A 288,358-nucleotide genomic window follows, 5' to 3' on the forward strand; every position below is an offset into this window, starting at 1 on the left:
TCATTTATTCGTGCAACAAGTGGTTAAAAATCTATATAAAAGTGTGCATCAGAAGTTACCTTTTTCCATTTGCATTTTAAGACATTCCTGTTTGGGGTTATAAATTTCCATATATCATAGGAAATTGTACGTATTCTTTTTAAGGTCAGTAAGAGTAATGTTCAGTAGCCTCATGAAATTGGTGTATGTACAAACAAGCACCATTCATTAATATTTCTGATAGTTAGGTTCGTGTAATTTTGCTTCAGGATGCACACTTTACCCATCTTTTCATTGTACAATGAATGTATTTCAATTTCATTGAGGAGAGTGTTTTTTAGATAGTAGTACTATTTAAAATTTTCATTTAAAAAGATTATTGATTCAACTAAAAAGTTAAATATTTTAATTTTTAATGCACTAACTTAACATATTTTTATAAAAATTTACTATTCAGGTTATTAAAAAATGCTCTAAAGCTACCTGCTAATGTTGGGAGGTCAAAATAATTTGGTCACACGTACATGTTTCATAAAATGTAGAAAGAGAGAATAATTAAATAATGTATATTTTTAAAATAATTAAATGATATGTATAGCTGATAAAAAAAAATTATATGGGTGAATATAGATGTGTCAATATAGTTGAGATATCTTTACTCTCCTATTAGCTTTTCCCAATTGCATTTTAAGAAATATATATGAGAAAAACTAAGATGTGCCCTAAGAGTATTGTATTTATGTGAGGGTAATCAAATGAAGTAACCAAATGTATTTTTTTTTTCACCACTAGTATTTTTTTCGTTACGATATAAGTATTTTTTTTTTTGATTTACAATGAGTTGGGAATCGAATCCAATACTTATAGCGTACTACCCAAATTTTTCACTACTAGACCAAATCTAGTAGCTTACGATATAAGTATTTTTCTCCGCTAAACACTTTTTATTTTTTATACAGTTCACATTAATTACTTTCTTTTTTGCGGAAATTTACATATTAATTACTACTACCAAGTCTTGTCTGACGTTTATATATGACAAGTACACTGTCATATACTACCAAGTTTTGATTGTACTGTGCATGCAGTAATTAATTAATGTAAAAAAAGGGCATGCAGTAAACTTGAAAAAATATTGTAATAAAAAAACTTGAAAAAATACTTTTATAAGCTTGTAATTTTATTTTTTTCATTCCACTTTAATTAGAACATTCATCACAATAAGCAAGTACTCAATGTATTCCCATTGCTTAAGTTTTAGGATATGCTATGAAACTAATTATCAAAAATTAGCAACGAAATATTTTATTTTTTATCAGAATTTTTTTATTCTCAAATGAACGGTTTTGTAAATCAAACCCAAATTCTTTTCGTGGTGTAGAGTTGTGTTATTATGTTTTCAATTTTTCCAACATCATTTTTTTTGGGTCTAGAAATATATTTTTTTCCCAACACCATGTTAGTAACTTTAACACATTTCTAGTTCATAGGAGTATATTTGGGAGTTAAAATTGATCAATTGAAACTATAAAGAGTTCAAAATTGTATAACTGAAAATTAGAGGGTCAAAATCGCTCAATTAAAATAAAAAATTCAAAATCGCACAAAATTGAAAAATTAAAGAACAAAAATTCCTTTAATCTACAAATGAGCAATATATAGTATTCTCTCCGATCTTTAATATAAGAGAGACTTTACTTTTTAGATTCATTGAAAATCTAATGTATCTGATCCATATTAATTTTATAGACTAAATACATTAAATTTTTAATTAATATAAAAAGTAAAATGTTTTTTATATTAAGGACATGAGGAAGTAGAAAAATGACAATTGTATTGAGTCTACCAGAAGGGAAAAATGTGTCACTAACTTTTAAAAGCAACTCAAGTGATGATGCTCATTTGCATTTGCCTTACTTTACAATCCATGCTGAACAAGGACATGTACCTATAGATGAAGGGCACTGACCCACTCAAACAGAGAAAAACAGATCCTAAAACAAAGACATGTACTCTTAACCATGGAAAGGGTAAAACAAAGTAATCCAATATTTACCTTTTTTTTCAAAAAATAAAATAAAAAAATTAACCTTTGTTTTCCCATTTTTTTCTTTATTTGCATAATTGCATTAACTTGTTCAGAATATATATTACCATTTGTCTATTTTTATTTGACTGATTTCATATCAAGTGCTTAAAAAAGTAAAAAAGGTAAATCTTGTTAACATATTGGTTTATTTATTTTGACAAAAAAACAAATGGAAAAACTTTGTAAGAATTTTTCGAGTGTCAGAACTTGAGGCACACACGTTATTGTTTTGAAGCTAAAAATAGGAATTGGTCTGCACATGTTGTTGGTGGTCTCAATTAAAGCATAGGCAGAGTGTGATGTAAGTAAGATCGTGCTATATGCTTCTGCAATGAAATTCACATTAGTACTTTTAATGCGTCAAGCTTTGTCCCTAATTTTGTACTAAAATACTTTTAAATAACTTGATACTACTAGTAAGCAAATATACTTAGGAACTATTCAATTGGTAGTAATTTATTAAAATATAAATATTTATTTATCGTTCAATGATGTTTTGAAATATTCATAATATGATAGACCTATCTCAGAGCGTTATATAAATATTAATGCTAATAATGATATTTATTACGTGACAAAATATAAGTAAAATTTTACTTTTTATATTTAATGCATAGTTGATGTATCTGATTTATATCAATTATACAATAGATATGAAAAGGGAAATTTTGTTTACATTTTATCACAAAGGGGTATTATATTTGGTGTGTGTAATATTTTAGTTAAGCTATGATTAGTGATAGTTGCTTGTGAAACAATTATTTAAGTTGTTATCATTGTTACTAGTAATAGTCAAGTCAAATATAGAGGGATGCCTATACATTTGTTAAGTAATTGACTGACAAATTTGGTGATCTTGCTTTGGATTCTTCAATTTGAGTACATAAGATTCCTAAATTGTTCCGAGGTTTTAATATTGTTGCTTGATTATTTAGTTAAGCAACCTTAAGATTTGGTGTGTATGAACATGTTTCATGTTTTTACAACTTTTTACACATTTTAGCAGCTGCATGTTCATTCTAATAAATGTTTTATTTATGTCAAAAGATAGTATTTTGATCAAGGAACTAAATTTATCGGCTTTTTCTTAATTTAAATGACAAATTTGTTATTTTGAAAATTTGAAAGATTAAATTATTTTCCGATACTTTTGAGGATAGAAATGCCTTTTTTTTTTTAGGCAAAGGATTGAAATGCCTGTATACTGAAAAAGTTACATTCTTTTATGTGACACTTTTATTTCCTTTTCCTTTTATGCTTTGCATAGAGAAAACTAGCACACAAGGTATTGGGTTTGAAACAAGCAAAATTATCTTCGATACCTTTATTTCATTTCAAATGAGAAACAATTAGTTTAAATAATCTCTCTTAAAATAAGTATTTTTATTATTTTATTACAATTTTTTTGGATGATAATTTTTTAAAAAATCTCTAAAATAAGATGTAATTTTAAATATCTAACATAAATATTTAAGTTACTAGAAGTCAAAATGACTTTTTTTTAATTTATTAAAAAAATTAATTTAAAATTAAAAACACTATTTTCAATACAAAATTTACTTGTTTGTTGGTGCTCCGAAAACATTAGTTAACCTGATTTTTTTTTTCAAGTAGTCTAAGTTAAAAATTTCATTTTTAAGGTGGATAAGTGGGATGACCGGGTTCGAACTCTGCCCTCTGACATATACTCCCTCCGGTCATTTTTATAAGGAACACTTAGGGCAAAAAATTTGGTCCTTTTTATAAGAAACTTTGACCAATTTTCAAATGTTTTAAATGTTCAATTTCACTTATGCCCTTGTTTATTATGAGAGAGAATTTAAAAATGGAAAATGCTAAACAGTGCCCCCGGGGCACTAGTTAAGGATATAAATATGGAAATTTCATCTCGTAAATTGTGCATTCAATGTTTTAATATGTAAAAAGTTATTCTCTCTCAACCTTAACTTTTTCATTTGTTTCTTTCTTTAGTATGCTTAACTAGTGCCTCGGGGGCACTGTTTAGCATGACCCTTTAAAAATAAGTAAGTTAGTTGAATAAATAGTAATTAAATAAGGGTATACATGGAATAAATTTAAATTTATAAGAGTATTAAATGAAAATAACTATGTTAAATGTGCTTCATTGGTCCGTATGATTTTTTCAAAGTGTTTCTTATAAAAAGGACCGGAGGGAGTATAATACAATGTCTCTGACAACTGAGCTAAACTCACGAGACAATTAGCCTGATATTTATTTAAATATTAAAAAAAAAATTGTACTGTATGTTAGCAGATAACAGTAGGTAAGTATTATTCAAAAAAATAAATAAAAAACAGTAGGTAAGTAGGTATAATTGATTTTTTTTAATTGAAGTTGGTCAAAATTAAAATCTTAAAACTTTCACACAACAGTGTACCTTGTCGGGTGGAAAATCAAATCTTTATCTCTCGAATCCATTCTTTCAAACTTTTTCATCTCTGTCTAGGTTCTCACCACCCTCCACCTATCACTTTCGGTGTTTTTTACATTCTAATTAAGAAAGAAAAAAAAAATAACATTAACCCACTAACGCTTTTTTTTCTTCTTCACTCTTCACACTTCACACACAATAGAAGAAGAAGAAGAAGATAATACTAATAAAGTAATCTCATAGGAGTGAGTGAGTGAGAAGAAGAATATGCCAACAACACTCACCCCACCATCACACAAAACAAAACAATCAATGAACAAGATTTACTATTTATTATATATATAGAGAAAGAGAGAGAAAGAAAAAAAAAGTGATAGTAGTAGTAGTAATACAAAACTTTGTTCAGATCAGAAACATGAGAGCAGAAACAATAAACAAGTGTGTGTGTGAATAGGTTGTTTTTTTGGGAACTGGGATTTTCTTATTTTCTTATTTAAGTTAAGAAAGTTTTATTTTTTAGTATCAAATGTCAAAAGAATCTGAAGAAATTAAAACTAGTGGTGAGCAATGGAAATGGTCTGAAATGCAAGGTCTTGAGCTTGTGAATGATGATAACAATTCTGACCCTTTTAAAGGGAACTTACCAACAGTAATAGAAGAGGGTGTTTCTCAGAATCAAGTTCAAGTTTCCAAGGAAATGGTGGAAACATCAGAAGCTAAGAAAGAGGAGAAGGTTGTTAAGAGTGTTCCTGCTGTTGGGTTTGGAGAGTTATTCAGATTTGCTGATGGGTTGGATTATATTCTAATGACTATTGGAACTGTTGGAGCAATTGTTCATGGTTGTTCTTTGCCTATTTTTCTTAGATTCTTTGCTGATCTTGTTAACTCTTTTGGTTCCAATGCTAATAATTTGGATAAGATGACACAAGAAGTTGTTAAGGTAAGAATTATCATAGATAGCATAATTTGAAAGTTTCATCCTTTTTTTTGGAAAGTGGGTATGAATTGTTTGAGGAAATGTTTTGTTTTTTGCAGTATGCATTTTACTTCCTTGTGGTGGGTGCTGCTATTTGGGCATCTTCATGGGCAGGTTAGTTGGTTTGTTCCAATTCAAAAATTGAAGAACAAGTTTCTGTTTTTTTTTTAATTTAAAAAGTTTTGAATTTTTTATGTTTTGATTTTCAATTGTTTTGAGTTATGGATTATGATGTGAATGAGGGTTGGATTTTTTTGTTGCAGAGATTTCGTGTTGGATGTGGACCGGAGAGCGTCAATCAACAAAGATGAGGATCAAGTATCTGGAAGCTGCATTGAAACAAGACATTGAATTCTTTGACACCGAAGTTCGAACTTCTGATGTTGTTGCTGCAATCAACACTGATGCTGTGATGGTTCAGGATGCCATTAGTGAGAAGGTTAGATGAATGAACAAGTTTTGAACTTTTGATGTTTTTTTCTTTTTTGTGACAGTGTCGTTAGATTGGAAATTTGGAATTGGACTAGTGTTTGAGTTGTGTGTTTGATTTGTGCAGTTGGGAAATTTCATTCACTACATGGCTACTTTTGTTTCTGGTTTTGTTGTTGGATTCACTGCTGTTTGGCAATTGGCTTTGGTTACCCTTGCTGTTGTTCCTATGATAGCTGTTATTGGAGCCATTCACACCACTACTTTGGCTAAGCTCTCTAGTAAAAGCCAAGAAGCTCTTTCTCAAGCTGGCAACATTGTGGAACAGGTAAAGAGTAATAGTAACACAGTGTTTCTTTTCAAAGTTAAGAGCGTTGAATTTAACCAACTGATTTAGCTCAAGTGGTTGATGAGCTTCAGTTAAGAACGAATCAATCAGAAGTACCCGAGTTTGAACTCTGGCTAAAACAATCCTTGGCCAACGAATTATAATCTCTCTCAATCTCAATTGTTTTTCTGATCTGAGGTGATTTTTTTGTTGATATTGCAGACGGTTGTGCAAATCCGTGTAGTGTTGGCTTTCGTTGGTGAGTCTCGAGCACTACAAGGCTACTCATCAGCCTTGAAGGTTGCTCAGAAGCTTGGCTACAAAACAGGATTAGCAAAGGGAATGGGATTAGGTGCAACTTACTTTGTTGTTTTCTGCTGCTACGCGCTTCTGTTGTGGTATGGAGGCTATCTTGTAAGGCATCACGAAACCAATGGAGGACTTGCCATTGCAACCATGTTTGCTGTCATGATTGGTGGAATGTAAGTACTAGTAGTGCATTTTGTGTTTTAGCAAACAAAACCATAGTGATTGAATTGGAGTTTCTTAATGATTAATACGTTTTGACGATTTGATTTATGTAGAGGCTTGGGGCAATCTGCACCTAGCATGGCTGCATTTACAAAGGCGAGGGTTGCTGCGGCTAAGATTTTCCGGATAATCGATCACAGTCCTGGTATAGATAGAAACAGTGAATCAGGATTGGAATTGGAGACAGTTACTGGACTTGTGGAACTTAAAAATGTCGACTTTTCTTATCCATCTAGGCCCGACGTTCTGATCCTCAATGATTTCTCCTTGAGTGTTCCTGCCGGAAAGACCATAGCTTTAGTCGGTAGCAGTGGCTCCGGCAAGAGCACTGTTGTTTCCCTTATTGAGAGGTTCTATGACCCAACTTCAGGTGAATTTTGAAAATTCCAGTTTTCAGTTTTGACAGATTGAATTTTGAGATTGGAAGTTTTATGCTAATTGTGGTTACATTACATTTTTCCGAAAAATCGGTTGCAGGACAAGTTATGCTAGATGGTCATGACATTAAAACTTTGAAGCTTAAATGGTTGAGGCAACAGATAGGACTAGTGAGCCAAGAACCTGCTTTGTTCGCTACCACGATTCGAGAAAATATACTCTTGGGAAGACCTGATGCAAACCAGGTTGAGATTGAAGAAGCTGCTAGGGTTGCTAATGCTCATTCGTTCATCATCAAACTTCCTGACGGCTATGAAACTCAGGTTAGTCAACTTTGGTTCAAGAAAATGCTTCTTTTTGTTCATGAATTGACGGTGCCTTTGTTAAATTATGACTCTCTTTTGCATTTAGTCCCTGAAGTATATGAAATCCGTCATTTTAGTCACTGATGCGACGCTGAACAGCGGAGACTAAAGTGACAGATTTCATTATTTTTATATACTTCAGGAACTAAATTGAAGAGAGAGTGATAGTTTAGAGGCTAAATAAGTAGTTAATTATAAAAATATATAGGATGCTAAATAAAATAAAAATTGGATATCAAAAAAGAGGAATATTTTATTCCACAATTGTTACTGTTTGTTAGTAACAATGTATAGAGAAACATGGTGACGTCTTGACTATTAATTTGGTCAAACCTGCAGTAGGAAGTGTTGTTTATACATTGCATCTGGAAAAAACCAAGAGGGTAACATGCTTCAGTCAACTTGTGCATGTTCATATTATAAAAATAAGGACCACAGAAAAGTTACACATCAATCATAAAACCTCTAATTTTAAGGAATAAATAATCTCTGCACAGAATTATATGTAAACTATGAATCACAGGAGGAATCATACAATATACAATAATTTAATTGAGAAATGGATTAAATGATAAAGAAAATAATAATAATTTTTGTAATGGCAGGTAGGAGAAAGAGGGTTACAACTTTCTGGAGGGCAAAAACAAAGAATAGCAATAGCAAGGGCAATGTTAAAAAATCCAGCAATTCTTCTCCTAGATGAGGCAACAAGTGCATTGGACTCTGAATCAGAAAAACTGGTGCAAGAAGCACTTGACCGGTTCATGATCGGAAGAACGACTCTTGTAATTGCTCATCGCCTCTCCACAATTCGCAAAGCTGACCTCGTAGCTGTGATTCAACAAGGAAGTGTTTTTGAAATTGGAACTCATGATGAGCTCTTCTCTAAAGGTGAAAATGGAGTCTATGCCAAGCTTATTAAGATGCAGGAGGTTGCCCATGAAACTGCTATGAATAATGCTAGAAAGAGTAGTGCAAGGTAATAGCCTTTACTTAAGCTGACCAATGTTGAACATTTTTTTAAGTTATTTCATTTTCATTGTTCATGAAAGAGTATTGTCTAGTCAAGGATTATTCCACTTGAGTTCGAATCCTGACCGGAACAATTCTTGGTCAGACTTTACTTACCTACTAGTTGAATTCTAGATTACCAGTCTTTTTCCCTAGACAAAAAAATATATTCCTATTTTTACCAATGTTTCAATTTCATCTATAACTAGTACTAGTAGATATTCCGAGCTGATCATGCATGTCATTTTTACCTGCAGGCCTTCAAGTGCAAGAAACTCAGTTAGCTCGCCGATAATTGCGAGGAATTCTTCTTATGGCCGGTCACCGTACTCACGTAGATTGTCCGATTTCTCTACATCAGATTTTAGTTTGTCCCTTGATGCATCATATCCAAATTACAAGCATGAAAAGCTTGCCTTCAAAGATCAAGCCGGTTCCTTCTGGAGACTAGTAAAAATGAACTCTCCTGAATGGCTCTATGCTTTAATTGGTTCAATCGGCTCAATTGTTTGTGGATCGCTTAGTGCTTTCTTTGCTTATGTTCTTAGTGCTGTCCTCAGTGTCTATTACAATCCGGACCACAAACACATGATCCGAGAAATAGATAAGTACTGCTACTTATTGATTGGTCTTTCATCAACTGCACTTATCTTCAACACATTGCAACACTTCTTCTGGGATATTGTCGGGGAAAATCTTACGAAACGTGTGAGGGAGAAAATGCTGACTGCAGTGCTTAAGAATGAAATGGCATGGTTTGATCAGGAGGAAAATGAGAGTGCTAGGATTTCTGCAAGGCTGGCTCTCGATGCCAACAATGTCAGATCAGCCATTGGAGACCGAATTTCAGTCATTGTGCAGAATACTGCACTTATGCTTGTTGCTTGTACTGCAGGTTTTGTGTTGCAGTGGCGTCTCGCCCTTGTCCTCATTGCTGTATTCCCTGTTGTTGTTGCAGCCACTGTTTTGCAGGTTTGTTTTATAATATTTTCTTCCAGGCATTCTTTGTATTCAATTCTGTTTCACTTAGGGCTTATTTGGATTGGTTTATTTGAGCTTAATTAAGTTGTTTATCCAATTGTTGTGTTTTGTACAGAAAATGTTCATGACTGGTTTCTCTGGTGACCTAGAAGCTGCTCATGCCAAGGCCACACAACTAGCTGGAGAGGCTATAGCCAATGTAAGAACTGTTGCAGCCTTCAACTCAGAATCGAAAATTGTTCGCCTTTTCGCCTCCAACCTTGAAACTCCACTACAAAGGTGCTTTTGGAAGGGACAGATTTCCGGAAGTGGATATGGAATAGCTCAGTTTGCACTTTATGCTTCTTATGCACTTGGTCTTTGGTACGCTTCTTGGCTAGTGAAACACGGAATATCCGACTTCTCTAAAACAATCCGAGTTTTCATGGTCCTCATGGTCTCTGCCAATGGTGCTGCCGAGACTTTAACACTGGCTCCTGACTTCATCAAGGGAGGTAGAGCCATGAGATCAGTTTTTGATCTCCTCGACCGTCGAACCGAGATTGAACCAGATGATCAAGATGCTACTCCAGTTCCTGACCGTCTCCGCGGTGAAGTTGAACTTAAGCATGTGGACTTCTCTTATCCCACTAGACCCGATATGCCGGTTTTCCGTGACCTTAATCTTCGTATCCGAGCTGGCAAAACGCTTGCCCTTGTTGGACCTAGTGGCTGCGGTAAGAGCTCGGTGATTGCACTTATACAGAGATTCTATGATCCAACGTCTGGCCGGGTAATGATTGATGGAAAAGACATCAGAAAATACAACCTCAAATCCTTAAGAAGACACATTTCTGTAGTACCTCAAGAGCCGTGCCTCTTTGCTACTACTATTTATGAAAATATTGCATATGGCCATGACTCAGCAACAGAAGCCGAGATAATCGAAGCAGCAACACTTGCTAATGCTCACAAGTTCATATCTTCTCTACCAGCCGGATACAAAACATTTGTAGGGGAGAGAGGCATTCAACTCTCCGGGGGACAAAAACAAAGAATAGCAGTTGCTCGTGCTTTTTTGAGGAAAGCCGAGCTTATGCTTCTTGACGAGGCAACAAGTGCACTTGATGCTGAGTCAGAGAGGTCTGTTCAAGAGGCTCTAGACCGCGCTTCAACGGGGAAAACAACCATCATTGTTGCACATAGATTATCAACTATAAGGAATGCCAATGTGATCGCTGTGATTGATGATGGTAAAGTAGCTGAACAAGGTTCACATTCACAGTTGATGAAAAATCACCAGGATGGAATATATGCGCGCATGATTCAATTACAAAGGTTTACACACAATGAGGTAATTGGTATGGCATCTAGTTCAACTTCTTCAACATGACCAAACAATGATTAAAATTCTAATCAAAATACCAGCTAAAGGAATATATGCCATATATATACACATTTATAATTATTGGCATTTTTTGAATTGAAAATAGTATATAGTTTGTGTATTATTCCTACTCTTTCTTTTCATGTCCTATTAAAGAATGTATGTATTTATATGTATGTTCTTATCTTTGTGAATGTTACTAAGAAAATGAATGACAGATGAATTGATGCTCATCATCATTAATTTATTCAAGGCGTCCTTTTTTTTTTTTTTTTTTGCATTTTGTTAGTCATGAACTTTGCTGTAGAGAATCAAAAACTCCATTAAACCAAGCTTCCTCTTATTCTCTGTCACAACTCAATATCTATTTTATGGTGGCATAAACAAGTGCTAAAGCAATTAGGCTGCACCATCAAAAGGATTTTGTTTAGGTAATACAAAATATTAATATTAAAATAAAATGCACTTTTAGCCAATAACACTGCCGAACAAGGTAGATGAAAATAGAAATTGCTCGTAGGTGACTCCGGCCTTGACAATTCCAACTTAAAATAGCCATTAGAAATTGCTCGTAGGTGACTCCGGCCTCGACAATTCCAACTTAAAATAGCCATTGGTCCCGGTAGGTCTGACTATCAGGACCCACCATTAAAAAGGAAAGAGTTTCACAATTTGAATTTCTTCTTCGATATGCATGGGATGGTTGCTTGTGCATGTGATTGCTTGAGCTCCCCCATTAAGTTTTTCGTTTTTCTTAGCCATGTTATCATCTAGAATCTAGATCAACATTCATATCATGAAGAAATGTACCATGGTATTGGTGGGTGACAATGGTCCCACAAGGGAGAGATGGTCCTCTCACAAAGGGAGAGAGACATGCTACCATACTTAACATTGTGTTTGTTTGTGAACCAAGAAACAAAAATTTATTTTATTTGTCTCAAACCATGTCCTTATTCGTTTTAAGAACAAAATGATAATACTTTCCCTCTACACAAAAACAAATTTTTTTTTTGCTTACTAACATTTGAGAAATGCAAGATAATTATATTCAATTGGAAATTATGAACTATGAAGTAAGCACTAAAAAAAAAAGAAAAAAAAAGAAGAAGAAGAGATGATTAAATAAACGAGAATATCCTTTATTTTTATTTCATAAATAAAATGCAATATATTATTTTGTAATTTATTTATCACTTTATAGATGAATAATGAATTAAGACTTTTGTTGAGTCATGTCTTCGATCTTAGTAGACCATAAATATTTCTTATACCACTAAATATCTACTTCAGAATAATAATAATAATAATAATAATAATAATAATAATAATAATAATAATAATAATAATAATAATAATAATAATAATAATAATAGTATAACACAGTTTTTTTTTTTTTTACAATGTTGGTAATGAGGGTCGAACCTAAAATCTCATGCATATTACCCAATTCTCTCACCACTAGACTAAACCTAGTGACTTTATAACACAGTTTTTAAACACTCTACGACATCTTCAACATGCAAATGTCAATATTATTAGACTAAATATATTCATTTAGATTTCAATTTGAATTTAAAATCTCACGGTTGCATATGGAGTTTTTTTGTGATAATTGTCCTTTTGTCTTAAAAAAAACTCCATGACATTTGTTTATCATTGTAAATTTCAACACTAAATCGCAACAAAATAGAGTTGAGCCTAAAATGTTGGGATGTTTTCTCTCTATGCCTCCCATGTATATTTTATACCCCTAAATATTCCAATTTTGCCTTGCTAAAAACTTCAGTTCGCAGAAATCGAAGTTTTTTCTAGTTCAAATTCAGGAAAAATTCGGTTAACAGAAACCAAATTTTTTTTCAAGGCAAAAAAAATTCGGTTCGTAGCAACCGAAGTTTTTATTGAAGGCCAAAAAAGTAAATTCCAGAAGGAAAAAGAACCATGGAGGTCTAAAGAGAAAATATCAAATGCTGGGTACAAATGACCATTTATGGGCTTTTCCATTGAGTAGATTTATTGGGCATAGATTATTATCCTTCATGAATGTTTCTCTTCCTCTCCCCATTCTCTTATCCCCCTGAAAGCATCTTTTAGTTCGGAATCTATGTTCCGAGCTTTTTATCTGAGGCAAATATGGAGTTTTAGGTGATAAGAGAACCCCCGGGGGGAGGGGGAGAGAAAAATTCTCCTTCGATTTGCAATGAGTACCAATACCTAAATCATTTAGAACGGCTACATTTGTTATTTTAGGGAATTTATCTACTCGCACTTAAATCAAAAGCATGCATGTTGTTTTAATCACTAATAAAGCACTTATGAACAAGGGTTGTGAGCCAACGTCAAAGATTCTTATCAAAACCATGCATGCAGTTTTAATCACTAATAATGCAGCTTCATGTTACTTTGTTTTTCTGTTGATTCGTTTTTTTTACTCATTCTGTTAATTCTTAAGAGCTAAGTGTTAGAATATTGAAAGTAAGTGGGAATTGATGGAGAAAATGAGTGAATTCATTATTATGATCATTTGAAAATGAAGAATGGTTACAATGAGCTGCTTATAGTAGCAAGAGGTTCTATCTTAGCATAGCTGCACCTGCATGTATACTAGCACTACTCTTAGACTGTTGCATCAGTTATAGATGGAGGGAAAAGTAGTTACAACCAACTTATGAAATTAGTTTCTGCACAAAACCAAAACTAGTGTTAACAGACACTTCGCTAGGCAAGCTAAGTGTGGCTGAGCGAGCTAAGTGTGACCGAGCGAGTACACTGAATGACTTGCATTCTTAACACTAAGGTTCCAATTGTAGTATATTTATTCTTAAAGGTTGCAGAAACAAATGGTATTAAGCTGAAAACTTTACTTGAGTAAAAAAACTGAAAACTTCGAAGATAATTGGTTCAAAGGCGAAGACCTTTTTTTTATATATAATTAATTATATAGATGGTTGTCGGTTAACTGAAGAAATAAATAAATGTATTGAATTATATGTGCTAAATGGAAATGTTCATAACAATCAAAGATGTTAGATAAAGCAGTAGATTGCTCACACTCATTACTTTGATAATCAAAGAAGTTAAAATAATGGAGGATGTACACACATACTGAATAGGGGGAAAAAAAAACTATCACACCTTTATTCCTTCTAGTGTATACTGGCCAGATTTTAGAGGTGTTATACTGACATAATCCAAAACATCTCTTATTTGTTTGTCATTCTACTCTAATTTGCCTTAACAGCTCGAGCCATTTCTATATTATTGTTTATTTACTCCATTCTCACTTAGCTTATCTTTGATTTGTCAATCAATTTACTCTAATTTGCCTCAGCAACTCGAGGCATATTTATTCTATCTACTCTCTATTCTTATTTGCTAGATATCTGCATTCTAGAGCTAGACCTATTTTATGCGTTTCATTATTTTTTGGCATAACTGGCTCATCGTTATTTAGAGGTTATCTATGTCATGTTTTGGAAAAAATGTTTATCTTATTGATGCTATTTTCATATAGGAGGATCTTACAACCAATTTTACGATTTTTCCCTCTCCTCAAACCTAGGTAGGATCTCAATTTTTACAACCTTTAACCTGAACTTGATGCATATGGCTAAGTAAGTCTAACCATCCAGCATGAAGAATACTGATTTCCTTGACCCAAAAACGAATAGTTACATTAGTTTTCAATTTAAGAAGCAACACTTCAAATGAAGATTGTAATATTACACTCCCAGAAATACATTAAGCAATTTATGCAGACGAACCCAAAAAAATCAGAACCAGCGTTATTCCATACTAGGAAAAACTGAAAAGTCTACGCATATATAGCTAAACTGAGGACACATGCCCTCGGATTCAGTTAACTAGAATAAAATCTGAATATATCCTGGAGTTGTGGTACATTGACAAATCAAAATAAGAAGGCATAATAATAAGAGTATAGTGTAAATGATATAAACTCATATACAAAGAATGATGTCAAGTTAAGAGAGACAGAGAGTAAGAAAACAAAGAAGGTTTCTATTATTAGTTATAGCACAATCAAAAGAAGACTATCCTCCTCCAAGGGTTTCCCTCATATACTGTACACACTCCATATTTTTTGTTCCCCTCTCATTATTTTCGTAAAAATAAACTAAATTCAGACAGTCAGAACCAACTCAAGATATAGAATAACAATTTTAAGAAGCCATCAGTTTTTGTAGGTGTACCATAAAAACAGCAATTCCCATACTAATGAAGTTAGCATGCATATCAAGGGCACATGCCAAGGCAGTCCCATAGGTCACAGTCCTGAAAACAATTCCACTTAAACACATGAAACAATACACTACCTATATTTATTGCTTCGCAGGTACATTCTACATATACCATATACCATGAATAGTTGAATACAACCCTTATCTAACCTATCCTACAGACTCTAAAAACATCAGATGCCTAATTACTTAGTCTACCTGAACTAAATATTAACTGGTAATCTTCTTTTCTCTTCCATTACAAACTCTAATGGTTGAAACCAAATAAGCAGAACAGAATGAAGGCATAATAATGAAGATACAGACATAATAAAATTTCATGAAGCTCATCATTATATTGTATTGTACTCAGGGTAACAAAATTAATCAAGACTGGTGGTGCGTAAAAGTAGAAGAGATTTAACTGATATATTTACTCACATCCTAATGAAGTTTGTGTCAAGAGCCTATGTTAAGATTGAACTAGAGTCCCAACCCAACAACATAATTTCTCAATAATGACAGACCAATAACATAATACCTATTTTTATTGTTCAACCATCATTTCATATATACCACAGACATATACAAGAGTTAAAAATATACTAATGCAAATCAAAACACTTAGAAGCCTCGCTACTTTTGTAACTTACACGAAACATTAACTTGGTAATTGACATTTTATTTCAACCTCCAATAGCAGAAGACAAAAGATTTTACCATAACTAAGTATCCACACAAATGTACATTCCCCCTATTCACACCATGACTTGTAACAGACATTTCATTGTTAAGGAAGCGACAGTATAGCTGAACTGGAAAATATTGTCTATATTGAGCTTGAGTACACGCAAAATTTATAGATTGAATAGTTTGATCTATCCAAAAGACTACGTGTTGCAGAATTAATACACGTTATCTAAGTCATACATCAATATATGTAAGTTTTCATATATATGGTCGATTTTTCAAAAGTGATAATTTCTGAGTATGATCTGCATCAGATTAACAATTAAATCAAAGCGGATAAACTAACTATAATTTGGGATTGCGGAAAAGATATTTCGACTTTAAATTATCTAGAAAGGAAAGTATATTCTTTTGGTTACTTCCATGGAATAGTTTCAACTATAAAAGTGCCTTCACTAAATTCTACTCTTCAGAGTCAATTAGTTACCTAACTTTCCTACTTTGATATCCAAACATGGAAAATGATAGAAGTACAAACTAATTTACAGAAATAGCTCTGACCTAAGTAACAAAAAAACACCATACTATGCTCTTTCAATCTCTAAACAGGAAAAGGAAAGTCCGGAGAAATTAAAAAATTTATGGCGGTAATTAAAGAAAATGATGACATCCATCTCATATCAAATAAGAAATTTATTGCAGAAAGGAAGGGAACATTTCTTTCTTTACTTGCTAAATGTTTCAAAAGGAAATTTTTTTGCTTTCTATTTTCGATTATACCCTTATTAGAGACTTTACCATCAAGAAACTGAAATCGTATACCTAAACACACTATTCTCTTTTATAGCCATCCTGCTTTTCAACAACTGTGTCAAACGTTTCCAACAAGGGATCGTTCCCATCATTCCTCTACTTCTTTCTCAATCCTCTACCAACCTCTTGTTTGCCAAAGTGGTTGTTTTATATAAAAATAAATTATTGGGAAGAAATGGAACAAGTATGAAGGGGAACAAGATATCTTCCCCGGTACAAAATGAAAAGAAAGCCGGCCTAATGCATAAGTTTTCGCATAAATATAAATATTCTACAACTTTATGATAGTGTGCAAACATGTTGTCTCTAGTAAGGAAGAAATATTCATTTTTTCAATGAAAAGATTCTTCTCTTAACAATATTAACTTTATTAACATGTTGATAATAGTAATGAATTTTACCAATATCACTACTACTAATAAAACTATACTTTTCATGATGTAGTAATAAAACTATACAATAATGTACTATCTTACCAGGCAGGATTATTCCTTTGAATTGGCAACATGACTGCGTGATTCACCAACAACAATCTCCATTATAAACTAATCTTTTAGTAAAACCATTTACAGAAAGATCATAATTATATATAGGATTTCATTGGTTTGCTTTTGTGACTAATAAAAGATCCATTAAATAATTTAATGTACTTTATGGTGAACTATTAAGTACTTTAAATTCCTTTACCAACATATCTAAAGAAAATTGACCATAAAAGCAAATCAATGACGTTTTTAAGAATGAATATGCTCCTAAGCACAAAATCAATGTAAAAAACAATTGCATCTAAGCATTAGTAAGGCACAAAAAATGCTAGCTTTATCCTGTTGGCCTTTATCCAATATTTACTTACAGTATAACAGAACCTCATAAGTTTGATCAAATGATAGAAGCAATTATTACTCTGATCAAAATCATTGACAGTAGAACTCGTAATCAAATTGTCGGCAAGAAAAGACATACCGAGCTATCAATTAGCTACGTTGCAACACCATTGTTTGCATGAATAACGTGTGTCTCTAAATTAAAAAAAGGATATATCTCCCCTTAATAGCTCACTCATCACACTTCGTTCTTCCAGCTAAACCCAAATGCATGTCCTCATCTTCCTACCAAGCACGCCCTGCCTATTTAAAGCGAAGGTTTCATCTCCTAAACATATCACACCAATTTGATCCCTACCAGCAACAATCATTGTCCCATCCTACAATTGCCTCAGCCCCAAAGTGGCTTTATCTTGAGGCTCTTCTTCAGGCTCTGTATACCCCTAATAACTACAACCCCAAACACCATGAAAAGCCTAATCTTTGAGGAGCCTGAAGGCGGGATTCCAGGATATGCTTCAAGCAGTCTACGTTATGCCTGGCAATCCATACGAGCCCCGGTGATAATACCACTCCTAAAACTAGCAGTCATAATATGCTCAATTATGTCAGTCATGCTATTTCTTGAAAGAGTAGGCATGACAGCCGTAATTTTGGTTGTTAAGGTGTTGAGGAAGAAAAAATATACCAAGTACAAATTGGACGCCATGAAACAAAACATAGAGAGAAACAAAAGATACCCCATGGTGTTGATCCAAATACCTATGTATAATGAGAAAGAGGTAAGTTTGCTTTGTAATTAGGAAGTCTAGCACATAAAGAACATTTTAATGTTACTTGGTATCTAAGAATACTTACCATTTAATATGATATGATATCTCAAACACAAAAGGGTGTGCAAGTTGCACGATAAGTCACTATTGATTTATAGTTATGAACAACCATACCGATTATAAGGACATCCTTTTATCATTTGTAAATAGTTGAAAGAATTAAGGCAGGTTAAATTGGGAAGAAATCAACTAAATATTGTGTTTTCAAACATTTCATTGTGTCCTAAGTAATTAATTCATTTACTCCTAATTTACATTTTTTTTATTCATTCATTTGAGGGGTGGGCGGGGTCGGTTAATTTTTGCACTAAGCATTACCAGATAATCTTTCAGAGTTTTGCACGAAGCGTTACCAGGTAATCTTTTAGAGATCCGAACTACTAAATATTACAATCTTTTGGAGGGAAGGGGTGGGTTTTGAAAAAAAGGAAGAAACATGTGGAAGGAGTCGAGGAGTTAGGAGGCGGGTTCATTTTTCTTCATAACACAAAAACCCCATAATTCGGCGGAACTCAAAATTGTATTGGAGGGGGGTTTTGGAGGGTTTATATGAATTCTTCAAAATTAATTTATGTTATTATAATATTCTTAAAATTAAAAATATATTAATCATAATCATTTATTTATCATTCTCTATAAAAATACTCTCAAAAAATGTGAAAGATTTCTCTACTTTTCTCTTTACTTCCCTCCCTCCAAAGTCCTTCCCTCCTAACTCGCAAACAAAGCCTAAGGGTGTCCTTTTAGATTGTCATTATTCATTATTTTAATATGCTTTTGCATCTATACAATCATACACATAATAAATCACAGCTAACTAACTGAAGAAGTAAAGAAAAAACACAACTTGGTTAGTTTAGTCAAAATAAAGTTTGACTGTTACGATTGACACAAAAATGTCGGAAAAAATTAAAGAATAAAGATGAATTACCTTGGCTAATAAAATTTAACTTCTGCTTCCAGGTCTACAAGCTTTCAATTGGAGCAGTATGCGGGCTGTCTTGGCCAACTGACAGACTCGTAGTTCAGGTTCTTGATGACTCCACAAATCCAGTCTTAAGGGTATCTGATTAATCCAGAAAATGCTCCATGACATATCCCATATGTTTGTGTATCTATGAGTGTACAAAGTTATAGTAACCATGTGTTTTCATAACATGCAGGAATTGGTTGAATTGGAGTGTGACAAATGGATACAGAAAGGTGTGAATGTCAAGTATGTAAACAGGAAAAATCGTAATGGTTACAAGGCAGGTGCCCTAAAAGAGGGTTTAGAGAAGGAATATGTTGAGGATTGTGAGTTTGTAGCAATATTTGATGCAGATTTCCAGCCAGAACCAGATTTTCTTTGGAAGACAATTCCTTACCTTCTTGAGAACCCAAAGTTAGGTTTGGTCCAAGCAAGATGGAAATTTGGTAAGTAACCAATAATATCATTGCCTTGTTAAGTTGTTGGAGCCACATCAGTGTGACAGCCTTACTAATGAGTCTAATAAATCAAAGTTTTCTAACACTGCTTACATGTCTGTACAGTTAATTCAGAGGAATGTATGATGACTCGCCTTCAAGAGATGTCACTCGATTATCATTTTAGTGTTGAACAGGAAGTGGGCTCTTCAACATACTCCTTCTTTGGATTTAATGGTAAGTCAATATACTCACCAAATTAAATTCGGACAAGCACATTTGTATATCAGCTTCTATAAACATGCTTTAAAACATGCAGGGACAGCAGGAGTTTGGCGGATTGAAGCAATAAAAGATGCTGGAGGATGGAAAGATCGAACCACAGTGGAAGATATGGATCTTGCAGTTAGGGCAAGCCTGAAGGGTTGGGAATTTGTTTTTGTCGGTGATGTAACTGTGAGTTATCCATAATTGACTGATATCTTTGCTAGAATATAGTCTTCATCTTGAATACTTTATAAACCACATCATTCTCATGTGGAAATAAATGTGTTGCTTACTAGGTCAAAAATGAACTACCAAGTACATTTAAAGCATACAGATTTCAGCAACACAGGTGGTCATGTGGTCCAGCTAATCTCCTTAAGAAAATGACAAAGGAAATCCTCTATTGCAAAGTATGTAAACTCTAATCTCTTCATCAACACCTAAAACCAAATCCAATTCCTTGTAGAATCAACATTTACTCTCTTACACTGATTGAAATTTATATTGTGTGTATCATCCAGAGGGTATCGCTTCTAAAGAGACTTCATCTTATCTATGCTTTCTTCTTTGTGAGGAAAGTAGTTGCACATTGGGTCACATTCTTTTTTTACTGCATAGTCATACCAGCTTGTGTGATAGTTCCAGAAGTGCATCTCAAAAAACAGATTGCCATATATATCCCAGCAACCATTACAATTCTAAATGCAATCTCCACCCCAAGGTAATTGGTTTCAACAATCTAAATTTACTCAGTTTCCCTCAGTTATTTTGGTTACTCTACACTCACTTATACATGGGACAGATCCATGCATCTACTAGTCCTCTGGATACTCTTTGAGAATGTCATGTCACTCCATCGAACTAAGGCAGCAATTATAGGACTCTTGGAAGCAAATCGTGTCAATGAATGGGTTGTGACTGAGAAGCTTGGAAACGTTATGAAACAGAGGAACAATGCTAGGCCATCAACATCAAGATCGCCATGGTTTCGAATGCCATCGCTTCGAATGCCATCGCTTCGAATTACAGAAAGGTACATGTTGCTTTGTAGCTAGTCTCTTTAAATAAAGTAATTTATTCAACCAACACAATAATTTTCCATTGAATTTGTCAAAAATTACATACATGATATATAACTCAGATATATTAAAATAAACACAGAATGCAGAGAAAAAGCAAGCAGAATACAATTAATATTTTCATTTCTCGTCAATGACAATCTAGACTTATGAATAATGTAATAGACATTAGAAAACATGGTAAAGAATGCAGTTACAATATTTGATTAGTACTTTTAATACTGCATCTGATGCATACTTATGACCCTTTACTATATAATCAACAGGATCCACCCATTGGAGATTATAGTGGGGATGTATATGTTGCACTGTGCAATCTATGATCTGCTCTTCGGACACGACCATTTCTTTATCTATCTGTTGCTGCAGGCAGGGGCTTTCTTTACAATGGGGTTTGGGATAGTGGGAACAATTGTGCCCAATTAAAGCTTAAAGACAATGATCAGTCGAACTATTAGTGTCTCAGTCTGTTGTGTATTGTGTTTGCAAAATTACTGAACTATTTCTATACCCGTATATAACGGGATGTAGTTAGTAATTACCTACCTAGTAGAACCAATCCATATGTGGTGGTATGGTAGGAACTATTCATATTCATGCATACCAACAAAATAAAAGCATCTAGTTCATGTTTATCATATGCAGCTTAAAATAATGTATTATATTTGTGAATAAATATGAGGAAACACCTCATGAGGCTTCTTTTATGAAACCAACTCAGTCTCACAATGTAGGTGTGTCAAACACACGAAAATATAAAACAGTAAGATAGAGGCACGTGCCAAACAAACCAAAATATCGAAATAACAAAGATAATATAAAACTATAAATCAGTCTTCCAATTACATGATGCTCAAGTTCCAACACTTGCTAAGAGGCAAATACCATGTTGTAATTCCTCTTGCTCCTCTAATTTCTCAAACAAGGGAAAATGATTTGAACTTTAGGTCACATGGAGGGAAGCAATCAAGATATATATTGTCAAATTTTATATTCGGCCTAACTCATCCTCACAAAACCAGCTTGTAAGGTGAGGGTTGCCAAAGCTATATAAACGCTACACAGGCCATATCTCTTAGCAATGTGGGACTAAATCCACCCCTTCACACCCAACACAATGAAGGTGTTGGAGGCTGCAATGAAGGCAACTCAAATGCCGCAATTAGGCGGATGGGGGCGGACCGCAATGAAGGCGGAATATCCAACACACCCCCTCACGCTCAGGCCCAATGGGCCTGAAGCGTGGACGATGCGGGAAGCCCAACAATAGATCTAGGATAGGCTCTGATACCATGTCAAATTTTATATTGGGCCTAACTCATCCTCACAAAACCGGCTTGTAAGGTGAGGGTTGCCAAAGCTATATAAACGTTACACAGGCCATATCTCTTAGCAATGTGGGACTAAATCCACCCCTTCACACCCAACACAATGAAGGTGTTGGAGGCTGCAATGAAGGCAACTCAAATGCCGCAATTAGGCGGATGGGGGCGGACCGCAATGAAGGCGGAATATCCAACATATATCAGTAGACTACTTTCCAATTTTAGGTAAATGAGCCTATAAACCTATCAAGTAAAACCAGATCTATAAAAAAAGAACTTCACACATGACCTACTCTTCCATTGATGTTTCTCCAAAAACAGAAATGTATTTATAAAGAAATAAAGGGATGAAGCCACAGATATACGCTACCTTAGAATACTGTTATTGCATTGGTAATTCAAGAAACACGTCAAATTTTTCAATATTTAGGATAAAACGGGAAAAGTTAGAGAAATCAGTGAGTTAAACAGTTATGGAAGTAGTTAGAGGGGATATCTTGTATCAATAGGAGAAATAAGAAGAGATGGAGATATTGGGTACATTGGGTAATTGTTGTGAAAGGAGAGGAAAGATCCTTGGGAGGGGAATTCCTTGGTGTGAATAAATGTGAATAAAAGTAGTCCGGATTACTTAGGGTAGTTGATTAGTTAGAAGGGATATCAATTAGATAAATAAGACAAATTAGGATATATGGATCCATAATTAAATTTGATAGCAGCAATGTTAAAGGGGAAATCCTTTTTGAAGGGAAAACCCTTGGAGAAGATACCTATGTCCTATTCACATCAATTCAATTAATATATAGAATTCCTTCTAAACTTCGAAAGAGATAATATCGACTCTTGGAAACTTGTTGAAGGCCACAAATAATGATAAATGGAAGAAAAATATCACCATATGGATGACCAAGGCTGAATGCAGCACTCTAGAGGTGAAAGAAAATTGATTTTACCACTGTAATCATCTTTAGTATGGAAAATTATGGAGAAATGGTTTCAATCAAAAAGGATGAAAGGATCGAGAATACAAAATCAAACATTCAAATCAACATTTCTAGCTAAAAATGATCTTATTGAGCATAATGCTCTGTAAACAGAAGCAGCAGATTGGGTACCAGATAAATATAAACAGAAGCAGCAGATTGATAAATGTATATAGAAAGTGGTATATGTGCACTTGGTCGTGTGAGGGTATATATAAAAGTCTTCAAGTAGGACTAGGTTAAAAAATAAGGTATATGAAATATCAATAATGAAAACAAAATACACAACAAAAAGTTCAAATTTAATTTAGATCATCCAGTTTAACCTCATACTGTTCACCAGTGGATAGAACTTTGACACGAACCATACCCTTTTGCCACTCAGAATTTCCTACTAATACCAGACGCTCAGCATTTGTTCTGGCTGCACGTTTAAACACCCTAAAAGAGAATTAAGAGGATACGTTGCATCAGAAGACTTGTGGAATTTTCAAGTATAATTTAAGAAAGTGTCACGTGCTATAGTTAGCAACATTTTGACTATCTTTATTACTGTACAAATTTGTTTCCCTAGTTTCCTGTAATTAGGATAAATTTGATTTTTACAAACTTTATTATATACTATTTCCTCGTAGTTTCTTAATTAGATAAATTGGACACCCTAAGCATTTTCCAACTAGGTGTTGTCAGCTACACCAATCAAATGATGACACGACACCTTAAAGCCCTAACATAGACCATGTCAAAAGATAGACCGAAAATTAAACAAAAATAACAAAAGAATTTTATACCATTTAAGTGGTTTGCTTTCCAAAACCAAGTCAACACTCTGTCCTTTTTCTCTGAGAATGTTAGCAGCCATAGCAGCATACCCTTGAAGTTCTTCATCCAAGGCACAAACAATGTTATGTACTTGCAAGCTGAGCTCTGGTAGAAGACCCTTCTCTTTGAGCAACTGTTACATAAAACAAAGGTAGAGCATAGTTGAAATATGAGGCAAACAAAGTCAACTTTTTTTTAACTGATCAAACAAAGTCAACTTAAAAGTACTAAAACTAAAATTAAGCAATCAGTTGGCAGCAAAAATCAGCATTAACATACAAATTTCTGAATTTTATTTAATGCAATAGGAAGAGGGTTTCCAAAGTAGACCAAAACATCTTAATGTGATAAATATCTATTCATGAAATGTAAATTAAAAAAAAAAAAAAAAAAAAACATGTACAGCAAATAGGTGAAGAGCAGAAGTGGGGTAAACAAATAAACCTTCCCAATGTTCCCATCATGTTAATATACATAGGGAATAGAATACACATAGGCAAAGTCATAACTCATTAGTCATGTGCAGAAGGCAAACCCAAGGTTGTGTTTAATAAATCCCACTAGTACGGTGCAAAGTAAACACCGAGGTTGTGTTTCGATGAGGAATTTCATAATTTGAGAGAATTCAAAATGCAAGGGGGAATGGGGACTAAATTACATCAATTCAATTTTTTTCATTTGGAAAATTACTCGTTTGGGTATTTATTTGGAAAATTAAAATTTTGTTGTCCATGCAACGATTCTTATGAATAAAAAGTTGGTGGATGCGATTTTTGGTACATATGGAGAATATCTACAACTCTATTATTGTAATGCATTTCAAGTTGCCAAATCCCTGATGGACATTGCCCAAAACAATCTTTCAGGAAGTCTGCTCTTCCCAAAAGCAAAAACACATTTATATCCATGTATCATGATAAAATATTAAGGTCAGATATTTCGTCAATCAGCTTCTGGACCATAAGGAAATTATCATAAACAAGAGACCGTGATCATAGGAACTCTCATAGAAGCACTAGATGGTTTATTATACTTAATATGGTGGCCTCTCATTCCTCTTGCTACTGAAAAGTTATAGACTTACTTCGACTATGACTGCATCGCCAAATCCAAAACCACAAGCAGGAATGTCATCAGCACCAAAAGTTGAGAACAAATGATCATATCGGCCACCACCACAGATAGCTCGGAGCTTTCCTTCTCGGTCAAAACCCTACTGAAGAATTCAATCATTTGAAAGAGGAAAAGAAAAAAACAACCAATTTATACAATAGCTACATATTAACACAATAATAGGAACCACTATAATCAACAACGCCAATTGTTTTTCATTCATATTGTGTAACTGTAATGAGAAGCATGGTGAAAAATGCAATTTGATTGCAGCAAAATAATGCCGGTAAAACTTTGGTATTCTAATCAAGCAATAGCAGTATATATGGTTGTCTATATAGTATGTAGTATATACTCTTTCTTTTCCTTTTTTATTTTATATAAATAAATAATTCATTGACGAAAAAAATACAAGGTGAGAGGAAGCGAATCCATATATGGATTTTATCTTCTTTTAGATCATGAAATAATGTTAACTTACCACCAAGGATTTTACATACCAAAGCCACTGGCTTCATCAATTTGAATGTATCATACTCTTTACCTCCGCATTACATGAGTATGTAAGAACTTCATAGTATCTTGCGAAAAATTACAAAGCACTTTTCTATGTCAAAATTCATTTAAACCAAAAATATGGATTTAATCATGGATTTCAGCCTTTATTTTCCAAATTCGGTAATCATGCATATGTTCAGTACAATTAAGTGTAACATAAGAATATAATTTAGAAAGTACAAGCCCCAAAAAACTTCTCAACAATTGAATGAACCATTTGACACGGTTATCCAAAAATCAGGTCATGATCCAATGAGAAATGTATCAAGTAACGAAACATAGGTAAGCCACAAGCAAGAGTTTTGTCCAAGATGATCCTAAACTATCTATATCAGTGCAAACAATACTATCTATTTGGTATTAGCTGTGAAGAAAGTCTTACCTCAAATACAATGCCAGTGTAATAAGCAAGGCCACGAACAACTGATGCATCAAATTGAAGCCATTTGGAGTAACCAAACTTTTCAGCCAGTGAGAATAGCTGTTTGAGATCAGCAATTGCTTCCCCGCTGCCTCCGAGCTTCTCTAAATTCAACCAAATTGAAATTTCATGTAAGCTGTACCCTTGTTTTTAACAACCCAATACAGGTGAGTTGTGTATAATAACCTAATGGAGAGAGTATGTGAACTTTATGGTGCCATAAATGGGCTTCAAGAAATAAGCAAAGAAACCAGATTTTTTAATCTAACGTAAGGGTATGATATTCAACAAAAAAATGGAAAGTAAAAACTCCACCGAGGCATAATGACAGCAAGTAGCACATCAGTAATAATACGAAACGGGGTCGAACTCTGATACTCTATCAAGCTAACCAAGTTTCCAAAATGTTGTCCAGAATATTTAGGAAAAATGAAGCTTCCATCAAAAAAATAAAAATAAAAAAACAAAAACAAAATGCTTCACTACAAAAAGGAATAACTCTTTCTTTAGCATGCATAACTCAGGAAATGATAAATTGGCATCAGAGCTTGAATCTACATTCTTACATTCATAAACCTACTCTCAAAGTCTCTAGCACAAAGTTACAGCTGGCTATTATTTTTGCTTTTCACACATTGATTATGAAATATAGGATTTTCAGGAAACTTATCATGCATTGGAAAATTTTCAACATTAATTTAATGTAAAAGGTGAACCTTCTAACTCGGTCAATGACTTTACAGAAAGGACTTGCAATAGCTCCTGGACAGCCTCCTGCGATAGACCAACAGTTTTCAACTCTTTCTTTATCTCGTCAACTGGAATTTTCTCAATCTGAAAATATATTATTTATTAGATACAATTTTCATTCACAGCATGGTCATACCTAAATCTAAAGTAGACAAGGAAAAATGTCAGAATATAAAATTTCAGTAGCTACAGTAAAAGAATGGATAGCCGATATGACAACTTAGGATCAATAAAAATACCATTAAAAATTCACATATAGAAGTTAAAAAATAAATAAATAAACGCATAGGATGGCTATCATTCATGACCTCCTTATCATATTTGCCTTTTGAGAACAAATGATGATCGGGAATCTTAGAGCTTCATCTACAATTATAAAATAAACCCTAATAGCACAAATATGCATAACTCACTTTATCAATAATGACGCAGACCTTGCCAAACATATTTTCAGGAATTCCATAACACTTCAATACTTCTTGTAGAACCTGCAACGGAGGAAGATATACAATAGAGTGAAAGGGTATCAATAAACTAAGTCAACCTAGAACCACATGAATAGGTTAGAATGAAATAATTAAATGTTGTTTATTGCAGATTGTGCTAACCCACATAGTACATACAAAGTTGAAACAAACTACAAGCGATAAATGAGGTGAACAAAATGATGACACTTCACAACATGTTATAATTGCTTCATTAGATGGAAAAAATCAAACATGCTTCGAAAAAGAATCCTCAATAACAACTGTAGCAAGGACTTGAAAAATGAAATATTAATTTTCCACAAGTATATAGGGTGTAGATCTATAGAACTCCTGAGTCCTTGCACGATTGAACCAAGCTTTGACAACGCTATAAGATTGCAATAAACCTTCAGCCCTCTATTGTTGCCATTAACACACATCTACCTATCTATTAAATATACAGTCAGCAACTTTTCAAATTTTAACTACAATATCAGAATATAGCTAAGCAAATGAACTCAATCTATTATCTTACAACTTGATAAGTAAATATATTCATAATCTTTAAATTTGAAGCCAGAAGCACTAATTAGAAAATTACCAGATTTTAGGAGCATACATGAGTACATGACAATTTGTGTGATCAACTAATAATACAAACCCCTTGATCATATAACTCTCGTGAAAAAGTGGAAATGCAATAAAACAGCAGTGTAGAAGGAAACTTGTTCCATCATTCATAAAAATAAAATTAAACCCGCACCTTTCGACTAGAAACCTTAAATCCAACGTCTGATTCTGTAATTCCTATTCGTTTGAAGAAAGTAACAATGGAAGATATAAGCTCTGCTTCAGCCTACAACATGAAAATAAGCAAAGTGTTAAAGTCCATATCAAATATTAGAGTCCAATACATTCAATAATATTACTACCATAGTACAAAATTTAAAACAAAGGACATAATGTGAACCAGCCACAAAAGTTTATCCAAAGCAAGTGGAAGAATCAGGTATCATCCAAAACAAAGAACAACCCATTTCATGACTTATTATGTTATTTATGAGAACATCTTCATTACCTTGAGACTCGACTACAATACGAAGAAACAGGTACATACATCTATTGTTGGAAGGGAAGGGTGGATGAATGAAATGAGAGCATTAACTTATCAAAGAATATCTGACCTATAACTGCTAGTGCTACATTAACATAATTAAAATGCTATTATCTATGAACTAATGAAACCTATGTGCAAGCTTCCTGGACCAATCATAAAACATTTGACCCCATTGCATTAAAAAAACAACTATGAAGAACAACTAGGCAGCACATACATACCATAACCCCAGGAACACCAATGATATCCATATTCCACTGGTAGTGCTCACGACGACGCCCCCTTGTCATTCTCTCATACCGCCAACATTGTCCAACGGTGAACCATTTCAATGGAAGTGATACGGACTTCCTGAAGAAGAAAAAAGAACAACTATGAAGATGAGAAGCCATTATTCACATTCAAGAAAACATGAGTAGTTATATAGTTTATATAATTTTTACCCTTTCTGTATCACCAGCCTTGCCAAAGAAGGAGTAAGTTCAGGCCTCAACGCAACACGGCGATTACCTCGATCTTCAAAACAGTAAAGCTGCACAATATAAATGTATATCATTTGATATTCCATACAAAAATCTTAGTGTACTTTCTTCTTGATAGAATACTAGGGTCTTATACTTGTGATAGCCCAATTATTGGGCCCAATTCATACACACATGCTCAAGGTTGTAGAAGCTGAGGGAATAAGAGTTAGTTACAACTCTCCTAATTTTTAGGAGAGATATTCTGTTATAAAAGAAAAGGAAAGGGGGAGTAGGACTTAGGCAGAAAGTGGTTAAGAGTCAGTTTAAGAGAGAATTTCTCTCTGGTTTAGGAGCAATCTTGCTCTGGTCTAGGAGTTCTTGCAACTCTGGTTTAGTCTTTACTTTTTCTTTTCCATTTCCATCATTCTAGAGCTTGGCTCACCAAATTTCAATCAAATAATATACAGTTTTCCTTATTGAAATTCTTGAGTTCTATCACTTCTCTTCTCTATTGATGGAACTTTTTTTTTCCGTAAAAATATGCTACGACAATGATAACTTTTTGAAGAACAATTCAAGCATGCTGTTTGTGTGACACAATTGCAATCAACGCACGAGCATCGCATAAAGACTATTGCCCCCTTGCACACACACATACTCATCAACTATTCATCCGTGTATGGGTCTCTCACATGCCTAAATTAGGTGAACTCAATGGATTACCTTTAAATTACCTTATGGCCACATCATGGCTGTGTTCTAGCAAATGCTAACTCCTATTGGAGTCAAAGAACAGAATAATGTTAACAGGAGTCCTTGTACATAATATATTGTCAGGTTCTCACAATGTTATCCATCCATAAGTAGCATGCAGAATAACAAAGACAAACCTTAACTGCAGAAACATTGAAATACTTGGGTCAATGACCAAAGTGTTTAAGCGAACATAAATAAACTTCTCCAAAGGAACTTATGAATCGATAATGGTAAATTGTCCCATGATGATATTTGTTGACCCCTGTGATTCACGAAACCCTGTTTCATTTTGCTACCTCTACACTTACATACCAAAGAGGCAAAGACCTGCTCCAGGCTTATTTACGACTAAAATAATTATGTGTGGAAGCACGTGTCTTTCAAAATCCTGAGAATAAACTTCAAACGAGATATACTATCATGTACAATATTGACATCGTCCAAGATAATACTACACCTAGTACTCCATGATAGACATCGAATAGCATCACTAGAGCTAAGCTAAGAAACACTTAGAACTATCTTTGTATTAAGTCTATTGAAAGTGTGAAGAACAGAACAATTTCAGATAAACTAATACATCCTAGCAATTTGAAGGTACAAAAATTAGGAATCTTAAAAAAGTAGAGTGGACTGGAGTGGAAACTAATGGGATGAAATGAAATGAAGGGAAGGGAAAGCAAAGTGAAATGGAACAGAAAGGAACAAAGTTGGTATTCCATTGTTTAGGTATTTTAAATATAGAATAGAGAAAAAGGCTTGTTCCATCTCATTCTCTCAAAATTAAAGGGGAAGAAAAATTCGAGTACTGAATGGAATATAATGGAATCGTATTTTAAATAATCCAAACAATATAACCTTTTATGATTCCAATTCAATTGTAAGGGTCCATTTGGTTTGAAGGAAATGGAGGGAAAAAACTATTTTAAACTTTAGTTGTTTGGCGCAATTTTTAAGAAGGGGTGGGAGCAAAATCTCTTCTAAGCCAATTTTAGCTCCCCGTGTTTATAATAAATTAGAGTTAAATAGTACTTTATTAATGTGAAATTCAACATTAAAACCATGTAAAAAGTAAATTTACTTTCTCCCTCTATTAAAGTCTCTCCCCTTTCAATCCCATAAGTTCAGCTCAATTAGTAGTTGCGGAGACATTTGATGTGTTGGAGGTATTGGTTCTAATCCGGGATTTAACACTTAAGGTGTCTAATTCTCGTCACTAGGCTATTTGACCTGCACAAACCCTATCTCCCATGTCCCCCTCCCTTCCCAAACCCTATCTTCCATCGAATTCCCTCACCTCCCCATTGAACCAAACTCACCCTAATTCGAAACAAGCAGTGTTAAACCAATGATCAATAGTATCTTAATGTGAAGAACTAAAATTGATCAAGTGTAAACAAATTACCTGGTCTTTAATCTCCTCCCCTGCTTTCCTAATATACAAAGCTTCTGACTCAAGAACCGGAAAATCAATCTCCTCAAATCCATACAACCGCGACACCTAATCCTCACAACAAATCATCCAAATACAGTAATTAAGCATAACTATAAACTAAACCATCATTCCATTAATCAATTTGAGTCTAAAATCAAATACCTCTTTGAAATTGTTGAATAGCCAATTACGCATTCGCATTTCTTCAGGCGGGAAGTCGCGTGTACCCTTGGGAGGATTGACGTCAATTTTCTGAACTTCTCCGGTGACCGGAGGAGTAGGAGTTAACGCACCAGACCGACCTCCGGTTGGAGATTCTGTCTCCGCGGCTTGTGAGAGTGCACAGTGGAATCTGACGGTGGAGGATTTGGCATTGAATTGGAACGGTGAAGAAGAGAGTTGGCAGGTTAGTGAACGGAAGATAGGGGTAATATAGTAATTGAAGCGCGGTTGTGAAACGAAGAACGAACGCGAAAATGGAGTTGCAGGCATAGCTGTGACTGTGAGTGAAGAAGCTTAGCGTAAGAGGAGAGTTGGATAGGGACTAGGGAGGTTTGGTTTTGATATTAATGGGCTTTTTTGTTTTGGGCCTTGAATAGTGCCTTTACTCTTTTTAATGGCCCAAAAGTTTTTGATTACGGACACCTCTATAATTAGGCGTGTCGCAGTGTCCGACACTTGTATCGTATGACGCTCCTACGACACGTGTCGGATAGCTCAGACTGGTGTAAAAAAAAACTCAATTTCGAGTTTTGACACTCCTTTGACCGATGCCCGACACTCATATGACACGTGTCGGACAAGTGTCCCAAAAAAATTGTTTTTCTTTGCTTATACTCTCCTTATGCATGTATCACACATATCTACGAGAGTTAAAAATGTGTCAAAATAACAATATTGATCAATGAGAGATTGAAGATATTACATTTTGATTACAATATTTTTAGATTTTTCAATAGTAGATGGATAAATAAAGGTCAAATATTATCGTATCTTGTTTTAAAACTTTTTTTAAGAAATAACTTGTTCAACTTAGATTTATATGTATATATTTTGATTCTCAATTTATATCTTTTATAAATATGTAGCGGTGTCAGTGTCCAATATTTTTTACTTTAGCGGTGTTGCAGTGTCTGTGCCCGTGTCGTGTCGAAGTTTGTGCTTCATAGTTCGTAATATTATAAGAGCTTTACTTTTGTCATGCTACTGCTTTTCGCGCGTCCTACGCCTTTCTTGTTTTGTCTTTTCGGTGCTTAAGTAGCGGGGGTTATAAAAATGAGATTTCTTTGAAAAATGTCATCCGCTACTTAAGTAGCGGACGTTATAAATGTAGAGTGTTTTTGGGGTGTCCACTACCTAAGTAGCGAACGGAGGTATTTTGGTAAATTTGTAGGGCGCGCAAGAAAATAGATAGGGTGGCAAAAGAAAATCACATGTTATAATTGCTACCACATCACCACCAAATTCTTTTGATTGTCACTCTTTGCTCCCATGAATTTCTCACACTAAAAAATACACTATCAAAAGAAATCTCCTAATAAGATTTACACTATGGAGAGATATCTTTCGGTAGATAGAGAATTTCTGATCAATTTAAGAGGCAGAGAGCAACCATCAATTATTTTACATACCTTTAAAACCAAATGAAAAGTTGTTTTAATTAAGCAATTGGCATTTTGCATTGGTGTGTTTGGAATTCTCGAGGTACTAAGTTTATAGCAGCTGGGAGTAGCTGGATTCGTGAAAAGCTTACAACAATTGAATGCAGCAACTATTATATGATGGTCTGATTCTGATGTTATGCTTGAAAACGACTTTAATAGTGTTGTGGATGCTATACAAGCAAACCAAAGTGATGTTTTTTAATTTTATTACAGTATTTCTTCTGTTAAGTTGCTGAATTTACATTCATCTTTGTGGTAAAATTAATTAAGCAACAAACAAATATGACGACTCAAACATTAGTTACAACAGTCATTTTTTGACTTGATCGTAGTTTCTTTGATTTCATTCCTCGTCAAAAAATTAATATCATAAGTTTATGACAAATATTTAGAAAATTGAATCTGAATGTTTTTTTTTTCCTTCAAGATTCTCTCTTTTTTTAATGAACCCATACAAAAATCAGTTTAGAAAATAAATAAAAAAACAGTGAATAAAGAATAAACAACATGAAAGAAATAATCGAAAAGTATTCAAATCTCAAATAATAATTAACCAAATTTGAGTCTTAAATTTTTTACAATTCCAGCTGTTATATGTTCAAACGTTAGCCTTTGTCTATCAAGGCGCCGACATATGTAATGTAATACTCCAGACTTATTCAGTTTCAAATAATTTAATAGGAAAATGCTAACTAGTGCCCCTGGGGCACTAGTTAAGGATACTAATTATAGTAAAATTAAGTTGAAACTTGTGTAGTCAATGTTTGTAAAGTATAAAAAGTATCATTTCCAATGCAAAAATTGCTTTTTTTGTATCCTTAACTAGTGCCCCGGGGGCACTAGTTAGCATGACTCAATTTAATATACGACAGAAGAGAGGTACTAAGATTAAAAATGAATTGTGTTGAAGAAAATTAAAATTGAAAGAAACATTTGCATATGTTATAATTTGATCAGTCCAAAATGATGTAAGTGCGCAGTACCACATAATATAAGAGGAACTAAAACAGATGTCACACGTCTAGGGGAGCTAAGAAATTAATTGAGGCATATGTTGCACATTTATGGTGCAGGCAATGCACAGAATCCCAAAAGAAAAGGATCATGCTTTTGTGTGTATCACAATCACAACCAACATGTGCAACACGGTTTCCTCTAAGTGTCGTTTGGTTCTTTCCTTTGCTAGTAAGTGTAGAAACTCAAGAAAATATGAGAAATAATTGTATATTCATTGTGATGATTAAAGTACAAGTAAAAGTTCCAATTTATATTATAGGATTAGACAAAGAAAATAAATACATATAAAGGCTAATAATCTTAATTTAATTACAATATAAATTATTATAATGAGAGAATCATAACATATAAATTATTATAATGAGATAATCATAACATATCTTAACATCCCCCCTCAAACTCAAGTGGGTGGAGCTGTAAACAACTTGAGTTTGGACAATAAAGTGCGGAAGCGACCTGGAGAATGAGGTTTTGTAAACAAATCAGCAGGTTGATCTAGAGTGCCAATAGAGATAAGATGAAGTTCACCACGGAGAAGATGTTGGCGGATGAAGTGACAATCAATTTCAATATGTTTTGTTCGTTCATGGAAAACATCATTGTGAGCAATTTGAATGGCACTTCGATTGTCACAATAAAGATCTGTCGGTGAAGGTTGAAATGTCTCTAAATCAGCAAGAAGCCAACGAAGCCATAGTATCTCAGAAGTAGTATCAGCAAGAGCACGATATTCAGCTTCAGTGCTAGAGCGGGCTGTCAAAGTTTGTTTCTTGCTACGCCAAGATATAAGGGAATCTCCAAGAAAAATACAAAAACCAGTGGTGGAACGACGATCACTAGGATCACCAGCCCAATCAGCATCAGAGTAGGCTCTAAGAATCAATGGGGATGTAGCTGAGTAATGAAGACCACAAAATAAGGTACCCTTAATATACCGAATGATCCGGAGAACAGCAGCATAATGTGTGGTACGTGGAGAAGACATAAATTGGCTCACAAGATGAACAGCATATGAAATATCCGGCCGAGTAACTGTGAGGTATATCAGACTACCTACGAGTTGCCGATAAAGAGTAGCATCATTAAGTAAAGTACCATCTTGAGGAGTAAATCGAACATTGGGTTCAAGAGGAGTGTGTTCAATTTTACAATCAGTGAGACCTGCCCGAGAGACAAGATCGGAAGCATACTTGGCTTGTGAGAGAAACAAGTCATCACTCGAAGATAATACTTCAAGCCCCAAAAAGTAACTTAATGGTCCAAGATCCTTCATCTCAAAATGTTGACACAAGAATTGCTTAAGCTCTTCAATTCCAACAGAGTCATCACCGGTGATAATCATGTCATCGACATAAAGAAGCAAGACAACAGTACCATTGTCAGTTTTTCGAGTAAAAAGAGCAGAGTCATGAGCACTTGAGGAGAAATTCAACTTGGTGATAGTCTTGTGAAATTTAGAAAACCAAGCTCTAGGTGCTTGTTTGAGACCATAGAGAGCCTTACGAAGCCGACACACTTTGTTTTCTTGACAAGTATAACCTGGAGGAGGACGCATGTAAACCTCTTCTTCTAACTCTCCGTTGAGAAAAGCATTTTTGACATCCATTTGAGTGAGCCTCCATTTGCGAGTAGCAGCAATGGCAAGAAGAGTTCGAACTGATGTGATGCGTGCAACAGGGGCAAATGTTTCTTCATAATCAATACCATAATCTTGAGTGAACCCTTTTGCTACAAGACGAGCTTTATAACGCTCGATAGATCCATCAGAGAGAGTCTTTATTTTATAAACCCACCTGCATCCTACAAGGGTCTTATCAGATGGAGGATCAACAAGGTCCCACGTGTGAGTTTTCTCCAATGCCTGTAATTCTTCTTGCATAGCTTGCTGCCAATGAGGATCTGCAGATGCTTCCTTATAGGATTGTGGTTCATGATAGTGAAGCATAGTGGAATAACAATGGTAATTATCACGAAGGTAGGGAGGTGGATTTCTTACCCGAGGAGGAAGCTCAATAGCGGGCGGTGCAGGATCAACAGACGAAACATCATCACAAGAAGTGGATGGAATATCGGAAGGCGTCGGAAGCTCACTAGATGAACCTACATGCGTCTCATTATCTGCAATTGTGTCACTAGGAAAATAATCGACATCAGGGTTAGTAAAGAGAGGAGTTCGAGTAGAAGGGATTGACTTAAACTTTGACAAGGAAGAGAACATTATATGTTCCCAAAAGACAACATGACGAGAGATACGAATGCGTTGGGATATTGGGTCCCAACATCGATAACCTTTGTGTTCAGTCCCATAACCAAGAAAACAACATAGACGAGCGCGAGGCTCAAGTTTAGTATATTCATGGGGCTGAAGGAGGACAAAACAAGCACAACCAAACACCTTAAGTGAGTTATAATCTGGTGTAGTGAGATAAAGACGCTCAAAAGGAGACACATTGCCAATGACAGAGGAAGAAAGACAATTGATTATATGGACAGCAGTAAGGGCAGCTTCACCCCAAGCGTGTTCTGGACAAGAGGCTGAGATAAGCATGGCACGAACTGAATCAAGAATGTGACGATGCTTTCTCTCAGCACGACCATTTTGTTGAGATGTATATGGACATGAAAATTCAGACAAGGTACCCTGCTCATGAAGAAAAGACAACAGTTTAGAATCACGATATTCCATGGCATTATCTCGTCGAAAAACTTTAATTGATTTTGAAAATTGTGTTTGAATCATTTTGGCAAAGTTGATGTAAATTTGAGGAAGTTCATGCCTATTTTTCATCATATATATCCATGTAAAACGAGAATAATCATCAATAAATATAACAAAATACCGAGAACCTCCCATAGTAGGTGTGGGAGCAGGACCCCAAATATCAGAATGCACGAGATCAAATGGTTAAGCTGAAATAGATGTACTTTTATTAAAAGCTAAGGCCGGTTGTTTAGCAGTTTGACAAGCAGTACAATCAAAAGACTCGTTGGTGACAGATCCTAAATAACCTTGAGACACTAGAGGGCGCAATTTACCAATAGAACTATGGGCAAGACGACGATGCCAAAGTTGAATGGAAGAGTCCGTGGAAGCTGCACAAATGTTAGACTCCATAGGAACATGTAGTTCAATGAGTTCATATAACCTTCCGATCTTACATCCAGTCCCTATGAGTTGTCCAGTCCGTGGATCCTGCACACGACATCCAGAGGAAGAGAAGGTAATTTCATAACCAAGATCACATAATTGACCAATAGAGATAAGGTTAAAATTTAGTTTAGGAATAAAGGATGCAATTATTTTGGATGATGCGTCAGGTCTTATTTGGCATCGTCAGGTTCCTTTGAAGGTTTCCATCTGCGCCTGGCGACTCTTGCGGGACAGGCTACCTACCAAAGCAAACCTGGTTACTCGAGGGATTTTATCTGAGGCGGCCCATCATTGTGTTTCTGGATGCGGAGAGGTTGAGACGGCTCAGCACCTGTTCCTTTCTTGCAGTACCTTTGGTGTTCTTTGGTCTCTTTTAGCTCTTGGATTGGCTCTTCTTTGGTGACAGCTCAGACTATTCCCGATCATTTTGTTCAGTTTACATACTCAACAGGTGGTCTTCGAGCACGACGTTCTTTCATGCAGCTTATATGGCTGGCTTGTGTGTGGGTTATGTGGACCGAAAGAAATTACAGTTTATTCAGAGGCTCAGCAAACACAGTGCATCATATGTTGGACAAGATCAAGACTTTTTCTTTTAGGTGGTTGAAAGCGACGAGTAGTACTTTAGCTTTAAACTGTCATAGTTGGTGGTCTAGTCCTATGCTTTGTTTGGGCTTTGTATAGTTTCTTTTGGTCCTTGTATTTTGACTTTTTTGTAACCTTACTTAGTCTTCCTTGGTACGTCTTGTGCTGAGTAGACTTTTGTTTATATAAAGATCTCATTTTGGCTTGTTCAAAAAAAAAAGAAGCTTAGATTAGATAAGGAGATAGAACCTGTGTGGCTTACATGCATAAGAGATCCATCGGCAGTGTGGATAGAACGGATAATGTCATTTTTAGATAAGGAAGCAAATAATTGAGATGCAGATGTCATGTGGTTACAACAGGCAGAATCAAAATACCATTTAGAATTACCTGGTGTGGTGGAAAGAGCGGCAGGAGTGTTACCAGATGGCAAAAGTTGTCTAAGTAAAGACTGAATATTTGAGACGGATAATGTAGACTGAGAGGATTCTAAAGATCCATTGGTAGCAGCAGCAGTCGTAATTACAGACCCGGAAGAGTTGGAACGAAGTTGATTCCTATTATGATCAGATCGTTTAGGACGAGTGGGACAATTCTGAATCAAGTGTCCGACCGTTTTGCAATATCGGCAACAATTTGATGCAATATGACCATATTTTCTGCAATTATAACATTCTACGGTGGGACAATCGGAGGAAAAATGTCCAAACTTGCTACAATGACGGCAAGATTTGGTATTTGGCACAACGCTGGATTTCTCCATTAAAGCAATATAATAATATTCAACGAAAAATAGAATGAATTGTCACAACTACAAGTTGGACAAATTCGATGCACCTTTTTCAACCACCGTTTGCTGAATTGGTGAATTCACAAAGGCAAGTGATATATATCAATGTTTGACTTAGTGTTGGTGGACTATGATGTCACAAATGTAGGTGATGGATCACAATGATAATTTGGTGCTTTAAGGAAAGAGGTATGACTCCGGAAAAAATAATTAACCGTATGGAAGCGGCGAAAGATTGATACGAAAAGAATACTCGGGAGAGAAAAAAAAACCAGGAGCTAGAAAAACCTAAGCTCTTGATACCATGTAGAAACTCAAGAAAATATGAAAAATAATTGTATATTCATTGTGATGATCAAAGTACAAGTAAAAGCTCCTATTTATATTATAGGATTAGACAAAGAAAATAAATACATATAAAGGCTAATAATCCTAATTTAATTACAATATAAATTATTATAATGAGAGAATCATAACATATAAATTATTATAATGAGATAATCATAACATATCTTAACAGTAAGAATTAAGAAATTTGTACTCTAAGGCTATGTTTGGATTGATGGTACATAACGGAATGGAGCGGAATGGAATAAGATGGAATGGAGCGGAGCGGGATGGAATGGAGCATAAAATGTATTCCATTGTTTGGACATTTTGTATTCCATCCCATACACCCCAAATTGGAGGGGAAGAAAAATAAGAGAAAATGATGGAATGGGATGGAATCCATACCATCACATACCACTCCATTCCATTCATTTTTAAAGAATCCAAACAATGGAACTTCACTTCATACCACCACATACCACTCCATTCCATCTCATACCACCAATCCAAACAAAGCCTAAATAAATCTAAGTTATTATATTTGTCTAGTGGTGAGAAGTTTGAGTAATATACTATAAGGTATGGATTCGATTATCAGCTTATTTGTAATAAAAAAAATGGTTGCGGATCTAAGTTTTAACTTTTACGTATGCGGAAAGAATGGTGGAGCAAATTTGGGGTAACCAAAGCTATCCCATTTTTTAATTCTTTTAATAAGTTAGTGTATTTTTTTTTTATAAGAAATTGGTATATTTTTATAATGTATATTTAACCACTCCAAATAAATTTACTTATGAAAAATTAATATAAATAAAAACAAGGTAAAAAAATTATCGCTTGATAGATACATTTATTAGTCTTACTTTGTCACTTTCGGTCTCTATAATAATTACATGGAGAGTTTTATCAACAACCAAAATTGTCAAGATAAAATTTACAAAAATATATCTTTTTATTTTATAATTGCCCTCTTGTAAAAATTTGGCTAGTTTAGCCACATATGATGAAAGTTCGGTTAAGAGGGAACAATTCATTTTGTTTGTACCATATATTTTTTGATGGAGGTTAATTACTTTTAAATGTGAAAACTTTGTGTTTATTTATACGCATTAAGAACTCCAAAAAAAAAAAAAATTATTACGTCTTTATATTTTCAGGAGTAGTTAGAAATTTGATATCTCCTTAATTTTTCTCTACTTCTTTTTCATTTATCTCTATCTCTCTTATTCTCATTCTCTCTCATGATTATTTATTAATTTTTTATTGAAGAGAGAGATTGAAATCAAGAGATAAATAGAGAGTAAAGAGAGAGATATAGAGGAAAGTGAATGAGATGATTCAAACCCGCAGAGTCTCACTTATTGAATGTGATGTGGCAAGAACACGTGCTTATAAAGAGACAATTTGCATCATATAAAGTCGATTTCATAGGAATGAGTTATGCATAAGGCAACTTTTAAGACAATATCAACACTAGTGGAAAAAACACTTACTAAATCATACTTTTTAAATCAGATGTCATCCACCTGATTTAACAACATGAAAATTGTGGACACGGAAGGGGAATTTGTAAGAGAATTACAATTAAATCGGTTAACCTGATTTAAAAAGAATTTCATAATAATTAAATTAAATTAAATGCAAAAACACTCTCAAGTTTCAATACAGTGAAAACCCTAAACTTTCTGCACAGTGACTTTGTCTCTGCGACGACGAAGAACCGTAAACCTCTCTCTCTCTCTCTGTGAAACCCTTTCTCCACTGCCGCTTTCAGGTTCACATTTCCATTCCCTCTCTCTCTTTGCGAAACCCTTTCTCCACCACCGCTTCAATTTCAGATTCTCCATCGCCGCTTCAGTTTCAGATCTAAGGTTTGTTCAAATTCCATTTTGATTTTGGTCTTTTCCTCATTCTTCGCCGTTGTTTCCATTTCCAATTTCCAGATTCAGATTTCCTCATTCTAAGGTACCCTTTTGTTTTGCTAATTTGTGCGTTCAAAGTTTTCAAGGGTCTCTTCGCTGCAGCCGTCGTCATCTTCGCATTCAGTCAGTCGCTGTAGGTATCTCTCTTTCTTCAGTATGTAGCTCCCAACTTTTATTTATCTCAATTAATTTGTCTGTGTTGTGTGATACTGTGTTTTCTAAGCTTCAATTTGTTTTATCATTTGTTTTGTAATCTAGTTTAGGTATAGTATCAATAAGTAGAATCGTTTCTGCTGCATTTAAACTTGTGAAGAAAAAACAATTCACCGTAAAAGGTAAATTTGAAACAAAATCTTTTCAATACCTTTACTTTCTTTCTTTGTTTTTGTTTTTTTGTTTTTTGTTTTCCATTGTTGTGGAACTCTCAGGTTTTGGCCATGCTATGTTTTTGTTTTGAGGGATTTGAGGGAAGCCACATAATTGGTTTTTGTTTTGTGTAGTTTATTTCTTGTGTGGTGGTGCTTTTGTTCTAGGATATTGGTTGAGCTTGTTGAATTTTTTAGATATGTGCCTTTTAGTGTGATATACATTGGTTGTGTATTCCTGCTATATATTGTTTTGTAATCTTATAATTGAATCCAGGTGATTAGTGTAGTGTTTATAAATTTTATTTGCCATTAGAAAATAATAATGTACTTTGGTCTTTTGAAACATTTTCCTTTACCCTTGATCATTTGAACTGGCCATCCACAACAAACTAGGGAAATGATTATTATATATCTTTTAATGCAGACACATGGATGATCCATCAGCTCCTTCACTAAGTGAGAATGATATTCAGCCTACAAAAAAGAGGTGTAGACGTAGCACACGAATGAAATAGATGAGTTTACATTGCAATGGTGTAAAGACACCAGTTGATTTCGATCAAAGTAATATTGTTCCTAACAACTTCAGAATTTGGAGAAAAAATGAGGCAGATTATTGTGACAAAGTGCCTTAGTGGTAAAATTTCAATGTTGAATCTTTCCAGGTATGAACATTCAATTCTTCTAATATTTGTCTATAATTTCTTGCATTTTGAACCAAGTTTTCATTGGGGTGGCAGGGTAGTGCAAGCTTGATCATGTTATGTTAATCGTAGTCCTTGTAGAATGAGGTGAAGACAACTAGTAACTAAATGTTTTTGAGACCTACGTGTGATTATGTTTTTGAGAGTTTTCAATTATGTGTAGTGGGGCGGTGCCTTTTGTTAGTGAGGAGGCAGTAAGTTTGTTGGCTTATGGTGGATTTAGTTTCTATTCTTTTGCTGATATTTTGTTAGTGGCCTTGAGTTTCTCTTCCCTGCAATATTATGCAGGTTGTAACTTTTTATCTAGTGAGTTCTTGTACTCATAGAATAATTATCTAATATAGTTTGCTGTTTCGAAAAATAAAAAAAAGATGACTAGTAACTATTCCTTACACTGATTATTTTGGAATTTTTCTATGTGTGGGTTTAAATAATACTGAATGTTGTATTGAAAAGTGTGAATGTGTTGATTATTTCAATCGAGTATTATTGATTTGGTTTGCTGCCAATTATAGATAAAACATCTTCTGCTTATTGCTGACCTCAAAACGACAAAATCTCCCGGTCAGTCTAAAAGAATATTACACTATTTAATTCTAGAGATATTAGGTAGAAATTGTAGAATGATACATGATACTATTGTAATTAGTTATGGTCTTTGAGATTTTGAAGTCTGAAGGAGAGAATGATTTGTCCTGCATTCACTTACAAGTAATTTAATACATCAATGCTATTTATGTTCTCCTATGTAAATATACAATTTAAAAAAAATGGGTGTGATTGTTCATATTAACTTTTGTATATAAAAGGAATTCAAAATGACCATCAGCATATGCAATTCCTTGACAGCTTTGTGATTCTAGGCTTTATTTTCTCAAAGTTGTCCATTTTATTATGCTTATATGTTCAGCTGAGTTTATCTTCTTCTTTTTTTTCTTTTCAGAATTAAAAGGTCTGAGAACATTCCTGTGGAAATATGGAGAGGATTGATTCATCAACCCAGCGATTTTAAGAAATGGTCTCCCGAAACCAACTTATGAGGTAACTGTTAAAGGAGAAGACAAAGTTAATTAAGCATACAAATATAAGGAATCGAGGTTACAAGTATAATCTTAGTGTATAAGTATAAATTTGTAACTTTATGGTTTATAATTTATGATTCTAGGTATATGATATTAACTCTAATATTATGGAATGATTTTAGTGTGTATGGAAAGATTTTAGTGTGTATGGAATGATTTTAGTGTATATAAGTATAATTTATGCTATGGTGTATGATTTTAGTGTAGAAGTATAATTTTGTAACTTTATGCTATTAATCGATGATTTTGGATTAATACTCGAGAAACAATAGCAAAAGAAAAAAAATATAAAAGAAAATTAATAGAATTTAAATCGGGTGAGATACGAACTGATTTAAAATAAGGTTTTTAAATCGATTGAGCCGATTTAGTTTTGGATTTTAAATCGGATCAAATAGATACAAAAACTTCCATGACTTTTTTAACATTTTTTAAATCGGGCAAACTGATTTAATAAACTCTTTGAAATCGGGCAACCCGATTTAATAACATCTTTTAAATCGGTTCGAAACCCGATTTAAAAACAAAAAACTTACTAAATCGACGGAATTTAAATCGGTCCCGGAACCGATTTAAAAAGCCTTCCCGAACCGATTTAATAACTGTTTTTTCCACTAGTGCAATCTATTGAAAATCAATTAAAACACTTACTATTAAGTTAATTACTTCTATCGGACTACTTAAATCACATTTCATATGGTCATTGAACATAAACAAGTATATTAAGAATCTCATATTATATGAGATATGGCTTCAATTATGTTTGTAGTAGTTTCTAATATAATTTGACATAAGAAAATGTGTTGTAGACCCTAAAAAAAAAATACTAACTTTATATAGAAATAAATTTATGCCATTTCAATAGAGATGATATACTTACTCAATACAAATTAAACATGAACTAAGTTCTAACCAACAATAAGCCTTTCACATTGTCGCATCTTTTTTTCTCTCATCTCCTAAGTTCTAACCCTAGCCGTCACCTTTTTTCTTCTTCTTAGTTTATCAAAGAGGGGTGATTTCAGGTCAAATTGACCTGAAATTACCCCTCCAAATTGTTTTTTCTTTCTCGTTATTAAATAAGTGTGATTTTTCACATATTTGTTTGGTTTTGTGTTATTTGGTATCCCGTCCTTGTGCGGTGTATTCTGTTGTGCCGTCTCTGTGCGGTGTATTTTGTTTTCCCGTCTTTGTGCGGTGTTCATTTGTTTCAGGTTGAAGGATTAGATCCGATCAAGTACAAATCTATCCAATGTCGACTTTTGTGTCATCAACGCTGCAGATCTGGGGGCATGGACATTCCAGACACTTCAATATAGTCATATATGTAGGCTTATGTAATTTGCCGTTTTATGCTATTAACATGGATGATGTGAGTTTGTTTGCAGATTCATCCTTTTTGTTTTTAGCAAATTTGAATTTGTATTACATCGATGTACTCTATCAGTTTGAATGAATGAATATCCTTTATTTTTAGTCAAAAAAAAATTGAACTAATCACAGAGATGGCGTCCAAGCAAACACTATTTCTTTTATGTTTAATAAAATAAAAATATTTGAACAATTTTGTCTAATAATGAACATTGGATAATTACATAAAAAATAAAACATTTGATAATTATTAAAGGGTCGCAATGTTTTCTATTTATATTTATTATTTGTTCAAATAATTTAGATTTGAGATTGTGAATGTAACCACGCATATATTGCCATAAGACACTTCAAAACTCTCCGAAAAAATATCAAAAATATTAGGCCTAGACGTTATGATCGGGAGTTTAAATTTTTGCTCTCCACTTATGTGTGTGAGTTTATAATAATTTTGTTTTTCGTCAATATACCAAAAAAAACTCTCCAAGAAGACTGTATATAATCCGGTGTGCGTGTTGTGCTTAACAACAAAACAATTCAATCTTTTATATTATAAGCTTGTATACACAAGCAAACTCTAAACCCTAATTTGTTTTCCATGTTTTTCCTCCATTTTATCTTGCAATTTTTATTAAAAAATAATACAATTTTGTCTTGACAAGGATTCGAACCTATAACCCTTCAGTACAAGACAATATTTCCAACCACTATGGCAAATATATCAATTATAATTAAAATTATGTGCAATAATTGATAAGCACCATCAGTTTTAAAAGTATATCATATCAAAATTATTGTTGACTATATTATTCATCACGAAATATTTTTATGTCTTTCCTGATCAAAGATTTTTTTTCTACCGGATCATAAATTTAGAGAATAATTATCATGTGAGATTTGGAAAGTTATTATAACGTGTGATTTGGAAAGTTATTATCAAACTCAATTATGTTAAATCAAATTTTTTTTTGCAATACAACCAAACACAACCTTAGTCATGTCACTAATCACATTCATTATTTTGATTTTAACATTGCAGATTTAATATTAACTGAGGTGATCAATTGATACAATATGCACTAGCAGATATTGAGATGATGTTACATAGTTGTGGGAATAGTTTAAAAGATTATCCTCCAATGCCTAGAGCAGCCACATCATTAGTTCATGATATACAAAATAGTTTAATACACGACAAATTGAATTATAACAGACAATCATTAGCTGAGGAACATGTTAGATTGATGTCAACTATGACTTCGGAGCAACGTAAAGTATATGACACAATCATGACAAGAGTTAACGAAAACAAACCTGGTGTGTTTTTTCTTTAGGGTTATGGCGGTACAAGGAAGACATTTATCTTGAGGGTCATGTCAGCCGCATTACGCTCAAAAGGTGAGATAGTTTTAACAGTTGCCTCAAGTGGGAACGCTGCATTGCTTTTACCTGACGGTAGAACAACATATTCAAGGTTTTCTATTCATCTATATGTTGATGAGTTTTCAACATGTACCATAGTTCCTAAAACCCCTTTGGTGCTATTAATACAAAAAACAAAGCTCATTATATGGGATGAAGCACCAATGATGCACAAACAATGTTTCGAAGCTGTTGATCGAACTTTAAAATATATTCTCAAGTCTATTGATGAAAAAAATAAACACATTCCCTTCGGTGGAAAAGTTGTTATTTTTGGCGGAGATTTTAGACAAATTCTACCAGTAATACCCAAAGGTACAAGGCCAGAAGTTGTTCATGCTACTATTAATTTTTCGGTTCTTTGGAATTTTTGTGAAGTTTTAACATTGAGTAAAAACATGAGGATTCTCGGTGGTGCTTCGAGTGTAGACGTTGAACAAAGAAGATTGTTTTCTGAATGGGTTTTGGGTGTTGGCGATGGAGAAATTGAAGATGACAACGACGATGATTTGGAACTTGACATTCCATCAGATTTATTGATTCCAAATTCAGATGATCCTCTTGCCTCTATCGTTGAAAGCACTTATCCCCAAATTTTACAAAACATGAACGATATAACGTATTTCCAAAATAGAGCTATACTAGCTCCTAAAAATTCAATAGTTGACACAATAAATGATTATATGTTGGATTTAATTCCTGGTGAAGAAAAAACATATTTGAGTTATGATACTCCACTCACACAAAATGTAGACGGTCAAACAGTGGATGATGTTCATACTCCCGAATTTTTGAACACGATTTCTACGTCGGGACTTCCAAATCACAAGTTAAGACTTAAAGTTGGAGTTCGAGTTATGCTATTAAGGAATTTGAATAAAAAATTAGGATTATGCAATGGAACAAGACTGACTATTACGAGATTGGGAAAACGTGCTCTTGAAGGAAAAATTATTTCAGGAAGTAATATTGGTGATCAGGTTTTCATACCTAGATTTTCTCTGACACATCTGACGTGAGAATTTCTTTTAAATTTTAACGGAGACAATTTCCTATAATGATTTCTTTTAAGATGACTATTAATAAGAGTCAGGGACAATCTTTAAAGCATGTTGGGATATATCTTTCGTCGCCAGTGTTTTCACATGGTCAGTTGTATGTTGCAATTTCAAGAGTTACTTCTAGAAAATGATTAAAAATATTGATCATCGATGACGACGGTGAAGATACAACTAAGACTTCGAATGTGGTCTATAAGGAAGTCTTCCGTAATATAACATAATTTTCTTTGTATGAATATTTATCCAAAATTATTGTTGAACTTTCGTTTAATGTTACTCAAAAAATTTCATATTATATTATTGCAATTATCATATCGTAATTTATAATTACATATCTTACAGCTAATTAGACCCGTGCACCGCACGGGTCGATGTTCTAGTGTAAAGGAACACATTAAATCATGTGTCCATAACCTATTTAACAAGTGTTTCGCTAGGTATTTTTCATTGCCCTTCGAAAATTGTACAGTACCATCGCACGTTCGACAAACTCTCCAAGTAAATAGTTGCGATGGAACCATGGTTAAAATGCAAATGAACACAAGAAAAATAAATTTATAATGTACATCCAAGCACATTCTTAGTAGATCCATTTTTAATGCGATGGAATTCATATAAAACTTTATCCAATCATATATAAAGAGTGTTAATTAAAAATAAATGTTTTAGAAAGCAATTTGGATAGCATTTCTCAATATAGTATAGTATATATAATAATACAACAATCATAGGCAAGTTCCCCCCAATACAAGCTACTAGCTATCCTCAATATATATGACCAATTAGTTTTGTCTTCTTCCAAATTAATTTCCTTTGTATGACAAATAAATTAAAAGGGTTTTTTCTAATTAACCCTCACATAAATTGGTGGCTGTTTACATTTGGAACTGTATACATATCGTAGTGGGAGTCACCATCTTGGCATATGTGAATCATATTTTTCCTACCCATCGTTTTTTTCTCCACCGCCACTACCGATGATTAATCTTTGTTGGAAACCTGTGGGGGTACACGAGATGGATTCTTCCCTCCCAACCAAATTTTCTCTACACGCATAAGTCAGTAATCGAACACCTAACCACATATTTAAAGAGACCAAAACCCTTACCATTTGAACCAATTCATTGTTAGTTTTTTCCTACCCATAGCTATTGGAAGCTAATTAAGCTACGTATTCTATATACGAGATTGCACTAAAAAATGCAAAGCATACAAACAACCTAAAGGTTGTCATTCTTTACATGTTGTTTGTGGCAACTTGATATATTGAGCCTTGTCACGCATGCATGGAGGATCAATGATTTGGGGTTGATGGATGCAAATATACAATATATTTTTTGGTATCAACTATCAAGACGTCACGGATCAATTGGGATGGGAGGAGTATAGTGTACGTTTATTTTTCTAAAAATGTGAATTGCTTTATTTCCACTTAGCATATCTATTTAATTGCTTTCAAATAATAAACAGATAAAGGGATAACACACGCATTAATTCATTATAGTACATAAATAATACATATATGTAGAGAAGTAATCCCTCCTTTAGTATTTTTTGGCATTGTCTATTTAGACTCCCTCATACAAATAGCATGATCATGATAATAGAATTCCCACATGTGGTACTTGTCTGAATTAGGGCCGGTTCAATTTTTCTACTATTTGTGAGTATCTGTCTGATTCAGGATCAGTCCAATATCTTTAGAGGTCTAAAATAATTTTTTATGGTGAGATTTTTTAAAATTTAAGAGAAAAAACAAATGCTTCTAAAACAATAAAATAAATAAGTTAGGTGATGACCTTAATGATGTGCTACCTTCGTCCTAATCAATTGAGTCAAATAAACTCGTGTAAATAGATTATCATATCATATTACATATATTTAAAGTTAGGACCGGAAATAAGTCGATAAGTCGAGTCGAATTTGTCTTAGCTCGACTCGACTCGATAAGAATTGATTCGGCTCGAAATTCGGCACGATTTGATACATATTTTTTTACAAATTTACTAGTATTACAACAATTTTGTTTAAATGTCTTTAAATTTTGTAAGCGAATATATATTATAATAAATAAGGGTTATTTTCTTTTGACGTAGAAATGAGACAGGAGTAGTGGAAAAATTCATGCATGCAGTGGGCAAATTGTGATCACAATTCTTTGGGTATGCCCAAAGGACCAAAGGGGGTATGTATGACTCTGACTTGGTGTTGGATATCTTACCAGCGACTCCCGCAGTTTTCAAAATCTGCGTCCTTCCGTTCCGTTACGTCCTCATCAGTCATCACAATTTCAATTTCACATTCACACTGTCAACCCAACGGATACTATTTCATCTTTCCGTTACGGGTTCTCAAAGGTCATTGACTTTCCGTAGTTACCTTAAAACCCCATGGGTAAAATAGTCCATTCACTTTTAAGCCGGGTCCACTCAAATTTAATTAAGATGATTATAGCTCCAACTCCAATAGAACGGCAATAGTTCTCACTACTTTCCAAAAACCATAGCAATACACATCCTCTTCCTCTTATGCATGGAATATTCTTTCATTAAAACACAATAAAAACAAAGCTTAATTATAGTTTTGTTCTTTTTATTTTTTATTTAACACAATAAAAAATAATTGATCTCTCATTTTGACAAAAAAAAAATAATAATAATTGATGATCTCTCATTTTAAAATTATATAACTTTGATCCATTTCTCAAGTTTTTGGACAAAACATGAAATTAGCAATGCAACTTGTTATCCGTTTGTCTTCATCATATGTAATTATTTTGAAAATATATATATATATATATATATATATATATATATATATATATATATATATATATATATATATATATATAATTATTTGGAAGAAAAAAATGGAATATATATACCATAGTTTCTATGACCTTTTTCTTTGGTTTATAACCATTTGATTCTTAGGGGAAAGGGGGTCCTAGTAGTCCAGAGTTCGACTGCGAGGTAATTAAAGTTTAGGTATCGTTTGACCTGACTTTTTTCCCCCTCTTATTTAGAGCTTATGCAAACAACTTTTGTAATTTTTATATATTATTATAAGTTTGTCAAGATGGTTTATGATAAAATAGCTTATAAAATTACAATTTACACTATTGTGAACTTCTAAAATAACATACGTTAAAAAAAAAAAAACTTATAAAATAACATAAAACTTAATTTATATTGCATAAACTATTTGCATAAGCTCAAAAAAAGTTAGGCCAAACGGACCTTGGCCAAGAAATTGTTCCACCCAGGAATCGAACTCGGTTTTCCCGAAATTCGTCATTTTTGGTGAAGCTCATTAACCCGGGTTCTATGACTTTAATTACAAATAACTATTATTTTATATTGATTAAATAACAAATCAAATACATCGATCATTCAATGAATCTAACAGATCAAATAACTCTCTAATTCCTTTTTGTTGGCTAAGATGAAATAGTAATCCACTGAAATCAAACTCACATATAAGTGTGAGATCCCGAGTTCGAACCCGAGACACAACGTCCGACCTAACAATTTCGGCATTTTTGTCGGTTAAACTAGGACTTACAAGACCAAATAACTCTAATTCTAGTGGTGAATAACTATATATATGACTATTCTTTCTCTCTTCTCCCTCTTCATCATCTATATTATTGTTTTATTTAGAGTATCAGTTTATAACTGTTTATAATTTCACATACATTGATCATCTTGCATCACTGTATTTTAGTCCAAAATTTTAAAATGTAGATCAAATCTGAGTAATTTTGAAATGGAGAAACAAATTTCATAAGTAAATAAACATAATGAATCAAAATTGTAACTAATACTATTTTTCAAAATTCGATATCCAACCTAAAAACAAATTAATTTAAAAGATTCAATTCCACTATGTTAAGGCCTAGTGTGGCCACAGCCACACCAAAATTTTCAAATTTTATATGTATTTATGTATGTATCTATGTATGTAAAGAGTTAAATATGTTATGTTGCCGTGAGTTTAACTCAGTTGGTTGGGACATCGCATATGTTATGCAGGAGTCGGAGTTCGAATTCCGGACACTCCACTTATTCACTAGGCTACTAGACCCCAAAAAAAATGTTTTTGGTCTCTATAAAATAGTGACATTTTAAATTTAGTCTTTACTAAATTTTTAATACTTGAAAAGTTATCATGCACTCAATTTATCTTTGCTGTTAAGAAAACTTATATTTTTGAATGATAATTTCGTAGGTATGTTTAAAAAAAAGTTCATCACAAAATATTTGATTTTTGGGTCATAATGTTCATTAATTTTATCTTGAATTGTGGTCATTTTAAAAAGTCATATTTAAATACATATCATGCAAAAAAAAGATAAATAACAGAAGTATAATTATTTAGTGTTGTAAATTTCCACTTGCATAAGTTTAATGTTAAATATGGTGAAGAAAATACTAAACTTTTAATTTTCCATCTGTCTCTAATTTTTTTGTTTTTTTGCCTTTTATTTTTGTCCAAAAATTTTAGTTCTTTTAAAAAGTAAGTAAAAATAACATAACATTTCAATATTTATTATTTCTTAATTTATGTATGAAATTCTAAAGTGACCAAAGGTTTGAAATAGATAGGGTATATGTTTTATGCTTGAATTCAATATTATCATTTAAAACTTTTGATGATAATAAATTTTGGTCACACGAAAAATAAAATCCTAGATTCGTCCCCGTCCACCATCCACTTGAGAATCTCCGTTCATAATTAATTAATTAATATCGAATAAAATCAAATACTAGTCAAGTACTACTAATGAGAAATACTTCTATAGTCACAAGTCTAAATATTTCTTGTTAGACACACTCACAAGAAATAAAAAACATAAAGCAAAAATGATTAAAATAATATAATTTGATGTGACAATTTTATTTTTCTTTTATTTTTTTATTTATCTGTGTGTGCCTAAATCTTGTGTTCAAAAGCTTGTGCCAAGCAAGTGTTGCTCACTACTAGGTCCATGTTTGGTTCTGCGTTTTATTCCCTCAAACGTGAGTCTTGAGACTGAAACGCGATTTGAACAAATTCCTGGGTGTTTGGGTAGCTACAAAATCAAATCCCAAAAACGCAGATTTGATCCCAAACGCGAGTAACTTGGAAGCCACAAATTGGAGCTTCACGTCAAAGCAAAATCGAATCCATGCTATTAATTTTATGTCACATGTATACTTACCTAATTACCCCTAACTTCTTCAATTTCGTCCTTCGCTGATCACCTTCAAGCTTCAATTTTTTCCCGAGAGATGTTTTCTCCTTATTTTTGTAGATTTGGTGGAAAAAAAAATTGAAGTGGAAGAGGAAGAGCGAGGAAAAACCCAATCTTCATAGAAGCTTCAACAAAAACAACAATAAGAACACACATGAAACAATAAAAATTTTGGCAAACTAAAAAGAAATAAGAGGAAAAAACTGATTATGTCATCTATGGATTTTGCTGTGTCTAATGTTGTTTGTAGCGAACAAGGCGTTAGAGAAGAACTACACAAGTTGAGAATGAGGGAGATGGAGTTTTCCGTGTTCATCTTACTTTAATTAGAGTCATTCAATTTTTATTTTTATTAATTAAAACTTGTAGGTTCCGGAGATTTCTTCTTTTTTATTTTTGAAAATTAGTTAATTTAATCAGAAAAATTAAGGTGGGTTACATCACACAGTAAAAAATAGTGTCTTCACACGTATGAAGAGCAAACATTATTATTCCAGTAATTTCTATTTTATTTTTACAATTGAGTTGGGCAGTGATTTTTGTTTATAATTTTTAAAATGTGTTTTTTTTATATTGTTGGTGATTGTTAGTTAAATTAAAAGTCCATTTTGGTAATTAGCCACCCCAAAAACAATTTTAATCTAAACTATCCAAACAATATAAATTGGTAAAAATCACTTTTACTATATGTATTCAAACATAAATCAATCTTTTATATTATAAGCTTGTATACACAAGCAAACTCTAAACCCTAATTTGTTTTTCCTGTTTTTCCTCCATTTTATCTTGCAATTTTTATTAAAAAATAATACAATTTTGTCTTGACTAGGATTCAAACCCACAACTCTTCAATGCAAGACAATATTTCCAACCATTATGGCAAGTATACCAATTGTGATTAAAATTATGTGCAATAATTGATAAGCACCATCAATTTTAAAAGTATATCATATCAAAATTATTGTTGACTATATTATTCATCACGAAATTTTTTTATGTCTTTCCTGATCAATGATTTTTTTTCTACCGGATCATAAATTTAGAGAATAATTATCATGTGAGATTTGGAAAGTTATTATCACGTGTAATTTGGAAAGTTATTATCAAACTCAATTCTACTAAATCAATTTTTTTTGCAATACAACCAAACACAACCATAGTCATGTCACTAATCACATTCATTATTTTGTTTTTAATATTGCAGATTTAATATTAACCGATGATCAATTGATATAATATGCACTAGCAGACCAATTGTGATTTAAATTATGTCCACAAAGTGTTAAGCTCCATCAACTTTCATAGGAAAGATTTCATACGACAATTAAGCACCATCAATTTTCATTGCACAATTTAAACAATTAAAAACCGATAATCTCTTATATTATAAGCTTGCTAACATAAGCTAACCCTAAACCAAATTTTTTCCCCCTCATTTTCTCTTTCTTTTTATTGCAGCTTTATATTAAAAATATACAGATTTGTCATCGAACCTGCATCTCTTACTTACAATAAAATCTTTCAACCGCTAAAACATGTGCTTCAATTATAAAAGAATTTAGGAATCCTAATATGTTAACCCTGTTTTCAATAAATTTGAACGGCGGAATTAATCACAATTTTTATTTATTTATGGATGTCTACTTAAGTTTATGTTCTTGATTATGTCTTTAATTTTTTTTTTTAACCTTTAATTATCATCAATTTTTTAACCTTTAGTTATCAGCAATTTTTTTTAATAAGTAAACAAAACGATGGGATTCAAAAATTATTTAAAAAATATATAAAATATAAAATAAGCACATAAACAAATATAGAATAATTAGTCCATGAAATTCCATATACTACTCTTATTGAAAATGCTATTAAACTCAATTTTCTTCTATGTCAAACCAAACTGGTGTATGGTAGGAGAGTATATACAGTATTATGCATTTTTTTGACGGGATATACAGTATATACGTGTATCATGTGTAAAACATATACGCATATACTGTATACAATACACTATACATGTTGCAATGAGCCAATGATCAACCTCACTGATTGTGACCCACACCTTCCACACTCCTTTGACCCTTCACCTATTCCTCCTCTCTCTCTAATCTCTATATATATATACTTTCCCTTCCGTTACTTCATATACTTATTTTACATTCCTCTCTTCAAAATTAAATACCAAAACAAAATCAACAACAACAACACACACCAACCATGGTTCAGGTTAGTTTCAATTTCACTTTTAACTTATAATAATTTCTAATCCTTTCATCAAATTTCATCCCACTCACATAATTTTATTTGAATTTCAATTATCAGAAAGAAGAAGCCGATAAGAAAAACGACGCTCTCCCCTCTGCCGTTTTCAAATTAGACTTACATTGCGAAGGATGCGTCAAGAAAATCAAACGCGCCGTTCTCCATTTAGATGGTATCACTTCTATCACTTCTGTTCTGTATTCACAATTTCTCAAATTTTTTCCCTTTTCAATCGAATTGAAAATTGATGATGATTTTGAATTTTGATGATGCAGGTGTGGAAGATGTTAAAGTCGATATGCCTGGTAATAAAGTGACAGTTATCGGAAAAGTGGATCCTAACAAAGTTCGTGATAAACTGGCGGACAAAATTAAGAAGAACGTTGAGATCGTTTTGTCTCCGCCGAAAAAAGATGCCGCCGCCGGTGATAAACCGCAGCCGGAGAAGAAGAAACAGGAGGAAGAGAAGAAGAATAAGCCCGACGACAAAAAACCGGACAAAGCAGAGGAAAAATCTCCCAAACAGGTTAGAAATTTCGTTACCTTCTTCAATACGCTGTTAGTGACGAAATGGAAATAAATTTCTTCCAAATTGATTCATAATTGACTTTTTTTTTCTAACGCTTTAATTTTATTTAATTATATATTTAATTATTATTATTTGGAATTCATGAACCAATTTGAATTGCACTTTTAGTCAATATGTAATTTCTGTGTCGGATGTTAGGAGTGGACTTCGAATCCTATCATTTCACTTTGTGTGTGTCGTATATCAACCCAAAAAAATTTCTCACGATGAAACCACTACTAGGTTGAGTTTAGCGGTTAAAGATTTGGGAGCATGTTAAAAAAAGAATTCTCACGATTATGCTTATCGGCTAGGAAGTATTGACACTCCTCAGATTAGGCGTGTTCGTGTCGACGAACACCAACACCGACACTTATGATTACACTAAGTTATGTCATTTTTTCAAATTTTTATCGGTGTCAACGTGTCGGTGTCAGTGTCTTGTGTCCGTGCTTCATAGTTTATCGGCACAAATAGTTTAATTTAACTAACCGTTTTAATTTTTTATTAATCGGCACAAATAGTTTAATTTAACTAACCGTTTTAATTTTTTATTTGATTTTTTTTTCAGTCGGTTCAAAACACGGTGGTTTTGAAAATTAGATTACACTGTGACGGTTGCATTCAAAAAATTGAAAAGATTATCCTCAAAATCAAAGGTTAGCTAAGCCATCATCACATTTTGTCCTACTTTTTAAATTTACTAGTATTTTAATTTTAACTAATTAAATAAAATTATATGATTCATTTCACATGTGACGTATATATAATATAAGTGCTCATATATATGATCATATGCATCCACTAGTAAATATAAAATCATACAATGAATAATTAAATAAAATTGTGGCTGTGGTTTGCAGGAGTTGAATCAGTGAATACTGATGGAGGAAAAGATTTGGTGACGGTAAAAGGAACAATTGAAGCAAAGGAAATTGTACCTTATCTTACGGAAAAGTTGAAAAGGACCGTGGAGGTGGTTCAACCAAAGAAAGAAGATGGTAAAAATAAAGAGAAAGATGAAGGAAAACAAAAATCAAAAGAAAATCAAGGTGGCGGCGGCGGAGGCGGTGATAAGAAAGAAGGTGGGAAAATAGAGGATGTTGCAACAAAAGTTGAGGTTAATAAAATGGAGCATCATGGTTATGGGCACCAACCTCCTATGTATTGGTATGATGGATATGAACCGGGTCAAAGTAGTAACCACACGGTGGAGGTTCAACAAGGGTATCCTAATCAACAAGGATATTATGGTTATAATAATATGAATCAACAAGAGTATGGTTATAATGGTTATAATCATCATGTGAATGAACAAGGGTATGGTTATAATCATGTGAATCAAGGTCAAGGTGGATATATGGTAGAGCCTCAACAACCACCATTTTATATGAATCCAAATCATCCTCCTCCACAAATGTTTAGTGATGAAAACCCCAATGCATGTTCCTTAATGTGACCGTTTTACGATTCTTGAGACAATACTATTTTTGTTTTGAAGTACACGTGCAAGTTGTAAATAACATAATAATTAATTAGTACTAATAGTTTTATTTTTAAATTAGTTTAGGATATGATTTTTAATTAATTAGAAAAATAGTATATGGTTGAATATATAGAACTGTGCTATTGGCGCATGGTTTGTGACGTAGAGGGACGGTACGGCCTGCTGGATGAGAATCCGGTTTTGGGAAAAAGACAAAAATGGAGTAGCTGTTCATTTTGTTTGTGTGCTTCTAGTTTATGTCATATTATGGTATTATAAAATTTGATATATAAATCATTTTTCGAGCTACATTCGGATCATCTGCTATGTTTCTTGCAAAGTTGCAAACTTCCTTAGTCATTTATTTTATAACAAAAAAATTAATTTTTAACTCATTTGAATTTATCAACCATCATGACTTGATTGATGTGCATAATTATGATTAACAAAGTTACTAGTGTTTTTAACTACATATCATTGTCGTTAGTTAATCTTGATGTGCATAATTTGTTCGTGTTTTCCACGGCCAATTTCATGTTGGCATATAGCATGTCTATTATGAATCTATGAATATGATTGAAGTCTATAAGAATAGTTTAATCCAAACGACTAATATATTAGTTTACCAAAACAGTACGGTACCACTTTGATAAGTGAAATTTGTTGTGGTGGTATATTGATATTTGAATATGGTCTGAAATTCATAACTCTAACCACTAAATTATATGTCCAAAACTAAATTTCTTATTAGTTCATTCAATTGCTAACTTTATTAACTACTTTGAATTTAATTTGTTAGTTATCATATATATATGTTTTCTGGAAGAATTTTTTTTTATCATACTTGCTATCAACGATAAGGTCATACCCGTATGATTATTATCAAACTTATCTATTGTCTATTATTTTTTGTTAAATAAATTTTGTTTGCATTTTTTTTAAGTTGAGGGACTTAAGTTTAACCCCTCAAAAGGCCTAACTTTGTCCCTTATTAGGTTAGGTTATGGTTTATTTTTGCTAACTTTGTCCCTTATTAGGTTAGGTTATGGTTCATTTTTGCTCTACTTTCATAAACTATATATCTTATAAACTATAATAGTGTTAGTTTGTTTTGTGAGATCTAATCACAAGTTTATAGTAGATATAGTTTATACTATTCATATCGTCCAAATAGATTTGTTAATTGATAACAATTTTTTCTAACGACCTTACGCACCGTTTTTTTTACAAACTCATAGTTTTTTTCTTCTCAAAAACTTATATTGTGTTTAGATAAGCTATTTCGAATAACGTTGGAACTTATATCATACGATGTATAATTTTTCTTTCAATTTTATCCTTGTTTTTTAAAATTTAAATATTAAAAAAAATATCTTTATTTCTTTTTATATTTATCAATGTTAATTTAATCAAATACTATAAATTCAACTCACCAACTCATCCTCTATCAACTAGTTTATCTTCTATTCCACTATAAACTCGTTTTTTATATGTAAGGTAACTTATTTTCCGCTACTTTTACTATATTGTAGAGAATTGTCGGCTATTAATTATAAGTTATAATCTAGTTTTTGTCAATATAGATAGTCTTCTCAACTAAGCTTTATAATATTTGAGTGTGAGAAAGATCATAACTACAAAGTAAAAATATACACAAGTAAACAATAAAACCACAAATTTAACACCTCCAAAGGGGGTAGAAGTGCATTTTCTAGATCTATTGGTATAGGACAAGGACACATTCTTAGTTGCAAAGTAGTTGTTCCCATGAAAAATCTAAGAAGCTCTACGTGTAACCATAAAAAATGACCTTCTTTTCAAACCCACCCTACAAAGTAAGTAAACTTTCAATGAAAATAAAATTGACAATGACAAAATTCCAAATTTTCCACCGACTGTTTTGTGGTTAGCTGAGTCATTCTAATAATCAACCAATGATGTGGTTATATTCCTCGTCAGCTCCTATGTCTTTGTTCGCAAAAGCTTGCGTGGAGTGGGCCTATAAATTCCAAGCCCATTCAACTAAACCCACTTATTTTCAATTTTAAAATAAATATTTAACTTTTCTTTTGGCTCCAATTAAAAGTTTAATTAAATTAAAACCATATATGTGAGACCATATGAACTTCTGGAGGGTGGTGTCTCAGAAAGCTACGAGTCAGCACCTTTAATCAATAACTTAATTCTGTCTCCAACAAAAAAGTTTTTAACCTAATTAATTAGGTGAAATATAAACACACACATATATATATTTTTTGGTGTAAACTATTATACATGTACAATTACAAAAATTAATCTATCGAGTTGGATAAAAACTTATCCAGATTATTCAAACTCAAAATATGTAGTTAAATTTAAAGAGATTAAATCATCTCCATCAAATGATTTTACATGTTGTTAAGCTAAATATTTGCCCTTAGATAAGTCTTTTTTGCGTAAAAAAAAACATAATAAGAATATACGACATGATTTAGTACTTTATTTTAGATATAAACAAGGCAAAAGGGGTAGAAAAAAACTGACATTGCAATTTTTTTAGATATCACCCGCACTTTATTTCGATCTTTTATATATTGACATCCCAATTATGTTATCCCCTCAACCTAATACAACCAATAAGCAACTCCGAAATATTATTAAAAAGAAAAAAATGATACAACTTGGAGTCTAGGACAAAACTCAAGCAAATAGAGAAATATTTGTCTCATTATAAAATTCGTAAAACTCATTGCCCTTGTGATAAAGCTAGGTTAAAGAGAAAGAGTGTAATGTGATTACAAAAGCTACCAAAATTTTATTCAGGTAGACCCGATGATCTATTTCTAATAATAACATATATGACCTGAGACAGAACCACACCCCACCGTTGATAAGAGTTGAGAATAATTCCCAAATTTGATAACTTGTTCACGCATTATTTTCTTCCCTATATTAGACACGATGCAAGTCGTTTGAGAAGCAAGCATCAAATAATTCTGTCATATGTTTCTAAGATTTCAAGAAACAATATTGGCAGTAAAATCAAGGTAAAGTTGGATTCAATCCAAAAACAATGCCATATTTTTTTATGGGGAATTTTAATAGCAAACATTACACAAATTAATTATGCATAGACATAAATAATATATTTACTAAAATAATATTAAAAAAAAATGATATTATCATTTTGTGCATATATGTGTATAAAACATATCATATATTATATTCATATGTAAAATGAAAAAGGGGAAATTATATTACAAAGATTTCATTTGTGTTGATAACTAAATAACCAAACATTTCTTTAGTATTTTAGTCCATAATTGATTCTCTTATATATGTGCCTAGTTTGCAGGATTTTTCTGTTTTCTCATTTGTTTAGATGAGCCTAATCCATGGATTGTGACATTTTTTCTGATTTCAAATTTCAACTTTAAACCGGGAATATTTTGTAGTTCTAACAAAAATTTCAAGATGTAAATGCTACAATTACTTCTTTTTTTTTTCTTCTTTCTTATTCTCTTTTGACAGGTGTTTTGATTATGTCAAATAAACACTAAATAGATTTTGTTTAAAATGATTTACTTTGTTTTATATTCATTAAATAAATATGATCTCCATACAAGTCGTCTTTTCTGGTGATTTTAGAACCGTCGTGGTGAACGGTGGAAATCACGTGAGATCCTGCAATCTCACGATCTATATTTACACAAACACACTCACATGTTTCCTAGAACAAAATTACCTGAAACAATGCTTCAACTAGTGTATAGTATAGTTTGTAGTTAGAATAACCCATATCTCTTGCTGCATAACAATCTTTTAATGCCATGTAACGGTCGTTGTACCAATTTCTTTGGACAAGATAAATAATTTCAAAAATATGTTATATCTAGATAAAATGGAAGTAAGCATTTAATTTAAAGGGAAAAACAAAGTGAAGTGTTAGGTAGCTTTACAAACAAGGAGACCCGAGTATACAACCGTTCATAAGTTTCAAATTTTTTTGGATACGGTAGAGTCAAATACAAACTCAGCCTCTCAATGGCTTGGTAGGGGGTGAGCTCACACACTTCTTTCTTTAAATCATCCCTCACTTTCTTAAAACGAGTTTCAAGCTATATAACAAATATATTAGTTGATATTTATATTCTAATACTAAAAAGAATATAGCTAGCATCAACTTATATATTGAATGATAATATCACATACTTTAATTATCATCTCCACCAACTATGGATTTATATTCATCGTAACACGAAAACTTTGTCATTCTAGAGACGTTGTCATTTTCATATTCTTCTGGTTCATATACTTTTGCTCCATATTCTTTATTAACCACGTTCTTCAGCCTCTCTAATTGTGTGTAAAAATAAATTGTTATTGAAATAAATTGGAGTTTTTCCATTGATGTAAAATAAAAATAAAATAGATTTTGTGTAAATTTTTTTGCCTTGTTTTATATCTATCGAATAAACATATTCTCCCTTGTAGTTTATAAGAGCCTCCGAGCCATCTCCCTTGTAGTTTATAAGAGCCTCCGAGCTATCTGATCTGATTTAATGCAACATGATTTATTACCTTGCATCTCTTCCAATGCTACAAAATCTAAGACAAAAGAATATACTCCATGAGACGATATAACAAGTTAACTAACATTTGTTTAGTATTATAGTCCATAATTGATTCTCTTCTATGTGCCTAGTTTGCAGGATTTTTCTGTTTTCTCATTTGTTTAGATGAGCCTAATCCATGGATTGTGACATTTTTTCTGATTTCAAATTTCAACTTTAAACCGGGAATATTTTGTAGTTGTAACAAAAATTTCAAGATGTAAATTCTACAATTATCCTTTTTTTTTTCTTCTTTCTTATTCTCTTTAGACAAGTGTTTTGATTATGTCAAATAAACACTAAATAGATTTGGTTTAAAATGATTTACTTTGTTTTATATTCATCAAATAAATATGATCTCCATACAAGTCGTCTTTTTTCTGGTGATTTTAGAACCGCCGCGGTGAACGGTGGAAATCACGTGAGATCCTGCAATCTCACGATCTATATTTACACGATCTATATTTGATTATGTCAAATAAACAATAAATAGATTTTGTTTAAAATGATTTACTTTGTTTTATATTCATCAAATAAATATGATCTCCATACAAGTCGTCTTTTCTGGTGATTTTAGAACCGCCGCGGTGAACGGTGGAAATCACGTGAGTTCCTGCAATCTCACGATCTATATTTACAAAAACACACTCACATGTTTCCTAGAACAAAATTACCCGAAACAATGCTTCAACTAGTGTATAGTATAGTTTGTAGTTAGAATAACCCATATCTCTTGCTGCATAACAATCTTTTAATGTCATGTAACGGTCGTTGTACCAATTTCTCTGGACAAGATAAATAATTTCAAAAATATATTATATCTAGATAAAATGGAAGTAAGCATTTAATTTAAAGGAAAAAACAAAGTGAAGTGTTAGGTAGCTTTACAAACAAGGAGACCCGAGTACACAACCGTTCATAAGTTTCAAATTTTTTTGGATACGGTAGAGTCAAATACGAACTCAGCCTCTCAATGGCTTGGTAGAGGGTGAGCTCACACACTTCTTTCTTTAAATCATCCCTCACTTTCTTAAAACGAGTTTCAAGCTATTTAACAAATATATTAGTTGATAATTATATTCTAATACTAAAAAGAATATATCTAGCATCAACTTATATATTGAATGATAATATCACATACTTTAATTTTCATCTCCACCAACTATGGATTTATATTCATCGTAACACGAAAACTTTGTCATTCTAGAGACGTTGTCATTTTCATATTCTTCTGATTCGTATACTTTTGCTCCATATTCTTTATTAACCACGTTCTTCAGCCTCTCTAATTGTGTGTAAAAATAAATTGTTATTGAAACAAATTGGAGTTTTTCCATTGATGTAAAATAAAAATAAAATAGATTTTGTGTAAATTTTTTTGCCTTGTTTTATATCTATCGAATAAACATATTTTCCCTTGTAGTTTATAAGAGCCTCTGAGCCATCTCCCTTGTAGTTCATAAGAGCCTCCGAGCTATCTGATCGGATTTAAATGAACCATGATTTATTACCTTGCATCTCTTCCAATGCTACAAAATCTAAGACAAAAAAATATACTCCATGAGACGATAAAACAAGTTAACTAACATTTGTTATTATTATAGTCCATAATTGATTCTCTTCTATGTGCCTAGTTTGCAGGATTTTTCTGTTTTCTCATTTGTTTAGATGAGCCTAATCCATGGATTGTGACATTTTTTCTGATTTTAAATTTCAACTTTAAACCGGGAATATTTTGTAGTTATAACGAAAATTTCAAAATGTAAATGCTACGATTACTCTTTTTCTTTTTCTTTCTTATTCTCTTTTGATAAGTGTTTTGATTATGTCAAATAAACACTAAACAGATTTTGTTTAAAATGATTTACTTTGTTTTATATTCGTCAAATAAATATGATCTCCATACAAGTCGTCTTTTCTGGTGATTTTAGAACCACCGCGGTGAACTGTGGAAATCACGTGAGATCCTGCAATCTCACGATCTATATTTACACAAACACACTCACATGTTTCCTAGAACAAAATTACCTGAAACAATGCTTCAACTAGTGTATAGTATAGTTTGTAGTTAGAATAACCCATATCTCTTGCTGCATAACAATCTTTTAATGCCATGTAACGGTCGTTGTACCAATTTCTCTGGACAAGATAAATAATTTCAAAAATATATTATATCTAGATAAAATGGAAGTAAGCATTTAATTTAAAGGAAAAAACAAAGTGAAGTGTTAGGTAGCTTTACAAACAAGGAAACCCGAGTACACAACCGTTCATAAGTTTCAAATTTTTTTGGATACGGTAGAGTCAAATACGAACTCAGCCTCTCAATGGCTTGGTAGGGGGTGAGCTCACACACTTCTTTCTTTAAATCATCTCTCACTTTCTTAAAATGAGTTTCAAGCTATATAACAAATATATTAGTTGATAATTATATTCTAATACTAAAAAGAATATAGCTAGCATCAACTTATATATTGAATGATAATATCACATACTTTAATTTTCATCTCCACCAACTATGGATTTTTATTCATCGTAACACGAAAACTTTGTCATTCTAGAGACGTTGTCATTTTCATATTCTTCTGGTTCGTATACTTTTGCTCCATATTCTTTATTAACCACGTTCTTCAGCCTCTCTAATTGTGTGTAAAAATAAATTGTTATTGAAACAAATTGGAGTTTTTCCATTGATGTAAAATAAAAATAAAATAGATTTTGTGTAAATTTTTTTGCCTTGTTTTATATCTATCGAATAAACATATTCTCCCTTGTAGTTTATAAGAGCCTCTGAGCCATCTCCCTTGTAGTTTATAAGAGCCTCCGAGCTATCTGATCTGATTTAAATGCAACATGATTTATTACCTTGCATCTCTTCCAATGCTACAAAATCTAAGACAAAAGAATATACTCCATGAGACGATATAACAAGTTAACTAACATTTGTTTAGTATTATAGTCCATAATTGATTCTCTTCTATGTGCCTAGTTTGCAGGATTTTTCTGTTTTCTCATTTGTTTAGATGAGCCTAATCCATGGATTGTGACATTTTTTCTGATTTCAAATTTCAACTTTAAACCGGGAATATTTTGAAGTTGTAACAAAAATTTCAAGATGTAAATGCTACAATTACGCTTTTTTTTTTCTTCTTTCTTATTCTCTTTTGACAAGTGTTTTGATTATGTCAAATAAACACTAAATAGATTTGGTTTAAAATGATTTACTTTGTTTTATATTCATCAAATAAATATGATCTCCATACAAGTCGTCTTTTTTCTGGGGATTTTAGAACCGCCGCGGTGAACGGTGGAAATCACGTGAGATCCTGCAATCTCACGATCTATATTTACACGATCTATATTTGATTATGTCAAATAAACACTAAATAGATTTTGTTTAAAATGATTTACTTTGTTTTATATTCATCAAATAAATATGATCTCCATACAAGTCGTCTTTTCTGGTGATTTTAGAACCGCCGCGGTGAACGGTGGAAATCACGTGAGATCCTGCAATCTCACGATCTATATTTACAAAAACACACTCACATGTTTCCTAGAACAAAATTACCCGAAACAATGCTTCAACTATAGTATAGTTTGTAGTTAGAATAACCCATATCTCTTGCAGCATAACAATCTTTTAATGCCATGTAACGGTCGTTGTACCAATTTCTCTGGACAAGATAAATAATTTCAAAAATATATTATATCTAGATAAAATGGAAGTAAGCATTTAAATTAAAGGAAAAAACAAAGTGAAGTGTTAGGTAGCTTTACAAACAAGGAGACACGAGAACACAACCGTTCATAAGTTTCAAATTTTTTTGGATACGGTAGAGTCAAATACGAACTCAGCCTCTCAATGGCTTGGTAGAGGGTGAGCTCACACACTTCTTTCTTTAAATCATCCCTCACTTTCGTAAAACGAGTTTCAAGCTATATAACAAATATATTAGTTGATAATTATATTCTAATACTAAAAAGAATATATCTAGCATCAACTTATATATTGAATGATAATATCACATACGTTAATTTTCATCTCCACCAACTATGGATTTATATTCATCGTAACACGAAAACTTTGTCATTCTAGAGACGTTGTCATTTTCATATTCTTCTGATTCGTATACTTTTGCTCCATATTCTTTATTAACCACGTTCTTCAGCCTCTCTAATTGTGTGTAAAAAAAAATTGTTATTGAAACAAATTGGAGTTTTTCCATTGATGTAAAATAAAAATAAAATAGATTTTGTGTAAATTTTTTTGCCTTGTTTTATATCTATCGAATAAACATATTTTCCCTTGTAGTTTAAAAGAGCCTCTGAGCCATCTCCCTTGTAGTTTATAAGAGCCTCTGAGCTATCTGATTTAAATGCAACATGATTTATTACCTTGCATCTCTTCCAATGCTACAAAATCTAAGACAAAAAAATATACTCCATGAGACGATATAACAAGTTAACTAACATTTGTTTAGTATTATAGTCCACAATTGATTCTCTTCTATGTGCCTAGTTTGCAGGATTTTTCTGTTTTCTCATTTGTTTAGATGAGCCTAATCCATGGATTGTGACATTTTTTCTGATTTTAAATTTCAACTTTAAACCGGGAATATTTTGTAGTTATAACGAAAATTTCAAAATGTAAATGCTACGATTACTCTTTTTCTTTTTCTTTCTTATTCTCTTTTGACAAGTGTTTTGATTATGTCAAATAAACACTAAACAGATTTTGTTTAAAATTATTTACTTTGTTTTATATTCATCAAATAAATATGATCTCCATACAAGTCGTCTTTTCTGGTGATTTTAGAACCACCGCGGTGAACGGTGGAAATCACGTGAGATCCTGCAATCTCACGATCTATATTTACACGATCTATATTTGATTATGTCAAATAAACACTAAATAGATTTTGTTTAAAATGATTTACTTTGTTTTATATTCATCAAATAAATATGATCTCCATACAAGTCGTCTTTTCTGGTGATTTTAGAACCGCCGCGGTGAACGGTGGAAATCACGTGAGATCCTGCAATCTCACGATCTATATTTACAAAAACACACTCACATGTTTCCTAGAACAAAATTACCCGAAACAATGCTTCAACTATAGTATAGTTTGTAGTTAGAATAACCCATATCTCTTGCAGCATAACAATCTTTTAATGCCATGTAACGGTCGTTGTACCAATTTCTCTGGACAAGATAAATAATTTCAAAAATATATTATATCTAGATAAAATGGAAGTAAGCATTTAAATTAAAGGAAAAAACAAAGTGAAGTGTTAGGTAGCTTTACAAACAAGGAGACACGAGAACACAACCGTTCATAAGTTTCAAATTTTTTTGGATACGGTAGAGTCAAATACGAACTCAGCCTCTCAATGGCTTGGTAGAGGGTGAGCTCACACACTTCTTTCTTTAAATCATCCCTCACTTTCGTAAAACGAGTTTCAAGCTATATAACAAATATATTAGTTGATAATTATATTCTAATACTAAAAAGAATATATCTAGCATCAACTTATATATTGAATGATAATATCACATACGTTAATTTTCATCTCCACCAACTATGGATTTATATTCATCGTAACACGAAAACTTTGTCATTCTAGAGACGTTGTCATTTTCATATTCTTCTGATTCGTATACTTTTGCTCCATATTCTTTATTAACCACGTTCTTCAGCCTCTCTAATTGTGTGTAAAAAAAAATTGTTATTGAAACAAATTGGAGTTTTTCCATTGATGTAAAATAAAAATAAAATAGATTTTGTGTAAATTTTTTTGCCTTGTTTTATATCTATCGAATAAACATATTTTCCCTTGTAGTTTAAAAGAGCCTCTGAGCCATCTCCCTTGTAGTTTATAAGAGCCTCTGAGCTATCTGATTTAAATGCAACATGATTTATTACCTTGCATCTCTTCCAATGCTACAAAATCTAAGACAAAAAAATATACTCCATGAGACGATATAACAAGTTAACTAACATTTGTTTAGTATTATAGTCCACAATTGATTCTCTTCTATGTGCCTAGTTTGCAGGATTTTTCTGTTTTCTCATTTGTTTAGATGAGCCTAATCCATGGATTGTGACATTTTTTCTGATTTTAAATTTCAACTTTAAACCGGGAATATTTTGTAGTTATAACGAAAATTTCAAAATGTAAATGCTACGATTACTCTTTTTCTTTTTCTTTCTTATTCTCTTTTGACAAGTGTTTTGATTATGTCAAATAAACACTAAACAGATTTTGTTTAAAATTATTTACTTTGTTTTATATTCATCAAATAAATATGATCTCCATACAAGTCGTCTTTTCTGGTGATTTTAGAACCACCGCGGTGAACGGTGGAAATCACGTGAGATCCTGCAATCTCACGATCTATATTTACACGATCTATATTTGATTATGTCAAATAAACACTAAATAGATTTTGTTTAAAATGATTTACTTTGTTTTATATTCATCAAATAAATATGATCTCCATACAAGTCGTCTTTTCTGGTGATTTTAGAACCGCCGCGGTGAACGGTGGAAATCACGTGAGATCCTGCAATCTCACGATCTATATTTACAAAAACACACTCACATGTTTCCTAGAACAAAATTACCCGAAACAATGCTTCAACTATAGTATAGTTTGTAGTTAGAATAACCCATATCTCTTGCAGCATAACAATCTTTTAATGCCATGTAACGGTCGTTGTACCAATTTCTCTGGACAAGATAAATAATTTCAAAAATATATTATATCTAGATAAAATGGAAGTAAGCATTTAAATTAAAGGAAAAAACAAAGTGAAGTGTTAGGTAGCTTTACAAACAAGGAGACACGAGAACACAACCGTTCATAAGTTTCAAATTTTTTTGGATACGGTAGAGTCAAATACGAACTCAGCCTCTCAATGGCTTGGTAGAGGGTGAGCTCACACACTTCTTTCTTTAAATCATCCCTCACTTTCGTAAAACGAGTTTCAAGCTATATAACAAATATATTAGTTGATAATTATATTCTAATACTAAAAAGAATATATCTAGCATCAACTTATATATTGAATGATAATATCACATACGTTAATTTTCATCTCCACCAACTATGGATTTATATTCATCGTAACACGAAAACTTTGTCATTCTAGAGACGTTGTCATTTTCATATTCTTCTGATTCGTATACTTTTGCTCCATATTCTTTATTAACCACGTTCTTCAGCCTCTCTAATTGTGTGTAAAAAAAAATTGTTATTGAAACAAATTGGAGTTTTTCCATTGATGTAAAATAAAAATAAAATAGATTTTGTGTAAATTTTTTTGCCTTGTTTTATATCTATCGAATAAACATATTTTCCCTTGTAGTTTAAAAGAGCCTCTGAGCCATCTCCCTTGTAGTTTATAAGAGCCTCTGAGCTATCTGATTTAAATGCAACATGATTTATTACCTTGCATCTCTTCCAATGCTACAAAATCTAAGACAAAAAAATATACTCCATGAGACGATATAACAAGTTAACTAACATTTGTTTAGTATTATAGTCCACAATTGATTCTCTTCTATGTGCCTAGTTTGCAGGATTTTTCTGTTTTCTCATTTGTTTAGATGAGCCTAATCCATGGATTGTGACATTTTTTCTGATTTTAAATTTCAACTTTAAACCGGGAATATTTTGTAGTTATAACGAAAATTTCAAAATGTAAATGCTACGATTACTCTTTTTCTTTTTCTTTCTTATTCTCTTTTGACAAGTGTTTTGATTATGTCAAATAAACACTAAACAGATTTTGTTTAAAATTATTTACTTTGTTTTATATTCATCAAATAAATATGATCTCCATACAAGTCGTCTTTTCTGGTGATTTTAGAACCACCGCGGTGAACGGTGGAAATCACGTGAGATCCTGCAATCTCACGATCTATATTTACACGATCTATATTTGATTATGTCAAATAAACACTAAATAGATTTTGTTTAAAATGATTTACTTTGTTTTATATTCATCAAATAAATATGATCTCCATACAAGTCGTCTTTTCTGGTGATTTTAGAACCGCCGCGGTGAACGGTGGAAATCACGTGAGATCCTGCAATCTCACGATCTATATTTACAAAAACACACTCACATGTTTCCTAGAACAAAATTACCCGAAACAATGCTTCAACTATAGTATAGTTTGTAGTTAGAATAACCCATATCTCTTGCAGCATAACAATCTTTTAATGCCATGTAACGGTCGTTGTACCAATTTCTCTGGACAAGATAAATAATTTCAAAAATATATTATATCTAGATAAAATGGAAGTAAGCATTTAAATTAAAGGAAAAAACAAAGTGAAGTGTTAGGTAGCTTTACAAACAAGGAGACACGAGAACACAACCGTTCATAAGTTTCAAATTTTTTTGGATACGGTAGAGTCAAATACGAACTCAGCCTCTCAATGGCTTGGTAGAGGGTGAGCTCACACACTTCTTTCTTTAAATCATCCCTCACTTTCGTAAAACGAGTTTCAAGCTATATAACAAATATATTAGTTGATAATTATATTCTAATACTAAAAAGAATATATCTAGCATCAACTTATATATTGAATGATAATATCACATACGTTAATTTTCATCTCCACCAACTATGGATTTATATTCATCGTAACACGAAAACTTTGTCATTCTAGAGACGTTGTCATTTTCATATTCTTCTGATTCGTATACTTTTGCTCCATATTCTTTATTAACCACGTTCTTCAGCCTCTCTAATTGTGTGTAAAAAAAAATTGTTATTGAAACAAATTGGAGTTTTTCCATTGATGTAAAATAAAAATAAAATAGATTTTGTGTAAATTTTTTTGCCTTGTTTTATATCTATCGAATAAACATATTTTCCCTTGTAGTTTAAAAGAGCCTCTGAGCCATCTCCCTTGTAGTTTATAAGAGCCTCTGAGCTATCTGATTTAAATGCAACATGATTTATTACCTTGCATCTCTTCCAATGCTACAAAATCTAAGACAAAAAAATATACTCCATGAGACGATATAACAAGTTAACTAACATTTGTTTAGTATTATAGTCCACAATTGATTCTCTTCTATGTGCCTAGTTTGCAGGATTTTTCTGTTTTCTCATTTGTTTAGATGAGCCTAATCCATGGATTGTGACATTTTTTCTGATTTTAAATTTCAACTTTAAACCGGGAATATTTTGTAGTTATAACGAAAATTTCAAAATGTAAATGCTACGATTACTCTTTTTCTTTTTCTTTCTTATTCTCTTTTGACAAGTGTTTTGATTATGTCAAATAAACACTAAACAGATTTTGTTTAAAATTATTTACTTTGTTTTATATTCATCAAATAAATATGATCTCCATACAAGTCGTCTTTTCTGGTGATTTTAGAACCACCGCGGTGAACGGTGGAAATCACGTGAGATCCTGCAATCTCACGATCTATATTTACACAAACACACTCACATGTTTCCTAGAACAAAATTACCTGAAACAATGCTTCAACTAGTGTATAGTATAGTTTGTAGTTAGAATAACCCATATCTCTTGCTGCATAACAATCTTTTAATGCCATGTAACGGTCGTTGAACCAATTTCTCTGGACAAGATAAATAATTTCAAAAATATGTTATATCTAGATAAAATGGAAGTAAGCATTTAATTTAAAGGGAAAAACAAAGTGAAGTGTTAGGTAGCTTTACAAACAAGGAGACCCGAGTACACAACCGTTCATAAGTTTCAAATTTTTTTGGATACGGTAGAGTCAAATACGAACTCAGCCTCTCAATGACTTGGTAGGGGGTGAGCTCACACACTTCTTTCTTTAAATCATCCCTCACTTTCTTAAAACGAGTTTCAAGCTATATAACAAATATATTAGTTGATAATTATATTCTAATACTAAAAAGAATATAGCTAGCATCAACTTATATATTGAATGATAATATTACATACTTTAATTTTCATCTCCACCAACTATGGATTTATATTCATCGTAACACAAAAACTTTGTCATTCTAGAGACGTTGTCATTTTCATATTCTTCTGGTTCGTATACTTTTGCTCTATATTCTTTATTAACCACGTTCTCCAGCCTCTCTAATTGTGTGTAAAAATAAATTGTTATTGAAACAAATTGGAGTTTTTCCATTGATGTAAAATAAAAATAAAATAGATTTTGTGTAAATTTTTTTGCCTTGTTTTATATCTATCGAATAAACATATTTTCCCTTGTAGTTTACAAGAGCCTCTGAGCCATCTCCCTTGTAGTTTATAAGAGCCTCTGAGCTATCTGATCTGATTTAAATGCAACGTGATTTATTACCTTGCATCTCTTCCAATGCTACAAAATCGAAGAACAAAAAATATACTCCATGAGACGATATAACAAGTTAACTAACATTTGTTTAGTATTATAGTCCATAATTGATTCTCTTCTATGTGCCTAGTTTGCAGGATTTTTCTGTTTTCTCATTTGTTTAGATGAGCCTAATCCATGGATTGTGACATTTTTTCTGATTTTAAATTTCAACTTTAAACCGGGAATATTTTGTAGTTATAACGAAAATTTCAAAATGTAAATGCTACAATTACTCTTTTTCTTTTTCTTTCTTATTCTCTTTTGACAAGTGTTTTGATTATGTTGTTAGAAGTCCCACATTGGCTAGAGATATGGTAAAGATAGCCTTTATAAGTGTAGTGCAAACCTCAACTCTCAAGCTAGCTTTTGTGGTTGAGTATAGGCCTCTAAAATTCTAATATGGTATCAGAGCCTATCCTAGATCCATTTGTTGTTTGTTGTGGAGACCTCCCATATTTGGGCCACCCGTTGTTGTTGATCCCACGTTCCAGCTTGTTCAGTTCTGGACGTGAGGGGGTGTGTTAGAAGTCCCACATTGGCTAGAGATATGGTAAAGATAGCCTTTATAAGTGTAGTGCAAACCTCAACTCTCAAGCTAGCTTTTGTGGTTGAGTATAGGCCTCTAAAATTCTAATATAAATAAACACTAAACAGATTTTGTTTAAAATGATTTACTTTGTTTTATATTCATCAAATAAATATGATCTCCATACAAGTCGTCTTTTCTGGTGATTTTAGAACCGCCGCGGTGAACGGTGGAAATCACGTGAGATCCTGCAATCTCACGATCTATATTTACAAAAACAATGCTTCAACTAGTGTATAGTATAGTTTGTAGTTATAATAACCCATATCTCTTGCAGCATAACAATCTTTTAATGCCATGTAACGGTCGTTGTACCAATTTCTCTGGACAAGATAAATAATTTCAAAAATATATTATATCTAGATAAAATGGAAGTAAGCATTTAAATTAAAGGAAAAAACAAAGTGAAGTGTTAGGTAGCTTTACAAACAAGGAGACACGAGAACACAACCGTTCATAAGTTTCAAATTTTTTTGGATACGGTAGAGTCAAATACGAACTCAGCCTCTCAATGGCTTGGTAGAGGGTGAGCTCACACACTTCTTTCTTTAAATCATCCCTCACTTTCTTAAAACGAGTTTCAAGCTATATAACAAATACTCCCTCCGTCCCAAAATATAAGGGAAAATTGGTCAACCAAAGTTGATGTATCTAGTCCAAATTTTTAACCAAATACATCAATTTTCTTTGACCAATTTTCCCTTATATTTTGGGACAGAGTAGTATATTAGTTGATAATTATATTCTAATACTAAAAAGAATATATCTAGCATCAACTTATATATTGAATGATAATATCACATACGTTAATTTTCATCTCCACCAACTATGGATTTATATTCATCGTAACACGAAAACTTTGTCATTCTAGAGACGTTGTCATTTTCATATTCTTCCGATTCGTATACTTTTGCTCCATATTCTTTATTAACCACCTTCTTCAGCCTCTCTAATTATGTGTAAAAATAAATTGTTTTTGAAACAAACTGGAATTTTGCCATTGATGTGATTATTAGTATAAATATACATTAAATTTCTTGTCTAATTAAGTTTTGGTAATTTGTATATTCACTGTACAATGTTTTTTGTTTATCTTTCATTTTATGTGATTATTAGTATAAATATACATTTAGGCGAATAAGATAATATGCTTGTTCATTGAAAACTTTTTTATTAAGAAATGAGTCTAAAGCAAACTTATAAGAAGATAATATGCTTGTTCATTGAAAACTTCTTTATTAAGAAATGAGTCTAAAGCAAACTTATAAGTAGTCTTATTGAATTAACTTATAAGTTTGTTCATTAAAAAATGAGACGCGTTTAGTAACAAGGTTCTCTGATTTTAACCTTGTTTGAAAAAAAATTAATCAACAACTAAGTAAGATTATATCCTTGTCTAAAGCAAACTAAATAAGTCAATAATATGAAAAAGGAGAGAAAACTTTTCACTCGTGCATGTTGTCGTGCTTATGGCTCTCATGCCATATAGCACTGCTGGAAGAGAAATAACAAATTTATACGAATAAAAGGGGGACCGAATGAGACAAAAACTTCCGCGATTAGTAGTAGACTAATAGTACTACCTAATATCACTGCCATTCAATGCAACCGCCAATCAATACTATATTGCTCAATCATGCGATACGAGGACCCGCACATTTTTTTTTATCTTTTTTCCGGAAACAATATTAGAACAGACATGGATTATGTCAAATTGGTTAACAATTGTCCGTGCAATTTTTTTTACTCTCTTTTGACAAGTGTTTTGATTCTTTATTAACCACATTTTTTAGCATCTTTAATTGTGTGTTTATTTTTTATAAAAATAAATTGTTATTGAAACAAACAGAGATTTTGTTTAAAATTATTTATTTTATTTTATATTCATCAAATAAATATGATCTCCATAATAGTTGATAAGAGTCTCCAAGCCATTCGATTTAAATGCAACATGAGTTATTTTTTTGCTATATAACAAATATATTACTTGATAATTATATTCTAATATAAAAAGAATATATCTACCATCAACTAATATATTGAATGTTAATATCACATACCTTTTCATATTCTCCACCAATTATGGGTTTATATTATCGTAACACAAAAATTTTGTCATTATAGAGGCGTTGTCACTTTCATATTCTTCCGGTTCATATATTTTTGCTTCATATTCTTTGTTTACCACGTTCTTCAGCCTCTCTAATTGTGTGTAAAAATAAATTGTTATTGAAACAAATAGGAATTTTGCCATTGATGTAAACGTGTTCTCTCTTATAGTTGATAAGAGCCTCCGAGCCATCTGATTTAAATGCAACATGAGTTATTATCTTACATCTCTTCCAATGCTGCAAAATCTAAGACAAAAAAATATACTCTAGAAAAAGAAATAAAAGAGACGATATAACAAGTTAACTAACATCAGATGTGTATTTTGGGCAATAGTATTGAACACGTAAAGGTACTCCTTATGTCAAATAATCTAGCAAAACTATCCTGCAAAAAAGAAAATAAATATTGACTCAATGTGAAATTTATAAATTATTAAACAATAGTCTATACTCAATATAGACAGTCTATACTCAATTGAACAATACTAGTCTATACTCAATTGAACACTGGAAATCATTAAACAATATAGACAGTCTATACTCAATTGAATTTCATGTAATTCAAGTCTACAACACTAGTTTTTTTTTTTTTTTCTTTCTTTCTTTCTTGCACTCCACTGTCCAAAACATTGTCGAATTGTAAATGTGAATGCATCTACTCAATAGAGTTCAAACATTAGTTACTCAAGTTGTGGGAGACATTACCCATTTTTAAAGCATTTTTATATGTCCGTTTATATGATTCACTTTATAACAAAGCTAGATTCTGATTTGCAAGCCAATACAATGGCCTTTCATTTGAACTTTATGTTTTTATTTTATTTGGCTAAGCTTATTGTTGTTTGGTCATCAAATATGCTTAAAGAACTTTATAGAATTTTCTGGTGTGTAGCCGATAATTTTGAAAGAAGCGGTGTAATATTCCTCTCGTTCCTGCAATTTGTCTCCTACATCACTCTCGGCCATATTGAATACCTCACTTTGAGGCAACAAAGGTGGCAAACATCATAAGCAACATAAAATTTAAGCCTATTAAGGAACACATGCAATACAGTGCATCCAAATTAGTTTATATTGTTACTCCATGTCCAAATTGATGGATGAACATGCTTCTCTTATGACTCATGCTAGAAAATAGCTTATATGGTTGGTTTCTCAAACCTTGTACAATGAAGACTTGGCATGTTTTCCATTTTGCAGTCCTAATTTGAATGTGTTTTATCAACCAAGGTGAGATCATTCCCAAGACATCCAATTTGAGGACCCTTGGCTAGTGTCTCAATATGTTGTGCATTATGTTTTGAATGAGAATTTTTTTAGCACTTGCATCTTTCATGGACTGTGTTGAAAAATCAGATTATAGCTTACATTTTCTGGTTCTTAGTTTTATAAGGCCTTCTTTATCAGAAAAATAAAGTAATAAAATCTTAGCATTAATATCCACACTAGGTGTGAGAACTGTAATTGGCAAAGCCATGATTGAATGAATGCAGAAAACTTGAACAAGCAAGAACATGAAGCATAGGTGCAGATTGCGCTTAAGATGCAGAAAATTTTATTTCACACACTCAAAGTGTTACAACGTGTCTTAGCAAGCTATATATTCAAAGGTAAGATCATATCAACTAACTAACATCCATTTACAATGAATCTAACTGCCTATGCCAGCTAAGCATACGCAAAAGACAGTTAACTTGTTTCACAAGTTATTGTGTTTAGATTGGATTTTGCTATTATTATTACATGATAATAATGATCAAGTGCTGGAGCATGATAACAATAGTGTAGAACATGTAGCTTAGTTAGTTCCCTTTGATTATGCCAGCTAAGCTAGTTAGTTACACAGATATCATTGTATATAAGCCAATTCTCTCTTTAACTCTCATTGTAATATTCATTTTTCACATTTCAATCTAACCGATTCTTGTTTTCTCTCCTGAGTTCTTACTCTTTTTTCTCCATTGGTACCATCTTCAAGATGGTATCAGAGCAAATCTAAGCTCTGCTGCAATTCTAACAGTCTTGTAACCGTTTCTTCTCCATGGCAAGCAACGCTAACAACGGCGTGGTTAATCCACTGCCGGTTCCGCCGCAAGATCCTTCACAAACTCCCGGTAACATCTACTATATTCATCCCTCCGATGGACCTTCCACCGTCGCAATTACTCCCGTTCTTTCGAATTCCAATATGCGTGGGCGCGAACTATGCGCCGTGCACTCGGCTCGAAGAAAAGTTTGATTTCGTTGATGGTTCGATTCCGATTCCGGACGAATTCGATCCTAGTTACCGCGCGTGGTCCCGTTTCAATATGCTGATTCACTCTTGGATCATGAATTTGGTTGAGGATTCCATTTCACAAAGCATCGTATTCTTGGATAACACTATCGATGTGTGGAACGAGCTTAAAGAACGCTTCTCCCGTGGTGATTTCATCGGGATCTCTGAGCTACAGATTGAGATTTATGGCCTCAAACAAGAATCTAGGTCAGTTTCTGAATTTTTTACTACTCTCAAAACTCTTTGGGAAGAATTGGAATCTTATCTCCCTATACCTGTTTGCAATTGTCCTCGCAAATGTGTGTGTGTGACTGGTGTTACTAATGCTAGAACTCAACATGATCTGATTCGCACCATTAGGTTTCTCACTGGATTGAATGATCAATTTGACTTTGTTAGATCTCAAATTTTGTTGATGGATGGATCCATTGCCTCCAATTAATCGTGTTTTCCAATTTTGGATCAGAATCTGAGGATTCAAAAGCTTTAATCAATGCTTCAGAATTCAGATGCACGAAAGTCACAAGGTCATGGCAGAGGATACTTCAATGGTTCCTCTAGTTCTAAGAAACGTGTGTGTACTTATTGTGGTAAAGATGGACACACAACACAGTGGAAAACTGCTATAGAAAGCATGGATTTCCACCTCATTTTGGTAAAAATTCAAGAGTCCACAATTGCAGTGCATAAGATCCAACTGATCATAATGATGATACAAAGAGCTCTAGAGGTGTTGAAGTTTTTGGTCTTAGCAAAGATCAATATGAGAAGCTTGTGAACCTTCTGCAAACTGCAACTATTCAACCTAGAGCTTCCACTTCTGCTCAGGTTAATGCTACTGCACATGAATACTCAGGTAATTAATGCTATTGCACCTATTCAAGTCAAAATGCCAAATTGGCACTACTGCCTGTGCTAAAGTAGCTGGTACTGTTAGTTTATCAAATGACTTTCAAGTGCTTATTGCACCTATTCAAGTCAAAATGCCAAATCCACTTTTTCCCACACTATTGTTTTGAAAATATTTATATGTGTTTTAAGCATTTAGTAGAGTATGATATGATGAAAATCTATATGCATGTGGTTAATTTGAAGGGTGTTTTTGTCAGGGGCGGATCCAGTGCATGGTGAGGGTGTGCACCTGCACACCCTGAAATTTGAAAATTTCCACCGGTACCCCTTTTCTTTTCTAATTTTGACCACCCTGAATATTTTATTTTGCACCTTGACCCCTTGACACCCAAAGTCTGAAACTCCACTCTCACAATACAATTTCACACTTCTCTCTACACTTCTCTCTAAACTAATATTCTCTCATATCATGTCAAAACTATTCACACAAACCACCGAAAATTTGATCTGAAGATTCTGAACCGGCGGCGGCGACCACTCCAGCCACCACCACTGTCCATGACCGCGCGAGATCTCCTCTCAGTCTCCTATCTCTGCGATTTTTCAGTGCGATTTCTCCATTTTTCTCTGCGATTTTGTTGTGCGAATTTCTCAGATTTCTGTGCGATTTCTCTCCCTATTCATCACCACAACCCTTCCTCACGAAGATTCAGACAACATTAGCAAGGTAATTGATCTTGATTTTAGGGTTTTGTTAATTTTTTTAATTTAGGGTTTTTTGAAAATTATGAATGAATTGAGATTTTAGTATTTTAGGGTTTTATGAAATTTTTGTTGGAAGTTTGTGATTTATTCTTATCTATAATTTTTATTGTGATTGAAATTTTGTTCATTTATGAAATCAGTTTATTAGTTTGTTACCTTTGTAATTTTTGGGATTCTACTAGTTAGGTGGGTGTGGCCGTGTGGGTGATGTGTTTCTCTGCTAAAATTTTGCAGCTTATTGTGTTTGTGTTGATTTAGTTTTCTCAACTACATGTATCACATTCTCAATATAGTGATTGTGTTTGTGTTGGTTTATTCTTGTCTGCGAGATTTGTTCTTCCCCATCTCTATCTTTGTTGGTCATCACTGCATAGATCTGTCACAAGATTAGGTACCATTTTGTGTCTATTGTTAGCAAAGCTCCTGTGGCCAACTGTTTTTGAGATATGAATTCCATTTTTTAAATTTTAGAGTTTGGTTCTATTCTGTGTTGAAAGTTTTCTGGATCATCTTTTAAATTGGTTTTGAGTTGGATCCTATTTTTTCACTGAAGTTTTTAATCTGGGTATATTGAAGCGGATCATCATTGACCCAAGTTTCAATTTTGGGATTTTATTTTGTGTTGTTTAATCCCCTTTTCTGTATTGTTCAGATTTTAAATTTTTCTTTCTTTCTTTCTTATATGACTTTGTAATTTTAGCCAAAATGATTTGTCCTGACCATGAAGGTGCGGAAGAAGAAAAGCAACAACTCCATCAATTTTCCATTTACATTCTATTTAATTTGAGTGAAAAGTAGCAACTTGAATTTTTGCAGATGAGAAACAGGATTAGTGGTGGGAAGATGATGTTGAGAGATGAAAAGTTTTGAATACGCTTTCCTTTGTTCTATCAATTTTAGCAATATGTATTCTGATCCCAAGTGGGAATGGGATGGTAAGCAGGCTGGTGTTCTGGTTAATAGCTTTGTTTTTCATTTCATAAATGCTTTCTTTGCAATGGATAACCCCGGAAAATGTAGAATCCTCTCTAGTTTGTATACCTGTCCTTTTCATTTTTACTTTAATTCAGACTAGCCAATTCAATGTACCTAATTGGAAGCGCAGTGTTAAGAACCTGAGGATGCAATAAGAGAAACAGCAATGAAGGTTGTGGGTCAGAGATAGATTAGTACAATCATTAATGAGATCCGCAACTCAAACAACCACCGGCCAAATTCATTGGTTCTCATTGTTATAGTTTGTTTTGTTTATGTTTATCTTTCTATAGATTTTGTTGATTTGATTGTTTATGTTTGAATCCATGACCTATTTATGTACTATTTTTCCATTGAATTTTTCTTGGTAGGATTTTTAATGGGGGAGGATCTCACACCCTAAGTTTTAGCTATACTTTGTGCAGAAGCTGAAGGGTGTGGAAGAAGCACCCTGGTATGCTCTTAATATAGCTGAACTACCACATAGGATTGTATTTGCATCTTTGGAAGGAATTGGTGATCTTTCACAAAAGTTGGTTGAAACTAGAAGACATGTTGTTTATCCGTTAGTTTATCAACTATTGAAGTTAGCGATGATTTTACCTGTCGCCACAGCAACCTTCGAACGTTCCTTTTCTGCCATGAAGATTGTAAAAACTAGATTACGCAATCGAATGGGGGACAAATGGATGAATGATATTGAAAGCGATGTGTTGGAGCAAATTGATGATGAGCCGATTATTCAACGATTTCAGAGCATGGATTCGCGTAAAGGACAATTATAAAGAATGTATGTAGTTGTTTTTGATATATTATTATTATTTATTATTATTATTATTATTATTATTATTATTTTAACAGCTTTTTGATACATTATAAATTGAGTACAATGTAATTTTTTGAGTATACGACTTTTGTATATATATGATTATACTTATTTATTAAAGTTTAATATTTTGCACCCACTGAGCCAGGGTCCTGGATCCGCCACTGGTTTTTGTGGAAGTTTATAAACTTGATCAAGAATGGGGTAAATGGTTAGAAGTAAAAGATTTGGGTGATGCTTCGTTTGTTTTGGGTAGAGACTCAAATTTTGCATTGTTGGCTCAAGATTATTATGGATGTGAATTAAGGAAATTGCATCTACTTCTGTCATGTAAATAAGGTTTTATATTTCAACTTGAATGATTCAAAGTCTAAACCACCTCACATTTTTTGGCCATTTCCAACTTTTTTCTATTCTATGGGGGATTAATATGTATGTAAGTATAATAGAGATCATAAATATAACTTGTGATTTTATTGTTCGTGGTTGTGGTTTTTATTTTTAGTATTATAAAAATTGCATAAGACTCTACCTTCTTGAATCTGAAATTTTTATAGTACTAAAAATAAAAATCACTACCACAAGACAATAAAATCACAAGTTATATTTTTGTGCATCACTACTCTCTCTGGTCTTATATATAAGAAATATCTAATTTTTTAGATTCATCATAGAATTGTTGTATATAGTCTAAATACATCAATTTTACAATAAATCTAAAAATTGAAATGTTTCTTATATATAGGACCGGAGGGAGTATTATATTAAAAAAAAATTCATACACAGTCAAACAAAATTTCAATCATGTTACTTTCAAAAAAATTTCAATCATCTGTCAAAAAAAATTCAATCATGTTGGTTTTATTTCCATTATTTATCAATTGGGTCATTAGTGAAATCAAATCTTTTAGTTATTCTTTTTTATTTTATTTTGAAAAAAATAATATTGTGGTTATAGTATCAAATCAGTGAAGAATCGAAAGTATAATCGCTGCTACTGGGGTCGAATTGTCCGCTGGTGTGATGTTTTGCTCGATATGAACCCTAACCTCAGCATCAATTGGGTCAAACGCTCTGGAAACTCTGTTACGCACTCCTTAGCTAATTGGGCCTCTATTGAGCCCAATAAAACTTGGTTTAATAACTTTCCCTTGTATATCCTGGAAAATCTCCAAACTGATATATTGTTGCTGCTAATCCTGCTATGCGTATTTCCTGAAAACAAGACGTGAACAACGGTGGGAGACAGTGCAATTCAACTGCGAGGTCAACGGTGGTTCCTACGGCGGTTAAAGATTCATCTCTCTCTCTCTCTCTTTTGTGAGGTACACATTTGATTACTTTTTTATATGTTTAGATCTCGTATCCAAAAAATTGATCAAAAAATCAAGACCTCACTTATTTGAATTTCAGATTTTCAAGTAGTTTAATGATTTTAATATTTGGATATTCTTTTAACAAGGTTTAAGATACTTTTATTATTTGATTTAAGTAGAATTCGAACTTCGGTGCTACATATAAATAAGGAAGTGTTCTATGAATGTGATGAATATGAATAAGGAAGTGGAGTCTTCAAACTCAAAGCTTGTTGAAGAATTGTGGGTGGTTATATCCAAAAAACTCAACACTACAATTGGCGTTGTTCGATTTCGCAGTATTTGTAGGTTGTGGCGCTCTCTTCTAGCTCCTCCACCTACCTCTCACAACCTCTGCATTCGGCATTCAAAATATTTACTACTCCAAACCAAAATATACTGCATTCAACCATCACCACATGATCACAACCCTACTACATCTTCGCCATCTAATAAAGGTTCGATCATTAAGGTTTTTAAGAATTCAAAATCCTCCAAACTCCATCTATTTGATCTCTTCACTAATAAGAGAATCCAAATCGAGGAAACTAATGAAAAAGTTTTGAATTTGATGAACTTTCGAGTTGTGGAGTTGTTTGAACTATATACTCAAAGTCATAGCGAAAATGATATTAAACTTAGGTGTGTATCTTCTTGCGATGTTTGCAAAGTTTGCAAAGTAATTTTGTTTTCTATTGAGGATCGTCGTATGGTCTTTGCACTACATAACGATAAAGAGATTAAAGTTTCCAATATCGGAGAAAGTGAAGAGATCACATTGAAGGATGATTGTGGAGAAAACAATTATTTTGATGATATAATACATTACAAGGGACAACTTTATGTTGTAGATAAAATGGGAACAATTTTTTGGGTCAATGCTTTTACCTTGAAGTTGGTTCAATTTTCACCAAAAAACATGTTCTATTATGTTGAAAATAGGCATGTAAGGTCGAATTGGGATAAAAGGGTGAATTCTAATTTAAATAAGAAGCAATTAGTAGAGTATGATGAAAGTCTATATGTGGTTGATTTGTATATTAATGATGAAAGGTATTACAAAAGAGGTTACTTCTTGAAGGCTGCTTTTGTGGAAGTTTATAAACTTGATCAAGAATGGGGTAAATGGTTACAAATAAAAGATTTGGGTGATGTTTCATTTGTTTTGGGTAGAGATTCAAATTTTGCATTGTTGGCTCAAGATTATTATGGATGTGAAGGAAATTGCATCTACTTCTATCATGAAAGCAAAGTTTCTTGTTTCAACTTAAAGACTTCACAGCCTAAACTTGCTGACAATTTTTGGCCATCTCCAACTTTGTTTCATCCCATGAGCGGTTGATATGTACGACGTTTATGTTTTGTGGTTCCGTTTTTCCCGGTCTTTGTTTGTCTTGTACAAAGACCGGTTATTGATAATAATATATTTACCGGTCAAAAAACTATGCACATAAATATATCATGTGATTTTATTGTCTTGTGGTAGTGGTTTTTATTTTTAATATTATAAAAAAATTAGATTCAAGAAGGTAGACTCTTATGCAAAGTTGTGGAGACCTACCAACTTCTTTGAAGATTTGTAGTTAAATTTATCGATAATCTATCAATTGCAGAGTTATAGACTTTAATCTAAGTCACTGTTGGTAAATTAAATAAGCTAGCTTATAGTTTATTGGACTAGCTTATAAACTTGTTTGATAAAAATATGAAGTGTTTGGTAACGAACTTCTCTAACTAGCTTTTAGCTTTTTTTGAGATGCTATTACAAAGCGTATGAACTTATAGCTTATAGCTTTTTCATTTTATTTCATATTTACCCTTATTAGTTTTATTTATTTATTTATTTTTATATTATGTAATAACTACCCACTAACAATTACCAAAAAAAAAACTACCAACCATGTACTTTTATGTCTTTTTGTACTTATAATAGCTAAATTTGTCAAACACTTTAATTTTATTCTACTAACTTTTCAGCTATAAGCTACCAGTTAGTTTATAGCTTATTTTTACCAAACAGATACGACTTAATTCCAACATAATTACTCGTATATAGCTGGCTCTTTTAGGTACTTGAATATTTCCCAATTGTTCCGGTCCGTTTACGGTTATTGCTTTTGTGAACATAGTAGCTAAATAATCCCAACGTGTTACATAAGGTAGATATTGTATAATTGTTCGGTATGTGTTAGCCTGAGACCTAACTATCTCTGCTTATTGCAATTCGTAGCGAGATGAATTCCATGGAATATAACTCTTGAAGAAGTTGATGATATTCTAAAAATCAAAGAGTTCCTCCTATCAAAATTTTCATCAAAATACTCAAACTCTTGTTTACCAAGCTCTAGTTTAGTTTAACCATTGATGATGATATTGAAATGAAGCAACCTAGAAGGATGGAAAATGTTGATGAGAAAACTAGAGAATAGCTGAAGAACCTCTATACTTTATTTGATTTGGTATTTCACCTTCCTTCACATTTTCTTTAACTCTTCTTCCATTGTGTGTGCTATGATGAGCCACTCCTTGCTTTGATCTTCTAGTTCTAATTACATTGAGTTGAAACACAATTACAAAAATGAATTCAATTAATTTATTAGGTTGGATTGAAGTTATATAGAGAATGTTTACATGCAACTTTATAATTTGGTCAATAGTAACAAAAAATGCAACACAACATTAGTCCTCTCCCCTATAACTTTTTTATATAGTTAAATATATTTTTTTTAATTTCATTTAAGTGTCTCAATAAGAAACCAAATTGGTGTGAGCCTGAAACAATCCAAAGTCCAAACATTTATGCAGCCTTGACAATATTGTGATTATCAAAGTTGAATTATCAGCTTCTCGTGCTTGAGTGTGTGATCAATCCCTGGCAACAAATAACTCAAGAACTAGAAAGCTATTTTAATCGAGTAGGATCAATCACTACTAGAAATTAAATATGTTGTTTTCTGTGGATTTTACTGCGGAAAATAATCCACGGGAATACCTGAAAATAAGAATCATGATAACACTAGAGATATGAATATCAAGCATTGACATAGACAGACACAAACATATTGACACCAACAGGATCCAAGGGCATTAGAGATGTTTTTCTCTGGTATTGGTGTCTCTTTTATGAAGATACTATCACTTTTTTTTTTGTTGATTTTATTAGCAATCTTATCATAATAATTTATGCTTACCTTGGGATTGGTAATTTGTTTCAATTGATCGAGCATAATCTATTTTCAATAATAATAATAATAATAATAATAATAATAAGCTAATAGATTTGGTGTAGTGGTGAAGGATTTAGGTAGCATGCATGAGGTCCTGAGTTCGATCCTCTGCTCCATTGTAAACAAAAAAAAAAAAAGAGCAATATCTAGAAACCAATGTGCGCGGACACTTAAATGAATTGAAAACAATCTCTTGGTCATTTTTATTTTCTCTTTGTTGTGTTTGTGTAGAGATTTGGAGAATTCTTTAAGTTATCTTTGTATTTTTTTTTTATTTCTTGTAAAGACTCGTTGATTAAGAATTAGAGAGATATTATATTCCATCAATCAAAAAATTGAAACAATTTATGTGTCTAATCTTTAAATTTAAACTACACAATTGCAAACCATCTTGAAGACAAAAACAAAACAGATGCAAGCTCACATGCAATTAGAGCAAAATCTTATGTGGAGAAGAAGCCAAAATTAATAGTTCTTTTGGGCAATATATTTTGAATTCTTCTTTCCCTCATGGGTTGCGAATTGGGCGGTTGAGTCGATCACAGTCTGGCCGAAAGAACGCGCGCCTTCATCAAGTAAGGTTTCTAGATCATCAATATAAAGTGGGTCTATGCAAAAACATTGAATAAAAATCAGAATCATAATCACAGTAAAAATTCAATATTTTTTTTAGAGGAATTTAATTAAGTGATTAATAGTACCTTTGGATTGAGTAAACCAAGAAAATATATCGGCAACGAATTTTTGAGAAAGCATATTGGTCAAAGCAAGAGATAAGCATATTGAAACTTTTGGAAGGATTTATGAAATTTGAATTTTGAAAGTATTAGTCAAAGTTTGAATTTTGAAAGTATTGGTCAAATGTTGTACAATAAGATTGCAAAGTACGAGCATCTTTTGGTTTTTCACCAAAATGGAATGGTGTGAAGATGGAGAAAGAAAGCAACATGTGGGAAGGGAAATTAAAGAAATAAAACCAAAGCTTTCACCAAGAATACAAGAAAGCTTAAAGCACCAATCACTTCATTCTCCTTTTATCTTTGCAAAGCCAATTTTTTCTACCAAACCATATAGCAACATTACCCAATGATCTACGCAAACCCTAATCTTTTGGTATAAATTGAGTGAAAAAAAAAGAACAACACAACTGCAGCATCTCTCCTCCACCATTATCAATCTCTACCTTCATCTTCAACAAACAACACTACACCATAGTCATCATCTTCAAACCACTCCACCTTTATCACTATCTTCAAACCACCATATATACCTCCACCATTAATAACAATCAAAACCACCATTTTTAACCAAAAAATCAAAAGAAATGAAAGAAAATCAAACAAAATAACAGAAGAAGAGCACTGGTCGGGGTCGTGTCGTACGGGTTTGACACGACCCCGACCAGTGCTCTTACGTTGAAGCTCAACAATTCCCCGCCCATATAATTTCTTGGTTCACTCAATCCAAAGGTACAATTCTCCGCCGATATATTTTCTTGTGTTTCTGCATGCTATATCTATAAGACTGAGTCATGTGGTGCTGCCTCACAGTATTATATGATATTTGGCTTTCATTAAAGAGAGAGTGGAGTTCTGTTAGATTTTTATATTGCCACTTTTTAAAATATAGTCGGGTCTTATCTTTAATCAATATGTGACTTGATTTTTTCAATGCATCTCTCACGCTCAACATTATTAAACTTAATGCCTTAATATAAATATGGTAGGTGACCTGAAACATACGTTAGGCTTTGATACCATTAGAATTTTGTCTTATATTGTAATTAAAATTTTCTTCGACAATGACGAGAAAAATAAATAATAAGTAAATGACTAGAAAAAAATAAAAAACAAATATGTTAACTCATGATATAATTTTGTCATTTGGTAAAGAGACTGCAAATAAAAGTTGGTAGATTTAAATTGTAAAAACATATTTATTTATTTTTTCTCGTTATGCCCAAGAATATTGTCGACTACTTGGACAATTTTTTTAATGCTAGCATATATTACATTTAATTCCAGATGTTATTTCATCGCAGATGGATGAAATGATGCTATGTAATTTGCTGAGTTTGCCAATATATTGGACCCATCAAATTCTAAAGTTGAAGTAAGATTGAATGATATAAGGAGAGGAGTTGAAAATATATTGAAATGGAAGAATGAATGGAAAAACAAAATTTACAGCTTCAAGATACGACAGAGCTCCAATGAGGAGAGTGAGGAGTGGGAAGATCGAGTTAGTTCAACCTAGTCTTAATTTTAATTTTTCTATAATTGATGAATTAAACTTATGATTGTGTTTGTACTTCCTTGGATATTATTATCCTAAAAAAAATTTGTTAAACAATTTGTTCATTTTTACTTTTGCATGATATGGTTGATAAAACCACTACAACATTTTTGCTTTTAGACAACTATTCAAAACTGTAGCCTAAACCATGAAAATTGTTGCCTAAAAGTATAGGGGACAGTTTTCACCTGTTTTATAAGCGAGCGTTACCTATTATCTAAGGTTACAGTTTTTTCGCGTTTTGGGCACACTTTTTAAAACTGTCGCCTATGTTATCAAGAAAAGGGAACGGTTATTCAGAAAACTTTAGGCAACAGTTATTCTGCGTTGCCAAATATATTTACAGTCTATAATTGTAGCCTAAAGATTAAGCAAAGGGAACAATTTTCAAACGTCCCCATTATGTATTGGCAACACTTTTTAGCCACAACTTATAGGCAACAGTTTTTAAATTTACATTTGTAATATAGACAATAATTTTGAAAAGATTTTAACCAAATTTAATATCCAAATCATATATTTCAAATAAAAATGAGGTAAATATATGAACTCCTTCATTCAAATGTATGTAGTATTACAAAATTGCATAACATAGTACCTCCTTTCTATGGGTACTAAAAAGTAGCAACATGGACTCTTACTATAAAACACCTAAAGTCATGGTTACTTCTCCCATGACTACTTACATACAAATTAAGACAATATCTCAAAACCAATACAACTAAAATTGGGCACTTTTGGTGTAAATTGTAAATTTCTTCTCATTGCCCCCACTATCTTGGTTGCATAATCATATGAAGAACCACCTATAACATGCCTTTTGCATACTTTTCAAAGTTTTGATCAATTCCAACATTTCTTTGATCGTAATCCCTTTTCATCGTATTGCTCCAATGCAGAACCTGCTACACCAAATTAATCAAATAGTTGAACAAAAACTGAACTACAATCTCACTAATTATGCTAACAACACACCCTATATACACTAGAATGCATATTGCCATTACAAAATTAGAGTATCATTGTCCTCTATAATGTAAATGTACCAAATTACATCTAGTCGTTTCATTGAAAATTCGATTTCATATCTGAACTATCTCTTAGGAATATGAGAATAATGATGGTTCCTTTTACAAACTCGTTTGCTTCTTTATTTCTCACAACTCAACAAGATATCCAATACACTTCAGAAGTTTTGTCTCAGTATAAATAACCATGCAGCTCAACAACAAGACTACAACAACTCTTAAATACAAACAACAATACCTAGACTTCCTCTAGATGGTAGAGGGCTGTAAAACCAAACACAATGCTGTCTACATAGCTAATTGAATAATTAAATTAAATAAAAGAAGAGCTAAAATCAAACAATTAGATAGGCTTACATAATTTAAGGTCAGATATACAGGTTAGAAATAACTTAAAAATTGTAGACAATATGAAATTAGTAGTGGAAAATTGAATTGCAAATAACTCACAATCAGACAAGTTAAGTTTCTACTTGGAGTTGAGAATTAATGAATGTTAACTTGATTTTGGCAACTATGCCCCTTTCTTGCTAAAAGTAAATGCCAAGTTTTCGAATGTTCACCTACACCAAAGTAGTTTGTTTTAAGGCATGTTTCAGTTAATTCATTCTTCTCACTTAGTTGTACTACATTATTCACCTACACCAAATGTTAACATTTCATACAATTGATTATCAATTTCAAGTGAAGTAATCTGAAATGTTGGCTTGGTCCTGTAATTCAGCACCAAAAAGCTCGTTGTAAATTGTGGTACCATTCCCAAACAAACATCAAATGAGATTTTAATTACGAAAAAACACAACACTCAGTTTTGTGAGAAAAACTCGATCGTCAATATCTAAATATTGCCATATAGATTGCCCCATTCGGTTTACCAATTTTTTTACCTACAAACAAATCATAATAGCTTGTTCTTACTAACATAATGATAAACCTTCAACTACAATATACATCATACATAATCTTTTATATGACAATTATTTCTATCACCAGAAGCAAAACCTCAAAATAAACAGAAGCAAAACATCAATATTAAAAGAAGCAAAATAGAGTGGGTAGAGGGAAACTCAACTGACCTATGAATATAGAAGAGTCACATGCGAAACTGAGTTGTTGCAAGCGTGGTCGTCTCAAATCATCTAAGGCAATCAGAGCAGAACGATTAGTGACGTTGTTGCAAGGCTGTTGCAAATTCGAATCCGCAGTGGAGAGTCCTTGACGATGCTCACAATCTCGACGGAGCTGAGAAGTGTTCACAATGGTAGGGGAATCAGAAGCGTTCGTGAAATCACAACTTGATATCATTCTCAGTCTCAATGACGATCTCAGTCTCGATGAAGGGTTCTCACCACACCGCCTCTCGTGGTCTCATCTCTAAGCTTCTCTCAATGTCAATGAGAAAGGGTTTGGGCTTTTCCAATTGTTGATGCAAAACGGCATGCCATATGAAGCTGAAAATCATCCAGTATGAGTACCTACATGTATTAAGAAGACAATACAAAACATTATTCTCAATGTAAGTAACAAAATAACACTTTAGCACAAGTTCCCAACAGGTGAAACATATATTAGAAAGGTGTACTCTGGAGCAGGTGCAAGCCCAAATAAGCTCCACTTCAATTCTAATTAAAATATTTATAACTCTTCAAATGTTATAAACCACTCAAATTAAAATGAAAACTAATTCTATTGCAATTAGAATATAATATCTACTCACAATTATATAAGGATTCCATTCAATGTTCCCAAAATACTTTAGTTCACCCTTAGACAAGGTTCCACCTTGATCACATTTCATGAAATAAATATAATCAGTAGGTTGAAAATCAAACTTGAGGTTGTCCCAATCTATGTGTGCCAACTCAATCGCCTCAACTAACCATTCAATGTCATTATAAAAAAACATGGCAAAGAACAAAATCATAAATTAAAACTAAAACAAACAATCTTAAAAAAAATGAAAAAGAAGGAAGAACCTGTAGCCTAATGGTAGTAGAAACAGTGAAAGCAACAGTGTTGGTGAATTAGCCTTATCCAACTTCGATGATAATAATCATGACAAATATTCATAAGCCTAAAAAAACAGCAAAACTTGAAGTTCAACCCATAAAACAACAATAACAAGAAAACACAAAAAACTATGATGAACAATTTAGATTTAAGTTTTAGTAACTTCACTCACAGAAGAAAGCTGAGAGAGCCGGAATTGAGAGAATAACATGAGTCTGCGATATGAAGTTTTTTTTTTTTTAATGCATCTGCGAAATATGAAGCTGAAACACTATATTAGGGTTCGTCATAGTCACATTTTCTACGATTGGAAGCTGAATCGTGAGAATTAGGGTTCGTCATGGTCTCGATCTACTATTATTGGAAGTTTAATCATGAAATTAGGGTTCGTCATGGGTTGGTTCTACTGCTATTGGAAGTTGAATCGTGAGATTAGGGTTCGTCATGGTCTGATTCTATTGCAATTGGAAGCCGAATGTCAGATTAGATATTTGGGAGTAGGGTTTGACTGTTCAAAGACTAAACTCATAGAAAGAAAGTAGTGACTCACCCGATGAAGATGAAGATGAAGCTGAATCGTGATTCACAAGTTGAAGCAGAGAAACCTATAGAATAGAACTGGTGATTTGCGATTGAAAGAGGTGGTGAATGGCTGAGAAGATGTAAGGAGGAAAAGGGAAATTTCGTGTTTTCACGATAGTATGTAAGGTTGATTCCGTTTTTTGTCCTTTTTCTGGTTTATTTAAAAATATAATATTTCGCTAGAAATATAGCAACACTTCAAAAGTGTACCCAGGAGTGTTTAAAGGGACGCTTATCACATATTGCCAAAACCATAAGACGTGACGCTATAAAATCGTCCCCAGAGATATTTTAGGGGACACTTATCAGGTGTTGCGAAAACATCGTTGGCAACCCATGGAAATTGTTGCCTAAACTTTTTTTAGGCAACAATTCTTACGTGTTCCATAAAAAAGTGTTGCCAAAGACCATATTTGTTGTAGTGAACTTTTGACATTGGGCAAATATTTGTCGGTCATATCATATCTATTATGGAACACATATAAATGAGGTCAATTTTATTGGTCTCTTTTGTATGTGTTTCCTAATTGATATGTCCGACATATCTTTGTCTCATATCAAAAGTTTTATTTACCAGATCCTACAATAATTAAAATGAACAAAATTAGTTAAGAATAATTTTTAGAATAATAATTTCAACGAATTACAAACACAACAATATGTTAAATTCATCAACTATTGGGAAAATAAAATTAAGACTATGTTGAACTAACCTAGTCTTCTGACTCCTCACTAGAGCCTCTCCTTATATCCTTATATCATTTAATCTTTCTTCAACTTCAGAATTTGACGGGTCTAAAATATGGGAAAACTCAGCAAATTATATAGCATCAGATTCATCCATCTGCAAATTATGTGAAATAACATTTGGAATTTAATATAATATATACTAGCATTAGAAAAAAAATTCCAAGAATAGTCGACAATATTATTGGGCAATGACAAGAAAAATAGTTAAATGTGGTTTTATCATTTAAATCTCCCAACTTTTATTTACAATCTCTTTAAAAAAATGATAAAATTATATGAGAGTCAATTACTTATTTATTTGTAACAAATTTATTCTTTATTTTTTCATATGGGTCATTTTTATCTTTATAAGCGTACACGAATTAATCATATGTATTTGTAATGTATTCATAATTTATTTTTTCCACACAGATCATTTATCTTTATAAAAGTGCACAAGTTAATAATTTTTTGTCTTACTCATTAGTAATCTAATTAAGGGTTTGAAACATGTCATTAAACTTAATGTAAAAATATGTATGGCAAATTTAGAGTTTAATGTGAATTGAAAATTTTGATTTTGGAGTTTAAAAGAAGATTGAAACAAACAAATAGATTCATATGGTTGATCATATATTTGCTAGGGTGGCCTATTTTTGATCTAGTCGCTCGTTGTTTTTCCAATTTGATTCTTGTTTGTATTGAAAACACTTTGATTACTAAAGTGAGTTAAGTTTCTTATGGTAAAAAAACAAATAGATTAGATTTATATAACATTGAGGTGTACTGTATTTGAGTGGTGTTTATTATAAATTAGTGAGAAAATTATGAACAAAGATAAATGTTCATCATCATTTCTAGTTTAACGAAATATTTCAAATCCTTCATATGTATTCATGTTTCGGACATTTTATTATTTACAAATAAATAAGATAAAAGATTAATTCGTACATGTTTATAAAAATAAAAGACATGTGTATATTTTACCAAAAAAAGACGTGTGGAAAAATAATTAATTAATTAAGCCACTATGTTTGGTCTAGTGATGAGGGGTTTGAGTAGTACGTTATAGGTCCTGGGTTCGATCCCCAGCTCATTGTAAAAAAAAAATAATTAATTTGTACATGCTTATAGAGATAAAGTACCCAGGTGAAAAACACAAACAACATAACCACTTCAAAACTAATGAGATTGGCTTAGATCTTATCCAAAAGACCACTTCAAAAACAATTTTATACAATTCAACAATCTATAATATTAAGAGGAATGCTATTTAAACAATCAATTTTGACAACTTTTGGGATAACTTGGTTTTTCTCCTTTTTTATGTATTAAAAGGATATGCTCTGGAATAATGCTAGCAACACACTCTTTAACAAACACACTCCAACAGACTCTCTTTTATTGGTTGAAATTCACATGGGTCTCATAAAAAAACGTGGACCCATGTAACTTTTATGGGACTCATATAAATTTTAACCAATAGAAGAGAGTGTGTTAGAGTGTGTTTGTTATTGGAGTGTGTTGCTAACACTCTATACTCTGACAGCAAGAACAAAGCGCTCAAGGAACCCTATTTCATTCGTGGAAACCATGTTTACATCCAATTAAATTTGAATTTAATTTATATGCACCGTCAGTGTAAAGTTATTTTATACATGCATCCAATAATATACTGACACATCATGTATGGTATTTAAAAACACATGATATGTCACATTCATTAATTGATGTGGCAAGATATCATTAAATGTATGTGTAAAGAATCTTTACTCCGACGGTGCATAATAATTAAACTCATTAAATTTTGACATGTCATATTAAATTTATTTAAAAAATAAAAGAATTTATTGAAACCAACTCCAATTGAACGTGGGTACGGGGTATTGTTCATCTTCCGTATTATTTCTTCAAGTGCTGCAAAAATTAAAAGGAGATCGTATCATGTGCCCTCTGCATTTTTTTCCCCTCCTTTTCACTACCACCGTAACAGAAGAAAAAATGTAAGACAGCTACAAATTATGGAGAGAATTTTTTTTTGCATTTTAAATCAATTTAATTATTTAAAAAAGTATTATATGATGTGGCAAAAAGATGGATTATTAGTGATCGACCGTCAATTTTACACAGTCTGCTTATAATCCTTAAACTTTTTTTTTTATTGGCCAAAAACATGGAGTAAAAAATGGGTTGAGAGTATAAGAATATAATGGAGAAAGAAAGTTGTCCAAAGTAGTTGTTCAAATAATATTTTTCAATATTAATAGAGTTTAATTGTTGTGTCCTGTCGATGTAAAGATTCTTTACACATACATCCAATGATGTGTTGCCACATCATTTAATGAATGTGACACATTATGTTTTTTTAAATATCATACATGATGTGTCAGTATATTATTGGATGCATGTGTAAAATAACTTTACACCGATGGTGCATATAAATTAAATTCATATTAATAAGTCAATACTATTTGCATTTCTCTCTCCTAAAAATATTATTCTCTCATCAATTCTTATTTCTCTTTTTTATTTTGTTTTCACCACCGGTTTAATCTGGTTCGGGGGTCAGTTCTAGCATAAAGTGGTTCAATCCCCCTCTCGATCGCAGTTGCGGGGGATCGAACCGCGGTCATCCCTACCAAGTTCAGCGTCAATCACCACTAAACCAATCAATGATTGGTAATTCTTTTGTCTCCTTTGTTTGACATTAAATGTTATTATTACAATAAATAATTCTACTAAAATTGTACTTTTGTCATCCGACTGATTTCCGGCCCCGCCCAACAAAATTGTCAAACTACCTACGTATGCTACTTAAGTAACGAAATATCATTTGATATTTAAGTAGCGGATGTGTAAAAAAATTCATAATTCAAGGACCAAAGTTTAACACCTCGGCCCCCCAAGAGACAGCCTACCACCAAATTTTGATGCTTCTACATCAACTACTTAAGTATCGGACAGTCTAACGTATATAAGGAACACGCCTCACGCTCTCCCTCATTATGTCAGTTTCAAAAATACTCGTTCCAAAACCCAAAAACTCAAAAACAACTCCAAGTCCACTCATTTCTTCGTCATTCTACTCGGAAAGTCGCAAACATCTTCCAACATCATCCAATGACAGGTTAGTTGATTTGTTCGGTTAAATTTTTTATTTTTCACCTTTTTTTCTTTCAGATTAGGCGCATTTTTTTGTAACAGTCCAGGGCCCCATCTTATGCGGTTTCGGCACTGCCACCTCACAAACTTCTCCACCTCTCTCACTAGTAGAGTTTTTGCCTTTTGTGGGAATCGAATCATGTACCCTTGAGATAAAGTACATGTTCAATTCATTTCTAGCTTCCAAGTAGCTGAAATACCATGGGAGAAAAACTTGTTTATTAATTAATTTTCATGAAATAAACAAAAACAAAATTACAGTAACAATAATTCTTTTTCACATCCTAGGATGCGAACCTTATAAAATAGGGGGCAAAAGAAGGGTGAAAGATAAAAATATATTAGATTTTATAAGGAATTCGCATCTTAAGATGTGAACTGAGTTCGCATTTTAGGATGCGAGCTGTTTTTTTTTTCTTCCAAATTTTACACCCATGAATTCGCTACTTAAGTAGCGAGGGAGTATTTTTGAAATTTCCGGGGCCAACAAGAACATTCAGGGGCGCGAAAGGAAGTAGTCAACCCTCACACGATATTCTAACAATTTGCCACATCACGGTTATTGGGCTTAAGCCCAAAACCAGTGTCCTACAAATTTTCTCGCGTGTACTACGAATTTACCAAAATATTATTGTCCGCTACTTTAAATAACAGATACACCCAAAGACACCTACCATATTTTTTTTATAACGTCAGTTACTTAAGTAGCGGACCGGACGACATTTACAAAATTTCTCAAAAGTTTCTCATTTTTATAACAGCCGCTACTTAAGTAGCGGAAGGGTAAAAATGAAAACGCGTGGGGCGCACGAGAAGTAGGTAGGACGCCAAAAGAAAATTTTATTTTATTATTTTATTTTAGGTAGAGTCCTACCATTTTATATTTATGATAAGAGAATTAACTCATGATTAATATGGATAATTTGATAATATTGTTATTCACTTTGTATTTATTTATAACTTCTCTCTAATTTTGTGTGCAAAATAATCTAATATCTCTAATATGACAACCATTGTGTTAAGTAGAGTTGCGTATTAACAACTAAAATTATGCTTATAGAGAAAAACACTACCTAATCTCTGTCTTGTTATAATAGACCATTACTAAATAAACACTATCTAATTATCAAAATAAGCCCTATTTCTTCCAAAATTTGGCAAAGTAGTTTACTTCTCTTATTTGAATTAAATGTTTTGCAATTTATATATAAACAATATAAAGAAGGCCCCTACTTAACAAAAAGAAAATTGAATTGACTATATAGTACAATTTGTCTATTTCTTCATGTATATGTTTCTTTTTTCCTCTAACATTTAGTGAGTATGAAAAATGACTCATGCAAGGACAATGCTAGCATAGTCCCCAAAATGGGATAAACAGTTACATTTACCATTAATGAAAACTCACATGCAATTGTCCCTAAATGTTTTATACTTATCCACCGAATCTATATACTATTAATCATAATATCATATACAAACACTATATATATATATTCCTATTTTGCATGCAACTTGTTGAAATTAAGTTACTTATTAATTTTTCCTTGTTCATTCTTTCATATTAATATGGGAAAATTAAGTGCTAGTTCTTGTAAGGGACTTTGGAAAGTGGTGGAGAGAAAAATATTATGGTCACAAAAAGGGGTGAAGCAAGGTCATTTTGTGGTGATTGCAACACAAGGGTGGAAAGCTGAGAGATTTTGTATTGAATTGGGATATTTAGATCATCCTGAATTTGTGAAATTGTTAAAACAAGCTGAAGAAGAGTTTGGGTTTTCTCAAGTTGGAGCACTTGAAATTCCTTGTGAGCCAGATGAGTTGAAGAGAATCATTGGTAGGAAAAAACAACACATCAACAAGGGTGTTACTATTACTTGTTAGGTATAAATTATGAGATAAATAAAGTTGTCCTTTTTTAATATATATTTTGTGTGTATAGCTTCTAATGTTTTGGTTGGCTAGCTATACACATTTTTAGTTTTTTTTTTTTTTATATTTTATTTTTAATATATAATTACTTAACTAACTAGCTAGAGGACATGCAATAAAATTGTGATTATGTTGTGTGTATTTGGGCCCCTGCATGTGCAAGAGGGCTTAGATTAATTAATTAGCATGCACAATTTAGTTTAGCTTTGGTGGGTTATGATTTGTGAATATTGAAGACCATTATTAATAGTATAATAATATGAGTTTCATGTTTTACATTGAGAATTCATAATATTGTCATATAAGCATATGGTGTAACCTCAGTTTATGATGAAAAGCAAAATACATAGGACAAGAGAAACAAAAATGGAAAGGAAAATAATAGAAAGGAAGAGAGTAGTTAACCATGTTATTTAAGAAAATGCTAAGAAGTATCCTCAAGCACACTAGTTAAAAAGTATATATTATTGTTTGAAAATGGTGAGTTCAATTTTATGGAAGTTTAAAAAAATAAAAATTAATACAGGTCTTATATAGGGGTGTGCAAAATATCCGGTCATATGGATATGACTATATTCAAATCCAAAACCAACTCCAAATAACCAGTTATTTGGAAACATATATTAACCAGACCATTCTAAAAATGGTTGGGTATCCATTATGTAAATCTGGTTTTTTAATTAAATACCCATATTCATGTCCAAATCCATTGGATTAGACTTTTTGAGCATTTCTTCATTTTTTGATATGATACTTTTGACTATTTTTTTTACACTAATTATCCTATAAAAACCTAAAATCGGCAGAAAAAACCTAAAATTGGCCAAAAGCCCAAAAATCGACTATAAACCCTAAAATCGGCCAAAAATCCAAAAAATTTGTCGAAAAACTTAAAATCGGCCAAAATTCCAAAAATTGACTATAATCCCTAAAATCGGATGAAAACCCAAAAAAATCGGCCGAAAAACCAAAAATCGACCGAAAAACCCAAAAAATCGGCCGAAAACCTAAAATCGGCCAAAATCCAAAAAATCGACTATAAACCCTAAAATTGGTCGGCAACCCGAAAAATCGGCAGAAAAAACCTAAAATCGGTCAAAATTCCAAAAATTGACTATAAACCCTAAAATCGGCCGAAAAACCAAAAATCCACCGAAAACCCAAAAAATCGGCCGAAAACCTAAAATCGGCCAAAATCCAAAAAATCGACTATAAACCCTAAAATTGGCCGGCAACCCGAAAAATCGGCAGAAAAACCTAAAATCAGCCAAAATTCCAAAAATCGACTATAAACCCTAAAATCGGCCGAAAACCCAAAAAATCGGCCGAAAAACCAAAAATCCACCGAAAACCCAAAAAATCGGCCGAAAAACCAAAAATCCAAAAATCGGCCGAAAACCTAAAATCGGCCAAAATCCAAAAAACAACTATAAACCCTAAAATTGGCCGGCAACCCGAAAAATCGGCAGAAAAACCTAAAATCGGCCAAAATTACAAAAATCGACTATAAACCCTAAAATCGGCCGAAAACCCAAAAAATCGGCCGAAAAACCAAAAATTGACCGAAAACCCAAAATCGGCCAACATCCAAAAAATCGGCCAAAGAATCTAAAATCGTCCCTAAACCCAAAAAACTCGGCCGAAAACCTAAAATCGACCCAAAATCCTGAAATTGGCTATAAACCTCAAAATTGGCCGAAAAACCTAAAATCGACTATAAACCCATTTTTCGGCCGATATTAGGGTTTATAGTCGATTTTTTCATTTTTCGGTCGATTTTTCGTTTTTCGGTCGATTTTAGGGTTTATAGTCAATTTTTGGGTTTTTTGCCGATTTTAGGTTTTTCGGCCGATTTTTTGGGTTTAGGGTCGATTTTTGGGTTTTCGATTAATTTTTTGGGTTTTCAGCCGATTTTAGAGTTTATAGTCGATTTTAGGGCTTTTGGTCGATTTTAGGTTTTTCAGCCGATTTTAGGTTTTTCCGCGATTTTTTTGGTTTTTCGGTCAATTTTTGGGTTTATGGTCGATTTTATTAAAATAAATAAAATTAAATGAAGGAAATTCAATTACATTATCCAAATAAAATATAGGAATTTATTCTATGTATAAAATTCTGATTTCTTTACTATTTTTTTTACGCAAGTTTTACTAAATTTAGATTTTTTTCATAAAAAAATCTTATTAAAACCAGTTTTTAAAATGAAATAACTGATTTTTTTTATCAGATTTAAAAATAACCGGTTAAAAATTGGATTTAAAAAATGACCACTTTTAAATTTGGTTTGGTTAAAATAACTGGTTATATATCCATAACCAAATTTATAACCAGTTTTATAACCGGTTTATAATAAAATATGGTTATGGTTATGAATCCAAATCCAATTAAATGGTTTTGGTTTGGATATGGTTTGGTTTGTCAAATTATCCGACCATGCACACCCCTAGTCTTATATGCTTTTGTTTCTTTAACTTGCGTCATTAGTGCACATATTAAGATGACCCATTATTTAATTATGTATAGTGCAACTTCTCAATTAGTTAACACAGTTGTTGCAGGGTGAGATATATGTAAATTTTCAGAAGCGTTTTAAGGTGTGCGGGAGGAGCGGTCGTATAAAGTCTCATTTTTTTAAGACCTCAAAATGAAACTATTATACAATTATAATTAGCAGACTCATTTTCTTGGCTAGACTAATGGTGACAAATTAAAAAAGTTGATTAAATAGGTTAACTTGCAATTTTGATTAATAATTGTTGATTGTTATCAACATTCTACACTTTTACACAGTAAGCAATATTTGGTCATATATTGGATCAAAATTCAACTTCTCAAACTTTAAAATGATAAACTTAAAATTGAAACCGATTAATCTTAATAAAAATGACTATGGCTGACTGCATAATCTCCTCTTGAAGTGAATGTGTATTAAACATGTTCAGTGTAATTAGAAAGATGAAATTGAAGAAGAGTCCCTTGTAAAAGATGAGTCACATCAATTTGCCTATTCCAATCTAATTAAGATAATCAATTCAATAAACATGTTTTACAATTTGTCTAATGATAATGACTCTCGACAATAATCAATCATTTCATGTTACTTTTTTTTGTTTTATTCATCCAACACTATCAATTCAAGTGAATAGAACTGTGATCAAATAATAATTAATAATAGGTACCAAGCATGTAACCTTTCAATTCAATTCAAGTCACTATCCATCCTCCCCATGGTAGAGCAAAAGCATGGGAGAGCATGAGAACAGTTCCATGTGATTTGGACATAAAGTGACTCTTCCAATTGAAGTAAGGGATTAGCTACATCCTATTTTGCTATTAGTTAGGGACCCTTGGTAAGGGGAGACATATGGGAAGGTGAGGTACATTAGTTTGTTCCATGTCATGCTTTGCTTTTTTACATGTACATGCATTATAAAATGTCAATTTTCATTAGTTTTACAAAGATATATATAGCCTCGGATTATCTACGGTAAAAATAACATGTTATTTTGCATCTTGGGGGCTATCGATTCTGGAGACATGATTCTTCTATCGGCATATTTGTTGCTTTCGGATGGAGAGCCATGCTGAAGGAGAGACCCCAGAGATTGGGATGAACAAATAGAGACGCGAAGCGCATCGAACAGCTTCGATGTGGTTCCTAATGTTCTAGATTCACTTTTAGTCGGGGTGTGGAAATTTTGGGCCTCGTCTAAAGTCAGGGCCGGTTTTGGGCCAAGGCAAGCAGGGCTCGAGCCCAGGGCCTCTAAAAAACCGGGGCCTCAAAATTTTCTTGACCCATCATGTTAAAAACGGTTAAGTAATTGTGCTGAGATTTAGTTTACATGAGAAGATCCTAGTGCAGTTGGTTAGCGTGCATTGCCTGAAGGATTGGGTTTAGGCATGGCAATGGGTACCCGCGGGTACGGTTTTTACCTTCCCCGTTCCCCATACCCGAATCATTGATAAATACCCGTTCCCCGCCCATTACCCGACGGGGATGAAAAATTGAACCCAAACCCCGTCCCAAATGGGTTCGGGTTTACCCAAATGAGTTCGGGTATCCCCGAACCTTGCCCTGTCCTACTGAACCTTACCCGAACCCAAAATTTTTCCGAACGCTGACATACATACAATACAAAAAATTTCAAATAATAAAGTACAAACCAAAATTTCAATGCATTAAACATACAAAATGAAATGATATTCCAAAATATCAAATCAAAATTATCAAAACCATAAAATAGTACCGGTACAAACCAATATTCCAAAATACCATCAAAACAACCACATAACCAAGAATGTTCTACATCATTGTTCACTGAAATTGCTAAAAAAACAAATAACTAAGAACCATTGTTCATTAAAAATTCTAACTCAAGTAGATAAATAGCCAACACCAATGTAGTCTTCTTCCTTTCTCTTTCTCTAAATTCTAGTCACCATCTTCAAAGAAGGATGCAATACCACGTGAAGTGGGAATTGGGAAGCGAGAAGATGAGTTATATGATTTGTGACATTATAAATAAATAGGGGTAATATAGTAATTTTATATAAACGGGCGGGTTCGGGGACGGGTTTGGGGTGGGTACCAATATCTCCGTTACCCGCCCCATCCCCATGTTTTGAAATCGGGGAAAACCCAAACCCGAACCCAAACCCAGTCAAATCGGTTTTTCCCCGTCAAACTCGGGGTGGGTTCGGGCGGGTACCCGCGGGTACGGGTTCTGTTGCCATGGGTGGAAATTTTAGCCGGGGGTGTGGAAATTTTGGGCCTCGTCTAAAGTCAGGGCCGGTTTTGGGCCAAGGCAAGCAGGGCTCGAGCCCAGGGCCTCTAAAAAACCGGGGCCTCAAAATTTTCTTGACCCATCATGTTAAAAACGGTTAAGTAATTGTGCTGAGATTTAGTTTACATGAGAAGATCCTAGTGCAGTTGGTTAGCGTGCATTGCCTGAAGGATTGGGTTCATCTCTCAGTTTTTGGTTGGTATTTTTTTGTTTGTTTTACTAAAAATTTCTTTGAAAATAAAGAATTATTTTATAAAATTAAATTGTAATTTTTATTAAAAAAACACTATCAATTTTTTTTAGATCATCAAAACACTACCAATTTTGTTATTTATTTTATTTATCGTGTAAGTGTTAATTTTATTTATAGTTTCAATTTCAATGTTGCGGAATATGACTTTTTTTTATGTTAGTTACACATATAAATAACTATTTTTGATGTTGTTAACATTATTTACAATTTAAATAAATTATGTTCTTTTTTTAAAAAAATTGCATTTTTTATTAGGGGTCCATTTTTATTATTTGCCCCGGACCTCTAAAATCTCTGAACTGGCCCTGTCTAAAGTGATCGTTTTTTCTTGGCAATTACTTCAGGATAGAGTGCCTACTAGACAAAACCTTCTTAGGCGTAGGGTGGTTAGGGATCCTAGTGATGCTTTATGCGCTTTTTATGGGACTTCAATGAAAGCGTTAAATCACCTGCATCTTGGTCGTTAGCACAATGAAAGAATAATTTCAAATAGATATAAGAAAGAAGAAAAAAAAAAATTAAAATGCCTTTTATTGCTAGTAATTAAAACCAATTTTTTTTTCACCATCAGTTTAATCTGGATCGGGGGGTTAGTTATGGCATCATGTGGCTCCAGCCCTCTCTTGATCGTAGTTACAGGGGATCGAACTGTGATCCTCCCTACCAAATTCAACGTCAATCACCACTGAACCAACTAACGATTGGTTTAACTAAAACCAACTTTCGATGAAAAGGACTTTGTAGCTCTTGATATATAGTGATATAATATAAGGCATACGTATAGTCAGAGATGGGCTTATTTGAAGGTTTGTGTGGGCTAGGCCCCCAATATGATTTGAAAAAAAACTAAGCATCCCACTTATACATATTTAATCGTTTACATTTAGAATAGTTCGTTTTGATCTACTAAAAAATAGGGGACTGTACTGGACAACTTTTGTTGTATCCTGTTTAATTTAAAATTAATTATGGGACTAGACAAATTAGGTAGCAATGGACAGAACAAAAACAAAAATTTTTGTCCCTCACTGAACCACGGTACCACTACAAGAAAATTGTCACTTTGCGACACTTGCATTGCGACGATTTGACTAGAACCGTCGCAATGTGCTTATTTTTGAAATTTTGCAACAGCTTATGCGACAGTTAGGTAACCGTTGCAATGTTTTGAATTAATTTTGAAATTTTGCGACAGTTATATCAACCGTTGCATTATTTTGGCTATTGCCGCGTAGTCAAAATTTTGGCTCTTTCTCTAAACAATCAAAACTTCACTCAATCTTATATTAAAAAAAAAAAAATACACTCCCCTGTGTTTATCAAAAAAACTCACACTAAATCCCTAAATCCCAAAAACCACATCTCTGCTGTCTTCTTCGATCTCTTCGCCTTGAATCCCTAAATTACTATCTCAATCTCGTTCTCTCCAACATCTTCATCGATGTCTGCAAAGAGAAATCGTTGCCGTCCTGTTCTCTTCAATGTCTTCACCTCAAATCCCTAAATTTCTCTTTCATTATTGTTCCAACTGTAGAAATCGTTGCCGTCATGTTACACGTTCAGGTTTGTTTTCCCCTTCTTCCTCCTTCCCTTTGAGCATGTTTTCAAATCGTTGTTGGAACTGTTTAATCATGGTCCTCTGTTGTGGTATTTATGCTACTCTATTGGTGTTTTTTTTGGATTTTTTCTGCTTCTCAGGAACAATTTTGTTGTAGTTCTGCTGTATCGATGGTAGTTCCGCACTGGTGTGGTTTTGTGTCCATGTTGGTGTGTTCTAGGTGGCTGTTTTGTGGTTTGGTGTTTTTCGTTTTTGTTTAGTTATTTTAATTTGGTGGCCACCTTCTGTATCTATTTTTGTTTCAATGTTTTTTCTTTCTATTGTGAAGATATTAAACTCTATCTCAGTGACCTAAACTTTCACGTTTTATGGAAGATCTGAATATCAGAAATTTGTTATTCAATTTTGTGGTTCCATTGCTCAGGGTTCCATTTTTGTAGATCTCCTTTTTGAATGATGAGTTGTTTCCTTTACTTGTCAATGCATCTACTTCATCTTCTGTGTTCAAGGATTGTGCGTTTATTGATAAGTAATTTGTTTATGTACTGACAGCTTGAAAAGTGCTTTTGGTTGATCTATGATGATGAGGTTTCTATTCCGAACTTATTTTATAGATCTACTTTATGATCCTATTTTTGTTGATATCAGCAAGGAAAATTTGGAATTGAGTTTGTATTTTTGTTGATATCAGCAAGGAAGCTAACATATGCTAAAATATCATGTGATGAGAATGCGGTGAAAAAGATGGAAAACAAGCCATGCATCTAGATCACGAGAAGCAATTTTTAAGGTTATTGTTATGATGTTGAGTTTGTTTTTAGTTGTTAGCTTTAGTATCGGTAGCTGTAATTTCCTTGTTTCTAGATTTTAGTTGTTATTTTCCCTTATTGTACTTTAGGATGCTTAAATAGGTATATTTATCTTCTGCATATTTTTTGTTCTTCGCTTAAATAAGGCGGAACCCTTTCTTTGCGTGTAGTTTAAACAAATCCTAGGGTCTTGATTCTACTTCTGCCAAGTCCTGAGATTCACTGAGAGATAACAATATATTTCTAATAGATAACAATATGGTAGCAAGGAATTGTATCTTTATGTATGAATATCACTTCTCAAATCTATTTGAGAAATTATCTCAAATCTTTATGTATGATAACAATTGTACTTAATGTGATTTCTATTATGTATGAATATCACTTCTCAAATCTTTATGTATGATAACAATTGTACTTAATGTGATTTCTATTTTCCGATTTGTTAATTGAGTGTGGTTATATATGTGATCTTATGTCGGTGTTTCTGAATGAGACGAAGACTGAGAGAATAATGCTAGCTCAACATCTGACCTTACCAGAACCATATTGCTACTGATTATGCCAAGCGAATCACAACTTCTGATTTCATAAATGTAAACTGAAATGGTTTATAATTTGTTCATTTGCAGGTAGAAGGATTGCTTTCATCGGAAGTCTTGGCTGCATTTAAGGTATATAAAATTTATTGATTTTGAGTAGTAGCTTTCTTTCTTACTTACAACATCACAACCATTGGTTATGTGACAGTGAAAGTTAGTACTGGAGAGTTCATCAAGGGATGCTATAACATTATACTTTGCAGCTTGTTATCACATGGGGAGATTATTATAGCTCATTATTTATCAATATTTCAGGTTTGCACTACTTAATTGAAACTTTAAATTATTGGTTAGGTGATTCTATAAGAAAACTCATTGTTTTTTTTTTTTGTAAGTAGAAAACTTGTTATTATTCTCTTTTTTTTTTTATCTTATCAGTTTAGAGAAGCCTATGAGGTTCTAAGAGTTATTGAGATTTGTGTGCTTAAGAGTAAACCTAACATAAGCACAACCACTTGCTAAATGGATAAATTGGGGACCTTCAATTTTAGTGATTATTTTCTCTTTTGATATTAATGTCCAATTAAATGTTAAAAATTTGGCAGAGCATTGTGCATTGGATTCGACACTGAATTGGTTCTATGATTTATGTAGAATAGAGATGTTAAATGCAAAATGCAGATTTGTAAAATTTGGCAAAGTAGCTAATGCAGTTTGGCATGTGTGGAGTAAGTGATAGTGAGTATGGGTTATACAGGTCGCTGCAAATGTAAGAGGTTGCAGGTATTTGTAATTTGCTTCAAAATGGATTATGCAGGTTTGATATGGGTGGATGCATTCATATTTAATTTTACCACTGACTCTCATTCACTTTGATAATACTATAAGGAACTTTTTCGAGCATGTGAGGATTTAGTGAAAGAATTATCGAGACATGACTCTGGGGAGAAACAATTGAGTTTATACAAAAAGTTTGTCCAATAGGAGCTAAGTTTACATGACACAATGCAAAGAAGAGGTAATTGTTTTCCTATTACAAACAAACCTTATGCTATTGAATCTAAAAGTTGTTACTTTTCTTTCTCTTAACTGCTGTAAAAATAGAGGCAGAGTAAGCATGTTTCTTAAGAACTTTTTTGTTTTCAATTTCATGTTGCAAGTCTTCATGTTTCTTAGGGGGTGTTTGTTTCATGGATTATAAATTTATTCCCAGGAATGTGACTTTGGGAATCTTTAATTCCTATGTTTGTTTCAAGTTTTAAAAAATTATGCCTAGGAACTTTTTATTCCTTGGAATATGAATTACACATGACTTTCCCACTTTTTATTCTCATGTTAAATGGTGGGAATCTTACATTCCCATGGGAATAAGAAGTAACCACCCATGACTCTCCACTCTCTCATTATTTTTAACTCATTTATTTTTTTATTTTAATATTTTAAAATATTAATTGAATTTATTTTAAAAATGTTCCAAGGAACTTTATTTATTTACCAAACATATTGATAGGAATAATATTCCCAGCAATAATATTCCAAGGAATAATAATCCTAGGATTATAATTTTAATCCCCAAAACAAACACACCCTTAATTAAAATTCTATTGATCTTTTGGTATGAAATCTGTGTAATTTGTATTTTAAAGTGGTAGTGACTTGGTTAATGTGCTTGTGAATTAAAACTTATGTGTACTCTGATCCAAACAAATGCATTATATTTTATTGATTAATACTATATGATGGTATTTGTGTATGCCTATATATGTTGTTATTTGATACATGAGAACCTGAAAAAAGCACATACCTTAAACAGTTCTATATGATGCTACAACACAACTATATTGAGAAAAAGAACTATAGCCAATATTTTAGCTTGATGCTTACTGCTATGCTATTGGTTAACACTTGTATGTTGCTGCTATGTCAACTCTGCCATTGTGAGAGATCTTTAGAAGAATATTTCATTGCTTATGAGTGATTATTTTGCAAAGCAATATTTTTCTAGTTTGATATGGCAGGATGTGATCTTATTTTTAACTCTTATACCATTTTAACAGCATGTTATTAGTCATTAGTGATTATATTGCTTATTTTTTCGTAATTAGTGGTTCTTATATAATATGTTTTATTTTTAGGTGGAAGACTTAGAATTACCAAACTGAGTACGACATTCTTTTGATTCTAGTCATTTACCTCGGGATGATCAAGCAACTTTCTTGTGATGGACCATATAGATAATTGATTAAATTTTCATGGAACTCAAGAAACCTTTTTGTATGATTGTTATGTTTTATTTATATGAATGTGAAACATATTTGTTTCTGGATTAGTTCATATTTTAATAATAGTATTTATATATTTATGTATTTTAATTTTCTTACTATTGCATGAATATTTTGATTCATTATATATTGTTTTAATTGTTTTTTAATAAGCCATCAAAATGAAGATAAAATGTTTTAAATTAATTTTTTTTATTTAAAAAAACACAGTTGCGACGGTTTTGAAACCGTTGCAGCCCCTCCTACTAATTTCAGTGCTAGGCGTGAAAAGCATATAAGGACGGTTTGTAACTGTTGCAAAATAACTTGCAACAGTTGTAACGACGGTTTTCAAAACCGTTGCAAAGTGTTGTTGCGACACCGAAATCATCGACGGTTCACAAACCGTCGCAATTGTCACATTGCAACAGTTTCGACCGTCGCAAACTGTAAATTTAACTGTCGCAAAGGCCCAATTTTCTTGTAGTGTACAACTATAAAAAATACGAAAATACTCATTTTATTTTCGAATATAAAAATATTATCGCCTTATATCTCTCTGATACAGTTTTGTCCTGTCCTGTATTATCTTGTTCTGTCCTATACTGTTCTGTCCAGTTATTGCTGTTTTACGAATCAAATACACCCGAAAAAGTAATTTTTTTACAAACCGGAAGAATTCATTCCCATGAAGGTTTTTATAAAATGAAAGAAATAAAAAAAAAATCAAGAAAGATGATTCTAAATCAAAATTTATCTATTTTCTTTTTTGACAGAATCAAAATTGATCTTAAATCACTCTTCTTTAGTATATGAACAAGAAAAAAGAAAGAAGTGGCAGCTGACAGTCGAATGTATGTTGAGAGTGACCCCTCTCTGTTGGATCATAAGGGGGCAGTCCGGAGAGTCATCCACAATGAGCTCAAGAACAACCATACAAGTGAGTTGGACACAACATCTTTATCCAAAAACCTTAAAGCGTTATGTTTATGGGTCATCTCATTTATAAAGTGTTCAGCCTCCATTTTTCTCTCACACTTGCCACAACAATCTCCCCCTCAAGAGTGAGTTATTCAATTGATCAATTTATTATGCTCCCCTCAAGCAGAAATCATACACGATACCAGTGTTGGATCATGAAGCGGAGATCTAAGAGATCATTTACATTGGACTTAAGAGTAATCATGCAAGTGAGTTGGACATCACATCTTTACCCAAAATTTGAAAGCATTATGAATTCTCTCATTTATAAAGTGTTAAACCTCCACCTTTTAAACAATATAAAACTTAACTCACTTCACACTTGCCGCAACACTTTCTACCCTTTCATTTGTTAGATGTCTTCAATATGTACACACTACACTACTATAGTCGCGTTGAATGGACCAAAATATATACTGCAGGGCCGGCCCAAGGGTAAAGTGGCCCAAGCCCTAGCTTTAGGCTAAAAAAATAATTTTTTTTCAAAGGATTTTAGGCCCAAAATAATTAATTATTTACTAATATTATATATATGTAGGCCTCCTAAAATTGGCCTCATAGCTCAGCTGGTTAAATGAGCGCTTTTTTACAGACAGGTCACATGATCAATTTTCCCATGGTGCTATTTTTTATTTATTTTTATTTTTTATCATTATTTGAACAAAATTTGCAGCAGCATGATCGATACCGTATTTATTTTCTCCTTTCATTGATTGAATGAAATTTGTAGGCCCATTATTCCATTACTTTCTTTTTCTTATTTTTTTTTCTCAAGTAAACTAATGACATGATTCAGACATTTAAATGTAGAAAAATCGGTTCGAACTTCGATCACTTCAATAATATATCTGATAACTATCATTTGAACTATATTTATGAAACTTCTTTTTCTTATTTTTATAGGCTCCTTTTTATTTTTGATTGAACAAAACTATTCTAATTATTTAGGGAATAATGTTATTAACTTCAAACTCCTCCTGTCAAAAAATTATTTCCTTCAAACAAAAGTAATATCATACCATAATATAAAAAGGAAATATAAAACATAATTAGGAAATTTGTTTGATTTTTTTGGTATAAGTTTCTTCTCGATATTTTTTTCACATATTTTATTTAAATTTAATAACATACAAAATGACTACTGAAATTGAGATTTAAATAAATAGAAATTATAAAACCAAATCAAGAAAATTAAGTTAAAATGAATAAAACAAATATTATAAGATAAAAATCATATTTGTCTTAGTTTAATAAATATATAGTCGATATACTTTTAATACTCTTACCAAAAAAATCTTAGTTTATTTTTTGTAATATAATTTTTATGTTTTTCTTTTTTATATTTTTTAACACAAAAATTCACATTTTTATACTAGGCATCATTTTAATATTCGCTTTAGGCCTCAAATCACGTTGGGCCGGCCCTGATATACTGATAGAAGTGGAGGAAGTTTCATAGATATCTTCTATTTTTGTCTCGTTTCACATTATTAGAAATGCTTATCATGGTACGAGAATTTTAAATTAATTAAAAAGCTTAAAAAAAAAACAAGAGAGTGAAAATACATATCATAGGTTAAAACAAGATATCTCAATTATGATGATGTTTTCAGATGTCAAATAATCATTTATATCACTTTAAGAATATTATTAAAATAAAAAAAAAGATACAAATATATTTGAGAGGATTAGATCAAAGTTAGAATAATCAATAGAAATTTGTATCTGTCTCATTTAAAATATGAATAAACGACTAAATTAGTCCTTGATTTTATAGGACATTCTTAAATAAATCTTTAACTTTATAAATATTCCAAATTGATTTTGAACTCTATTAAGCCGCTAAGTTGGGATCTGGATTTGCTGCAGTGCATTTTGCACGCAGTTTCACGCGGTTTTAGATCTCAGCCGTTAGATTAAAATTAGACGGTCCAGATTATATATTAGTAAAATCAACTGTTTGTAATCTGAACCATTCATTTATGATCGGACGGCTGAGATCCAAAACCGCGTGAAACTGCGTGAAAGTTTTACTACACGAAATCTTGTTCCGCTAAGTTGGTCTTGTGTTTAACCATTTGCTATCGATTAAATCCTTATATTTAACAATTTATTATCAAAGTTATCCTGACATCTCCTGAGCCACTTATATGGCCCTAATTGCAGGAAAATTTGACATTCATATGCATACACATCAATGCTTTTTTCTTATATATCAATGTTGTGAATTCAAATTCAATTATTATGGCCAAATTAAGAGAGAAAATATATTTTATTTTTGTTGAAAAATTATTATGTACCGACATATATATTCATGATGTACGAACACCGTCAAAGAAAACCTTTGATTTGTTGTATCAACAATGACAAGCACGTACGGATGTCCCCCTAAGCTAGCAAATTAAATGGCTGATGACTTTTGTATTTGACATTACTTTTATTATTTTGTTTTTGACCAAACAAAACAAGGACTCAAGGAGGAAAAACGATTTTTCGTACATGTTTGTTTTAATCAAGTTATATATCATATAGTACACACACATACTATCATTATAATTCACATTTACGGGAGAGATCCTCTCCAGTCACCTTTTTTCTTAAGTGAAATCATCACCTTCCATTTAATTGTGGATAATAACTCACATAATAAAATATATTAAATTAATGATAGATCATGGTACTGCATTTTCTCATGTGCTATTTTCCCGAGAGACAATTCATTCCCGGTCTACATGTATATTGAGATATTAAATTTGGTTTGAAAGGTTAGTAAAAAAAAATCAGTTTGAAAGGATATCGTCCTCTGCCAAGTGCCAGCTAAATATTTCTTAATTAAACAGTTCGACCACAATATTTACAACAATATCATTATATACTAGTACTACTATTAAAATATAAACTTGAGGGACTAGACCAAAATCAAGATACTAACAATTATAGAAGATTAGTTGCCTCAGCTAAATCTTTTTTGAAAACCCCAATATATGGGCTAAAACCAAGAAGGGAAAAAAATAGAGTGGAGCAACCTTCTAAAACAAATAGGGGATAAACTCAAATCCATCTAAATCTAAATATGGTAAAACACATCATTAAGAAAAACAATAATCAAGAAGACCTATTCTATTGCGGTCGCGGAGAAAAAAAAATCCAGAAAATTAGAAGGAAAAATAATCCAACAAGTGAAAGTTGGATGTTAAAGACCAAGTGCAACAATATTAATACGATCAACACAAAAATTATTTTCTATATTTATTTTTGGGTGAAAATGATTCTTGAACAAATTTTACTTTTATCACCTGACCGAATTCAAAATTACTAAGGAATCATTAATTCCTCGAGAACTTAGGATTAACACAAAAAAAAAATTTGTAACCTTGTAACTTGTAAGTATTTATTTATAAGAATATCAAATACTCCTATAATTTATTGGGGTTTACAAATAATTATATGAAATATATAATTTCACATGCTCAGCTCATGCAAGGTGGAAGAACATGCAACTTTATCCCATTGTGAAATTTTAAAAATTCAAATAAGTCAAAGTTAGTGCGAGTGAAATGTGTGATTATCTTTGTCAACCACTAATAAATCAAATATAAATCCTTTTAAAAGAATGTCATGCCAGAAATCCAATATATACAGTATAATTAATTAATATATATAGTATGTGACAGTGATGCATACAGCAAATTAGGCCTAAAATAAAATAACGTACTTTTTTTTTTATTTTTTATATAACAATAAAATAACGTACTTTGTAGTACATACATACGAACATAGTCCCGCGTATAAATTTCGGTATGAAACCGACGCGTCTAAATTGCATTAAATGATTTGTTTCATCAAAAAACACGGTATGAATATGACATCACATAATGTGTACTATAGTATAAGCAAAAAATAATTATATGAAACTTCTTGTGTTCTTCCTTTTGCTACTTTATAAAATCCACTAACTCTATCTAAATCTACAATATTCAACACTTAAATTTTTGTACTTGAAAAATTCCAAATCATACTATTTTTTTGTCATTGTCTTAAGAGAAAAAGGTTAGTGTCATCATGGATGTTACAAAGAAGTTGAAGCTTAAGTCTTTGATATCAAAGGTGTTAAAGGGTCTTCAATTTTTGAAAATTAGTAAAGCATATAGAAGAAGAGGTAATTATGTGAGAATCATAGACATTGATGATGGTGATGAAAATGCAACAACTCAAGTGCCACAAGGTTATTTTGCGGTTATAGCAATGAAAGGTGAAGAACCAATGAGATTTGTTCTTGAGTTGGAATATTTAAGGGATTATCATTTCATGAAATTATTGGAACAAGCTAAGGAAGAATTTGGATATGAACAAAAGGGTGCTCTTGCATTGCCATGTAAGCCTCAAGATCTTCAAAAGATTATAGAGAATCGACATAATACAACTTTGTAACAATTTGGGATTGGACAATCATTTTTAAGATAAGTCTTTTGCTAAATGATACGTGACATGATTTCACAATACAGATAGTACAATACTATCTATACTTTTTTTTTCTTCCTTATTATAAACATTATTATGATTTTTTGCATAGGTAAGACATCTCAAATAGAATGGATTTACCTATTGCCGATTTGTATATTTCATTCTCAATGTATAATGTATTGTTAGTGATTAATTGCTTGTGACAATTTGATATTTCCGCAAATATGACAGAATTAATGTGATATTAAGGAATACAATATTTGGTCTTATATTTATCATCACCTTTTTGAGATGGATAGATAAATTAAGATGTTCTTCTTTTTTTTTAAGTTGTCCTATATGTATGTGATCATTATTCATGTAGTTGAGTTATACTACAATTCAAAGATGCGCTAGAAGTAGTTTTTAATTTGTTTATTTTTTTTAAAGAGATGGTAGAAGTCGTTACTACTTATATAATGATGTTTCTCATTATGATTAGTAATTTGCATGATTGGATGGAAACCACATGTAGATGGGAGAGTAAAATTAAACGCGGATGGAGCGTGTAAAGATGGACATACGGCGGAGTGTGGCGGAATATATCGTTAGAGATGGTTGTGGTAGATTGTGTGGTGGATTTGCCAAGTTTGTTGGTAGTTGTAGTGCGCTTGTGGGGGTGTGCGAGGGTTTGAAGTATATATACATATGGATATTGGGGTTCGGAGATATGATTAAAGATGACATGACAAGAAATGGTATGGGTTACTCTTCGATAAAAAGCATAAAAATTATATTGGAGATGAATTGGGAGGTACACATTTCTCATGCTTATAGGAAAGCTAACAAAGTGTATAGATGTGATGCCAATATAAGTTGTGAGATGGATCGTAATATTGAGTATATTGGTGTTTGTCTAAGTCGGATTAGACATTTATTCGCAGCTGATAATTTGGGGCATAGTACCCCTCGTTTGATTAGTTTGTAATCATTTTTATATTTTTTTTTTTGGGACTTTAAGCTCTTAGGGAATTACATTATAAATAAAATGGGGAATTACATTAAGAGTATTCAAAAACATTTTCAACACTCATTGAAAGAAATTCAGTTGCATAAAAAAGATAGATATATCTATTTAAACAGAACTTACAATAAAGTAAGAGCTTTGCTATTTCTTACGAAAGGTATAAACACGAAACGCAAGAATTGTTCTTTCAACAAAAGAGAAACAATAAAATAAAGGGGATAGAGTGGAATACATGGGCAGTTGTGGATATAATTAGTGAAAGAGATTCATTTTTCTGATAATAAGCATCCCTAATAATAAGCATTTCTCATAAAGTAAATGGTATAAAATAAATTCCGGTATTTAATATTTAATATTTAAATTCCGTTATATAAATAATAGTATTGGTTTTTTTTATATACAAAAAATATGACTGGGTTGAGTAATAGGAAGAAAGTGAAATAACAAAAGGTAGAAGAAAAAATATAGAGAAAAGTTTAAATTTAATTGTTTAGTATGGTCAAGAAACAGTACATATAATATATAAAATTAAATTAAAATTTTCTCTTGTTTAATTGTTCAGAAATACAGTTTGAAATTTGACTAATCGCCCATAATTGTCGGGGGATTCTAGCGTGAGAGAGTGAAGCATATCACTCACTTGTGAGGGAACAAAACAAATTGTTTTCAACCATCAGATATAATTAATGGTCAAGATCTGTTAAAATTAAAAATGAGAACATCTAAAATTGTCCACACAAAATCCTATTGTATCTCTTCTTCTTCATATCACAACCACCGGAGAATCTTATAGCTATCTGTTAGTATTGAAATCAAATGGATGTTTGTGCTATTGGTTATGATGATAATTCATGGTTTCAATTCTTTCTCCAAATTCCACAGAACACTTTTTATTGATTTTATCATGATGACCAATTTGTAATATATTTCTTTGTTCATGAACTGAAATAATCGTTTTCAAGTTTCAATTGAAAATTTGAAACTGAACACCATGATTCAAACAATCAGTACGACTTATTTTTCTTTTCTTTTCTTTTTCTCGCAACTGGAAATGATTGTTTCTCTTCTTGTTTCACATTAAACCCTATATCTTTCATTTGTGATTTCTCACGGTTGGATTGATGATTCTTGAAATTATTATGGGTGTCTTCTTAAACTTAAATTGGCGACCATAAACCCTTGAAAACCGTAGAGCAACGTTACCTAAAACGCCGCGAGATCAAACTGGGTTCAGCATGGGTCATCGCGACCCGGATACTTTCTATTCTTGAGGAATAAGATGAACATAGGAACACTGCTTCCAAAATTTTAATCGGCCAAATAATTATTATTCAATGTTCTAAGAGTTTAATTATCAGTCAATATTACAAATTGGTCACCATGATAAAATCATTAAAACATGTTCTGGCATTTGGATAAAGTTTGGAACCATGAATTTATCATAAGATTCATAACCAATAGCACGATCAGTAATAACGATTAATAATATCTATTTGATTTCAATACTAACAGATAGAAATAAGATTCTCCGGTGGTGGTCGCCGTCAGTGGTGTGAATAGTCGATGTCGGTAGTTTGAGTGTTCGCCGGGGTTTGTGTCTGCCGTCGAATGTAAATGTTAGCAGATCGCGTGTTCTTGAGGTATGAAGAAGAGAAGGTACAATAAGACAATTTTACATGTTCTCATTTTTAACTTTAGAAGATCTTGACCATTAATTATATCTGATGGTTGAAAACAATTTGTTTTTGTTCCCTCACAGGTGAGGGATATGTATCACTCCCTCACACTAGAATCAGCCATAATTGTCTGTTGTTATAGAAGGGCACTTTGCTGCTATCTGTAGACTGTAGTCCCTACCAAGGAAGAAATAAAAAAAGGCTTATTATTAAGCTACAATATTTGAATTTATATGGTCCTATATAGGAGTATTTGACTATTTATGCATATTTGAATTTATATGGTCCTATATAGAATAAATAATGTGTTTGACAAAAATATTATGGCATCATGATTTTATTTTTTACTCCTATAGGAGTACTATTTTTTTGGCATAAAATAAAAAAGGCTTATTGTTAAGCTACAATATTTGAATTTATATGGTCCTATATAGGAGTACTATTTTTTTGGCATAAAGTTCCTCAGTCCACATCTCACATTGAATTTATACACTGAAATCAAGTATAATCGACCATTGAATTTACTGCTATGCCATGATCTTTATTATTTTATGTTGCAGGGGGGATAATAATTTACTGCTTCTATACTTGATGTTTACAACTGGTGAAAAGCTGCAATAATTTCACTAATAGGGAAAGTTGGACATAACACATCACATGTTCTGCAGTTTTTTTATTACTCGATAGTCTGCAGTTTATGTGAATGTACTGTATGGCAGTGAGAAGAATTATGGATAATTGTATTTTCTTCTAATAACCAGGGTAGAAATGTCTTTTCTTTAGAAAAAATGGAAATATGACAGTTGCATGTGGCAGTATATAGGGTAGGAATATGTATTTTCTCCCGTTTTTGTATTAACATAACAAACAATTCAGTTGAATTTTCATTCCTTGGATTCTACTACAGTCATCATTTACTAATAATGAAGATAAGGGAATACTCAAACATTAATCTTAATCCTCCTTCTGACCAATCAAAGTCCCAACTACCAAGAGAAACATGTGCAATGACAGATAAACATACTAATGTGATGTAGGTAGGAAGGATAATCAATCCTCAAAATGTTGAAACTTTAGGCCGTTTAGGTAAAAATGGGAAACCTGATTTTGGGCAAGTTGTGTTATGTTATCTGGTTAGAAAGAAGCTTCTGCGCAACCTATTGGTTTGGTTAGTTCCAAAACATGATTGACATTTGACAGTGCCAACAACAATCTTAAATGCACCTCATCTAGTCATTCCTTGGAATTCACAATGGTAAGGATCTTATTTCTACAAGTTGCTATTCCTTACTTTTTGGATTTGGTGCACATACTGAAAATGAAATCAATCGTCCGATCCCAATGAAAAGTCGAGATTGTTTAAAGCTAATTTTGTTTTTATGCAATTTGAGTCGTCCAATCTCATATTAACGACTGAGATCGTTGCATGAAGTCATAACTGCATGTGATTTGGGTCCTAACTTTTTTCTACCTACTTGTTAGGTGGAAACATATTACTGTTCAACCACACCGGGATCATGGAGCCTTCCACCTCTCCATAAATCATTCTGGACAGTTCAATTATATAGTACTTGTGTAAAATTGAATTCAACTATTTTGCAACTCACTTATCAAAGTATGGTCAAAGTGAAAGCTGGATGTTCATAAATAATACAGGTAATAACATCCTGTCCAAATTACTAGGGCAAGTGGCCACTGGCCAGTACTGATACTGATAAGCATAAGCTACAACAGGATTTCACATACGAGAGATAATTCTTTTGTATCAAGAGACAATATTTTCCTTACACATGCGAGAGATAATGACACTTCATAGTTTGTACTAAAGTCCTCAGTGTTTCAGCTTCAGATCCGTTTCCAAGGGAAAAACTTTGCGTCGGTGGTTGAAAATCATGAAGTCTAGGTTTGCAGGTAAAGAAACAATCCTGCATTGAATTGGAGACAATTCTAGTATAAGGATCCGCATAATTCCATGATAAGTGATATACTTCCCTCAACTATGAACAAAAAATTACAAAAGTTTGCAGACAGAAAAATACAGATAAATCGCTTTATATTAATGTGAAGGTCCCTAAGGTTTTAGAAATTGTAAGTTATTTAAATTAAAATTATAAATGAAACTTGTAGGCTGTATGCCTGTATTCAGGGACTCCGTTTTAAAAAAATTGACTGAGACCTATGATATCACCTGAAATGAAACTCGTAAGCTAGACTTCAGCTCTTTCTCAAATGACTACAAAACATGAACCTCCCTGCCCCCCTCCAATACGCCCTTTTCTTATTTGCTGGCAACATGCCTTATATCTCTAACTATCCCAACTTCACTAACCAACTGACTACTTAATTAACTAACCAAGGGGGTATCAGTATCTTAAAATTCTTAAAAAGTATATGGACTAAACAATATGTTAACTAATTTAACCATATTAGTGATACATGGCCAACAAATTTTGCACACTGTTCTCCCTGTCTTTTTGTACACTGCTCTTAAAACATTGACCCGCATTATATTCTCGTAAAATCAGTTAGTACTACATTAAATCATTGGTAACAACAAAAGATCCAATAATAGCAAAGCAATGTAGGTGTGAAAATGGTGTCCAAAAAGTGAGGAGTGAGAATAAGTTTAAGAATGTTATCCCACATGACAACATAAAGCAAACTAAAAAGCTAAAGTTGAGGTTCTCAGTACTTGATCAGCTTGAGCATAAATCTCACTATGGAACGGTATACAATTTCCTTTGACCCTTTCTTTAAGATCAATGATGTCAATACTGAAAATATTAGTCAAATAAAACCCAACTCCCAATGATCTACCAACTGGTTATGACTTATAAATGAAAAACCCGACATATACTACATAAGCGGCTCATTGCAAATTAATTGACCATGCCAACAATACCATGAATAACATCAATGATTGTTAAGTGATGTTTATATATCAATGCAGAAACACAAATTAAGGGGTGGTCAATACTTGATCTGCTGAAGCTATTTAATTTTTTTCTTTGTCCCTTTTATTTGACAAATAATGCCAATACTGAGAAACTGAGAAAAACCCAGCTGCAGATAATCTAACAACAAGCTATGATTTATGAATGAAAAACTTGACAGAAGCATATTAAGTGTGTTTTTGGATTTTGAACAATGGAATATGATGTATGAATTAATGGAACACTGCTTAAATGGCCCATATCAATTTAGACCTTTGCTAATACAATGGAAACACGAATAAACAGTCAATTTTTAGTCCCTTAAACTATTAAAATAACTAAAACGTCCCTAAACTATTCTCCCATCTAACTATTTAGTCCCTCGATTAACACTCTTATTAAGTTGACCGTTAATAGTCCCTAAACTATGAAAATACATCAAGTTTATAGCTACATCAAAAAAAAAAAGACCAGGGAATAACTGATTTAGTCAATCATAATGTTAAAAAAGTGTCTCTAGTTTGAGATAAATAGAAGTAAACAAACTCAAGCATAAATGAAAACATAGAAACCCAAATTACATGATATTGTAATCTTATTTATTGAAAACAAGATTGTGCGTGTTCACTTTTTGCCCCCAACTAAATGAATATTTGCAAGTTCATTCATATTTTTTGCATAGAAACATTATGTCCATCTGTTTTTAAAGTTAAAACCTCCAACAGGTAAGCTCAGTTTAAGTAGATTTTAGATTATTCTTGCTTTTAATTTGTCACCAATATTTCATAAAGTGAAACTTTTCCATTCCCTTACAAGTCAAAACTTAAACACCACTTATTTTTTCTTCTTCCATATTACTCCCTCTGTTTCTAAATGACCTTCATTTAAGGTTTTTCCATACATATTAAGAAAAACAAAAATGAATTAGTGTGTGACAAAATTAAAAAGTCATTCTTATAAAACATTGAGGTCAAATCATTGTCATCAACGCATACCAGAGTATAACGAGTAGGGAATAGTGTACACAGTATTAATTTGTGAGTAAAAATTCACAAAGATAAATTAATTGTCTTAAAAACATAAAAATGACAGTTAATTTGAAAACTCTTATCCCCAAGAGCTTAGCAGAGTTTCAAACCCCGGACACTCCACTTATTCACCTTAAGGGTGTAATTTCTAACCACTAGGCTACTTAACCAAAATAAATAAATTTAAAACTCTTTAATTTTACTAAAACTATAGTAAATTAAAAACTAAGGGAAAAGGAGTGTATTAATTTACTTTAATTGCATTCCACCCTATCAAGTAGACTCAAAAGACAAAATTATACTATCAAGGTAGACCAAACTAAAAATGACAACTCTTCAATACCTAATATGAGCAACTCAGGTTGAGTATAGCATATTTTAGAAACTATCCTAAAGCTCTCACAAGTCACAACCCAGTTGAAAAATATAGTCCTCCTTCTCTATCACAAAACTCGATCTTTCAAACCAATAACAGCTACTCATCGAAACAAACACATAAAACAAAATCAAAACCCTAAATAATTGATTATAATGGTACAAACATAGAAAGGGATTAAAAAAACAGAAACCTGTTCTCTTCAGATTGTGGATGTATGGACAAAAACTTCCCCGGAGCAGTTAGAGCAGCCCAGAAACAAAGCAACAATCCAACAAACAGCTCAATCACAACCTACATAACCATATCATCACATAAACCCTAAAACTCGAAAACAACAAAACAAAATACAAAACCAATGAGTAAATAAATAAAATAGTGAAATTGCATGAATTAGGTTACATTAAAAGGAGGTGATGAAAACTCTTCTTCAGTAATCTTCAACAAGCTCTTATCTGCAACAAAATAACATCAAAATAAATTAACTATGCTTTATTGAAACGAGTTAGTTAGCATATATAATAAAGCAAAAAAAGAAAGATTTGTGTGTGTTACATTGGATAGTTGAATAAGCGGCGTGAAATAGAATGAGAGAACCAAGAACCCCAACGATTATAGCTAGAGCCATTATTTTACGGATGGATCTAGTAGTAGTAGTACAGTAGCGATGTCTGAGTCGCAGGGTTTGAAGATGGTGACTCAAGTAAATCACTGGAAATTGCAAGTCAATTCTTATACTCCCAAACTTCCAAATTATTGGAAAGGCATCGCATTTAAATCAAAGAGTAAATTCTCACTTGAGTACAGTAAATAAATAATATATTTTTTTTTGCATTGAAAGTAAATAATAATTTTACTTTCTTCCAATAATAACCACCAATAAAAATTATGAGAAAAATAAAAAGTTTTTTTTGTGTGATAAATAAATTTTTTTAAAGATGACTAGGCTCCGTTTGGATTAGCTTATTTTGGAGTTTATGCAATATAAATTAGATTTTATGTTATTTTATAAGTTCACACTAGTGAAAATTATATTTTTATAAGTTATTTTATCATAAACTACGTTTACAAATTTATAATAATACATAAAAATTGCATAAGCTATTTGCATAAACTTAAAAATAAGTTAATCCAGACAGAGCCTAGTTAATCCCACTAAATTGTTGTGAAGAACAATTTTTAAACTTTAAAAAGTCAAATTCACTTGTGGGAAAAGAGAAAAAAAAGGCACATTCACAATTTAAAAAATATATTACTACTATTTATTTTTTAAAAAAAACTTGGTATCCAGCCAAAAGACTTACTAATTCAAGGGGACCAATCTCACCGCCCACTTGCGGGGGGGGGGGGGGGGGGGGGGGGGGGCAATTTAAAGCCAGAGTTTTTTTTGCTCTGTATGGATTTGGCCCACCAAAATTGGCACCAGGGGAATCGAACTTGAGACATTGAGAGGAGCATACTCCAAGGACCTAAGCCAACACCACTATATCAACCCCAAGTGGGTTAAAAATTATATTACTATTATATTGATTTTTTTAAAAAAATTATCTTCTTACAAGTCCCCGCGAGTTTAACTCATATGGCAGAAACATTGCATTATGTATGCAAGAGGCTGAGGTTCGAACTCCGGTCATCCCACTTATCTGTAAAATTTCTAGTCACTAGCAACTTGACCAAAAAAATAAAAATCTTCTTAGAGTACGCATTCTTTTTAAAAAGAAAAAAAATAATAGTTTTAGCTAAATGTGTGATGTCATATGTGTTGTCACTAGATCTTCTTGTATTTTTTTTTTTCTTAAGTAAGAAAAATTCGATTAATTTCATCCAGGATATTAAGAGCAATACGACGAGGAAGATAAATAGAGGAATACAAACGATTTAGCAAAAGTATGAGCAAATTTATTTGTTTGCTTCAAGATAAAAGCTATAATGTAGTTGTTGGGTAGCAATAGTGGAGATAACCAACCTAGAAATAGATAAATGAGTTCTTGGTTCATTCTGATCATTATGAAAATCATTGCTTGTTGCATTTGTTGGAGGCCTAAAGTATAAAAATGTAAGGAGTCTTACCCTTGATTGAGCATGTTAAATGCAAAAGCAGCTCAACACAAGTACAGTGTAAATTGTTGCTAGAGTTATCAAAGCTTGTCTCATGGTGAGTTTAGACTTTTTCAGGACGAACTATAAAATTTAGGGTTACAAACGAATTTCAATATCACTTTTCAAGCTGTAAATTGTTGCTAGAGTTGTCAAAGCTTGACTCATGGTAAGTTTAGACTTTTTCAGGACGAACTATAAAATTTAGGGTTACAAACGAACTTCAATATCACCTTTCAAGCTTAGAAAAAGATGCAAAAGTCCAAAGAGGAAAATGAAATTGAATGAAAATTTCTATATATGCAAACTCCATAAATGTCCTTAAATAAGATATTTTGCAGCTCTCTTGAAGGGACCTTTAAAACAAAGGACAACAAGAAATCATTTGTTAGACTATATATCGTTAACCAATCAGAACATATGCTGCCTTCACGCGAGGTGTGGTTCATGTGAACCTAATAAGGACGATTAATACGATCTTGAATTCAACGGATTAGAAAGGTAATAGCCCCGTCTTACTTGCAATGGGACGATGAAAGTCATTCTCAAGCTATACTTGTTTTCCATGTCCAAATATTCCAACATCTTACCATGAATATAGATTGCCACCCCTCCGTGTGTGCTCCATACTACTAATTGTCGAGGTTCTTGAAGATTTAGTTCCTAAAATTCAAATAAATTAAATTAGTAATATGAATTGAAGCAACTAACCTAATTCAATCTTTGGTTGTGTAAACACAATCTTGCAAAACATGGATGAATATTGTTTTGTTGCCCTTCCTACAACTAAGCAAATGGGTGAAAACTCCAACCCTATATCTGCTTCCACGATAGTTGGCTAAGAGGCATTCATGTGTCGCCTTTCACATGAAAGTTTGGATTTTTAGGGGACCCATCCATTCCCAAATCTTCTGCCAATCCCTCCTCGATGCGGTTAGAATTTCCAATTGAAGTTTGTAGGCACTATGAACCGCAAAGTGGCGACTATTGGTGCATTTTCATCCAACAGGATTAGGTCCATCAGCGTCGGAAAGACCAACACCTAACTAGCCTTGGTAGAGAAAAATGAGAATTTACAAAGTCAATATTACAATAATCATTAACAATTTCAGACTCTTTCACATTGATAGTTATGTCAACTAACTATTGTGTAGCATCCGACATCAATAACAAAGCACAAGTAACTCATTTGTCTAACTATAAAATTTATATGATTACCACATTCTAGTTGTCGCACAATGTGGTTTTGGAATTGGTCCCAAATACTAGCAAGAGTTTCCATAAAGGGAAGTCATAGAGTTGAGAACTAACAACGTCTTCAAATATTCTTATTCTTATTGTCATAATTATTGGAAAGGTCCTTACACTATAGATCCTTAAGTTTGTTGATCATTTTTCAAAGAATTTTCATAAAGAGAACATAATTAATTCATTTGATGAGAGTTTTTATGTGCAAAAAATTATTAGTGTTTGCCATTGTCAAAAAAGAATATTTTTAGGTTAAAAAATATGATAAATTGAAATAGACATACTAAACTATAATTATTAAATTAGCAAAATAAAAGTACATTGCCAAAATAGAATGCTTAACTTTTTTTTATTAATCAAAGTAGAGAAGCTTCTAGATTTTTTCTATTTTTTTAAAATTATTTTATTAATTGAATCAATGTAGAGAAGCTTCTAGATTTTTTTTTTTTTTTCTTGACTAAAGCTTATCAAAGATTTATATCCAAATTTTTGTAAAGATATGAAAAGCCAATAACAAATTTTGATTCGACAAGATAATAATAATAATAATAAAAAAAAATAACGAAACAAAAAAACAAAAAGATATTATTAATTTCTTTGCTAACAAGAAAGGAAGCTTAACCCATCTATAAATATCTCCACAACACCCCAAAAGTAACCAAACCAAATCCCAAACACACTCTCTCTCTCAGATCTAAACTTTCATTCTCAAACCAAAAACTCAACCAACATGGCGAATCAACCTGAATCCTCCGATGCGTATGTTTCGCGATCTTCGTTTTTTCATCGATCCTTTTCATTCTTCTTAATCGCTCTATAATTTCTTCGATTTCGATTAATTAATGTGATTGTGTTGTTTTTTTTCTTTTCTTTTTTCAGTAAGGGAAATAAGCGTGATTTTAGTACTGCGATTCTGGAACGCAAAAAGGCACCTAATCGATTAGTTGTTGATGAAGCTGTTAACGATGATAACTCCGTTGTTGCTCTTCATCCTGAAACTATGGAGAAGCTTCAACTCTTCCGCGGTGACACTATATTGATCAAGGTATTCATCAATTTCTCTCTTAGGGTTAAGACTTAAATTAGGTCAATTTGTTGATAGGACTGTTGTGTCTGTTAGGGTTTGTGTACTTTCGATTATGTTAGTGTTGTTAGGGTTTTGGAATGACTAGTGAGAGAGAGTAGTATCTGTATGTATGCTTTAAACGGTATAGAACTTTGCTGATTGTTGTATTGTAACAAAAAGTTGGAAAGTTTGAAACTTGAAAGGTGTAACTTGTTGTAACTATGAAATTTACATACTTGAAAGGTATATAACTTTGCTGATTGTTGTATTATAACCTCTAAGTTGGAAAGTTTGAAGCTTGAATGGTGTGACTTGTTGTAACTATGAAACATATACATACCTGAAAGTTATAGAAATTTGCTGATTGTTGTACTGTTTCCTGAAAGTTGGAAAGTTTTATACATGAAAGGTGAAACTTGTTGTAACTATGAAACATGCATACTGTGTTAAAAATTTAGTGTGATGCTGTTAATTATTGTGCAAATTGCTATGCTTGTTGTATTAGGCTAATGTGTGTAAATTGAAGGTTAAGTATGATGTTATGTTTGAGGAGTGTGATTTGTTACTTATATGATTTTGTTTGCTGCTTTTGGTTTTTAGGGAAAGAAAAGGAAAGATACTATTTGTATTGCACTTGCTGATGATACATGTGAGGAACCAAAGATAAGAATGAACAAGGTTGTGAGAAACAATCTTAGGGTTAGGCTTGGAGATGTTGTTTCGGTGCATCAATGTGCTGATGTCAAATATGGAAAGAGAGTTCACATTCTTCCTGTGGACGATACTATTGAAGGAGTGACGGGCAATCTCTTTGACGCATACTTAAAACGTGAGTTACTAAATTGTGTTATTGTGTACTTAGTAAGGTTTTTTTTTTTCATCTGCTTTAGTTTATTTTACAATATCCAGTGATTTTTTTCTTCTTTTGGTGCTAATACCCATTTTTTTACGTGATATTTGTCTTTGAGAATAATGACAATTACATTTCAAAATAGCATTTTTCTAGATAATTACTATTTTGATTTCTCAAAAGATTACATCACCACCTAAAAGGACAATACTGTTAAATGAAATACAAATATGTTCAGCATGTTTTTACTATCACCCCAAATTTGCAATCAGTTATCCATGATAGGTGATTGTAAGAATTTTGTACTGTTTTTATTGTGTCAATAATTGATTTCTCTAAAAATTCTGCCATTGTCAGGGTGTGTACATCATGTTTCTGGGATAAAATTGTATTGACATACCAAGTAGTTCCTTTGTGATTTATACATGCAATTTATAAAATTTGGAATGGAAATAGGCCACAATTTAAATTCGTACTTGTTATATTGATTGGCATCAACACCTTCATGACATATAAATTTCTTGCATTCTAATCCCAGTTTTATGTTTACAGCTTATTTCCTGGAGGCATATCGACCAGTGAGGAAAGGTGACTTCTTCCTTGTGAGAGGGGGAATGAGAAGCGTAGAATTCAAGGTTATTGAAACAGACCCACATGAGTATTGTGTTGTGGCCCCGGACACAGAGATCTTCTGTGAAGGAGAGCCCATTAAAAGGGAAGATGAGAATCGATTAGATGAGGTTGGTTACGACGATGTTGGCGGTGTAAGAAAACAGATGGCCCAAATTAGGGAACTTGTGGAACTTCCCCTGAGGCACCCACAGTTGTTCAAGTCTATTGGTGTCAAACCACCAAAAGGGATTCTGTTGTATGGACCCCCGGGATCTGGAAAGACTTTAATTGCTAGAGCAGTTGCAAATGAAACAGGTGCCTTCTTTTTCTGCATTAATGGCCCTGAGATAATGTCAAAACTCGCTGGTGAGAGTGAAAGCAATTTAAGAAAGGCATTCGAGGAAGCAGAGAAGAATGCACCGTCGATAATCTTCATCGACGAGATAGATTCCATAGCTCCTAAGCGAGAGAAAACTCATGGTGAAGTTGAGAGGAGGATAGTTTCCCAGCTATTGACTCTCATGGATGGTCTTAAATCACGCGCCCATGTAATTGTTATGGGAGCCACAAATAGGCCCAATAGCATTGACCCTGCACTTAGGAGGTTTGGAAGATTTGATCGGGAGATTGATATTGGTGTTCCCGATGAAATCGGGCGACTCGAAGTTCTACGAATTCATACAAAAAATATGAAACTTGCTGAAGATGTAATATTGAAATTCATATCCTCTAAGTTTAGATTATGATTTGATTTAATTTGACTGATCTTAGTTCTGAAAGAAAATTTTCCTTTGTACCATTTGCAGGTTGATTTAGAAAAGATTTCTAAGGAAACACATGGTTATGTTGGTGCTGATCTAGCTGCTTTATGTACCGAAGCAGCGCTTCAATGCATCAGAGAAAAAATGGACGTGATTGACTTGGAAGATGAGACCATTGATGCTGAAATTTTGAACTCCATGGCAGTGACAAATGAGCATTTTGCTACTGCTCTTGGATCAAGCAATCCTTCTGCTCTCCGTGAAACAGTAAGTATTTATCCATTCTTGTTCTCACTCTTCTCTCGGGTAAACTTTCCTATCTGTACCATGCTAAGTATTTGATGTATCTATAATTTCTAACTTCTCTATTGAACCAGGTTGTTGAAGTGCCAAATTGTAGCTGGGATGATATTGGTGGTCTTGAAAATGTTAAGAGAGAACTCCAAGAGGTGAGTGAACTCTTACATAAACTTATTGATACACTAGCTAGTTTCCTTTCATCTGGATCTGATCTGAACTTTTAATATTGTTCTCTTTTGCAGACTGTTCAATATCCAGTGGAACACCCTGAAAAGTTTGAGAAGTTTGGAATGTCTCCTTCAAAGGGAGTTCTTTTCTATGGTCCTCCTGGCTGTGGTAAAACACTTCTGGCAAAAGCTATTGCCAATGAATGCCAGGCAAACTTCATCAGTATCAAAGGTCCTGAGCTACTCACTATGTGGTTTGGAGAAAGTGAGGCAAATGTCAGGGAAATTTTTGACAAGGCTCGTGGTTCTGCGCCATGTGTCCTGTTCTTTGATGAACTCGACTCCATTGCCACTCAGGTTGTTACTTAGCTATGATTTGGACTTTGTGCAAAACTGTGTCTAAATTTTACAACTCTTCATTCATTCCAACTATTTGGTGGAATTTAGAATATTAGCTGTAGTTACCTAACTTTTGCTTTGCTTTATACTGCAGAGAGGTAGTAGTGTAGGAGATGCTGGGGGTGCTGCTGACAGGGTTTTGAACCAGCTGCTAACAGAAATGGATGGGATGTCGGCAAAGAAAACAGTTTTTATCATTGGCGCCACTAATCGACCGGACATTATAGACCCAGCTCTTCTGCGTCCAGGCCGTCTAGACCAGTTGATTTATATCCCCCTCCCAGATGAAGATTCCCGTCATCAGATATTTAAAGCTTGCTTGAGAAAATCCCCCATCGCAAAAGACGTTGATATTAGAGCTCTTGCAAAGTATACCCAAGGATTTAGCGGTGCTGATATTACTGAGATTTGCCAGCGTGCATGCAAATATGCCATAAGAGAGAACATTGAGAAGGTCAGTTCTGGGCTCCCTTTTATAGTATTCCATATTTTGAGTCCCTTCACTATTGAAATTATAGAATTTGAATCTTTTTAACATTTTTATTTCTTAATTTACCTTGACAGGACATTGAAAAAGAGAGAAAGAGAAGCGAGAACCCTGAGGCCATGGAAGAGGATGTTGAAGATGAAGTAGCTGAAATTAAGGCAGCTCACTTTGAGGAATCGATGAAATATGCAAGGAGGAGTGTGAGTGATGCCGACATTCGCAAGTATCAAGCATTTGCCCAAACATTGCAGCAGTCCAGAGGGTTTGGAACTGAGTTTAGGTTTGCAGATTCTGGAACCAGTGGTGCTGCCGCTACAGGTGCATCTGACCCATTTACATCTGCTGGCGGAGCTGATGACGACGATCTCTACAGTTAAACTTGTATCAGTGGTGTCTTATATATGACTTGTGCTTATGAAGTCCCTAAGACTTCCTTTGGATAATTATGTCTGCTTCTTAAAAGATAATTATGTCAGTGCTTAAAAGCATTTGTTTATAGGTGACGGTTAAGGTGGGCAAGTCCTCTAATTTTTTCATGATGGGAAATGTGTTTTTACCTCCTATAGCATGTTTAAACCGGTTTTTACAAATTGGATTTTTTTCCCTAACAATTAGATATCAAAGTATGTGGCCAAAATTTTGTCATTATACCCGAAATTTTCTCATCCCACCCACTCACTTTCTCGTCTACTCTCTTAGCGCGCAAAAAAATTTGGAAAATGCGTTTTGAACTGTTTTTCTAATGTAAATTTTACACTATAAAAAATTCGGAAAACGTTTTCCGAATTGCTAGGGGGTAGGGAAGAAAGTGAGTGGGTGAGATGAGAAAATTTCATTATACCCATCACCATCAGTTCATATGATTCAGATCCAAAACTAGTGATCAAGGTTTTCAAAATCTAGTTTCTATGTTATCTAGTTTTAGCCAAGTAGAAACGTAAACTTAACTCGTAAATATATATATTTTAACTTATTTAACTTTGAAAGTAATATAAAATTAATAATTTTATTTTTAATTTTGAAATTTAAGTGGTATGAATAATAATAATTAAAGAAAATATGACAAAATAAATATATTATTAATTTTAGCTATTAAATAATTCACATTTAATTAATTTTCTCTCATTTTCATTAGGTAAATATGATTATAGTCATGAACTTTAATAACAAATAACCCAATAACTATATCTCATTAATATGTCTTATAAAGAAATAGTATATCTCTTTTTTTTCCACGTATTAAATGACTCTTTGAATCATGCATCTCATGGGAGATTGAATATTATATATATATATGATTGAAATACCAAGTAATTGTATATTTTAACCCTTATTATTTTATTTTCACAAAACCTCTATTATTTATATATCTTCTATTTTTAACAATATTTATGCATCTATTATTTATCAAATTAGTTATTATATTTAAATGTCCACAAATTTATCTCAACTGATCTATTAAAAAAATTATTATATTTAAATAATCATATAAAATTTTAAAATATTATATTATTTTATTAAAATATAATTACTTATTTGTTTTGTTTCTACTTGTTTTCATATCCTTTTTGTATTGTTTTTTTTTAATTTCGCACATGTGCATAAAGATAGGAGACATTATTGAGAACACACGAATACCTAGGAAGCACCGACACTCCTCAGATTAGGTGTGTCCGTGTCGGACACGTGTCAGTGTCCGTGTCGGACACGTGTCGGTGTCCGTGTCGGACACATGTCGGTGTCCGTGTCGAACACGTGTTGGTGTCCGTGTCAGACACGGACACCGACACCGACACTTATAATTACACTTAATTATGTCATTTTTCCAAATTTGTATCGGTGTCGACGTGTCGGTGTCTGTATCGTGTCCGGTGTACGTGTCTGTGTCTATGCTTCATAGACGAATACTAAATATTATTATTTTCTAACTCTCTTATTAAATCATTGAATAATTGATGTATTTGGTCTATAAAACGAGATTTTAACAACATTGCTTCTGGCTAGTAAGTATCATTCATCAATTAGTTAAAAGATAATTTTTACTAATTAAGTAGTTAAAAAAATGGTTAAATATGTTTTTGCTCCCTGAAGACCTTTTAAATTTAGTCCTTAATTTTTATTATATTTTTAGTCCCTATAAATATTTTCTTGCACATAGTTTTTTTTTGTTTACAATGAGCTGGTAATCAAACTCAGGACCTATAACATACTACTCAAACCCCTCACCACTAGACAAAACCTAGTGGCTTTTAGTCTCTACTAAAACCCAATTTGTTTAATTATCATTAAGCTCTTAAATTTTTGAATGATTTTTTTTGCAGACATATTTAAAACATTTTATTAACATGAGGAATTTAATATGAATTTGCCAACTAAATTAGGGTATATTTATAAATAACCACATAAATAAAGTGTTTAGTACAAAAGGTACCCATTCTTCAATTTTTTTTTTTTTAAGCAAATGTGGAGCAGATAGTGAACCAAATGTAACACCCAAGATATATAAATAAAAACAAACAACAAGAAGAACAAAAAGAGAAGGGGATATAGACCAAAACATTTTCCAAGTAGGAAATCAAAAGAGATGGGGACTAAAGTCAAACCCATTGAAGAGAAAAAAGAAAAAAAAAAGACCAAATAAAAGTAAACTAAAATAAGCAAGGGAAACTCGATCTGGATACCTACCCCTAGATCGGGTATTATGAACCTGAAAACCCTTATGCTGATTCTTTTTCGTGGTCTTAGACACCACATCCGTGAAAGGCTCTTCTATAGTAGCAGCGCGGTTCTTCAAAAAATTAATAGCTTCCTTTCGCTCTTCCTCATCGGTATGTACCCTATGCCATTTGTCTCTAGCATCCTTACCCTCCCAATATTGCTTAAAAATCGCTAAGTCATGAGCAACATTAGGATTTAAAACCTCATCGGACGAAATAACGTTGGAAGAACTCATACCACGCCAACATTAGGATTAAAGCTTTTCCCATCGTGGGAAAATAAACAACCTTTTCCACCTTAACCTTCACCTTATTTATATGACAAGCATTAGGTGCGAACCTCTTCAAAATTTGGGGAAAAGATTATTCAATTTTTTTTTTTGTATAACTTGACAGCTTTTGAAAGCTTTGCTGCTCAATTCTGAAACGCTATATTTCACATGAACAAAGTTTTACACAGATTACACATTTGTGTCTTTAAAGTTTTTTATGGATGTTGAACTTTCTTTATATATATAATCAATGTCTATGTGTGAAAGATTTCTGTAGAAATTGTTGTCATGGCAAAATTTGTTTGTGTTTTCTATGAGCTATTTGTAGATGGTCTTGAATGATGATCTGTTTGTTTTTATAAAGATTATACAGAAAATAATGAACATTGCAAATATTAGTTTGTGTTAAAAACATTACAAAACTGTTTTTGAAAGGAAAAAAAAAACTTTAGAAATATATAAGATTAAAATATGTCTTTTAACCGTTTAACATTTTCCTTTCATATTTAAGAAGTCCATTTAAAATAACACCAGTTCAATAGACCATTAGTTTTTGACAATCATTTTGTAACATTGATTTTTTATAAATAATTTCTTTGTAGTTGTAACATTGATTTTTTATAAATAATTTCTTTAAACTTGTTTCTCTCAGTTAGTACATCTTACATTGATTTTTATAAATAATTTCTTTGACATTGATTTTTTATAAATAGTTTCTTTAAACTTGTTCTTAAGGGTATTTGTTAAGAAATAAAAAAAATACTAGTCATATTTAAAATGATAATTTTTAAAGAATTGAATATAATACCACTTTTATGATTTTCTCAAGACATACTATCAGTTATCCATCAAGATAATAAAGTATTGTTTGTCTAGTAAGAACAACTTAAATGGTAAAAGGTTACAAATACAACTATCATGCTAGGAAGCACGTTAAAAATGAAGAATATTTATTTAAGTACAATCCAAAATGATATTTGGGCATACACAATTGAAAATAAAATTTTAAATAAATAATTTAGTTGCATCATTTAATATATTATTTAATTATTTTTCTTTTATTTTCTTCAATTACACGGGCTTAAATATTTATCATTTATCTTGTGCCAAAGTAATCCTCTGCTAATATTTCAAAAAAAAAAAAAATCCTCTGCTAGAAAATGCATAATTTTCCACTTTTCGTGAGTGGATTTCGCAACAAATTATTTGAAACCAAAAAAAGGCAAATTCTTTCGATGAGTTAGACCCAAATCTCATCTATATTGAGAGTTTCAATACCCAAATCAGTATCCGTAAAGAACACTTTTAATGTATAATGTTCAAAATATTGTGGTAAGTGTGAGTTAAGTCTCACATCGCTTAGAAAAGTGGAGGTTGAACACTTTATAAATGAGAAGACTCATAAACTTAACACCTTAAAGTTTTAGGTTAATGTGTGGTGTCTAACTCACTTGAATAGTGCTTCTTAAGCACAATATGGATGTTGCCCCGGCTGCCCCCTCCTGACCCAACACAAAAACCGTCTGTTTTTAAAAAAAAATTAAACTAAAAAGTACCCTCTACGCGCAATTACGGAGACAACCTCTCGAAATAACTAAGATCTATTTAAGAGATTAACCTCTCTTAACAAATATTTTTTCATACAACCGTCAATTTTTAATTGGTTGAGCAATATTTTTTCATACAACCGTCAATTTTTTGTATATGGCTGGAATTTTTAATTGTGGTATTGGTATCGATCACATCATATAGTGGAGAGTGGGTTAATAGCTGTAATATTTGTTTAAGTCAAATTAAGAAGCTTGCATGCTTAATGACGGGACATTGAGGGGTCTTTCTCAAAGGCCCCAAGTCAATGTTTGCAGGAGAAATAGGGCTCATGTTCCTCAAAGGAAAACAACCCACGAGTTCGTAGTCTCCTAAGGTTGGTGTAACATATACATATAATAATAAATAATTAATATAATTAAGGAATATTGAGTTTGTGAGGGAGAAGCTAGGAGTGAGTTTGTTTCCATCTATATGCTGAAGACATGATTTGAGGCAAGATATATAGTTGGAGCTTATCATTGATTAGACTAAATAACTTTTTGAGAGGCAATATCACATGGAAATTCATGCGTGTAATGTATCACCAATCATTTTTAAGGTATGTTTTGTTGTTGGGAGGGATTTGTGATGAGAGAAAAAGAAAATGAAAAGAGTGTAAAAAATAACCTAAAGTAAAAGAGCAATATATGATTATTTTCATTTGATTAAATAAATAAGCGTAAACAACGAAATAATTTAAACTAATTCAAGTTAATTATTTACCTATTTTTCTCTCTTTAAAAATTCTTTGTTATTTTTGAACTTGGGGATTACTTAATGCCCATAACTGCTAGCCTACAACATGTTATTTTTAAACTAATTGATTTGTAAATAAGTTGTAGATTACGTTAGATATGAATGAATATAGTTCTATTATTTAAGATTGTAGAACCATTTTATCAAGTTACAACAACTTCAAAGTTGTTTTTACTAGACGATAAGCTAATGAGAGCGCTCATTATTTAGCACGAGCGTGTATTTCTTATGCTCCTTGCAGTGATTTTCATAACCCCATGATTGTATCTTGAATGCTTTGAATAATGATATGAGTTAACTTGGTTTAAGTAAAAAAAAAAAATTCTTGGCAATCCAATCAAGATTGAAGTATCATTTCTCTTTTAATTCTATCTTTACTATAACTCTCTCAAAGCAATCAAAGCCTTACTTTTAGATATGTATGAGTGCGTTTGATTAACAAAACAATAAGTATTGGACAGAACAGTACATGACAAAATAAAATAATATAGGAAAGAACAAAATTGTACCTGAGAGAGACAATATTTTTGCATTTTTTATAGTTGTAATATGAACAAAAATTTGTCATGTGGTTAAGTGAGAGACACATTTTTTGTTATTTGTTTTTGCCCTATACCTTACTACATAATTTGTCCAGTCCCACAACCAATTTCTAAGTCAAATAGGATACAACAAAAATTATACAATCCAATCTCATGTTTTCTAGCAGATCAAATGCACCATATATCTGTTATGTTAGCCGGGTCAAAGTATGTATGAAGAGTAGGTATTATTGTAGTGATTAATTAAGATAGAGATTTTGAGGACCTAATTTGCTTTCAAAGATCAAAATTGCATGATTATAATATGAAATCAGATATTCGGTTGATCGATTATTCTCTTGTACAAGAAGAAGAAACAAGAAAATTAGGTTTTTTTTCCTTTTGAGCGGCGGCAAAGTAGTAGAGATGTAATATGTTACCCCTCTTGATCCATTAGAGAGGGGTGATTTTGGATCAATACTTGATCCTTTTTCAATTACGTTTTTATTTAAATAAATGATTTTCACATATTCTTGAGTTCGTTTGAGTTTTTCATCTTTGTGATTTATATGTCCGGTGTTGTTTGACGTCCCGTCTTTGTACGGTGTTTGTTTTGAGTCCCGTCTTTGTACGGTGCTTGTTTTGAGTCCCGTCTTTATACGGTGTTTGTTTTGTTCAGATTTGCAGATTTGCTTCAATCCAGATCCAATACAGATCCAATGACTCTAGCGTCTTCAACATTGCAGATCCGAAGACATGACTATTCCGGATACTTGTATTTCGTCATATCAATTGTAGGCTTAAAGATAAAGCCGTTTTATGCTATTACCTCAGATGTTGTGAGCTTGTTCGCAGATTCATCATTTTTAGTTTTTAGCGATTTTGAATATGTAATGATTTTGATTGATGTAATATCTATCAATTTGAATGAATGAATATCGTTGTTTTTTGTTTGTAAAAAAAAATATTATTCTCTTGTGCACGATCTAATAGCTACAATATTGTAAGAGTTAAATTATTAAAAAATAGTGCAAGGGAGGGAGGGAGAGAGAGAATGTGTGGAGCCAGATTAATTCAGCGTACGTTGGCGCATAATAAATCCGCATCAGAGAAGTAATATGAGAGAATCCAGATCCTGATAATACCTATGGCAATAAAGTGCAATTGATTAGACAATTATACATAACCTAGTATAGTAGTATATATGTGCATAAAATTTTAAGGATGTCTTATTTAAAAAAGGTTTAAATTCCTTTTTTTTTTTTTACAGTAAATTCCTTGTTATTTGAACTAATTTATGGTTGGTAAAATCATAGCACATTTGAAAATAAATTAGTAATTAACTAGAATAAAATGTAAACCAAATATATAAATAATTCAATGAACCTGGAAAGATAATTTTTGTTTATTTGAGATCAGATGAAGCAACTCCTACTCAACTGACATTGTTTGTGTTATAGTTTTAGCTGTAAATACAAGAAGAATCGTGATTTTTGACTTTTAAATAATATTGTCAATCGTCAATAGAATTTTTAATAATTTTAAATGTTAATTCGCGGTAGACTACTTATAAAAGTAGTTCATTATAATACTCGTTTTTAATTATAATATGAAACAGATCGAAGCCAACTTCATCATTTTTGTAATTGAATGTGACATTTTTGGTTGGGAATCATCGATCTAATGCATTGGTGGCACAATAATTGGTGAGAAAAAACATCAAATCATATCATATGATCCGCAAAATAATAATGGAGATATATAGTAACATCATATCACACCATAAAGATAACTTTCTACGGTTGAAATTGCCTATTACGCACGAAGCAATTACAACAATCAATTGAGGTCTTTATAAATACTCTTGATATTGAAAATTATTTCTAGGAGTTTCCTCCGTCCCAAAATAAATGACCTAATATTGACTTGGTTTATTATTTATATGATATGTTTTGACTTTATTTTTCTATTATAATTCATACATGCAAATATTAGCATATGAGATCTTGTTTGATGAATATTTTTAAAATATACAATTTTTATAATTTTTAATAATAAATAACTAAAGATATTGACGATCAAAATTGTACATTCGCAAACGTGAATGCAGTCAAACAGGTCATTTATTTTGAGACGGAGGGAGTATTATTTAACTAGATAGTAATTTTGCCAACAACAACAAAACTAGATAGTAATATATACACATATATATTTTCAAAAGAAACAATATTAGTATAGTGAAAATTTGATCAATTTAGTTTCATAGCTTCATTCCATACATATTAACGATAAGGGATTGAAAATAATGGCAGCACTGACAAGCAGTCGGAGAAGATAGCCTAAAAATAGGTATAAGTAGTACTCTCAATCTTAAAATGAACGAATTTTATCCTCTGTTTGATTAGAAGAAAATAAAGTAGAAATGAAAAAAAACACAGAAATCGACGAATGAATTTAAATTCAATTTAAGTTTATTTCTTGATTTTCATATTTATCTTCTTTTCTATTTTTTTTCCTTCCAACCAGACGAATCCTTAATGTTTTACACACAAATTTAAAAATATAATAATATTGTAAAAAATATGTTAATTTTATCAAATTAACTCTTTATTATTGATGCTATGTTTTGAAATTATACAACTCCAAGAGATGCTGATATAATATAACTTTAAGAACTAATATTCATCTTATCTCGAGTGCTACACTAGATTCTCATGTCTTCAACTCCGGTTATTAAAATTGAAAAGTATAATTAAAAACGATGATCAGCGGAGAGATTCGATTTCTAGCTCATTCGTATGAAAAATTCGGTTGGAAGAAAAGAATCCATCTTATGTGCCCCACAAGTTTCTCGATAGAGATTAATTATCAACAACGATAAAAATCATGGTAACAAAAAAAATGAGTGACATTTATTTTAAAACAAAATTTTGCGTAAACGAGTAACTCATTTTGAACCGAGAGTGTGTAAATAAAGAAAAAAAGTACTTCATCCGTTTCAAAATGTAAGTCACTTTGGCAAAATTAAACAAATTAAAAAATGTAATTAATGTTGTATGGAAAAGAGAAATTATGAGTTAGTTTATAAAATTGTCCTTTATTAATGGCATAAAAAAGATAAATTGAATAATTGAAAGAAGAGAGTAATAAATAGTTAATGATATAATAGGATAAATAACATTAAATATTTCATTGGTAATGTAAAATGACTTATAATTTGGTACAATTTTTTTTAAAGTGACTTACATTTTGGAAAAGGTAAGTAATACTGGTAATTGTAATTGTTGTGTGCAGTAATTTTATGATGCCACACGTGTGTTTCCACATGGCAAGTCGTGATTGGATAGTACAGAAAAACACAAGGAGAAGTGGGCACTTTTCATTTGCTTTTGGGTGAAACAGCAGTAACACAAACACTCACATTTCAAACTTGTCAGGATTGCACGTGTTTTCCACCCAGGTCCCCCTCCCCTACCCCTGGTCCTACTATATTCATTGGATCCCTAATAAAATCCATATAAAATTAAGGGTTATGTTAACTTGTGCCCTAAGGGCACATGTTAAGCTACCTAAAAATAGAAATATAGCATTTAATGATACAAAGAATTTAATGCTTAGATAATTGAATACACCACAAGTTCAATAAATTTTTTCCACATTTATCTTCTTAACATGTGCCCTTAAGGGCACAAGTTAACATTCTCCTAAAATTAACTATGAATTGGTCCAAATCATAAGAATTATGGTTTTCTTAAGTATGTAGTCAGAATTTTGATTCCTGACTCATGTGTACCGAAAAAAGTTTGAAAAAAAAGGTTTGGACTAGGCTACAAAGGTTTGAAAAAATTAGGGTTAAAATTTTAATTCTCAAACTCTACGTTTTTTTTTTCGGTTTAGCCCTTCGACCTAGTTTATTTTAGCAACTCTAATTGTCTGTTTGGTTTTATGAAAAAAAATTGGGAGGAAATAAAATTACGCAAATCAATGAATGAATTTTAGACTAAATATACTAATTATAGGCTAGATAAATGAGTTTTTCAATAAATTTAGAAAGCAATTTTTGCTTATAAATAAGCTCGACGGAGTACAATATTACAACTATTTTGCACTCAGAAACTTATACATAATTGATCTAACTTTGTTACGGATTATGGTTGTTTGATGTCAAAAAATATGCAGTTGACACTGTTTTAAATTTTAATCGTTCATTTGTATTCGAATAATTCAAATTACATATTAATAAATTTAATTATAAATGGTTCCTGTGAGCTTAGCTCAGTTGGTAGGAACATCGCACTATATGTGCATGAGCTCGGTTCGAACCCGGGACACTTCAATTATTCACTTTAAGGTGAATTTTCTAACCGCTAGGCTACTTGACAAAAAAAAAAAAAACTATAAATGATTTTAGGGGTTGTGCCGTCATTTCTCCCGGAAGGATTTCTTAAGGGGAGGGGAATGATGAAAGCGGCTGGTCGACCCTCTCATTATTTTTCTGTGAATCAAGCCCTGGCCGGCCAAAGGGATAAAGAACAACGGCTCCATCGAGTTTATTTGCACCTGTAGGGAGGGACCATCTGGAATTAAAAAGTATGTCTACAACTTCCGATAAAACCTTCTCTGAGCCAACAGCCCGATCCATCTTAGTTCGATTTGCAAGTCCACGCACAACGAGAGCGAAGTGTCAATTTTTTTCACCACTGGTATCCGGTCTATTAGACCACTTAATCTGATTCAGGTGTCAGTTCTAACAATTACTGCGTCGAATTAGGTCCATTTGTTATCAAACATGGTGTATTTATTAGTTACTTTTATTGTTTGTCCACTCTTTTTTTAGTCTATGGTTGACTCAGCTCAATTGTTATTGGATTAATTCCCTAGACTTATACTAGTACTAGAAACAACACACTGTCATGCCATGAAAAGTATGAAGAAATTTTACACGGTTGCGGGTGCACGTGCACTCTAGCTAGCTTAAGCTATTACCCTTCTGCTAACAAATCCTCTGACTCGATCTGAAGTTGTAGACAATGTACAGTTGACAGTCACAAACCTGCTACTAGAATTTCACATTCAGTACGATCATATGCCACTACTTTCAATTCATTAATCTCTTTCAACTATCAAAATTATTACTATCTTCATCAAATTCAAACAAAGCCGTTCAAGTTTGAATATGGAATGGAATGGAATCTATTTTTGTGAAACATGCACGGTGAATTTGAAAAGGGTCGGTGGGAGGATGAAGAAACCATCCCACCTGTACATTTGACAAAATATATCTATGTATTTTATGCTGGCTAGGTAAATCTACATATCAGTTTTTGACTTTTTTGTTAAAAACATATTATCTCGAGTTCCTATATATATAATTACTTTTTAAATTCACTAAAATCTAATGTATTTAGATCATATTTTGAACTAGATACATTAGATTCTTAATGAATCTAAAAAGTAAACTTTCTCTTATATATAGGATCGAAAAGATTATTTTAAAAGTAATTATTTTCAATATGTTTTGGCGAGTGTCCTTTTGATAAAATTGCATATGACATAAAAGTTTTTTTTCTTCTTCTGGATATCTCATCGTTGAATTAACCTAGCATATGTCATCAATAGAGTACGTACTATCCCCGGATATCATTGTATTTAATTTATATTGACAAGGTTTGTTCCGTTTGTCGTAAGTCGTGCTTGCATACATTTGAGGAGCACGCAATTCATTGTTGTGAGTATTCAGACTTCAAATACAGACATGACATTGTTAAGAATGTCATTTTTCATATTTTTAAGAGCACATGTGTATCTGCGAAGAAAAATGTGCATGTGAACTTTTTGACCGACTCACGATTGCAGGAGAGGAGATTGACCCTATGGCCAACAGATGTTCTGGTGTGCGGGTGAATAGAAGGGACTGCAAATTTTACTATGGGGACATGCAACCCTCAAAACCGCTTCAAGCAAAGTGGCTAAACATAAGAAAACATGTGATGACAGTCAGTCATTTGAGTATTTTTAATAATTATTTTAAGTATTTTAGTTAGTTTTTAAAGATAATGCATGGTCAAAAGAGAATATTTTTTGAAGAAATTGACATATCAAAGAGTTTGAAGACAAAAGACCAAAGGAGAAAAAGGCTTACAAAAATTTCACAAGTTTAAAGCAGTTAGATGCTTGCATTCTCTGGATTTATCGCGCCACGAAGTAATTCTGCTAGGGACACGATTTTGCTATGCAAAAGCATGATGATGTCAGCAAATTGGTTGGATGACACGTGCATAATAATTAATTCGTATCTTGCTTACATGATTTGCTCAGCTAGTGGCACATGATTACATATATATATATATTAGCTTTCTTTTAACCTAAAGGACATAACGCAGACTTGAGAAAAAAAGGCAGAGAAGTGATTGACGGCAGTGGTACATCACATAGTCTCCTGGTTTTATTTCTTCTCTTTTTTATTACTTGATGTTGCTTATTAATTTAATTATGAGTAGCTAAATCTCTATTTGATTAGAACTAGTAGATGATCTTCCTTGAATTGATTTGAACCATGTAAATTGTTGAGGATCCTTGGGACCTTTTTAATATTATTGTTATTCAGTTATTTCTGTGTGTAATGCTTTTTATGAATTGACGAATTTATGAATAGAATTTAGGAATCGAATGATTACTAACCATAACTTTTGAAACCTGAATATGAAATAATTGTTTGGTCAATAGTCGTTTTAGAAATATCGGATTATTGAACTATGATAAATAGAATTAACGTGCATAAATCTTTCTATGAATTTGAATTGACCTAAGACATTAGGGAATTATTTTTATGGAAAAGGGTTCTTAGTCATTAACACCGGTCTGAACTATTTAGTTAATTCATCGTGACAATAAGAGTGAAAAGGTAGCTTAGGACCGCATTTACCAAATCATGAAGAGGAAGTGAATCGAAAATTCTAATCATCCGTTAACCTTTATTAAAAATCATCTATTTAGTATTGTTTGAAAACCAAATATATGCCAAGCATACCCCCTTTTTATTTACGTCCTAAATACGATACAATTGTTTTGTCGAGATTGGAACAATCCCTGCGGATACGAACTTTATAAATTTTATTACTTAACGATAAGTTAGTACACTTGCTAATTTTGTCATCAAGTTTTTGGCGCCGTTGCCGGGGATTGTTGATTAATATCAACAAGGCAATTTCGTTTTATTTAGGATTTATTTTAATTTTCGTTTTATTTAAAAAAAAAAATTAAAATTATAGCATACTTATTTCTATTATTTTTATTGTGCAGTGCTATTGAAGTATTTTTTGTTGTTTATGCGAGGTAAAAAGGTTGCAGGAGAGCTTCTTTTCGATCCTGAAATCGAGAAAACCGCAAAGGCAAACAGGAAAGCAGTACGATTAGCTGCGACATCAGCAAGAAACACTTCAGGCGAAAGTTCTCAGTCTGAGGAAAGTAGTATGGCTGCACTTGATCCACCACCACCTCCTCCTCGAAGGACATTGGGTGACTATGGCCAGAGAAACAACGGAGAACTAGCAAATTTGGGTTTTCAACCAGTCAATCCGGTCTCTTTTGAAATCAAAAATTCAGTACTCAGCGCCCTCAAGGAGAATCAATACTCCGGGGCCGAATCACAATGCCCGAATCTCCATCTGGCGCATTTCTATGAAGCATGTGACTACACAGATCCACCGAATGTATCAGAGTCAGCAAAGAGGTTAAGGCTTTTCAAGTACTCCTTGACTGGAAGAGCAAAAGATTGGTTAGACACCATACCACCTAACACCATCAACACTTGGCAAGAACTAGAAGTTAAGTTCCTAGATAGATACTTTCCCATTCACAAGTATCTTGACAGAAGAGCAGACATTACAAGCTTCGAGCAAGGGGACTCTGAAACATTGTATGATGCATGGGAAAGATTCAAGTTGTGTTTGAAGAAATGTCCGAAACATGGACTCGATAATCATGCTCAGATGCAACATTTCACTCAGGGGTTGAGAGCTCAGACCAGAATGTTTTTGGATGCGTCGGCTGGCGGATCATTGAAAAATAAGGATGAGAGTGAAGCTAGGGAGTTAGTGGAATCGATGGCTCAAAATGAGTATAGAGTTCAGAATGATCGTGGAGCAAAGAAAAAGTCAGGCATGCTAGAACTTGATACTCAAACTGCTCTCCTAGCACAATCTACTTTGATGAATACCCAAATGGCAGCCATGTTGAAACACTTTACAAACTCCTCCAACTCTCAAATGCAAGTCATGGCAGCTCAAGATTTGAAATGTGATTTTTGTGGGCAGGGACATGCTAATGGTGAATGTTTTCCCGAAGGCTCAGAGGAAGCAAAGTACTTAGCCAATTTCAAGAGGAGCAACCCCAATCACAACCCGTATTCGAACACTTATAATCCGGGTTGGAGAGATCATCCAAACTTTGGTTGGGGAGGAAATCAAAACTCCAATCAATCTCAACAACAAACTCCACTTCAAAACAATCAACAGAGAAAACCGTCACCCATGGAAGAAACTCTTGTGCAATTCATGAAGATGACCCAAGAGAATTTCGGAGCAATGAAGGCAAGCCAAGAACTCTCAAACAAAAATCATGAAGCATCTATAAGAAATTTGGAAACTCAAATTGGGCAATTGTCAAGGCAATTTACCGAAACACTAAATGGAGGTTTTGGTGGAAACACGGTAGATAATCCAAAAAATGAGAGTTGTAAGGCTATAGGTTTGAGAAGTAGAGTTGTTCCATCTGTAGTAGAAACTAAGAAAGAAAAGAAAAAAGAAGTTGAAAATGAGAGAGTTGAGGAAGAAAAAAATGAGAATGGGGTTAAGGGAACTAGTGAGGGAGAAGTTGAAAAGAAAGAAAAATTGATTGATGAAGGTTCTATTCTGAGAAAAACTAAGAAACAGATTCTTGAAGACTGCGGTAAGGAGCAAGTCATTCCCCCTTATGTCAAATTGCCATACCCACATTTGAAGAAAAAGAAAGACAAGGAAGAGGGTCAATTTAAAAAATTCATGGAGATGTTTACAAAGTTACAGGTCAATGTTCCTTTTGGTGAGGCGTTGGAACAAATGCCAGTTTACGCAAAATTCATGAAAGATCTCTTGTCTGGAAAAAGGAAGTTGAGGAATGATGAAAACATTTCCTTGTCAGAAGAGTGTAGCGCTATTCTCCAAAGAAAGCTACCACCCAAACTGAAAGATCCTGGTAGTTTTACTATTCCTTGTTCCATTGGTGAATTAAAAATTGGAAGGGCTTTATGCGACTTGGGGGCAAGCATCAACCTGATGCCGTTGTCCATGATGAAGAAGTTAAAGTGTGGAGAACCGAAGCCAACAAGAATGACTTTGACATTGGCTGATCGATCCGTTACATACCCTTATGGGGTGCTAGAAGATGTGTTGGTTAAGGTAAATGACTTGTTTTTTCCAGCTGACTTTGTTATACTTGATATGGATGAGGACTCCGAGGTACCGTTGTTGTTGGGAAGGCCTTTCTTGGCTACTGGTAGGGCACTTATTGATGTTGAGCTAGGAGAGTTGATGTTGAGATTTCAAGATGAACAGGTTATTTTCAATGTGTTTGAAGCTATGCGTCATCAAAACGAAAATCCTCAATGTTATCGGGTTGATGTTATTGAAAATATTGTTGAAGAAACCTCTCGAGTTGAGAAACCAGTTTTACCGATGGAAAATGTGATCGTTAACTCAATTACGTTAGTTGAAAAAGGCCAAGAAAAGGAGATTGAAGAGTGTGTGCGTCAGTTAGAAGCCTTGGAAGTTGAGAAAGTGCAAAAGAAAATAGAGGATCTTAATGTTACAAGGTCTGGTGAATTAAAAGAAGAGGAGTCAGCACCATCTGCACCCGAGCTGAAGGAGTTACCAACACACCTCAAATATGTGTTTTTAAGCGAAAAATCTATGCATCCCGCTATCATTAGTAGTTCCTTGAATGCTTTGGAAGAAGAAAAACTCCTAAGAGTGCTTAGAGAAAATAAAAAAGCACTCGGGTGGAGCATATCTGACTTGAAGGGAATCAGTCCAGCCTACTGCATGCACAAGATCAAGTTAGAAGAGGAATTTAAACCTGTCGTCCAACCACAACGACGACTGAATCCAACCATGAAAGATGTTGTGAAGAAAGAGGTTACAAAGTTGCTTGAAGCAGGGATGATCTATCCCATATCAGACAGTTCATGGGTAAGTCCGGTACATGTAGTCCCTAAAAAGGGAGGAATGACAGTCATCAGGAATGAAAAGAACGAGTTGATTCCAACTCGTACAGTTACTGGGTGGCGCATGTGCATAGACTACAGGAGGTTGAATCAAGCAACAAGGAAGGATCACTTTCCTTTACCTTATATGGATCAAATGTTAGAGAGGCTGGCTGGTCAAGCCTTTTATTGCTTTTTAGACGGCTACTCTGGCTACAATCAAATAGCTGTAGACCCGGCAGATCAAGAGAAAACAGCTTTCACATGTCCATACGGAGTATTTGCTTACCGCAGAATGCCTTTCGGCTTATGCAATGCTCCCGCTACTTTTCAAAGGTGCATGTTTTCTATCTTTTCTGATATGATTGAAAATTCCATTGAGATTTTTATGGATGACTTTTCTGTGTTTGGTAAAAGCTTTGATATTTGTCTTGCCCACTTAGATGTTGTTTTGAAGAGATGTGTCGACACTAATTTAGTATTAAATTGGGAAAAGTGTCATTTTATGGTTACCGAAGGAATAGTGTTAGGACACAAAATCTCTTCAAAAGGCATAGAAGTGGATAAAGCAAAAATTGAAGTTATAGAAAAATTACCACCTCCGATTAATGTGAAAGGAGTGAGGAGTTTTTTAGGCCACGCCGGTTTCTATCGACGTTTCATAAAGGACTTCTCAAAAATCGCTAAACCCTTGTGCAATCTCCTTGTGAAAGAGAATGATTTTAAATTTGATGATGAATGCTTGAATTCTTTTTCCATTATTAAAAATAAGTTGGTCACCGCGCCCGTAATCACAGCCCCTAATTGGGAATTACCTTTTGAACTTATGTGTGATGCCAGTGATTACGCGGTTGGAGCAGTGCTTGGCCAACGACACGCAAAATTTTTCCATGCTATATATTACGCGAGCAAAGTCCTTAATGAAAACCAAGTGAATTACTCCACAACTGAAAAGGAATTGCTTGCTGTAATATTTGCTTTGGAAAAGTTTCGCTCTTATTTAATTGGTTCGAAGGTTATTATTTTTACAGATCATGCAGCATTGAAGTTTCTACTCACAAAGGGGGATTCTAAACCCCGGTTACTCAGATGGATACTGTTGTTGCAAGAATTTGATATTGAGATCAAGGACAAGAAAGGGGTTGAGAATGTGGTAGCTGACCACCTCTCAAGGTTGGCAAACCCCGAAATAACGAAAAAGGAGAAAAGTATAGTAGCTGAGTTCCCAGATGAGCAGCTATTAACAGTGACTGAAAGACCATGGTTCGCAGACATGGCAAATTTTAAAGCAGGAAATTTAGTCCCAGATGATTATAGTTGGCAGCAGAGAAAGAAATTTTTTAATGATGCTAAATTTTATCTTTGGGATGATCCATATTTATTTAAGGTAGGTCCTGACGGTTTGATAAGACGATGTGTTGCAGGTGAGGAAGCAAAAAGTATCATGTGGCATTGTCATAGTTCAGCTTACGGAGGCCACCACGGCGGAGAAAGAACTGCAGCAAAAATTCTTCAATGCGGTTTTTGGTGGCCTACCATGTTCAAGGATTGTGTTGAATTTGTAAAAAATTGTGATAAATGCCAACGAACAGGTAGTATTGCCATGAGGAATGAGATGCCCCAAAATGGAATTTTAGAGATCGAACCTTTCGATTGTTGGGGTATTGACTTCATGGGTCCTTTTCCCTCGTCTTATTCTAACCTTTACATTCTTGTTTGTGTTGATTATGTCACCAAGTGGGTTGAAGCAACTGCTTGTGTTGCTAATGATGCTCATACTGTTGTTAACTTCTTGAAAAAGAATGTTTTTGCTAGGTTCGGAGTACCCAGAATTTTGATCAGTGATGGGGGGAAGCATTTTTGCAACAAATACTTGGAAAGTGTGTTAGCTAAATACAATGTCAAACACAAAGTTGCTACCCCCTATCATCCACAAACATGTGGACAAGTTGAAGTATCCAACAGGCAGTTGAAACAAATCCTTGAGAAGACTGTTGCTAACTCAAGGAAAGATTGGGCAAAGAAGTTAGATGATGCGCTTTGGGCGTATAGGACTGCATTCAAGACTCATCTTGGGTTGTCACCATATCAGTTGGTGTATGGAAAAGCATGTCATTTACCGGTGGAGCTAGAACACAAGGCCTATTGGGCAGTAAAATTTCTAAATTTTGATGAAAAAGCAGCAGGTAGGAAGAGGTTGCTAAAGTTGAACGAGTTGGAAGAGATGAGGCTGCAAGCTTATGAAAATGCAGTCATTTACAAGGAGAGGACCAAGAGATATCATGATAAAAAGTTGGTCAGAAAAGAGTTATACCCGGGGCAAAATGTGTTGTTGTTTAATTCTAGATTGAAACTTTTTCCCGGAAAACTAAAATCTAAATGGTCGGGTCCCTTTGTGGTTAAAGAGGTTTCACCTCATGGAGCTGTGGAATTACAAGATCCGGGTTCGTCTCAGACGTTCAAGGTTAATGGACAGAGGCTCAAACCATATAAGGGAGGCGAGATTCCTACTGAGAGGGTCTCATTGGTACTGACTGATCTTTAAGGTCAGCACGAGTCAAGCTAGTGACGGTAAAGAAGCGCTTAATGGGAGGCAACCCATCAGGTATGTTTTAATTTTAGTTTTCAATTTCCAAAAAAAAAAAAAAAAATAGAAACTCAAAATACAAAAAGAAGTGAATTGTTTAAGTAATTTAAGCTGCAGAGAAAGTTAAAAATCGCGTCCCCAAACAGTGCTACAGTGGCACGAATTTGAAAAAAAAAAAAAAAAAAACGAAGCAAATATTCATGGGCAATCTCTGTTTTTCTCGCGCCGTGAGATCAATTGCATAGGGACGCGATTTTCAATTCCTTCTGCACGTTTGAAGTGCATGCTTGCCTACAATTTGCATAGGCCCACTTGTTTTGTTTTGCAAAGAGATAACTTTGAAAGTTGTTTTGTTTTATATAAAAAAAAAAAGGGCAGGCACGTATCTCTGCTTTTAGTACTCAACTTCATGAGTATGATGATAAGTTTCACTTTCTCTAGAAACAAAACCTCTCTTCTTCTTCTTCACACTTTGAATCTCTAAAATTTCAACACCTCTCAAACCACAAACACAACAACTCTCCATCACAAATCAAGATCCATGGCCGAAACTCTCCACCCATAAATCATCAAATTCTTCCTTTAATCTTCATCTCTATACCACCATATCAACCATTAAAACTCATCTTTTTCTCACCCTAAACCCTAGCACGAAAATCTAACCAATACCCAACCTTTACCAAAACAACCATAGGTCCAAAAAGAGGAAGATATGTCAATCTTGAACTTAGAAAACAAGAGAAGCAGTATTTGGAAGATATGGCGCAAGCAACACAGAGGTTTCCAGGTCTCTTTCATCCAGGTGGCGGTTCGGGTGTGTGGCCACAGTTTGCAGTTTCAGGAGTTTTACATGTTGCTCCTTTTTATCTACTTTATGTCATGCACTTTCTTTTAGTTTTAGTACAGAAAAAAACAAAAACAAAAAAAAAAATGGAAAAAGAAGAAGAAAAAAAAAAAGAGTCGGTCATAGACGTCGTCTGCTGACAATCCCTTGTGTTTCACCCTTATGTTACTTTGTTTATTATCAAGTTGAATGTTTTTATGTCTTTTCAGAATTGTCAGTGTGTTAATACCTGAATTTGCATGATGAGAATCTCTTAGACTTGCACATAAAAGAATAACGGACGTGTGACTGCTCATGAAAGTGTGATGGTTAAAGAGACAAAGAGATGAATTGGAAAGATGAAGTTTTGCACGGTGTACTAGTTCGATCTTCAGATACCTCAGCTGGTGAGCATATTGAGCCAAATAAATTCCACGGTATACTTTTTCTTTCACATCTTATGAGTGTATCCATGCTGTGTATATTTTCTAGAACTTGCGACTATTCTCTACTGTTGATTGGTTTTGCATTTACACACATAGAGGCACATTTGTTTGGTACTCTGAGCCTTTTCAAGCTACCCTATTTATTATTTATCCGTTGCTAAACCATTTTGAGCCTAAAAAAAATATATTCCCCCTTTCTTTCGGTGACATATCAAATTATAAGCCTTTAAGACCTGAAAATTTTTATCTGTTTGCCCTCCTTGGAGTTAGGTAGAAGCTTTAAATTTCCTTGTCATGGTATCATTTTAAGTTTGGGGTTGCTTATGGAACTAGCAACATCTTAAGTTTGGGGTAGGGTACTAGAGAACTTAAAAAAAAAAAAAAAAAAAAAAAAAAAAAGAATAACAGAGACTCACAAAAATAATGGAGTTTCTTAAAAAAAATATAAAGAGCCATTAAGCATGAAAAATAGTGGCATCTTCAAAAAAAAATTGAAAGATAAGTTCTCTAAGTATCTTATTAACAAGGAATTGAGTCCCGGTAATGGTAATTTGTCAATAAGGAATAGTAGTAGATACCTAACTCCAATTTAGCCTACTTTTCCCAAAATTAACCCACCATTTACCCAAGCCAAGTTATAACCCTCAAGACCTCAAAAATGTGTGTGATGTATTTACTTTGATTGACGTTTAGAATTTTTTCAAGCTTATGGTAAAATAGCATTTGCATGTTGATGGAGTGAATACCCTGTCAAATTGAGTGAATTGGTGAGTGAGAGATAAGGTTGAACCTTGAACATCGTGTGGAACAGTCATTGGACTAAATCTGATTGAAGTCTTAGAAGCCAGAGTGCTAATTGAGCAGAATCACTGAAGTTAAGACCGGTGGTTCTATTGCCGGATGAAGAGAATAAGGTTTATGAGATTTTTATCATTCAAATTAATTTGTTAATTCCCTGACAGTTTTGTTGTGACAGGCATGTCACTTGAGGACAAGTAACAGTTCAAGTTTGGGGTTGTGATGACAGTCAGTCATTTGAGTATTTTTAATAATTATTTTAAGTATTTTAGTTAGTTTTTAAAGATAATGCATGGTCAAAAGAGAATATTTTTTGAAGAAATTGACATATCAAAGAGTTTGAAGACAAAAGACCAAAGGAGAAAAAGGCTTACAAAAATTTCACAAGTTTAAAGCAGTTAGATGCTTGCATTCTCTGGATTTATCGCGCCACGAAGTAATTCTGCTAGGGACACGATTTTGCTATGCAAAAGCATGATGATGTCAGCAAATTGGTTGGATGACACGTGCATAATAATTAATTCGTATCTTGCTTACATGATTTGCTCAGCTAGTGGCACATGATTACATATATATATATATTAGCTTTCTTTTAACCTAAAGGACATAACGCAGACTTGAGAAAAAAAGGCAGAGAAGTGATTGACGGCAGTGGTACATCACATAGTCTCCTGGTTTTATTTCTTCTCTTTTTTATTACTTGATGTTGCTTATTAATTTAATTATGAGTAGCTAAATCTCTATTTGATTAGAACTAGTAGATGATCTTCCTTGAATTGATTTGAACCATGTAAATTGTTGAGGATCCTTGGGACCTTTTTAATATTATTGTTATTCAGTTATTTCTGTGTGTAATGCTTTTTATGAATTGACGAATTTATGAATAGAATTTAGGAATCGAATGATTACTAACCATAACTTTTGAAACCTGAATATGAAATAATTGTTTGGTCAATAGTCGTTTTAGAAATATCGGATTATTGAACTATGATAAATAGAATTAACGTGCATAAATCTTTCTATGAATTTGAATTGACCTAAGACATTAGGGAATTATTTTTATGGAAAAGGGTTCTTAGTCATTAACACCGGTCTGAACTATTTAGTTAATTCATCGTGACAATAAGAGTGAAAAGGTAGCTTAGGACCGCATTTACCAAATCATGAAGAGGAAGTGAATCGAAAATTCTAATCATCCGTTAACCTTTATTAAAAATCATCTATTTAGTATTGTTTGAAAACCAAATATATGCCAAGCATACCCCCTTTTTATTTACGTCCTAAATACGATACAATTGTTTTGTCGAGATTGGAACAATCCCTGCGGATACGAACTTTATAAATTTTATTACTTAACGATAAGTTAGTACACTTGCTAATTTTGTCATCAACATGTTCTGACAATCAGCATATTTTCATACCTTTTGCGTTTGACATTTTTTACTTTATCAATGATTTTAGATATTTTAAAAAGAGTTCAAAGGGCCGTCATACAAAACAATGTTAGCATTGTGCCTCCAAGATCTATGGAAGTGATTTAGTGTGAAACTTTACTCTCACTTAATATACCAAGAATCATTCTTTAATATGAGCTCCCATTCATTCATCTTCACGAGATTATAAAACTTTTAACATTGGTTATTAACTAAACCTTCTTCAAAGGTAAGACCTTTAAAATTAAAATTATTTAACTAGGTAAAAATAATAACATAGCATTAATTTGTTCGAAAGCACGATGGGTCATATTGAAGAATCAAAAGCTAGAAATTATGCGGCTACATTTTCACCGCACATTTACCATTACTCGCTTGAATTTTTCACTACCAAATCCAATACATGTCTAAATCAGATGATCGAGATCAATAACTACGTGATACAACTACAACGTCACGTCGGTGGACCATATTGTTTGTGTAGATGAAAAAAATTGTGGTGGGTAGGACCAAAAGGTTAAGAAAAGAGTGAGGTGAGTGATAAGCCACGGATTGAAAAAAAGAGCCGCACGAGGGTGTGAGAAGGGCTGTCCATATGACCCACAACTCATCTCTTCTTCTCATTACGATTCCTGCTGTCTCCTTTTCTTAGACCCACCACACCATACCTCCTCTTGCATCACTATTCTCCCTACTATACTCTATGGTCTATGCTATGATCTTTAATTAATTATTAGTAGTACTAATAGCATCTCCACATGTGATTTTATAAGTAGGTTTCCTTGTTTTTTACCATTGGATATTTACTTATTTTAGTAACAAAATCATCCGTAATCATTCATATGCACGTCAACCATTATCATCACATTGATTTCAATTTAAGTACTTCCACACATTAACACGTGGTGTGGTACATAGTACATACACATTTTACCTTACCTCTTCTAAGTCTTCATTTTTTATTCTATGCACATGGCTAAATAGCAAGATTATGATTAATATTCTTGCTTAGGGTACATAACAACATTTTCTTTAACACTCCACTTTAAACACACACTTCTAAATTTAAGTGATCTCACTAATTAATTCGAGTAGTGTTATATGGACACAAAAAGATCGGACAAAAATACGATACAACTTTTTTTCACTCACAGCACAATTATCGAGATGTGCAAAAAATATTAAAAAAAATAAAGTGAAACTTTGTTGTATTTTTATTAAAATATTGTGTTAAAATAACATTTCTCTTTAATAATGAATTCCTACTAAAATGAAACAAGTTATGTCTATGTCTCCATAAATTTGCTATGAACTAAATAAATTAATATGGATCAATACATAAAGAGGATGTGTTAAAAAAAAAGTCATGTTCGAGGTGATAGCATCTCCGATCTTAGTTCAATTAAAGATTTTGACAAATTTTTCTCTTATTAAAAATATATTATATATTAGTGTATACCAAATAAATATTAACTAAGTCTTGACAAAAAAAGAAATTAACCAAGTAGTTGATTAATGCCATAAAATCCATCGTCTTCTTAATTATAAAAAATAAATATCATGTTAAACAATATATCCGGAACACTTCATGTCAAGAAAAAAAATACTATAAAAGATAAAATTAATATTATGAAGATAATTTTTTACAAAATTTTCTTATTTATAATTTTAACTAGTGCCCCTCGGAGCACTGTTTAGCAATTTTCTAAAAATAAAAATGACGCAGTACGGAAGCGTGAAGGAAAAGCAAGCGCTAATCCTTTTAGATAAAGGTTCTGGAATCCACCAGATTTCCGGAATCCACCAGAAAGAGTAACTAATCTAGAATCCACTAGACTTCCGGAATCCACCAGAAGGAGTAATTTGGAATCCACCAAACTTGAGAAAAATCTCTGAATTTTATTCAATCAAAAGGTTGCCTTGCCTTCAAGGCTACAATAATTTAACTTAAATAGGAGTGAAAAATAAAATTAACAAATCTCCTAAAAGATTGTAAAAGAAAATAACAAACCTAACTAAATAAAAATAACAAATCTACCTAAAATATAAAAATAACTAATCTAGGTGAAATATAAAAATAAGAAATCTACCTAAAATATAATAAAACTAAATCTATCTAAAATAATAATATACAGAAGAAATCCTCCTACATCAAAAAATTGTCAAATTTTCACTAATTTCTTAAATTGTGATTAAAGTTATTAATAAGGAAATTTCTTTGAAGTTTCACAGTGTGGATGAAGAAAAAGTTTCGCTTTCAATACGTGAAGATGAACAGCAGTTCACTTGTCCTAATGATTTGAGAAAGCAACCACACACAATAAAGTTTTTTTCCCAAGCTGACTCATTCTTTCTTATCTCTCTCCAATTTGACCAACCATATGTAAAATTTAATTAAACAATAGAATCTTTAATATTGCCGTTACTTTATAAAAGCTTGTCTTCATTTGGTGACCAAATTAATGTCTAGTGTTTTTTTTAATTATTAAAATTCTATTACAATATTTAAATATTTAATATGTAGGTATATATGTAGGGAGTGTTTGATGTACATTACAACATAACAAATATTTTTTTCATTAATTTGAACTTTATATGATGCTGAATTTTATTTGTTGGTTGGATAGAAACATTTAACTAAATAAAACCAAAAAATAGAAAAAACATTTAACCAATAGATGGTGTGTGGGATTTGAAGACACAAAATATTATAAGAAAAAATTGGAGATATATGTATATAATGGGAAGGAGATATATATGGACCCAAGAAAATAAATTCAAATTGAAGTTTGATCTTGTCTCATGTTTCCTTAGCATGAAGAGCATTGACAAATCATATTAGATTTTGAAGGTGTATGGGATGTTTGATTATTTATCAATAAATAATTAAGTGTTATCTTATGTCTATACTATTTTAAAATATATATTATTATATTATATAGTTTTTCTCAAACTCTCTACCTCCTATGTGTATCAATAAGTAGCAATCCTTTTTATTTTTTAATAGTTAAATATTTTTATATCATTAATTCCAAAGCTTGACACTGCCAGGTGAATGAAAATTTCAGTAGCCACCACATGATTTCTTCCTCTTTATTTTTAATTTTTAAAACTATCTTAAATATATTTATGCAGACACTTGCAATAGTGTTACACTGTCACCAATATATTTGATTTAAGAAAAATATTATCTCAAAAAAAAACTTAAAATAATATAAAAAAACCTCTTGAGAGGAAGAGGTCTTTGTGGGAATAAAAAGAAAAATCAATTCTATAAAAATAAATAAATTACGCACATAAGTCTTAAAATGGAGTATAAGTATTTTTTTTTCTAGAAACAAATAAACCTATTTAAATTAAATATAATTAATTCTTAAATCAGAATTTCATGCACAATTTCAACTTAATTATCATGACATGGAACTGAAAAAATAAAATAAAATAAGATAAGCATAAGATGATGATGGGTGAAATGACATTAATGTGAATTTGAGAAACATACTCTAAGCATCTGAAAAAGAAGATCTACTCAATAGTTGTGAAAATTGAAACAGATCTAATCTCTTTCACATGTTAGTTTACACACAATGCAAATCCTATAATAACAAAAATTAAAACCAACAATTTCTAGTATGACAAAGAAACCTCTTAATTTCTAGTAGTACCCTCTTAATTTATGTTACAAACCTTATAAAAATAATAATATAAAAAATAAAATAAAAGACAATAATGCGACATTAATTAATAATCTCCTAGCTCTTAAAATAATTAGTCTTAACTTCTTGCATCTACCTTAGCATCTTCTCAATGATCAGCACGTTCATGATAACACAAAAGCATCGCGATACAACGACGGAGAATGTAGAATTTTGCACGTTGTTTCTTCACCAAATGACTACACTTTTGGCCAAAAGACTTACAAGGATCACACCCTTCTTGTTGTTGTTGCTGATGAGTAGTAGTAGTAGTACTATTTTGGTGGATCCTTGTTTTGCTAATTTCATTCACTGCCATGAATGATTTTCTTCTGGCATATAGCAGTGAATCTAGTGGTAGAAAGTAGAAGAAGCATGATAGCTTAAGGTTACACTATATGTGTTTATATATATAGTAACAAAGAAGAAAATGTTATCTATGATATGATAGTACTCTTCTAAATCAAGTATGGACTGTTACTATTGAAAAATCACCAGTTGTCAGAACCATATGAAAATAGAATGGGCCTATATTTGCTATATATCATTTTTTTTACCACTCCTAGGTGCTTATTGTAATTTCTTACAATGCTAAGGTATATTGTTTTTGGAGAAGTTTAAAGGATAAATTCTCATTGTACTATTTGGTGCATATTTGATTCAAGTTTTGGAAGAGACAAATTTGATTCTAGAAGTGTAGAATTGAGTGACTTAGACATGTTTGGATGTTATAGAATAGAATTGATTCTAACTTGGGGAAAAAAGAGTCTTTCGTTTTTCGTGGGTATCGCCACATAGCTTAATCCTGAAAACTGTTTCAAGAATAGAACAAAATAATATAGCGCACATCAGAGAAGAGAGTACCCCCTTTATAATATAATAAGAGAGGCCCTATGCGCCATTTCTTCAAAGATGGAGCAATCCTCACCCGACACCTCGAAAGTAATTTTAGTGTATAACCAAGAGAGAAATAGAGAGTTAGGATTTGGTTGCGTGTTGATGTTGTTCTGAGGAACTATCTTCCTCCAGTGGTGTGATGAGCAGTTAGTTCATATCAGTGTCAGAGCTGTTTGTGTTGGACATATCTTCTCTTTCATTCTCAATGGAACCATCGCGGAGCGTCAATACCTCTCTTCCAAAACTTAATTAACCATACTCAATTTTTATTATCACATGAACGAATCCCCTCATTGTACTATTCAAGTGTGATGATTTTTTTTTGGTACATAGTGTGATGAATTTTTATTTATTTTATAATAAGAAAATTTTCTTTCTAAATATTAAATGCACAAGACAATGATATAATGATGAAATAATTGGACAATCAATTATACCTTATTTTAAGAATGACTAGAAGTCTTGAGATTAAAAGCTAATGTTTCATTTAGTATTAACCCATATGCCCACTTAGAAGGATACAACTAATGTCCCCATCAAATATGAATGCATTATATGTGCAATAAAATGGACAAGGATAGTGGAAACTACATATTTATGGTGCCTACTTGACCCCTTAAGAATTGTTTTTTATTGTTAAAATCTAGTAGATATAAGCATAATGGAGTGTTACTTTTATTGTAGCTAGTTGCATTATTGTTTTTGTGTGGAAACAATGACATGAAATTTCCTTGATGAAGGATACATATGCAATGTCCGGGTCATTAGTCACATAATGTCTAACCCGTGCTCAACTGTTTCATCTTTTGGCATTATAAGATTCTACAAATTTAAGAATATATGAAGCAAAAAAAGAGATATTTTATGTTTGATGAACTCAATTATGGGTCTTTTGGGTGGGTATGCTGCTTTGTATGCATGCATTATACCAATTGGATCCTATGCGGTCGACTTTTAGTGCAGTTGATTGTAAACTGTTAGATTAATAGAGAAATAATCAATTGCATGGTAAAGTTGATTGCAGATAATCTATATTCTGTATTATGTGGATCTTTGGAATGATCTTAAAAAAGAAATTTTGAAGAGCTTGGTGAATGCAGCCATAAGTTCATAATTACTACCTCGGTCTTAATTAAATATAAGAAAAAAATTAAATTGTAATTTATCTAAATTTAAGTTAAATACAGTTTAATTTTTGCTTATGTTTAAGATTGAAGATAATATACATCAATTAAGGAGGCTAAGGCTACGATGGACCACTTCACTTTCACAAGTGGTCCACCGTGGACAAGTGATCTACCGAATATGAATTTTACAACATTCACTATTGGATTGAAAGTTTATATCGTATAGATCATACATAAATTTTTTAAAATTTTTTGAAAATCATTTGATATGTTATTGAGACCCATCAAGATTTAAGTTATTTAATAAACCGTTAATCTTGATGTGTCTCAATAGCATATCAAATGATTTTCAATTTTTCTAAATTTTTCTATGGATGATCTATATGATATAAACTTTGAATCCAACGGTGGATTTTATAAAATTCGTATTCATTATAATATTATTTACGACTGGTCCACCATAGACCACTTGATGAAGTGGTCATATTATAATTTACCCAATTAAGGAATCTAATGTTTTTGCTAAAAGAGATAATATAGGAGGGTGGAACTTGACAAGAAATTCATATTTGTTTGGTGATGCCAATTAACTCAATTAGTTAGATGTCTTCTTCATAGGTCCAATCATGTGTTTACTGTTTAGCCTATGTTGAAGTTGAATAGCCTTTTTTTAGGTTTGAGGTCTTGAGTTGAGTTGAGGATACCACTTTTTTGGGGGCCCTTCATCTAGAATAATCTAACACTTTTTTATAATCTAATTTATTTAATGTCTTGGTTTGAAAAGATGTATACATTTCCTATTTAAGGATGATAAGGCAAGTCCTAATTATGGTTAAGGATGATAAACAAAACATTGATATTATTTGCAAACCACTTGTACCTTTCTTTTCACATCATTGTGTCCTTTTAAGTTCTATTCACATGTGTGTATTTTGTCAAATTAAGTATCAAGAGAATATAATTCATGTTTACCTGCCTGTGCTTGTGTCATTTGATTACCTTATGAAAATTTAGATAAGTCTAGTATATATATTTTTACTGAAGTATAAGTTGTAAAAAAGGGTCGAAAAGATAAGCAAATAACATCAAATCCATCCTTATAAATATGCAAGTATTTTAAGGGATTATATGCAAAAGTAATAAACTCAAAAAAAAAAAAAAAAAAGTAAACTTAGGCCATGTTTGTATAAATACTTTAATTAATCTCTTAGAATCGAGAGTTAAGCCTAACTCAACCCTATAAAATCGGTTTGTAAGATGAAAATTGTCAAATTTTGGAGAAACTCTGCTACCATATTAGAATTGAGAGTTGGACATAACTTAGCCGTACAAAACCGGCTTGTAGGATTATAAATTGTTGTCATATGCTATCATGGAGGGTTTAATAGTTTTTGTTTTTTTGAAACTATAAGTTGTTTTAATAAACTCTCAAATAGTTTCGCAGGAGCTTATGTAAATAGATAAGCTTCAATAAGTTAATCGAAACAGATTCATAGTAGTATTTCTTTTAGTTAATTCAATTATTAAATTAAAAATGTACAAATATATCAAATTTATATAACTCAATAGATATTTTCAACTAGATACGTACTTATGAATATCTCAATAATCAAATATTCATAATCTAAAATTTGATATATATCATATAATCAATATATTTGCACAATTTTGATGTATATGTTATTGATCAACTATACAATCATGTCTACATATGCATCAAGCTGTTGACTAACAATGGACTGCTTGAGCTTGTTCAACCCATTGCTCTCTAACTGTCTGACCCTTTCCTTACACACACCCACCACCTTACCAACTTCTAACAGAGATTTCTCATAGCCATCTTCAATACCAAATCTTAATCTGATTACCCTCCTTTCTTTTGGGCTCAAAATATTTAAGAGGTTGTGTACATGACTCCTCATTAGTTGTTTTGAAACACATACATTTGGGATTTCAATTGCAGAGTCTGCAGTAATCTCCTGCAATTGTAATAAGACTTTGGTTAGTTTCGATCGTTTAACAGAAATTTACACCAAAACAATATGACAGTAACTGAAATGCAGTACTGCACTGTAGGGAAGCTAATACAAAAGTTCAAAAAGAATAGAGTTTAATGGAGATACATTCTCAGTGTAAATAGTTTTGCACCGACATCCAATGAGAACTCATGATAGTGCCACATAAAGGCTGGTTTTTCATTGGATGTCAGTGAAAACTGGTCATTTTTCATAGTTTCTTCTATAGTTTTTCTTGGTCTTCCTCTGCCGCTAGTGATTAGGGTACACTCTATTTGATTTACGTACTCCCTTTATTACGGGGAATATACAGGTTCCGTTCACAAAAGCCCAAACCACTTAAGTAGAGATTCAACTATATTTTCTACACAGGTGTATATTTGATGATGCGAGAAACATATTTATGTACACACTAATGACTAAGCCAAAAGAATGGGGAATGAAACCAAATCACCTGGTTTTGTTTGACTAGTTTATTCAGTTTGTTTGATACACCTATGTTTTAGGTAGTGTGTTATGTTTCTTGTTTCTCAAGCTTACCTCATACTAAATTGTTGGAATATGATCTAGCATCTCTTTTAGAATTGGGAGTTGGGCCTAACTCAACCCTACAAAACCGGCTTTTAAGGTGAGGATTGCCCTCACTTATAGACCTATCTTCAGGTCATCTATCAACCGACGTGGGACTCTTAACACACCCCTCACACCCAACACTATTGGCCTTGGTGCGCGGAGCCACAGATATAAATGGCGGGTGGCCTAATAGCAGGTGGCCCAACGAATTGTGTAGGAGACTCTAGTACCATCTTACCATCTTAGAATTGTGTGTTGGGCTTAACTCAATGCTACAAAACCGCCGTAACTCAACTTTACAAAACCGATATTAAAAAAAAAAAACTTTTGGCTGCTGCTGTTGTTCCAGCACCCACAATAGGATACAATAAATGTGCAATTTTGAGATGACTCTTGCTGCACCCACAATAGGATACAATAAAACTTGGTATAGACACTCAGCAATACAAAATAGGCAGTTGAACGACATTCAGCTGCTCTTAGCTATATAAACCGATGAAGACATTTCCTTTTCACTGTTTTTTGAGCTAGTAAATGATAGGAGTACATCATTACAGGGAAAATTTGATATTTACTTTTAAGACCCTACCTGGAATGTTGTATCCTGGTCTGCCCACACCGGTTGCTCCATCGAAACTGGAGTTCTTGTACAAAATAGCAACATTTCCAACTTATCTACTGTAATTCCTACTTGTTTTGCTATTTCTTCTGTGGTGGGCTGAAGATTTCCTTCTTTAATGTACAATTTCTTTGCTTCCGAAACCTTTCCCAAAAGGGTGTAGAGGTTCACCTAAAAATAATATGCTGGTACCATGTTATGGAAATAGAATTGGAATAACATATTAAAAAGAAATTGATGAAATGGTAATGTTAAGTTTGGCTAACTCGGCTATAAACAAATGAAAAAATTGTTTTTACCGGCAAACTGATTGTTTTGGAATGGAGAAATAAGGCCTTCCTTATTGTTTGCCTTATCCAGAAGTAAGCATAACTACTGAACCGGCAACCAGCTAGGGGTTTGAACTTTTCGACACTCTTCACAAGGCCCACACTTCCCGCCTATAAAACCATCAAAAAAGGAACGTCAAAGACATAGCTTCTAATCATGTTAATAAGATAATTACTGCAACAGTTCTAAAAATAATAATATAGATCCAATAAATGGAATAATGGAAATAGAGATTTCAGATCCATTAACATAAACTTTTCTCCTAGAATTGCAGCTACGAGCCTACGACTTTAACCAAAGATTTATTTTGAGATTTTTCTTTATTCAGAAAGGAGTAATGTAGAATACATATATGAATATGACAAACTAAGTATTAATTACAGATATGAAACGGAAATGGAATACAAACAGACTTTGGTAGCGAGGATACCTGCAATAAGTCTTGAAAGTCGAGACCACGCCCCTGATAATATTTGGCAATGTGAGCTACAAGGCGTAAATTGGCATGAACTAGCTTATCTTTACTTCTGTTACCAGAATGAAGCTGTGTCTGAAGGGTACGACAGCTAAGGCCCACACCATCTGCCCATTCGGCAAAAGTTGGTTCCCTCCCAAACTGAGATTGAAGCTCGATCTTTTTTTCTTTCAATTTAAATAATTCCTGTTGCATATTCGGCATTATGAGAAGATCCTTAATCGAGCAAATAAAACATTTTAATGAAATATGGAATTCTGAGTAACACCTGTATCTGAACAAACAATTGAGACTCTTCTTCAAGGTTCAAAAGTTTCTTTGTTTCAGGACTCCGTAAGAACAAGCGCAGGGCGTCGTTTCCATCAAGCCCTTCTTTTAACTTTTTCTCTACACGTAACCTTCTTTGTACATCGGACTTTCTGGTCAGGTGCTTTTCTTCATAAAAAACTTTTGACATTGACACTTTTCTCTGTTTAGATCGCCTTTCTTTAAGCCGTATTGACCTCACGATTTTGTTCTTTCCAAGTGACAAATCGTCCAGACTGAATCGCAAATTTTAGGCATTATTCTCAACAAAGTAACCTATAAACAGAACAAAAGCCAAATCAAGGATGCCAAAGTTAGCCACAAAGCTAGAACTAACCCAAGAGGCAATGAATCAACATCATTGTCAACAACTTTAATCAATTCCAATTCTTCAGCCACTGCAGTGGCTTGTCTTGAGGCAGATAGGGCTTGCTTAGCAAGAGCAAGTGCATCCAATTGGAAATCATCAGCAGGTTGCATAGTTGAAGAAGAAGAAACAAAATCCCCTTCCGGCGAATAAGCCAATCTGAAGTAGACAATACACAAACCCTATTAAAGCGACAACTTTGTATGTGCAAAAAAATTCAAATTATCAAAAACAAGCGGTAAAATCAGCACGAGTGCAAATCAATTTATCTTACAGGTTCTGCAAATGGCACCGAAGATGCAACTTCCGCATTTGGTTATGTGCCGACTGATCAACATCTCCAGTATTGTTTTTCTCACAGACTGAGGCCATATCCATTACCCTTGTATTTAAGGTGACCTTCGGTAAAACAAAGGGAAGATAATTACACTTGAATGAAAGGTAAACGGGGCAACATTGGCGGACACATGTTAAGGCCTTGTGTGGCCTTGGCCACACTGGTTTTTTAATTTCTTTTTACTTACTTGGCCTAGTGTGTAAGAGCTACTCATTTTTTCCTTTAATTCGTCAACTACTTGATTCCTTCTATAGAATAGTATGAGCAATATTAATGTATATATATAGCCACACTACACATAATATATAATTTAATCGATCTAAGAATTTAGGATACATACAATGTTTAGAATAAAATGTAAAAATTTTAAAACTTGACTCGTATCTTGTATACAGGGGCAAACACATGTTCCGATAATCGCTATGTAACAAAATGAGTGATGAGTGGTTCGTCTTGTAACATATATAGAAAGAGATGTTTTTGGAACAATTGACAATGATATTATTTCAGCTCATTTTCAAGAAATGAATAATAGACAGTTTTCATTGTAAATGTATTAGTACATTTAACAATATTATATTTTATTTTCAGTATAATTTAGTTCATTGTTTTTTTAAGATTTTGGCCAGACTAGAATTTTATGTCTGGATCCGTCCCTGGGCAACAAGTTGCGCCGCTAATCCTTTCTGGATGGCAAAACCAATCCTCTTAAACACTATATCTAGAGACCTAGGAGACACAATATTGCTCTTAAATAGTTGAAAAAAATGATAAAAAGGATCTGATTATATGCTTTTAAAGAGGGTACAGAATCTGAACCTGAGATGTCTTGTCTTCTTTATACATATGAAGTAAAGGCTTATACTCATCGCGATGCTCTTGTAAAAGAACCGAGGTAGGAAAATACTGAGCAGCAAAACTAGAAGACGGATAAGAAACTGCATGAACAGCGTGTTCATGAGGCATCATCATACCTGCACAAAATATAACAAACAGCATCTGAACTAAGACAAAGGTAGTGCTAAATGACAGTTCAACAATTACATATTGATATGAAAAGGTTACCTGAAGAGGAAGGAAGAATTGTGGAAGGGAATGGAGCAGAGGGAGAAAACATTTTACAGTTATACAGTTTGTAGTTTCCTAAGAACAAGGAACAAAGGTATTGATCTTAGACAAACAAAATATCAAAATGCTTTGTTTTCCACACTTTAAAGCTCAACCTCAACTTCTAAGGGGAAAAAAATGGATGTGTGGCTTTAACCGGGTCACTCGATTTACACTAGGATTCAAAAGCCCACATTTAATGGGCCAAACCGCTAAATTTCTACCCTACACCTCACCTCTCACGGTCCATGAATTTAAAAAAATATTTTCAAAAATTCATCGGTGCACGATGTTAGCGCAACAATCGGGGGAGGGTCAGGCGAGGAACATTCACTTTTGTGGCACTTGTTATTTTGAGCAACACACCTTTGTGGGAGACACACCACTTGTTCACTCAAAACCTTAAGGTGATAGGTGAGTGAGTTCTCCCACAAACTCACACTTGCTATATTATCAACACACGAGAGGTGGAGGTGGGGGGAAGAAAAAGAGTATAATTGCAGACATTTTTAAAATATGTAAATTTGTTAAGTTTTTATGACATTTTATACACACAAAATTATAGTAATTGAGTTTTTTTTTTTTTTTTTTTAAAAAATAGAGAAGATCCTACCTATACTTTATCCGGATAAATATATTAACTAAAACACATCCAAAAACTTCTTAATTCAGAAGCACACTTAAAAAATGCTTAATTAATGCTTGAATTGATTGATTAAAAAAAATCAAACAAATCATGGTGTCTACAAAGTTGTAGTGTAAATTTTTTTTTAAACACATTTGATTCAATACATTGAATTAGAGCTGTCAAAACGGGCGGCCCAACCAATTTCGGGCCGGCCCGGTCGGGCTTCGGGCTTCGTCGGGCCGGGCTAAAAAGCCCGGATAAAAAACGGGCTACCAAAATTAGTGCCCGAGCCCGGCCCGGTACGGGTAGTCGGGCTTTCGGGCGGCCCGGTTTATCTTTTTTTATTTTTTTTTACTTTTAGTGCTCAAACTCAACTGTATAAATAACATTAATAATTCTCGCGCGTCCTATTTTTTACTCATCCGTTATAAATATTATATAATTCCCGCACGCCGTATTTTTACTCATCCCCTATCTACGAGTTTCTCGCGCGCCCTATTTTTACTCATCCACTACCTACGAGTTTCTCGCGCCCTATTTTTATGCATCCGCTACTTACGAGTTTCTCGCGCATCATATTTTTACTCATCCGCTACCTAGGACTTTCTCGCGCGCCCTATTTTTACTCATCCGCTACTACGAGTTTCTCGCGCACCCTATTTTTATTCATCCACTATGTACGAGTTTCTCGCGCGCCCTATTTTTACTCATCCACTAGCTACGAGTTTCTCGCGCCCTATTTTTACGCATCCGCTACTTACAAGTTTCTCGCGCGTCATATTTTTACTCATCCGCTACGTACGAGTTTCTCGCGCGCCCTATTTTTACTCATCCGCTACGTACGAGTTTCTCGCGTGCCCTATTTTTATTCATCCCCTACCTACGAGTTTCTTGGGTGCCCTATTTTTACTCCTGCTACTTAAGTAGTGGACGGTATTTTATAATTTATATTACAAACTAATTTCAAATCATCCGAAACAAATTATTTATATTTATATTTTATTTTATTTTTAATTTTAATTTTTTCGGGCTTGCGGGCCGCCCGCGGCCCATTCGGGCTAGCCCATATTTTAATCGGACTTTGTCGAGCCGGGCTAAAAAGCCCGGAAATAATTCGGGCTAGGATTTTCAAGGCCCGAGCCCGGGAAAAAATCGGGCTTGGCGGGCCGGCCCATTCGGGCTAGCCCATTTTGCAGCTCTACATTGAATGCACAATTTTCAAGACAAAATTTCTTTATTCATATGTTTAACCAGTGCTCGGGACCACTATTTAACATTTTCCTTATTTAGAAAGATAGCCAAACAATAAAGATGAATAACTCTATACTCAAAAATTGGCCTAAAACTACATATCTTTAGTGGATGAGGAAGAAGGGAGAGGGGAGTAGAGGGAAGGCTATAAAATAAAGTTTCACAACACACATTTACAGATTTACTAGATTACAAAAAAGATGGCAAAATTTATTTGAAAGACATGATTATGTTTAAATTATTTTTTTGACTAATGATTATGTTTAAAGTTAGTACATAGTAGTAGTAATGATATTTTACTATGATTCAATGTTTTACTTTTACCCTACTATATAATGATATGTTATTGCATCATTTTAAATTTTAACAACTATTTAAAAAGTTAAAGTCTAGCTAGTTAAAATTAATCTATTTTAATTTTGGGTCATGCTAACCGGTGCCCCCGGGGCACTGGTTAAGGAAACCAAAAAAGGAAATTTTAAAATTGAAAATAGCACATTTTAGACTTTCGAGGCGTTGACTGCACAAACTTCAATATGATATTATTATATTTGGTTCCTTAAACAGTGCCCCCGGGGCACTGTTTAGCATTTTCCTTTAATTTTTACACACCATGATTGAGATAAAAACAGGGCTTAACTACACATTTGGTCTCTTACGTTTATTTTAGGTTTCAATTTGATCCCTTACGTTTAAAAAGTATCAATTTGGTCCCTTACGTTTATCTTAGGTTTCAAGTTAGTCCTTTCCGTTAGTTTTGTCACTAACACTGTTTGAACAGTACACGTGTCATCGTGTCCAAGTGCCACATGTCAGTCCACGTATGCAAATTGACTGCCACGTGTGACAAAATTGACGGAAAGGACTAACTTGAAACCTAAAATAAACGTAAGGAACCAAATTGACACTTTTTAAACGTAAGAGACCAAATTGAAACTTAAAATAAACGTAAGGGACCAAATGTATAGTTAAGCCTAAAAACAGTTGTAAACTCCTAAACCTAACGTGTCCAAGCCAATCAATATAAAAGTTACTGCAAATCAACCACTCATCTTATGTGGTCAGAACTTGAAATCCTACTAAAAATGGTCATAAGCAAAATCATTGAATACTTCGCACCAATAACACGGTTAAAAAAATGGACTAATCCTAACCATCCCCAAGGCATCAGCAAGCTATAGATACAGTTGAGAAGGCCAAGCATTTTACAGTGAGTGAAGCCATGAAACATTGAAACGCCATATATATTTAATCGGACGGTCTACTTTAAAGTCTAATCCTTTATGCGTAACCTTTGGTAAAGGTTACTTTAACATAGCATCCAAAATGCCACTGGGTTGCAGCACAGCATATCCCAGATTTATACTAAAATTAATAGAAGAAAATCAAACTAATTATTATGATTGACATCACGCTTTCCTGCGGTCAAGAAATCCCACATCAGGAGGGAGTAGCCATGCAGTCTGATCTTGACCGCAGGATCAAAATTGGACAGTCCATATTTCAACTTTGGTAAATTGGGTCTAAAATGCAAAGCAGAAATGAGAACTGTACAATGTTGATCCATGGTCCAGATCGATTGCATGAAAGCATGTTATTCCTAAATCCAGATGTGAAGATGTATAAGTTAAATCCTGAACAAGGAAAGTGTACAGGTTCAAATGTGTTCTCAGGAGACCAACCAAGTCCCTAATTCTTGTTCCCAAAGCTCCACCATTTTTTCTTCTTTCTTGACTCATTTGAAGTTATATCTGGATCAGTAGTGGTAATATATACATCATGAGGCAACCGATACGAGTATTTGGAATAAATAAATAAATAAACATCAAAGTATCAAGTATATATAGAATTGTGAAAGTACCTCCTTGAGGGTAGATGGAATTATAATGCACCTCTGCCCAAAAACTCAGAAAAATCACTACAATAAACAGACATATTAGCCAAGTTGATTATATATTATGTAGAACAAAACACAAATATCCTAAATCGATTAATACACATAAAAGGCAAAGTTATCTCTGAACCAAACAATCATACAAAGTAATTATAGTAATATGATACAAAATAATGACCACATATACGGACAATTTAATTAAACAATTTCTGAAGTCTTATTTTGGATTTCCATCACAATAAGAAACATATACAGAAGCAACACAATCCATCAGAACTATTGTATCTTGGAAAGCAAGGCATTACTTTGAAAGAAAGGTCAAATTGTGGTGAAGGTTCAAAATGGTTTCAAGAGAAATATGATACGAATGTTGTTCAGGAATGAGGAACCATGGCCAAGTAAAAAACAACAGGTGATATAATTAACCCTTTCTTCATACTCATCACAAAGAAAACCAACCTCCTTTTGGCTTCTCAAAATGAGGAAGTATCTCTATGCAACAGGTGTCCTTGAAAGAAGTCATGACAAATATTCTCACACCATACTGAAGGAAACACAAGAAAAATTAAAAGGTATTAATGTAAGTTAAAAGGTATATCATTTCATTAGCTAAACTTAACAGTAATATCATCAACCAGTGAAAATGTGATTCAGGTAGAACCAAAAAATGGGAGGGAGGATTAATAAACCTTACCAGGCAACTATATCTAAAAAATCGATATACCCGTACTTTAAAATTCACAACTTATGCATAGTGCATACAAGACTCTATTTATTAACAACCTTGAAATATGAAGGGTATCACTGTAGAAACTATTACAACATCCAAATGTTCCAATTTAAGGTGATAGTTTCATACAGTTTGGTTCTCCACGGCCAAGTTTAGTCATCCACTCTTCAGAAGAATCAGAGATGATGATTATAACAAAATAATGGTTAAGCTAAAGGCAAATAGCCAAAATCAAAATTTCGAGCAATGACCTGGGAAATTCAATGGTCACACCGAACTAATTATTTCTCTAGGAATTATACTGTTTTTACAGTAAATTAAAGAGTGATTGAATAAGTGTTGCAAAAAAAAGTTTTGTGGAAGAGTACGTAAGTAGTAAAAGTCGTACCGAATCTGCAGCAGCTTGAAGAGTGACATGATCACCCCATTCTCCACTCCTAATTGTATTTTACAATAAAAGTAAAGGGAATTTTGGTTAGTAAAGAAAATCAAGAAACATACTGAGAGAAAAAGAGAGATTTTTACTTTGACATCTTGTCCAAATAGTCACCGTATTCCATGGGAACATATCCATCATAAATCTCCGGATTAGATTTGAGCTGATTAAAAACATGATTCAACAATCAAAATCCTAGAATAATAATTGCACAAAAGCGTAGCAGGTATTATAAGCTAGGTAAGCAAAAAAATGATAATCAATTAAACCACAAACCTGATTGACAACATGTCTTCTCACAAACTTGTGGCGCTCAGGGGCATGATACAATTGATCAGACAGTGCACGGAACTACAGAGAAATGGAAGTAAAAATTATTATATAAAATTTACTCTAAATATAAAGTTGCTACTGAAAAATATAAAATCATTATCATGTGATTGGAAAATAGGGACATTTTCTCAGGTAGGACAAGTAAGTAGTAGCCTATATGCTCGCCCAATGAACAGTTGAAACAAACATGATATTAAGGACAGACTCCTGTTGTTAATTTTTTAGTCTTCGGAAACAAGAATAAGAGTCTGTTATTTCCTTATTCTAAGATTTGTTTACCAATTTTCCTCCGCCACTTTATGTGATAGGAAACAGAAAAATTCCTATTCCTATTTCCGAAGACTCAAAAATTAACTTGGAATAAGGAAAACTAACTCCAACTCCAAAATTATATCTAGAAGACCTTCCTGATCACATAATGATAATTGATATTTCTCCATCCTGGTCCAAAACTTCTGAAATCTACTTTGGCACGTGGATTGTCAAAAAATTGAAAATGAGGGAACATTAGAAGCAACGAACCTGACAATTACCATCACCATGCACCCTGTTCTCCACAAAGTCATATAGTTGCAATCTAATCAAAACAAAAAATACATGATTTAATATTCTTTCCATCAACCTAATTTATTTACACGTTGAAAAAAGACAATAACCCAAAATGAAACCCAAATGTGACATAGCTCAAGCTTGAAATAATCCAAAGAAACCAAAAAAAGTAGTTATATATAAAAATAGCAAATATCCAGTTACGGGAGAAAAACAATCCTAGCAGCAATTATATAAGTTTCTTAAAAAAAGAAAAATGTTTATGACTACCTATCCAGAAGCCTTTGATGATCTGATGTAGCTTCATCAATTGAAGGAATTTCTCCATTAATTTTCGGAACATGCTACACAATTAATGAAAGGCGAGTAAGCACCACAGTCCAATGCATTTGTTATATAACTCGACAAAATAAATGACCATGCCAAAAAAAACCGACAACATGTGAAAGGCTGTAGATTTAAAATAAGAGGATAAAGTACATCAAAGTATAAGGAAATATAACAGCATAACTTGTAAAATTAGGTGCTTGAGAAACCATTGTGCAAGAAAATTAAGAATCACTGTCTATTTTGTTCATTAGTTTTCAGCAACCACAATTTAAAATTTTAAACTATGATTTACTGTAAATACTAAATACCAATTAATATAACAAATATATTTTTAATAACCAAATGATATACATAAGGAAAAAAATGAGTGTAAAGGATACTGCAACCCAATTACAAAGCAAGATAAGATGACACCAAGTACCAACCAAACCAACCAGTCATACCTTTACCCCCTATGGAGATATAACATGAATTATCTGCTTAGTACCTAAATAGCTTTTATTAAAGGCCATAAGTAATCTATTTATTGCTTCAATAACTGATCTAGAAAATAATCTACATAAGCAGATGAGGACATACAGGAATAGGTATCATTTGACTCAATCTCTTCCCCACTTCATCATCAAGTGGATAATTGTCGGTTATCTCCAATGAATACTCTTCTGTTTCAGGGGGACTAGAACATGAACTTTCTACATCACCAACTCCTTCTTGGGCATAATCATGACCTGCGCGTATAAAATATTTGACCAAATAAACGAACACCCAGTTAAAAGATAAATCAGTTAAAAGATAAATCCCATATATAATCAAGAAAAAACTGTGTGTTCCTTAATGATACCTTCTGAACAATAATTGACCATTGAAGGATCATGCCAATCATATGATGGCTCGGTCTCAGTAACATGAAACTGATTTTCACCTCCTTGTAAATATCTTGAAGATTCAGCAATCTCTAGCTGTGAAAACTCTTCTTGAAGAGCACGAGCAAGGATCTCATCACTCTCTACATGGTTACACTCGTTATCGTAATGACTATTGAAGTAGTGTCCATTATAGATGTCACTGGTATCATGTTGAACTATGTTGTCATAGTACCCCAGATTATAACCAGGGTCACCATCAAGAAGATTAAGACCCCACTGATAAACATCTGAATGGTCGTATAAAACCATCTTTAAACGTTAATCTTGACAAGGATTCTGAAACCTGTCGGACAATGTCGGAATGATGCCAAACCAGAAATAATATACCTGCATAAATAAGCTGTGGATGAAGATATTGACGCATACGACGAAACTAAGACAACGGCAAACAACTAGTCAACAAGATCCGACAAAATGAAATAAATTATCATTTCAGGTACTGATTTTAGAAGTGCAACATTAATGACCTAATTTAGAGATGTAGATACAAATCAGAGTGTGTAAATCCTCAACAATAGACTACAAATAACTGTTAAAACTGGTCATAACCATTTGGACAAGTAAAATTCCTCATATAAACACTCTATGATCCACATTAAATTCAAAATTCATGCTTGAAAATTGAAAAACAAAAATGTTGATCCACATTAAATTGGATCCGTTGAGAATCTCCATTAAAAATCGCAAACACAATCCACATATCACAAAACTACCCTTTCACATACAAAGTGAATTAAAGTTTAGGAAATTAACTTTTAATTAACCAATACTAGGATATAGTTGTATTAAGATTATAAAAATCAGTCTGCAACCGCAACTATGATTGCGACATCAAGGCTTTTGATGTCTCAACGATCACAGCACGACGTGATTGAGGCTGCATCAGCCGTATGAAGGATCCTAATATGTCTGCAACCGCAATCACAGTTTAAAACACATACTCTAGCTAGGATCCACCCAAACTACTCTTTATAAAAATCAAAGTAAAAGAAAGTCTTCTTCACTTTGAACTCCATCAATCAATCAATAATAAATAATCTAGCTAGGACCTCTTCATATAATAAAACTATATGTTAATAATTAATATCTTTCAAACACATGACAATAATATTATTATACATATCATCAAACAAAACTTCCATTTCACATATAAAAAAAATTCATAAACAAGTATTAGACTTTAGAGCAATCCAAAAGAAACAAAACAGGACCCAAAATTGTTAATGGTGAAAAGATTAGAACTTTGAAGAAAAAAAAAACAAGTAATTGAATTACTATAGCGCATGCAGAGAGAGAGAAGAGAAAGCAATGAAGAATGAAGTTGATAAGTGTTTCTTTCACCTTGGATTGAATTGGATTGAGAGAAGAAAGGGGTTGTTGTAGAGAAATGAGTGTAGTAGCAGAGAAGGTACAATTGCAATAGATGATGATGATGATGAATGACTGTGGATGCATTCAATTTAATTAATTAATCAATTAATATTTTTGAATACCAAGAATTTTTATTTAATTAATTTATTAGTAGTAGTACTTAGGAATCACCGACACTCTTCAAATTAGGCGTGTCCGTGTCGGACATGTGTCGGTGTCGGTGTCGCGTCGGACATGTGTCGGTGTCCGTGTCTGACACCGACACCGACACTTATGATTACACTAAATTATGTCATTTTTTTCAAATTTTTATTGATGTCTACGTATCAGTGTTCGTGTCGTGTTCGGTGTCTTGCTCATAGAGTAGTACTGCAAGGAAAAAGATTAGACGCATTTCGATGTATTCATTTCATTCATTTCTCACGCGCCATTTTGTACGATTCGCCACAAATTCAGATTCTTTCTATAAGGTTGGTGAGTTGGTGCTCTGTTTGTTTGTGGTGCCGATTGTACTATCTTACTATGCTCACTTCAGTTGTTGTTTTTTTACGCAATGGCGAAACTATATTGGCAGAAGAAAAAAAAAATATAAGTAATCAACGATAAATTGATTCAAGTGGTAAGATTTATGGTTCATTTAAGCATGTGGTCAGAAGTTCAATTTCTAACTTATACATGTAAAAAAAATTCGAGTGAGAGGGATAAACCACCTTATTTACAATTTGAGAAATACCGAAATAGTACTGGTGGTACTCCATAATAATAATAATAATAATAATAATAATAATAATAGTAATATAGAAAAATGAGAAATGCAACGTGTTAAGATTTTGAGAGTTCGGAGAATTTGAATGATAAAAATTTTGAGAGCTTGAAAAGGAGTAAAATTCATATGGAATCATGGGAGGATAAAAGATGTCGTAAAATGAATACAATTGGTACTTTTATTAGAGACTTAAATAATTAAGTATAGTACCTAATAACAAATTAATTAAACATTTTTATGTAGTAAGTGTGAGATGAATTAAGTCTCATAGTGCTTAAAAAAGTGAAGGCTAAATATTTTTCGGTTAAATTGTGGTATTCAATCACTTATACAGTTGCTCAATACAAGGTAAATAATTCTCCAACTACCTCTTTTAACAATTTAATTGAACTTCTAATTAGTTATCATTATTCTCTTAACTAGCGGGCCAGCCGCGCCTGTCTGTGTCTAATTTATGTCCAAAAAAATGTTTTATGTTATGATTAATTTGTTAATAAAAGATTTTTATTGCTAATAAAATAAAGTTATTGTTGGTATTATGAAAAATCGACACCAAAAATATTTGTATTTTCTTTTTATATATAGTATAAATGTAGTATTAAGTTGGTAATCATTCATGTATAGACAACTCATTTGCCACTTATTCACATTTTTATGATTTGAATTTATTTTTTATTTTTTTAAATTGATTAGTTAATGGAAGTTGTGAAACTAAGTCAAGGGTAAAATAGGTATATTGAAAAGTCCATCCCAAACTCACCTATCCTTTTTATATATTGTTATAGATATCATAAAATAATTTACATCACTAATATGCGATGTTTCTATCTATCAATTAAGTTAATCGCAAAAGAATTTGAAATAACAAATTAATCATACATCCAAATTAATACTAATATGAAAATATCACTATTTTGATATATTTATGTACCCAAAAAATAAAATAAAAAAACCTTTGAATAATTGAATTAAGGGGGTTTAATTTAATTAGATGGAATCTGAGTGCGTGAAAAGAAAACGACGGTACTGATTGAATGCACACACAGTGCAGAAGGCAGAGAATCAACGCCCGTGATTGGTGCAGGATTCTCTCACAAATAAAAATAGTACTACTGGTGTAAAGAGCAATCTATAATCTTGACAATAAGTGTCTAAAATTTTCCACTGTAGATTCACCAAAATTGGTGGGTCGCGTTTTTCCATCCCTTTGGCCGTTTTTCCCATTTGCCTAGGTGGACGAAAAATTCTCTCATGCTGTCAGGTTCTATTCAGGTTAGGGTTTATTTGGGAAAGGGTTTTTGTTTTTCTGTCGTATTTGCGTTTAGTGTGGGCGCCAATCTTAGTTATTCTCCTTTAGGGTTTCATCTTTTCAATTCAATTATTGATGAGTTCAATTATTTTCCCCCTTTATCCGTAAAATTCCTGGGTTTTTGAATTTCAAATCTAATCATTGTTTGGGTATAAATATGTGTTGTGTGTACACCTCTAATCATCAAAATCTCTATCTCACCTGAAATACAACCCGATTTAATCATTATGGCCAAAGTTTGTAAGAAGTTTGACAGTGTTTCTGAGATTTTACCAAACAAGGATTGTGTTCGAATCAAGGTGCGTGTTCTTCGTATCTGGAAGACGTCTTCGTTCCTTAATCCTTCTGAAGTCAATTCAATTGAGATGGTTTTGGTTGATGAAAAGGTTAGTGCTAGTGCTAGCGATTCTATTTTTGTGTTGATGATAATTTACTCTGTTAAGTATTGAATTGGGATTTTGTATTGTTGTGATTTATTAAATTAATTTATGTTAATTTTTTTTAAAATAGGGTGGAAAGATTCATGCCTCTATTAGGAAGCAGTTTTTATATATGTTTGAGTCTAAAATTGAAGAAGGACAAGTGTATCAGATGTCCTATTTTTCTGTTGTTCCTCAGACTGGTTTCTACAGAACTACTCTACATCCATACAAGCTATTATTCCAAATTAAGACAAAGGTTGTTGCTGTTAAGAGCTCTGATATATCTCATCATGGTCTCACATTGACAAGTTTGGCTGAAGTTTGTAGTCATGTCCATGATTATGAATTTTTAGTTGGTATGTGTTACATTATGTTTTTTTTAAAGTTTTGTTCATTGTTTATGTTGGTTCATTGTTAATCTGCTTGTCGTTTTGATGTAAGAAACAAATTTTATTTTTGCCAGATGTTATGGGTTTGTTATCTGGAATTTCTGCTGAGAGGGAATATGTTAGGGATGGAAATGTTACAAAGATGGTTGTGTTGGAGTTGACTGATACTAGGTATTGTTTAATTTGTCTATTGATACTCTTTCATTGGTTTGTTTATTTCTTTTTGTATTTGTTGTTTGAGTTTAAGCTGTATTGTTTATTGTATTGTTTTTTATAGTGGGAAATGTGAATGTGCTTTGTTTGGGGATTATGTTGATGAGTTAAACAAGAAACTGGGCAAGACATCTGGTGGTCTCCCTGTGGTCGTAATTCAGTTTGCAAAGGTTAAGATATTTAGAGGTAATGTTCAAATTTGGAATTTGTTAATTATATTTGTGAATATAGTTTGAAGTTATTTTGATTTTTTTTGTAGACCAAGCATCCATTCAAAATGTCATCAACACTACAAAGATTTTTGTGAATCCTGATATCCCTGAAGCTGATGCATTTAAGGATAGGTTTGCTTAGTTTATTGTGATTTATTTTGCATATTGTATGTTTGTATTATATGTCAATGGTGAAAAGTTTTTTTCTTATCCAGCATTGGTGTGCATGGTATTATGTTGGATGCCACTGTTTCTGTGATTGGTCCTCGTGCCAAACCTGCTATGGATGAAGAATTTCTGAGGATGTATCCAAAAAAAACTGTATCTGAACTAAGTGAAATGGAAGAGGAAGGGGTTTTTGCTGTTTTTGGGGTGGTTAGTTCTATTGTTCGTGGGGAGGATTGGTGGTATCCTGCATGCAAGTGTCATAAGTCTGTTATTGCTGATTCTGGGGCTTACTTTTGCAATGGATGCAACAAGCATGTTTTTCAAGTTGTTCCAAGGTAAAATAAATGAAATGTATGGTGTGTAATTTAGTAATGTTTTGCAGTTTTTTGGTTGGATTTCGTTTTATTTCATGTGTTTTACCTTGTCTTTGGTTGTGTGGTGATCATTTATTGACCAATATTAAGTTTTGAAATTTAGGTTTAGGGTGAAGATTGCTGTGTCTGATGGTGCTTCCACTTGTGTGTTTGTTCTATTTGATACTGATATGAGTTACATTTTAGAGAAATCTTGTGCTCATTTTGTCGGAAGATCCAAGGTTTGTTTCTTGGTTTTTAGTTATTCTAATTGGAATGAATCTCTACTTGGTTATTTTGATTATATTAATTCCATAGGCTGCTCCTGATGATGGTTCATACCCTGCTGAGTTTGAGCTTCTCGTCGGTAAGAAGATGTTGTTCATAATTGATAAGGGAATGAAGGTTACTAGGATTGATGATGGAACTTTTAGAGTGAAGCGTGTGTGTATGGATGCTAAGATTATTGGGAGTTTTGCTGCTGAGGGACCATATGTCACTCCTGTTAGGGTAATCTAAGTTTGTTCCATGTCTGTTAGTGTTATAATCAAAATTATAGGTATTTGTGATGCAATTTTTCATTGTAGTTTAGTTGTTAAAAGATGTTATTTGTTTTTTTGCAGAATGTTTCTCCAGTCATTAATCTTGATTCTGATGCTGCATCTCCTGATGTTGATTTTGTTGAAGAAACCCAGCCACTTGCACTCTTGAAAAACACTGCTGTGACACCTCCTGGTCTAGGTTATAGTCCAGTGAAAAATGACATTGTGGTGAACACTGTGAAAAGGAGCCTCTCCAGTTCTTTTGATAGCGTTCAACCAGATGAAAAGAAGAAGCGTCTAAGGAAGATCAAGATCGAGAATGAATGAATGTTGGTCTTATTTCATCTGTTGTTGTTCCATCATTGGCAGTGTAATCTATGTGTTTTGTGTTCATCCCATTATATTGTTAGTCTTTTGTTGTGTTCTTTCCAAGGGCTTTTGATAAGTGTTAGATCTTATTTGCCCAATGTAGTTTCTATGTTATTTTGGTGCTATAGTAGCCTCTTGTATTTTATTGAAGAAGTGGGATTGCTGTATGTTGGAATCTATGTACATTAAATGGTGGAAGTTTTATATGTGAATGTGAATTGCTGTTCATTTCTCACGTGTTGTTCCCTTTGCTGCTCCTGTTTCAATTGATTTTTATTTTTTAAATTATTAATAATGGATACTGTTGCTTTATTGTTGGGGGATGTTGGGTTTGGTTGAATAGTTTAAGTTGTTTATTGCATGTGATGTCTTTTTCTGGAAGTATACAAAGGTTGAAATTTTTTGTCCTTTAATTCCATATTATTCTCCTGCAAAAAATTGCTTTCAATGGTGATTGGTGTGGACCATTTTGCCTTATTGGTGAGTTGAATTATATCCATAAAAGTTGTGAACTGGATTTTAGTGTGAAAAAAAAAATAGGTGGGTTGACTTTCAATTGTAAAAAGTCACTATCACAAGCATTTTATAAGATACCTTTACAACAACTTTATTTAAAAAGGCCACTTCTATTTTTTTTTGCCTACTTATGTTTTCCTAAGTTCAATATATAATAATTGAACCTCACTTTTTTGGTATATTATTAATTAATTTCTTAATATAAATATTAACATATTATTAATTTATTTCAATCATTATTAAGGATATATAGTTATAACAATGGGTAGAATATGAGTTGGCTACTATCGTACCCATCTCATACCCGTATTTTTTTAAAATACCCGTACCCATCCCCATACCTATGTGGTTAACGTTATTTGTTGTCGTCCCCATACTATATGGGTACCTATGTACCTATACCCGTACCCGTTACTCGTCTTTTTTATAAAATAAATTGATCGATTATAGAAAATCATATCATTTAAGTATAATTATTTTTTATAAAGATTTTAATGTTTACTCCGAAAAATTATAAACAAAAAATTTACCAATTTCATCTTAAAGTTTATTTCCTTGTCACATTATGTTTGTATTATATTAGGCTTAAATGCATTTTTGACCCCTCAAGATTCACAATTGCTTGATTTTAGCCCGCCACATTTCAATTGCTTGATTTTAACCCTCTAAGTTTCACAATTGCTTGATTTTAGCCCTCTAAGTTTCAATTGCTCGATTTTGGCCCTCCAAGTTTACCCCCTTTTACATTTGTTAGCTCCCCGTTAACTTTTTTTACTATAAATTGCTTATGTGACATTTTAAAAAAGTTAAAAATATGTTTTAATTAAAAAATAATAATATTTGCTTTTATAAAAATGTATTAAAATTTGTTTTTTTAATAAATAGTTTAATAATTATTTTTTATTTAAAAAAAGTTTACAAAGTTTTTAAAAAATAATTCATAAAATGTTTTTTTTTACTTTTTTATATAACAAAATTATTTTACAAACTACATATAATAAAATAAAAAAGTCCAATAATTTAATTTTTGTTGTATTTTTTATATTAATATACATATCTTATTATATAAAAACATATGTAACATAAATAAATATATTATGTGTGTATACGGTGGGGTTGTTATAAGGTACCCCTACCTACACCATACCCGTTTATTTTATTGGGTAATTACTTATACTCGTGTCTCTACCAAAAATGTGGGTTTTTACCCTACCCTTTCTGGTGCCAATTTATTACGCTAATTTAGGTAATTCAATTTTTTTTTAATAAAAATACAAAGATGTATTATTCTTTTTTCTTTATAATTTATTCACATTCTATAATTTTGAATTTCTATGTCAATAAATTATTGGTATATTTTATAATCAATGTTTGATTAAGGTTAATAATTATTTTTATTTATTTGTTTAATTTTAATGTAATGTAGATTGTTATGTTTTTTATTTATTATGGAAAATACTCTGTTTGAGTAACTTATCATTTTTTTCTCAGAACTAATTTATCTCATGCTTAATTATTGATGTGGATTTGTTGCTTATTCTATTTTGTTAATTATAGATTGTTAGAGTTGAATGAAATTTTCTTCTGTTTGTCTTTTTTCGTGTTCCCTCCTCTCTAAAATTTCCCTCCTATTCAACATTTCGAAATAGTTTAATATCATCTCTCAACTTCTATTTATAGGATTTTGCTCTCTTCTATTCAGTACCTAATGTTTTCAACTTAATTTAGAGAATAAAATTATTAATTTCAATATGAATAGAACTGAAAGTAATCCATCAGATAAGTTGAAAAATTTCATTGGTGATTTGAAAATTAAGAATTTGCAAGATTTATTAATTTGTAAAGAAAATGGTACTTTTGTTGTTGTTGCTTGGTTTGAGTCCGTTGTTGAAGGAATTGATGTCTGGTATCCTGATAGTTCAGTGAAAGATAAACCAAGGTGTTAATGCTATTTTGTTAGAACTTGTGGTGTATCATAAATTTTTGCAGGTTACAATAAAACAGAATATTTTTGTGGTTTCATTTTATGTATAACAAAGTGTTTTTTTTTATATTTGACTATAGGTTCAGAATGAAGGTGATGGTTAAGGATGGTGAGAAATTTGCTGTGTTCTGTTTGTTCGATGAAGAGGTTGAGTATTTGGCAATTGAGACCTGTCCATTGTTGGCTGCAATGGTATTTTCTTTTAGCTCATGGATTATTTGTTTTCTTATTACCTGTTTCTTACAATTTTCTTCGGAGTTTTGCAGGGAGAGTCCTGTTCACTCTTCCCATCTGAGATGGATTGTATGTATGGAGATGGTGTTTTGTATAAGGTTGAGAAAATTGAGTCGGAGAAGGATCTTGGGTTTCCTCAATTTAAAGTAATTTCTATTTGCAACGAAGTAGTGGTTGTGAATGAGTTCATTGATCAATATATCACTTCTGTCCTGGATATTTCCCCTGTATGATTTTACTCTGCTCCTATCATTTTAGTAATTTTTTACAGTGAAAAATTGGAAACTCTTATTCATCTTAGGTGTTTCTTTGTGCAGAAATTGAGCTCTGCTTCAACTTTTTCTGATGATTCTTCTGAAGTATCAAATTATTTGGATTTTTCTGTTCAATTCCACGGCCATGGTTGTGTTCCTGATGTTTCCACTGCTGTTGATAATCATGTTGATTCAAGCCATTCCAAATTGGTTAGTTTGTTTTCATTAAAATGCAATTTTAATGGTTTTACTCTGTTCTTATGTTTGATTTATGTATTTTCCATTTAAAAGATGTTAATTGGAAATTTATTTACATTTTATTTGTGTATTTTTTCAGAAATTGTGTTTGAGTGGTAATGGCCTTGGTGTTGATCACACTGAAAATCTTACTGGTGCCATGTTCCTTGGATCTAGACTTGGAAAGCGCAAGATTCATGTAGCTTTTGCTAATGCTGGGAAAGAAAATGTAGAGAAGCATTCCAAGAATGATAATGTGAAAGTTGTATGATATAGGGAAATAATGGAGACAACTTATAAGTTGGTACTGAAATATCTAAGCTATCCATGTTAAGTATCTTAATCTTAATAATTGGGGTAAAGTTTGTGTGTAATAATTAAATGATGTGTTGTCCTTAGACAATCTATAATTTATATTTCAAATGCTATTCTACTTTATTCGGTCAAATTTATAATAAATTTGATTTTTTTCTTCTATTTATAAATAGATGTGACTTTTATATAATCGATTATTTCTCTTTTATTCGTAGTTATAAATATCATTTGGGACGTAAAATTTGTTCCTGAGTATAAATATAATCTAAATTCGCGTTTTTTTACATAAGTTAATCGTACCTAAAAAGTCTAAAGAGTTAACTTTTGTTTATGAGTAAAGTCCGAAGGTGTATTAATTTTGTTCTTTATTAGTAAAAAATTAAACTCAATTGGGTTCATCAGTGGTATTTCCTTCGAATCTAGGGGTGTACTTCTTAATAAATTTTTTTTATTGAAATTATATATTTTTAAATTTGTGTTTTGTATTCATTGAGCAAATTCTTTTTTGGTACCCACAAGATATAATTTTTATTTATAATTGTAGCACAAATATTATTATCTATCGTTTCTAATATTCCCTTCGGTCCTAAATATAAATAAATTTCACTTTTTTTGTTTTATTGAAAATCTAATTTATTTAGTCTCTAATATTGTTTAGATACATCACATACTCATCGTGGTTAAAAAATAATTTTATTATATTAAATATTTTAAAGCCTTACGAAGGATTGACACTCCTCAAATTAATTGTGTCAGTTTAGCACACGTGTCGGAGACCCTATCCGACGCCGATATTTATAATTAAACTAAATTAAGTAATTTTTCAAAAAAATTATCGGTATCGACATGTTAGTGTCCGTGTCGTGTCTCGTGTCCTCGGTTTGTGTTCCTACTTAAAAGAGAAACTCTAATAATTAGGAGATGTATTATTACTCTGTTGATTTTTTACTGAGTAAGATATCTCATAATGTCTTAGGCGTGTATTTTATATATTAACTCCCTCTGCTATTTGATTTTGGAGATACCATATCACAGAGTTACTTTTGCAACTGATGTACGCTTGCTACAGTCCTGTCCTGTCTGAAAAAGTGATTTCGCCATTTTCCTTCTCAATTCTTGGCTTCAATGTCTTCCAACGAAGTTCAAATACCAAAACTTTATGATGATATCATGTTTATCAAGGGTGGAAATGCTGCTGGTGAGTATCAGTTGAGGGTTTTAAGAAAGTGGTCTGTTTTTAACAGTGTTTTTCCTGGAAATGTTGAATCGGTTGATATGGTGATGATCGACATGAATGTAAGTTTCTATGTCGATTACTGTTCTTTACAATCTATTGTGTTTCTAAGTATTGATCTTTTTGAGTGGAAACTTATGAAAAAGGTCTAAATTGATTTTTGTTTATTGTGTTAAACAGGGTCATAAAATCCAAGCCACTATTCCTAATCTTTTGTTGTGTCTTTTCGATAACCTAATAGATGAGGGTAACGTTTATGTTTTGTCTAATTTATCTGTGACTTACAACTTGCATGAGATTCTAGGAAGTTATAATAGGTATATGCTTGTGTTTAATGTTAACACTAAGGTGAATCTTTCTTCGAGTTCTTCTATTGCACATTATGGGATGTCCCTCATCGGATCCGATAATGTTCTCCAGCTTTCCGAAAGATTCAAGTATTTAGTTGGTGAGTTATATACAAAGATTGTTTTGAGTTCATTTTGGTCTGTTGGTGAAATAATGTGATAATGGTTTATTTGAAAAATTGCAGATGTAATTGGTGTGATAACTTTCATCAGACACAACAAAAACTATTTCGATGACGGCACCATATCCACGACAGTTTCTTTCAAGCTTACGGATCATAGGTTGCTTATTATCTGTTGATGTAGATTTTAAGATAACTTATTTGGCTATTTGTCTGTGCTTATAACATTTAATTACTCTCTTTAGTTATGTCTTTTATTTTAGTAATGTCTAAGTCATTGTTTGACTGTAGAAATTCGTATGATTGTGAGCTGTGTGGTGACTATGTTGATCTTTTTCGTGTATTGATGGAGAACCAACCCCTAGGGTTGCCCATTGTTGTCCTCCAGTTTGCTAAAATAACTATGCAACAAGGTTTGTGGTTTTTCAAAATTAGTTTTATTCTTGGCTTAATATATTTTTTTGTGCTTTGTCTCTGCTTCTGTTCTTAACTGAATTATGTGATGTACTAATAGGTTCCATTGTTGTTCAAAGTGTTGACCATGTCACAAGGCTCTATGTTAATCCAGTCATTCCTGAATCAATACAATTCAAGACAGGGTATCTTTTTAAGTTATTAGGTTAAATTTTTTATGTGGCAAGTTTATTATTTTAAGACTTAGTTTTGATGACATTTTTGTGAATGTAGATTGATTCTGGCACTGAACCAGACCAGAAGACTTCTTGGTAATTGTCCGACGGATAAATCGGTGGGCTTTAGGTTTGATGTCAGTTACCAATTCAAGACAATTTCTGAGCTAATGGATCACCCCCAAACTGGTATTTTTATTGTCAATGCTCGCATAGTTGATATGATTGAACTGAACCCGTGGTGGTATCCGGTGTGTCGTTGTGATATCATTGTTGAGAGCTACCTCGGTGCCTATTTTTGCGAGAACTGCCACGCAACAGAATTTTCTGCTGTTCCAAAGTATGCATAGAATTTAAGTTATCTAATTTGCTTGAATTATGTTTTGTGTAGGTTAAACTTTATACTTTAGTATTATATGATGTATTTTTGTATAATCATGCTAGGTATAGAGTTAAAATGGTGTTAGAAGATGAAACTGGTGCCTGTTTTATTGAGGCCTATGATCATGTTATGCTTCCTATTTCATTGGTTGACCCTAATAATCCGGTTGGTGCTCCTTTAATTTCGTTGAATCAATGTATTGTATCCGTCATTTATTTATATCTTTATCATTGTTGAATCAATTTTTTTTGCAGATATTGCCTGAGGCTTTTTTTCCCCGTGCATTTGACTCGGTAATGGGCAAAAGTATAGTTTTGATCCTGCACAAGACAGTTCACATTGATAAATTTCTTGATCCAGTATATGAGGTTCGTTGTGTGTCCGATGATCCTCAGGTGATGAATTTTTATGCTAGCATTGGTCTTTGCAGGATTCCTTCAAAGGTTTGTTAGACTATGCTAATTTAAAATTGTATTGCAATTTAATGGTCTGCATAATTTATGAATTTGATGTTTAAATTTGTAGTTTACTGGTTTTTTTTTAATTTGCAGATTGTTCCAAATTTGATTGATCCAGAATGCAATCTGATGAAAAAAAAGGTGTATCGTCCTCCTGTTACCTCTACCGAACGTTTGCTTGACGAGTATCTAGGACCGGTTTATCGCAGGAATCCACCATGCGACGATGCAGAGAGTTCTTCTGCTGCTGCTGGGAAATCTAGATTGGTTCGTCCTAGGCTTAATTAACTATGTTGGTGGTGTATGATCATTAAGTAATTAGTTGTCGTATTTGTCGAAATTTGTAGACTTTTGTTTTGAAATATGATGACCATTTCTGCTTCTCAGGTTAGGCAATGTAGTAGTAGTTTATTTGTTCTGGATAGTTTGAATGAATGTGAAGGTTTTCACATTACAATGGAGTATTCCATTGATAATATATCCAGGTTTAGTGTTTGTTCTTTAATGTTTAGGAATGATGTTGTAATTGTGTATTGATATTATGAACTTTGGCAATCTTTGGAGTTTATGTTTTGTCTGGTGTTTATGAAATTTGGATTGTTTCCTTTGAGTAAAATTTGCTTATGTTACTTATCTCTGAATCTTATGTATTAGTCTCAATTCAAATTTTTTTCCAATTATGGGTTGTTTGGTGTTTTTGTAATAGTGGGCCACTTGTTTTTTTGGCGTGGTTCCATTTTTTGTGCCTGGCCCATGGAGCTGACTGAGTTGGGTTTTGCCCAATGGATATTTTATTTAATAGGTTTTCTTATATGTATTTTTTATTCACCTGTGTGCATTTAAAGATGCAAGACACTGCTCATAGCAGTTGTATTGCAAGAATCTGTCATGGTACACAAATACTTTTTGCCTCTCCATTATTAGATCTATTTTCTATTCCGCAAAAGAAAATTTTCAATGAAAAATCCATTGGAATTTCCTTCCGTCAGGTTTTTTGATCTATAGTGGTTCTTTGCATTTTTGTGTTTTGATATTTATATTTTTTATTTCAATTTTCTGTTTCGTTGATGTTTAGATAATAATCTGTGCCTTCCACTATCTTAATCGATCCCAAAACTATGTGCAGCGGTTCCATAAGAAATCAATTTCGATCCTCATACAAGTGGGAATTGGTCGTTACTTCCTCAATCTCTAGGGGTAGAAATGTCCTGGTATAGTTTTTAATTGATTTGTTTTCGTTGTTAAGCTTATTACTTAACATCGATCTTTTCTGGCTTTGCTGTGATGTTCTAATATTGTGTTTTGTTATTTTTGGTTGTAGAATTTTCCCAGGGAATACACCAGAAATTGTTTAATGAACTCTGATAGGAAGATCTATCTTATTGATGTTGCATCTGGAAGAGTTTACAATTCAAAGATTTTTACTTCAGGTCAAAATAAAGAAAACAAATATGTTTACTCTTGTTGGAAGCAATTTGTGACTGAGAACAAGTTGAAGTTCAGAGATAAGGTTATCTTCAATGCCACCACCGGTGATAATGTTATCCAAGTCCAGATCCTGCGTCGTCGCCGTCGTTCATGTTAGTTAATATGTTGATTTTCTTATGGGTGTAATGAATTTAGTGTTATTCGTTTTGATTTATTTCTTGGCCTCTTGTGGTTGTGTTGTATCAGAGTTTTTAACTAATGGTGTTTTTATTTCTCTTGGACTATGATTAAAAATATAATTGTATTGACTTAGTTTGTGTGTTTTTAATTAAGAATCTATGTCTTCCCAAAGTAGAGTATAGTTATTTAGTAGGTAAAATTATTTACTGGTTTCTCTTTTGGTTATGAATAGACAATTGATTAATGTGTTGTATTTTTTCATATTATATGAGGATTAACAAGGATAATTATTTGATGGCTAATTATGTAGTCTTCACCACCATAGATGAGTAATGTATCGAATAAGAATTTTATAAAATACATTATTTGATTAATAATTTATATTGTATAAATTATTGATTAAATTTTATTTTGAAAATTATTTGATGGGTTATCAAGACTCATCGATGTTGGATTTTGTTTAATTTGTATTCGCCATAATTTTATTCATAACTGGTTTATCGTAAATAAATAAATATTATAAATAAAATTTAATCTTAATTTATTTTTTGTGAGATGGTTTATGTCGGTTAATGGATATTTGGTAAATTTTTAAATTAAATTAGGATATTATATTAGGATTAACAAGGATAATTATTTGATGGCTAATTATTTAGTCTTCACCACCATAGATGAGTAATGTATCGAATAAGAATTTTATAGAATAAATTATTTGATTAAAAATTTATATCGTATAAATTATTGATTAAATTTTTTTTGAAAATTATTTGATGGGTTATCAAGACTCATCGACGGTGGATTTTGTTTAATTTGTATTCGCCATAATTTTATTCATAACTGATTTATCGTAAACTATTTGATGAAGTGCTCCTTATTAAAATTTATATATTCAAATGTATTTTGATTTTTTTTTCCTTTGATATCAAGTTGTCACGCTTTGTTTTTGTTAGTCATTCACTAGCTTACTATTCCCTCTGTTATCTATATGCCATAGCTACAGCTAATATGCATTATTGAGTGAGACTATAGACTAGCTCTAGGAAAGATGCATTATTGAATTAGTTTCAATTGATTAAGTGTATGTTTGGTTTCAATTCTGGAGCATCCAGAATTGATTCTGGACGTGTAGAATTGATTCTGACTTGTTTGGTTTCTCAAAAGTAGAATTGATTCTGCCTCCAAAATTGATTCTACTTGAAGCCAGAAATTGTAGCTTCTGATTCTATAATTGATTTTTACACTCAAATTTTTTGTTCAACTCACTTTTTTATAAATATATCCAAACATAAACCACGTCAGCTTAAAATCAATTTTGGCCAGAATCAATTTTACAGAATCAATTCTGCCAAAATCAATTATCTCCGCCGCAGAACCAAACACATGCTAAGTGTATGTTTGGTTTCAATTCTGGAGCATTCATAATTGATTTTGGACGTGTATAATTGATTCTCAGTTGTTTGGTTTCTCAAAAGTAGAATTTATTCTGCCTCCAGAATTGATTCTACTCGAAGCTATAAATCGTAGCTTTTGATTCTAAAATTGATTTTTACACTCAAATTTTTTGTTCAACTCATTTTTTCATGAATATATCCAAACACAAACCACTTCACCTTAAAATCAATTTTGGCCATAATCAATTTTACAAAATCAATTCTGCCAAAATCAATTCTCTCCGCCGCATAACCAAACACACGCTAAGCAATCAGCTACTATTCCGTCTCTTATTATAAGCATTATTTTAAATGACAATATCCTAATTGTAATTCTCAAAAAATACACATATATCATAATACTCTCTCCAGTCCTTTTTATAAGGAACAATTTGGAAAAAAAATTCTGGCCATTTTTATAAGAAACAATCATTAAATTTATTCTTACAATTCCATTTTTATCCTTATTAAATTCTCTTCAGCCATAGTTAAATTTAGCTTAAGCTAGGCTATTTTATATATTATTATTTATATTGATGTTAAATAATGTATTTTGTCTTTTTTGTGGTTCAATTATTGGATCTCTAAATTCCCAATTTGTCCTTTATGTTGTTTCATTTATCCTTTTTTTTCTTATAAATGCTTAATTGTGTTTGTCTCAATTCATTGTAATTTGAGAACATACAAGCTCTTTAGTTCATTTTACTATTGCACAATTATTTTACAAGTTTGTTCATAATTTAGATAATGATGGTTAATTCAACAGGGCTTTGTAATTTAAGCAGGTTGATGCGACGCATTCGTATAGAAAAAATGAAACTTAAACGTCTGCAAGGAACTCGAGTTATTAAAAAAATTAGTATTAGACGTGGATGTAAGTTTATTCTCTATAATTTTTTAACTTTGCTTAGTAGTTATTTAATATGGTACGAAGTTTTTTTCTTTTTGTGTAACAATTTTCATATTATTTTTACCAGTGTGTTGGTCAAGGGCTGGAATGCTTTTGTTGGAGCAACAAATTTCAAATTCTTCTAACAATTATTCTTCATCATGTAATAATACTTAATATTACTTAGAGCACAACCAAATATATATATATATATATATATATATATATATATATATATATATATATATAGATAGATAGATAGATAAATAGATAGATATATGTCTTGTGTTATTGTGGGTTTCTTATAGATATTTGATTTTCGTATAATATTTGTGACAAAAAAAAAATTTGTCCAAACTCTCATATCCTTTTATATATTTTTATAGATTTTTTATTTTCAGTTAATTTGTAAGAGGAGTAAAATATATGAAATTTTTTTATTTTTATTATTCATAAAGTAAGTTTTAGCAAGTCCTCTTTGTTAAAAAAAAAACCCTCAGTAAATCCTAAATATTGTAGTTTTGAAGCAATTTTTGTGAATCATTTTCACTATTTACACCTGGGACTTCCTAAAATTGAGTATTTTTTTTTTTTTTTTTAACAATTGATTCATGATCATTTACCTAAAATTAAGTTGGTTTTAATTAAAATAAAAAAATAAAAAAACAACTCACACATTTAAAAATATATGAAAAAATAAAAATAAAAAGGCAACCCATTAGTAATAAAAAAAATGCAAATCGAAATCAACACTAAAGACTTAAAACAAAAAAAAGCCTAGAAATTTCATCCCTTTAGTGAAACTGAAAGTAACTATCACCTTCCAGTTGAAAAAAAAAAAAAAAAACCATAAGATTGGTCTTATTTGTTGGTGTTGAAAATCTTCAATTTTTGGGGCGAAATCCTTCTGGTTTTTACTGAAAAAAAGAACATTATACCTTTATGGAGATCAGTTGGTTTTTATGCTTGATTAATTCAAATCTACAAAGGGTAAAGAGAAGTTTGTATGTTGTTCATCCAATATTTGGTTCGAATAGCACCTGAAGATTGTTATTCGTGTTTGGTTTGTTAAGTGAGTTCTGATTGGCAATGGAATTTGTTCTTCCGGTGATTATCCTCGGAATTTTTTGTAATTTCATTGAATTTTTTACACAGGTCGTGCTGGTTGTTCATACGAGGATGAAAATGCTCTACAGCCAGATTTTACAAACATTAGGAAATTTCGATCAAGTGAAGTAGTAGGTACGATTACAAACTAATTAATAGATTCTTATTGTATATTTTGCATTTAATTAATGGTTGTAATTTTAGTTTTTTATAATGTAATTGTCAAATTACAGAGTATATGGATATTGGTGATATGGATATTGTGTGTCCGGATTGTGGCGCAATGATTTGGTATTACGAGAGAGCTAAAAAGGATCCTGGGAGCAATGCGGTTAGAGTTTCTTTCTGTTGTAAAAAGGGCAAAATCTTGATTCCATATTTGGAGGAACCACCACCTCTAATAAGATCTCTTTTCAATGGATTTCACCCAAAAAGTTCTCATTTTTTTGGAAATATAAGATCTTACAATAACATGTTTTCTTTTACTTCACTCGGAGGAAGAGTTGATACTGCATCTAATGAGGGACATGGTCCTCCTCATTTTGTTATTGCTGGGCAAAATTACCACCGAATTGGTAGCTTACTTCCTAAACATGGTGAATCTCCAAAATTTGCTCAGTTATATATATATGATACTCAAAATGAGGTTTCAAATCGATTATCCCATTTCAGGTAATTATTTATTCGATTCAATATATTTCAATTATCTTATTGTTTTCATTGATAAATTGTAAAATAGATAATTTAATTTTGGTGACATATAACATGTGATTTGTGTTCTTTCGTAGTTCCCTGGATTCTAAGAAAGCACTTGATCCATTGTTGGTGGCAGATATTTTGGCTGTTATGGATGAACACAATTTGTTGGTGAAATGTTTTCGTATGGTTAGGGATTACCTTGATGCTGATCAAAGTGTCTCTGTAAGTTTACGTTTATTTCGTGATCGACAAAGAGATCCCCGAGTTTATAATGTACCTCGGCTTGATGAAGTAGCTGCATTGGTTGTTGGTGATATTGGAGACGATGAGGATGGAAGAGATATCGTCGTACGCAAAAAAAATGGATATTTGAAGAGAATTCATGAAACTCATGCAAAGTATATTCCATTGCAATACCCGTTGTTGTTTCCTTTTGGTGAAGATCAGTACCAAGAGAAAATCCCACTTAACCGTTTGACAGCGTCAACAAGTAAAAAAAAAAGAATTCGTGTTCCAATGCGTGCGTTTATAGCTTTTCGTCTTCAAGAGAGAATGAACGAAGATTCTATTATTCTTAGGAGTAGAAGATTATTCCAGCAGTTTGTAGTTGACCTTTATTCGATGATTGAATCTCAAAGGTTATCCTGGGTAAGGTCTAATCAAGAGGAAATTCGATCTGATTTTCTTGCGGGAATAGAAGAAGCTGTTAGTCGTGGTGATTTTGTTGCATCTTCCATTGGGTCTCGAATTGTTCTACCGTCTTCTTTTACTGGTGGGAGGCGCTACATGTTCAATAATTGTCAAGATGCTATGGCCATTTGCAAAAAATTCGGTTATCCTGATTTATTTCTTACTTTCACCTGCAACCCAAAATGGCCGGAAATACAACGCCACATGGCTAAATCTGGTAACTATTCAGTATACAGACCTGATATTACCTGTCGTGTATTTCAAATGAAATTAAATCTAATGATGGCAGATTTTCGAAAGGGTCAATTTTTCGGTAGGGTTGTTGCAAGTAAGTAATCTTCTCTATTTTATTGTGAAGTTATTTATTATTTTTTGCCTTAGTATTTTTTTGTCTTTTTATTGTTCTATTGTTAAAACTGCTTCTTAATATTCATCATTGATCAACTTTTACAAGGTATGTATACTATTGAATTTCAAAAGAGAGGATTGCCTCATGCACACATTTTATTGTGGTTAGATCCTCAAGATAAATTGACTACAGCGGCTGCAATTGACTCGGTGATTTGTGCTGAATTACCTGATAAAAAGTTGTTCCCTAAACTTTATTCAACTGTAACAAATTTCATGATTCATGGACCATGTGGGAATGGTTTTACCGAATCTCCGTGCATGAAAGATCATCATCGTTGTTCTAAATTTTATCCAAAAAAATTTGTGTCGCATACCTCTTTTGATCCAAGTGGATATCCTATTTATAGGCGCAGAGACTCTGGGCACACTGTGATTAAAAAGGAAGCGATTCTAGATAATCGAAGTGTTGTTCCGTACAATCCGAAACTCATGATGAAATATCAAGCGCATGTTAATATAGAATATTGTAACAAATCAAATTGCATTAAATATTTGTTTAAGTATATTAACAAAGGAGTTGATAGAGTGACTGCTACTTTACATAAAAGTGATGATGAATGTGTTGATGAGATACAGCAGTACTATGACTGCCGGTTTTTGTCTCCATCAGAATCTATTTGGAGGATCTTTGCTTATAAGATTCATTTTAGGTGGCCTCCAGTCACTAGATTAACTTTCCATACCGAAGGTAACCAGAGAGTGGTCTTCAATGATAGTTCTAATCTAGAGAAGGTTCTAAAGTCCAATAGTGAAAAGGGTACCATGTTTTTAGCTTGGATGGCTGCAAACAGGCAATATCCTCAAGGTCGTCACCTAACATATGCTCAATTTCCAACCTTATTCACTTATGATTCTGATGGTCGGTTCTGGAAACCGAGGAAAAGTGGTGGTTCGGTGGGTCGCTTGACCTACATTCCACATGGTTCCCGTGAGCTTTTTTATTTAAGATTGTTGTTGACCGCCCAAGTTGGATGCACCAGTTTTGAGGATCTTCGTACTGTAAATGGTCATGTCCATGATTCATTTAGGGAAGCTTGTGCTGATTTAAGGTTATTGGAAGATGATCAAGATTTTATCAATGCTATTGTTGAAGTTGCAAATATTGGATCTGGATATTCTATTCGAAAGATGTTTTCCTGTTTTTTGATGTCTAACTCAATGAGTGACCCTTTTAATGTTTGGGAACAGTTATGGGAAATTCTGGCCGATGGAATATTGTATCAAAAGCGTCGTGAGTTGAATTTGCCAGGTGAACTTCTATCTCTTAACAGTTTATTTATGTTGTTTTGATTTATATTTTATTTAATAGTTTTTTTCTTCAGATTTTGTTATGTCCCACGAGGATTTAAAAGAATCATGTCTCATTGAGATTGACAATTATTTGCGGGCAAATGGAAAATCTCTGGAGGACTATGAATGCATGCCGAAGTTAAAAGAACAAAATAATGGTATTTTCAATAACATTTTGCTCGAGAATGAATTTAATTATGACTATGATGATATGAGGATTCTTCACAATGAACATGTTGGTAACTTAAATTCAGAGCAATTGTTTGCATATGAAGATATTTATAAGGTTGTTGATAATGGACTTGGATCTATGTTTTTTGTTGATGGATACGGTGGGACTGGGAAGACGTTCTTGTGGAAAACTCTTTCTTACAGACTTCGTTCGGAGGGAAAAATAGTTGTAAATGTTGCATCTAGTGGTATAGCTTCTATCCTACTTCCTGGTGGTAAAACTGCCCATTCACAGTTTGGAATTCCTTTAGTTCTTACCAAAGAATCTTGTTGCCAAATTGATAAAGGTAGTAAAAAGGCACAGTTGCTGATTATGACTAGCTTAATTATTTGGGATGAGGCTCCTATGATTAATAAGTGGGCTTTTGAAGCTTTTGAAAGAACTCTTCGGGATATAATGAGTGAAGTTGATGTTAAGAATAAATCTCTGCCATTCGGGGGGAAAACTGTCGTTTTTGGTGGAGACTTTAGGCAAATTTTGCCTGTTATTCCTAAAGGATCTCGCGCTGACATTGTTCATGCAACAATTAATTCATCATACCTTTGGCGCAAATGCAAAGTTTTGAGATTAACAAAAAATATGCGCTTACAATTTTCATCCAATTCAGTTGAAAATGAGCAATTACGAGAGTTTGCCAGCTGGATACTTGATATTGGAGATGGTAAGATAGGTATTACTGAAGATGGTGAGTCAATTGTTGAAATTCCTCAAGATATTTTAGTTAAGAGTTCTCTGAACCCAATAGGTGATATTGTTGAGGCAATTTATCCAAATTTGCTTGAAAATATATATGTTCCAGATTTCTTTCAAGATAGGGCTATTCTTGCTCCAACATTGGATGTTGTTGAAGAAATAAATGATTATGTACTTGCTCTCATGCCCGGTGATGCAAAAGAGTATCTCAGTTGTGACTCAATCTCAAAAGGTGATGATGATGTTGGTGTGGATCTTAGATGGATTACAACTGAGTTTTTGAATGAAATTAAGTGTTCTGGAATGCCAAATCATAAACTCATTATCAAAGTTGGAGCTGTCATTATGCTTTTAAGGAATATTGATGTTTCGTCTGGGCTATGTAACGGCACACGTCTTATTGTTTTCTACATGGGGAACATTGTCATTGGTGCTAAAATCGTAACAGGAACTAATATTGGTGATATTGTTTATATCTCCCGAATGAGTTTGGTACCATCAGATGCCAATGTTTCAATAAGTTTTAGACGGCGCCAATTCCCCTTCTGTGTTTGTTTTGCCATGACAATTAACAAGAGTCAAGGACAAACATTGTCTCACGTTGGTTTATATCTTCCGAGACCAGTTTTTACTCATGGTCAGTTATATGTTGCTGTTTCTCGTGTTAAAACTAGAGCAGGTTTGAAGATTCTTATAGTCGGTGATGATGGTCTAGCCAAAACAAGTACCGTTAATGTTGTTTATCCTGAAGTTTTTCAAAGAATTTGTAGATGACCATCCAATTTCTTAGATTTTTATTATTGTATTTTTTTTTGTTGACAAATATTATTGTATTGTTAAACATGTTTGTGTTGTTGTTTTAAATTGTAATTTTAAAGTGCAGTGTACTCATGCCAATTTATATGTAAATTTTTATTGACTAATGTTATATTTTTATATTGAATTCCTTTCTATATAAATTCTCGAAGGATTGCACATTAATTTACATATCAACATTGTCTCTCATAATACAATTTTTTTTTTCTTCGTTTTTTCAATTCAAATTTTTTCGTAAAGTCATCCTTTGAGGAGAATATTACTTGAACCGTGTCCTATTTACAAGTCTACATCAACTCATTCTTTTCACCCCCCATATGTGAATCTCGCACCAAAATAATAATACACGTTTTTCACTTGAACTGTCTCCCCTTTATTAGTCTACAAGTTATTCTTTTTGACAAAACAAGAAAAATAGTTTTAATCAATAAGAAAAATAGTTAAAATAATGTTTTGTTGGTCAAGATAGGAGAATCTTACGCCGAATGTTGGGGAAAACGACATCGTATGAAGAAAGAAAAAATGAAGAGCTTTTGCTTCAGTTAGGGTTACGGAATGAAAAAATCAAAAACACGCTAAGCATAGGATCTTGCTTAATGGAAATTTTTTTTTTAAAAAAAAAAAAAAAAAATTTTTTTTTTTTTTTTTAAAAAAAAACCGTGCATTGCACGGGTGAAAAAACACTAGTAATGTTACATTTTGGTGAAAATTTCTACCTTTTGTTGAATGGTCAGCTTTCCATTTAGTTAACAGAGTAGAAAACTGTCTACCACATCTATTTCCAACTATTATAGTACTACCATCACTTAGTAGGTACGTAAGTCTATCTAGCAAATTTTAATTATACTAAAGATTGTCTAAAATAAAATAATAACACTAGTTGTCTTTTGAAAATAAAAATCTACATTCCTCTTTTTTCTTACAATTAAAACAATAACTTGATCAATATTGGTTTAATGAAAACAAAATAAAATTTCATACAAATATTAATTCATGGATGAACATAGAACTTGTTTAAATGTATTTCTATATTATTTATGTTTGTAAAAAAAAAGAGTTTTGTTTTTGCTTTGGACTTGGCCTAAGTCTAACTCGGTGTCGAGCACAACCTATTTAGGCGTTAACCTCCTTAATTGCACGTTGGCACAGAGCCACATGCTTTTGTTCAACAGCTACAAAAGTTTGCATTTATTTAACATCCGACATCAAAATATTTGACATTTATTGTCAATCAGGTTTTTCAGTTGTTACTCTGACAACCATTAACATTGAGGCTGCAGAATACACCCTCACATTGATGGTCTTTGCTCCACACTAGAGGGCTATTATATACTATCATTTTCATGCAGAATGATTGAGAAGGAAATATTTAAAATAAATAAATAAAATGAATCGGATAATCTTTTCTTAGTCTAAAAATCTATCACTTCATGCAAATATTAACTTGAGCGTCAGAGTGTCTTATAGTTACATCACACATAACTAGTGTTTGTGTTTTATTTTGTACATTTTTTTTATAAGCAAAAGTTTTATTTTGTACATTGATCACCATACTATATTTGCATTTTTATATAAATTAACTTTTTATTCATTGGTTGAGTATTAATGAAGGGATGGTTTTGTCAAAGTTGGCATCCTCTACCTTTCTCACAAGAAATGCTTGTCTCTATTCCATAAAGATCAACACAAAAAATATATAGTAGTAAGTAGGTCCCACCATATATTTGATGCTAAACTCTGCAAAAATTCTAAGGACTTTTAAATGTAACTGCTAAAATTACAAGATACAAGTAAATAGTATCAATTTTAAACTAAACTATAGCTAAACTAATAACCATTTCACTTCTGTGACAATTTCCAGCATTATGAATTCTATCTTCTCTCATGAAATTCATAAATCATTCCTCCTAACTTCATCAGCATCCCTGAAAATTTTCACATTGAATATTATTTATACACACTATTATAGGATATGGAACATCATGGCATTGTGAAACATGTATGTTCATTAACATGTTCTTACAAGCTTTGGTCTCCACATCCTAACAAACCAATTACTTTCTCCAGGCTTCTGATCCATAGTCCGTTTCTTCTTCGTGTTTATTTCAGTGTCGTGTGAAACGTCTACTCTCGACACATTCTTCGAGGGCATATGTGAATTTTCACTGGATGATGATTCTACTATTCCATTCACCATTTGCAAAACCTCGCTCATCTTTGGTCGGCTCTTTGGATTTTTAACTAAGCATCGGTTAGCTATCGTAGCAAGTCTTTGAGCTGATTTGATTACTTGTTTCTTATCAAGCCTTGGATCCAATATAAGTTGAAATTTCTTTGCATCTGATAGGTATGGCTTTATCCATTCCAACAACTTCTGTTCACCCTTGGGGAGATTTCGATCTAAAGGGCGCCTGCCAGTAATGAGTTCATAAAGGAAAACACCGTAGCTCCACACATCATTCTTTGATGTGAGACGTCCGGTTTGAAGATACTCAGGAGCTGCGTACCCCATTGTTCCTACAACCTGATGAACATAAACAGCCATTTGAACATAAGTAGTGTATCCGAGTCACTGGATTCCACTTATAATGGTTCGTTGCTGCTATTTAGACAAAAAATACGCAAGCAACAAACTCTCTTACACACTTTTCTGACACACTATCTTAGTGGTCCTGCAAAATTTATGCGGCAACCATATGATTTAGTAGGACCTGTTTGGATTTAACTAACGAGAGATAGTGTGTTTCTATCAGTCCTCGTTTAGACAATATGCCAAAAAAGGGGGTGGTTTTTTAACATCTATGTGCCCGTGTTGAAATAACTGTGTCGTGGGAAAAAATGAACCCGGCTTACAATATATAAACTACTATCATAGATGGTTATGAAAAGACACCAAGATAAAAAGAAATTACATCTCTGCATATGTTAACAATATCTCAATATACCTATTGACAAAGTTGTAAATTAATAAAAAAAATCAATACCGCTGTTGAGACATGGGTTAGTCCATCCGATGGTCCAAGTCTTGCTAACCCAAAGTCTGATAGCTTTGCATTCCACTGATCATCCAGAAGGATGTTTGAAGATTTGAAATCTCTGAAAATTATCTAAACAACGTGCACAAAGTTAGCATGACATAAATCAACCGTACTGATCTGAATAGTAAATAAAATAGGTTCAAAGTACCCGACTATCTTTTTAGATGGAATATCTAAATGTGCAGAAAACAAGTTTCTAGACAAGGCTTAATTGAATTGAATATAAAAATTTATGCTATATCTACCTGAAAATCCATTTCCTCGTGCAGGTATGTTAATCCACGAGCAGCGTCTTGTGCTATTTTTATTCTCCTACTCCATGGGAGAGGAGTTGTTGCTCGGTGAGATAAATGGTGTTCCACACTTCTGTTAGGCATGTATTCATATATCAGAAGCCGCTGGATACCTCTTTCGTCATCATCGGCACAGTAGCCCACTAGTTTCACAAGATTGGGATGCTCAACAATGCCTAGAACATTCACTTCTGTCACCCATTCCCTGTGCCCCTAAAAATCAAAAGTAAAGTGACCAGATTAACACATAATTCCTATCTTGTATTGCAATCAAAGGTTCTCAATTGACACGTAAAAAACATGAAACTTTTAATTTTTAAATCCATAAAATCTTGGATCGGGAAATGTTAGAATACCAAATCCAGTTCTAAAGTAATAAGACAAACACACATGAACACAATGGTGGATCATGGAGTTTGACCAATCGTGCCTACACCGCCGACAGCAGTGTGATTGTTGTACTTTTCTATTATGCAATGAAAATTATGGTTACATAGTACAAAACTTTGTATAAATACAACGATCCAGTTTACAAGTTTATCTTTGAACCCTGCGGGGAGGTTCACCACCCGCACCCTACAACTTCCTCATTGCAACCCGACAAACGGACAAGTCCAAATGGCAACAATGTACACTAACACTAGTGGATGACAACACCTATACTAAGACAAACATGAAATACCTTCTGATATTGAAGGAGCAACTGATTTATGTAACTACGAAGAGAAAAATAACATAAGGAAAAACCTTACCTGCACTCCTCTTTTACTAAGTTGTTTAACTGCAACCTCAATTCTTCTAGATGGGTCGTCTACACTTCTAATTACACCCTGATAGACACAACCGAACCCGCCCTCTCCAAGCATAACAGACCGACTGAAATTCTTTGTGGCTGATTTCAGTTCAGATACAGTAAACACTCTAAGGTTGCTAGGTCTTTGGGACATATTGGGAGGCGCGTTCCTCCTGAGGGAATCCACGCTGCCACTATCCGAGACATCCTGAGAATTCAATTCAGAACTATACCTTTTACCTTCGGCATCAACATATGTGGAACTTTCTGAACGGCCCGACGCGGATTGCAAGCCCTTCGGTTCATCTTTTTTATTATCTCCAGAGTGGAATGGAAAACACTTCATAATACCAGACAAGACTGCATTTTCATAGGGGGGATAAGCTTGAGAAAAACATGGTATAAGACGACTTAAAGTTGTCAAATTAAATTCAACACACCTACTTGCATCAAATAACTGTATCATCAAACGGCTTCTGAATCAGAATCAAAAGCAGCCGAAGAAGCACAATTTCCCCTGTCGACAATTCAAAATTCAGACAACCATGATTTTTTTTAGGTAAATCAAGGTATCATACGCACGCAACTACGAAGACTAATCCCTCAAGGTAACTGTATCCACTTAAGGGGTTGAACCTTCCCAACAAATGTTTTTTCATACAAACTAGTCAGGAGGGGAACCTTAGACCAAATGACTAGGAGATTTAAATATCTGCCACTTGTGTCGCACTATATTGGTTAGACAATCATAATTAATTAAAATACTAAATATTATTATTATGTAGTTTCCCAGGGAAGGGGGTCGCGAGGTAAGTAAAGTCCGGCTAAGAATTATTCCCACCAAGAGTCGAACTCATGTTCTCCCGAACAATTCGTCCTAGGGAGGAGAGTTCATTAACCACTTGGTTAATGTAAAACTTACAATACTAAAATCATATTTAAACCTTAACTAAATGTCTTCAACAAACAAATTTTTTGTATCACATCAAAAGCTTAAAAAGTGACAATCCATCATTTAGATTTCAAAGAATGAATCTTCTAACCTAGGAATTTGATTTAAAAAGCAAAATTGACCATAGACAATATGTTTTTGCAAAAAAGAATAAGAATAGAAAGTTTTCCAAATTTAGCATCCGCACTAAAGAAAATAAAAATACTAATAGAATCATAAATTCTTGCACCCCCTTAATTTGATTAAACAGAAAGAAAAAATAAAAAGGAGAGATTTAAGAGGTTGAAACTGACCTATATGGTGTAGTTGAGGATCATCCACCTCCTTTGAATCTATCTCATCATCCAATCCAAAAATTGGAGAATATGAATGAATGAAGAAAAGAGAGGTGAAGCTGAACAAGACCTGGTCGGTCACCTTAATTTACAAAACAGAGTTGTATCGTACAGTGAATTTGAGGACCAAGTAAATGAATGCAATTTGTTGCTATGTGAAATGAAAACTGAAAAAGAGTGTTTTGGATTTCAGTTCACCCGTTAAATACGGAAGACATGACATGTGTTAAGGTTAATGTCAACACAAATGTTGTTGATGCGCATCATAAATACTCCCTCACTTTAAGAGATATAATCATTATTCAATAAATCTAAAAAGTGTACTTATATTTGTGTTCGAAGAAAATAAGTTTTATAAAATTCTTTTCTCAAAAAAAATAAAATAAAAGTTTTATAAATTTCTAACTTGTCGTAAATTATTTTAGTTTACAAAAATATTGATGCGACAGTTAATTTAAGTCGAAAATTTAAGTCTATGAATTTGAGGCTCAACTGGAATAGAAGATAATCGAAATAAAGGTAACAATGCAATAAGTTAGAAGTTTAAATAACCGATTTGTTACCTATTAAATGAAACTTAAAGACATACTTGTTACTTAAAAATTTAAAGATCTAACTGTTATAAATATAAAACTTAAACTCTTAAAAGACTCGGAAATACATTTGACCTATAAAAAACAAACTATGATTTTGTATTCAAAATTGAAATTATCCATATTTTAATTTCAAAATTAAATTTCTACCATTAAACTACTTAAAATTCGACTAAAAAGAAATTATTTTTTTGGTCAAATAGATTAATGACTAAAAATTTCACCCTTAAAATGAGTAAGTAGGGTTGTCCGGTATTTGAACTCCGGACACTGCACATAAAATACAATGTCTCTAATAACTGACCTAAGTTCATAGCGAGTATTCATTCATATTTTAACATGACCTAACAGGGACAGAATCTCCACAGGGCGGAGGATAAAATTCTGTCCCCATCATCAAACTTGTCTCGGGGGGGACTTTCTTCTCCATCCTCGTCTCGACGAAAAAAAAATTCTCCATCTTCAGGTCCCCAAACGGGACAATCTCCTTGGAGATCCCCATTTACAGATGAAATTGACATCCCTACCCTAATACATCTAGAGTTTAAAAGTCAAATTTTAATTATTTATAAATATAAAATTTAAATTTAAAATCTTAATTATTGGTCCTCAATTCTACTTTTTTTTTCACAGAATCCCAATCCCTTATTTTGAATGTGGAAAGGGTATTGAAGTGAAGATTAGCTTACTTTTTTCTACTTGACTCAAAACACAACATGAATGAGGAAAGATTGAAAAGTAACCAACCAAACAAACAAACAAACATGACAGTAACAGGGAAATAAATAAGAAACCATCCCTTATTATTAGATACACCGACAGGACAGCTAACCCAATCCCTCAGCTTCTTGCACGTAGTCCAGTTAACCGTGTTTTTGTGGAGAAATGAAATTTGACCAATCACGGTTCTGCATGCTACACCGCAAACTCGACACGGATTCGGCAATCATGCAGTTAGGACAGATTTGACCGTCCGATTATGATCGAACGTTCCAGATTAAAAGAAGATTTAATCGGACTACACAATTGCTTTAAAATTTGGACCGCCTAATTTTGACCAGTCTAATCTATCATAATTATATAATTATATGACTGCATGCAATCCAAATCTCTTGACACATGGTATTAGGCCGGAACTACATGGCAATATGATTGATGTAGATTTGCTGCTATAGCAATATGAAGAAGTTACACAAGTAATTAATTCCGACAGTTGATTCATGATCAGACGGTGTAGATTATATATGTATTAAAACAATCACGGCCATTCAATCACATTAGACGGTTGAGACTGTAATTGCGTTGCCGTAGTTACAAATCTATGAATCTTTGTTGGATAATGATATAAATTATTTTACACTATTATGTAGGGATTGAGTTGTTCCAATATTTTTAAGGATTATAATAAAATGAAAATGATTTAGAGATGATTTGAAGCAGTAACGCTCCAATGCATGCACATCCTTCAATCAAGCCTTCCATTTCTCTCCACCATTTCTTCAAACCATTTTCCACTTTGACCAAAAGACACCAATCAACAAAATTTCACTCCAATTTCTTCATCCACCCTGCATTCCTATGACTCCTTCTTTCTAATTTCTTCCTCACCATGTTAACAATTCATGGCACATTATGGATTACTTCATGATCAAGCAAATGAATGGAATGAAAATGAAGGCCTTGTTGGTCTCTCACAATTTATTCTTGTCCATTTTTACCTTCACAAGTTTGCTACTATTATCACATGTTCAATGTGCAGATAAAGGTGATTCTTTAGCACCCACATTTTATACACAAGAAATCTACAAAGAGCTTCAAGGTCTTACTACCACTTTAACAAAAGATATCAAGGAAGATTTAGGTTTCTGCATAAAGGATGTGTATGTATTGTATATTCATAATTTAATTAATTAATTTATCACATTTTTCTAATTAGACTCTTGGTTGTTGATTAATTGATTGACCATTTTCAGGAATAAAGACTGGGAGGAAGCCTTTAATTTTAATGGAAAGTTGGATTTTGTGGAGGCTTGTGTTAAGCAAAAAGGTATATATAATATAGGCAAAATGTATTCAGGGTCCTTTAAGTTTCACATTTATAATAGTCGGGTCTTTTAAGTTTTTTAGGTAACAGTTAAGTCCTTTAAGTTTTTTATAGGTAATAAATAGGTCCTTTAAGTTTCTAACTTGTTGCACCGTTACCCTTCCAGTTATCCTCCATTACAAAAATGTGTTGCACCGTTACCCTTTAGTTACCTTATTTGCATTGTGGCCGTTAACATTGACTTCCACTATGGTGAATATTTTGATGAAAAAGGCACATATGTTAGAGGAGATTAATTGAAGGACCTAACTGCTACAAACATAAAACTTAAAGGAACTTTGGATGCTTTTAGCCTATAATATAATACATTGAGCCATCCTTTTTAGTTTCATTTATATACCATTATTCTTCTTGAGGCCTCATCTTTGATCTTACACATAAGTTAATTTGATATCACTGAGTTTGGCCAACTGTGTCTACATCTTTGACTGTAGAGCGGCTTCAGACTCAACATCTTTCTATTCTTCAAGCTTAATGTTTACAAAATACAACTTGTGTTTATATACTACGGTCCAGTTTACGAGATTACCTTGAACCGTATCTAATAGAACAACTTCACCTCAAAGTTCACTTTAGGCCTAAAAATATGTTGAAACAAACCTAAGATTATAATATGACTTCATGAATTTGAAGAATTTCCTAGTAGATTGTGGTGATTTTTATTTTCTTAAAACAAAGTATACTAATTCCTAAATACATTTTGATTTAATTGATAGGTGATTTTAGAGGTAGAATGTGTACAACTGCTGAAATAAGGTACTACTTTCAGAGTTTTTTCCTAGAAGGAGGCTCGTCTGCAAGTAGTTACGTACAACCTAACCAAAATTGCAACTTGACTTCATGGGTTTCTGGTTGTGAACCTGGTTGGAGTTGTAGTGCTGATGACAAAATTGACATCACAAAGGATATAAAAGACGTTCCTTCAAGAATTAAAGATTGTCAACCTTGTTGTGAAGGGTTTTTCTGTCCTCAGGGATTAACTTGCATGATAAGTAAGTATATATCTCATGCTCATGCATCTTAGTATTTTATCTTAGTATAATGTTTTTAACTTTTCTTATTTTTCTTCTTTTAATGTAGCATGTCCACTCGGTTCTTATTGTCCACTTGCAACACTGAATCAAACCACCGGAGTATGTGAACCGTAAGTTCTGATTTTCTGAATTATTTTGTTTATGCTTAGTCATGCATTAATAACTACTTAGATGTATCGAAATTTAAATATTTGCAGATATAGTTACCAAATTCCTACAGGAGAAACAGATCATACTTGTGGTAGTGCTGATGTTTGGTCTGGTGTTGTCAACAATAGTGATATCTTTTGTTCTCCAGGATCGTATTGTCCATCCCCTATACGCAGAGTTTCTTGCGATAAAGGGTATGACTTGCTCCATGCCTCGTCTTGCTCTTACCTTAATTGTCTTTGTAATTTTTGGTACTAATTGATATCATGTTCTCCGGTTTCAGATATTACTGCAGGACGGGTTCAACGCATCAAAACAGTAAGTTTTAATTGTTTCTTGCAAAATAAATTTGAGAATAATTTTGATGCACTGTCAGTGTAAAATATTTTGTACTGTCAACAAATCACAAACTATCATTTGTATGACTTTATATTGTTCATCTGTGAAGGATGCTCCAGGTTGAGTAGCTGTAATCCAAACACGTCAACCCAAAACATGCGTGCTTATGCTGCGCTGATGATTGTAAGTAGATTCCGATCTGGCACTCGATGAATTGAGTCTCTCTTTATTCATATTTTGCTTAATTTTTCAAACAACATTGCAAGAAAGTTTCATAGCATTCCTTCATCATATTTGGTATTATTTTTCCCTTGTAGGTTGCTATGAGTACTCTTCTGATCTTCATTTATAACTTTTCTGATCAAGTGCTAGCTACAAGAGAAAGAAGGAAGGCTAAATCAAGAGAAGCTGCAGCAAAACATGTAAGAGAACACGTACAAGCTCGCGAAAGATGGAGAATAGCTAAAGACTTGGCTAAGAAAAGTTCAACGGGATTGCAAAAGCAGTTGTCTCGAACCTTTTCGCGCAAGAAATCCAATAAGCAAGGAGACTTATTTCCTCCAACGCTTCCGGATTCATCAAGCAAACCCGAAGAACCATCGAAACCCAAAAATAAGGAGCCTAGCAATCTTTCTAAAATGATGCATTCCATTGAGGATGATGAACAACAAGGATTTGATTTTCAGATTGGCGACAAGAACATTAAAAAGCAAATGCCAAAGGGAAAAAATTTACACACTCATAGCCAAATTTTAAGGTATGCTTATGGTCAGATTGAGAAGGAGAAAGCTCAGCAAGAACAAAACAAGAACATGACATTCTCAGGAGTAATTTCAATGGCTGCTGAAGGTGGGGAAGTAAACACAAGACCTCCTATTGAAGTTGCTTTCAATAATCTAACCCTCACTTTGAAGGGGAAAAACAAACATGTACTAAGGTGTGTGAGTGGTAAAATCATGCCTGGTCGAGTTTCGGCTGTTATGGGACCCTCAGGAGCCGGAAAAACCACATTTCTTTCAGCTTTGGCAGGAAAAGCAAGAGGATGCAATATCTCAGGCTCAATTCTAATTAATGGAAAAAATGAATCCATTCACTCTTATAAGAAAATTACCGGTTTTGTGCCACAAGATGATATTGTGCATGGTAACTTGACAGTGGAGGAAAATCTTCGTTTCAGCGCAAGATGCAGGTATCTGATTTTCCTTGCAGAAACTACTCTTTGCATATGACTTGTGTTTAATTCCATTTAATATCAATTTGCAGCTTAATATGTTATAGGAAATTCCATTTAAAATTTAGCAATTAGCAATCATATATGATGTGTTCATTGTATTCTCATATGTTATTTTTAGTTTCTACTCTCATCTAATTGTTTACCACATTCAAACTTCTACTTCTGAACACTGTAGGCTCCCTGCAGACATGCCAAAACCAGATAAGGTTCTAATTGTTGAAAGAGTGATTGAGTCCTTAGGACTACAGCCAGTAAGGGATTCTCTAGTTGGAACAGTAGAGAAGAGAGGCATATCCGGAGGGCAAAAAAAACGTGTAAATGTAGGACTAGAAATGGTGATGGAACCTTCATTATTAATCTTAGATGAGCCTACAACTGGTTTAGACAGTGCATCTTCTAGTTTACTTCTTAAAGCACTTCGTCGTGAAGCTCTTGAAGGTGTAAACATCTGCATGGTACTTCACCAACCAAGGTAATATGCTTTTTCCTCCACCTTCATCGATTTTAAAACTTAGGTTGGGTCTAACTCAACCGTACAAAACTGACTTGAAAGGTGAAGATTGACCTCATTTATAAACATATCTTCAGGTCATCTCTCATCCAACGTAGGACTCTTAAAAGTACTAATGAAACATTATAAGCTATATTATACTATATCTTCGTCTATTTTATTTTGATTTTGTTCTGTTGCATTGCAGTTATACTTTGTTTAGAATGTTTGATGATATAGTATTTCTAGCAAAAGGTGGTCTTACAGCATATCATGGTCCAGTGAAAGAAGTAGAAGAATACTTTGCTGGAATTGGAATCCCAGTACCGGATCGCGTAAATCCTCCTGACCATTTCATTGATATTCTCGAAGGTTTAGAGAAACCAACATCAGGTGTAACTGTTGAAACACTTCCTGTTAGATGGATGCTTCATAATGGATATCCAGTACCACCTGATATGCTTCATTTGGCCGATCAAATTGCTGCTCCATCATCTGATGCCACAAATGCAACTCATACCTCAAAGGGTACTGAGGAAACTTCTGATCTATCCTTTTTTGTAGAGCTTTGGGAGGATTTTAAGAGCAATATTAGGACCCAAAAAGATCATATAGAAGCAATTTTCTTAAGAACAAAGGACTTATCTGAGCGAAAGACTCCTAATGTAGCTCGACAATATAGATACTTCCTTGGCCGGTAAAAATCCTATAGATACTGTCAGTATAGATAAATTGATAATTCATTATTAGAATATATATGGAAATATCTTATAATTATATTAAGTAAGAGGATCTTAGTTTCATGTGCCGATTAAATTGATTTATTTGTTTCAGGGTTGGCAAACAGCAGCTTAGAGAAGCAAACTTACAAGCAGTCGACTATCTCCTTTTATTGGTCGCCGGCGCTATCTTAGGAACACTTACCAAAGTAAATGATGAAACATTTGGTTCCCTTGGCTATACATATACAATCATTTCAGTTTGTAAGTTTCAAACCTCGCTATTTCATTTGAATATCAGTATACTGATTCTAGACATGAAACCTCACTTATAGCTTATATGAAAACAACTTTATTTTATCTTTTATTATAGAAATAACTGATTATACATAAACACTTATATGCTTAATTAAGTTGTTTATCCAAACAAGGCCTTATTTTATGTATCATTAGATAATTAAAGCATTGAATTAGTCTATTCCCTGAAATACGTTGCATATACGTGCAGCTCTACTTTGCAAGATTGCAGCTCTTAGGTCATTTACTACGGACAAGTTACAATACTGGAGGGAAAGTGCAGCTGGGATAAGCAGTTTAGCACATTTTCTCTCAAAAGATACAATTGATCTTTTCAGCACAATCACCAAACCTGTAGTTTATCTATCCATGTTCTATTATTTAAGTAATCCAAGGTCTAGCTTTGAAAGTAATTATATAATTTTGGTTTGTTTGGTATACTGTGTCACCGGCATGGCTTATGCATTAGCTGTCTTCTTCCAGCCTAGTCCTGCTCAGCTGGTAATTATCTTATCATTGAACTTATTTCATCATTTTTTTTTCCCAATCTATTGCTATTAATAGCTGCAATTGTTTTTGCTTTGTAGTGGTCAGTGCTTCTTCCTGTTGTTATGACTCTCATTGCCAAACAGAATAGAGATACTGCATTTATGAAAATCCTAGTACAATTGTGCTATCCAAAATGGGCATTGGAGGCATTTATCATTGCAAATGCTGAAAGGTTGGTTTTAGTCGCTGAGTGAATGCATTCATGCATATACATCTAAAATCATATGCATGAACGTGTGCGCGCGCGCACGTCTTTTACATGTACATGTTCTTTAGACGTTTACTGAATAGTACTATTTAGTATGCATTTGTCATGTTTGAAAATCGTTTGAAGTTTTGATGTCTTCCATATAAAATTTTCAATCTGATTCTTTTTTCTTAGGTACACTGGAGTATGGTTGATAACTCGATGTAGTTCATTGATGAGTAGTGGTTACGATGTCAATCAATGGCATATTTCGCTACTCGTACTCATTTTGAATGGAATAATTGCCCGAATTGTAGCCTTCATTGGTTTGATACTGTCACAAAAGAGGTGATTTTGGATGTTGTGATATTTCACAATTCAGATCCTCTCTAATTGTCTTTGGTCTCCAAAGCCAAAAGTCGGCAGACCTTTGGCAATAGAAGACAGAGAGATCTAATAGGATATAAGTTCGATATTTCGAATGTTATCTCATTGTATAAACCATAGTTTATAAAATGTGAATGTGATACTAAGTAGGATTAGCCTTATAGGTGTGATTACCATTTTAGGTTTTTATGTAAAGTTGTTGTACTTTTGCTTATAACTTTCATGTAAGTAAATTTTACTTGGTGTAAATGATAGCTCTCTAAGAACATTATACATTTGCTTCCTACTAGTAGGTTTTGTCTAAAGTTTTACACAAACTTTTAGGATGTTCTGGTTTTGAAATTGGACAACTTTCCTTTTTCTACACTTTTACAAAGGCCTAAATAAACAAATGTGACATTTTAAATATCAGCACTCAAAGTTCAGCTCATTTGTTTTCATTTAATTCACATCAATCAAAGTCATTGTCTCCCTCAATGACAAGGGGAATCCGACTGTTTAATTAAAACAAAACACTACGATGATTCCTGCGAATATTGACGTAATGTTATTTCTAACCGATGCTTTAATGTTAAAGTGAAAAAATTCAACTAAACGCCGATAAATGGTGGGAGCACAAATCCAACGCAGCATTTATGAATCCAACTAACATAACACTCTGTTAAAAGAAAATGCAATATATGAAACCAGCGTTTCGTGTGTCACGTTCTTTAATAACCATAAACCCTAAACCCTTCATCTTCCTCACACTCCAAACGTTTCGTTCCCAATCTCCCATTTCCTTCTTCTCTTCATCAATGGCGTCCAGCGACTTCTCTTCACTTCCTGCTCCCTCTCTCGAGAAGCAATTCGGTGAATTCAGAACTCATCTCGAAGAATCTGGAACCTTGCGCGATCGAATTCGAACTGTTGTTTCGGAAATTGAGTCCACCACAAGGTTAATGTATGCTAGCATTCTTCTTGTTCATCATTCTCGTCCTACTCCAGGTACTAAAAGTAAAACCCTAATGTCTTCATTTTGTTTTATTTTTACCCTTTTTTGGGAAGATTCTAGGTTGGTTTTTCTTTTAAGGCTTAAATGTTAAGTAGAAAGCATCAAAATTGAAACTTGTTTTCCGCATTTTCGGATTTGGTAGAATTGCATTTCTTCGATTTTGTGGGTGACTCAATTGTGTAGTGTTATTCTATTTTGTTTATGGAATAAACTACCAAATTTGTCCCTGATTTTGTTGGACACACTCTCAAATACGTCCATGAAATTATGAATATTTCAAAATGATCACAGAGGCTGTCAAATTTTAGTCATATTAGTTGTTATTGCGAAAGTCTTCTAGTGACTAAATCAATAGTAACCGGTTAAGCTAGGTACCAAATTGATAATAAATTGTTAAAATATAAGGACTTAATTGATAATAAGTGGTTAAATACATGACCAACTTGACAGTTCACTAGAGTCGGGGACCTTTTTGAAATATTCACAATCTCAAGGACCATTTGGGAGCGTCCTACAAAGTTAGGGACTAATTTGGCGATTTACTCTTTATTTATGATTCAATGTATTGTGATGATGCACTTGTAGCTTCTGTTTTTGGAAAGTGTTTGTTTTCTCATTATTTATTATTGTTAAGTAGAAAGCATTAAAATTGGGTTTCTCTTTTAAGGCTTAAATGTTAAGTAGAAATCATCAAAATTGAAACTTGTTTTCCGCATTTTCAGATTCTGTAGAATTGCATTTCTTCGATTTTGAGGGTGACTGTTATTCTATTTAGTTAAACTACCAAATTTGTCCCTGATTTTGTAGGACGCTCTCTCAAATACGTCCATGAAATTATGAATATTTCGAAAAGATCACTGACTGTCAAATTTTAGTTGTATTAGTCGTTCTGAAAGTCTTCTAGTGACTGAATTGATGCTAAATGGTTAAACATAGGTACAGATTGATAGTAAATTGTTACTAAATATATAAGGACTTAATTGATATAAGTGGTTAACTACATGACCAACATGATAGTTCACTAGACTTGGGGACCTTTTTGAAATATTCATAATCTCAAGGACCTATTTGAGAGTGCCATACAAATTTTGAGACTAATTTGGCGGTTTACTCTTTGTTTATGATTCAGTGTATTGTAATGATGCACTTGTTTGTGTAGCTTCCTTTTTTGTAGCTTCTCTTTTAAGGGTTTGTTTTCTCATTATTTATTGCTAATGTGATTTTTGATATTTGGATAGAACTTTTGGAGAAGGCCAAGACTCAGATTGATGTGCTAAAAGAGAAATACAAGCAACTTGCTGATATTCTTGGTGGATGTCCTGGTCAATACTATAGGTGATTAAGGTTTCCGATTTTCTATCTTTTGTTTTTGTGGTCCTGTAATGTGACCTAACTTTGGTTCCACATAATGTAGGTATCACGGTGATTGGAGGAGTGAGACACAGACTGTTGTTTCTGTGCTTACTTTTATGAACTGGCTTGAAACTGGAAAATTACTCGAACACAAAGAAGCCGAGGAAAAACTTGGGTGTATGTCTTAATAACTCTTAATACTCTCCTGTGTTACTTATTCACTTGTTGATTGGTATTTCATAATGCATGCCATGATGACAGAGGTTTATCTTTAAACAAAGTGTTGAAGCACCTAGCATGTAAAACAGTAATATAAAACCTTCCTACAAGGGAAAAGGGAAAACCAAAGGGCCAAACATGGAAGCCAATATTAGCTGTACAGATTTCACATGTTGTTATGAAGAACACTGTATGCACGGATGGCTTTTGTTTTATACGTTAACTAACATTTTTCCTTTAAAGCATAAAGAATGTCTTGCAGAATTTGCTAATAAATTCAAAGTTGCAACTGGTCTAACATTTAGATCTTACAAATGTGAAGTGTATGGTGTACTTTACATCAGTCTAGAGTAGTATGATCAAGGGAGTGGCTTTGTATATGGATTAATTATTTAGGTACTCGTTAGCTTAGAAATATTAACTATTGATTTTTGCATCAGTGGTTATCGACTTCATACTTATTGATAGAAAAATGCTTATTACATGTTAGAAGATCCAAATGCAATAATTGATTTGAAATTATGTCAGCGGATATAATTATGAGTTCGTTGCTTATATTAAAGAGTCTGAGTGTCTGACCACATTTAGAGTTATGGGAGAATTATGGTTTAAAACTTTCCAAGCTTTTTTGATACTTTTTCTCAATCTAAAAGGAACGGAGATTAGGGACAATAGACTCTTGAGCTTATCATTCCAATAAACTTTAAGTTAACAACACTTAATTTATACTCTATATGCTCAGTACCCATTCATGTTTCTTGACTATGAATAAGTCGCAGTTAAATTTTAACTCTGATTTTTTTCTTTTCTTTTCTTCTGACTTCTACTCCATGCTTATTCCCAGAATTATGAGATTTATACGTTCCTTATGAATATATTGTTATTTATTTTGCAGTGAACGGTCCGGAGTTCAATCTAGATGTTGAAGACTACCTAGTTGGTGAGTGGTCTAAGTATGTATTTGCATTAGTTGTTTTTTGTTTGTTTGAATGGAATGCATTAGTAAGAGTCCATAGGTCTTTTAGGGTAAAGGAGCAAGACAGTTAAATGACGTGGTTGGCTTATTTATATGTTCAGAAATCTTGATTTTTAATCTCTTTTTACTTATTAACGTCTCCACCATTTGATTTGGGCCAATGGCTCTAGTTTTTGTCAATTGTGGGTGATTGCATAGTCAATTAAGATTTAGCAGTAAGAGTCTTTAGTTAAATATGATTATAATCAAGATATGGATGTAGCAGTTAGAGTCCATAGGACTATCAGGGTAAAGGAGCTAGACAATCAAATGATAAGGTTTGCATTTTTTTTTTTTTTTTGGACGCAGGTTTGCATATTTTTTAGAGAGTATGTTTGTTCAGAATTCTTGATTTTTAATATCTTCACTCATTGATATCTCCACCCTTTGATTTAGGCCACACTAGCTTTAGTTTTTTTTTAATCATGAATGATTGCATTGTCAATTAAAACTTTACAGTTATGCAACATATACTGATATTGATGCATTTTTGTCATGCAGGTGTTTGTTTTATGTCTAATGAATTGGTAAGTACTATTTTTCTGGTAACTTTTAAATATCAATCTGTAGAAAATGTAGGAGATGTTTAACAACATGTTTATAACTTTTTTGTCAAGAGAAACATTGCTAGAGAGACACAAATGTATTTCACGTGCATGGGCACTACATATTGTAAAACTCTTTCTTTAAGGAAAAGACATCACAATGGTTGCACCTATTTTGCAATTTGCAGCCAAGGTATGTGGTTAATCAAGTAACAGCTGGGGACTATGATTGTCCAAGGAAGGTCTTAAAGTTTTTAACAGAACTTCATGCTGCATTCCGAATGCTCAATCTACGAAATGATTTTCTGCGTAAGAAGTTTGATGGTACGTTACTTCTTGTACCTTGTCCAATGCATCATTTTTTCTCCTTTTTTTTTATCACTGTTACTGTCATCAAATAATGTTGCTGGCCTTGCATTCTCAATTTTTTGAGAAATATTTATCAGTTCTTAGAGAAATATGTCTATTAACCGTGACAAATAACATCATTTTTTTTAAATGGTGTGACAAATAACATCATTAACATCGCATACTTGCTTTCTTCAAATTCATATGTAACCGAGCATTCTCATTAACATCTTAGATTGCACAATCTGCATTGTATGCACTGCTCTCTGTTTGGTTGGCATCTTTCAACCATTTTGATGACATCTTTTTTGCTGTTGGCAGGCATGAAGTATGACCTAAGGAAAGTAGAAGAAGTTTACTACGATGTTAAGATTAGGGGTTTGACACCCAATGGTGTGTCAGTTGCAGATCAAGGAATCGAAAGGCAATCTTAGAGTATGTTAGAGTGAATAGACTTTGCTTTTTGTTGGCTCAGGTATAAGCCTATTTATCTAGAATTTTTCTAGTTGTTGATGAAAGGAAGTAAAGGCTTATCACTATGGTATACAATTCTGTCAATATCCTTATTCAAAGCTTTTTGTGAGAACTTGGTAGAAACCCTGTATTCCCTTTCTTTTAGATGTAAAATATAGTACATTTAAGTTTATTTAATAATGATCTGATCTATGTCAAAAATAAAAAAGTTTATTTAATGATCGCGGTGGGTTGAATATAGGGGTTTTCGAAAAGAAAAAAAAAAAAGGCTCGAGATATATGATAGAATTTGAGAGTATAAAGGAGGTAGGTATTTGATTTCCAAACAAAACGTACCATAGAAGTTGAAAGTTTTTTTTGGTACAATAGAAGTTGAAAGTTGAAATCAAACTAATAATTTTATCCAAGATTAAATCCAATTACAGGTATGTTAAGATTCACATTTGACAACATCTTTCAAACTAAATTATGTGATGATGTATTCTGTATCATAGGGTTCATAATTTGTTTTTATAAACTCTTTTAACATTTTCAATGCTCACAAGTTTTTGTATCAGTATATAAGTTTAAATAAATAAATAAATTCAAACATGTCCTATATACTCCACTAAACCCTATCGCCCTTGACCCCTCCAAGCGAGAAAAAAAAAAGCTACGAGTTTCATCTTTGTGAATTGGGTATTCTTTGTATGTTACCGTAGAGATTAATTTTTTGAGTGGGTAAGACCATGATAGAACCTCTAATTAAGTCGTTAAAGATCTCTTAGCATTTCATCGCTTACTATGTACTAAGATACACTTTTTTTTTATTTTTACTAAGTGCATGGATGTTGTCATTTTTTTTTATCAGCCATGTATGTCGTCAATTCAATTTAATGATTGTGGGTTTGTCAACGGAAAGTGATTTTTCATACAATTTCACTATGGTTTTATATATATCAAAACTCATGCAAAGACAATAAAGACAAATCTCGTTTAGTGATAAACATTGAAAAAGATAATGGTATAGTATAGTACCTTTAGTAAGTGGAATTATTATACAAATTAAATTTTCCCAGCTGGGGTTAAAAATTAGATCACGGAAATCTTTTGACAAATCATGGGTTTTTTTTAACAAAAATATTTTTTAATTCTAAGAGACACTTTATTAACTCCTTTATGCAGATTTTGAATTACTTTGAATTTGATGAAATTACAATGACATAAATTATATAGAAATTCAGAAGTTAGTATATATTGATGCTAGCAGGTTCTAGTCCTTTCACCCAGCACACAACACAAACTACCACAATGGAAGTCGCATTTCAATTAAATTGGAGTTTAACAGACTGAGCAATCGTTCCTCCCTGCCGAAAAGGGGAACTGCCTTTCATTCTTAAAGGTTGATTTTGTCTAAGGAATTAACCTTCGAGAATGAAAGTCAGTATCCCTCTCGATTACAAGTATTTCACTCGCACTTCTCTGCATGAATCTCATTTCGCCTCACTTGCAATCTTCGGAAAGGGACGGTCCTGACCTATTAGGAAAGGGGAAAGCAACATGAATATTTCTACCTTCACGAGTGAACCTGGAAATAATGAAACTAGCATTTCCCTTCAAAGATTAATTATTATACTTCGGTCTGTTTATATTTATTTAGAGTTTTAATTTTGATTCTTTTTAATTCTTTATTTCAAAATGGTCTCTTATTATTCTATAAGAGTTGTATCAAAATACTTTTTCTTTACCTTCTAAAGTACTATCCTTTTGGAAAAGTTATTTTAACATGGTCATATTTCTTTCACAACTTTAACGCAAAGAACGACATTGGTACAAATTTACAAAATAAAATATCATTTCAAAACAAAAACTATAAAAGAAACTAAACAAAACATAAAATAAAATAATGATAAGGACTAAAAGTACCATTATAACATAGTGGGTGTAGATTTGCATATTTTTATTTTTGACTAATGGGTGTAGATTTGCATTATTTTGTTCATTTATATAATATTCTCAACAAGTACCGTATCAGGAGAGTTGGATTATCCCTTTCATTTTATATGCAATCACGTATTAAGGTGGTCGTCGGATCAAGATTGAGCGGTCTAAACTCAACAACGGTATTTTTCAAATTCTAAAATAAAATTAAATATACATTATATAAATTGTCCGATCAAAATCAAACGATCGTGAACATTATAACGGCAAAATAATGACCGTACCCAATCCAATTTCTTTTAAAAGTGGGTCATTGGTGAAGTACATCACATATTCAAAATTTTAGGTGCTTGTACGGGGAGGAGCCATTGTACATTTATATATGCTCCAAAGTGAGGATGGAAAATGACCAAAGGAAATTTTATAACTTTGTATAATTAAAGTTGCTGATTGGCAATCCTTACCTCTGCAATTTTGGTTATATGTGCATGTTTGCCTCTCCATTTAATTGGACTTGGATCCTATCTAATGGCTATGTTTTTAAGTATCTTTGACCATTTGTTTATTTCTCTCTTTACTGTATCTTTTATTTCCCCCATTTTTATTTTCTTTTACAATTCTCTCTTTCTCTCTCAACACTTTGTTTTTCTCTAATCTAGATTTAGAGTGAATTGAATGATCCAATTTTCTGATCATTTATGTCACTAACTCTAAAAATAAACCCATTTATAAAAGTTTAGATATATTTAATATTTCGGATTAAATTTGAGATGGTTCAAGTATTTTGTTTTTGTTAACTCTCCGGTTTTTAGAGGAAGGAGTTCATAGTATTCTGGAGTTCGGCTGTTAGGTAATTAAAATTTGGTTAAGAAATTGTTCCATTTAAAAATTGATTTCGGATTCTCCCGAATAATCTATCCTCTATTAAAACTTATTAACCACTTGAGTTTGCTTATTAAAAAAAAAAAAAAAAAACTCTTGAGTTTTAATGTTTTAGTTAGGATGGTTCAAGTGTAATATTGCATTTTGAAATTTTGCAAAATCAAATGCATCACACATAATACCCCTCATCCAAAGCAAATGCATCACACCTATAGTTTTGGAGTAGTAAAATTTCTTTAGGCTAAGCAAACTAGTTTAGGTTTCCACAGATAAAACCGACACTCCAAATCCCCTCAGAGGGACATTGCTTCCTAAAAGGAAGCATGGAGATGAATTAATGGAGGGATGTGTGTGGGGCACTCAGGCAATGATAATGGGTCCTCAAACACAAGCTCATGTCAAACACTGAAATCCACGTGAAAGGGAATCAATCCATGCCAAATCAAATCATTTCAATGCATAAATATTGGATTATAGACCGTACAATAGACACTAGTCAATAAGATGAAGATATGAGTCTAGTACATATTAACCATTCAAATTAATTAGGTTTGGTCTAATGTATAAATGCGACAAATTTTGCACCATACATAAGTTTGTTTTTATCAAATGAGATGTGAAATATTGATATAATGATAAAACTATTGATCCAATAGTAAAATTAAGATTGTACACGATATAAGACTTGTCTCACCTGTGTACCATAGATTTGAACAAACATATAACATTAAAATTGTAGAGAAAATTTGATTGACTGGTAGTGCTAGGGGGCAATTTGATTGACTTTTTAAAATTTCAGGGGGAATATTTGCCTATTTCCAAATTTCAAGGGGTATTTGACGAATTTTAAAATTTCAGGGGGTATTTGACAGTTTACTCAATAGTAAAATTAAAGTTGTACATGATATAAGACTTGTCTCACCTGTGCACCATAGATTTGACCAAACATATAACATTAAAATTGTAGAGAAAATTTGATTGACTGGTAGTGCTAGGGGGCAATTTGATTGACTTTTTAAAATTTCAGGTGGAGTATTTGCCTATTTTCAAATTTCAAGGGGTATTTGACGAATTTTAAAATTTCAGGGGGTATTTGACAGTTTACTCAATAGTAAAATTAAGGTTGTACATGATATAAGACTTGTCTCACCTGTGCACCATAGATTTGACCAAACATATATAACATTAAAATTGTAGAGAAAATTTGTCGCCTCATTAAATTTCACAATATTGAAAAGATTAGTCAATAACATTGTGCGCGGTGAAATACTTGCTTTTTTTTGTCAGGTAACCTAGTGGCTAGAAAGTTCACTCTTAAGGTAAATGGGCGTTTGGAGTTCGAACCCCGACCCCATATAACGTGCAATGTTTCCACTGAGTTAAGCTTACGTTGAATGAAATACTTGCATATATTATATAAAAAAGAAAAATATTATGGGGTAGTGCAAGTACTAATGAATGTCCATGTCCTGAGTCTTAACTAATCCAAGATTTTCTACAGTTAGAAAATGATCTCACATAGACAAAGGGTCAAAGTATTCAGGGTAAAGAACTGTGACTTCCATTCTCCTCTCTGCAACCATACTACTGGATATATAATTTTTCTTCCAAGTTTCATGACCTTATGCATAATTAGCCCATTTCCTGGATGCATGAGGGTAACGCAGAGATATAGTAAAAGTTAAAACTCATTTGATTTATATGCATGATTATATATACAACTAGCAACTAGAATATTAATATTGTGTATGTATTGCATAGGATTCCATACAAAATGTTACTATGTGCATGCACACATTGCACAATATTTGGTTTAAATATGGTTTTTTTCCATGCAAATGATTGGTATAAAGTTTTCACTACTTTTAGCCGTGGTTAATCTACGTTGGAGAATTTGTGGAATATACAATGCGAATTTTCTATCTGAATCGAATTTTTTTTATATGCAAAACTCAGATCGAATCTCTGACCATTATTTAATGGAAGTCTAGTCTCTTCTATATTATGGTCAATTTTTGTGGTGATTATAATGCTATTTTTTGTCAAATACTAGTGGCGAGAATCATACAGTTTTTTTGTGTAAACTAGATATCCTCTGTGCGCAACTGTAGAGACTAATCTTTCGAGCCTTGTGAGACCCAAATGGATGGCAAATTCTCCCTAAGAGTTTTAACACTACGAGAATCATACATTTTAAATGTGGAGAAATTAGAAATCGAATGTTCAAAATTAGTTGTAATTTGGGACACATATAATGACCTTTTATTTTTAAGTGCAATTACAATGCTCATTATTAGTAGGGTATCATTTGTTTTCTAATTTCTAATTAACCCTCACATAAATTGAGGTAGGTGTCCTATGCTGATATGCACACCAATTAAATTCAGCTATATGTGTCAAAGTCAAACAAAAAGTAATTTTGACTATTTTAATTTTTAAATAATTATATTTTATGTTACTACTTTTCGTTAATTATATTTTAGTGTTATCATTTACTAAAAAACACTTTTCACAAATCCTATTTCTCGAGAGATTTGTAATTGCTATTTGAATTGTTAAATAGACAAAGAGTGATTAAAACATACAAGAGAATAAAAAATAAAATCAATGTTACCTAGATGAACCGGTTCTGGAACAAATGTAGCCGAAATAAAATTCTGAAAGACAATTGTGAAGAGGCCGATGATGGAGAAGTAATTCCGGAGCCTAAGGAAGCGGCGATCTTCAAGGATCACAAGTGAAGCAGTGACAACGACAATTGAAGTGGCAGCGACAAGCAAAACGCTGACGAAAAAATTTGTGAATCCGTAAGAAAAGATGAATATGATTTATGAAAAGTGTGTTTTAGTAAATGATAAGAATATGTGTAATCTAAAATATAATCTCACTCCATCCTTTTAGTTTTTAGCGAAGTTGAATTTGTATTTGCATCTGATGTATTTTATCAATTATTGGAATGAATGAACATCTTATTTTTATTCAAAAAAAATATAATCTAAAATATAATTAATGAAAAGTAGTAATCTAAAATATAATTATTTGAAAAATTAAAGTAGTCAAAATTATTTTTTGGTAAAAAATTATTTATGTTTGACTTGAACACATATATAACTGAATTTGATTGGTGTCATGTCAGCATAGGGCATATACCCTCAATTTATGTGAGGGTAGAGAAGTAGTCACTGTCACTAATAAACTTGGTTCCAATTTTAAATTTGGCGTTATTTTAAATTCTTGTAAAGCTAATTTATTTAATTTGTTACAAAATTTGAAGGTAAGTTTTATCCAGCAACAAACAAACAATGTTGCTCACTTATTATCGAAGATATTATGATTATATGCTTTTAACATCATCTTTGGCTCGAAACTTATTCACAACTATTACCTTAAAAAACTTAGAGACTTCATATAATAGATGAGAAATTGCATGAAAACTTATTAAAAGCATAACAAAATGTACTGCTTCCTACTTCATAATATAAATCTAAAAACAATAAACATTAAATTGTGTCTTAAAAGAATTGGTCAACAAATTAAATATAAAAATAATTTAGAGAAAAACATCTTTTAAATTAAAATTAAGTATAAAAAATATGTAGTGGGTTTGACCTTTAAGTACTGGTGTACTTCACCCACAAAGCTTGTCTCACTTCTCATATTTTGTATTTTCTTCCCAAAGTAGTGGGGTCTGAACTTTATGAACTTCCAAAGGTCGTTGATCAATAGCACCACCCTTCAATAATCACAGAAAGACAAAACCCTTTTACATGCATCATGGGGAAGGATCGATGTTAATTTACAAACATTAATTCAATCAACTTATATGTGATTATTTTTAGTAAATAATCTGAATATACATGGAAGAAATAATTCATTGCTTTTACAGAAGATAATTTTGCTAACTTTTTCATATTTATAAAAAAAATAATTATATTTGACTATTTTTGCAAAATATTTATTTTTGACAATACCATTTTTTACAAAATAAGATGCATATTCTTTAAGTAAATAATTCCACTAATAAAAAGGAAAATAATACATTCATAAGTAATTTTAACTTTAAATAAATAAACAAAAAAGTATAAACTAGCTGTTATATATATTCACATCAAATAAAAATTCATTATTTGGTTTTTGTTTTTACAAAATAGAAGATCATATTAGTTTTTTTACCATGATATTGGTACGAAATTTTCACTGTCGTTAACGATGATTAATCTTCGCAGGTATCCTGTGGGGCATACGAGGTGGATTCTTCCCTCCTCCCAACCAAGTTTTCTCTATACGCATGAGTCATAAATCGAACCGATGATCACATGCTTAAATGAACCAAAATACTTGTTGGTAGGTTAGATTTATTAAACTACCTTATGTATGCCCATTTAACTCTTTTGATTTGATATATATTAGTTAAAAATAAAATTATGTTTGTAATTAAAATTAAAATTCTCTATATATGATCAAATTTAATTTCAATTGCTAACCAGACAATAGTTTCACTTTATGTAAACATAGAAAAAGACAAGAATATTCGTACAAATTGATAACAAGATGCAATGTTCTGAATAAGCTCCAGTAAATACATACTTAAAATAATAATATACATTGGATATTGATATATCCATCAATATAATTTATTTATTTTTTATTCCCAAAAGCAAAGATCCATGTCATTCATTTAATGTCCAAAATTGGTACAAACCCGTACCTCTATTATATAAACCTTTGACAATTTTCAATGTACATCATGTACTAGTTCTCTAGCTATAGCTAAAAAAAAATATTATGAAGTGTAAATTTCTAAGAGGGTGTTTTAACAAGTGGAAGAAAATGAAGAGTGAATTGTTGACAACAAAATCTTGTGATTATTGTTGTGGATTATGGTCTTGTATGTATGAAATTGATTCTATTCCTAATGATGTTCCAAAGGGTCACTTGGTTGTGTATGTAGGTGAGAATTATAAGAGATTTGTTATCAAGATTGGATTACTTAATCATCCACTTTTTAAAGCTTTGTTGGATCAAGCTAGAGAAGAATATGATTTTATTGCAGATTCTAAACTTTGTATTCCTTGTAATGAACATATTTTCCTTAGTGTTCTTAGTTTTGTTAGCTCTAATGAAAGGGTGTTTGTTTGTGTTTGACATGAGAAATTTATCATCCTTTGATTTGAGTCATTAGTTCATAGAGTTAATGTTCTAACAATTATGTTGATGATGTTATTGTTGTTGTTATTATTACATGTAGCAATAACCATATTAGTTGATTGAGGTATTAAGTGCATGTATGTAGAGAACCAATTTGAAGCAATTAATTCATGTTCAGTTTTTTTCTTTCTTTCTTTCTATTGTAATGGAAAGATGCAGAGTTTGTACTTATTGTTTGAGAGTTTTATTTTTTTATTGACTTTTTTTCGTAGAGAAAGTGGCAAATATCATTGAAACTCGTACACAACTGCGAAATTTCAGCAAAGGTGTTCAGTCTAACAATATCTGCATTGTTAGTCGAGTTAGAACTTCTGGACGTTTTTTATTCACATTTTAATCTAGAGAAATAATATTTTAGTACACACATTTGATATCAAATTTCGACAATAATTTAGATATAGTTAATGCAACTCAAAAAAAAAAATTGGTTAAAATTGGTTAATTTCTACAATAATTTAGATATAGTTAATGCAATTAACCAATTTCGAACCAATTTTTCACATTGGCTAAAAATTAGTTAATACAACCCAATATATAATAATGCAATATTCATACCAACTGAACTAAGCACACGGAACTACTTCATCTCCTCTTTATTAAACCATATATTGGGTTGCATGAGTATTAAGATTTCTCTCCACCAAGAATTTTGGTGATGAATGAAATGGATGAGTACTTGGTTGAAATTAAAAATGCATATTATTGAATTGGTTTCCAGCACCGCCATTCATCCTTTTCCGGGTGTGTCAGCCAATTTATGGTGTGCATTAAAGTTTGCTCATTTAGCAGATATTAGGAAACTTTCTCAATCGATGGTGACATGACCCTAATCGGTGATATGGCACCAACGTGGAGCACAACCATGACATTTGATAAAAATGACTATAGCAACAACCAAATATATAAGTATCTATATTTAGATGACGGTGAATTAATGGATTATATTGTCACTCATAACACTTAATTTACCAAATTAGTATCTAAAACAGAGACATTTGACGACAATTACTAAAGAAACAAAGGTACATGATCTTATGTTAAGCAACTCAAAACATTTTTGACAGCAACACAGCAAACCGTATCATGCAAACTCCTCTCATTGCTTCTGTTTATGGAAAATGGAACGTGACGGTTTATATTCAGTGCTCAGTGCCTATAAAAATTGTGTTAACTCTACAAGAATACAACACAGACATGGTATTGCAGGAAGTTGGAATTTGATATCGCGAGCAAAAATCCCACCGAAAGTGAAGAACCTTCCTTCTCTAGAGGATCGGTCGGAATATTTTACCAACGCGTGTGATACTTAACAGTCGCGGCGTGCAATGCCAGATAAATTGTGCAATGTGCAGCGAAGAGAACGGAGACAGCAATCACGTGTTGTTCCGGTGTCTGAGAAGCACCCAATGCTGGCAGCAAGCAGGTATGTGGACGGACATGAGCGCATGTTTAAATGTTTTTTTGAAACGGGTGCATGTTTAAATGTTAACAACAGTATCACAGAAAATATGTTCTAAATCCTGGAGAGGCATGACAAAAATCAGCAAGAATTGTTCAGCATCATGGTGTGGAGCATTTGGAACAACATCAGTGACTCGATCCAAACTGTGTGAAAGAGCTATTCGTTTAATTACCAGTTGGCGTAATGCTCAACGAGTTCATGCGTTAGTAGATATGCCGCAACAGATACCTCATCAAACAAGATGGATGAAATCAATTATTGGAAGATACAAGTGTAATGTTGATGGGTCTTTCTCTTATCTTCATAGTAAGGTAGGGATTGGTATGTGCATCCGGGACGACCAAGGACATTTTGTGAGGGCCAAAACCGAATGGTTAGAGCCTATTCTTGATGTGGAAATCGGCGAAGCCATGGGTTTATTGAGTGCACTCAAATGGATTGAAGAGCTGCATTTTTATGACACAGGTGTGGAAGTTGATTGCAAAAGAGTAGTAGGTGGCCTTTATAGCAAAAGAAATTTTAATTCTGACTTTGGTGTCATCTTAAGTGATTGTAAAGTCTTGTTAGCTACAAATCTTGTGAACTCCAATGTTAAGCTCATTAGAAGACAAGCAAATGAAGTTGCCCATAGCTTTGCTCGGATGGTTACATCTTTAGCTAGTTTCCATAATTTTCTCGATATTCCAACATGTATTTACGATATTATTATGAATGAAATGAGATAAGTCATTTGCCGTCAAAAAAACCAAATATACATTTTGGGGGGTTTATTTTGGTGCTTTCAAGTTTCAATTACTTAAATGTCACAAATGCAAAGTGCATGATTCACACTAATATTATGCACATTGCATGTAAAAACGTTATAATACTTATGCGTGTTTAATGGAAAATGTAAGGGGGGTGGGGGGGGTTGGGAGGTTTATTGGACTCACTCCTAAATGTTTAAAGAAAGAAATACGTAATCTATACTGCATGGAATTAGTCTTGGTGAAAAGAAAAACAGATCGATGAGCCTGTTCATATATTCATCTAGAAAATTATTCCCCAACAGTAGAAAAAAAATAGGGAAAGCATAAACAACTGCTTTTGGAATTTGGGTAGGCATCTCACAAGTGCTTTTGAAAAAGCATAAACATCTTCCTTGATTTCTGCAAGTATAGGCATGCCATACTTGGGTGCACTATTTAACATTTTCCATATATAGGGAAATTGGGCATACAGTGGCCTAAAAACCAGGTAACTCCAGTTTGGCATTGATCCTTATTAAGGCTGGTAACTGTCAATCTCATACAATTCATTCAGTATTGCTATTTGGAAGGAAACCAGAATTGTATGACTATGTATGCATGTTTCTATGGCCAAGTTCTGAATTAATATATGGTCAATTGCCCTGCCTCACAATGGTCCTTTTGTCAGTCATTACCTTGTTCATAAAGAACCTACCTTGTCTTTTAGTAGTAATTCACAACTACTAACTCATAAGCTTATTAAATGAAACCATATAAAAACCAGAAAATCATAAGAATGTTGTTTGCATTTACTAGTATTTTTTTAATGTAGAATCACATCAAATATAATCCAAATCAATATCAATGGGATTCAGGGATTGATTTGAAACAATAAGAGAAGAATGGGGACCCTTCAAAGAATGTTAGTTTTAATGGATAGCCCATGACCCTTAACATGCTGCCTTGGGGAAACCACCCTCAAAAGATAGTTTTAGTAATTTCATTTCATTGATTTCAAGGCCAATAACTTCCCAATAATAGTCTACTTCATTTATCTATTCCAGAAACTGGAATCATTTCACATACAGCTCTACTGGGAAGATTACAATTCATTAAACTGCAATCAAGATTCATTTGCACACATAATCCCTGATCTCTTTCATGTAAGCAAACATCTATACATCAAACCCAGCAATCCCCGAAGCTATAGTTAAAGGAAAAATTTAGAAAAAAAAACTAAAAAGCCATTGAAATAACAAAACATAAGCATGTCAGCCACCAAACAGAGATCATCCAAGTTTTAACTTTGATTACTAAACATCAGTCTTACAGAACTAAACCAATGTTGTCAATGGAAAAACATGGTGGTGGAAGGCCAAAAGTTTACTATATAAACACACCATTGAGGCCTATGGTGCCTCCGTGGCGGGAGTCCCTATTCCCTTCACCAATTGCCCACGATGGTTGTCAAGTAATCCACCACTCCATTCCGCCATGGCCACCGTTTAACAACACCGAACTAAACGCTGATCTTTTCAACAATTATTTCAACACTTTGAATGCCCACTTAGATATATATCCCTAATTTTGATATCAAATTGATCTTTTCAATAATTATTTCAACACTTTGAATGCCCACTTAGATATATATCCCTAATTTTGATATCAAATTGAATTTTTTACCTCTAATTCAAACTCTGCCAAAGTAACTACATTTTTTATATCAACTAATCAAAGTGAATTTTTACCTCTAATTCAAACTCTGCCAAAGTAACTACATGATGCAGAACTTATTTTATGAAATTTCTGCAAATTCATTATATGCATGCAGCAAAGACAGAGGCCTGACAGCAAAAAATGTCGGTAATCATGCAAAATACACATAAGTTAATTAAGCATGAATGAACTTCATGGAAACTTTACTCAAAGGAGAAAATAAATGCATAACTCACAGCAATTTAGCCAGCTCTTGCAGATTCATGTGCTTTTCCTTGTTCTTGTTGACAATATTCAATTCATGCCACTAATTGTACATACAAAATAGAATATAATAACACCAAATAAACAAAAATGATATACGGCTACTTTTATCATCACAACATACTATAACTCCATGTTGCATGGAGAAAAATCATCAACATTCTTCATTTCTTAAACTTTGTAATTTGGGACTACAGACTATCATCAGCATTCACCAACACATTGTGTGAGCTAATTTAATGATTCCACGAATAATATACATATGAAGTATTCTCATTCAGAATATACACAAGAAGCATTTTGGCCTTGAGGTGAACTACATTCAACACGTCTAATGGCAAGACAAAACTACAGAATTGTGGCGATGAGCAACAGTGACTGCAAAACTAGGAGATATAAACCTGTGAAACGTTGCAGCTGCTTGTGCATTCGCAATCAAAAACCCGGGTGATAAATCCGCCAATCCAACCACATCCAAGTATCATCTATGCCCATCGATTAAGCCCTCAATTTCCCTTTGCCCAAACCTCCTACCCTGTTGATTGGCATCCCTACTCTTAGCCACAAAGTAAAACACAAGCCAAGTAACCATGAAGTAAACCTCCATGGTAGATTGAAACATCTTGGCAACAACTCTCCCGCAAATTCGAGACAAAGCCCACCTCATAAACGACCCACAAAGCACAGCTTCCAAACATTTAATCTGAATAGCTTGATTCAACATGGAAGACAACAAATAACAACCTTCCTTCACAATCTCCTTACTACCCCTCCTGAAATCCTCCAAAGCAACCCAAAAATCCACAGAGAATATAAAAGTCACAAATGTATCCATAAGAAACCAAGTGAACAAAAACCCCGAAATCTCCTTCTCGAAACCCCTAACCCAAGGCGACATAACCGAAAAAGGCATCAATTTCAACCTAACAAATAGCTTGAAAAACGAAAACTGATCCTCAATTTCAGCAAAATACCATATTCCAACAAGCTGAGTAACTGCATCTCTCACAGCCCATCTTATCAAAACAACAGCAGAAATTCTCTTCAAACCTAATCTGAAACCATCCCAAACCACACCAGTAACAGAACTAAACCTACCTACAAGATCATTAACAACCGAAACAATAACAACCCCTAATACACACGAATACGTAACAAGAAAAACCATAATCACCCATCCATAAGCCACTGACAATGAACCTAAAAGAACAAAAAACGCCGCCGTATCACGCCGACTTATCTCCAATCCATTCACAAATAATTGAAAATCAACACTTGTCACCATCTCTTCTTTCCCATTCCCCAAATCCCTCTTCTCCTTCTTCTGTTCCTGTTCCCGTTCCTCTTTCTCCAAATTCTCATCTTTCTCGTATTTCTCGTCATCAACATCATCCACCTCATCTTTTTCCACCTCAATTGAAGAATCCTCAGCTTTTTTCAACGTGATTCCAGAACGAACAATTTCAAAAACCCTAACTCCATTATCAGCAACAAGATCCGAAAATCCAGAATCAATCGCAAAAGGTCCAATAGCAACAACGCTACCATTAACCGGAGCTTTGGAATTTGATCCAAAAAGTGTTCTCCCATCATCATCATCACCGGAGAAAAAATCATCATCTAGGGTTCCGACGCGAGTCAGATGCAAAAAAGGTCTCCGACGACGTAAGGCGGCGGGAGAAGGATGATACTGAGGAGAACGTTGACGGTGTTGATGATTAACGTTACCGGCGAGGTCAAGACGAGAAAGAAGAGATTTAACGGCGGGATCACGGTCAACGAACGTGATGAAACGTGAGGTACCGTTTTCAACGATGGTGCGAAAAGAGAAGATTAAGAGAGATAGGAAGAGAAATGTGAAGAGATTTGATGAGAATGATGAAGTTGCTTCTTTGAGAAGTTGTGCAGTAGAACGCACGTTCTGCAACCGTGATTGGTCGCTCATGGCGCTTTTGATTATTCCGATTTGCGTTTTGAGATTATCGCGTTTGAGTTTGAGATTATCGCGTTCGGGATGATGGTGGATATTACTGGTGGGTTATGTTTCACGCGCTTCAGTTAGATCGTGATTTCAACGCGAGATAATGAAATTGAAAGAGAAATGAGATTGGGGTTTGTACTTGGTGGTGTGGTGAGGTTAGCTGGGTGGAGATTCGGAAGAAAATGCAATGCAATTTTTTTACTTTTTATTTTTCCATAATCTTAAAATAACTGATTACTACCTAGTAATTATTAGTATTCTTTTTTGGTTCAGTGATTAATTAATAAGCAATAAAATGTTTCTTAATTTAATTTGTTTTTTTTTTATTTCTTTAAAAAAATGTTTCAAACAGTTTTTAATTTGGTCAATTAATTGAAGACACTTTGATGTGAACGGCTAACGAAGACAAAAAGGATGGCTGGATCAATCAATTACTTTCATTAACTGTTTAATTAATTTTTCAGTCCAATTCTTTGGTCGGAAATTGTCTTTAATTTAACCAAGTCATCGGGCTCAAGTGGTTAATGAGTTTCATAAAAAAAAGACGGATTTCGGGAAAATCTGAGTTCGATTCCTGAGTGGAACAATTTTTTGGCCAGATTTTACTTACCTCGCGGGCAAACTCTGGACTACTAAAATCTCTTTCTCCTAGGAACCAGAAGTTATAAAAAAAAATTGTCTTTAATTTTTTTTTCTTCATAAATTGGATATCCTTGTGGGATTAATTTCTTCCTCTCCAATTTTTTTGTTCTCGCTCCTAGGTTTACCTTGTTTACGTGTCGATCTCATGGCAGCAAGAACAAAAACAAAGCTCGAAACTTGTGGGATTCAAATTGATGGTAAACTCTCTTTAAGAGTTTTATCTGAAAATTAAATCAATGTAGTTTACATCGGTTCAAATATTTTTAACTGAAAATCAATCCAAACTGAATTATTACACCCCTAAACATCAATACCATTGAAGTAAAACTCTGCACACGTTCTAGACAACGGGCCTCAAACATGCAATCTTAGATTGATATTACACTAGGGTAAGGTGGGTAGTACAATTTGTTTGATTTAAAGGGTTAAAGGAGTTAAAGGTTCAATATTCTTTTTTTAAAAAACAAAAGGTGGTGTAGCTAGGGTGCTACAACCACAAAACTTCATTGATAAAGAAAGAAAAATACAAAAGATTAAGAGGGGGGGTCGAACCAAACCCTCTTAGTAAGATTTGAACCTAAAGTTTGGTATTCCAAGTTTGTTCCTATTCAGGCTATTAACTATACAACTAGGAGGTTCCCAAAAAAACAAGGCATTATCAGTGTTAAGACCCAGATTTGCAAGGCTATCAGCAATAACATTCCCTTCCAACTTAAATTCATTCTTCTAGCCAATAACTTACAATTCTGCCATCTGTTTCTTATCATCCAAGGCAAAACTGCAAGGTTGGAATCTGTTTCAATCCAAAGATTCAACCAATTGTGAATAATAGCAGTTTCAATGGTCTTCATCACACCACAAAGTTCAGCTACAAAAATACTAACACTAACAATATTCAAGTTATGACGAAGGTGAAAAATACTAACACTAACAATTACTATTAAATTTAGTCGATTAAAAAAAAACTGATATTACACTAAAAAAATATTGTCTCTTTTAGTCTTAACCAAATAAGATGTTGGATTTTAGGTCAGATGTTGGTAAGTCCTCAGTTGTCAATGTCATTTTAGGGATTGTCACAACAATTTTGTAGAGGATTGTTATGTAAGCTTAAAGTCCACAATGTTTTTCTAACCTAAGGGTGAAGTGGGTAGTTCAACTCTATAAGTAGTGTGTTGCTTTTGAGTTACCACTATTTATTTATGTAATTTATGAGACTTTTTTTTAACAGCAAATATATTATTAATAATAATCAGATCTCCGTACAAGACGAACAGAGACTCGTAAAGGATGAACTACGAAACATAGGTGTTGTATATATGCGAAACACCAATGAAAATACCAAAACATATATCACCTAATAGATGTCTACTTCTAATCTCATTCTTAGAAGAACATCCCACAGCTTCCAGACCACCAGATAAAACATCAACCGACCCATAGAGATGCCCCTAGACACTAACTTCCGATCTCGAATCAAAAGTGATCGGCCCGTCAAAATCCAAAAAACAGCTCCCTGAATCAGAAGTTGGTGGTGCACTATTAGAAAGAGAACCTAGGCAGATAAGTCTCAGCTCGTAGACAACCTCCAAACAGTCAACATCGACGCAGTATAGATCAACTAAATACAAAGAAACCTACAAATCTCAACAGATTTGGAAACCATCAAAGACTCAAAAAGAATCCTGTACATCTCAACAGATTTGAAAATTGTCAAAGAAGACATCAACAAAACTATCAAAGAGGAAGCGAAATTGGGTCGAAGCAGGGTTCAGCAGCCATGAAATCCATGGCAAGGTAGTGTCTGTTGTTGGTGAGCTTTTGGAGAAAATCATCGGACCACCCACCACATCGTCATTGTATACAGTCAAGAGAGTCGATAATAGAAAGGGTTACATATACCCATGTCGCTCCCCACACCAAACACACTCTTGGTGCATATGTTTAGTTGATAATTGTGATGATATTGAACTCAAACAACGAGATTAAAGAGATATAAAACACACGAGTCAAAAGTGTTTGAATTACTGTATTTCATGGTAGAGGCAACATGTGAAGGCGTAATGGACCATGGTGCAATGATATATAAGAATAAGAATGGTGTGTTGTAAAAGTGATTTTACAAATGGTGATGCAAAATTGCAGCCAATGGATCTAGATGGTATAAGATTAATGAGATTAACGAGGGCTGCTTCTATTCCAACTAATTTTAGTGAGATAATATTTTTCTTTTAAACGGAGTTTTTGTGATTTGGAATAGTTAGGACACATGTATTTTTCACTAGAGAACAATACCACCAACCTATAGTATTACACTTAATTTTCTCCGTAAAAAAAAACACATTGTTTTATTTTAAAGAAAATATTTTTTCCGGATTATCGGATCCTCAGCTAGAAACAAAGCATACGATAGATATGCCTTGATTATAGGTGATTACCACTCGACGGGGATACATGTACAATATGACACCATCGACCTGTCATTAGACAACACTTGTCACAATTACAGGATATAGAAGAATGTTTTAGGTTCTTGCAACCTTAATTCATCCCTTATATATATGTCTGTCAAAAGGTTGGGCACACTTTTAGTGTGCGAAAATGAAAGTTTTGTCACAACAGGACCCTAAGGCCCAACAATCATTAATGAGCCCACGTAACCTTCAAATGTATTTACCCCCTTTCACCCTCGAACCATATATAAAGCATCCAACCCGATCACTCCTCCTCCTAAACACAGCGCCGCACCAAATCACAACCCTAATCTTGCTCCCAATTTTTCATCAACCGTCGTGTTCTTGCCGCACAACCTATCACCATTTTCATCTCCAACCACACAACCAAAACCTCGGCCAGATCTTTGATTGGGTAGTGTCAAGATTGAATTTGTATGAAAGAGACAAAAGAGGCTTCCAAAGATATAAGTTGTTACAACTCGTGTGTCTTATGACACGTGCTAGAACGATCCATCCCTGCAACGAATTGACACTTTTGAAGATTCTAAATAGATTTCTCCACCACTTTTATCACAGGTATGCTATTTTTCTTAAACCATTATTGATTACGAGTTAATCACACCTTATAATTAGCTATATAAGTAATGTAGTCTAGTTTTAAATTGTACATTTTGACGTCGAGATATGTTTTCACGCTTAGGACAAATGAGCGAACTAGAAGCCCTGCCATTTTTCTTCGTTTTCTTCATGAAATCAAAGTGCAAATGAAGAATAATAAATTGTCAATTGAAATAGCAAAACGAATAATTAAATACGGTTCCCATATTTTATTTATCCGTCTCTACAACTAGGAAATTGTAATACCCTCGGGCGGAGCCATGTCACGATCCTCGCTCGGAGGATGTAATTGTGTTAATGGAGTTAATGTTACTCACTTTTTTGTGTGCTGGTTATTGCCCCCGTCGAACCTAGGAATTCTCCATGGTGCTTCACTAATAAAATAAAGAAATTGTAAATTTTTGAAGTCTTATGCCAAATATTCATTCCTAAGAAGCAAATGAACAACTTCCAAAAATAAATTCTTTAACTAATTCATTTATTAGAACATTGATTACATTTGTTGTAAAAGAAAGCTATTGAGTATTGATGCACATTGTGAGGAACACTTCATATATACAATGGGGGCAATCCTCTTTACATGAAATATTTTCAATTAATGGTGAAGATTGCCTTCAAATCTTTATAATCATTGCTCTTTGTTGCATAAAGTTTCGAAGAGCAAGATCACCATGTTTGCTTTTTTTATGCCAACCAACATTATGCACATTTTTTACTCTGTAAAATTACATATATAATTGCTTACTTGAGCTTTTCAATACTAATGGATATTTGCTAATGTTAGGCTTCCGGCCAATATCTAATTCTTTTTTTTTATCCTTCCGATTTCTAGAGAAAAGATTACTAATAATTTCGCATTCTATTGTAGGGTAAGTAAAATTTACTAGTTAATAATTATTTTATCCAATTAAATTTGGGTTTTTCGAACGATGTGTGATTTTATAGAGTTCATTATCCACCCGAGCTCAAGTTAAGTTAGTCATTAGCTAATTACAAGTCATGTTTGGGATAGTACGGTTTATAATATGAAAGTTCATCGGTTTCATGAAATTTGATGCACTAGTCGTTATTAGGTTAATCGGGTCTATTTGTTACAGATTAAAAAAAAATAGTAATTTTGATATTCAATAATTCAGAGATTAGTTTTTAGAGATTTTATAGAAACGTAACATTTACTTTGTGTTTGTTTATCGTAATAAAAATCACTTTTTTTTTTACTTTCACCACCAGTTTAATCTGGTTCGGGGGCCAGCCTCTGACATCAAGTGGTTTCAGCCTCTCCCGATCGCAGTTGCGGAGGATCGAAAAATCTTTTTTTTTTAATAAAACAATTTTTGGATTTTTTTGTTACAATTTTTAGTTTGTTTGAAAACAATATTTAAAAGTGATATTTTAATTATAAAATAACCTTCATCTTTTAGCACTTTTTTTTCCTCCTCTAAAAAATTACTTTGAGAAGCTACTCTTAGCATTTCTCATTTGAAGCTCTTTTATGATTTTTTTTAGATTCTGATTTTATTTTTTTTAAATCTATAACAAATAAATGTAGTATTTTTAAAAGTGATTTTTTTTTTCCTTAAAAAAGCGGTAACGTACAACTTCTAAATAAGTGATGTATTTGATATATTTATATTATAAATCGAATGCATTAATTATTCATTAAACCTACATTTTTTTTTGTTTATAATAATGATCAGAGATTGTAAGATTGTAGAATTACATAATCGAGTTATGAATGTTGGAACATTTTAACTTGAGAAAAGCATTGACCGTACTTTTTAATGAACACGATTGTCTTGGGATCCTTAAGGTCTCAGGTCCGATTCTTAAAAAACAAAATCAAATCACATTAAATAGATATTTCATATTTGTTGAGATATTTTGGCAACCAACCTAAAATTGTGTTTGTCAAAAACAAAAAAACCCTAAAAAAGTTGCTTAAAAAAAGGCTAAAAAAGTGGTATCATGATGTGATTTAATTGAATGAATAAAGAAAGATTTAATCATAAGTGTATGCAAAGATTTGTATCCTTTCCAATTTTTTTCTCTTCTAATTTTTTTTTTAATCTAAGGGTTGGTAAATTACAAAAAATAAAAATGAGAAAAAATCAACCCTTGAATTAAGAAAAATGAGAGAAAATATGAGGGAAAATTGGAGATGATCCAAACTCAATTTTCATCATACATAGTTATATGGTTCTCAATAGATCAAACATACCACACACAAGTTCTCTTCTCTAGCCTAAAGAACTTTTAAGAGGTAAAGAATCTCGGTCGTCAAGAAAGAATGACAAACATCATTTGTCACCCGTCTCACTTTTTATGTTTCAGGATTACTAATTTCTCTTCTCTGGCCTAAAGAGCATTTAAGAGGTAAAGAGTCTCGGTCGTTCAAGAAAGAGTGGCAAACATCATTCGTCACCCATCTCACTTTTTATGTTTCAGTATTATCCCGGAGAGTATTAGCTAGCGATTGATCCAAGTATCAGGTATTTTTAACATTCTTTTTATATATATATATAACATCTTTGATAAGTCAACCAACATGTTGTATATTCTATATGTGCTTATTTGACTTGGTATAAGACTGTCGTATATTTTATATGTGCTTATTTGACGCGGTATAAGAACAAATCTTCATGTAATTAACCAAATGATTGAGTTCAAATGGTTAACGGGCTCCACTCAAGGACGAATCGTTTGAGAGAATTGAGTTCAAATTCTGGTCAAACTCACATTATCTTGAACGATTTGTACGAACTTATTGAATACTTGAGCTCAATTACTTAGTTAACAACGTTTTATTTATTAGGATTGATTATAATTATAATATATGCATAACCCTAATTCATTTTATGAAATAAGCATGAACCCTAATTAAAAGTGGGAATATATATAATTTTTTTTTTCAAGTAGTCTAGTGGCTAGAAAATTCACCTTAAAGGTGAATAAGTGGAGTGTCTCGAGTTCGAACCGGGCTCTGTAGATATAGTGTTATGTCCCTACTAACTGAGCTAAGCTCACGGAAACTAAAAGTGAGAATTTTTAATATTGGTGCAAATGATATCTTGAATGATCCTTTGTGTACCGGATGATTTTTTTGTGTACGAGATGATTTAAGCAACGCTAATTCCATTTCTTTTGAATCATTATTATTGGATTGGATTTTCAATTTTACTTGGTTATTTATTGTTAGTTTGGCTTTGGCTTTACATATAATCGCATATGATTTTAATTCCTCGATGGGTTCATATGTATTTTTGCGAAGACATGTTTGTGTATGGTTTGAATCGAAAGGAATTGTTAATTTTAAGAATATTGATCGAAAGTAATGGTCATTAGAGGTGTGGTTGAAAGTGATGGTTGTTGGAGGCGGCGGTGGATAACGGGTGCCTACGAATGTGGGTTTTACACTATCTAAACTCACACCCGAAATTATCATCTGAACCAAAATCTAAAGGTTGTTCGGGTGGTAAAATAAAACCAACATCCACACCTATTGGGTTCAGGTTTTTCTCCACCCAAACCAGCGGCGCATTTTGTACTACTTTGCAAATTTAAGCAAAATAAGTAGGCATGACAATGGGGCGGGGCGGGGACGAGTTTTGTCCTCCCCAAACCCAAACCCATCCCAAATTCGAGCGGGGATAAAAATGATAACCCCAAACTCATATCTAACGGGGATTGGGTATCCTCATCGGGTTTCGGGTATCCCCATTACGCCTCTTTTCACATGAATTTAGATTATATTTTAGTATTTTTTTATTAAAAAAAAAAGTTAAATGTCCAAAATTATATTCTCTCAACAATATTTTTTTAAACAAAGAAAAAAGAAATAGGGAAAATGGTTTGTTTAATACTCAAATTAAAATAAAAAATAAATATATGAACGTAATTTAAGAGATTGTTTAAGCGTTTCTAATTTAAAAGAGGTGAAATCTAATTTTTAGTATAAGCGGGGCGGGTTTGGGGACGGGTTCAGGGTGGGTATCAATGTACCAATTACCCGCCCCAAACCCATCTTTTGAAATCGGGGAAAACCCAAACCCAAACCCAGTTAAACTCGGGGTTTCCCCGTCAAAGTGGGTATGGTTTGGGTGGATACCCGCGGGTATGAGTTTTATTGCCATGCCTAAAAATAAGGTTTGCCAAGTCAATCAGTTAGCAAAACATATTGTAAATTTAAGTAAAAACAAGGGAATTCAAACATCCTGTCAATTAGTTAGCAAAAATATATGTTGTAAATTTAAGCAAAACATATTGGCATTGATGAATTCAAACATAATGTTTTCCAAAGGGCATATCTGCAAACATTATGAAGATTAAGTAAGAAAACACCATGAATGTTGAGGTTTTAGGGTTATAGCAGTGCATGCCCTAGTCCTAGTGAGTTTAACTCAGTTGGTAGAGATATCACACTATATGTGCAGGAGTCCGAGTTCGAATCTAGAACACTCCACTTATTCACTTTTAAAGGTGAATTTTCTAACCACTAGGCTACTTAACAAAAAAAAAGTGCATAGAACAACCATTCTCAAGGACATATTTAAGGAGATTGCCTAATCCCCTTCTTCGATGGTTATAAAGTGATGTACAACCCTGTAGTCATGTCCATGTTATGATGTTTTCTCTTCCCCCTCCCATGAATCTTTTATACCCCCAATATTCCAATTTTGCCCTTGCAGAAAAATCCGGTTCGCAGAAACCGAATTTTTTCTAGTGCAAATTTAGAGTAAATTTCGGTTTTTAGAAACCGAAATTTGTTTTCAAGGCAAAAAAAAACTTCGATTTCTACAAACCGAAGTTTTTTCAAGGGCAAAATTTAAAATTCAAGGGGGATAAAAGATTTATGGGGGGTGGGAAGAGAAAACATCTCATGTTATTGTTCTTCGACTTCAATCAAAATGACTAATACCTTATCCAACAAAGTTTTTTGAGTGTTAGCGATCACTAAACTCTTAAAAAAAGTGTGTTTAAATCCACGTAAGTATTTGATAAAATTAGATCCATTCACACGTGAAGATACAATTTTTCAACCTCAAAGAAAACACACGTGAAAATTCAAATTCATTTTTTTTATTAATACCACTACTAAGTTACTACCAGTAAAAAATATGCACCGTTCAATTTTAATGGAATTATGTCGAGTTTAAGTTTATTCTATTTATCTATTCTTAATTTTTTTGTTGAGTTTTACCACTAGTTTTATCTGGTCCGGAGGTCAGTTATGACATCAAATGATTTCAGCCTTCTCCCGATTGCAGAGGATCGAACTGTGATCCTTCCTACCAAGTTCAATGTCAATCACAACTGAACAAACTAACGATTAATATATATTCTTAATTTATTGTCATTTACGAGAAAAATAGACACATGTAGAAAATTATTGTGACTTATTAGTAGGGTCTACTTATTAAAGTAGATCTCACTAATACACCACTTACATATATCTCTATCGGGAATTGATTATCTCAAGAGAAAGAAACATATAAAAATTTAGAGAAAATGAATTTAAATGATGTTAGGTTATACTTTATTCTCTCAAGTGTGAGTGTAAATCACACTTGAGAGAATTCATTCTCATCTCTATCTCAAATGAACAATAAATAATCATAAATGAACAATAAATAAATTATAGATACATACATGTAGCAAACTTAAACTCAAAATTATTACATTAACATTTGAAATATGCATTTTAGTAGTAGTAATTTACTCCATCCGTTTCAAAATGTAAGTCATTTTTGGAAAAAACAATTGTATCAAAATATAAGTCGTTTTACAATATCAATGTATAATTATTGTTGATCTTCCAAAATTACCCTTTTTATTATCTTTTTTCATATTTTGTTTTAGTTTTCCCATGCATGTTTTTACTCATATAAGTGAGAGAGAAATGAAAAGTTACTATTAAGTCTTTTTTTCTTTTACAAATCTTTTAAATGTTATGTGAAGAGCAGAAGAGAAAAAAATTATAATTTTTTACAATATTCACAAAAATTAGCAATTTGAAACGGAGAGAGTAATAATAATACTCCATCCGACCTTAATTATATTAAAATTTCACTTTTTTTTTTTTTTTATTGTTTTGCACTTGCAGTAGTAATCTTGAATTCCACCAAATTAATAATCCGGGTGAACAAAAACCACCCGCCAAATTCCGAGACCATAAAAACCGGAACCGAAAAGGCACCTTTTACAACAAGACACGTGTACAACGTAGTGGTAAATGTAAATAAACACGCTACTATGGCCCACCATAACCACAGTCCTTCGTTCTTCTTCGTGTGTGTCACATTTTTTTCCATCACCACTCTTCCTCTTCCTCCGCACGTCATTTTCATTCTCATTCTCTCTCTCTTTTCTTTACCTTAATCAATTAAACATATACGGTTTCTCTTTCTCCTTTCCCAACACATTTTCCATTTTTCTGTATAAACTTTTTTTTTTTTTTGGTTAATAATAACAAAATTTCATAAATACCCTTATAGTACATGTGCCACTTGATCAAATCAAGAAGGAGTTAGTAAGTTGAATAGACTCATATTCTTCAAATCAATGCATAGGGTTTCTTTTTGAGTTAGTTATTCCATTTGTTTTGTTTGATTTTTGAGAAATCAATCACTATGATCTAGTAAAGAGTAAGAGGTAACAAATTTGTTGTTTATATGATTAGTGTTGTTTAAGGTTTCTAAAATAAGCAAAAGTTTGAGTATGATGATGTTTGATAAGGTTTTTGTGTTTTCAGGTGTTCTGTGGTTGCTTGAAAATTAATCTTAAAGAGTACGAGATTGTTGTTTGTGAGATGAAAGCTCGGAATCTTGTCGCTGATGTAGGTTTTGTGATCCTTTTACTTTCTTCTCTTCTAATGCTGCTGCTTAGTTTCTTTTGATTTGGCTTTTTTTTTTTTTTTTTTTTTTTTTTTGTTTTTTTGAGATTGTCTAAATGTACAAAGTATAGTTGGTATTTGACACTGACACGTCGACATGGGTAATGATTTGAGAAAATATAAAATCAAATGTAACCATTTGTGTCGGTGTCGGTGTCGTCAGTGTAAGACACCGGACATAGCATTCCTTAGGATGATATATGCCGAGGTTAGTTGTCCGTCTCTATTTTGGGGATTTGGATCTTCTAAGGTGAGAAAAGCATGGGTTGATATTGATTTGTTCATTTGCTTGAGATATCATGAAATCTGAACACACGACATCAGAGAATGTTTTATTTTCATTGGTATTATATTCTATTCTGTATGAACTTCACATTTTTATAATGTCTTTTAGTTTAAGGACAAATTTTACAATGTGATGCTCTTTAATGTTTTTCGTGAAAAGGTTTTTGAAAACCACAGTTTCTATTCCACTGAAGTATACCATTTTTTACTTATTATCACTCACTTTACGTTCTAAAGTGAGTTTGCTGATTTTAGAGGAGTCAAATCCCTGTTTTGAGGTGAAGAATTGCATTGTTTTCACATTTATTTATAAGTGGCTGCGTTGATTTGAACTTATACATGTTGATAGGATGGAAGGGATTCCTATTCAAGGCATGGCAAAGATTTGACTAAAGAATATAAAGATAACACAAGGGTGGATCATCGTGGGGAAAATGGAAAAGGTGACGGGGAAGTTGTATGTCACAAGTGTTTGCGTGGAGGAACGCTCTTGTGAGTTTCTTCAATTCAGCTCGTTGTAGTTTAAGCCCTTTTCACCTTATAATCCTATGCTCTTTTCCTTCATAAATGTTTTGCTACTTGGGAATTTATTTATTGCCTTTTCCTCCATGATGGTGACATGCTTGTAAACACTCTGAACTGGTTGTGGATATTTTTATCTCTAGCATTTTTTATATTAACAGCAGTTCTGTGTGTTTCCCATAATCTTACTGGACATTTGATATATTACACAGTGCTATCATATATACTTTGATAATGATCATGTTGAGTAAATCTTTTTCGATTTCATTTATTTGTGGTTTTCACAATGTATTAGTAATAGTCACTTCTGGTCAACATGAAACACTTACTATTGACTATGGTCATGTACGGTCAATATGAGACATTTGTTTTCACAATGTATTAGCCACTTCTGGTCAACATGAGACATTTGTTTTAAATTAACTTAAGAATTATGTATTTAGACACTGTATGTTTTTGTTGTTTCCTTTTGTTTATTGACTTGAAAGTTGAAACTATATTTTAGGCACTGTTGTGGTAAAGGGTGTAAAAGGAGGTATCACCCGTCTTGTTTGGATCTTCCTCTCAAATTTCTTCCTATTGGGTTTTGGCATTGTATTCGGTGCGTGAAGAAAAAAATAAAGCTTGGGGTGCATTCCGTTTCTGAAGGGGTAGAATCCATATGGGATTCCCGAGAAGTGGTTCCAAAAGATGAAGGTATGGTTTGTAAAAATTTGCTCACCTACCCTAAACTTTACTAATATTTTTCATGGATAGATTAGATCGTAAATTTGATTATTGATTATAAGTTTATAACTTGGTGCCAGTGATCCAAAGAGAGTACTTTGTCAAGTATCAGGGCCTCGCTCATGCTCACAACTGTTGGATTCCAGAAAAGCAAATGCTTATTGAAGCTCCAAAGCTTTTGGAAAAATATAAGAAGAAACAACAGGTTAGTAAAGTGAACAGGCAAAAATACAAGAGAGGTTGAATTAAGTTTTCTTAACTTAATTTTTTTTTTCTCAATGGCAGAGTGTTAAGTTAGACTGGACAAATATATTAGATCGTCGTGTCAGTATAAGACATAACTATGAAAATGTGATAGGACACAAATAAGGGTCTTATCAGGTTTGTGTAAATATAAACTGATAGTTATGACAAATTTTATAAAAGGAAACTTGGGCAGAAGGATACAACTAATCATACCATTATAGGTATGTTTCCTTATTCGGCGAGGGAAGAGAAAATAGATCTGTATCTGATTGATTAAATAGAAGAATGTTCCCTGCCATTGTTTTTTTATGGATTGATTTTAGTAGTCACCCTACTTGGGAGATTCTAGGTGTCTCGAATTACCTAGCTTATCTTTATATTTTCTGTATTTTATCATTCAATCTTATAGTGTAATTCAGCCCTAGAATCACTTGATTCTATTGGATTATCAATATAACAACAATTGCTTTTCTGCTCTATATTTGTCCTAATGTTTAATCCTAATCGAGATCGTGTCCTATCAATTGGTATCGAGAGCCTCGGTTACAATCCAAAATCCAATCATCGAATAGAGAAACGTGTTGATGCGTTAGAACAGAGGATGAGCAAGGCTGAAGTTGCAGTTGAGCAGCTTCGTCAGATGGTGTTAGAACAACAATCACGACCACCAGTCACGGTGGAGCAGATTCGCGAGCTCATTCGAGAGGAACGGGATCGCCGTAACCGTCGGCGGCGGCGACCACGGGGAAGAGTGCAATACTATCATGAAGAGGAGGAATGGAGCGATAATAATTCGTGGTCGTGGGACTCACCTCAACCACCGCAAATTGATGGTGGTAACGATAGATTCTATGACGTCAAGGAAGAAACTCACCTCAACAAATCTGAGTATCAGCCTGAAATAGCAGTGAAGGCATCTGAAACTGCAGTGAAGGTAATGGCAGAGCACATGAGAGTGTGTGTCACAGAGAATCACACGAGTGTGACCGATAAAACGCCGGGTTCACTTGCCAAGGTATTTCCCAAGCCAAAATCACTTGATCCACCTTCACCAGAATCAAACCCTTCAGAATTGTGGGATTCCGATCGACCTACAACAACACTAGTACGACGAGTCCCGCCACCCAAACCTCCGGTGGGCGATTTGCTTGCGATGGCCGGAAAATTCCAAATCATTCAAGCGCCGGTAGCGCACACACAACTACTAAAGCCAGAATCATCGGATTCCAACCAATCTGTGATGATTCTTCCACGGTGAGTTCCGCTACCTAAACCGCCAGATCCGGAAAACTATGGTGATGGGAAAGGGTTGTTTTCCAAGCTACCACCACAGTCGGAGTCACTGGCCACCGATTCAAGGGCTGGATTAGAACCACTGAAGCAGGCCCAGGATAAGGTTAATTTGTTGATTAACCCAAGTTCTCAAAAAATACAAGTCACACACATGCTGCTCTTATTAACTAGTGGGTTTGCACAACAAGGGGTATGTGGGAAAGTCTTTGAGAACGAAGAGAAAAGGTTGTGTGCATGTATGACTTGGTGTTTGACATTTTTGACTCATCTTTTGTCATCAAATGGTGATTTTTCGGTGTTGCAAGGTGGGGGAAAATTACATGGGAATTCTTACTATGCTGAGAGAATGTGTGAATACACGGTGATGCTCACTATCCATTTTGATGATAATCTATTTATAATTCTTGTTTTGAATGGAAGGTATATGAAAGAAGAACCAGTATCAGTACCCTTATCATTTCATACAATGAATTGTCATATGGAGAATATAGAAAGTGATTTTCTTGTGTTGCTGGACAAGCTTATAGCTTATGTCTTTGTCTTGCTACTGGGTATTATAGGATTCACAACATTTGATCCATTGGATGCTTCAAGGGAGGTTTTAATTTTCCCAGCTGACCCTATGATTGATCATGTCCGAGCTACAGTGGATTTGAAAGAGAGGAACTTAGAGGCAGTGCGAGTGAAGTTGTGCTGCAGATTCGGTTGCTTGAAGCTGACTCAACAAGTTCTCAACAGTGGGACCCTGGGGACCAGGTGTGGTTTTCAATTTCAACTACTATTTTACAAGGTGAATACTTGTGGAATACTGCTATAATGCTTAGGCGTTTCTTAAGCTTCAGGCGGTTGCGGTGGACAGGTGCGTTGTTCTTTGATGTCTGTATTGGTGCGACAACTATTGTTCATTTGAAAATATTCATGTTTAGTCTCTCTTATGAACTGCAATTTGTTCAATCAAAGACTAAATTAGCAACCAGGGAGTCAAAAATGATTAGTGATGCCATTGAGTCAACAAGGAGAGATATTGTTGATTGTTCCCTTCAATGTTGCGATGGGAAGGAACCAATTTTTGGAAGTGAGCATAGAATAGATCAGTGGCCTTCTTGCATTGCATATGTACTTGTTCATTGTTATATTTCAAGGATCTCAAAGCATGAAAACTATAAGTTCTCAAAGATAATTGGAGTGTTAGGGGACATGTTGATCACTACCTTTGAATTCCAAGAACGGGTCAACTTTTGCAATCAGAGTTCTCTCCAGAAATTTATGAAAATATCCAGTTCAATATTGAAATCTTCAATGAACAATGCCCAAGTCATGGCTTTAAAGGAGGTACCAAGGTCACTAGCTTCAATCATAATTTGGAAGGATAAGTTTGTGCTCAAATTCCTTGACTTTTTGCTAGCTGTTCAGGCCATGTTCGTGAAATCCACTACAAGTGACAAATTTATGGCGACATTCTTAATGTTTACCTGGAATCTCGGTGCTTGTTATTTAGAAAGGTTGTGTCATTTAGCCAATGAAAAAATGGTGGAACTAAATTCATCAGTGAGGATAATACCATGGGACCCAGGGAAATCTATGCTTTTATGGCTAAAGTTGTTTGTGAATGTCATTGGAAAAATTCTCTTTCAATATATGCTTTGCTTAATTAGGCATATAGCAGATTCTCAGTCACTGCCGGAAGGTTTGCCAGAAATTTGGCGACTAGATAAGGAGCTTGAGGAGGCCTTGGACATTAGAAAGAATGAACAAATGAAGGTTGAGGTTTTGGTAAAAGGGAGGAGACTACATACCTTTCAGAATTCATGGGAGCATGTAATTGAAGTGCACAAAGAGTTCTCAGGATTCCTCCTTGAGGACAAGGAGAATTTTGAAGGGGGAGGTATTGATAGTTATGACAGATTTTATAAAAGGAAACTTGGGCAGAAGGATACAGCTAATCATACCGTTATAGGAATGTTTCCTTATTCGGCGAGGGAAGAGAAAATAGATCTGTATCTGATTGATTAAATAGAAGAATGTTCCCTGCCATTGTTTTTGTATGGATTGATTTTAGTAGTCACTCTACTTGGGAGATTCTAGGTGTCTCGAATTACCTAGCTTATCTTTATATTTTCTGTATTTTATCATTCAATCTTATAGTGTAATTCAGCCATAGAATCACTTGATTCTATTGGATTATCAATATAACAACAATTGCTTTTTTGCTCTATATTTGTCCTAATGTTTAATCCTAATCGAGATCGTGTCCTATCATAAACTATTTCAAATATGTTTTTATAAAAAGTTGGTGAAGATGAATTGACTTCAATCCACAAGTTAAACGAAAAGAACATTATAGTATTATACCCTAACTCAATTATCAGTGACGGGATCCAAGAATCCGGAATCAAAAGCGAATTGTGAAAATGACACACTTTAGTATCTCCATAGGAAGCACACTATGCATAAGACAGATAAATGAAATCTTCAGTCTTATATCTCTTTTGATGGATTGATTGTAAAATCCTTTATCATGAGACGCTTCAGACTTTACTCTTAGTTATAACTCATTCTTAGAGATTTTTCTTAATATCAGAACGATCCACGTAAATAAGAGCTTTTCATTTTTGAAATATCATGATATGTTAATTTAAGACCGTACATCACAAGAAATGTTAAACATACATAAGGTCAAATTTCAATTGTTTGTTCTTATAAACTTTGTTATCATCAGAACTCTTAGGTCGTAAATGAATAAATCATTTTGGTTCCAACAAAACAAATTTTTTTAGTTAGTACTTTCTTGATATGTATCTATTAAAAATATATATATTTTTTTTAATGAACGCCAAATTACCAGGTTGTCAGGTGGAAAAAAGATTGGAGTATACCTCACCGGTTGCTGCTAAAAAGAAAAATTGTCTTGTCAAAGCTAAATGCTCACCCTTTTGATGGAAGCGATGACAATGGTTCAGTTTGCCAATATGAATGGCTTGTGAAATGGACTGGTCTTGGTTATGATCATGTTACATGGGAGTTAGACGACGCTATATTTTTGACATCATCTAAAGGGATTAAACTCATGGACAATTATGAAAGTCGTCAAAAGAGATCAGATGGGCTGTCAAATCCTCTTGAAGTTAAGGAGGTACTTTTTATTTAACTCGCACCTTTTTAAAAGTTTTAATTTTAGAGTTCTAGGTTTAAATTTACTTAGGCCATTCTCAGTTGCAATCTATGATACAACTAATGAATTATCTTTAACTTCAACGAGCTAATCACTAATTTAGTTATTGAGATTGAAGGCTTCGACAATTTGGTTCCCAAATATTGTAATTCCACAATGGTCAATGAAATTGAACATCCTTAATCATATTAGTGTTTTTTGGATCAGTCAATGAAACTATCCTTACGGGACTAATGCGATCAATGATTTTCAATTTCAGGGATCATTTTGGAATTTTGTTAATTTCAGAAACCAATTTGTTTGACTCAATTTTTCATTTAATATAGTTATGGGTAAGCATAATTTCTTTTACTTCTTGAATAAGAATTGATTTTATAATCTGAACTGGTTTTCCTGCATGCATTCAATTGAAAGTTTGTCAACTCTCCACAAACACACTTCAAACACTTGTGGCAAAATTAAAATTAAATCACTTAATTTTGTTACTTCTGAAGTTGTCAACGTGTCTTCAGTTTGGAGTAATGTATTATGATATGAATATTTCTGTAGCTTTGTTCAACTGAGTTTTACTGGGTTATATTTTAAGAAAATTGTTCGGTTACATTACATTGTGAATGAGAGAGGTATGAGGGGTTCTTTTGCATGACAACCATGTCCACAATCAATGGGTAGGGAATAGGGACGACGATGAATTATTGTAGGTAATTATCACTAGTCTAAATTTGTTGCTTCCCGGTGCCAAATGTTTACGTTGATAACATGTCAATGTGGGAACAATTACCTATCATTTGGGATTTTAAGTCACTTATTAGAATTACAAAAATTTATTAGATGACATGTCTTTTGACTTGTTGGGAAAAATGTAGCTCTTCGAATCTTATACAAGTATGTTTATATTTTATAGTACTGGTGTATTTCTCTAACGAGTAGTTTGTTTGACCTTGCAGGAGAGAAAAGATTCCTTTACCGAATTATCAGAGCTATCATCTGGAGATTTACCAGGATTGTATAACCAGCATTTGAGTTATGTGAACAAGCTTCGCATGTGTTGGCACAAAGGTCAGAGTGCCGTTATAGTTGATGATCAAATTGACCAGGTCATTTTTTCTCCATATACTCATGTTTTCATCTTATATTACTCGGTGCTTGTTTTCTACATTAATTTCTCATCTCTTTAGATATTCTGTAATTAAATAAAACTTTTGATACTTGGGGTACCTTATTTAAAGAGTGTACGACTCAAAGACATGCAGGTTTAGAAAAGCTTTTTTACAATTTATTTGGGCTTATCTTAAATTTATATTAAAATAGTTATATTTCCTCTTTGATTATAGAAATAGTTTATACACAAGTGTTTATGCACCTCTCAATCTCTTGGTTTCTAAGTGTTTTCTTTTGTAATTTTCTTGTAAGGATGCTTTATTCTCTAGCCTCGTGTTTGATAAATACCGAAAGTACAAAACGTTGCGTAATAGCTATTATGGGAGATTTATAGCACTAGTTGTCTTATTTTTTGGTATCTCAGAGAATGGACAAGATGAATTTGTATACAACCTATTCCTCTCGCTCCAGAAACCTACCATCAAAAGGTCATCCAAAATGGCTACAAAAATCCACCTCCTGCTTCTAATAGAGAATAAGCTGCACCTAAACATCAACCTTTGGACCTTCATCTTTAATAATCATCCTAACATTGCAACTTTTACTTGTCTTGTTTTATGTTTATAGTAGAAAAAGAATTTGAACAAGTTGCTATATTAATATGAAGATTTGCCGTAAGAAAAATATTACACTAATTTTTTAAGTTGTCAAATGTATAACTATGAAGGCTGGAGTTTGCAATGGTTGGTGAGTTATTCAGATTACAAAGTAGAATTTCTGATTTATTGTTAAACTACATTTGCAGGAGCGGGTTAGGAAGATGATTTTGTTTATATTATCTTTGAACTGCAATGTGAAAAGGCCTTTTCTCATCATCTCAACTTCTACTGGCCTCTCTGCATGGGAAACAGAATTCTTACATTTGGCACCATCTGCCAATCTCGTAGTTTACCATGGAGAAAAAGATGTACGCAGTAGCATCAGATCATTAGAATTTTACAATGAAGATGGTGTTTTATTTCAAATATTACTCTCATCATCTGATATTGTCGTTGAGGTATATTCATATATCTAATCCTACAGCTTCATTGTATAAGCAGCTTTTCAGATACAATTTGAGTTTTTTTTTTCTTTCTTTCATATTCTACAAAAAGTTTCTCTGTAACATTAATATTCTTTTTGTGCTCATTATTTTTTAATGCAATATGCAGGACTTAGATGCACTGCAATGCATTAAATGGGAAGCAATCATAATTGATGAATGCCAGCGGCGACCCAGAATTTTAGGAAACCTTGACGATGTCAATATTCTAGCAGCTGAGATAAGGCTCCTTCTCGTTAGTGGACAAATCAAGGTTTACCACTTGTGTTCAATAGTCAAGGCATACCACTTGTGTTCAATAGTCAAATTGATATTTTTCACCGTAATAACTTTTCTCTAATGGATTTTCAGGAAGATCGAGCTGACTATATGAAACTGCTTTCTTTACTTAAGTCTGAACATGATGAGTTACATTTCTCATCTGCAAGCATCTCCGATTTGAAGAGTCAATTGGAACATTATATTGCACTTAAGTGCAATTCTGACTCCAGCAGGTTTATAGAGTATTGGGTTCCTGCCCAGCTTTCTAGTTTGCAGCTTGAGCAGTATTGTTCATTGCTGCTTTCAAACTCATTGTCGTTATGCTCAGGCCCGAAGCCTGCCTCCGTTGATGCCCTTGGCGAGCTTATTATCTCAACAAGGAAGGTAGGCATGATAAGAAACGGATAAGCTGAAACTTCATATACAGAATTTTGGTTGTCACGTTTAGTTAAATTTTCCTTTCATGATTAATATTTATTCAACTTTTATAAAACCAATAGCTCTAAATGTATAGTCAATAGGACTCATAGTCACACATGTGTTGTTGTTTACAGTGCTGCAACCATCCTTATCTCCTCAACAAGTCACTGCATGATGTAGTCACTAGAGGTCTTCCTGTTGAAGAACATCTTGATATTGGAATAAAAGCAAGTGGAAAATTGCAACTTCTTGAAAAGATCCTTTTTGAAGCTAAACATCGTGAGCTAAGAGTGATAATATTATTTCAGGTAATTACCTATCGAGGTCCTGTGGTTTTTTGTTTGTTTGTTTGTCTTATTTATTGTATTTCTGCGAGTTTGTTCATTTCATGTTATATTGAGTAAGAGCTTTGATGCTGATTTCTTAGCTGTGCTAAGATGCAGTGTTTCCTCATTAAGACAGATCATGTTGATCATGTGTAATTATTTAAAGCACAGGCCACATACATTATTGATTATGTAGTTGTCAGTTGTCACGAACAATTATTAGTGTTTGCTTGATGTTCTATTAACTTATCCATAGTTTCTTCGTCTTTCCCCCTCTTTTGTATATAAATGTTTTGGCTCTTTATCTATTTTCACGAGTTGTTGTTAAGGCTGAAGGCTCCTTATGTCCTATATCAGACATAAAATTCCGGTTTTATGATGTAAATAGTTTATGTCTACTAAGTTTGGTTAGTTTAAGGATAGTAGGTCAAAACTTAGGGGTTGCTCTATAGGTTCTGTTTAAATTTGTAATAGTTCTGTTTATACTACTGGATAATTCAGGTGTTGAATTGGAGAACAATACACAAGAAAACTGCACCTATGTTTTGTCCTAGTTGAAAATCATTGATTATATGTTTGTGGTTTTTGAACATTGCCTTAGTATTTGATATTAAAAAAATAATCAAAATAATTAGCTATGACTCTATTATATGATGCTGATTTATCACATAATCCAACTTCTTAGAAATAATGCTGGGAGGTCTGATAGAATCAGTGGCTTTTCAGCATTTGTTTATTTTTGCTGAGAAAGTAGGGAGGCTTTGACAGACATGTAATAACATTGTATCCTCCTATTCTGATTCTTACTGAATTTTCAATATGTAATTTTGAAGTTGAATGTCAGATATCAAATGGAATTGCTTTGTCTGTTACAGTGATATATGTGATATGAATCTAAGAACTTGGAGCAGTGTCTCATACTTTGGCAATCATATTACTTTGTTAACCTTGTTTATCTTGGTGAATGGTTATTGAGTTCAGAAATAGTGTCTATAATTGTATACTCACCTTGCGAATGTATGGATTTATGTAAGGCTTCTTTTTGTTATCATTTGTGCTTCCTGTCAAAGGGCTAGAGATTTGAGAATTTCTGTTCTCGTCAAAACTAAGCATTACATTCTGTTATCTGTATCTTCATGATTAAATATTGGTGTTTTTCTATGTTCTCAAGGATTTAATTAGTTGTTTCTTTCCTTTTTTTTTTCCAATAAAAACTTCAGTCTAGTGGTGGTTCTGGATCAATTGGAGATATTTTGGATGATGTTCTTCTTCAGAGATTTGGAAATGACTGTTATGTAAGATACGGTTGTGGGTACGTTCCTTCCAAGGCTCAAGCTGCTCTGGACACATTTAATGATCGAGAAAGTGGAAAATTCGTTTTCTTGATAGAGAGCCGTGCTTGTCATCCAAGCATTAAACTGTCATCTGTTGATATTATTATATCATTTGACAGTGGTTTGGACATGCAAAATGACATAAAATGCATACAAAAAATGTCATTCAGCTCAAAGTTAAAAAAGATAACAGTTTTGAGATTGTACTCGTGCTTCACTGTTGAAGAAAAGGTTCTAATGCTTGCAAAAGAGGGTATAGCTCTTGTATCCAACAAAAGAAAGAAAGAACATATGCAGTTAGTTAACCAGAGTACATATCACACCCTTCTAAAATGGGGGGCCTCTTATCTGTTCAGTAAGCTTGATGACTTACATGGAAGTGGCACCTCGGTCTCTGCTTCAGACATCTCCAATCAGTCAAATCTAAATGATGTAATCTGTGAATTATCATCCAAACTGGTTTGTGATAGCGGTGGCACTGATTCTCACAGACAGTCATTCATATCGAGAGTAGAGCAGAATGGAGGGGAATATGTAAGGAACATTTCATTGCTAGGAGAAAGAGAAATGAAGAAATTAGGCAATGAAACACATACTTTTTCCTGGAGTGATCTCCTCCAAGGAAGGAATCCTCGCTGGAAGTTTTTATCTGCTTCGTCTCAAAGGAACAGAAAAACAGTTGAATATTTTCATCACACAGTAAAAGGATCCGAAAATGAAAATGATGCCATTATAAGAAAGAAAAGGACAAAGTCCACGGATGGTGTTTATCCCATAGGAAAGAACGCGTCCAAGGATATTGTAGATCCTGAGGAGAGGAAAATCACCAAGGATAATGTTGACCCCAAACGAAGGAAGGTGTCCAAGGGAAGGAACGTGTCCACGGATGTTGTTGATTCCAAACATCTGAAAAAAAAGAGGAAGAATAAGAAGAGTCGAAGTGCTGATAAAAGCAAATGCAAATTGAATGGTACTAATGAATTTCTTTAACTTTCGTGGTCTTTTATTCATTTATTTATTTAATTCACACAGGTAATAGGATTGTGTTTTCTAACAAATTTGACTCCATAACATATCCTTTGACCAATGAAATGACAGGAGCAGCTGCAATGACTAAACAAATTCCAAATCAAAAGAAACTGCCGGACATGCCCAAGAGCAACAAACTCCTGTCAAAGCCTGATATATCTATATCACGTCTCTGTGATGTTCTACACTTTCCGGTAGGGTCTCAATATATACTTCAGTAACCTTTACTTGAATATAAATGATTTTGCTTTTATGTGAAAACTTTCATAGTAGTTACTATTGGATTTATCTCAAGAAAATGATGGAGCGGGAAAATATTATGTGCTCCATCTGGGTAGTCTTCTATGGGACACAGGAAGTTTTGAATAAATGAAGGACATGAGCTTAAATAGTAGGAGGGATTTAGGGGAGGGTCATTTGAATTGTTAGTCATAAAATAGAACAATGGTTCAGTTGTTAAAGGAGAAAGCAACCGTGAAAGTGAGACCCCTCTAAAGAAAATTCTCTCCTTTTCTGGTCAGATTCATTTAATAAAATTTGATTTGTTTGCTCGTTCATTTCCGGTTTCCCTAGAATTCTCAGCTTTCGCACTCATTCATGGGTTCTGGTTTATTAGTAAAAGAGGTAACTTTATTTGGATGAAAGAACTTTGAAGTAGGATAACTTGTATGGTCACTTAACTACTAAATGACAGATTGCTTGGAAGCAGCTGCGCTTTCTATTACACCAGCACCAGTTTATATTGATTACATTATCTATGTAATAGTTGCCGACATATTTTAATCATTAGACTATAATGATTTATATTTCAATGACACTAGAAAAATGGTTTTGTGGATTTTTCCTGATCACTTGGTTTCATTTCATATATGCAGGAAAATGACAAGGTTGTCGCCATGAAGATTCTTGAGCATGTATTCGAACATTATGACATTGATTGCCTGGAAGATTCTACAGTGCAGGCATTTGAAATATCTGTGGTTAGTATTACTCTTTTTGACTTCTTGCTAGCTTCTCTGTATTTGTTTGTTTGAGATCCTCAGTTGCTCATAAAAGAAAATGTGACTGAAACACGGGTTGGTTAGAACCAGTGAGTCCGTCTTTGTGCAAACTTTTTATAGTTTCTCCTTATTTTTGCCTTATTTTCTACCTTAAGAATAGGGAAATCTGTTGTGTGTGAAGTTGCGAATTACGAAAGTGTTGTTCACTACAGTTATGGTCATTTTATTGACTGATTTAATGTTACTCATAGGGATTTACTGGGGGCCATATGATTGACGAAGTATGTTTGTAGAATCCCTCTAGCAAAATTGGGATCAATTGATACAATGCTTCAACCTACAGCCTTTTTCTCATGCATCATACTCTGTCCTCTCACCCTCTCGCAAACTCTTATTTTTCAACTAATTTTTCAATTTGGTATCCAAGAGGCACTATCCACCCCGAAAGCTAGGTTGTACCCTAGCTTTGTTAAAAGAAAAAAAATAGTAAAAATAATTCCAGCAATCCCCGAAGAGGTTGATCTTTATTGTTGCATTTTCTTTCATGTTTTTTTTTGGGCTTCAGATCAAAGTGTATGGTTGATAACAAATCACATTGCAGTTCAAAACCTTTATTGTGCCCAATTTGTTGCAACAGGTGTTTTGTATTGCACATTTTTTTTGTCTATGCATGTTATTTATTTGAGCATTTGCATGCTTTGATATTACTTGTTTAATGAAATAAATTAAGCATTGTGTTATAGTTGTGTAATGAAATGTGCATCTCCAGTGTTGGCTAGCAGCTTCTTTGTTGAAACACAAGATTGATAGGAAATATTCACTTGATCTTGCAAAAAGGCACTTGAATTTCAATTGCACGGAGGAAGAAGCCACCGATGTTTACAATTCACTGCAAGAGTGTAAGGAAGACATTTCAAGCTGTTTACAAAATGAACTTTGTGCTGAGAAAAGTAATATAAATGGTACTTCAAGCTCCACGACACGTGAGCTGCAACGTTCGGTAGAGGAGGAGAAGCAAAAGGGTTTTCAGCATCCAAGTGTTTCAAATCTTGTGAAATCTGCCACAAATGAACCCGATCTTCCAAGAAAATCTCCTACAACAGTGCTATTTTCACAAGACCAGATTTATACAGAAAACTTCCATAACGAACCTTATATGACTCATGAAATTTCTACATCTCAAACGACCCCTGGTAGTTTGCCTGTGGAAGCAGATGCTACTTCCATGGAATTGGAATCTGATGCAGATGAGAGAATAAATGCCGTGAACTTGGTAGCAGCTGAAGTTTCACATCTTGAGAACCGGAATATATTCCCCAATTCAAGTAATGATTTCAATAATGTCAATCCTGTAACAGGTTCTTTGGAAAGACAGAGTCCCATTGTAGGTTCAGATATTACACAATCTGATATCAGAGTTTTTGAAGATCCTCAAACTTTAATTAATCAAGTGATTGACATTGACAATTCTATGAATATATCAACTAATCTTGCACAACTTCACAATGTTGAGACAGATACCGTAACTTGTGATAGAACTGCTGTTCCCGAGGTCAGACATTGGGGCAGTATAGTGAGTCCTGTATGTGGTGAGTCAACCACTTCAGAGTTTGCTGAGTGTCCTTTACCATATAGGCAACGATCACATGCAAATTTAATGCCATTGCCACAGGTTAGTAAATTTTGGTTCTATTCTGTAGTGTTTTATTGATAATCTGTGTTGGTACTCCGGTGAACTTCCTGGCAAAACATTTTAAAGTTAAATATGGACTATTCATTTTCTTCTATTGTGTAGCATGTGATGTTTTCATTCCAATAATTTACACCTGTTTCTTGTACCTTCCAGTCGTTGTCGGCTAGTCCATCTTTTATGGAGGACTTATCTCGTACAGTCATGCCCAGATTTGCAAATCATAATTGTCTTCGTGAATCTGTAGAAATATTGCAACCACTGTATGAACCTGTTGAACTGGTTGACACTCCCTCGCCTGTGACTTTGCAACCCTACAGTTATGCGCCTGGGAATGGAAATGCTTCTCATGTTCCTCACAACATTACTAATTCTGGATATATGAACAGGGATCCTTTTCTAGCTCATTATTTGACATCTCAAATGCCCTATGTTGCCAACCCAAACACACTACTATTTGAAATGGAGAGAATACAAAAAATGAATGAAGAAGCTGTCAAGACCTATGAGGAAAAAGTATGAGCAATAATCCCTTTCATTTGTCCCGTAATTTTTAAATATTGTCTTTGGGTACTGCAACTTGCTACTTTCAACTTACATTCTGTTTATTCATAACCAGAAATTGCAGCTGCAGTCTGACTACGAAAAGGAGGTTGAAATGTTACGTGCAAAACACTATACGTTGCTTCAGAATGTCGATACTGCAGCAGCATTGAAGAAAGTTGAACTTGAGGCACAGAGAGATATTGTATTCAGGAATATGATATTAGCTGACGTTTGGAGCCGAACTGATAGTATTTGCTAAAGAGATTTGCAGCACAATGCACATACCATGGTATGGATTGTCCTTAAGGTATGTCCGTGGAAAACCCAAGTACAAAATTCTTCATTTTATATTCAAATGTTAATTAGACATCTTGATAGTGTCATTTACTAGCTTATGGAACAATTGTTTAAAAACAAAAGTAATGATTTTCACGTGTCTCAATTAGGCTCTCCAAAATAAAGGAGATATTAGTGTTGTAACCATGGAAGTAATTTTATGCTAATAATTACTTCATTGATGATGGTATTACAATACCCGTCAATCATTAAGAAAGAGCTGGTGGACTATTGAGGCTGAAAAACTGCTTTTGGCACTGTCCTCTAATTTCTTATAGTATTGATTTACCTTATATTCTCTTTATTAACCATTAGGAGGGAGTGTCAGACCGTGTGTTGTTGACACTCGTCTTTTAATATTATCACTCATTTTCATGCATATGTTACTCTTAAATCATAATTGTTCTTCCTACTGATTATTTCCCCCCTCTGCAGTGGCAATGCCTTAGCTGCGCTAGCTCTCATGTATCAATGCACCATATCTCTGATTTTACTGCTCAAAGACTTGAACAATTTTTTGAAACATCCATCCATAGTTCACCATCCTTGTCCACTCCAGCGATGGTGGTTAATCAATCCCGCAGCAACCAAGGATTCAGGTGAGCTATTGGTTCGGAATTAGTTCAATTGCAACATTAGTGACAAGTAGAAATCACCGGCAAAACATAGTGATAGGTTGTACAAATCAAGTTCAGTCACTTTACCTGGTTGATGTACTTTGTATAGAGTTCTTAATTAATGGAAGTCATATGGTGCAATTACTGTCAATAGTTGTCTTTAAGACAGTGGATTAGGGTATTAGAATGATTAATAGCCATTACCTACTTGCTTGGAGACTAAAAAAGATTTTTAAGAAAAGGTAGAAATTTATATCAGAGCTATATGATATATTATATAGTTCAATAGTTGCACTGAAACCTTCCATAAACAACTGAAATTTTATTACAGAAGTAAATTACAAGTTTTACTTTGACTATTAGAACACTCAAATGAAGCTTTTCACACAAATTTTCAAAAGGTCTGACATACCTAATGATTATTGCAACACATTTTTTTGAGCTTGACCTAGTGGCCAACACACACTGGGAAGGGGAAAATGTGATTCATGGGTTCGAATCCCCACCCACACACAAACACACAAATGTCCCTTGCAACACTGCCATGGGGACAATTATTGCGACTCATAAAGTAAACATTTTAAACAGCAACCAATAAAGTTAACAAATTGGAAGAGGGACACCGTTCCACTCGCCTAAGCATTTAAGAAGAGGATCAATGATTTTTCCTTGACACATAGCTTTGAACAATTTATCACACTCCTCGCCTGGTGAAATGGCCTTTTCTCCAGTTAGCAAACCAGTCCCCAACTCCTCCCTCACAAACTTGTAAAGTGGATAAGATCTGCATTCATTGATCTTGTTTGGAATTGTTGGATTTCCACTCTCATATGTAGCTCTTGCACTTTCAACCTCTTTTGGCAAGAGGATCTTCAACTCATCCTCAAAAGTTGCAATTTTTTGAAAGATGGATGTGTTCAAGTTCTTCTCACTTTCTCCATTTCCTAATGCATGATCCACCAACACTTGCCTGAGTTTTTGCATCAATGGGTATGTAGCACTACAAGGATCATCAATATAGGCAAATACATGCTCCCTATCAACCACTTTTAACAAGTCTTTTTCACAGAATCTTGAAGGATGAAGTTCTCCATTGATACCTATGTTAAGTGTCTTTTTTGCAACTTGGCATATAGTGCTCTTGACCGAGTTTTTCAAGTTCTCTTCCAAATGCCTTAAGTCAATTGCTTGACAAAGTGCAATTAAGAACGTGGAAGACATGAGCTTTAGAATCTCAATTGCTTCATTTGTTTTCCTAGCAGAAATCAAACCCAAAGAATTCACATCTTGGGTGTGTTGCCCAGCACTTTGAACATGGCTTGTAACTGGGTTTGCAAGATATTGTAGCTCAGAACAATAAGAAGCCATGGCACTTTCAGCTCCCTTCAAACCATAATCCAAGCTGGGATTTCTACTAGCAGAGAGATTTGAAGGCAACCCATTGTTGTAAAAATCATTGACAAGTTCCGAGAATTGGGCAAACATGAGTTTGCCAATTGATGCAAGAGCCAAACGTGTATTGTCCATGGAAACTCCAATAGGTGTTCCTTGAAAATTTCCACCAGACAAAACCTCATTTCTTGAAACATCAATCAAAGGGTTGTCATTAACAGAGTTAATCTCTCTCTCAATTGACTTGGTAGAGAATCTAATGACTTCAATTAGAGGACCAAGCCATTGTGGTGAAGTTCTAAGTGCATATCTATCTTGTTTTGGTTTTTGCAAAGGATCCATCTCATGCAATTTCTTAGCTTCTTTTACATAAGCACTTCCATCCAAAATGTGTTCCATAATAGCAGCAGCCTCAATTTGACCAGGATGGTGCTTCAACTTATGTGTCAAATGATCAGTAAATTCAGGTTTTCCTTGCATAACTTCAGCAAAAATTGCTGATAGAACTTCAGACAACACAACCAATATGTTAGCCTCAAAGAGAACAATAGAAGCTAGACCGGAACCAACAACAGTGCCATTAACAAGGGCAAGGCCTTCTTTTGGTTGTAAGTCAAAAAATTCAGCATTGATACCAGCCAATTGAAAAGCTTCTTTTGCATTAAGTACTTCTCCAGAGGGTCCATGAGCTTTGGAATTCGGTCTTCCAATAAGCAAACCAGCAATGTAAGAAAGTGGGACTAAATCTCCTGAAGCTGTGATTGTACCACGAAGTGGTAAACATGGGGTGACATTGTTGTTAAGGAGCTTGGTTATGGCTTCTAAGATTTCAAATCTAATGCCTGAATAACCTTGGAGAAGTGTGTTGATTCTCACTAGCATAGCTGCTCTTGTTGCAGTTTGTGGCAGTGTGTTGCATGACTCGGTTCCATCGCCAAATATTCCTGAATTTGAAAACCTAATTAAGAAAAACAAGCATTTAGTATTATTGTTAACTATAAAAACTAACCTTATTAGAAAAAAGAGACATTTGATGTGATAATAATATTGATTAATTAAAGTATTATATTATTATTGCAGGGGGTAATCTCAAAAAAAAAAAATTGCAGGGGGTAACGCAAAACTCTCATATTTTCCGGGGGGGTATAAAGCTATTTATCCTTAAATATTATAGCAAGTAAGGAATTTCCAAAAGCTATCATAACAGAAAATCAAATAATGCTACAAACAAAAAGAAATTGCTTAAACGAGATCTTATATAATTTTAAGTACTACCTTAAAGTTGAAATTTGTAAAAATATCATAGAATTTTTTTTTTTGCATGTCAACGTCCTTGTAATTATCAACTAAACTTAGTTGTTCTTACATGAATTCTTTGTTTTCTCTGTTTTCTTCTTAACCGTTGCTTTTTTAGAAATAAATATTTTATTATTCAATTATTTACCCTTTCTTCAATAATGTTTTCTCTGTTTTTCAATGTTAAAATTGATACTCCATCAAGCTATTAGGTTTGGTTTAGTGGTAAAAAATTTGAGTAATATGCATGAGATTTTAGCCTTTTAGGTTCAATCTTCATTGTCAATATTGTAAAAAAAAAATAGAACCAATAGGTGTACTGAGCAAGGATCCAAGTCATTTGTCACGGGCCAATAGAACCAAGTCCAAGAACGCGAAGCCCAAAATTGTGATCCATAAAGTTTAAATTACACAAAGGCGGGAAGCAGGAGATGGCGCCATGGACGATGAAAGCAGGGTGCAGCCAAAAAATCTTCATCTCCACTACTTCCCACCACGATGCACCAAGAGGAAGAAGGTCATCATCATCCCCACGATCCCCCATGGATATAGGCGATGGAAGGAAAAACCTCCCCGACATCAACGTACGACGGAGGGAGTGGTGGCCGAAAAATACGGCGTTTGAACTTGGAGAAGAAGGAATCTAAGGCCTATAAATAGCACTTCATATCATTTGTAAAGCTAATGGACTTTTGTTGGTCCAAACTTATGTAACTTGATCCTTGGATTATTAAGAATATAAATCCCCCTTAAGTGTTCACCAGAACAGTAGGAACATCACATTATATAGGTAGGGCCGAAGTTCGAACCTCGGACACTCTTTTTTTTTTTGACTAAGGACATTCCACTTATCCACCTTAAAAGTGCAATTTCTAGCCACTAGACTACTGTCAAAATTTTTTTTTAGCGAATTTTGATTTTCATCCCTATAAAAAAACACACATGTTTTTATCTCCCAAAAATTGTCTGTTTTATTTTTAGTTCTTGATGTACAAAATTTTGACATTTTTTAAAAATAATATGGACTTATATATGATTAACATAATAATTATTTTTTTGGTTTCACCACCCGTTTAATCTGGTTTGAGAGTCAGATCTGGCATCAAGTGGTTCCAGGCTTTCAGCCCCTTCCTATCACAGTTGTGGGGGATCGAACCGTGGTCCTCTACCAAGTTCAACGTCAATTACAACTGAACCAACTAACAATTGGTCTGTTAACATAATATAAACACGTCTTAAACATAAAAAATTATAATATTGATATTAAAATGAACATAAATTGGTCACTAAACATATTTAACATGGCTAATAACTAGAATTTTCACTTTTTAAGGTGAATAAGTTACAGGTGAGTGATAACCAAAAAAAGTTACAATTGAATGCATCATGATTCAAACTTTGGTCCCCACATATTACATGCAACGTCCTATCAACTGAGTTATACTCACAGAAATGAGTAATGTTTTTTCTGTTGTTGTTGTTGACAAGATCTAATTGAGCAACTTGATTCCCCTCTTTTTATATATGCAATATATGGCGACGTTTAACATACACAAGTCTTTCAAGTGGTGCATGATTCATAAGTAGTTAATAACATCATAATGAATACGAATGTTACAAAATTCACTGTTGGATTGAAAGTTTATATCATTAATTTATATTGATATAGTAACTTTATATTGATATTATTATTGATATAGATTTTTTGCGTGATCATTAATTTGAAATTTAAACCAAAGGAAACAGCACATTTTTCTTATATGCAAATCCATGACAAATCAAGAATGGAAAATAATGTGTTACCTTATGAGCTCTTTCTGCAAAGCATCACCTTGTTTGATTCCACAATGTGAGGCAGCACCAAACACAGTGTTGAGAGTTGAGACCACAAAGGTCAATAGCATTATCCATATTGTCCATCACCCAGTCACTGCTGGCCTTAACGCCAGCTCTAGCAGATTCCAACAGCTCCACCGTCGCACCATCGCGTGCAGCAATTGCAGCCACCTGAGAAATCGTCAGTGTCTCGCCACCAAGACGGACAGTTGGTTTCCGGTACTCCTCCACCATACGCTTCACCTCATCCAAGTGACTCCCCTTCATTGCCTCCGCCGCCACACCCCAATTCAAAGGATCAGCACCACTCACTTTCATATTATTATTAATCTTATTAGCATTAATGGTCAAACAAAAAGAATAACCATCGTTGTATTTTGTCATGTTTTTTGTCATGGTTTTTGCAGCTTCCATCTTTAATCAATATTCCTAGTTTAGAGAAAGAAAGAGTTGAAACAATTGTGATCAGTATGTCAGAAGTTAAGGAAGAGTGTTAGAGCTTTATATAGAGGTTTGTTTTGGAGACTTCAATAATATTCGTTCATTATTATAAGAAAAATGCGAAGTTGTGACCCGGATACTAGTTAAACATACTAATAAGAAAATTTTATTTAATTATCTTCAATATGCTACACGAGGAGTATAAAATATTGTTGATTTTATACATTAAGGGCCCATTTGGTGCGCAGGATATGATAGTGATATGATAGGATATAAAACATGATAAAGATAAGATATGATATCCTGTGTTTGATGCACACATGATAACAAACATGATAACTATTATATAATCTTTTTAATAAATCGTACTTGCTCAAAATAATATGATAAAATATATAACATATTTAAATGACAAAATTACCCTTGTAAAACAATTATTTTTTTAAAATTATTTTGTAATACTATCAATTTTATAAATAAAAAATATAAATAAGTAATCAAATAAATTTATATAATTTTAAATAAAAATCATGAAAAAATAATCAAGTTTAATTTTTTATATGAATCATGATCAAATAAATAACTCAATGATATATACATGATAGATAAGCTAAATAAATATGTGATATATCTCGTATGTAAATAATAAAACTACCATTGTAAATTAATTATATTTAATTTGTTATAAAATTTAAATTAATATCCCTATTTTGTAATTTTTTAAAAATTATTTTACTTTAAAATATTGTAATTTTAGTAGAATTTTGATTTTTTAGATTATGTAAATTACAAAATTACCCTTGTGAGAAAATCACACATATATATATATATATATATATATATATATATATATATATATATATATATATATATATATATATAGGGAGTGTATCTGGTGAGAACTGATAATTATTGTGAGAAATGAGAACTATTAATAGTAACCATTAGATTTAATTGACGTATCAGATTAAAATCTTCTCACTCGCTTAAAATCTCATGTGATTTTATTTGTGCAGATTGAAAAATCTTCTTATATATAATCTTTCCTAAGCAGCTCCTTCAAAACTTACCTAAATAAATTTTTACTTCTCTGTTCAATTTTTTAACACAACAATGTCGTGATACAATTTTCTCTTAATTTCACGAATATAGTTTTTTTTTTTTTTATAACCAAAAGCATTACGCTTAATATATATACCACTAGTTCTTTTGCAAAAAATTATTTAGAAACACAAAACATCAAGCTAGGAGTGCAAATCAAACAACATGCAACCAATTAATCAATTCCATACCGTCAACAACTTTGTCACAAATTAAAAATTCACAAGTACTTGACTCGATGCCTCTCCTCAAGAAAGCACCAACATGACTTATGTGTTGCTGTATTTAATTAATTGTTATGGTAATTTTTCATTTTGTTTAGCTGAACAAATGCACACATCTTGGGTTAGAATTATTGTCCATTTTCTATCTCAAAAACCTCAAACATGAACACAAAAAAGCCAAGAAAAAAAACTAGAAAGACAAATATCCAATATTTTCTTAGAGGGAATTGAACAAGCCGAATGAATGTTCAAGTGTTAGAATAGAATTAGTGAACAGTTTCTGAGTTAATAATAAATTAAATTAAGAAAGATTATAGGAATAAATTAGGAAAAATTATATCTAAGAAGATTTTTCAATCTACACAAGTATGATCACGTGAGGTTTTATGTGAGTGAGATAATTTTAATCTGATACGTTAGTTAAATCTAATGGTTATTATCAATAGTTCTCATTTCTCATAATATTTATCAGTTCTCACCGGATACACTCCCTATATATATATATATATATATTTAAAAATAAATTATTTTATTATTAATTTACTATCAAATTATTTTATTATTTATATTTTGTTAATTTTCTTTTTTTCTTTTAAAATATATTTTATAGAATAAATCGTAAATTTTTTCTTATCCTATCCTGCTGGTAACCCAGCTCAAATTTATGATAAGAATTTTAACTACAGATGCAGAATAGGATAAGCTCAAGGATTAATTTATCATATCCTGCTGTCTCAACAAACACTGGATTAAGACAGGATATGATACAGATATCTTATCCTGTCTCTTATCATGTGTGAAAACACAAGAAGGGGGTGAGGTGTTGAATTGTGTTTTAGATAAGTTAAAACTTTTTCAAGTTTGAACACAAGTATCTTAGCAGCGGATAAATTAATCAAACACACAAAGGAAATCAAGAGAGAGAGAGAGAGAAAAACACACATCATATTTATACTAGTTCCTCTCACAAAACGAGAGTAGTCTTGGATTATAAGATGATAGCTTGTACGTGCGTGTGTTGTATGTATGCAATCCACTTCATCTAGTATGTATATCACTGAGAGGAGTTTCCATTTTAAGCTAAGAGACCAGACAAGTCACGTTCTCTCCTAGAGACTAGGAAAAAATGTAAGATGCTGTTCTGATCTTCTTGAGAGGTCGTTTTCTTCATTGGTAAAAGTGTTGACCTTCATGAACCAGTCTTCACAGAAACCAAGATCAATTTAGAGTTTTGCTAACTTCTGTGATATCAAGTCCTGAGGTTCTCAACCTCTGATAGACATAACTTCTGACGTTGATATCCTCTGAATCATTATGAAACTCTGAGTGTTCATCTTCTGACCTTTCTTCAGAACTTATCTTAGAGTTAGTTCTGCACACTTAAAATAAATTTTAGTATCTCCAATTGTACATTTAATACTTTGTTATCATTAAAACTTTAATAAGCTCAGGGGGAACAATTTAAATCAATTTTGTTCCAACAATGTGCACCCTGTCTCTCCCTATTTTTATGCGTCAACTAGATGCCTATAAGACCATCTCCAATGGTCTAGTACCTATTAGGTACTCATGGTACTTATTAGGTACTACCATTGAAGCACAACACATTTTAGTACCTAATAGGTACCACTTCTAATATAAGAACTCTCTCTCTTCTTTTTATGGGACCCACTTTATTTAATATATTCAAAAAAATTTAATTTGGCAATATTATTTTAAATTAAATTTCAAATTTTAATGATGTGGAGTTATTGATGGACCCATTTTAGAACTTTTTAAGAAATGTTCCATTGGAGGGGTTGAGTACCTATTAGGTACTATTATTAAAAAAATAATAAATTGATGATGTGTCTATGTGGGACCATTTAAGTACTCAAAAATGGAGTGCTCCATTGTGGATGCTCTAAGAAGTCCTTAATATAAGAAGAAGTTCACTTTCAAGATACATTGAAATATTAATGTATGTAGACTATATCTGAATAATGTTTTTGTTGTATTTATTCATATGGTAAAGTGTCAATATATACAATAATTACAATAATAATTGCAGTGGCGGCACCACGGGGTAGAGCTGTCAAAAACATAATCCAAAATACAATCGAACTTTTTTGGACCAAGTCAATTTAGCTCATATGGACATCGAGCTGGGGTGGGCTAGCCATCGGGCTTTGGGCTGACACATTAACCCATCATTTAATTGATAAAAACACATTTATGTGATTTTCGTAAAAATAATATCAATGAAAAATTATCATTTAATTGATAAATTATTATCAAAAAATTATTTAAATGGGTAAGTTTAATAAAAGGGGGTATATTTACATAAAATTAGAGTTTAACTGATATTTAGTTTGATGTAAAAATTATTTACACTTGCATCAAATAATATCTCAATAAAATTGATAATTATGAAGAACTAATACATCAAAATGATATAAAAAATATTGAATAAAAAGAAAAAAAGTAAAATGAAATGGGTCGGGCTAACGGATAAGCCCACAAGGCCCATAAGGGCCAGCTTGAAAATTCGCTAGCCAAATAATAATCGAGTCAGGCCGGTCTAACCCATTTATTTTGACTGACCCACCAGGCCGAACCAAGCTGGACCAGACTAGTCCATTTGACAGGGGGTTTAGGGAGGCCGGAGTCCCCCCAACATTTTCATAATTTTTATACTATACTAATATACTATGATGATATCCATAATAACTAAGTATGTGGACTACTCCAAGTTATAACTTATCCAATAAGAGGAGTGCTAGCAACACACTCTTTAACAAACACACTCTCTTCTATTGATTAAAATTTGGCTTAATTAATAAAATAGTCCATTAAAGACATTTTTGGTTTCACATAGGTTCCTTATAGAAAAAAAGGTCTGAATAGGTCCCTTAAAGAAAAAAAAGTCCGAATAGGTCCCTTAAAGACATCTTCGTTAATCAGTTTGGTCCTTTCCGTCCATTTTTTTGAGGACCAAATTGATTAACGGAGATGCCTTTAAGGGACCAAACTGATTAACGGAGATATCTTTAAGGGACCAATTCGGACATTTTTTTCTTTAAGGGACCTATTTGATCCTTTTTTTCTTTAAGGGACCAATGTGAAACCAAAAATATCTTTAAGGGACCATTTTACTAATTAAGCCTTAAAATTTATATGGGTCCCATAAAAGTTATATGGGTCCACATTTTTTTATGGGACCCATGTGAATTTCAACCAATAAAAGAGAGTGTGTTGGAATGTGTTTGTTAAAGAGTGTGTTGCTAGCATTATTCTATCCGATAAAAAGACTTGTTATTTTCGCTCATACAAAAATGTCTTCTTTAATCACATTATAAAATAAAAGTAGGATATACACATTAAAATAATGAAAAATTATATTTGTTAATATAAAAAGTCCTACATTGGTTGCGAGATGACCTGAATATGTGTTTATAAGTAAGAGAGAATTCTCATTTTACAAGCTGGTTTTGCAAGGATGAGTTAGCCCCAATACCCAATTCTAAGATGATATCAAAATCCGTATTAAGAAGTCTCACATCAGTTGCGAAATAATCCTCACAATATTAAATTGGAAAGTCTAAGATATTCTTTTTCCTCTAAATTTAATTGAAAGATATAAGTTAAAAGATATTAAGAAAAAACAATCCACTCATTTTTTTTACTTATACATTTTTAAATTATTTGTATAAATTGAATACTTAAAATTTATTTTTCTTTACAAAATTCTATTTGTTGGACTCGCCCCCTGCATTTTAATCCCTAGCTCCGCCCCTGCTTAAATCAATTTCTTAAGTTCGCTTACTAGTTGGTTAACATATTTGCTCGCCATTCAGGATATATAATGATTAAATATATGCCATAGTTTTTATAGCATTTCATTTATAATTAATTATTGAATACATGTAGGTATATCAATGATCACATTGGAGCTAGCTTTCGATGTGGCTACCTTTGCAAGTGCATGAGCAACCTCATTCGCTTGTCTCCTATTAAACTCAACATGAGAGTTTTCAAAATTTACATCAAACACACGATGACATTCTTTTATAACATCACTAAACTCTGTGACATCATTCCCACCCTTATGAAAATAATCAACAACTCTTTTCGAGTCAAGCACAAAGTCCACTCGTTCTAGTTGTAACTCTTTAACCCAATCGAGAGCATGGTAAAGTCCCAACGCTTCTCCTAAATCTACACTGCACATAGGTGAACTCCACATTGTTTTGGCAAGCACGAAACGGCCTTCATCGTCACAGATACACATACCAAAACCAACACGGTTCCGGTGAGCCGAAAATGAAGCATCAATGTTACATTTGTACCTACCCGTTTCAGGTTTCTGCCAACGCATCCCAATTTGCTCCTGCCTATGCGGCGCGATAGCTAGTTACTAAGAAAATAAAATATCATAGTAATTACTCATTATACCAAATAATTATTTAATCATATTACATACAGATAGATTATTACAATAATTTCCCTCAGGAAAATGTTATGTAAACACATTTATTTGATAAAAATACACAAATATTTTTTTTTTGATTTTTTTAATATTTTTTGCATACCTCGTTTTGCGTGCTTGTGAGTGAAAAGAGAGTTGTGTTAATTTTGTGTCTCAAAATTTGTGTTTGAATAACACAGCTCTTTCCCCAAGTGTAAATAATTGTCCTACAATTGTCCACTTGATTTTTCTTGCCAAAATGCTAAGAAAACCCTCAACTTTACTTGGTCGTGATTTACGTAAAAGGTCTACAAAACTCAATATGACCTTAGCATGATAACTATAATGCTACAGGATAAAACAAGAAATAAATATGTAAGCAGCATATCCGGTAAGTTTTTTTTTTGGACACAGAGTAGGTTGATTAAAAATAAAAGTAAATAAGTAGTAATATGTTGGTTTACTAAAATTTGCAAAAACTACAAATTAAAAGACATGCAAATCTACGGAAATAGATATCCTGCAGTTCATTTTGACACAGTTTCCACGCAGTTTTGCATTACAGCCATCCGATGAAAAACCTGTGGTAGAGATTGTTTCATGTGATTTTTCAACTGTGTTGATCTGAACCATCTGATCTATCATCAACGGTCCAGATTTAAAACTGTGTGAAAACTTTGTGAAAATCTACTGCAGGAAATCTGCATCCCAAATCTACATATACTAAATAATGCATACCATAAGTAGTGTCACATCACATTTAAGCTAATGATCGCTAAGGTTTGTTAAATAAAAACATTGTTGAACACGAATGTTTCATCGGAGCTATAACCATAAAAGAGTTTGGCAAGTAGAAGAAACAGTCATAAGCGTGTTAGGTGTGTGTTTTGTGTATGTTGTCTTAAAAATGGGTATTGGGCCTAACGTCTCTTACTTATAAACTCTTGTCTGGGCCATCTCACAGTCGAGGATTGCTTCTTACTTATAAACTCTTGTCCAGGCCATCTCAAAGCCGATGTGAGACTTTTTAACACACCCCCTCATGCCCAACACTATTGGGCTTGGTGCGTTAATATAACGCACCTTACTTATAAACTCTTGTCCGGGCCATCTCAAAGCCGATGTGGGACTTCTTAACACACCCCCTCATGCCCAGCACTATTGGGCTTGGTGCGTTGATATAAATGGTAGGTGGCCCGATATCGGGTGACCCAACAGATCTTGGAGAGGCTCTGATACCATCTTAAAATTGAGTATTGGACCTAACTCATCCTTACAAAATCGGCTTATAAGGTGAGGATTGCCTCTTACTTATAAACTCTTGTCTAGGCCATCTCACAGCCGATGTGAGACTTCTTAACATGTTGCCTCAATGCATTGTGCCTATGTATGTTGCCAAGCATTGTGCGCGCGCCGTGGCTTGCCTGCCTTGTCTTGGCTTGGCCTGCATTGTGTTTAGCCTTGTACTGCAAGCTATTGTACCATTGCCTATATAAGGCACACTTGTGATTGAATAAAGGCGCTGATTACCCTTTGATAACCAACAAAGCGAATATACGGCACAATCTCCATGTTGTCCTGCAAAAGCAGTTTACCGGTAAGGGCATAACCATACAAATAAAAAAGCAGGGATAGGAGTTGTCAACGGGGTTACGATGGGGAGTAATTGACCAAAAATTGCAAGAGAAAAATAAGTTTACTTAATCAAGGAAATAGTAAAGATCAATTATCATTGTGGCAGCTGAGTTAAGCATTTCCTATATCAATCTAACTTCATAATCAATATAATTTTAAGATAACAAACTAGTCAAACATATTTACGTACCTTTGAGATGCGATCAAAGGAAGATGACGAGCAACTCGTCTAGCAAAGTATATAACATACTCAGTGGCGGAGCTAGCCCAAAAAGTTGGGGCGGGCCGCTACGAATATAAATCGAATATGCAAAAAAAATTACTAAAAAAAGATATATCATATTGAGGGCGTGTCTAATATAAATATCTCAAAAAGAGTCAATAGGTGAACCATTACCATTTTCAATAAATAAATTTAAAATTTTTTAACAAAAGATTGATAAAACATGAATTTTTATACACAAACTCTATTTTAAATAAAAATTTGAGTCATTTTTTCTCCAAAAAAATATACTTGAATATTTTCACAAAATAAATTACACATTATAAAATTTTTATAAATATTAAACAATAAAACATTAGAAGGGATGCTTAAAAAAAATAAATTAAGAAGGATATTTGAATTAATAATTTATAAGGGAGAATTCTGGATCGTCCAAATAGCGGGGGTTTGAAACCCCCACAAATTGGAAACATGTGAAAGAATTCTGGTGGTCCAAATTGGTGATTTAAACCCCCGCAAACTGAGAATTAACAAACTAAACAGACTATTTAGTGGGGGTTTAAAACCGCCGCTAAATAATATACCTATAAAAAAAAAATGAAAATCTTGGGGCGGGCCATGGCCCTGTCCAGCCCATGAGGGGCTCCGCCCATGAACATACTGTAGAACCAAAATCAAATTTTTCTGATCGACGTAGGTTGTTTACCTACATAAATTACCATATCCAAACCAATGGTACAAAAAATGTCTAAAGACCGTAAAATTACTAAGATTGAATTACTTATTATATTTAAATGTCCAAAAATTTTAATTACTTATTATATTTAAATGTCCAAAAATAAAATAAGCCACTAGGTTTGTTCTAGTAGTGAGAAATTTAGCTAGTATGTTATAGCTCCCGGGTTCGATTCCCAGCACATTGTAAACAAAAAATAAAATAAAAATATAGAGTAATGAAACTCTTTTGGTCCCATCATGCTCAGAAACCCTAAAAAAAAAAAAACAAAAACAAAACGTTAATTAAGAGTGAATCTCAAAATAGGGCCGGTGGTGGTGGTCGACGGTGATTGTGGTGACGGAGAGGAAGTGATTACCTGTGAGAGCGGAGTGAGTTGAGTTAGTAATTTAAACTGCTATCTGTTGAGTTTGTAATTTATAGCTAGCATATTATTATTTTTTTTTACAAAAGAGGGCTGAAGGCCCAACTTATGTTAGAGTATGAGCTGCAGGCATGCTCATTGGCAAGCCAAGCCCGCGTGTGAGCCAACTGCGGCTGCTAGGCCTGCGCGCGCGTGGTTGCTTAAGGCACAAGTTAGTTGGATAAGTTGGTTAGTTTGTTGTTGATTGATTGTAACCGTTTTGCAAGAGCTATATAAGGTCTTGCCTATGTCAATGAGAACTTAGTGATTGCATTTACCTTAACATTTGGTATCAGTTTACCTCCAAAACGATCCAATCCGTTGATTCCTAACCGTTGTTAGTTACAAAGATTCATCGTTTTCTTTCGTTTCTTGCTTGAAGATTTCATGGCGGAATCAAGCACTTACCTGCAACCATCAATCCCTAGATTTGATGGACACTATGATCATTGGTCAATGCTTATGGAAAATCTGCTGAGATCCAAAGAGTATTGGAGTCTCATTGAAGATGGAGTGTTTGTTGCTCCTGCTGGCGCATCGCAAGAACAAATTCAACGTGCACATGAGAGCAAGTTGAATGATCTGAAGGCGAAGAACTTCCTGTTTCAAGCTATTGATAGAGCAATACTTGAAACCATTCTTGCAAGAGGCACAGCTAAAGAGATATGGGACTCAATGCGACAGAAGTATCAAGGATCCACCAAAGTGAAGAGAGCACAACTTCAGGCTTTGAGGAAGGAATTTGAAACTCTTAACATGAAGATTGGTGAATCCATTGAGGAGTATTTCTCAAGAACTCTGTGCATTGCCAACAAGATGAGTAGTCATGGTGAGACTGTGACACAGTCTATGATTGTTGAAAAGATCTTGAGATCTTTGACATCTAGATTCAACTATGTTGCTTGTTCAATAGAAGAATCTAATGACACAACAACCATGACAGTTGATGAGCTGCAGAGCAGCCTACTTGTTCAAGAACAAAGAATGAAGAGTCAGAAAGATGAGCAAGAACAGATCCTCAAGGTCTCTAATGGTGGAAGAGGCTACAATGGTGGTAGAGGAGAAGGTTCTTACAGCAGAGGTCGAGGTAGGGCCAGAGGAAGAGGGGGAAGAGGTGCTTCAATCAATAAAGATTCAGTGGAATGCTACAAATGTCACAAACTTGGTCATTATCAAGCTGATTGCCCAAGTTGGGAAGAAGATCATGCTAACTATGCACAATTTGATGAGACAAAAGAAATTCTTTTGATGGCTCAAGAGACTGCAGTCAATAATTCAATAGAATCTGATGATAAGCTAGAATTGTGGTTCTTGGATTCAGGTTGTAGCAATCACATGGTGGGAAACAAGAACTGGTTATTTGATTTTGATGACACATTCAAAGACTCAGTGAAATTGGGTGATGATTCAAAGATGGCTGTTGAAGGTAAAGGAAATTTGAAGTTGTACATCAAAGGTTTTGTTCAAACTCTCACAAATGTGTATTACTTGCCTGGCTTGAAGAACAATCTATTGAGTATTGGCCAATTGCAGTAAAAGAATTTGACAATTATATTCAAAGATGATACCTGCAAAGTGTTTCATGATGAGAAAGGTTTAATCATGGCCACAGCTATGACTTTCAATAGAATGTTTGTGATCAAAGCACCTGTCATAGTCCCTCAATGCATGAAGATCTCAGGAGCTGATGACTCTACCCTGTGGCATCAGAGATATGGCCACTTGAGCTTCAAAGGTATGAATATACTGACTCAAAAGCAAATGGTTATTGGTTTGCCTAAGTTGAAGGAATCAAATGAAAAATGTACAAACTGTATGAAAGGCAAACAACAAAAACAATCTGCACCTAAGAAAAGTTCATGGAGAGTTAGCACAAAGTTAGAACTGGTTCATTCTGATATATGTGGGCCAATTAGTCCGGAGTCAAATGGATCTATAAAACAAAGTATAATGAACAGGGAAAGATAGATAAATACAAAGCAAGATTGGTGGCAAAGGGATATACTCAGCAGCAGGGCATTGACTACAATGAAGTTTTTGCTCCTGTGGCTAGATGGGATACCATTAGAACCTTGTTGGCTATAGCTGCAGCTAGAAACTGGTGTGTATTTCAACTTGATGTAAAAAGTGCTTTCTTACATGGTGAGCTGGATGAGGAAGTGTATGTTGAACAGCCTTTAGGTTATCAGAAAGCAGGGAAAGATATGGTTTACAAGTTGAAAAAGTCTCTTTATGGATTGAAGCAAGCCCCTAGAGCTTGGTATAGTAAAATAGAAGCCTATTTTTGCAAGGAAGGCTTCATGAAGTGTGCTCATGAACACACTCTCTTTGTAAAGAAAGAAGCAGAAAGCAAGGTGATCATTGTAAGTTTATATGTGGATGATCTGATTTTTACTGGTAATGATCAAAGATTGTTTGATGAATTCAAAAAGTCCATGGAAGAGAATTTTGCTATGACTGACCTAGGAAGAATGAGGTACTTCCTTGGAGTTGAAGTAAAGCAGACCAAGGAAGGTATATTCATGTCCCAGCAGAAATATGCTTTTGAAATTCTCAAGAGGTTCAATATGGAAAACTGTAATGGTGTGTGCAACCCAATAGTGCCAGGCAACAAATTGATGAAAGATGAAAATGGAACAGCATGTGATGCAACTAATTACAAACAGATGGTAGGATGTCTGATGTATATGCTTGCTACTAGACCAGATTTGGCTTTTTCAGTCTGCTTAGTGGCAAGGTTTATGGAGAGGCCTACAGATATCCATGTTGCTGCAGTCAAGAGAATTCTCAGGTACTTGAAGGGCACCATTAGCTATGGCTTGTGGTATGAAAAGAGAAATGGTGAGGAACTATCTGGCTGGTCTGACAGTGATTATGCAGGTGACTTAGATGACAGGAAAAGCACATCAGGTTATGTGTTCATGATTGGCTCTAAAGTAGTTTCATGGTCCTCTAAGAAACAGCCTATTGTAACACTATCCACCACTGAGGCAGAATTCATAGCAGCAGCCAATTGTGCTTGTCAAGCCATTTGGTTGTCTAGGGTTCTTGCTCATATCTGTGCAGGCAAGGAAGAATGCATCACTGTATACTGTGATAATAGCTCTTCAATTAAGCTATCAAGGAATCCAGTGATGCATGGAAGAAGCAAGCACATTGATGTCAGATTTCATTTTCTTAGGGATCTAACCAAAGAGGGAAAGATTCAAATGCTGCATTGTTCATCCTTTGAGCAAGTTGCTGATATTATGACTAAGGCTTTGAGCCTTGACAACTTTTGTAGGATCAGGGATATGCTAAGCTTGTGTAAGATTGAAGATGTAATTGTAAACTGAATCTTTGTATAGTATGCAGTTTAGGAGAGGCATTGTTAGAGTATGAGCTGCAGGCATGCTCATTGGCAAGCCAAGCCCGCGTGTGAGCCAACTACGGCTGCTAGGCCTGCGCGCGCGTGGTTGCTTAAGGCACAAGTTAGTTGGATAAGTTGGTTAGTTTGTTGTTGATTGATTGTAACCGTTTTGCAAGAGCTATATAAGGCCTTGCCTATGTCAATGAGAACTTAGTGATTGCATTTACCTTAACAACTTATAGGTAGCATTTAGTTGTAGTTAGTTAGTAAAATTAGTTACAATGTTTGTTGGTTAATTAGTTACCTATGTGTTTTTTTGAACAACTAGTTACCTATGTGTTGATAACTTGTATTGCAAGCACCACTGGAAAAATTATAATTAGTGAGGGTAATCTTCCGTCACTAATACACTAAATTTCCGTCACAAAGCTATTTAATGATGGAATTTGTTAAGCAACTATATAAATCCTATAAATAACCTTTTTCAATCCTCAACTGAATTCATATTTACCAAAACCATTATCTCTAATATTCTCTTCAATTCTCAGGTTTCGCTAAGCCACAAATTTTCTCGCTTAGCCAAAACCTTAAGCTCCTGCTGCGACTATCTCTGTATGCATCACAGAGTTTGTTTTAACACTATCTACTTGCTCTAGAACTAAAATTGACATTAAAGTTAGTATGTGATATTAGTGGTAGTTGCACTTTGACGTCCGAGAAAATTGAAATGAGGCTTAATTTTCATGTATTAATTTTGAAATCTATTATAAAAGTAAATTACAAGTTTCACTTTGACATTCGAGAAAATTGAAATGAAGCTTATTTTTCATGTATTAATTTTGTCAAAAGACATGAAAAATCAAATGATTATTGCTACACTTGCATAGATACAAATAAAACATTTTTAAAATTAACTAATAAAGTTAACAAATTGGAAGAGGAGAACCATTCCACTCTCCCAAACATTCAAGAAGAGGATCAATGATTTTCCCTTGACACATAGCTGTGAATAGCTTGTCACACTCCTCACCTGGTGAAATGACTCTTTCTCCAGTTAGCAAAGAAGTTCCCAACTCCTCTCTCACAAACTTGTAAAGTGGATAAGATCTGCATCCATTAATCTTGTTTGCAATTGTTGAGTTTCCACTCTCATATGCAGTCCTTGCACTTTCAACCTCTTTTGGCAAGAGGGTCTTCAACTCTTCCTCAAAAGTTGCAATCTTTTGGAAGATTGATGTGTTCGAATTCTTCTCACTTTCTCCATTGACTAAAGCATGTTCTACTAGCACTTGCCTGAGTTTTTGCGACAAGGGGTATGTCGCACTACAAGGATCGTCAATATAGGAAAACACATGCTCCCTATCAACCACTTTCAACAAGTCTTTTTCACAGAATCTTGAAGGATGAAGTTCTCCATTGACACCTACAGTTAAGGTCTTTTTGGCCACTTGGCTTACGGTATTCTTGACTGAGTTTTTCAAGTTCTCCTCCAAATGTCTTAAATCAATTGCTTGGCAAAGTGCAATCAAGAATGTGGAAGACATGAGTTGAAGGATCTCAATGGCTTCTTTTGTTTTTCGAGAAGAAATTAAACCTAAAGAGTTCACATCTTGGTTGTGTTGCTCGGCACTTTGGACATGAGTTGTAACTGGATTTGCAAGATATTGTAACTCAGAACAATAGGAAGCCATGGCAATTTCGGATCCCTTGAACCCGTAATCCAAGCTCGGATTTCTACTGGCGGAGAGATTTGAAGGCAATCCGTTGTTGTAAAAATCATTTACAAGCTCGGAGAATTGAGCAAACAAAAGTTTCCCAATTGATGCAAGAGCCAAACGTGTATTATCCATGGATACTCCGATAGGTGTTCCTTGAAAATTCCCGCCATGCAAAGCCTTGTTTCTTGAAACATCAATCAAAGGGTTGTCATTGACAGAGTTGATCTCTCTCTCAATTGACTTGGTAGAGAATCTAATCACTTCAATTAGAGGACCAAGCCATTGTGGTGAAGTTCTAAGTGCATATCTATCTTGTTTTGGTTTCTGTAAAGGATCAATCTCATGCAACTTTTTTGCTGCCTTAACATAAGCACTTCCATCCAAAATGTGTTCCATAATAGCAGCAGCCTCAATTTGACCAGGGTGGTGCTTCAACTTATGTGTCAAATGATCGGTAAATTCAGGCTTCCCTTGCATAACTTCAGCGAAAATTGCAGATAGAACTTCAGACAACACCGCCAATATGTTAGCCTCAAACAGAACAATAGAAGCTAAACCAGAACCAACAGCAGTTCCATTAACAAGTGCAAGACCTTCTTTCGGTTGTAACTCAAAGAAATCAGCATTGATTCCAGCCAATTGAAAAGCTTCTTTAGCATTAAGTATTTCTCCAGAGGGCCCATGAGCTTTTGAATTTGGTCTACCAGTTAGTAAACCAGCAATGTAAGAAAGAGGCACTAAATCTCCCGAAGCTGTGATTGTACCGCGAAGTGGTAAACATGGAGTAATATTGTTGTTAAGGAGCTTGGTTATGGCTTCTAAGATTTCAAATCTAATGCCTGAATAACCTTGTAGAAGTGTGTTGATTCTTACTAACATGGCTGCTCGTGTTGCTGTGTGTGGTAGGATGTGGTTTGACTCAGTTCCATTTCCAAATATTCCAGCATTCAAAAACCTGAAAAACAAGAAGGAATAAGAATTGATATTAGGATCTTTGGTTTAATGTTGTTTCTTAACCATAAACTAAATCCATCTTAGAGATTCACGATTGATGTAATTATCTTTTATTTATTGCAGGATACCAACATATGTGTAGTTATATGTTACTTTCCATTTATTCCAAGAAACCGACACATATATTATGATTTTTTTCTGCGGTTATGGTGCATAAGCGAATTCCTTATGCACATCCATAAATAACACACAAAACCATTACACAGCAAAAATGGTTTTGGATTACAACCCGTAAAAATGGTTTTGGCATGATTAAGTACATCTAATATGAAACTATTCCACAGCAAAAATGGTTTTGGCATGATGACGTTCAGGGGTTGCTTTGTTGATTTGGGGTGGGAAATGGTGCATTTAGATATTTGTTAGATTCAATTTAATGATGAAGATTTGTTTATGCACCATACATAAGTTTATTCTTTTTCTTTCCATTATTTTCTTTTACTATAAATTAAAAAATAATAAATTGGAAAATCATAGTATTTTCTTTTATGCAAATAAAAAATGGAAAACAAGGTAATTACCTTATGAGCTCTTTCTGCAAAGCACCACCTTGTTTGGTTCGGCGGTGCGAGGTAGCGCCGAACCCTGTGGTGACACCGTAACTATCAGTACCTTTGTTCATACTCTCCATAACCCAGTCACTGCTCGCCTTAACGCCGGCTCTAGCAGATTCCGACAGCTCCACTGTGGCACCATCATGTGCAGCAATGGCAGCCACCTGAGAAATTGTCAGTGTCTCACCACCAAGACGGACCACCGGTTTCCGGTACTCCTCCACCATACGCTTCACCTCATCCAAGTGACTCCCTTTCATTGCCTCAGCAGCCACACCCCAATTCAAAGGATCAGCACCATTCACTTTCATGTTATTAGCATTAGCATGACTCAAACAAAATGAATCATAACCATTGTTGTTTTTTGTTATGGCTGCTGCTACTGCTTCCATCTTAAGTGTTACTTTGTTAATTATGATTTGGTAGCTAAAGAGAAATTTTGAAAGAGAATGGAAACTTAAAACAAAATATGAAAGAATGAAAGAGTTGTAAATTTCTTGAGATGTGAAGGAAGAGTAGTTGAGCTTTATATAGAGGTTTGTATGTTTGGCATCAAAATAAAATTTAAAGGTTTATTTTGGGGGCTACATTATCTACTCCACCAAAATTCTTAATTATAAGCAAAAATCAATTTCTTAGATACTTTGAATAATTAATGTATTTGACCTGTATTATAGACCATGTACATTAATTATTAAATGAATCTGATAAGTCCTATATATAAGAAAAATTTTACTTTTTAAATTCATTATAGAATTGATGTATCTAAGGTTTGGTAGGTAGGGAGAGACAAGTTGCACAAGGAGTAGAAAATTAAAGTGTGTTAGTTGAAAATTAATTATGAGCATTGGATTATCACTCACTATTCATTTGGTTATGATATTGCAACGTGGCACTATAGGATCTTGGTATTATTTGATGCTTGGTTGGTAGATTGGTGTGGATAGAATTGGAACATCTCAAACAAAAAAAAAAGTTATTGAAACACATTTTTCGACAAAAATACAATATTAAGAAAAAATACAAAAACGAGGTTGTTGGCTAGAAACACACTATAGATAGTGGAAACCAACCAGCGAGAGAATTGACCATGACTCTCTCATGACACATTCAACTCTCTAAAACGTCGGTCAAACTTCTACATATAATATCATTTTTATATACACTAGTAGTACCCATCATCTTTTACTTAAAAGAGTGTCTCATGAATGCTTATAATATAAAATAATGACATTGTCTCATAAAATATAAGTTTAATTGCATATTTGTCGACCTTTTTATTTTAAGTTTGTTGTACAATCATGTACAATAACGATGATTGAACATATATATACTAATTAATTCAAATGTTAGAAACTTGAGGGGTCATTTAATAGTTGAGGCTTAATTTGATCGTAAGTGTGTTTTGTATGCAGCCGGTAAACATTAGATCAAAATTTATACATACAACTGCAACATTTCAAATATAAATTTAGATAAAGATGTACATTTTAAAAATGTTGAAATTGCCAATTAATTATAACTAACTGATTTACACAAATAGTACTACTAACAAGTTTGATCAAGTTATTATCATTTTACTTTGAATTGGTCCTTATAATATAGGACTTGGGATTTCTAAAATTCTCAGATAAATAAAGGGGGACAAAACCAATTTTAGAGGATTTCGTGACTGAGGAAGATCTTTCTCAATAGGTGGTGGATCGAATATAATGTCAAGTCCTCTACAAATCATGATAAATTAAATCCTTTATAGACATGGATTTCTATCATGGTGTTGACGAAAAAACGTTTATATGTAGAAAATGCTAAATAATACGGGAACACTACACTATTTAGCTTTAGCATGACTTTTTTTTTTTTTTTTTAATTGGGTGGAAGGGTAACGGTGATTACTTTTATTTTTAGTTTTCAAGTATACGGCTCACTAGACTGTTTTATCTGGTTCGTGAATCAGTTTTGACCTCATATAGTTCCACTCGCCTTCCGACTGTAGTTACGGGAAATCGAACTGTAGTCTTCCCTGCCAAGTCCAACATCAATCACCACTAAACCAACTAACGATCTATAACACTTATTAATATTGTTTTCCCTTGTATCCGAATATGTACTTTTGATTTTACAAAGCTACAAATGAAAATGTTGAATAAGGAAGGATATTCAAAAGGTATTTTTATGGAGCGGAGAGGTGGAAATAGGCTAGGTCGAGTTAGGCTTTGCCAAACTGAGACTGACTTGTCAAAAAATCGAAGGCCTGTGGCCTATCATAAGGTTAATTTTTAGGCTTGAGTCTGACCTTCTGAAAGCCTGATGTGACCTGTTAGCCTATTTAAAAGTCTATTTCATATGAACTTATTTAAATAAATAATTATATTTATTTTTAAATATACTTATGAACTAATAAACCAATATTCCTTTTGATATCTAACATGATATTTTAGAGAATTTGACTATGTATGTCATCATATTTCAATTCTAGTTTATAATAATACATTTATATATGTTAAAACTATTGCATTTGCAGATTAATAAACTTAAACTACTTAAAAAGTTAATAGATTTATAATTTAATCAAAATACAAATTTTAATATATAAATAATAATCTACTAAAAATATTATTCATATTAACTTAAATAGACCGGCTTAATAGACCTCAAATGCTTTTTTAATGGCCTGTGGCCTGGCCTTTTTAGCTAAATAAACTTATAAAAAAGTTTTAACTTGCTCTATTTAAAGAAAGGTTGGTCTGAGCCTATGTAGGCTAGAACATAGGCCCCTGTAGGCCGGGTTGACATATTTCCACCTCTAACTGGATGAATGGATTCTCGTTTTAATAGTGTCATCTTAAAAATAAGACAAATAATAACAAGTGTTCCGTAGACGTACACATATTAAAAATTAATATTAAAATATCTATTAAAATTTATGTATTCAGTCGGTACTTTGAATTAAAATTTTGAATATTGTATTTTCAACATAAAACATTTCTTACAGTTCTTTTTATTAGATTCTAATTAATTATAAGTATTATTAAAACACACATTCAAAGAAATTTTTTATGGAAAGGCGGAGTAGATAGAAAGAAGCGTGTTGAGTTAGTTGGAATCATATTTGTCAACCAAATGAAAAAGGAGGTTTATATCTGTAAACAATTTGGAGCTTTTTTTCTTTTTTTTTCATACAGCTTTTTAATTCCTCACTTTTGTGTAAATGGAAGTGGAGATGCATGAATGATAGCTCAGTCCCTTGACACGATCTTTTGTTTTTTCGTTGCGGAACCTTTGCAGCTAATTTTCTGTATGGGAAAAGGAGAGAGGGTCTCAAACGTGCTTTAATTTAGTGGCGCGATATTTGGAGATTGGGTAATGCGGAGGAAGGTGGCTGGTTTGATAATAATATTAGTAGTGTTCTTGGTGAAGGTAAAAACTTAGGTTTTTGGAAAGAGAAATGGATAGGAAATTTTTAGTTTTTACGAATCTTGTTTCCATCACTTTTCAACAAATCAACTCAGCAAGACGGTTATATATCGGATACGGGAATTTGGGATAATTTTATTTGGTCATGAAAGCTTGATTGGACAGAAACGCTTAATGATATGGATGCAGAAACAAACAACACCCGAATTCCAAGCACTGTTATAACATGTTAGCCAAATTGCAACAGTAGAGATAGGCACAAATGGATACCAAACTCAGCTGGTTTTTTCTCTGTCTGGCACAGTAGAGCCGGCTTGCAGTGGCTGCGATATCGATCGGTACACAAACAGAGGCAGCTCTGAAGCTGCTATGGTTTAATAATGTTCGGTCGAAAGTTAGTATTTTTGGTTGGTAGTTGTTACTAGAACAATTACTGACGAGGGAGGCACTATATTGCAGAGGCATAATCACCAATACACATGAGAGGAGTTGTGTATTTTGCTTTAAGGAGGAAGAGGACTTATATCACATTTTCTTCAAATGCAGTATTGTTATGCAGGTACGGTAGACAATCTTTCAATGGCTAAACACCAAGTACATTGACTTTCTGACAGTACAGTACCACATCATTTCTCCCAGTTTGGAGAATCAGCAAAATGCAATAATAGCAAGCGATTCTGTCGTATCATTTGGTTGGCAACTACGTGGAATATATGGCGCACCCATAATAACATTGTGAATGTATCAATGTATCTTATTTAGTGAACCAAATTATTTACATATCTTGGCTATGGTTTATAGGCCGCATAGGGTGCAACGCTAATTTAGTTTTTCTTATTGGTGTAACAATCCTTTAGTTTGCTTCCAACGCATCTAAAGTGATTATCTTTGAATTGTAACGGTTGAGTATCCCTTATACGTGATCCTTATAATTTAATCTTTTGCTTATAAAAAAAAAAAAAACCCAAAAAATAAATTACAAGCTTTCATTTTGATATCTGTGAAAATTGAAATCAATTTTTTCACATTAATTTGTTAAAGAATAAAAAACCTGATCATTATTACTACATTTGCATAGATACAAATAAAACATTTTATGAAGTAATTAACGACCAAAGTTAACATATTGGAAGAGGAGCACCATTCCACTCTCCCAAGCATTCAAGAAGAGGATCAATGATTTTCCCTTGACACATAGCTGTGAATAGCTTATCACACTCCTCACCTGGTGAAATGACATTTTCTCCAGTTAGCAAACCAGTTCCCAACTCCTTTCTCACAAAATTGTAAAGTGGATATGATCTGCATCCATTGATCTTGTTTGGAATTGTAGAATTTCCACTCTCATATGCAGTCCTTGCACTTTCAACTTCTTTTGGCAAGAGGGTCTTCAACTCTTCCTCAAAAGTTGCAATCTTTTGGAAGATTGATGTGTTCAAATTCTTCTCACTTTCTCCATTGACTAAAGCATGTTCTACTAGCACTTGTCTGAGTTTTTGCGACAAGGGGTATGTCGCACTACAAGGATCGTCAATATAGGAAAACACATGCTCCCTATCAACCACTTTCAACAAGTCTTTTTCACAGAATCTTGAAGGATGAAGTTCTCCATTGACACCTATAGTTAAGGTCTTTTTGGCCACTTGACTTACGGTATTCTTGACCGAGTTTTTCAAGTTCTCCTCCAAATGTCTTAAATCAATTGCTTGGCAAAGTGCAATCAAGAATGTGGAAGACATCAACTGAAGTATCTCAATGGCTTCATATGTTTTTCTGGATGAAATCAAACCCAATGAGTTCACATCTTGGTTGTGTTGCTCGGCACTTTGGACATGGGTTGTAACCGGATTTGCAAGATATTGTAACTCAGAACAATAGGAAGCCATGGCAATTTCGGATCCCTTGAACCCGTAATCCAAGCTCGGATTTCTACTGGCGGAGAGATTTGAAGGCAATCCGTTGTTGTAAAAATCATTGACAAGCTCGGAGAATTGAGCAAACAAAAGTTTCCCAATTGATGCAAGAGCCAAACGTGTATTATCCATGGATACTCCGATAGGTGTTCCTTGAAAATTTCCACCATGCAAAGCCTTGTTTCTTGAAACATCAATCAAAGGGTTGTCATTGACAGAGTTGATCTCTCTCTCAATTGACTTGGTAGAGAATCTTATCACTTCAATCAATGGACCAAGCCATTGTGGCGAAGTTCTTAGTGCGTATCTATCTTGCTTTGGCTTCTGCAAAGGGTCCATCTCATGCAACTTCTTAGCATCTTTGACATAAGCACTGCCATCCAAAATGTGCTCCATAATAGCAGCAGCCTCAATTTGACCAGGGTGGTGCTTCAACTTATGTGTCAAATGATCGGTAAATTCGGGCTTCCCTTGCATAACTTCAGCGAAAATTGCTGATAGTACTTCAGACAACACCGCCAATATGTTAGCCTCGAACAGAACAATAGAAGCTAAACCAGAACCAACAGCAGTTCCATTAACAAGTGCAAGCCCTTCTTTCGGTTGTAATTCAAAGAACTCGGTATTGATTCCCGCCAATTGAAAAGCTTGTTTTGCATTAAGAACTTCTCCTGTAGGTCCATGAGCTTTAGAATTTGGTCTTCCAGTTAGTAAACCAGCAATGTAAGAAAGTGGGACTAAATCTCCTGAAGCTGTGATTGTACCGCGAAGTGGTAAACATGGGGTGACATTGTTGTTAAGGAGCTTGGTGATAGCTTCTAAGATTTCAAATCTGATTCCTGAATAGCCTTGCAGAAGTGTGTTGATTCTTACTAGCATGGCGGCTCTTGTGGCTGTGTGTGGTAGTGTGTGGCTTGACTCAGTTCCATTTCCAAATATTCCAGCATTCAAAAACCTGAAAAATAAGAATTAAGTGGAATAAGTATTAGGAATTTAGTCTCGTGAACTTAGCAGCTGCTTAGCTCAGTTGGCAGAACATTGTATTATATATGGAGGGGTATGGTCAAAATTATAGTCACCAGACTACTTGACAAAAAATCAAAGTATTATGAATTTTTTATTTTCTTTCTTTCAAAAATGCTAATTATAAACGTTTAAAAGATGTAATCTTTGGTAAAAAAAAAAGTAACCTATCTACTGTGAAAATAATGTTACTTAACAAGTTGAACCTTTAAATAGTAATTATTAAAAAAATTCATAACCTGTCTCCTAAAATTAAAACGTTAGTATATGTAAGTTTGTGGTTAGAATACCCTACCACTTGTTTCTATTTTAAAGTAAAGACGTTGAAAAGTTACACTTTTAATATTTATTAATTAATTAACAAATTAAGTTATTTTACAAATAACATGTACTCCTAAAGAAACATATGAGAGTAGATTATCAATCCTAAAAATAAGGATAAATGTTTTAAAATATATAATTAATTTGTTGATTTTATATATGAATTGAAATGCAAGATAACTTAATTTATGCAACCAAAAAAAAAAGTGATTATTAATAATTTAAACATTAATTCCATGAAGAAAACTATTTAATATATAAAAAAGCGAGATATGCTAATTAAGAAAATGTATATTACCTTATAAGTTCTTTCTGCAAAGCACCACCTTGTTTGGTTCGGCGGTGCGAGGTAGCGCCGAACCCTGTGGTGACACCATAACTATCGGTACCTTTGTTCATGCTCTCCATCACCCAATCACTACTGGCCTTAACGCCATCTCTAGCAGATTCCGACAACTCCACCGTGGCACCATCGTGTGCGGCAATGGCAGCCACCTGAGAAATTGTCAGTGTCTTGCCACCAAGACGGACAACCGGTTTCCGGTACTCCTCCACCATACGCTTGACCTCATCCAAGTGACTCCCTTTCATTGCCTCAGCAGCCACACCCCAATTCAAAGGATCAGCACCATTCACTTTCATGTTATTAGCATTAGCATGAGTTAAGCAAAATGAATCATAATCATTAATGTTGTTTTTTGTTATGGCTGATGCTACTGCTTCCATCTTAATAGTAATAGTAATAGTAATAAATAAATATTTCTAATGAATTTGTTATGTGTGTTGGTAGCTATATATAGAATTTTGGGAGAGAATGGAAATTCAAATGATTGTATGAAACAAAGGAATTGAGTTATGAATTTCCTGAATTGTGAATGAAGAGTGGTTGGCTTTATATAGAGATTTATTTTGGTAGCTTTTAAAATTTAAAATTTTATATTGCATGTGTGTGGGTCGGTGTGGTGTGTGAGTTTGGTAGGTGGGGGAGGTGACAAAAGACAAGTAGAGAAAATAAAAATAGTGGGTTTGTTGAAAATTAATGATGGCCGTTTGATTATTAATTACAATAATTAACGGTTTGATGGCATTTTAGAATTTGTGGTATATATCTTGTTCAATATTGGTTGGTAGATGCATGGGTTGGAATAAAACAAAGCTTAGGTAGTTTGGTGAGATATAGTGGAAGTAACGAGCTACTAACCAAGATGCATGCCGTCAAAAAAAAAAAAACAAGATGCATGAATTGACCATGACTTTCATTCAAGTCTAAATTATGGTCAACTCAATACCATACTATTACTACTAGACTACTAGTATATACTAATTAATAATAGTACTCTCTTCGGTTCTTAATATAAGAAGAATTTCACTTTTTAAATAAATTAAAATATTAATATATTTAAAAATTGAACTTCTTATATATTTGTGAACAAACCAAAATGATATATATTAACAAAAAGCCTCATCAGCACGTGCCAAAGAAGACTACCAGAGTTTACACAAAGTCACAGAAAGAAATACAAACGATCATACAAGGCCCAAACAAAGTAAAAAGGACGAGACCACCAACTATGGTGGTTTGAGACTAAAAAAACACTCGTCGTCTTCAACCACCGATAGGAAAAAAGCTTGATCTTGTCCAACAACTGATGAATAGCACTAGATGAGCCTCTAAACAACATGTGATTTCTTTCCGTCCACACAACTCAAGCGCTAGCAAGCCAAATAAGCTGCATAAACGACCGTCGTGCTCGAGCTCCACTAGCTGAGTGGGTAAACTGAACAAAGTGATGTCGGATATAAGTGGATCCTGTCGTTGAAGTACCAATCCAAGTGTGAACTAAATCCCAAAGAGAATCAAAAGTGCTGCAAGAATGAATAAATGATAAGTCGACTCTGCCTCCCCACATCCAGATATGCAAGTGTGAGCTGCAGGAGATAAAATGCCTCGAGAGTGACTAGGTTTGACTTAGTGGGCAACCTGTCACGAAGTAAACGCCATGCAAAAATGGAGACCTTCAAGGGAACCTGAGGATGCCAAATGAGATGCTCCGCGTCATCCAGAGTAACCGAATCAAGAGTAGTCAAAAACTAATAAGCGCCCCTAACAGTGTAGTCTGAGTCGGGGTCTGGCTGCCACTGCCACCTATATGAAGATTGTGCCTGTAAAGAAATGTTAGAAAGTAAAGACCGACACTCCCCCAACATCTCCTCCTCCCACGCCCTCAACTGCCTCCGCCACGCCCCCCGTCTAAACACCACCCTAGCGCAAACATCTCAGCCACTGTGCGCGTTTTAGTCTCTGCCAAAACCAACAAACGCCCAAATCGCTCACACAAAGGAACCCCATCCAACCAGGGAACTTTTTCTTATATTAAAGACTAGAGGGAGTATAATTAAGTCTCGTGAGTTTAGTTCAATTAACATAATATTGCATTATATATAGGAGATCGGGATTCGAAATCCAATCATATTTGACCAAATTTTTTCAATTATGTTATTTTAGTACCAATTATACTTTTAAATTTCAACAAAATTACAATATTTACATTTTACGGTGCGTAAAATTTCAATTGAACAATAAATTTTGTAACGTGTGTAAAAACAAATAATTTTATAATGTAGAAATGAATTGAAATTATCATTATTGTTACAATTGGAGTAATTACATTCTCTATTTATAGAGGGGAAGATATGTAAACTAAGTATTAAGCACTAGTATGTAGCTGATTAGTGCCTAATCTAACTAGCAGTCTGATTCTGTTTATGTGGACTAGAACTATCCTTATCTTCTATATTTGAGTGTAATAGTCCCCCACAAGGTGAAGGCTGGTAGATGTCTAGCAGATTCAACTTGGACATAAGAGTGTTGAATGGCTGAGGTAGCAGGGCTTTTGTGAAGAAGTCAGCAACTTGATTTTGAGAAGTAACAGGGAGCAATTTCATAACACCTGCTTGCAGCTTTTCACGGACAAGGTGGCAATCGATCTCCAAGTGCTTGGTGCGCTCGTGGAAAACGGGATTGGCTGCTATATGTAAGGCGCTCTGGTTATCGCAGTAGATGACTGGAAGTTTAGAGCATTGAATCTGTATGTCCTTAAGCAGATATAATATCCATTGGAGTTCACAAGTTGCAGCAGCGAGGGCTCGATACTCCGCTTCGGATGAGGAACGAGAGACTGTCAACTGTTTCTTTGTCCTCCAAGATATGAGGGACTTTCCAAGGAAGAAACATTGGCCAGAAATGGACCTCCTTGTGTCAACACAGCCTGCCCAATCAGCATCTGAGAATCCTAAAATGTGAAGAGAAGAGTCTCTTGGAAAAAACAAACCACGACCTGGGCTGTTCTTGAGATATTTTAGGACACGAATTGCTGCATTGTAATGATTAGTAGTGGGCTTAGAGAGAAACTGACTTAATTGTTGAGTCACGTAAGTGATATCAGGTCTGGTTGTGTTGAGATAAATGAGACGGCCAATAAGTCTTCTATAAGCAGGAATGTCATCATAAGGAGTGCCATTGTCATGATGAAGCTTTATAGATGGGTCAGATGGTGTAGAAACAGGTTTGGCGCCTAACAAGCCAGTGTCATTCAACAAATCCAAACAATATTTTCGTTGGCAAAGGGAAATCCCTTGTGTGGAATGTGAAACTTCAAGGCCAAGAAAATATTTCAAGGTGCCTAAATCCTTGATTTGGAATGAATCATGCAGAACAGATTTGATGTGTTGAAATTCAACTAAGGAAGTTCCAGCCAAAATAACATCATCAACGTATACTAACAGAATAGTGAAGGAAGCATCGGTTTTCTTAATGAAAACTGAATGATCAGATGATGCTTGATGATATTGATGTTGAAGAAGAGTAGAAGTAAGTTTCTCATACCATTTCCGGCTGGCTTGCTTAAGACCATAAAGTGATTTGAGTAGCTTACAAACTTGATTTGGCTTGTGAGGTGTGACACCAGGTGGAACAACCATATACACATCTTCTTGGAGTTCACCATGTAGAAAAGCATTATTAACATCCAATTGATGTAAAAACCAGTTATGAATAGATGCTAAAGCTATGACAAGTCTCACAGTAGTAACTTTAGCAACTGGTGAATATGTTTCGAAGTAATCAAGGCCTTCAATTTGGTTATATCCCTTTGCAACTAACCGTGCCTTGTACCTTTCAACTGTCCCATCTGCATGATATTTAATTTTGTAGACCCATCTACAACCAATAGGTTTCACATTTGGTGGAATGTCAACAAGTTTCCAAGTACCAGTCCTTTCAAGAGCAGCAAGTTCAACTTTCATTGCTTGTCTCCAACATTCATATTTGTTTGCATCAGTAAAGGTTTTGGGTTCATGTTGAGTAGCCAAAGACAAAGAGAAACGACATTGAGAGTTAGATAAATTGGAATAAGAAACATACTGAGAGATGGGGTAAAGGGTACCTGATGATTGGTTTGGAGAGTCATGAAAGGCAGTACAGATATAATCTTGCAGATGCAATGGGGAGTGTTTGATTCTGGTAGATTTTCTAAGATTGGGAGGGTTGATTTGAGTTGGAGAAGGATTAGCTAAGGAGGCAGTGGGAGTGGGGATTGTATCATGAGGTAAATTGGTAGATATATTATCATCAAAGGATGCAGGGGTAGGAGTGACATGGTCATTGGAGAAGGTATAATTCCAACAGTGTGCAGGATTTGAAGAATCACCACTGTAGGGAATGATGTGATCATAAAATGTGACATGTCTAGAAACAAATATTTGTTTGGAATGCAGGTCATACAAGACATAACCCTTCATGCCTGATGTATAACCTAAGAAAATTGATTTTCTAGCTCGAGGATCCAACTTACTTCTATGACAAGTAAGAGTGGAAGCAAAACAAAGAGAGCCAAAAACTTTAAACAAGTTAATATCGGGAATAGAGTCATAAAGGGCCTGATATGGGGATTTATGATTAAGAATGGGTGTGGGGACTCTATTAATGAGAAAAGTAGCATGGAGTAAAGCATAGGACCAAAATTGTTTGGGTAGTTTGGACTGATAGAGTAAAGCTCTACCTACATTTAAGAGGTGTTGATGTTTCCTCTCAACTCTCCCATTTTGTTGGGGAGTTTCAACACAAGACCTTTGATGTAAGATACCTTTGGCACTATAAAAATCATTCAGTAAAAATTCAGGACCATTGTCACTTCTAACATATTTAGGTGTAATGTGAAATTGTGTTTCAATCATGGTGATAAAATTTTTGACATGTGAAGAGACATCAGACTTAGATTTTAGGAGAATAATCCAAACAAATCTACTAAAGTCATCAACAATAGTTAAAAAGTATTTATGGCCATGAATGGAATTAGTGGCTAAAGGCCCCCAAATGTCAAAGTGAAGTAATTCAAATTTTGTATTAGCAACAGAAGAACTAATGTTAAAAGGCAATTTCTTTTGCTTGGCAAAATGACAAATGTCACAAGTATCTTTATTATGATTAATGGATAAACTGGGATACAATTGAGTAAGCCTAGACAATCTAGAATTTGACAAGTGACCAAATCGAAAATGCCACAAAGCTGGCATGGGAATTACAGAATGAACTGAATTACAATCAATGGAAAAACTAGTAAATGTATGGGCTTGCGATGGAGTAGCAGAGATGGAATCTGGCAACACTAATCTGTAGAGGCCATTGACAAGCTCACCCAAACCAATCATCTTCTGGGAGATATTGTCCTGAAGTACACATTTATCATGCAAAAAATGAACATCACATTTTTGAGATTGACATAATTTGGAGATAGAGATAAGATTCAGTGCAAATTCATGAGAATATAGAACATTGGCTAAAATCATGTGGGGTGAAAATTCAATAGTACCGGCAAATTTAACCAAAATAGAAGAACCATTAGGTAAAGAAACGTGTATGGGATTAATTCGGTGTAAAGACTTGAACCAATGTGTTGATGAACAAATATGTTCATTAGCACCTGAGTCCAAAATCCAAAAAGTAGGCTTAGAAAGTAAATTGCAAACAAAAGGATTACCTGCAGAAGAAGCATCATGTGGTGAATGACCATCATGAACAACACTAGAAACACTCACAGAATTGGATGTGGAGGCAGGATTGGATGATGGTGCTGATGGAACCAAATTTGCTTGTTGAAGCAAAGAAATCAGTTGATCATACTTTTCCTGAGACAGACCAGTACTGGAGCTTGAGTTTCCCACCTCAGTGACACTATTAGCAAAGCGAGGCGCAGTAGCATTATCATTGTAAGCCTTGGTTGAAGCATTCCCCTTATTCACATTGGGATGACCATGCTTAGCATAACAAAACTCAACTGTGTGACCATTTCTACCACAATAGGTGCAAACACGGTTAGAATTCTTGCCATTGGCACTACCTTTACCGCGATATTGAGGCTTGCGTGCATCAGAAGCATTGACAAGCACATTTGAGTCATCATCAACAGAAATCAAAGACTGATTATTACTCTCTTCTTGAACAATTAAGGAATACACTTTGTTAATAGAAGGAAGAGGATCCATTAGTAAGATCTGAGTTTTAGCTACTGCAAATTCATTATTCAAACCAGTAAGGAATTGAATCACCTGATCTTCAAGGCGAAAGTTCCTTGCATCACGCATAGCTGCACAACGACACTGGTGTACACACGTGCAAGAAGGAATCGGACGGTGCGAATTGAGCTCTTCCCAAAGCATCTTCATCTCAGTGAAGTAATCAAGGACAGACTTAGAACCTTGCTTCAAATTGTTGATGGAAGTGCGAAGATTAGCGATACGAATACGATCGACTTTGGAAAAACGCTCTTGAAGATCAAGCCAAACATCGATGCAATTCTCATGAAAAACCAAAGTCTGAGCGATTTGAGCTGAAACCGAATTGATAATCCAAGAGTGGATAAGGTGATTGCAGCGTTCCCAAGCCCGACGATTGAGATCGTCAAAATCAGGAATTGGCATCGATCCATCAACGAAAGCAAGCTTATTTTTAGCGCCTAAAGCACGACGCATAGATCGACTCCATGCGAGATAATTCGAACCGTTCAAGCTAGGCGTAACCGTCACAGAGTTAGGACCTTCGCTAGGATGAACGAAGAAAACTGAATCTGTGTTTTCTGGAGGAGCGACGCGAGGAGGCATAGTTTCAGATGCAGAAACACAAGAGAAAAGATGAAGAACGAGCAAAGAAAGTGATGGAAATCACAAGAAAATGGTGGAAAGAGTGAAAGAATCACAAGAAGATGATGGAAAATGAGAGAAAATGTGCAACGGAATCGTAACAAACTCAAGGATCGTAACAAACTCCATGGAGTGTAACTAACTCCATGAGAGAAATCACTGATACCATATGAGGAAAGGAGAGAAATGAATTGAAATTATCATTATTGTTACAATTGGAGTAATTACATTCTCTATTTATAGAGGGGAAGATATGTAAACTAAGTATTAAGCACTAGTATGTAGCTGATTAGTGCCTAATCTAACTAGCAGTCTGATTCTGTTTATGTGGACTAGAACTATCCTTATCTTCTATATTTGAGTGTAATATGTATCATGTAAAATATTATTTGTCGTGTATTATAATATTACTATTTCTATGTACAAAAAAAAATATTACAATTCCTCTAATTTGATCCCCTTAATCAAATTTGTCAATAAATTGATAAATTAAACTTTTATCTATATTTGTACCAAAAAATAAAAACTTTGATCTATATTATTCAGTTACTAGTACTACTATTATTCAAGTGTGCGTCACGGGTGAGCCTGAGCCAACATGGAAACTGTAGTTTCGAGGACCTTGGCTTGGCTTGTCTTCAAGTCAATGGTGAGTGATGACTCAAATTCAATGAGCTCTAATACTCTTTCCTTTTTCTTTATTTTTTTGTGTGGAAACTCTAGCTAAGTCTTTCTATTAGTATTCGGCTACTATAATGAAAATGACTAATTTTCTTTAACGGAAGCTTCAAACTTAATATAGGGATTAAATTTCTCTTAATTATCTTTTTATTTATTATTTAATAAAGAGAGAGTGGGAGAGACAGAGAGCTGGATGAGTGAGGAGACAAAAAGAAAATGAGAATATCCATATTCAGAAAGAAAGGAAAAAAAAAAGTGTGTGCCATGTTTAATATGGAGTTTTAGAAAATAGTTTAAAGTAGACCTTTATTATTAATAAAAATTAAATTTTATAATGATAAAAAATCCCAAAAATAATATAAAAATAATATTTTATCAAAATTTACTACAAATAGTATTATTCACCTTTGGATTGAGTCTATAATGAACGCCCTTTAGAAAAAATAAAATAAGACTACAACTTATGCATAGAGCCGGGTATACGGACCAAGGTCCGCGGGCCAACCCGTTTAACCCGCAGCCCGCACGGACTTAAGACCAAATTTTTTTGGCTCGTTTACATTTTTGCCCGTGTGGGTTGGACCGTTAAAACCGCGGGTTATGCGGGTTAAATCCGTGGGTTCGCGGGTTAGCCCGTGGCCCGCCTTCTTTTTTTTATATAATTAATTACAAAATTTATCGGATATAAATAACTTGGTTCATGTCCAAATTCAACTTTTTTTTAACCACAAAAAAAAAAGACTTAGTCTAAACCCTAATTATAAAAAGCAACAACATACTCCAATTTTAATCAAGTAGATAACAACACAAAACATCAGGATTCTGACATGTTCTTCTACTTATAATCTTTTGATCTTTTTCACTATCTTTTACTTTGCCTTAGTTGTATGTACATTTGTTAGTATTTAAAAGATACATGTCCAAATGGGTAGTTATTTTTCTTGGGGTATTTTCCGCTATTATGTTTTGAATAATTTGGTTACCTTGATGTGATTTAGTTAAGTTGAATCTGTTAATCTTTTTATGTTTTTTTGGGTACATGTAGAAAGTTTTTCTCACTAAAATAGACGGTACAAAAATGATGATAAGAATCAGTTGAATTTGATTTTGGTTGCATTACTTACAAAGAGAAGATAGATAAACTCAATAATATCACAAACTTTATTTATTTTTATTTCTTAGTTACAATTTATATGTTATAACATAAAATTATTAATAATATATTTTTTTAAGCTTTCATTATATCAATATTTTACTAATTTAGTTTATTTTTTGAAAAAAGTGGTTTTTTTATTTTTTTTTTGGTAATAGTCCGCGGGTTAACCGTTTAACCCGCGGACTTATGCGGACCGGACTCGGGCTTAATATTATAACTCGTTTATATTTTCCGACGGGCTTGTTCGCCCCGTTTAATATGCGGATTTATGCGGGGCGGGTTAAACGGGGCGGGCTAGCCCGCATACCCAGCTCTACTTATGCAACAGTTCGGGCCATTTTTTACTTATTTAGTAGGCAATCTCAGCGTTGTACCTCACGATCTTCTTTATCCTCTCTCTTTTGGAGTTTTTGTCTTCCGTGAAAATCAAACCACATACCTTAAGTTAAATAGATGTTCAATCTAATCCCGGTACAAATTGAGCTACTAACTATTTTTAGCTTATACTATTTATTTATAAAAAACAAAAAGGGGAAGATGCAATTTGGTAGTTTAATAGCTATTTTTAGCAACCCACTTGGGTTGGTCCGGTGGTATTAACTTGAGATTTGAGAGTGTATTCCTCTTTAAGATTTCATGTTTGATTATCTCTAATTTAACTTATTAAAATAATATATAATAGCTATTTTTAGCTTATACTATTTATTTCTAATTCTATTTGTTCACTTACGCAATTGGGTTAGATGTCAAATTTGAACGCTGGGTCAGACATGAATCATGAATTCAACGTGTTCTCTTATACTGATGTTGTTTTCAACGTGTTCTTACTTCTAACATGAATCATGAATTCATCATACACACAGTTGCAGAGTTTGAAAAATTATAGAGTTTGGACAAAATTTCACATAATAATAATAATAATAATCCAATAAAAAATTTCAATTTTTATTTATTTATTTTTTTTGAAAACTTGGTATTCGGCCTTAGGACCGACTAATCCAAGAGGACTAATCCCACCGCCCACTTGCAGGGGCCCCATTTAAAGCCACCAACTAATCCAAGGGGACTAATCCCACCGCCCACTTGCGGGGGCCCCATTTAAAGCCAGAGTTTTTTTTTTTGCTTTGTATGGACTTAGCCCACCGAAATTGGCACCAGTGGGAATCAAACCTGAGACCTTGAGAGGAGCATACTCCAAGGGCCCAAGCCAACACCACTCGACCAACCTCAAGTGGGTTAAAAAAAAAAAATCTCAATTTTGTTTTAAGTTAACCCTTAAAATTTCAATTTTACTCTTAACTAACTTCTAAAAATACCACAAATTTTGGTCGGAGCACGGACGACTGCCAAGTTTGCTCAGCCTTGGATTCGCCCATAAATACACATGACATGACAATTTTCTATTTAGAGAAAACTTCCTACATTTTATTTTCAAGATTGTTGCCACTTACCACATGCATATTCCACCAAAAAAACACCCTACCATCCACTAACTAATACTACACCAACCAATTATATGCTGGTAGAGTTGTAGTCGTATTGTAGAGTTGTCAATTATGATTTAGAACTATTGCAGTCAAGAAATCAAACATCAAGATGTAGTTTGTGCAATATCATAAAAAATGGATGAAATTTCATGATTGATTAGGTGAAGCATACAACCTTAAAAAAAAAAAAAGGAAACACACAGACTTGTAAGTGTAATACATAAATTTCAAGTTTAAGATAAGTTGGGATTTAAGTCTGTTCTAGCACGAGATAAATAAAATGTAAACAAAAATTGTTCAAATTAGAAATCGAACTCAAGTTTTTACAAAAAATTCATTTTAGAGAGGCTTCATTAACCACTTGAGCGTAATGTCTTAGTTTATACAGATTAATATTAAATTGTATGGGATATTATGATATAAATAGTTGCTTAGTTTCAAACTTTTTACAGTCAGCTATTACTATTGTTATAACTTTTTTTACACAACTAATATTATAGCACCGATAGTTTTAACCTATATATCTACTTGCTCAAGAACTAAATATTCATATCTGATAACTATGATATATTATAGTTGCATTGTTGAGCTCCCTCATGTTATGTGTAAATTCAGCTTTGAGAATTAATAGGAAGAGTTTGTTAGAGTTACTGTGGTAACTTGTGGCACAAGTCAGTTGCTATATAAGCAAATGTACCCTTTGTAATTGTGTTAAGTGTTGTGAATAATAAACAAGCTCTTCCCTAATATCTTCTTCTTCAATTCCCCAAAAACCATTGTTCCATTAGTGATCAATTTCTGTGTTCATCTTCCTTACAAAACAGTATCTGCATTTGAGGCTCACGGGCTCCATCCGCGCCTATTGCAGTGTGTGTGTGTGTGTGTGTTACACAAGTGTGATTGTGTTCCAACACCTCAAACAAATGAAATTCTATAATAAAAGTAAATTACTAGTTTCACTTTGACATTGTAGAAAATTGAAATGTAGCTTTCCATATTAATTTTGTTAAAGACATGACAAAATCGAATTATTATTGTTACACTGCTTAAATACAAATAAAACATTTTCAAAATTAACAAATTGGAAGAGGAGCACCGTTCCACTCCCCCAAACATTCAAGAAGAGGGTCAATAATTTTTCCCTGACACATAGCTGTGAATAGTTTGTCACACTCTTCACCTGGTGAAATGACATTTTCTCCAGTTAGCAAACCAGTTCCCAACTCCTTTCTCACAAAGT

At 33.3% G+C, this 288,358-nt stretch overlaps 25 protein-coding genes, 4 long non-coding RNA genes and 3 pseudogenes across 54 annotated transcripts in view; 20 read left to right on the plus strand and 12 right to left on the minus strand.

Moving 5' to 3' along the window:
- The first annotated feature begins 4,423 nt into the window (after positions 1-4,423).
- LOC123892887 (ABC transporter B family member 1) lies at positions 4,424-11,073 on the plus strand. Its single transcript, XM_045942765.1, has 10 exons — positions 4,424-5,401; positions 5,497-5,551; positions 5,701-5,876; positions 5,994-6,194; positions 6,417-6,676; positions 6,779-7,095; positions 7,203-7,426; positions 8,074-8,447; positions 8,737-9,451; positions 9,576-11,073. The coding sequence occupies exons 1-10, from the start codon at positions 4,988-4,990 to the stop codon at positions 10,830-10,832; spliced, it is 3,993 nt and encodes a 1,330-aa protein (XP_045798721.1). The 5' UTR covers positions 4,424-4,987; the 3' UTR covers positions 10,833-11,073.
- Positions 11,074-17,841: 6,768 nt separating this feature from the next.
- On the plus strand, positions 17,842-21,527 carry LOC123892889 (glucomannan 4-beta-mannosyltransferase 1). The gene is made up of 9 exons (XM_045942767.1): positions 17,842-18,173; positions 19,188-19,286; positions 19,388-19,640; positions 19,758-19,868; positions 19,951-20,087; positions 20,195-20,308; positions 20,420-20,619; positions 20,701-20,890; positions 21,230-21,527. Exons 1-9 carry the CDS (start codon positions 17,859-17,861, stop codon positions 21,401-21,403), a joined length of 1,593 nt encoding a protein of 530 aa, XP_045798723.1. The 5' UTR covers positions 17,842-17,858; the 3' UTR covers positions 21,404-21,527.
- A 1,943-nt stretch (positions 21,528-23,470) lies between these two features.
- Positions 23,471-31,723, minus strand: LOC123892888 (histidine--tRNA ligase, chloroplastic/mitochondrial). Its single transcript, XM_045942766.1, has 11 exons — positions 31,351-31,723; positions 31,159-31,254; positions 28,977-29,065; positions 28,755-28,884; positions 28,180-28,272; positions 27,363-27,437; positions 26,916-27,033; positions 26,161-26,303; positions 25,192-25,320; positions 24,077-24,240; positions 23,471-23,726 (listed from the first exon to the last, which is right to left on the minus strand). Exons 1-11 carry the CDS (start codon positions 31,678-31,680, stop codon positions 23,588-23,590), a joined length of 1,506 nt encoding a protein of 501 aa, XP_045798722.1. The 5' UTR covers positions 31,681-31,723; the 3' UTR covers positions 23,471-23,587.
- An 8,495-nt stretch (positions 31,724-40,218) lies between these two features.
- On the plus strand, positions 40,219-43,091 carry LOC123892890. Of its 3 annotated transcripts, none has more exons than XR_006803294.1 (4): positions 40,225-40,596; positions 40,726-40,784; positions 41,440-41,680; positions 42,235-42,633. It is a non-coding gene; the product is annotated as an uncharacterized LOC123892890 (long non-coding RNA). The 3 variants fall into 3 exon arrangements; XR_006803292.1 differs by lacking the exon at positions 42,235-42,633 and adding an exon at positions 42,663-43,091 and having other exon boundaries at positions 40,226-40,596; XR_006803293.1 differs by having other exon boundaries at positions 40,219-40,596; positions 40,726-40,780; positions 41,440-42,633.
- Positions 43,092-45,251: 2,160 nt separating this feature from the next.
- Positions 45,252-46,864, plus strand: LOC123892891 (annotated as a pseudogene).
- A 7,095-nt stretch (positions 46,865-53,959) lies between these two features.
- Positions 53,960-56,513, plus strand: LOC123892892 (heavy metal-associated isoprenylated plant protein 6-like). Its single transcript, XM_045942768.1, has 5 exons — positions 53,960-54,114; positions 54,211-54,322; positions 54,426-54,676; positions 55,290-55,377; positions 55,582-56,513. Exons 1-5 carry the CDS (start codon positions 54,106-54,108, stop codon positions 56,175-56,177), a joined length of 1,056 nt encoding a protein of 351 aa, XP_045798724.1. The 5' UTR covers positions 53,960-54,105; the 3' UTR covers positions 56,178-56,513.
- A 20,826-nt stretch (positions 56,514-77,339) lies between these two features.
- Positions 77,340-79,732, plus strand: LOC123892895. Of its 4 annotated transcripts, XR_006803303.1 has the most exons (3): positions 77,371-77,726; positions 79,165-79,529; positions 79,714-79,732. It is a non-coding gene; the product is annotated as an uncharacterized LOC123892895 (long non-coding RNA). The 4 variants fall into 4 exon arrangements; XR_006803301.1 differs by lacking the exon at positions 79,714-79,732 and having other exon boundaries at positions 77,340-77,726; positions 79,150-79,700; XR_006803300.1 differs by lacking the exon at positions 79,714-79,732 and having other exon boundaries at positions 77,340-77,726; positions 79,165-79,700.
- Positions 79,733-80,571: 839 nt separating this feature from the next.
- On the plus strand, positions 80,572-82,725 carry LOC123892893 (F-box protein At2g26160-like). Of its 2 annotated transcripts, XM_045942770.1 has the most exons (3): positions 80,572-80,890; positions 81,061-82,265; positions 82,450-82,725. In XM_045942770.1, exon 2 carries the CDS (start codon positions 81,102-81,104, stop codon positions 82,260-82,262), a length of 1,161 nt encoding a protein of 386 aa, XP_045798726.1. In that variant the 5' UTR covers positions 80,572-80,890; positions 81,061-81,101; the 3' UTR covers positions 82,263-82,265; positions 82,450-82,725. The 2 variants fall into 2 exon arrangements, with proteins under 2 accessions (XP_045798726.1, XP_045798725.1); XM_045942769.1 differs by lacking the exon at positions 80,572-80,890 and having other exon boundaries at positions 80,903-82,265; positions 82,450-82,637.
- A 4,234-nt stretch (positions 82,726-86,959) lies between these two features.
- On the minus strand, positions 86,960-90,397 carry LOC123892894. 5 transcript variants are annotated; one of them, XR_006803297.1, is made up of 6 exons: positions 90,031-90,397; positions 89,653-89,935; positions 89,447-89,544; positions 89,188-89,252; positions 88,547-88,945; positions 86,960-87,344 (listed from the first exon to the last, which is right to left on the minus strand). It is a non-coding gene; the product is annotated as an uncharacterized LOC123892894 (long non-coding RNA). The 5 variants fall into 5 exon arrangements; XR_006803298.1 differs by lacking the exon at positions 89,188-89,252 and having other exon boundaries at positions 90,031-90,395; XR_006803299.1 differs by having other exon boundaries at positions 89,188-89,345; positions 89,653-90,394.
- A 5,125-nt stretch (positions 90,398-95,522) lies between these two features.
- Positions 95,523-95,837, plus strand: LOC123891653 (auxin-responsive protein SAUR32-like). Its single transcript, XM_045941567.1, has one exon. It carries the CDS (start codon positions 95,523-95,525, stop codon positions 95,835-95,837), a length of 315 nt encoding a protein of 104 aa, XP_045797523.1.
- A 6,162-nt stretch (positions 95,838-101,999) lies between these two features.
- On the plus strand, positions 102,000-106,203 carry LOC123892896. Of its 6 annotated transcripts, XR_006803309.1 has the most exons (7): positions 102,000-102,482; positions 102,618-102,697; positions 103,030-103,065; positions 103,169-103,267; positions 103,919-103,960; positions 104,037-104,846; positions 105,964-106,203. It is a non-coding gene; the product is annotated as an uncharacterized LOC123892896 (long non-coding RNA). The 6 variants fall into 6 exon arrangements; XR_006803305.1 differs by lacking the exon at positions 102,618-102,697 and having other exon boundaries at positions 102,019-102,482; XR_006803306.1 differs by lacking the exons at positions 102,618-102,697; positions 103,030-103,065 and having other exon boundaries at positions 102,019-102,482.
- Positions 106,204-111,046: 4,843 nt separating this feature from the next.
- LOC123892898 (auxin-responsive protein SAUR32-like) lies at positions 111,047-111,634 on the plus strand. Its single transcript, XM_045942772.1, has one exon. It carries the CDS (start codon positions 111,133-111,135, stop codon positions 111,499-111,501), a length of 369 nt encoding a protein of 122 aa, XP_045798728.1. The 5' UTR covers positions 111,047-111,132; the 3' UTR covers positions 111,502-111,634.
- A 4,143-nt stretch (positions 111,635-115,777) lies between these two features.
- LOC123892899 (membrane magnesium transporter-like) lies at positions 115,778-119,304 on the minus strand. Its single transcript, XM_045942773.1, has 4 exons — positions 119,109-119,304; positions 118,956-119,008; positions 118,747-118,847; positions 115,778-116,141 (listed from the first exon to the last, which is right to left on the minus strand). The coding sequence occupies exons 1-4, from the start codon at positions 119,179-119,181 to the stop codon at positions 116,048-116,050; spliced, it is 321 nt and encodes a 106-aa protein (XP_045798729.1). The 5' UTR covers positions 119,182-119,304; the 3' UTR covers positions 115,778-116,047.
- Positions 119,305-122,497: 3,193 nt separating this feature from the next.
- On the plus strand, positions 122,498-127,100 carry LOC123892900 (cell division cycle protein 48 homolog). The gene is made up of 9 exons (XM_045942775.1): positions 122,498-122,657; positions 122,778-122,943; positions 123,565-123,793; positions 124,367-125,133; positions 125,233-125,454; positions 125,565-125,636; positions 125,730-126,011; positions 126,148-126,507; positions 126,618-127,100. Exons 1-9 carry the CDS (start codon positions 122,629-122,631, stop codon positions 126,915-126,917), a joined length of 2,427 nt encoding a protein of 808 aa, XP_045798731.1. The 5' UTR covers positions 122,498-122,628; the 3' UTR covers positions 126,918-127,100.
- Positions 127,101-152,176: 25,076 nt separating this feature from the next.
- Positions 152,177-153,045, minus strand: LOC123892901 (small polypeptide DEVIL 16). The gene has a single exon (XM_045942776.1). The coding sequence runs from the start codon at positions 152,735-152,737 to the stop codon at positions 152,528-152,530; it is 210 nt and encodes a 69-aa protein (XP_045798732.1). The 5' UTR covers positions 152,738-153,045; the 3' UTR covers positions 152,177-152,527.
- Positions 153,046-156,056: 3,011 nt separating this feature from the next.
- On the minus strand, positions 156,057-160,686 carry LOC123892902 (RNA polymerase sigma factor sigF, chloroplastic-like). 2 transcript variants are annotated; one of them, XM_045942777.1, is made up of 9 exons: positions 160,530-160,686; positions 160,284-160,438; positions 159,402-159,526; positions 159,098-159,286; positions 158,723-158,996; positions 158,410-158,640; positions 157,949-158,089; positions 157,620-157,820; positions 156,057-156,421 (listed from the first exon to the last, which is right to left on the minus strand). In XM_045942777.1, the coding sequence occupies exons 1-9, from the start codon at positions 160,579-160,581 to the stop codon at positions 156,134-156,136; spliced, it is 1,656 nt and encodes a 551-aa protein (XP_045798733.1). In that variant the 5' UTR covers positions 160,582-160,686; the 3' UTR covers positions 156,057-156,133. The 2 variants fall into 2 exon arrangements, with proteins under 2 accessions (XP_045798733.1, XP_045798734.1); XM_045942778.1 differs by having other exon boundaries at positions 160,284-160,433; positions 160,528-160,672.
- Positions 160,687-163,665: 2,979 nt separating this feature from the next.
- Positions 163,666-169,126, minus strand: LOC123892903 (OVARIAN TUMOR DOMAIN-containing deubiquitinating enzyme 12-like). The gene is made up of 11 exons (XM_045942779.1): positions 168,990-169,126; positions 167,564-167,975; positions 167,302-167,450; positions 166,663-166,736; positions 166,366-166,420; positions 165,787-165,861; positions 165,600-165,673; positions 165,463-165,511; positions 164,804-164,888; positions 164,312-164,368; positions 163,666-164,201 (listed from the first exon to the last, which is right to left on the minus strand). Exons 2-11 carry the CDS (start codon positions 167,895-167,897, stop codon positions 164,140-164,142), a joined length of 1,014 nt encoding a protein of 337 aa, XP_045798735.1. The 5' UTR covers positions 167,898-167,975; positions 168,990-169,126; the 3' UTR covers positions 163,666-164,139.
- A 1,790-nt stretch (positions 169,127-170,916) lies between these two features.
- LOC123891654 (replication protein A 70 kDa DNA-binding subunit-like) lies at positions 170,917-172,837 on the plus strand. The gene is made up of 6 exons (XM_045941568.1): positions 170,917-171,480; positions 171,605-171,872; positions 171,980-172,076; positions 172,183-172,304; positions 172,378-172,462; positions 172,546-172,837. Exons 1-6 carry the CDS (start codon positions 171,322-171,324, stop codon positions 172,835-172,837), a joined length of 1,023 nt encoding a protein of 340 aa, XP_045797524.1. The 5' UTR covers positions 170,917-171,321.
- A 186-nt stretch (positions 172,838-173,023) lies between these two features.
- LOC123892904 lies at positions 173,024-173,991 on the plus strand. Its single transcript, XM_045942780.1, has 3 exons — positions 173,024-173,093; positions 173,170-173,361; positions 173,475-173,991. Exons 1-3 carry the CDS (start codon positions 173,043-173,045, stop codon positions 173,718-173,720), a joined length of 489 nt encoding a protein of 162 aa, XP_045798736.1. The 5' UTR covers positions 173,024-173,042; the 3' UTR covers positions 173,721-173,991.
- A 2,038-nt stretch (positions 173,992-176,029) lies between these two features.
- LOC123891655 lies at positions 176,030-177,258 on the plus strand. Its single transcript, XM_045941570.1, has 5 exons — positions 176,030-176,217; positions 176,343-176,454; positions 176,529-176,723; positions 176,814-176,960; positions 177,088-177,258. Exons 1-5 carry the CDS (start codon positions 176,030-176,032, stop codon positions 177,256-177,258), a joined length of 813 nt encoding a protein of 270 aa, XP_045797526.1.
- Positions 177,259-178,427: 1,169 nt separating this feature from the next.
- Positions 178,428-181,011, plus strand: LOC123891656. The gene is made up of 10 exons (XM_045941571.1): positions 178,428-178,598; positions 178,717-178,984; positions 179,069-179,165; positions 179,297-179,418; positions 179,520-179,604; positions 179,693-179,974; positions 180,079-180,181; positions 180,271-180,459; positions 180,568-180,741; positions 180,862-181,011. The coding sequence occupies exons 1-10, from the start codon at positions 178,428-178,430 to the stop codon at positions 181,009-181,011; spliced, it is 1,641 nt and encodes a 546-aa protein (XP_045797527.1).
- A 365-nt stretch (positions 181,012-181,376) lies between these two features.
- On the plus strand, positions 181,377-182,074 carry LOC123892905. Its single transcript, XM_045942781.1, has 3 exons — positions 181,377-181,463; positions 181,601-181,685; positions 181,796-182,074. The coding sequence occupies exons 1-3, from the start codon at positions 181,432-181,434 to the stop codon at positions 182,057-182,059; spliced, it is 381 nt and encodes a 126-aa protein (XP_045798737.1). The 5' UTR covers positions 181,377-181,431; the 3' UTR covers positions 182,060-182,074.
- A 2,188-nt stretch (positions 182,075-184,262) lies between these two features.
- Positions 184,263-190,297, plus strand: LOC123891657. The gene is made up of 7 exons (XM_045941572.1): positions 184,263-184,386; positions 184,490-184,564; positions 185,557-185,643; positions 185,742-186,180; positions 186,297-187,225; positions 187,352-188,557; positions 188,631-190,297. Exons 1-7 carry the CDS (start codon positions 184,263-184,265, stop codon positions 190,295-190,297), a joined length of 4,527 nt encoding a protein of 1,508 aa, XP_045797528.1.
- Positions 190,298-192,036: 1,739 nt separating this feature from the next.
- LOC123892907 (serine/threonine-protein kinase PCRK1-like) lies at positions 192,037-196,029 on the minus strand. Of its 7 annotated transcripts, none has more exons than XM_045942785.1 (7): positions 195,709-196,001; positions 194,908-194,980; positions 194,423-194,823; positions 193,623-193,883; positions 193,324-193,446; positions 192,363-192,863; positions 192,037-192,264 (listed from the first exon to the last, which is right to left on the minus strand). In XM_045942785.1, exons 2-7 carry the CDS (start codon positions 194,927-194,929, stop codon positions 192,256-192,258), a joined length of 1,317 nt encoding a protein of 438 aa, XP_045798741.1. In that variant the 5' UTR covers positions 194,930-194,980; positions 195,709-196,001; the 3' UTR covers positions 192,037-192,255. The 7 variants fall into 7 exon arrangements, with proteins under 7 accessions (XP_045798741.1, XP_045798744.1, XP_045798740.1 ...); XM_045942788.1 differs by having other exon boundaries at positions 194,904-194,980; XM_045942784.1 differs by having other exon boundaries at positions 192,037-192,863; positions 195,709-196,029.
- A 1,936-nt stretch (positions 196,030-197,965) lies between these two features.
- On the plus strand, positions 197,966-203,798 carry LOC123892908 (annotated as a pseudogene).
- Positions 203,799-204,459: 661 nt separating this feature from the next.
- LOC123892909 (translin) lies at positions 204,460-208,999 on the plus strand. The gene is made up of 7 exons (XM_045942790.1): positions 204,460-204,820; positions 206,066-206,162; positions 206,242-206,357; positions 207,295-207,339; positions 207,916-207,941; positions 208,148-208,283; positions 208,629-208,999. The coding sequence occupies exons 1-7, from the start codon at positions 204,505-204,507 to the stop codon at positions 208,739-208,741; spliced, it is 849 nt and encodes a 282-aa protein (XP_045798746.1). The 5' UTR covers positions 204,460-204,504; the 3' UTR covers positions 208,742-208,999.
- A 12,030-nt stretch (positions 209,000-221,029) lies between these two features.
- LOC123892910 lies at positions 221,030-223,153 on the minus strand. The gene has a single exon (XM_045942791.1). It carries the CDS (start codon positions 222,904-222,906, stop codon positions 221,443-221,445), a length of 1,464 nt encoding a protein of 487 aa, XP_045798747.1. The 5' UTR covers positions 222,907-223,153; the 3' UTR covers positions 221,030-221,442.
- Positions 223,154-232,914: 9,761 nt separating this feature from the next.
- LOC123892911 (helicase protein MOM1-like) lies at positions 232,915-250,139 on the plus strand. Of its 3 annotated transcripts, none has more exons than XM_045942792.1 (18): positions 232,915-233,306; positions 233,407-233,490; positions 234,182-234,324; positions 234,860-235,050; positions 235,161-235,285; positions 239,465-239,752; positions 240,739-240,888; positions 241,698-241,949; positions 242,104-242,247; positions 242,346-242,639; positions 242,810-242,983; positions 244,222-245,305; positions 245,434-245,558; positions 246,240-246,344; positions 247,135-248,037; positions 248,212-248,571; positions 248,675-248,908; positions 249,373-249,705. In XM_045942792.1, the coding sequence occupies exons 2-17, from the start codon at positions 233,464-233,466 to the stop codon at positions 248,858-248,860; spliced, it is 4,551 nt and encodes a 1,516-aa protein (XP_045798748.1). In that variant the 5' UTR covers positions 232,915-233,306; positions 233,407-233,463; the 3' UTR covers positions 248,861-248,908; positions 249,373-249,705. The 3 variants fall into 3 exon arrangements, with proteins under 3 accessions (XP_045798748.1, XP_045798749.1, XP_045798750.1); XM_045942793.1 differs by having other exon boundaries at positions 232,926-233,184; positions 249,373-250,139; XM_045942794.1 differs by lacking the exons at positions 232,915-233,306; positions 233,407-233,490; positions 234,182-234,324; ... (1 more) ...; positions 235,161-235,285; positions 239,465-239,752 and adding an exon at positions 240,065-240,123 and having other exon boundaries at positions 249,373-250,139.
- LOC123892913 lies at positions 249,857-254,599 on the minus strand (annotated as a pseudogene). The gene is made up of 2 exons (XR_006803310.1): positions 254,046-254,599; positions 249,857-251,904 (listed from the first exon to the last, which is right to left on the minus strand). The product of XR_006803310.1 is annotated as a phenylalanine ammonia-lyase-like (transcript).
- Positions 254,600-267,444: 12,845 nt separating this feature from the next.
- Positions 267,445-270,700, minus strand: LOC123892916 (phenylalanine ammonia-lyase). The gene is made up of 2 exons (XM_045942798.1): positions 269,891-270,700; positions 267,445-269,310 (listed from the first exon to the last, which is right to left on the minus strand). Exons 1-2 carry the CDS (start codon positions 270,313-270,315, stop codon positions 267,561-267,563), a joined length of 2,175 nt encoding a protein of 724 aa, XP_045798754.1. The 5' UTR covers positions 270,316-270,700; the 3' UTR covers positions 267,445-267,560.
- Positions 270,701-274,312: 3,612 nt separating this feature from the next.
- Positions 274,313-277,557, minus strand: LOC123892914 (phenylalanine ammonia-lyase-like). The gene is made up of 2 exons (XM_045942795.1): positions 276,896-277,557; positions 274,313-276,208 (listed from the first exon to the last, which is right to left on the minus strand). The coding sequence occupies exons 1-2, from the start codon at positions 277,321-277,323 to the stop codon at positions 274,459-274,461; spliced, it is 2,178 nt and encodes a 725-aa protein (XP_045798751.1). The 5' UTR covers positions 277,324-277,557; the 3' UTR covers positions 274,313-274,458.
- Positions 277,558-288,057: 10,500 nt separating this feature from the next.
- Positions 288,058-288,358, minus strand: part of LOC123892915 (phenylalanine ammonia-lyase-like) — a 2,830-nt gene continuing 2,529 nt past the window's right edge. The window contains exon 2 of the mRNA XM_045942797.1: positions 288,058-288,358. This exon is cut by the window's right edge and continues 1,583 nt beyond it. Within this exon, the coding sequence (XP_045798753.1) occupies positions 288,192-288,358 (167 nt within the window). The 3' untranslated portion in view covers positions 288,058-288,191.

This window comes from Trifolium pratense, linkage group LG6, assembly GCF_020283565.1.
Source record: "Trifolium pratense cultivar HEN17-A07 linkage group LG6, ARS_RC_1.1, whole genome shotgun sequence".
Taxonomy (NCBI): domain Eukaryota; kingdom Viridiplantae; phylum Streptophyta; class Magnoliopsida; order Fabales; family Fabaceae; genus Trifolium; species Trifolium pratense.

What these genes read in the sequence shown, in the direction of transcription:
- LOC123892887 (XM_045942765.1), top strand. Translation starts at nt 4,988, where the DNA reads ATGTCAAAAGAATCTGAAGAAATTAAAACTAGTGGTGAGCAATGGAAA. An exon ending in TGACACAAGAAGTTGTTAAG is followed by an intron (nt 5,402 to 5,496) that starts GTAAGAATTATC and finishes TGTTTTTTGCAG; the next exon opens with TATGCATTTTACTTCCTTGT. An exon ending in AGGATGCCATTAGTGAGAAG is followed by an intron (nt 5,877 to 5,993) that starts GTTAGATGAATG and finishes TGATTTGTGCAG; the next exon opens with TTGGGAAATTTCATTCACTA.
- LOC123892889 (XM_045942767.1), top strand. Translation starts at nt 17,859, where the DNA reads ATGAAAAGCCTAATCTTTGAGGAGCCTGAAGGCGGGATTCCAGGATAT. An exon ending in CTATGTATAATGAGAAAGAG is followed by an intron (nt 18,174 to 19,187) that starts GTAAGTTTGCTT and finishes TTCTGCTTCCAG; the next exon opens with GTCTACAAGCTTTCAATTGG. An exon ending in AATGCAATCTCCACCCCAAG is followed by an intron (nt 20,620 to 20,700) that starts GTAATTGGTTTC and finishes TACATGGGACAG; the next exon opens with ATCCATGCATCTACTAGTCC.
- LOC123892888 (XM_045942766.1), bottom strand. Translation starts at nt 31,680, where the DNA reads ATGCCTGCAACTCCATTTTCGCGTTCGTTCTTCGTTTCACAACCGCGC. An exon ending in AGGCTGGTGATACAGAAAGG is followed by an intron (nt 28,885 to 28,976) that starts GTAAAAATTATA and finishes TTTCTTCTTCAG; the next exon opens with GAAGTCCGTATCACTTCCAT. An exon ending in GTCATTGACCGAGTTAGAAG is followed by an intron (nt 26,304 to 26,915) that starts GTTCACCTTTTA and finishes GGTTGAATTTAG; the next exon opens with AGAAGCTCGGAGGCAGCGGG.
- LOC123892892 (XM_045942768.1), top strand. An exon ending in CGCCGTTCTCCATTTAGATG is followed by an intron (nt 54,323 to 54,425) that starts GTATCACTTCTA and finishes TTGATGATGCAG; the next exon opens with GTGTGGAAGATGTTAAAGTC. An exon ending in GATTATCCTCAAAATCAAAG is followed by an intron (nt 55,378 to 55,581) that starts GTTAGCTAAGCC and finishes TGTGGTTTGCAG; the next exon opens with GAGTTGAATCAGTGAATACT.
- LOC123892893 (XM_045942770.1), top strand. Translation starts at nt 81,102, where the DNA reads ATGAATGTGATGAATATGAATAAGGAAGTGGAGTCTTCAAACTCAAAG.
- LOC123891653 (XM_045941567.1), top strand. Translation starts at nt 95,523, where the DNA reads ATGGGAAAATTAAGTGCTAGTTCTTGTAAGGGACTTTGGAAAGTGGTG.
- LOC123892898 (XM_045942772.1), top strand. Translation starts at nt 111,133, where the DNA reads ATGGATGTTACAAAGAAGTTGAAGCTTAAGTCTTTGATATCAAAGGTG.
- LOC123892899 (XM_045942773.1), bottom strand. Translation starts at nt 119,181, where the DNA reads ATGGCTCTAGCTATAATCGTTGGGGTTCTTGGTTCTCTCATTCTATTT. An exon ending in CGCTTATTCAACTATCCAAT is followed by an intron (nt 119,009 to 119,108) that starts GTAACACACACA and finishes ATTTTGTTGCAG; the next exon opens with ATAAGAGCTTGTTGAAGATT. An exon ending in CCACAATCTGAAGAGAACAG is followed by an intron (nt 116,142 to 118,746) that starts GTTTCTGTTTTT and finishes AATTCAATGCAG; the next exon opens with GATTGTTTCTTTACCTGCAA.
- LOC123892900 (XM_045942775.1), top strand. Translation starts at nt 122,629, where the DNA reads ATGGCGAATCAACCTGAATCCTCCGATGC. An exon ending in GTGACACTATATTGATCAAG is followed by an intron (nt 122,944 to 123,564) that starts GTATTCATCAAT and finishes TTTGGTTTTTAG; the next exon opens with GGAAAGAAAAGGAAAGATAC. An exon ending in TCGACTCCATTGCCACTCAG is followed by an intron (nt 126,012 to 126,147) that starts GTTGTTACTTAG and finishes TTTATACTGCAG; the next exon opens with AGAGGTAGTAGTGTAGGAGA.
- LOC123892901 (XM_045942776.1), bottom strand. Translation starts at nt 152,737, where the DNA reads ATGGCAGTGAATGAAATTAGCAAAACAAGGATCCACCAAAATAGTACT.
- LOC123892902 (XM_045942777.1), bottom strand. Translation starts at nt 160,581, where the DNA reads ATGTTTTCTCCCTCTGCTCCATTCCCTTCCACAATTCTTCCTTCCTCT. An exon ending in AAGAAGACAAGACATCTCAG is followed by an intron (nt 159,527 to 160,283) that starts GTTCAGATTCTG and finishes GTTTTACCGAAG; the next exon opens with GTCACCTTAAATACAAGGGT. An exon ending in ACCAGGATACAACATTCCAG is followed by an intron (nt 156,422 to 157,619) that starts GTAGGGTCTTAA and finishes TTACAATTGCAG; the next exon opens with GAGATTACTGCAGACTCTGC.
- LOC123892903 (XM_045942779.1), bottom strand. Translation starts at nt 167,897, where the DNA reads ATGGTTTTATACGACCATTCAGATGTTTATCAGTGGGGTCTTAATCTT. An exon ending in GGTCAATTATTGTTCAGAAG is followed by an intron (nt 167,451 to 167,563) that starts GTATCATTAAGG and finishes TTATACGCGCAG; the next exon opens with GTCATGATTATGCCCAAGAA. An exon ending in GAAGACATGTTGTCAATCAG is followed by an intron (nt 165,674 to 165,786) that starts GTTTGTGGTTTA and finishes GTTTTTAATCAG; the next exon opens with CTCAAATCTAATCCGGAGAT.
- LOC123891654 (XM_045941568.1), top strand. Translation starts at nt 171,322, where the DNA reads ATGGCCAAAGTTTGTAAGAAGTTTGACAGTGTTTCTGAGATTTTACCA. An exon ending in TTGGAGTTGACTGATACTAG is followed by an intron (nt 172,077 to 172,182) that starts GTATTGTTTAAT and finishes TGTTTTTTATAG; the next exon opens with TGGGAAATGTGAATGTGCTT. An exon ending in AAAGGTTAAGATATTTAGAG is followed by an intron (nt 172,305 to 172,377) that starts GTAATGTTCAAA and finishes TTTTTTTTGTAG; the next exon opens with ACCAAGCATCCATTCAAAAT.
- LOC123892904 (XM_045942780.1), top strand. Translation starts at nt 173,043, where the DNA reads ATGAGTTACATTTTAGAGAAATCTTGTGCTCATTTTGTCGGAAGATCC. An exon ending in ATTTTGTCGGAAGATCCAAG is followed by an intron (nt 173,094 to 173,169) that starts GTTTGTTTCTTG and finishes TTAATTCCATAG; the next exon opens with GCTGCTCCTGATGATGGTTC. An exon ending in CATATGTCACTCCTGTTAGG is followed by an intron (nt 173,362 to 173,474) that starts GTAATCTAAGTT and finishes GTTTTTTTGCAG; the next exon opens with AATGTTTCTCCAGTCATTAA.
- LOC123891655 (XM_045941570.1), top strand. Translation starts at nt 176,030, where the DNA reads ATGAATAGAACTGAAAGTAATCCATCAGATAAGTTGAAAAATTTCATT. An exon ending in GTCCATTGTTGGCTGCAATG is followed by an intron (nt 176,455 to 176,528) that starts GTATTTTCTTTT and finishes GGAGTTTTGCAG; the next exon opens with GGAGAGTCCTGTTCACTCTT. An exon ending in CTGTCCTGGATATTTCCCCT is followed by an intron (nt 176,724 to 176,813) that starts GTATGATTTTAC and finishes TTCTTTGTGCAG; the next exon opens with AAATTGAGCTCTGCTTCAAC.
- LOC123891656 (XM_045941571.1), top strand. Translation starts at nt 178,428, where the DNA reads ATGTCTTCCAACGAAGTTCAAATACCAAAACTTTATGATGATATCATG. An exon ending in TAAAATAACTATGCAACAAG is followed by an intron (nt 179,419 to 179,519) that starts GTTTGTGGTTTT and finishes ATGTACTAATAG; the next exon opens with GTTCCATTGTTGTTCAAAGT. An exon ending in CTGCTGGGAAATCTAGATTG is followed by an intron (nt 180,742 to 180,861) that starts GTTCGTCCTAGG and finishes TCTGCTTCTCAG; the next exon opens with GTTAGGCAATGTAGTAGTAG.
- LOC123892905 (XM_045942781.1), top strand. Translation starts at nt 181,432, where the DNA reads ATGAAAAATCCATTGGAATTTCCTTCCGTCAG. An exon ending in TTGGAATTTCCTTCCGTCAG is followed by an intron (nt 181,464 to 181,600) that starts GTTTTTTGATCT and finishes AACTATGTGCAG; the next exon opens with CGGTTCCATAAGAAATCAAT. An exon ending in CTAGGGGTAGAAATGTCCTG is followed by an intron (nt 181,686 to 181,795) that starts GTATAGTTTTTA and finishes TTTTGGTTGTAG; the next exon opens with AATTTTCCCAGGGAATACAC.
- LOC123891657 (XM_045941572.1), top strand. Translation starts at nt 184,263, where the DNA reads ATGGTTAATTCAACAGGGCTTTGTAATTTAAGCAGGTTGATGCGACGC. An exon ending in TCGATCAAGTGAAGTAGTAG is followed by an intron (nt 185,644 to 185,741) that starts GTACGATTACAA and finishes GTCAAATTACAG; the next exon opens with AGTATATGGATATTGGTGAT. An exon ending in AATCGATTATCCCATTTCAG is followed by an intron (nt 186,181 to 186,296) that starts GTAATTATTTAT and finishes GTTCTTTCGTAG; the next exon opens with TTCCCTGGATTCTAAGAAAG.
- LOC123892907 (XM_045942782.1), bottom strand. Translation starts at nt 194,929, where the DNA reads ATGATACAGTTATTTGATGCAAGTAGGTGTGTTGAATTTAATTTGACA. An exon ending in TTAGTAAAAGAGGAGTGCAG is followed by an intron (nt 193,884 to 194,422) that starts GTAAGGTTTTTC and finishes TTTGATTTTTAG; the next exon opens with GGGCACAGGGAATGGGTGAC. An exon ending in ACGAGGAAATGGATTTTCAG is followed by an intron (nt 193,447 to 193,622) that starts GTAGATATAGCA and finishes CACGTTGTTTAG; the next exon opens with ATAATTTTCAGAGATTTCAA.
- LOC123892909 (XM_045942790.1), top strand. Translation starts at nt 204,505, where the DNA reads ATGCAATATATGAAACCAGCGTTTCGTGTGTCACGTTCTTTAATAACC. An exon ending in AGCCGAGGAAAAACTTGGGT is followed by an intron (nt 206,358 to 207,294) that starts GTATGTCTTAAT and finishes TTTATTTTGCAG; the next exon opens with TGAACGGTCCGGAGTTCAAT. An exon ending in TGTTGAAGACTACCTAGTTG is followed by an intron (nt 207,340 to 207,915) that starts GTGAGTGGTCTA and finishes TTTGTCATGCAG; the next exon opens with GTGTTTGTTTTATGTCTAAT.
- LOC123892910 (XM_045942791.1), bottom strand. Translation starts at nt 222,906, where the DNA reads ATGAGCGACCAATCACGGTTGCAGAACGTGCGTTCTACTGCACAACTT.
- LOC123892911 (XM_045942792.1), top strand. Translation starts at nt 233,464, where the DNA reads ATGAAAGCTCGGAATCTTGTCGCTGAT. An exon ending in AGTGGTTCCAAAAGATGAAG is followed by an intron (nt 235,051 to 235,160) that starts GTATGGTTTGTA and finishes ACTTGGTGCCAG; the next exon opens with TGATCCAAAGAGAGTACTTT. An exon ending in GAGTGATAATATTATTTCAG is followed by an intron (nt 242,984 to 244,221) that starts GTAATTACCTAT and finishes TAAAAACTTCAG; the next exon opens with TCTAGTGGTGGTTCTGGATC.
- LOC123892916 (XM_045942798.1), bottom strand. Translation starts at nt 270,315, where the DNA reads ATGGAAGCAGTAGCAGCAGCCATAACAAAAAACAACAATGGTTATGAT. An exon ending in TTGCAGAAAGAGCTCATAAG is followed by an intron (nt 269,311 to 269,890) that starts GTAATTACCTTG and finishes CTTGTTTTTCAG; the next exon opens with GTTTTTGAATGCTGGAATAT.
- LOC123892914 (XM_045942795.1), bottom strand. Translation starts at nt 277,323, where the DNA reads ATGGAAGCAGTAGCATCAGCCATAACAAAAAACAACATTAATGATTAT. An exon ending in TTGCAGAAAGAACTTATAAG is followed by an intron (nt 276,209 to 276,895) that starts GTAATATACATT and finishes CTTATTTTTCAG; the next exon opens with GTTTTTGAATGCTGGAATAT.